At 49.5% G+C, this 253,713-nt stretch overlaps 5 protein-coding genes across 11 annotated transcripts; 3 read left to right on the top strand and 2 right to left on the bottom strand.

Moving 5' to 3' along the window:
• Nucleotides 1-17,773: 17,773 nt before the first annotated feature.
• Mmd2 (monocyte to macrophage differentiation associated 2) lies at nucleotides 17,774-67,007 on the top strand. Of its 4 annotated transcripts, XM_076560231.1 has the most exons (8): nucleotides 17,979-18,174; nucleotides 20,086-20,265; nucleotides 50,541-50,622; nucleotides 54,879-55,039; nucleotides 55,379-55,453; nucleotides 60,394-60,495; nucleotides 62,121-62,190; nucleotides 65,513-67,007. In XM_076560231.1, exons 3-8 carry the CDS (start codon nucleotides 50,545-50,547, stop codon nucleotides 65,714-65,716), a joined length of 690 nt encoding a protein of 229 aa, XP_076416346.1. In that variant the 5' UTR covers nucleotides 17,979-18,174; nucleotides 20,086-20,265; nucleotides 50,541-50,544; the 3' UTR covers nucleotides 65,717-67,007. The 4 variants fall into 4 exon arrangements, with proteins under 4 accessions (XP_006992739.3, XP_076416347.1, XP_042124462.2 ...); XM_006992677.4 differs by lacking the exon at nucleotides 20,086-20,265 and having other exon boundaries at nucleotides 17,774-18,174; XM_076560232.1 differs by lacking the exons at nucleotides 20,086-20,265; nucleotides 65,513-67,007 and adding an exon at nucleotides 64,726-65,011 and having other exon boundaries at nucleotides 17,948-18,174.
• A 14,683-nt stretch (nucleotides 67,008-81,690) lies between these two features.
• Radil (Rap associating with DIL domain) lies at nucleotides 81,691-144,882 on the top strand. 3 transcript variants are annotated; one of them, XM_006992679.3, is made up of 15 exons: nucleotides 81,691-81,825; nucleotides 88,495-89,093; nucleotides 119,546-119,793; nucleotides 120,819-121,448; nucleotides 123,971-124,008; nucleotides 130,613-130,773; nucleotides 133,169-133,281; nucleotides 133,622-133,859; nucleotides 134,343-134,515; nucleotides 140,874-141,024; nucleotides 141,885-142,075; nucleotides 142,598-142,949; nucleotides 143,738-143,877; nucleotides 144,167-144,306; nucleotides 144,469-144,882. In XM_006992679.3, exons 2-15 carry the CDS (start codon nucleotides 88,559-88,561, stop codon nucleotides 144,572-144,574), a joined length of 3,216 nt encoding a protein of 1,071 aa, XP_006992741.1. In that variant the 5' UTR covers nucleotides 81,691-81,825; nucleotides 88,495-88,558; the 3' UTR covers nucleotides 144,575-144,882. The 3 variants fall into 3 exon arrangements, with proteins under 3 accessions (XP_006992741.1, XP_042124548.1, XP_015841791.1); XM_042268614.2 differs by having other exon boundaries at nucleotides 81,824-81,878; XM_015986305.3 differs by lacking the exon at nucleotides 81,691-81,825 and adding an exon at nucleotides 82,041-83,084.
• On the top strand, nucleotides 102,146-104,427 carry Papolb (poly(A) polymerase beta). The gene is given in 2 exon segments (XM_015986309.3): nucleotides 102,146-104,157; nucleotides 104,159-104,427. Coding segments are annotated over 2 exon segments (1,920 nt in total). The 5' UTR covers nucleotides 102,146-102,282; the 3' UTR covers nucleotides 104,204-104,427.
• Nucleotides 144,883-152,438: 7,556 nt separating the features above from the next.
• On the bottom strand, nucleotides 152,439-166,879 carry Ap5z1 (adaptor related protein complex 5 subunit zeta 1). Its single transcript, XM_006992682.4, has 17 exons — nucleotides 166,640-166,879; nucleotides 163,534-163,668; nucleotides 163,234-163,420; nucleotides 162,702-162,846; nucleotides 162,367-162,476; nucleotides 161,474-161,642; nucleotides 160,584-160,724; nucleotides 159,980-160,017; nucleotides 159,748-159,910; nucleotides 158,596-158,777; nucleotides 156,870-157,012; nucleotides 156,386-156,526; nucleotides 155,844-155,955; nucleotides 154,958-155,055; nucleotides 153,570-153,702; nucleotides 153,283-153,497; nucleotides 152,439-153,187 (listed from the first exon to the last, which is right to left on the bottom strand). Exons 1-17 carry the CDS (start codon nucleotides 166,678-166,680, stop codon nucleotides 152,917-152,919), a joined length of 2,424 nt encoding a protein of 807 aa, XP_006992744.1. The 5' UTR covers nucleotides 166,681-166,879; the 3' UTR covers nucleotides 152,439-152,916.
• A 2,227-nt stretch (nucleotides 166,880-169,106) lies between these two features.
• Foxk1 (forkhead box K1) lies at nucleotides 169,107-235,240 on the bottom strand. Of its 2 annotated transcripts, none has more exons than XM_015986311.3 (9): nucleotides 234,699-235,240; nucleotides 195,745-195,930; nucleotides 183,353-183,509; nucleotides 181,972-182,118; nucleotides 180,401-180,594; nucleotides 178,610-178,776; nucleotides 178,237-178,521; nucleotides 176,633-176,812; nucleotides 169,107-175,865 (listed from the first exon to the last, which is right to left on the bottom strand). In XM_015986311.3, the coding sequence occupies exons 1-9, from the start codon at nucleotides 235,214-235,216 to the stop codon at nucleotides 175,585-175,587; spliced, it is 2,115 nt and encodes a 704-aa protein (XP_015841797.2). In that variant the 5' UTR covers nucleotides 235,217-235,240; the 3' UTR covers nucleotides 169,107-175,584. The 2 variants fall into 2 exon arrangements, with proteins under 2 accessions (XP_015841797.2, XP_006992745.2); XM_006992683.3 differs by having other exon boundaries at nucleotides 176,633-176,857; nucleotides 234,699-235,239.
• Between the last annotated feature and the right edge of the window lie 18,473 nt (nucleotides 235,241-253,713).

The raw sequence follows: 253,713 nt of genomic DNA, 5'->3' as shown, positions 1-253,713 counted from the left end.
TCTGTGAAATTCAGTAGTGTTTCCTGTCTTCCTTTTTACTTTTGAGCTTGCACATTGGCTTTTTTCTTTTCTTTTTTTTTTCACACATTTATGTGTAGGGGTATTTTGCCTGCATGTATGTAGTTACACCTTGTACATGCCTGGTGCTAGAAGAGGGTGTCAGATTTCTTGAAAGTGAGTTACTGATATTTTGTCAGCTACCCAGTGAGTGTTGGGAATCTAACAGGGGCCCTCTGAAAAAAGCAGCCAGTACTCTTTACTGCTAAGCCATCTCTCCAGCTCCTTTCTTTCTGTTGTTGTTTGTTGGGGTTTTTTTTGTTGTTGTTTGTTTTTTTGGTTTTTTGAGACAGCGTTTCTCTGTGTAGCTTTATGCCTTTTCCTGGAACTCACTTGGTAGCCCAAGCTGGCCTTGAACTCACAGAGATCTGCCTGCCTCTGCCTCCCGAGTGCTGGGATTAAAGGCGTGCGCCACCACCGCCCGGCTGTTTTTGTTTTTTTAAGACAGGGTTCCTCTGTGTAACCCTGGCTGTCCTGGAACTCACTATGTAGACCAGGCTGGCCTCTAACTCAGAGCTCTGCCTGCCTCCGTCTCCTGAATGCTAAGGTTAAAGGTGTCAGCCACCACCTCCCGGCCTTAGTCAAAGTTTTTAATGAGAATTTATCTGCTCCTAAGATCTAGTGATGCTGGGTCTGGGAAAACATGGGAGCGTTGCCAGGTCCACGCATGGGTTATTTCTGCTCCCGAGTGGGGGCAGCCTCCTGCAAGTGCATAGCTCTCTTGTCTTCTGTGTTGTCACGGACCCAAGAAGAACTTTCCTTGGCTTACTGTTCTCCATGCTCCAGTGCTTTCCACTGAAGTTAACGTCAGTCCCGTGGGGCAAAACCACGGAGCCCCTGTCCTTAAAGCTGGCCTCGCCCTGGCCTTGGGGCGGAGCCGAAGGACACGCAGCCTGGCTGGGCGGGGGTGGTGTGTGTGTGTGTGTGTGTGTGTGTGTGTGTGTGTGTGTGTGTGTGTGTGTGTGTGTGCCGAGGGTGGGGGGGACGGGGACAGGACTGGCTTTTCTTGCTTGCTCTACAAAGGAGCCCCATTTGGTGGGGCTGGGTGGGGTGGTGGCCACTGCTGTTTTTGGATTTGTTTGTTTTTGTTTTAAATGAATCTATATTTTACTGATTGATTTACAATATCTGTGGAGGTCAGAGGACAATGTTGGGGAGCCAGTTCTCTCCTTCCACTGTTGGTTATGGGATGTCAAACTCAGATCACCAGACTTGTAGGGCAAGCACTTTTATCTACTGAGCGGTATCTCCGGCCCTCCTGTTGTGGAATATTTGTTTAACTATATAAAGATGCGTTGCATTTTTATTAATTAAATAAAATTGCCCTGGGCTCAGAGAGGTGGGGTTAGAAACTGGTTGACAGGAAGTAGCGGAAAGAAGCACAACAGGTTTTTTTGTTGGGGTGATGTGGAAGGAGAGGCTTCTGGGATGCCAGAGAGGGACTTAGCTAGTTGCTACTCTAACTCTCTGAGCTCACAGGTTTCCACTCTAGCCTTTGAATCTTGAGTTTCATTAGAACAATAGAAATTTAGTTAAAGCTAGTTTTAGGGGCAACAACAGAGCCATATGCGGGGCGCCAGTAGTCTAAAGCACAGCCAGTCTGATAAAGGTAAACACACCCTCCCTTTCTTTCTCTTTTTGAGATAGGGTCTCATGTAGCTCTGGCTGGCTCTGCACTCCCCCTGTAGCTGCTGATGATATCAAACTCCTTTTATTTTTCATTTGTTTATTTATTTATTTAGGTTTTTTTTTTTTTTTTTTGAGACAGGGTTTCTCTGTGTAGCTTTGTGCCTTTCCTGGAACTCCCTCTGTAGCCCAGGCTGGCCTTGAACTCACAGAGATCTGCCTGCCTCTGCCTCCCGAGTGCTGGGATTAAAGGCGTGTGCCACTACTGCCTGGCCTATTTTTTATTTTTTAGAAGCATAAATATTTATTTGTAACAAAGGAGTTTGTGTACAGTGTTGAAAAATCTACAACTTCTTGTTAAATTTACATTTGCACTTCACCCTTTTAAACAAACACTTATAATCATTGCTTTATACAGATATAGATATGTAAATACAACATTGACAAACTATTTTATGTGCATGAGGTTTTTTTTTTTTTTTTTTTTTTTTTTTTTTTTTTTTTTTTTTGGGTTTTTCGAGACAGGGTTTCCCTGTAGCTTTGGAGCCTGTCCTGGACTAGCTCTGTAGACCAGGCTGGCCTCGAACTCACAGAGATCCACCTGCCTCTGCCTCCCGAGTGCTGGGATTACAGGCGTGCGCCACCACCGCCTGGCCTTTTTCTTTTCTTTTCTTTTCTTTTCTTTTTTTTTTTTGGTGTATGAGTGTTTTTTGCCTGCGTATATGTATATGCACCATGTGTGCAGTACCTGTGGAGGTCAGAAGGGGGCATCAGATACCCTGAAGTTACAAATGGTGTGAGTGGCCATGTGGGTGTTGGGAAGGAACCTCCCAGTCCTCTGCCAGAGCAACAAGAGCTCCAAACCCCTAAGCCAATTCTCACGTCCGGTGACCTTGAACTCCTGATTCTATCTGTACTTTAAAGTGCTGGGGTTGTACTTGTTTGCCTCACCTTGAACTTGCTATCCCCAGCCAACTGACCTTGAAGTCACCATCCTCCTGCCTCAGCCTCTGGAATTAAAGATGAGTGCCACCACGATGTGCTTGGCCTTGAGCTTCTGATCTTCCTGCCTCCAATCTGCAATGCTGGACTTACAGGTGCATGGCTCTCTGACTGGTTTATTCCACTCTGGGGAGGGAACTCAGGGCCTCCTGCATACCCAACAAGCCTTTAACAGTGAGCTACAGCCCTTCTCCTTCCCGGCCACTTCCTATTGAACGTATCCCCCCCTCCCCCAGCTGAGGACTGAACCCAGGGCCTTGCACTTGCTAGGCAAGCACTCTACCACTGAGCTAAATCCCCAACCCCTGAACGTATTCTTTCTACCTCTTGCCTGCTAGTCCACTATACAGATGTGCTCCTGTGTTTAAAATAGCGTTTCCCAGTGAATAAGCTTCTGTGATGGCCGTTTTCCCACAGTTCAGGCGTCACACTTCCTCTCCACGGATTCCCTAGGGAGCTAATTTGATCCTGTGGCTTTGAATACCATCTTGGTTCTTTCTTTTTTTTTTTTAAATTAATTAATTTATTTTGTATACAGTATGCCTGTGTGTCAGAAGAGGGCACCAGATCTCACTATTGATGGTTGTGAGCCACGATGTGGTTGCTGGGAATTGAACTCAGGACCTCTGGAAGAGCAGCCAGTGCTCTTAATGTCTGAGCCATCTCTCCAGCCCATTTTTTTTAAAACTTTTTTTTTTAACTTTTTTTTTTTTAAATAAGTATCAGTGTTTTGCCTGTGTGTATGTCTATGTATCGTGTGCCTGGGGAATCCAGAAGAGGCCATTGGATCCCCTGAAACTGGAGTCACAGATAGTTGTGAATTGTAGTATAGGTGGTGGGAATTGAACCTGGGTCCTCTGGAAAAACAGCCAGTGTTCTTAACTGCTGAGCCATCTCACCAGCCCCATCTTGGTTCTTTATTGAAGCAGTAGCATGGGCCAGAGAGGAAGATTCTTTCAGTCAAGATTCACAGCCAGGAACACTGGGGACATGGCCGGGATTAAGAACCAAGCTGCTCTGTTCCAAGTTCCATTCCTAGCCCCCAGGTCTGGCAGCTCAAAAACATCTCTAACTTCAGCTCCATAGGGTCAGATGCCCTCTTCTGACCTCCCTGAGTACCTGCACTCATGTGCACATACCCACCCATGCACTCCCACACAAACACAGAAACACACACATATTAAATGCTGTTCTTCACAGAAGGTCACATGAGCACTCAGGGGCCACCATTATGTTTTTGTTCCCACTTGGATCTTCCTTCTATCCATTTGGATCCTTCAAGCTGCAGAATGTTCCAGTCAACTGTTCACCTGACCAGAGTCCCACCTGGAGCCCTCCCAAATTGAAAACCCAAATCTGACCCCCCTTGCCTGGTGTGGGAGCTTGACACAGCAGCCTGGAGGTCTGAGTTTGGTCCCTCGAACCCGGGTAAAGGTGGAAGGAGGGAACTGCTTCCGCAAAATCTCTGATCTTCACAGGTGTGCTGTGGCAATGCACCCCTACCATCTCTCTCCCCTCCCTCTGTCCCTCCCCCTTCCCCCCCAAACACAGAGTCTGGTCAGCGAGATGGTTCAGGTAAAGGCATTTGCTTGAAGTTCACTTCCCGGTATTCACATGGTGGAGGGAGAGAACAGAGTCCATCCAGCAGGTTGTCCTCTGACCTCCACACATGCACTGTGGCATACACACAAGGCATACATACATACATAAGTAATGTCATATTATTTATATATAAAAAAGAATTTAAAAGTAAATAAAAGCTCCCCAGCATCTCCACCTTAAAAATCCAAGAGTAGGTGTCTGGGTTCCTTGACAATGCCCCCAAGCCTTTGCCATCCTAGCCCAGCCTCTTCCCCTCCCCTTTCCCTCTCCTTTCCACTATATGGCCGAAGCTGGCTTTGAACTCCTGACACACACACGTGGAAATGGAAGTGAGCACAAGCAATTGTCATTTTCTCCAAGCGTGCTGTGGAGGCTACCAGGGTGCCCGGCAGAGTCATAGGCTGGCAGTGGAACAGAAAAGCGTTTGGGAAGGAGAGGGCTCAGGTGAGTGCTGATTGGAGGCTGTTGGCACAGGGTGGCTGGGCATGGCTTTCTAGAAGCAGGGCATCCTAAAGTGGGCTTTGTGATGCCCACCTGCATCCCAGTGCTCATGAATTCTAGGCTAGTCTGAGTACATAATGATTTCTAGGCTAGCCTAGGCTACATAGTTAGACTCCTCCCAACTGAAAAAAAGGGGGGAGCTGAGGATTTATCTCAGTGGCAGAGTGCTTGTCTAGCTGTGTGAAGCCCTGGGTTTGATTTGTAGCATTAATCTTTAAAATAGAAAAAGCGCTCGGTTGGCAGACCACTTGCCTAGCATGCACAAAGCCCTGGCATTCATCCCCATCATCATATAAACTGGCGCTGGCAATGCAGGCCTATAATTCCAACACTTGGGAAGGGGAGGTAAGAGTTCAAGGCCAGCTGGGGCTATCTGAGAATATCTTAATAAAGGAAAACATAACCATTGCATGATATGATAATTAAATTGATTAATATAATGCATTTTGGTGGATAATTCTGTGGATGCTCTAAGCTAGTGGCTCTCAACCTCCCTAACACTACGACCCATTAACACAGTTCCTCACATTGTGGTGATCATAAAATTATTCTCGTTGCTACTTCATAACTGTAATTTTGCTACTGTTATGACTCGTAATGTAAGTACCTGATATGTGTAATGAAAGTACCTGATATGTGACCCCTGTGAAAGGGTCTTGGGAACCACAGGTTGAGAAACACTGCTCTAAATAAACTATGGGTCTTATTCTTATCTGTAATCGACGTAGTGTGATTTTACTACTGGCCACCAGGGGACACCATGGCCCAGGATATTGTTGAACTGTGACTTCCCTCCTAGGCTAGGGTTTGTTTTAGGCAGTAGTAGTTCAAGCCACCCAGACTACCCAGGCAGGAGCTCCAAGGAGGGATGGATGTCAGGTCTCACGGTCAGTTCCCAGAATTTTAAGGACTGAACATTAAAAAAAATTATTTACATTTATTTATATACGTGCCTACATGTATATCTGTGTACTATGTATGTGCCTGGTGCTCTTGGAAGTCAGAAGAAGGTCCTGGAACTGGAGTTTTGGGTATTTGAGAGCCGACATGTGGGTGCTAGGAAACAAACCCAGGTCCTCTGGAAGAGCAGCCAGTCTCTTAAGCACAGAGCCATGGCTCCAGCACCGAACACAGCAGGAGCTAAGACTGGTGGTTTTTTTTGTTTTTTGTTTTGTTTTCTTTTGAGGTAGGGTTTCTCAACCTTGTGCAGCTTTGGAGCCTTTCCTGGAACTCACTCTTTAGCCCAGGCTTACCTCGAAACTCACAGAGAGATCCGCCTACCTCTGTCTCCCAAGTGCTAGGATTAAAGGTATGCGCCACCATCACCCAGCTTAACTAGCACTAGTGGTATAAGCCCAGGCTCACAGGAAAGGCAGAAGGTGGAGGCAGGATTCCGAGTTCCTGACCTGCTGGGGCTGCAAAGTGAGTTCAAGGCCAGTCTGAGCAACGTAGTGAGACCCTGACTCAGAAACCAAATAATTACCCCTCCCCCTTTTTTAAATAAGAGAAGAAAGGGGAGGGGAGGGGAACTACATGTATGCCTGGCATGATGGTTTAAGATTATAATCCTAGCATTTGGGCAGCTGAGGCAGGAGGATTTCCAGTTCAAGGCCAGCCTAGGTTATGTAGCAACACCTTGTTTCAGAAAAAGAAAGCTGGGCTGGGCCTGCAGCTTGGTTAGTAGAGTGCTTGCCTAGCATTCACAAAACCAGGCAAAACTGGGTGATGGTGATGTGCACCTGCAATTCCAATACAGGAACATCAGGAGTTCAAGGTCATCCTCGGCCACATAGGGAATCAGAGGCCATCCTGGGCTGCACCAAACCCTATCTCATAAAAAGGAAAAGAAAACCAGGACTGGCTGAGATGAAGTTGCTTGCCATCAAGCTTGATGACAAGTTCTGTCTCTAATGTCCACACCGTGGAAGAAGATAACAGGTGCCTACAAGCTGTCTTCCAACCCCCGACCCCTGACAAATAACTAAATGCAATAAAAAGTTAACACAGAACAAAAAACCCCACCTATTTCCTGGCAGCATCTGCCTAAAATTAAAACCCTTGCTACAAATGAGGCCACCCCAGTCCAAATCTGGAAAGTACCTTTCTCACCTCGTTCCAGAGCCCCCAGACTTCAAGATCCCGTAGGCTGATTCCAGGTACAGGTGAGTGTTGTTGGCCTTTGGTGCTGGGGAGGGGGGTGATGTGGAGGCCCAGTGCTGCCTTGAAGGAGGCCCAGAAGGGAGTGGGCTTCTGTTAGGGTTCATGAGAAGTCCCCCAAAGACCACCAGACACGTATGCCATTAACAAGAGCATTTAATTTCTTGAGAATAAAAATTCCAGCATGCTGGGGTCAAACCATCTGACAAAGTGGCAAAATGCGACCCCAAGAGAAGCTCGAAGGCTCCTTTTCAGCAGGATCATGACTTTGGGTCTGTCATCGGCTTCCTTCTATTTATTATCTCTGCCTGCCAGCCCCGCCTATCCTTTCTCCTGCCTAGCTATTGGCCGTTCAGCTTTTTATTAGACCAATCAAGTGCCTTAGGTAGGCAAATAAAACTGATACAGTTTACCTTTATATAATTAAACACACATCCTCACTTTGTTAAACAAATGTAGCATTAACAAATGTAACACATCTTTGCCTTTTCCACAACAGATCACTGAAATGTCGAGGGCAGCCTGAGTTATATAGTGTGTTCAAGGCCAGCTTGGGCTGCATAGTGAGATCATGTCCTCAAAAGAAAACAAGGGGCCGGTGCGAAGACTCAGCAGGGTAAAGGTGCTTGCTGCCAAGTCCCAATCGACCTGAGTTTGGTCTCTGGAACCCACCTGGTGGGGAGAGAGAGCTGGCTTTTTAAAGATTTATTTTTACTTTGTATACCGTATTCTGCCTGCATGTGTCCCTGCAGGCCAGAAGAGGGCACCAGATCTCATTACAAGTGGTTGTGAGCCATCATGTGGTTGCTGGGAATTGAACTCAGGACCTCTGGAAGAGCAGTCAGTGCTCTTAACTACCAAGCCCCAAGAGTTGGCTTTTGAACGTTGTCTTCTGGTCTCCACATTGATTCCATGGCACACACATGCAAATGTATTATGCCCACACAACAAATAAAGAAATGTAAAAGAAAATGAAACAAAATGAAACAAAAACATAACCCCTTCCAAAACAGGCCTGATTCCACTCCTCTGAAATCCTACAAGAGACAAAACTAGAGCTGGGTGTGGTGGCTGGTGCCTGTAACCCAGCCCCTGAGATGCTGAGGCAGGAGGATGGCTGTTGTTATTCTGAGGGTGACTTGAGGAGATGTGTAGTAAGTTTTACATCAGCCTTCACTCTGTGAGACACTTTCAGACGGGCAAGTTGTAGGTCCAGCATGGCTTGGTCCCGGAAACCTGACTGGGGCAGTGAGAATGCAGAAAGAAAACATACACACACACACACACACACACACACACACACACACACACACACACACACACTCAGAAAGGCTGAGATCAGGTGGGCTGTACGTGTTCTGGTGGAGCAGTACCCACACTGGAACAACCTGGAACCTCCTAATGTGTATCATGTCCAGCCCGGGGGAGGGGTAAGCTTGTCTGGAGAGGAGGTCTCTGTAGGAGGCCTTCAGGTTGCCAGCATCCTGGAGAAGAAAGTTGTAGCTGCTAGTGTTTGCACTCATTATCAACATCAGGACTCTGACCAGAGGGAGGCTTTGGCAATTCCCATGGGCCTGAGACATCTGTTCTTGTCAATAATACTCATCCACTCAGGACTTCACCCACTCCTCACAATTCACCCAGGACTCCATCCACTCCTCACACTTTCACTCAGGACTCCATCCACTCCTCACAATTCACCCAGGACTCCATCCACTCCTCACACGTTCACTCAGGACTCCATCCACTCCTCACACGTTCACTCAGGACTCCATCCGCTCCTCACACATTCACTCAGGACTTCACCCACTCCTCACAATTCACTCAGGACTCCATCCACTCCTCACACATTCACTCAGGACTCCATCCACTCCTCACACGTTCACTCAGGACTCCATCCACTCCTCACAATTCCCTCAGGACTCCATCCACTCCTCACACATTCCCTCAGGACTCCATCCACTCCTCACACATTTACTCAGGACTCCATCCACTCCTCACACGTTCACTCAGGACTCCATCCACTCCTCACACATTCACTCAGGACTCCATCCACTCCTCAAACATTCCCTCAGGACTCCATCCACTCCTCACACGTTCACTCAGGACTCCACCCACTCCTCACACTTTCACTCAGGACTTCATTCACTCCTCACAACTCACTCAGGACTCCATCCACTCCTCGCACATTCACCCAGGACTCCATCCACTCCTCACACGTTCACTCAGGACTCCATCCACTCCTCACACATTCACTCAGGACTCCATCCACTCCTCACACATTCCCTCAGGACTCCATCCACTCCTCACACATTCCCTCAGGACTCCATCCAGGACTCCATCCACTCCTCACACATTCACTCAGGACTCCATCCACTCCTCACACGTTCACTCAGGACTCCACCCACTCCTCACACGTTCACTCAGGACTCCATCCACTCCTCACACTTTCACTCAGGACTCCATCCACTCCTCACACTTTCACTCAGGACTCCATCCACTCCTCACACTTTCACTCAGGATTTCACCCACTCCTCACACTTTCACTCAGGATTTCACCCACTCCTCACACTTTCACTCAGGATTTCACCCACTCCTCACACTTTCACTCAGGATTTCACCCACTCCTCACACTTTCACTCAGGATTTCACCCACTCCTCACACTTTCACTCAGGATTTCATCCACTCCTCACACTTTCACTCAGGATTTTACCCACTCCTCACACTTTCACTCAGGACTCCATCCACTCCTCACACTTTCACTCAGGATTTCACCCACTCCTCACACTTTCACTCAGGATTTCACCCACTCCTCACACTTTCACTCAGGATTTCACCCACTCCTCACACTTTCACTCAGGATTTCACCCACTCCTCACACTTTCACTCAGGACTCCATCCACTCCTCACACTTTCACTCAGGATTTCACCCACTCCTCACACTTTCACTCAGGACTCCATCCACTCCTCACACTTTCACTCAGGATTTCACCCACTCCTCACACTTTCACTCAGGACTCCATCCACTCCTCACACTTTCACTCATAGCTTCTTTGGCTCCCACAGCAAATATACAAAAAGTCCGAATGTTTGTCAGGCTCATAATAAAACATCAGCCCTCTACTTCTCCCCCCAAACTATCTGCTTCCCCCTCTCTGAGTCTATTTTCCTGTCATTGATTAGTTGTCTCCCCACTTTCTCCCGTCTCCTCTGGCTGACTCTGCCCTCTCTATATCTCCTCCTCACTTGAATGATCTCCCAGGCTGTCTTTCCCCTCTGCCCACTCAGCGCACACACTTCTACCCCGTTTCCTTCTGTTTCTTCACCTTGCTGCCTTTTCCTGACCTGGCTAGCTTCCTTACAAAACCAGGCAGAGAAACCAGCCAGCCTGCCAGCCTGCCAGCCTCCCTCCCTCCCTCCCTTCCTTTCTTCCTCACTTCCTTCCTTCCTTCCTTCTCTCCCTCCCTGCTCCCTCTGTCCTCCCTCCCTCCCTCTCTTCCTCCCTTTCTTCCTTCCTCCTTCTCTCCCTCTCCCTCTGTCCCCTTTCCCCCCATCTCTCACCACCCAGGCCAGCCCCTGACAGAAAAAAAGTCCTTGAGGGAACCCCAGCCAGGTTCCTGTGAGTCCCTTCCCCATCTTGGCCCCTGTCTGGGTCTCACAGGGACACCCAGCTCATTGGCCACATCCTGGGACGACTCAGGCACTCTGAAAGCGCCTTCCAGAGAGAGGTCAAGGCTGTGAAAGAATGCAGTTTGTTCCATCCCACAGGAACAGCAGCTACCGATAAGCCTTTAGCAGACCAATAGGGTTTCATGGGTCCAAAGCTCTTCCAGCCTCAGTTCTGCACCTCCCCCTGCCCCCAATCCCATGGATCCTCCTCCCAGCTCTTTCCCTGATGCTCACTTTTTTGTCTTTCCATTTCTTGAGAAACAACTCTTGTTTTTGAGACTAGATTTTATGTAGTTCACAAATTCGCCTTAAATTTACTATAGCATTGAAGTTGGCCTTGAACTTTTCATCCTCCTGCCTCCACTTCCCGAGTTCTGGCATCTCAGGAGTACCTTATTCCTCACCTTTACAATATCCAGAGCTAGCTGGTCATGGTGGCCCACCCTTGTGACCCCACACTTGGGAGGTCAAGGCAGGAAGAGTTTAAGTACCAGGGCAGCCTGGGCTACATAGCAGGACTGGGTCTTGAAAAACAAGGGCAAGAAGAGCAGGTTGGTGGTGGGATGCATATTTTGGTTGTTTAGAGTCCTGGCTTCACTCTCAGCTCTGTGAAAATCAATCAAAGAAGAAGGTAAGGGGCTGAGGAGATGGTCAGTCCACAAAGTGCTTGCTGCCCAAGCATGAAGGCCTGAGTTCTAGCCCCCAGGACCCACGTAAACAAAGAAAGGTGTGGGAGCCAACGCTCCTAACACTAGCTCTAGGGAGGTAGAGACAGGAGAATGCCTGGGACTCCTTGGTCAGCCAGACTAGCTGAACTGCCAGACTCCATGATAATGGGCAATCCTGACTCAAAAACCAAAACAGGGCAAGACAACTCCGTGGGTGAAGGTGCTTACAGTCAAGGCTAATGATCCGAGTTTGAATCCCGGAACCTGCTCTATGGAAAGAGGGAATCAGCTCCCACAAGTTGTTCTCTAGCATCCACCCCTGGGCTCTGGCATGCTAGCCTCTCCCCAGAATACGAAAATAAATGTAAGAAAAACAACTGTGGTATTTGGATTCTAAGCATTGATTCTGACATTGATCTATGGCCTCCACAAGTGTGCACACATGCACATATACTTGAGTGAACACACACACCACATACCCAAAACAAAAACAAACCCACAGCTTCCTGGGTACCTCTGTCCAAATCCAAACTGAGTTCAGGCCTTGCTGGACTTCGCCCTGTGCAGTAGTTGCTACTGATTAAAATCTGTCCTGATCACACCAGTTTTGTTTATCTTTGCTAGCCCCTCCCCCTCCTCAGACCTGTGTGTGCCCCTAGGTGGTGGCCCCCACCAGCTCTGACTCTCTGAACCACCCGTGAGTTCCACAGGAAAGGAACAGTGCCCAGATGGAGACCTTGCCCACACAGAAAGACCAAGGCACTGGAAGAAGAGTCTGGAGTCTGTAGGAGGTCAGCTGGGGTGAGACATGGCTCCCCGATACTGTCATCAGCTGCTGTTTGCCTTTTGATCGAATGACATCATTGTTTGCTGAAATGACACATGAACTAATGTCTGTAGACAGGTAGACAAGTACTTGAAGGGTTCGTAGAGCACCTGCCTAGAATCCCCAGTGAGGAGACAGTCCCAGTGAGGGGCTGGGGTGTGGCTCAGGGGTAGAGCACCTGCCTAGAATCCCCCAGTGAGGGGCTGGGGTGTGGCTCAGTGGTAGAGCCCCTGCCTAGAATCCCCCAGTGGGGGGTTGGGGTGTGGCTCAGTGGTAGAGCACCTGCCTAGAATCCCCCAGTGAGGGGCTGGTGGTGTGGCTCAGTGGTAGAGCACCTGCCTAGAATCCCCCAGTGAGGGACTGGGGTGTGGCTCAATGGTAGAGTGCTTGCCAATCGTGCATCAGACCCTGGACTCCACCCTCAAAACTGCCAAACAAACATAAACAGCCAGGTAAGAGACAGACACTGAAGCTTACTAACTGAACCAATGAACAAACTCTTTGCAATTGTCCTATGGCCTTTATATTTCACTTTTTTGAGTCAGGGTCTCTCTATGTTGCCTGGGCTGACCTCAAGTTGAATCGCCACTTCAGCCTACTGAGTGCCAGGATTCGCCAGCACAGGACATCATGCCTGGTCCTGTCCTTTCTTTCATCCTACATCTAGGTTATAGATGACCATCCCTGTGCCTCTTCCTGGCTGCCCTAGCCCATTTAGAACCCGTGGATTGTGGATTAAAGCCACCATAAAGAAGAGAAGCAGCAGGTCAGAAGGTGTCACGAAGTTCCAGGATGGCAGAGTCTGGCCTTCTGAGAATATGCCAAGGACTTGGCAGGGCCTCCAGAGAAAAGTTAGAAATCCAGAGTGGTGGGGACTCCCTACGACTCTCCTTCACTTCCCGAAGCCAGAACAGTCAGTGTGAATTGATGTTGATTGAACAGTGCAGGTGGCTTTAGGGTCAAAGAGACCTAAAGGGGTCTAATAGGGGACTCCAGTGTCACTGCAACACCTTACAAGGAAGGTTTTCTTGGAAGGTTTGGACATGGAACCCAGGGTGTCCTGTATGCTTGGTGAAGGCTGTGCCACACAGTTGTACCCCAGCTTGACAACAAGCTTTGCTTAACAATATATGCTTTAACTGGAGCAATTAAAAACTGGTTGTTCCTTGGTTCAACAAATAAATTTAAGTACCAGTCACTTATGTGGCTCCTTTCTATTATTCTTAAAAATATCTATCTATCTATCTATCTATCTATCTATCTATCTATCTATCTATCATCTATCTATCTGTCATCTTTCTATCTATTCATTCATTTATTTATTGCAGTGCTGGAGATGAAAACTAGGGCTTAAAATATGATGTATATCGCTGACCACACTCCAGCCCCTCACTGGGGGATTCTAGGCAGGGGCTCTACCACTGAGCCACACCCCAGCCCCTCACTGTGGGATTCTAGGCAGGTGCTCTACCACTGAGCCACACCCCAGCCCCTCACTGGTGATTCTAGGCAGGTGCTTTACCACTGAGCCAGAATTCCTCTTCCAGTACTCCAGCCTCCCTGTGTCAGTAAGTGCTTGGGTAGCACATGTAAGTCCTGGATTAAATCTGCAACACTGCAAAAATATGAAGAAGAAAAGGAAGGGAGGAGGGAAAGAAGAGAGGAAGGGAGGAAGAAAGGAAGTAGAGTGGTGAGGAACTCTGAAGATGTAGATTTGTGGCCGAGAGTCCCTGTGATGTGTAGAGGGCAAACCTGTGGTCCTCAGGCTCCTCTTCCTGCTGCTGACCACCCTACCAGCCACTCCTCCCTCTTCTCTCTCAAACATGGCCCAACCCCCACTCTGGAGCAAGAGTCAGGCCCTCTGTTGCCATAACAACCACATCCCAGCAGTAAAAATAGTAACTTATTTTTTATTCAACTTCTTTAGCTGATGGAGGAGGGGGAACCCATTTGTAGACTCGCGGTTTATTCCAGGGGTCTCCTACCGGTCTCCACAGAGCCCACTGCCAAGACCTGTCTGAAGATGGACAGCAGCGGGTGTGGACAAACAGCCCAGGACAAAAAGGACACAGCCTTGGAGAGATTTGATTCAAGCCTCCTGGGAGCTGTGGCTACCAGTGGCCACTTGGGATCCTGCCTGGACTCTCTGGGGAGAAAGGTGATCAGGGAGGAGCAGGCCATGTTCAGCAGGAATCTTGTGAGTCGAGGTTGAGGGCTGGGCAGAGATATTGCTGGGAGACCTGGAGAGATATGGGTAAGCGGGTCAGCCCAGGAGTGTGTAACATGGGCCTTACCTCTCCCTGTGTCTGTTGGGTTTTGTCTCCTGGAGGTCTGTAGAAGTTACTAGAGTTTCTGGGAGTTGTGCTTGACAGTGAACTCAGGGTATAGAAAATGAGATTCAAATGCATAGAGCCTGTCTCCATGAGCTGCGTCCCTTAGGAATGTCTTGGTTCCCCTGGATCCCAGCATCCTCCATTCATACCATACCACAATGGCCACATAACCCTGGCTCACTCTGTGTGTGTGGGGGGGTGCCTGTGTGCGTGCGTGTGTGTGTGTGTGTGTGTGTGTGTGTGTGTGTGTGTGTGTGTGTTTGTCCACATGGAGGTCACAAGCCAACATTGAGTGTCCTCTTCTAGAGCAGTGGTTCTCAATCTTCTTAATGTTTCAACCCCTTAATACAGTTTCTTATGTTGTGGTGACCCCCAACCATAAAATTATTTTCTTGCTGTTTCCCACTTCATAGTTGCTACTTCATAACTGTAATTTTGCCACTGTTATGAATTGTAATGTAAAATCTGATATGCAGATGGCCTTAGGTGATCCCGAGTGCTGGGACTAAAGGCTCTCCCTTATTCTTTGAGATGAGGTTTCTCATTAGATCTGGTGCTTACCAGCTGGGCTAGGCTGGCTGGCCAGAAAGCTCCCAGGATCCCACTGTCTCTGTACCCCAAGAACTGGCATTATAGATATCATTGCACCCAGATTATATATGGGTGCTAGGGATTTGAACTCAGGTCCTCATGCTTGCATGGCAAGAACTTTACCCACTGAGTGTATTTCCAGTCCCGCACTCTGGGTTTTTGTTCCTTCGTGGTTGTCCTTGTCTTACTATGAGGTTCAGGCTAGTCTCAAATGCAAGACCTTCTTGCTTCAGCCTTCCGAATGCTGGAATTACAGGCGTTAACTACCATATCTGGCCTTGTTACTCAATTTTACCATGAACTGCAAATGAACACGCAGCTTCATCCCAACTAGGATACATGAGGATATAGCCGAACATGCCTTCTCCTCACCTGTTCACAGGCCTTCCAGCCATTCCTTCCGCCTCATTGTTAGAATTGGTTTTTGAAGTTAGCATAAAGAGTAGTGAGCTTCATTGTGGCATTTTTGTTAATTCTCTCTCTCTCTCTCTCTCTCTCTCTCTCTCTCTCTCTCTCTCTCTCTCTCCAAAAAACTAAATTCAGGGTCTCACACATGCTAGGTAGACCCTCTACTGATAAGCCACTCTCCCGGCCCCTCACTGGGAGGGAGATTCTAGGCAGGTCTTCTACTGGAGTAATATGTCCTGCTTTCTTTTGATTTCTTCTCCTTTGAGATAAGATCTTACTAAATTGTCCAGGCTGGCCTTGAACTTAAGCCTCTCCTGCCTTTGTATCCAAGTGCTGGGATGACTATGTTAGACATCTTCTTGAGCTTCTAAGCTAACCTCTGAGGCTGGCCGGCCTTATTTCCTAAGTCCCCCAGGGTCTTGCCTTCTGCCTCTTCCTTCAGCGTTCTCATTCTCCCCTAACCCCTTCCCACTTCCTGCCACTCCTGCCGCGATCTCCTCCCACCGTTTACCGATAACCCTCTGGTCCTGCCCAGACAGGGCCGTGTGTGCCCACTCTGAGCCAACATGTGGGAAACAGAGGTGATTCAGGCAGTCTTTTGTCAGTTTGTTTCTTGTTCTGGCTCCCTGGATGCAGAGGGTGTGGGTGGCATTTTCTCAGTAATCGACAGGACACCAAACAAACATTGTTCTAAGAAGGAGGAGGCCTGGCAGTACAGACACATGCCAGCCGCTCAGGAGGCTGAAGTCGTAGAAGGATTGCAAGTTCAAGGTCAGCCTGGGCTACAGAGTGAGCTCAAGGCCAGCTTGAGCAATTTAGCCAGACTGTCTCAAAATAAAAAATAAAAAGGGACTGGAGTTGTAGCTTAGCTATAGAATGTCCATCTACCATTGGTGAGGCCGGGGTTTTCTCTCTAGCACTGGGTAAAAATAAATTAACTAAAATGATCTGGAAACTGTGGACTCAAGCTGGGGAAGCTGTTGATTAAGATTAAGGAGGAGAGGACTTCCTATCCACTTGAGGACCCATCTGATCACATTGCATCTACTGTCTGTCAAGCAGAGAGAGATGCCAGGTGGTGGAGGTGCATATCTTTAATCTCAGCACTTGGGAGGCAGAGGCAGGTGGATCTCTGAGTCTGAGGCCAGCCTGGTCTACAGAAAGAGTTCCAGGACAGCCAGGGCTACACAGAGAAACCCTGTCTTGAAAAACAACAGCAACTAAAAGAAGCCGAGAGACCGGAATGCTGGCATTGAGTTCGAATTCTCTCTATTATTCAAGGCTATCCCCAGCCCAGGGAAAGGTACAGTCCACATTAGGGTAGTCCTTCCCACCTCAACCTAACCAATATAACTTCTCGAAGACGTGCCCAGATATTGTGTCTTTGGTGATTCTGGATCCCATCAAGTTGAAAATCAAAAGACCATCTTTCCTCCAGCAGCTCCCTCAGGGGTGTTCAAAATTTCCACAGGCAGATTGGATTCCTGTGTCCCCCAAACAAGGTCCCCTAAAGCAGAAAGCTGAATTTGGGGGCTGGTGAGCTGGTTCAACAGGTCAACATGCTTGCCACCAAACCTGAAGACCTGAATTTTGGCCCCAGGTTATACATGGTGTTAGGACAAAACCAACTCCTGCAAGTTGTCCTCTGACTTCCAAGTGCATGATTAATATAATATGATATAATATGATATGATATGATATGATATAATATAATATAAATGTAGGAGGCTGGAGAGATGGCTCAGCAAAACCAACTCCTGCAAGTTGTCCTCTGACTTCCAAGTGCATGATTAATATAATATAATATAAATGTAGGAGGCCGGAGAGATGGCTCAGCGGTTAAGAGTGCTTGCTGCTGGTTCAGAGGACTGGAGTTCGAGTCCCAGCACCCACTTCATTTGGCTTACAATTGCCAGTAACTCCAGTCCAGGAGATCCTACACCTCGGACTTCCAGGCACATGCACTGCACATACCCTTACACGGACATGCACACATACACACATAGAATAAAAATGAAATGTATTAAAATGGAATAAAGTAACAATAAAAGGAAAGCTGGAGTTTGAAGATGTGAAGATGGACTTGGGGGTGAAGATCCTGGACCTGCTGCAGTGTCCCCGTCTTTGGGTCCGGTGTGTGTGTGGACAGACAATTCCTAGAGTCACAAAGTCCTGGGTAGTAGGAAGGATTCAGGATTGACAGGCTTCTCAGAGGTGCACAGGGGTAAGAGCCAGCAACAAGTAGACTGAGGGTGCCACCTGGTCCAGTCCCCAAGCGTCCCCTGTGGCTTGAAGCGCTGCCTTGGATGACAAGCGGTGACAGGGGCGGTTCAGTCTAGTTCAAGCTGTCTTATGCTTGCTGAAAAAGCGATGGGGTGGAGGGGACACGGGGAGACGCTAACAGGAGGGAGGGGACCTCCCAGTCGCACGATTGGCAGCGTCGTCCCCCCCCCCCCCGCCCCATATCCCGCCCCCGCCCCGCCCCCGCCACCATCTGCTCGGGATTTGCTATCCCGAGACTCCAGGCTCGGGGGCTCGGGCTCCAGGGGCAGCCGATCGGGTCTGTTCAGGGCCCTGGAGCTGCGGTAGAATCCGACGCCCTTCCAACCTGCTGCGCCTCCTGCAGCGACTCCCTGCGTTCCCGCGTCCCAGCCCGGGGCTGGGCGCTGATGGAACCGCGGCGATGTTCACTCTGGCCAGGCTGCTGGATTTCCAGAAAACCAAATACGCAAGGTGAGCAGCGGAGCTGGGAGGTGGTAGACAAGGGTCAGGGCGCTGAGGCCCCTCTTTCCTGTTCCTACTGCCTGGAGAACTGGGTTCGATGCACAGACCCCATTGCCCGGGGCTAGAACAACCCAGGAACCAGGCAGCACTGTCTTGGTAATGGAGTGGAAATTATCATCCCGCTTTTGCGCGCGACGCAGCGGATTCTCCGCGTTTCCTTTATCCCTTGGGCGAGGCGCTTCATCGGTCCAGAGCACAGTTTCCCCATTTGCGAGTTAGGGACCACGGGAGGATTAAATGAGATGATCCTTAGAAAGCATTCTGCGACGCCAGCAGGGCGGGGGTGGCGGGGGGAACTGCTCTATCCTTGTGGGGCTCCGTGGTAACATTTAAAAAGGGTTTTGCACGCACCTGCTGTCCACTCTCAAGGCAAGGCAGAGGAATAGATAGTTCCTCTTTTTAGGTGGAGAAACTGAGGCCCAGAACTCAGAAGGAGCTGACTATGTACCTGAGTCTCTGGGGTCCTCGCTGAGCCCTGGTTTCTTTTTTCATTTTCGGCTTTGTTTTGTTTGAGACAGGTCATTCTGTGGAATTCCTGGCTGGCCTGGAATCCTCTTTGTAGACCGGGCTGTCCTTTGACCTTACAGAGATCTGTCTGGCTCTGGAGCGCTGGTCATTCTTTATCGTTTTTTGAGACAATCTTGCTATGTACCCCAGGCTGGCCTTGATCTAACTGTATAGCCCAGGCTTGCCTTGAACTTAATTCTCCAGTCTCAGCTTCCTGAGTGCTGAAATTAGGGCTAGGTGTCCCCACACCTCACAAGAGTATATTTTCATTAATACTTCGTATACATGATTTCAGGATGTAGTTCATCTGAACACATTATTTGTGAGGTATTTTGCATTTTTTTTTTAAAAAAAATCTGGTCTTTAATATCTTGTGTGCATTTTGATTTGATTTGATTGCCCTGAAAGATTATTATTATATCTATTATTTTTATTGTATGCCTCAGCACACACGTGGGGGGGGGGGTCAGATAACATTGTGGAATTGGTTCTCTCCTTCCAACTTTATATGAGTTCCAGGAATTGATTGAACTCAGGTCTCCAGGCTTCTTTGGCAAGTTCCTTGAACTGCTGAGCCATCTTGCCATGCTTTTTTTTTTTTAGAAAGTGTCTCTATATAGCCCAGGCTTCCCTGAAACTTACTATGTGGCTGGGGTCAGCCTTGCACAAGTGGCAATCCTTCTGCCTCAGCCTCCTGAAGGCTCAGATTACAAGTGTGTGCCAGCATGCCTGGCCACACGTGGAAACTTGATGGCCTCCGTGGTGGCTGGAGAGGGAGAGGTGGGCCTTTTTTCTTTTTCTTTTTTTGTTTTTGTTTTTCAAGACAGGGTTTCTCTGTGGAGCCTGTCCTGGAAATCGCTTTGTAGACCAGGCTGGCCTCGAACTCACAGACATCCTCCTGGCTCTGTCTCCTGAGTGTTGGGACTAAAGGCGTGCACACACCCGGCTAAGGGATCAGATCTTAAGAGATAAAACTGTTTCACTTGAGTGAGTGCTCGATCTCAGAGACTGGATTAACTCTCCCTAGAGCTGGTTGTTGCAAAGTGCGGCTGGTCTTGCCCCTTCTGCACACACCTGCATATTTACCACCTTTGAACTGAAGCCAGCAAATGGACTTGGAAGTTTCAGAGCCTCTGTGTTCTGTGTCCTAAGCTGGCTCTAACAGCTGAGGAAGGCCTCATATTCCCGATCCTTTTGAGTGCTGGGTTAGGTGTACACCAGCACACCCAGTTTATGCAACACTGGGGATGAAAACCAGTGTCTTGTGTACGGTAAACAAGCATACTGAGCTAGTTCCCTAGCCCAAGAACCTCTGGTTCTTTTAGCTAGCCTGCCTCAGGTACTCTGTTACAGCAACAGAAAGCAGACCTAGGGGCTGGGAAGAGAGTTCAGCTGGTGCAGTGCTTGCCACTCAAGATTGAGGGCTTGAACCCCAACACCCAAGACAGAAAGCCAGATGTGGTGACGCCTTTGAAGCCAGGGAGGTGGAGACAAGTGGATCCCTGGAGCTTGCTGGCTATCCAGTCTAATCAGGTAGGCCCTAGGTCCCAGTGAGAGACCCTTGTCTCAAAAACAAGGTGAGTGCCTTCTGAGGAAGGACTCTCCCTCCCTCCCTCCCTCCCTCCCTCCCTCCCTCCCTCCCTCCCTCCCTCTCTCTCTCTCTCTCTCTCTCTCTCTCTCTCTCTCTCTCACACACACACACACACACACACACACACACACACATAAAGATAATGGACAGACTTAGATAAGGTTGGGTTGGGGAAGGCACAATGAGTGTTTCTTAGTTATACCAACATTATTTTCTTCCTTCCTTCCTTCCTTCCTTCCTTCCTTCCTTCCTTCCTTCCTTCCTTCCTTCCTTCCTTTCTTTTGTATTGGATATCTGGAGATGCTAGAAAAGAAGTTTTGGATTCTTTCTGTTATAATTTTTTTTTATTATATTTATGTGTGTGGGGTGTGTGTGCCATGGCATTCACGTGGGGGTCATAGGATAACATGAGGATGTCTGTTCTCTCCTTCCACCATGTGGGTTACAGGAATTGAACTCAGGGCATCAGGCTTGGCAACAGCACCTTTACCCACTGGGCCATCTTGACGGCCCCTGCTTTGGAGTCCCAAGTGTCTAATAGTGAAGACAGACAAAGCTTCACTTCTTTGGCTATTTTTTTCGGTTTTATGGTCTGTGCAGATGATAAAACCTGTCTTTCATTTGATACACAATTTTTAATTTGTTACATAGCGGGCCGTATTCTGAAACTTAGTTCTTGGGGCTTTTTTTGTTTGTTTTGTTTTGTTTTTGAGACAAGGTCTTTCTATGCAGACTGGGCTGACCTTGGACTTTCAGAGCTCTGCCTGCTTCTGTCTCCCTAGTGCTGGGATGAGGGTCTTGCACCACCGTGCCCTGAGGTCAGCATATTTGTTCACACTGTGACCAATAAGATCTTCTCCCAAGACCAATTCGGCTTTGACTCATCTCACACCTGGGAGAGGGGCTGCTTTGGAAATGTTTATAGATGTCTATATCATGTGGCCACATGACTAAGGCTCCTTCTGCAGCAACGGAGCTTCATGTTGTCTCAGTTCAGTCATAGCCGTGGGAGGCTGCAGGTCTCTGTTTCGCCTGGTAATATGTAGTTGACTCGAGCCAGCCATGGGGTGTGGCATCTCGTTCACACTTTGAACTGATTTGATCTCTTCTCCTTTAAGCTCCAAGCTTAGTGGGTCACAGACACACACGTGCGTGCGTGCATGCATGCTTGTTATTAAGCAAAGGAAAGGAACCCACCCACAGCCATAGCTTGCAGGGATGCTCTATCACGGCACGGCGGGCACTGAGGCAGGAGCTTGAGCAATCAGCCCCCTTTCTCCTGAGTCTGATCCATAGGACCCACCTGATGGAAGAAGAAAATTGATTCCTCCAAGTCCCTCTTTGACCTCCCCACAGGCATAGTGATGCACGTGCACCCCTCACCCCTACCCCACCCCTACCCCACCCCTACCCCACACAAATAAATGTAATAAAAATAACCCAAATAGCCGGGCTGTGGTTGCGCACGCCTTTAATCCCAGCACTTGGGAGGCAGAGGCAGGCGGATCTCTGTGAGTTCGAGGCCAGCCTGGGCTACCAAGTGAGTTCCAGGAAAGGCGCAAAGCTACACAGAGAAACCCTGTCTCGAGAAAAAAAAAACAAAAAAACAAAAAAACAAAAAACAAAAAACAAAAAACCCAAATAACCAACAAGTCAATTTGACCTGCTATTTTCCTTGTATGTAATAATTACTTGCAGATTCAGGAGGCCGAGGGAGGAGAATTGTGAGTTTAAGGCTAGCCTGGGCTCAGTCGTGAGCCCCTGTGTCAAAATAAAGCAACAAAAACAAAACAAAAAAATCCAACTTATTTTCAACCCCGGTTTAACATATGTCTGAAAGTCCATATCATGACTGCATGATGATTCATTTCATTATCTCCCACTTTAGGGTATTTGGAAAATTCCACTCCTGAAGTTGCAGATGGACACATCTGTGCAACGGTATTAAGGGGATTGTTCTTCTATGGCCTGTATTACCCATTGTTGGCTCTGGCCATGAGCAGGCAGGTCATGTGGTTCCCAAGTTCCAGGTCATATCCGCTTGCTGCCCAGTGTGCAGTGACCGGGTCAAATGGCCCCACAGTGGAGTTCTTGCGCAGGACTTGGAATTCCTCCTAAGGCCACACAGAGACAAAGATAGGGTTCCAGCTCGTCCCACAGAGGGGTCCGTGGGAAGGCTTGGAGCTGGTCTTTAACTGTGTCCTTGCTGGGTTGTCCTGCCTGTCAGTGGGGCTGCTGGATGAGGTTGGTAGCCTCTTTGTGGCCTTGTTTAGGCCTCCTTGGTGTCCTCAAAGACATTAAGATATGGACAGTGGGGGCATGTGGTTCACTTGGTGGAGTACTTGCCTAGCATGCATGAAGCCTTGGGTTTTGTCCACAGTGCTACATAAACTGAATTTTGTGGCTCATGCCTGCAGTCCCAGCACTTGGGAGGTGGAGGCAGGTGAATCGGAAGTTCAGAAGTCATTGTTGGCTAATGTATATTGAGTTTGAGGCCTGCATGGGTTACAAGTGACTCTATCTCAGCAAACAAACAAACAAACAAGCTAACAAACCAAACTGGAAAGACTCACATTCCAGCCAGAACTGTGGCATTGTGGAAGGCTGTAAGTTCTAGAAATAGCTTTTGGCCAAAAGATAAATGGGTGAGACATCTTCTGTGGTGTCTGATATAAAGATAGGTATAGCCAAGTGTTGGTTATTATCCTTTTTGTATGTTTTTATAGAGCCCGTCCTTGAATCTAGGGCCCTTGCACCTGCTAGGCAAGCATTCTGTGTGTCTTCAGTCTCTTTCATTTTCATTTCATTTTGTGGTGCTGGGGACAGACCACAGCCCTGTTTATGGCCAGGAGTGCTCTGCCACACAACACATACTCAGCTTTCTGGTTTGTGTATTCCTAGGGTCAGGAGCGGTGGTCCAGGTTCATGTGTGCCCATCCCAAGTGTGAAGGTCAGAGGATAACCTCTGGTGTTGGTCCTCAGGTGCCTTTAACTCTTCATTTGAGACAGAGTCTCTATGGGTCTGAAGCTTTGCCATGTAGGCCAGGCTAGCCAGGTCCTTGAACCTCCAGGGATCCAGTTATCTGAGAATCCCATCTCCTTGTCCCTGCTCCTGACTTTTTATGTGGGTTCTGGGGATCTGAACTTAAGTCCTTCACACTCGTGAGGAAAGCGCTTTACCGACTGAGCCATCCCTCCAGCTCTTTTTTTACTTCACTTTTGAGACAGGGTCTACCTAAGTGACCCAGGCTGACCTGGAACTGATCCTGTAGCTCAGGTAGGCCTTCAGGTTTAAACACTCAACCCTCCGGCCTCAGCCTCTAGAGCGGCTGGAGGGATAGCCCCGAGTCCCTGGGCTCTGCTGAGGTGTTGGCTGTTTGTGCCATTGCTGTTTACGATTGGCCTATTTTCAGCGGGAGTTTGATATAGTTTGTAGAAAGTTACTCTGTCAAGGTCAGTGAGGCTGTCTGAGAAATTCTTTCTTCTCGATAGGTCTGTGGGGCTTCAGCTGATTTCTGTGCGTGTGGAGAGTGGGTAACGGGCGGTGGAGGTCATTTGCTTGTTTTCCTGTGTTGTGGCAGATGGCCCTGCACAGGGTTTCTTGGGCTCTGGATGAGAGGCACTCTATCCATCACTTGTCAACCTCACCCCATCTAATCCTGCTAGTCGGCCTGCTGCAGGGCACACTGTTTTCCTCTTTGTGGGTGTGTGTATATACTTGCTTGTGTGTACGTGTGGGCACACAAGTACCACAGCGTACATGTGGAGGCCTTAGATCATTGCCTTCCGCCTCGTTTGAGATAGGGTCTCTTGTTTGTTACTGAGAACTCTAGCCGCTCCCAGGCTTCTGCAGAATCTCCTGTCTTGGCTTCCTGTCTCGCCATGGGATGGCTGGTATTACAGACATGTCCTGCTGCACCCAGCTTTAGGTGGGCTCGAGGGATCTGAACTCAGATCCTTATGTCTGCAAGGCAGGCGCTTTACCCGCTGAGCAATCTCCCCAGCCTTGGTATATTTTTGAAATCCCCATTTGGTTTGCCTAGGCTGCTGCTTCGATTTTCTGCTTCCCCCGCACATCACACCCACGGCAACCAATGACAATGGCAGTGCCAACCACGGAGAACAGACTCCATAGCAGAGCATGTTCGCCTCCCAACCCCATTCCCCATGAGACACAGGGGTTCAGAATCAGGTCTGGAGCTGCCCTTGCTACCCGTGCTTGGGTGGGAATTAGTGAGGCTCTCAGAACATGCAGCCCGCAGGTCACCTCCTTAATTCAGTCACACTGCCTGGCATCTCCAGGTCACCTCCTTTATTCATTCACTCTTTTACTGGCCAGACATTTGTAGGGTGCAGCAAGTATGCAGATGGGGAGCCACATATCTTATGCCCTGGTATTTTGCTTTATTTTTTAAAAACAGCATCTTGCTTTGCAGCCCAGGCTGACCCAGATATCCCCATCTACTTGCTTCAGCCTCCCAAGAAGCTGAGATGACAGCTCTATGCTACCATGCCCTGCTAATTAATTTTTTTCTTGATGTCACTGCACCAAAATTATTCTGCTATTTATATACACAATTTTCTTTTAAATTCGAGTTAACAGCCCCACCCTGAAGCTCTGCTGTCAGATAAAGTAACATGAGCCACCTGTAGCTACTTTATTTTAAATAGAAATTATTAAATTAACTAAAATGAGAAAGGCTACATCTCAGCTACCATGGCCACATTTTCAGGGTGCAGGATGCTTGTGGCTGGTGGATTCTATTCTGCATAGCTGAGATCTGGAACATTCCAGTCTTTACAGAGACTTCCTTTGGAGAGCAAGGACCTACAGCATTAAAATGTACAATGTGATGATTGTTGTTGGTAGTTTGCACCCAGGAGCCTGAGGCAGGAGGATTGCCCATTGGAGGTCAGCTTGGGCTGTACAGTGAGACTTTGTCTGGAAAAGGCAAGGGATGGGCCTCATGCATATGAGACAAATGCTCTACCAATGAGCTCTAATTCCAAGCCAGTACTGAAAGTATTTAAATAAAGATGATTTATTTTTCTGTGATAATATGATTGGATCTTAGGAAATGAAACAACTCTACCCAGACTTCTGTGTCTTTTAGCTGCTGGTGTGAAGAGGGAGAGTAGTTCTCTGATCCCCGTGTTAGATCAGAAGTGATCTAGGAATACTACGGTATCAACAGACTCCGTCCACGTGCACTCCTTTTGGAAGTGACTCAGGCTTTTGGAAGTGATGGGCTGAGAGGGCAAAAGCAGGGTTTCCATCCTCAGGACTCCTGGAACATGCCACCTTCTCATGCAGGGGCCTGTGACACTCATGGCACCCAGACAGAAGTTAGTCTGTCTTTTCAGTGCTCACTAATTTCACTCCATTGACTGACCAGTGAGCCCCGGGATCTGGCCATTTCTTCCTCCCCCAGCACCGGGATTACAGGCACGTGTGACTTCGGACAGCTTTTTATGTGATTGCTGGGGATTTGAACTCAGGTCCTCTCATGCTTGCACAACCAATGGCAACCTCTGAGCCATCATGCCCCTCCCCTCCCCAAATGGGCCATCTTAACAATTTAAAAAACTCTGTGTGTGTGTGTGTGTGTGTGTGTGTGTGTGTGTGTGTGTGAGAGAGAGAGAGAGAGAGAGAGAGAGAGAGAGAGAGAGAGAGAGAGAGAGAGAGAGAGAGAGAGATCGTAGGAGAGCACATGGTTTCTACCATGTTTTTTTCTGTCCCTGTTCTGAGTGTGCAGGTTATCTGCCCCCAGAGACTACTTGACAGTTCTGTCTTTATCTTCCGCCTCACTGCAGGAGTGCTGGAATTACATATTTGAACTGCCACATACGTTTTTGTTTGCTTGTTTGTTTTTTTAAAGGCAGGTTCCAGGGATCAAACTCAGGTGGTCAGGCTCACACAGCAAACACTTTTGCCCTCGGGACCATCATACCAGCTCTGTCTTAATCATTTTTAACTGCACAACTCAGTGGCACTAAGCACATTCATACCACCTGCTTCCAGAACTTTTTATCTTCCAGACATGAAACTCTGTGGTCATTAAATGCTAAATCTCCATTCCTCACCTCAGCCTCGAGCTCCCATCATTCTCTTTTCCATCTTGTCCACCCCGCCCCACCCCCATCTCTTCTGCAGACGAGGCGGGTCTGTTAACTCTTTAGCCTCTGACTCTGTAGTGCTGGGACCACAAGTGTGCACTGCCACACGCAGCCTACTTTATCTCCTTGTGATTTAGCTACCCTGGGACCTCTAAGCCATGGAATCCCACAGTATTTGTAACTGACCTGAGTACATGTCGTCGTCGTCGTCGTCGTCGTCGTCGTCGTCCTGACTAGGGTTCCTTCCCTTTTTAAAGTGGAGTGATATTCCACCGTGGAATTATATATGCAGCCATCTTTTGTTTGGAACAGTAGGTACGTGGATGGGCCTGGAGATGTGGAGAAGCTCTTCCTGGGCCTGCCTAGTGTCCATTGACTATGGAAGGCTGTGCTAGTGATGGGTGTCACATCCCCAGTGACTCTCAGTACTTAAGGACCCTTGAGCAGCTTTATCTGCACCAGGGACAGTGGGCCCCCTATGTCCCAACCTACAATCCCTCCATGGACTGGTGGCTTTGGTGTTCAGGAAAGCTACATCTCTGCTTGCAGTATGACCTCTGTCACCTCCCGTTGTCCCTGATCCTCCTTTTCCTCCTTTTCCACCTCATCTTCTTCCTTCTCCTCCAGGGTCTCACGTATCCCAGGCTAGCCTCAAATTCATCATTAGCTGAGGACGATCTTGATCTGATCCGCCTGCCTTAAAAACTTCCTCCCCGTGAGTTCTGAGAATCTTTTTTTTAAAGTGGGTGTGGAAACCAATATTTCCCACATACTGGGCAAACTACTTCTCTTTGCACTTAAATCACTTTAAAAAAATCTCTGTGCGTGTGTGTGTGTGTGTGTGTGTGTGTGTGTGTGTGTGTGTGTGTATGCAAGAAGTGTGGGTGAGGGCATCTTTTGGGAGGGTCTCTCTTGTTTCTGCCATGCTTCATACTCCAGGCTAGCTGGCCTGCCTGTTTCTAGGCAATCCTCCGATCTCTGCTTAGTGTCTCTTCCTAAGGCCAGGCTGTCATGGAACTCACTCTGTAGACCAGACTGGCCTGGAACTAAGAGATCTGCCTGCCTCTGCCCACCCAGTACTGGGATTAAAGGCATGCATCCCCACTGCCTGGCTTACATGTGGCTTTTTATGTGGTCTTTGGGCTTCTATGGCAAGTGTTTTTGCCTATTGAGCTATCTCACCAACCACACCTTTCTTTAAAAGATTTATTAATTTTTTTGTATACAGTGTTCTGCATGCTAGAAGAGGGCATCAGATCTCATTATAGATGACTGTGAGCCACCATGTGGGTGCTGGGAATTGAACTCAGGACCTCTGGAGGAGCAGCCAGTGCTCTTAAACTCTGAGCCATCTTTCCAGCCCCCACTCATTTTTTTTATTTTATAATTTGATTTAATTTTACATATCAGCCACAGATTCCCCTGTCCTCCCTCCTTCCGGTCCCTCTCCCCCCAGCCCACTCCCCATTCCCATCTCCTCCAGGGCAAGGACTCCCCTGGGGATTCAGCTCAACCTGGTAGATTCAGTCCAGGCAAGTCCAGTCCCCTCCTCCCTTCACCCAGGCTGAGCAAAGTGTCCCTGCATAGACCCCAGGTTCCAAACAGCCAGCTCATGCACTAAGGACAGGTCCCGGTCCCACTGCCTGGGTGCCTCCCAAACAGTTCAAGCTAATCAACTGCCTCACTTATCCAGAGGGCCTGATCCAGTTGGGGGCTCCTCAGCTATTGGTTCATAGTTCATGTGTTTCCACTAGTTTGACTATTTGTCCCTGTGCTTTAGAAGCAAAGTGCTAGAGAGGTCCCCAGAAATCCACAAAGATACCCCCACAATAGACTACTGGCAATGGTCGAGAGACAGCCCGAACTGACCTACTCTGGTGATAGGATGGCCAAATAACCTAACTGTCATGCTAGAACTCTCATCCAATAACTGATGGAAGCAAATGCAGAGATCCACGGCCAGGCCCCAGGTGGAGTTCCAGTAATCCAATCGGTGAGAAAGAGGAGGGATTATATGAGCGAGAATTGTTGAGATCAATTGTTTTTTTTTTTAAGACAAGTTTTTGTTTTGTTTTGTTTTTTTCCGACACAAGGGTTCTCTGTGTAGCCTTGGAGCATGTTCTGGAACTTGCTCTGTAGACCAGGCTGGCCTTGAACTCACAGAGATCTGCCTGCCTCTGCCTCCTGAGTGCTGGGATTAAAGGCGTGTGCCACCACTGTCCAGCAAGACAAGTTTTTACTAAGCTGTTTAGGCTGGTCTTGAACTTACACTGTAGCCCAAGCTAGCCTTGAACTTATTCTGTAGCCACATAGGCCTTAAGTTGTGATCCTCCTGCCTCAGCTTTCCAAGTGGCTGACTTGACAGACATGCATTACTGGGCCAAGTTAGACCCAAAACGTTGCAGACCCCAAATATGTGAGTTCCCCACACATCATGGGTCCTCATTTTAATTCATTTCATTTTTTCCTTTCTTCTATAACTCTCTACCTTGATTGATGTGTGTGTATCTGCATGCATGCGTGTGTGAGTGCTTGTGTGTTGTGTGTAATGTATATATATATATGTGTGTGTGTGTGTGTGTGTGTGTGTGTTTTCATGTGCATGTTGGGGGTGGCATGAGTGTCACGCACATGCGTGGTTCAGAGGATGACTTCAGATATTGGCCCTCACCTTCCTCGTTGTTTGAGGCGTTGTTCTCTTGTTCTCTGCTGTGAACACTAGACTGTCCTACCCGAGAGCTTCCAGGGACTCCCCTGTCTCCACCTCTCATCTCACCATAGGAACACTGGGGTTGCAGATGTGTACATCACTGCGCCCAGCTTTGAGTCAGTCTATGTGAGTGCTCAGGATCTCATGCTTGCACAGCAGGTGTTTTCCCCCACTGAGCCGCCTCCCCAGCCCCCCTTGATTCATTTGTAACAGAACCCCCAAACCTTAGCACAGACCCCAAAGGTTAAAGACTGGGTCCCGTAGACTGTGCCCATTTAGGTTGTTGATCTCAAGTAGCTGGTCCCTAAATTACCCATACACTGGCACATGTGGCTACAGATTTGGGGCTCCCAGAACAGGGAACCACTTTACTAATATTTATTATGCCTATATTTAATGTGTATGTGTGTATATATACATAAGTGCCATGGCCTTCATGTGGAGGTCAAAGGTCAACTTTCACAAATCAGTTCTTCCACCTGTGGGATCCAGGGATCCACCTCGGGTTGTCAGGCTTGGCAGCAAGCGCCTTTATCCACTGAACCATCTTGCTGGCCCTCATTCATATTTTGTCATTTATTTTAACAGTGTACAGATGAACAGTTGGGATGGGTTCCCAGGTTCAGGGGCTACTGTACCCGTGGAGACAAGGTAGCTTTTTCTGTCCATGGTATCTCAGATCCATCCTAAGCCCAAACTGCCCTTGTTCCCAAGCTGAGGGTCTGACCTCTGCAGCCCTGGGACTCTGTCATGAGGACAGATTCCGCCAGGCCCCATGGGGCAGGAGGGCAGGTGGGGAGGTCAGGGGCCATGGAGATTCTGTAGTCTGGATGTTAATAATTACCGATAATTTCTTCTTTGGTTGACATCTGTAGCTAGTGTTGGTGAAAGAGGGGGAGGAGAGAGAGGTTGTGTCCTGTCGTGAGTTGTCTGACCCCAGAGGGGCAGCGTTAAGAAGATGTTCATAGGAGACTGGAGAGATGGCTCAGTGGTTAAGAGTGCATGCTGCCCTTGCAGAGAACCAGGGTTCAGTTCCCAGCACCCACAGAAGGCAGCCCATAACTCCAGCTCCGGGAGATCTTATGCCCTCTTCTGGATTCTGGGGACACCCACACTCATGTCCATTTGCCCATTCGCTCCCAAGTATACATATAATTTAATGATGATGATGATGATGATGATGATGATGATGACATTCATGGGGCTAATGAGATGACTCAGCAGATGAAGGCTCTTACTGCCAAGCCCAATGATCCAGTTTCCATCCCTGGGAGCCACACGATGGAAGGAGATAGCCAACTCCTGCAGATTGTCCTCTGACCCCCACACACATGCCAAGGCACATATGCAGCCCCTACACAGATAAATAAGTAAATAGATGTGATAAATATTTTAGAGCCAGGCATGGTGGCTCACGTCTTTGATCCTAGACAGAGGTAGGAGAATCTCTGAGTTCTAGGCTAGCCTGGTCCACAGAGTGAGTTCCAGGACAGCCAGGGCTACACAGTGAGATGCTGTCTCAAAAAACCAAAAGTAAATTAATAAAAATAAAGAAGCACATTCATGGGCTTGGGAAATGGCTCGTTGGTGAAGTGCTCACTGGGCATGACAATCTGAGTTCAGATCCCCAGCACCCATGTAAAAGTCAGGTGTGACACATATCTGTAACTCCCACACTGGGGTGGGGGCCGAGGCAGAGACAGGAGGTTTCTGAGAGCTTGCTGGCCAGCCAGTCTATCTTAAACAGAGAGCTGCAGGTTCAGTGAGAGACCCTGTGTCAAAAAATAAGGTGGAGAATGATGGAGGGAGACTTGTGATACCGGCCTCTAAGCTCCACAGTGCACATGAGTGAGCACCTACATCTAAACAAGGACTCATGCACACGCCACACATCTGGACAGGTTACAGTCCACCACTGAAGGATGCCAACACAGGAGCTCAAGGCAAGAACTCAGACGTAGAGACAATGCAGGGACATTGCTTACTGGCTTGCTGCCAGGCTCATGGCCACCTTCCTTCCTTATGCAGTCCATTCTCCTCTCTGCCCAGGGGTGGCACTGCCCACAGGGAGCTTATCCTCTCCCATCCACTAACAGTTAAGAAAATGCCCCACAGACATGCCACATGCCAATCTGATGGAGGTAGTTCGTCATTCTGTCTTCCCAGGTGACTCTAGCTTCTGTCAAGTGGACAAAAAACTAAGCCATACAGTTGATGATGTGCTTGCCACAGAAGCTCGAGGAACTGAGTTTTATCTCTACCACCCACATACAAATCTGGACATGGCGGCATGTGTTTATAACCCCCATGTTGCCGAGGTGGAGGCAGGTGGATCCCTGGAGTTCCCTGGCCAGCTAGGCTAGCCTACTCAGGTGAGCCCCAGTTAGTGGGAGGCCCTGTCTCAAAAAGCAAGATGGACATCTCCTGAGGAGCAAGACCAGAGGTTTACATCTGGCATACACACATGTATACACACATGTATATACACACTCAAGTGCACCCATGCACATGAACTTACACACACACACACACACACACACACACACACACACACACACACAGCAGTCACCATTTTCTCTCTGAACAGTTAGGTTTACCAATTATAAATCTAAATTTAAAAATATTGCTGGGCAGTGGTGGAGCATGCCTTTAATCCCAGCACTTGGGAGGCAGAACCAAGCAGATCTCTGTGAGTTTGAGGCCAACCTGGGCTACAGAGTGAGTTTCAGGAAAGGCGCAAAGCTACACAGAGAAACCCTGTCTCGAAATGCCCCCCCATTTATTTATTTATTTACTTATTTACTTATTTATTTTCTTTTTTTTTTTTTTTTTTTTTTTTTTTTTTTTTTTTTTTTTTTTTTTTGGTTTTTCGAGACAAGGTTTCTCTGTGTAGCTTTGCGCCTTTCCTGGAACTCGCTTTGGAGACCAGGCTGGCCTCGAACTCACAGAGATCCGCCTGCCTCTGCCTCCCGAGTGCTGGGATTAAAGGCGTGCGCCACCACCGCCCGGCTTACTTATTTATTTTCAAGATAGGATCTCACTATGTAGCTCTGACTGTTCTGGAACATATCATGTAGACCAGGTTGACCTCAAACTCACAGAGATCCACCTGCCTCTGCCTCCTGAGTGCTAAGATTAAAGATGGGCACCACCAAGCCCAGTTAAGATTTATTATTTTTAATTATGTGTGTGTGTGTCCACATGAGTGCAATATCTGCAGAAGCGAGAAGGCTGTTGGATCCCCTAGAGCTGGAGTTACAGGCAGTCATAAGCTTTTCACTGTGGGTGTTGGGAATGGAAATCGTGTTCTCTGAAAGAGTAATAAGTGCTCTTAACCACTGAGCAATCTACCCAGTCCCTTTTTTCAATTGTTGAGATGAGGTTTTACATTGTAGCCCATGATTGCCTAGAACTCACTGTATATCCTAGGCTCTCCTTCATCTCACAGCAATCCTCCTGAAGGCTGGCACTTCAGGCATGAGCCACTGTATCTCTGTATTCTCATGTATTCATGACATCAGCAGTTGCTTAGTGTGCCCGGCATGGTAGTAATCTCAGGGTGCAAGAAGTGGAGGCAGGAAGGTAGTGCATGTCACACCAGTCTGGGCTGTATAGCAAGAACCCAAACCTGCATCAACCAAACCAAACCAACACAGAACAAAACAATTGCCTGCCCATGCCTGTGAGCCAGCAGGCTCTGTCCTGGGTGCTGGGATGCAGGGCCAACCAAGACAATTCTCTGTTCCCTTGCAGTTCACATTAGCATTTATGTATGGCTAACAGAGCAGGGAAGTGTGGTCAGGTGAGTGTAGGAAGGTGTGGGGGTGGCAGAGCACAGACTGTGATGCCCTCCTGAGCTACAGAGAGATGTGAGGAAAAGTAGAAGTGGTATACAGTAGGTACTGACTAGTGGCAGACTGGTTTAGTGGGTAAATGGCCATGCTAGTGGAGCTGTCATTTCAGCACTGGTCATAGCGTACCCACATCTCCCTTCTTCCTGTCCTCTTTGTTTCCAAGATAAGGTCCCATTATGTAGCTTGAAGTCACCTTATAGCTCAAGCTGGCTTTCAACTCACTGTGTAGCCCAGGCAGAACTCAACTGCATGATCCTCTTTCTTCAGCTTCTGAGAGGTTGTAATGACGGGCCTGTACTACCATGCCTAGTCTTTCTCCCTTTTCCTTGGTGTGTATGTGTGTGTATGTAGCCAGAAGTTTTCCTGTGTCCTGCCCAGTCCTGCAGGTGCTCAGACCCAAATAAACACACAGAGGCTTATTTTAATTACCAACTGTATGGCCATGGCCTATGGCTCAGGCTTCTTGATAGCTAGCTCTGATAACTAAACTCAGCTCATTTCTATTAATCTATATGTTGCCATGTGTTCTGTGGCTTTACCTGTGTGCCATTACATGCTGCTCCCTGAACGGCAGGATGGCGTCTCCCCTTACTCTCCTTTCTCCTCTCACTGTCTCCATTGGATTTTCTCACCTGGCTCCATCCTGCCCTGCCATAGGCCAATACAGCTTTATTTATCAACCAATCAGAGCAACACATATTCACAGCATATAGAAAGACATTCCACAGCATATGGATGTCTACATGTACGTGGAGGGCAGAGGTGAACTTCTGGTGTCATTCCTCACCTTTATTTTGTGACAGAATCTCTCACTGGCCCAGAACTTGCCACATAGACTAGGCTGGCTGGCCAGTAAGCCCCAAGGATCTGCCTGTTCTCACCTCCTTGGCGCTGTGGTCACTGGTCTGCACTACCACCCCTGGCTTTTCTTTACATAGGTTCAGAGAATTGAATTCAGGTCCCTGTGTTTGCATTTCACCAGGCTATCTACCCAGCCCTCCTTTTTTTTTTCTTTTTTAACTTTTTTTTTCTTCAACACCAGAAGTTTTAAGATGTTTCCACCTTCTAAGGTAGAATAAATCTAGAGAGCAAGACTCTACTAATCACCACACTTAACAAGTCTCCTTTAAGTGAACATTCCTTCCAGGTCATTCCTCCATCTGCTCTCTGTACCGAGTTGATCTGTGTCTGTCTCTGAGTCTCTAAAGATGAGTGGTGTTCATCAGCTGTATCATATCGTGGAAAGCATGAAAAATCATCTGAACTAGCTTTTCTGAATCAGTCTCCGGACATGACCTCCAGGCCGAACATGCCATCACAAACCTGTCATCTCGGATATGGTAGAAAAACCCGTACCCATTGTGTACCATGGGAACCACGACTCCCTGGATTCGTAAGTAACCAACCAGATTGGTGGAGAGAACAAAGTTCCTGCCTCCTCCACTTCTGGAGAAAAGAGGGTCCTCAAATAGCTCTGGAACAGGGAGGCCTTCCTCTTTGGCTACAAGCAAAAGACCTAGAAGGTGACGGTCAAATCCTTTTCCATTTGAACAATCTTTCATCATCTTATTATGCTTTGCAAAAGCTTGTAACATCTTTTGCTGCCGTTCAAGAAGACTGGTAGAGGGATCCTGCATGGACTGGCACCACCTGACGGCCTCCACTGTACACAAGCGTACGGTCTCTGTTCGGCCATGGTAAAAGTATCTTGTCATAGCTGTTTCATAGCAGCAACCAGGGCGTCCGTGAAGTCTGTAGTAGGCGAGCTGAAGTGCGAGCTGAATAAAGGTGTCAGGATGCAGGGCCTCCTTCTTGGTGAGCTTTTTGCCAAAAGCTGTAAAAGCACGTCCCAGACCTCCTTTTAAAAGTATTTTTATTTTAGGTTATGTATGTGTGTGTATGTCCATGTGTGGGTAGTATATGTGAGTGCTGGTGCCTATGAAGTCCAGAGGTATCAGATCTCCTGGAGCTGGAGTTATGGATGGTTGTGAACTGCCTGATATGGGTGTTGGGACCCAAACACACTCTTAACTACTGAGCAACCCAGTCCCATTTTTTATTTTTTATACTGGTTTTCAAGACAGGATTTCTCTGTGCAATAGCTCTGACTGTCCTGGAACTTGATTTGTAGACCAGGCTGGCCTCAAACTCACAGAGATCCACCTACCTCTTTCTCCCAAGTGCTGGGATTAAATGTGTGCACCACCACTGCTGGCCTCATTTTTAGTTCTTAGGGACATGATCTTACACTGTAGCCCAGGCTGCCTAAAACTCACTTTTAAGCCAGGCTGGTCTTGGCTTTTTTTGTTTTGAGACAGTTCATTTGCCTTCATGTGTTTGGACAGAATGTCATGGTGGTTGGAGCATGTGGAGGAGAGCTATTCGAAGGAAGTAGAGAGAGGGAGACAGGAAGTGACCAGGAATAATATGCTCTGAAGGACCCACTCCCAGTGACCTACTTTTCCCCATCTAGATCCCACCTCCAAAACTGTCCATCATCTCTCAGAATAGCAGGCCATCTGGAGACAACACATTCAACACACGAGCCTGTGGGGACGAATCATACTCAATTCATAATGGAGTTTGTATAATGCAATATCATCTTTAAATTGTCTCAGGCTGTTTGGGCAGCTATTCCAAAATGCCAAAGACTGAACAACTAATGAACATCTGTTTCTAGAATTTCTTCCCTGGGGAAATGTGAGCAGTGCCCACCCCCTCCTCATAAGGTCCCAGTGACAAGCCAAAGCATGATTCCGTGAGTTTTCCCTAGAGAAATCAGTGAGTTTATTGGGCTTGCTTGCAGTACACAGGTTGAGGTTGCTTATAGGAATGTGGGGTACCCCAAGTACCCAAACTGGACAGTCGTTGCCCGCATGGATGGTGGCTTTTCCTTGGTTGCATAGATGGAGTCCCTTCAGTTAGCCTCCCAGCCTGTGTGCCCTAGCACCTCTAGGACACAGAAGCCACTTGTAAGTAGGAAAGAATGGCATATAAATGGCTGGGAGGGGCAACTGGAAGCTCAGGTGACCCTCGGTGAGGGGATGTCAATCCATGGACCCAATCGTGACGTACTAGTGCAAGCAGGCACAGCTCATCTGAGGAAGGTAGTGGCTGTTTGCTCGAGGACCAAGTTTTACATCAGAAATTCAGGTCATAGGTGGTGTCGCACACTTGTAACATCAGCACTCGGGATGTGGACACAGGAGTTTGTATCGTGAGGAGGATCAGGAGTTGAAGGCTACCCTTGGCTATATAGGTTCAAAACTGATTCAGGCTCGGTTGGACCTTGTCTCAAACGCTGAAGTGAAACTCAGCAACAATCAGAATCAATCAGAAATTCCCTTGAAGTGCCAGGAACTTTGAATTTGAGATCAGACTCCCAGCATGGTCTATGTTTTCCAGATTTCCGATGTCCAAATATTTCTTGTACCCTCAGATAGTACCAAAAGGGCTGGAGAGAACTCTGGTATCCTCTGGGGAGGCCATGAATTCCATTGATGAGGTTCACCCTCCTGACCTCATTGTCTCAGAATTCCTCCTCCTGATGCCATCATATCAGCTTGTACCATTTGAATTTGGCAAGGGAAGGCATGAGCATTCAGTCCATGATGCTGGGGCTCACCTAATTTTACCATTTGACCCAGAGTCCATCCCATCAGCTGTCTCTCCCAGGAGTGTGGCTTGGACCCAGGATCTTTTCTATGATCAGACCTCTCTTTGCTCAGAACTCCTCCTCAGTACCCGCTCTCTGCAGCCCTGCAGGGTATGCAGGGAGCACTCAGGCCTGTTGCTTTGTAAGAGGTCTCCTCATTTAGAATCATGGGGTAGTTTCTCTGGATTCCGACAAAGCTCTGTAAGCTCTGACAGGGTACACAAGGCCCCAGTTACATGCTTCCTCGGTCACGGTTTCTCTCCACAGCAATAAAACAGTAATGAAGATGCCAACGTGGATTTTTCTCTTGTCCGAACTTTAGTTTGATGATGATCATTTTGGTCTCTCTGGTTTTCTCAGCACTTATCACCAAGAAGAGCCTAATTCATTCATTCATTCATTCATTGAAACAGAGTACACTGTACACTGGCCCAGGCTAGCCTCAAACTCATGACATTCCTCCTGTTTCAGCTTTCCAAGTGCTGGGATACAGGCATGAGTTACACCATGCCTGGCAAATTACTTGTCAGTAATTCAATATATTCAATATGTTTCTCTCTCTCTCTCTTTCTGTGTGTGTGTGTGTGTGTGTGTGTATTCATGTGTGCATGAGTGTGCACCAGTCTGACATCAATGTTCTGTGTCTTCTTCAGTTGCTCCCCACCTTATTTTGAGGCAGGGTCTCTCACTGAACTTGGAGCTCACTAATTTGGCTGGACTGGCTGGCCAGCAAGCTTCAGGGATCCCCCTGTCTCTATGCCCCTTCCCCCCAACTGAGCTAGGGTTATGGATACACCCTGCCACACTCAGCTTCTCTATGTGTGTTAGGGGATTTAAACTCAGATATTCATGCTTGTGTGACAAGCACTTACAATCTGAGCTATCTTTCTAGTCCATCTTTTTCAGACAGAGGCTCATAAGGCCCAGGCTGATTTTGAACTCTCAATGTAGTTCAAGCTGACCTTGAACTTGATCCTGTTGCTTCATTTTCTGAGTGCTGGGATTATAGGTATGTGCTACTATATCTATCTATCTATCTATCTATCTATCTATCTATCTATCTATCTATCTATCTATCTACCTACCTATCATCCATCCATCCATCCCTCAAACTTCCATTACAGCTACCAGCATGTCTGGGTTTATTGTTTATTATGTAGCCCAGGCTGGTCTCAAATACTCTGTTTAGCTGAGAATGGCTGCTGATTCTTCTGCCTTGGGCTCCAGAGTGTTGAGATTACATGCAGACATCGTGATATCCAACTTTTTACTTTTAATTAATTCATATTTAATTAGCTACGTGGCTGGTGGCTCCATAGCAGCACAGATGTACTACCCGGGGCTTAATGATATTCACAATTGACATTTTTGAAAAGAAAAGCAGAGTGCATGATGCATTTCATGCACAGCTCAACAGGAAACAAGACATCTTTGCTTCCAACTATGCTACATTGATCGTTGGAGATAATGGTCAGCTCTTTTTGAGTATCCTGTTGCCCGGCAACCTCACATCCACTGGTCCCTCTGGCCATTTGTTATCAAGATCAGAATCAATTCTTTCAGCATTAGAGTGCTGTAGTTTCCTGATTAACCTTTCCAATATTTTCTCTTAATAAAGGGGGCCATGCCTGCTTCCACAGCTGCTACTACCCTTACCTAAAGTCCTTTCATTGAGTATTTCAAAGTGGTTGGAGCCAAGATAAAACCAAGAATGTATTTCAAAGAAAGGTCTCAGAGGAAAACAAATCGATTTCAGTGCATTTGGAGCGTGGATATCCTTAGATGTGGGGGTGCTACAGCTCTGTGAACCCCTGGGAGGGAGGGAGGAAGGAGAGAGAGAAAGAGAGAGAGAGAGAGAGAGAGAGAGAGAGAGAGAGAGAGAGAGAGAGAGAGAGAGAGAGAGAGAGAGAGAGAGAGAGTAGTTTGCTCTAGAATGTGAGTCTCCTGGGGAATCTGTGGCTACCTTATTTGAGAGCCAATGCTTAGATTCTGTGTGTGTGTGTGTGTGGGGGGGTGGAATTGGACTGAAAACAATCTGCATCATGTATCAGAAAACTCTCCCACTCTGGAATTTTAAAATCCTTATTATTTATGTGTGTGTGTGTGTGTGTGTGTGTGTGTGTGTGTGTGTGTGTGTGTGTGTAAGGATGTAAGGATACAGCACATTCATGTAGAGGTCAGAGGACAACTCTCTGGAGTTAATTCTCACCTTCCACTATGTGGGTCCCAGGATTGAACTCAGGTAGTTAGGCTTGGAGGCAAGTTCTCTTATCCACTGAGCCATCTCACTGGCTTCTGGGTTTTTGTTATTTGATACAGGGTCTCACTATGTAGCTCAGGCTGGCCTCAAACTAGTGATCTTCCTGCACCAGCCTCCTGAGTGCTGTGATCACAGGCATGTGTTGCTGCGTGTTGTATTAACTACTGTACTTACCTCTCTCTCCCCCTTCCTCCCTCCTTCTAGAGAAGGTCTCGTGTATCCCAACGAGTCTCAAGCTAGCTATGTATCTGAGGATGATCTTGAACTCTTGATCCCCCTGCCTATATCTCCCTAGTGCTAGCATTACAGGCATACACTACCATGCCTAGTTTTAGGCAGTTGTGGTGGGCTCCAACTGTGGCCCTTAGGCACATTTGGCAAGCACTCTACCCACTCAGCCACAGCCTTGGCCCTTTGTGTCTGTCTCTCATCCACATCTCATGAACCTCTCAGGCTGTGCTGACACGGTATTTTGGAGCTGTGGTTGAGAACCTGTACTGTGGCATGGTTTTCCTTTGCTGGACTGAACTCTGCAGGGGGCTGGATTTGGGGTCTTCAGAGCAGAGCACAAAGACCCTCTGGGACGGACCCTCTCATTGGAGCTATGGGTGAGGCTGCTGGTATGTGTGGGCTAGAGAGGAGGACTAGCTTGGGACCTAAACCTTCCCCTAAACAAAACTCCCCAAGTTGTCCCGTTAAATCAACAGAGCTATGTTAGTGGTAGGGCACAATGCTTGCTAATTGCTGGCAAGGCGGGGTGGGGTGGGGGTGGGTGGGTGGGCGGGAGTTAGAGTGAACTTGCTGTCCTGTGTGCACCTCTGTGTTTCTGTCTGTAGAATGGTAGCACCATATTATCCTCCTAGTGCCAGGTGAAGCAGGGGAAGGGACTGCCTGTGGGATTCCTACCCTCAGTACTGGAGCTTGAACTCAGGGCCTCCTGCAAGCTAAGTAAGGACCTACTGCTAATTCATGCCCCCAGCCCCTCACTGGGGAATTCTAGCTAGGTAAGCAGGTGGTCTCCACTGAGTCACACCCCAGCCCTTTTTAATTTTTATTTTGAGATAGGGTCTCATTAAGTTCTCCAAGATGATCTTGAATTCACTCTGTAGTCTGGCAGACCTGGAACTTGCTATCCTCCTGCCTCAGCCTCCCAAGTAGTTGGGCTCTCAGGCCTGCACCCTTAAGTCTGGCTTGCTTGGCAGTTTTGCTGCCCTGAGGAGGAGTCTCAGGTGGCACAAACCCAAGGTCTCTTTCCCAGAGACTGAGCCAGGTCACTGTGAGCCTTGTGGGAGGAGCCCTGAATCTATGAATGGACACAAAGAAACTGCTGGGGCTCTAAAGAGAGGGAGAACTGCCTCCCGGGGGCCCACTTGTTCCTGGCTGTCCTTGGCCTCTATGGGACCGACAGACAGAACTCCCTTTGTCCAGGAGTCTGGGCAAACCTCTTTAGTCTCTTGTCCAAGGGACTCAGGGTCGCCACTGGCAGGCACCAGCCCAGCGGGGGGAGGGGCAACGGCTGTAGCAACTTTCTCCTTCTCTCTGGGAATACAGACCTCCACACCCCAGTGACAGGCCAGAGGGAGAGAGAGAGAGAGAGAGCACCTACAGAAGCTGAGGCAGGGCCTCCCAATGGCCCCTCAGCATGCTCTCTCTCCATTCGTTCTGACCCTGTTCAGCATAGCCAGTCGCCCACCTTTGTCTGCAGATTCCGGTCTCCCGCTGTTGAAGTCGATGGGAACACACTGGGGCTGTGTGCAGGCCATTCAGCCTTGCCCACTGCTCACCATATTTCTATGTTCAGCCCTTATTCCTTCCAGATGTGGACTGGCAGGTCCTGGTGTGGACTTCTCATCTTTCATTCCTCTTCTCCCGTAGAGGGGCATCCAGGGGATCTCTGACAGCGATTTTAGCCAGCACTGAGCCCCCCACCCCGCCCAGCAGAAAAAAACAAACTGGTCCTTTGTTTTTTAAGCCATTTATATCCCCTTCGTGTATGTGTGTGTGTGTGTGTGTGTGTGTGTGTGTGTGTGTGTGTGTGTAAAATACTGCCACTGGAAGTGACACACTTTGTTTCAGAGTGATGGAACGCAGACAGCTAACAAATGGAGGTCAGAAAAGAGCTTTTGGGAGTTGGTCCTCTCCTTTTACCATGTGGGTCTCGGGGCTTGAACTCAGGTCGTCAGGCCTGGCTGAAAGCACCTTTACCTTTTTTACTTTTAGCCATCCCACCCCCTCCCTACATGTATGTTTTTTCTCTGTCTTGTTTTGAGCACTGATTAAAACCTGAATTTTAGTAATTAAAATGTGTCTGGATTATTAGATTTCCCCCCCCCCCTTCTCTCTCTTTTTCCTTTTCGAGACAGGATTTCTCTGTGTAACAGTTCTGGCTGTCCTGGAACTTGCACTGTAGACCAGGCTGGCCTCGAACTCACAGAGATTCTCCTGCTTCTGCCTTCCTAGTGCTGGGCATGCGCCACCACTGCCCAGCTAGAATTTATTTTTTAAAATCTCATTAAAGTGCTGTGGGTTTGGCTCTGTGGTAGTTAGTGTGACGTTCTACCCAAAGTACCACAATCAATCAATCACTATCAACCAACCAACCAATCAATCAATTGGGCTGGGATGTGGTTCAGCTAGTAGAGTGCTTGCCTAGAATGTTCAGCTCTGCGTTAACCAGATGTGGTGGCATATGTCCATCATCCCAACATGGGCAGCAGACCCCAGAGGACTGCTGTGATTTCAAGGCCAGCCTGGGCTAGCTCTAAAAATTAATATTTCTTTCATTCTCTTTGCATCTGGTCTTTTCCCAGTGTAGCTGACAGTGAGGTCGGGCTGGCTTTCCCTCATATTTCCTACTTTTCCAGGTCAGCAAAGTAGCCTCACCACTTAAAAATTGTGTGACTAGCCAGCTGTGGTGGCATGCATCTGTCATCCTAGCACCAGGGAGCAGAAGCAGGAGGACTGAGCATCCATGGCTACCCTAGGCTACATAGTGACATCCTATTTAAAAACAAAACATATAGATTGCAGTTTCACTTGTCCCTACCTTGATGAATGGACTTCTCAGATGTGTCTGTAAAGACATCATCATCCACAGCTGGGACTGGGAAGTTTGTCATCTGGTAATGTGCTTGCTGTACAAGCATGAGGGCCTGAGTCCTAGCACCAGAAGCCACATTAAAAATAAGCCAGGCTCGGTAGTGTATGTGTTGTAATCCCAGTATTGGGGAGGCAGAGAATTCTTGGGGCTCACTAGTCAGCCAGCCTAGACTGCTTGGGGAGTTTCAGGATAATGAGAGGCCCCATCTCATAAATAAAGTGGAGCCAGGGAGATGGCCAGAGGGTAAAGTGCTTGATGTGGTGGTGTAAGGACTAAATCCATGTAAAGCTGGACACGGTAGTGGGTATCTGTAATCTTGGTGCTTCTGTGGCAATATGGGAGGCCCAGAGAATCCCTGGAAGCTTCCAGGCCGGTTATCATGGCCAATACCATCTCAAACAAGGAAGAGAGCCTACCTCAAGCAAGGTGGAAGGCAAGGACCAATGACGGAGGCTGTCTACACACACACACACACACACACACACACACACACACACACACACACACACGATGAATGTAATAAATTTTGTTTTAAAGAAGCAGTTGGTCTGCACTGTTTGCTCTGTCACCTCCTGAGATCTGCTTGGTGATGGAGAGATGGAGCCCCAGATAGTCTGGGAAGTCTCATGTGCATAGAGAGTTACAAAATGTCCACAGTCATTAGGGGCCATTCCGGTCGGTTTCTCAGGTGTCCTATCTTGCAGCAAGCCTTGCCCTGCTCTAGTATATTGCTCTGACTTTGCCTACATCTTGGCACTTCATCGTTAAACATATCAACCTGCCTTCTCCCACATGCCCAGAACACCCCCTCACTCCTGAAACCAAACATGCCCCATTGTTCAATACTGGGACCTGATACCCGGTCACTCATCATGTCTCTCTTCCCTTCAAATAGTTCTTAAGACCAAGCTGTCATTGCGAATCTGGCTGCTGTGATATGAATGTGTATTTTATTTCCTATGTGGCCTTTTGAGTTGGTTCCTTTCATTTAGCGTAGCCTTTTTTTGTGGGGAGAGCTGGGGATTGAACTCAGGACCTCGTGCATGCTAGGCCAGCACTCAGTGGGCTGCGCCTTCTGTCCCTAGCACGGTGTTTGAGGTTCCCCTGAGCTGTAGACTGTAACAGCCCATAGTTCTCTCTCTCTTTATTTTATTTGTTGTCTTTGTTTGTATGTGGGGGTACACACATGCCATGGAACCTGTGTGGAAGTTAGAGGACAACTGTGGGAGCTGGTTCTCTCCTCCGCCATGCGGGACCCAGGAATCGAACTCAAGTCGTCAGGTTTGGTAGCAGGGGTTAGCTACCCCTGCTACCGAGGCAGCGGCCTGCCTCTGCCGCCGAAGCAGTTACATCATCAACTGTCTCCAGGTGTCTTTCCACCACCAGCTGTGCGAACGTGTGCACCCTGTGAAAGTGCCCGCCAGTCACAGCTCGCTCTCTTACCTCCCCCTCCCTCTTGTTCTTCCCTGTTCTCTCTGTTTCTCTGTCTGTCGTCTGTCTGCCGGCCGGCCTGCCTCTCCCATGCCCCCACTCCGACGTGGCCTTTCGCTCTTTCACGCTCCCTCTCTCCCCTCCCCTAATAGACCTCTTGCACTAACTCCGTTGCACGGGGCGTATTTGCTCAGTGGCACACCTTGGCAGGGCCCCCTGAGAGGTACCCACTGTGCCTCTTTTTCTTTTTCTTTTTTTAAATCCTTACAGCTTAGTCGCTGAGCCATCTCGCTGGGCCCACTCTCTTTTAACGTCGTGTGTATACACTCGCCTGTGTGTGTGCAGCTCAACTGCACATGTGCACACGTGCCGATAGAGACTGACTCCAGGTGGCCTCCTCGGTTTCCCTCCATCTTATTTTTCTGATTGTGTCTCACTGAACCGGGAGCTCAGCGAGTCACCTAGACTGACTGGCCGGGAAGGGGATCAGCATTCTGTTCTCAGCTGCGAAGGTCTGGCCTTGGATTCTGGCTCGGTTTGGGAGCCTGCCAAGGGGCTGCAGCCACATGGCCATCGGGGCTTCAAGGCTGGCCACAGAATGGAAAGTCTGTTCTCAAGAGCTGGGGGAGAAGGGCTTAGCCTCCGCCTTTACTTCGCCTATCACAGGCCTGCTAAGAGTGTTGGCTGTCTCACTGGAAATTTCTAGCTATCATTTTTTGGTTTGTTAGTTTCAAACAAGGTCTTTGTTGTATAGCCCAGGTTGGCCTTGAACACCTCAGTCTGCTGCCTCTGCCTGCCCAGTGTTGGGATTAGCACACTCAGTTTCCTGCAGTCTTGGGGTTGCTTCTTTGATTGGCAGCTTGCTTCTGAAGCAACTTACACTTGATATATTTTGTCTGTTAACATCAGAGCTCTGGGGCTGGGGGTAGTGACTTGGGAGGTCAAGTGTCTGCTGCACAAACACAAGGACCCCCAACACCCATGTAGAAAGTTGGGCGTGACAGTGCACATCTGTAACCCCAGGCCCGGGGAGGCAGAGACTGGTGCGTCCCTAGAGTCCATTGGCATCCAACCGAGCCAAATCGGTCAGCTTGAGGCTCAGAGAGAGACCCTGAGATCTCAGAAAGGAAGGTGGAGAGTGGCTGAGGAAAACACCCAGTGTCAGCCTCTGGCCTCCACAGGCACCCATACACATGTGGGTACTCACATGAACACATACATCTCTCTCTCTCAGACAGACAGATATACAGGCAGGCAGGCAGACAGGCAGACAGGCAGGCAGACACACACACACACACACACACACACACACACACACACACACACAGTGCCCTGATCTACAGGGGACTGATACATTCATACATTGGAATACTTCTCAGCACTGAAGAGGAAGGGGAACTGGGGGAGCGGCTTGTGGGGGAGCACTTGCCTCGTGTCTTGATTTCCTTCCCTGTTGCTGTGATGAAATATCCTGACGAGGACCACATAAGGGAGAAAGGATTTATTTCAGCTGAAGTTCAAGGGTCCTATCCATCATGGCAGGCAAGTCAAGGCAGCAGGGGCTTGAGGCAGTTGATCTCACTGTACCCACGATCAGGAGAATGAAGAGAAGATTGTATGCTGCTGCTCACTCAGCTCCACCCCACTTTGGAGACAGGTTCTCACTATGTATACCTGGCTGACCCGAAACTCTCTATGTAGTCCAGGCTGGCCTCTAACTCTCAGAGAAGTGCCTGCCTTTGCCTCCAGGAGGATTAAGATTAAAGATGTGGCCTCCTTCTCCATCTATACATTCTAGGATCCCATCCAGTGAATGGGTACCACCCACAGTGGGCGAGTCTTCCCACCTCAATTAATAAAATCAAGATAATCCCCACAAGAATGACTGGAGGCCCGATTCTCAGGTGATTCTAGATTCTGTCAGCTTGTCAGTTGACACTAACCATCATGCCTAGCACGCACAAGGCCTTGGAGTCCTTCTCCAGTACTGCAAAATAAAATGAATCACAAAGAAAATAAAAAGAAGAGGGGCTGTGGAGATGGCTCAGTTGGCATATCCAGTGCCACCTGAGGGCTGGAGTTCAGTCCTTAGCATCCACGTGCAGACTTGGTGTGATATCAACCTCTACATACATGTGCAAGCACACACACAAAGTAAATAAATAAAAAACTTCATAAAACAGCAACACACTGAGCCAATGAAATGACTCGTCAGTGAGAAGCTCTTGCATAGCTGTGTGAGTTTGAGTCCTGGAACCCCCAAAGTAGAAGGAGAGAACCAACTCTTACATTGTTTGCTGACCCTCACGCGGATACCCTGACTCAAACTCTCTCTCTAAAAAATTAGGAAAGAGCATAAACAACGCAGGTAAAATTCATTATACTAAATGTTAAAACCTGACTTAAAGGCTGTGTAATGGGGAAAAGGAGACAAAAGAATTGAGAAATGACCAAAATGATCTTTAACAAGAATTTTTTTTCAGTGTTGGGGATAGAAAGCAGGGCCTGGTACATACATACTAGGCATGTGGTCTACTGCCAAACCACACCTCCAGAACCTCACTGGGTGTGGGGGGGAGTGGTTTATAGGTAAGTGCTCTATTGCTGACCCCACCTGCACCCCTCACTGGGGTTATTTAGACAAGTGCAGTACCACTGAGCTGTATCCTCAGCCCTAAGGTTTCCTTTAGTGTGGTCCATTTTTCTTTTGCATACACAAGTTCCTCTTTGACTCATTTGCATAGATTGTTTGCTATTCAAAGCACAGCTCCCTTCCACCTAAGAATGTGCTTTGTCTTGACTCATCTATTGGTTTTCTGAAACAGGGTCTCATGTAGTTCAGGTTAACCTCAAATTCACTGTGTAGCTCAGGCTGCCCTTAATGTCCTGATCCTGACCTGGGGCTACAGGCATGCATCATTATAGCCAGCTACATTATTTAAGGGTGATGACGAGTTCATGATCAAAAAAATCCATTAAAACTCCCCAAACCATGTTACAAAATCAGGAGACCTTTTTATTGTATACAAATTAAAACACAAAAAGTGAATTTGTTGCTCTTTAAAATGCCTGCCTAAGGTTTTTTGAAGAAAAGCACTGGGTCACAAGGAGTTAAAAGAAAAGTCCATGGGTCTTTGGGGTGGTGGGAATGGTTTCTTGGGCTTTTGCCAAGGCATGCTCCCCCCACCTTCAAGCCTCTCTTTTTTTCCTCCTCCATCACCCTCCATTCAATAGCTACAGCCTAAAGGAGAGACAAGGGGAGTTTTGTGGAAGACAGAAATAAATAAATAACGGCCTGCCCCAGGTCGCCACGGCAACCGTGACATCACCCTGGACCCGCATGGCTGGCACCATGGGTGGCTTGCCTGGAGTTAAAGGCACAGGAGAGGATAAGGTGGCTCCTGGTGACAGGTGCAGGACCTCCTTCTTGCAGAGGGTGATGAGCTTGCCCACCTGTGGGTCTCTCAGTTGTCCACCTACTTTCGGACCAGCTGGTGGCCGCATCAATTGTCATTGCTTCTTGGGGGCTTTGATAGAGCTAATTATCACGCCTGTTGTGACATGGGCCAGCGTCATCTGCCCGCAGGAATGGAGTAGCCTACACTCAGTGCTTGGGCACAGAGTTATTCTTTCACAGTTCTTGGAGGGCTGACTTCCAGGATCGAGGTGTGGGCAGGACTTGTTCTTTCTAGTTCTGAGGTCTCCTCTTCTAGGCTCTGGGATCTTTGGTGGCTTCGAGAAATGTTGCTCCCATCTTTGCCTCTGTGACATGAGGCCATCTTCTCCCTGCAACTGCCTTATATGTTGTCCTTCTCTATACTGTTCTGCAAAATTTTATTTGTGGTACTGGAGTTTGAACCTAGGGTCTTGCATATGCTGAGCCATGCCTTGGTCCCTCATTGGGGGATTCCAGGCAAGTTCTCTACCACTGAGCCACACCCCAGCCCCTCACTGGGGGATTCCAGGCAAGTTCTGTACCACTGAGCCACACCCCCAGCCCCTCACTGGGGGATTCTAGGAAGTGCTCTGCCACTGAGCCACACCCCCAGTCCCTCACTGGGGATTCTAGGCAGGTGCTCTACCACTGAGCCACACCCCAGCCCCTCAATGGGGGATTCTAGGCAGGTACTCTACCACTGAGCCACATCTCCAAACCTCTTTGTGCTTTGAGTCAGGAACCCCCAAAGTTGCCCAGGATTAGTCTCAGCCCCACTTTATATCTCCAGCAGCTCTCAAACTTATGACTCTCCTGTCTCAGCTTCCCAAACAGCTTAGATAATCTGCACTAGATGTGTGCCTGGTTTTCTTTCTTTTTAAAAAATATTATTATTATTTTTTATGTGTATGGGTGTTTCAGCTGCATTAAATGTTTCATATCCACTGGAGATAGACTAATAGACAGCTGTGAGCTGCCATATGGATGCTGGGAATTGAACCCGGGTCTTTTGGAAGAACAGCCAGTGCTCTTAACCGCTGAGCTAACTCTCCAGCCCCCACATGTCTGGTTTGCAATCTGCCCCTGCAAAGGCACCCAGCTCCTGGGATGGAAAGCACTGGGAGTTGGTTGTTATGGTCCAGAAGTTCTGGGACTTTCAGCCTGGCACCTTAGTTTTCTCACCTGTCTGATGAGCTCAGCGTTCCCTTGTCCATGTGACAGTGGAATTACGTGACCAGGACTGTGCAGTCTGGCGTGGATGCTGTGGAAGAGCAGTGGTTAGAGCAGTGGGTCAGGGGAGCTGACATGGTCTCTGGAGTCATGGAGGTATCATCATATATCAGACACAGGAGCACCAGAACAAGCCATGTGGCCAGCACCGAACCACCTCCCTCCGGCCGTTGTCCCTGTCTTGCCACACTGGCATTCCAGAAGCTAGCCTACAGAAGGCATCCAATAAATGCTCTGTGGACTACAGTAGCAGAGAGCAGGCTCACAGAAAGCTTCTCATCAAAAGCTCCAGCATATTTACCAGCACAACTCCAGTATACAAAAGGTGTTCAATAAATGGTCCCTGAGCTGTCCCTGACTTGCAGACAGCATATAGAAGGTGCTCCACAAATGCTCCATTTACTGTATCAGGAGAGTACTGGCAAACAGAAGGTGCTATATACATGTTCCAAGGGCCTTGCATTGATCCAGCAGGTACTCAATAAAACCTCAAAGAATCATGATGCCCAGAGGTCTTTGTTCTGAGCTATACGTTTTGGGGGAACGCACAGTAATAATTGTGTTCACATGTGTGTGAACACGCATGTGGACACCAAAGGAAGATCCTGAGAATTTTTCTCTATCAGTCTCTGTTTTGTTACCTTAAGACAGGGTCTGTGTCTGAATCAGATCAGAAGCTCAGGTATACTGGCCAGTGAGATGTCAGGATCTGTCTGTCCTCTCTCCTCCGCCGCCAGTGCTGGCATTATAGGAGTGTACAGCCACACCCAACTTTTTCACATGAGTGCTTCAGGAGTCAAACTTAGGTCCTTGTGTTGTGCAGCAAGCACTTTTACCCACTGAGCATTTATTTCCTCAGCCTGTGTAACTGGAATCATGAGGGACTGAGCTCGATGTCTTTGGGTGACATCTGACTCCCTCTGGTGGAGGATGCTGGGTGAAGCTCCAGGGGAAACGAGATTCTGCAGAGAACACTGCACAGCTTGCTGGTTCTGTCTTTTAGGCTGAGAGCCGGATGTGTACAGGTGTTTCCATCCGAAGATCTGGGACACCTCTTCCTGACCTCACTGACTCTCAAGTGTCAACCAGGCTCACTGAAATGCCCTTCACACTCATGTCATGGTAGAGCCAGGCTCAGAAGCCAGCTGGGCTGGGACCAAGTCTTGTACCACCTGGTGATGTCACTTCTCTGCTCCAAACTGTGCTGTATGGAGGCAAAGACATTTTGAGGGTTCCATAAACCAACACACAAGAAATGCTTGTTATTTTAAAATATTTATTTATTTATTAGACAGGGTCTCAATATGTAGCCCTGACTGACCTGAGACTCTCTGAGTAGACCAGGCTGGCCCTGAAATCACATAGATTTACCTGCTTCTGACTCTTCAGAGCTGGGATTAAAGGCGTGCACCACAAATGTTTATTATCGTGCATGTGTGCATATGTGTGTGTATGTGTACACATATATGCAGGTGTACAGAGATGCTAAGATGGCCTCAGATCTCCTGGAACTGGAGTTCTAGGGGTTGTGGGCTGCGTGATGTGGGTGTTGGGATCTGAACTTGGGTCCTTTGCAAGAGCAATATGAGCTCTTAACCCCTGAGCCATCTCCAGCTCCAGGAATTCTTATTTTTAAGAGAAATTTAAGTCTAGAACTGTGGCTCAGTTGGTGGTAATGTGCTTGCATAGTTTGCGTGAAGCCCTGAGGTCCATTCAGTGCTGCAAGAGCCAGGTGCGGTGATGTGTATCTGTAATCCCAGCACTCAGGATCCTCCTGCCTCTGGCCCGTAAGTGCAGGGGTTACACATGTGCAGTGATTACGTGTGTTTATGAGGTGCTGGGGTGGTACTCAGAGCTTTGCACACACTAGGAAAGCACTCAGCCAGCTGAGTTGTCTCCCCATCCCCAGTAAGTAAACATCATATTGAGGATTAGACACGGAACACTTAGTGGGAAAAGATGTTTATTACTTAGGACTGAGGAGATGGCTTGCCAGGTAAAGCACCTGCTGGATAAGCATGAGGGCCTGAGTTCAAATCCCAGAACCCATGTAAAAGGCAGGTGCATGTGATGACAGAGCTTGCAGTGGGAAGTGGGGCGGGGCCGGAGACAAGCGGGTCTCTGAGGCTCACTGGTCAGCCAGCCTAGTTGAAATGGCATGCTCTGGATTCAGTAAGTGACCCTGTCTGGAAAAAAAGGGAGGGGTGCAATTGAGGCAGACACTCGATGTCGGCTACTGGCCTATGTGTGTGAATACAAAAGCAAGCACATACGCATGCACCACACAAGCACATACACACAATGCTGCAGTACTCAGAAATCGAGACTGAAGGAAGGAGAGAGAAGGAAAGCTGTGTGGGTGAGAATCTGGACTCTGGCTTCCTCATCCAGTCTTTCTGAAACTCTTTCTGCCTCTCATTGCAGGTTTATGAATGACCGAGTCCCGGCACACAAGAGGTACCAGCCCACAGAGTATGAACACGCAGCCAACTGTGCTACCCATGCTGTGAGTTGACTTAATGGGGTACTGACATGGGGACCCTTCAGGGTGGGGGATAAGGAAGGCACTCTCCTCAATCTATTGTATATATATTATCTGTATATGCAGGTGAGTGCAGGTGCTCATAGAGGCCCGAAGAGGGCATCAGATTTCCTAGAGCTGAAGTTTCAGGCAGTTATGAACTGCTCAGTGTGGGTGCTGGGATTGAACCCAGGTTTCTAAAAGAGCACTGAAAGCTGGATTTACATTCATGGTGCACACCTTTAGTCTCAGCATCCTGGAGGCAGAGGCAGAGGAGGCAGGAGGATCTCTGTGAGTTTGAGGCCAGCCTGAACATAGCAAGCTCCAGGACAGCCAGAGCTACATAGAGAGATCCTGGAATAAAAGAGCACACATCACTTTTAACTGATGAGTCATCTCTTGTTTCTTTAAAATTATTTATTTTTTATTTGTGTGAGTGTGGGTGTGCAAGTGTGGAGGTCAGAGGACAACTTTCAGAATTGCACCGTGGGGCTCAGGGATCAAACTTAGGTATCAGGCTTACATGAAATCATCTTGCTGACTCCATCTTGTTTTATGGATGCTGTCTCTCACTGGGACCTGAAGCTAATCAAGTAGCCTTGGCTGACTGACTTGAAGATGCCAGGGGACGGCCAATTTCTGCTTCCCAGTACTGGGATTCCAAGCATGGGATTCAGCTTTTGACATGGGTTCTGGGGATCTGAACTCAGGTCCTCATGATTGCCCAGCCAGCAATTTGCTGGTGGGGCCATCTCCTCAGTCCTTCTCAAACCACCCCATGTGACCTGTTGTTTCTTTAGTCTCCCAGGGGCTCCAGTAGTGCGGGCCTAAAGGAAGCACAATGGACTATAGAACTGTAGGCGAATTTTTCTGTCCCATCAGCCAGCTCCCAAATCACAACACAGAGACTTATTATTAATTATAAAAGCTTGGCTGATAGCTTAGGCTTGTTTCTAACTAGCTCTTAACAATTTAAATTAAGCCATTTCTATCAATCTATGTGTTACCACATGGCTCATGCCTTTACCTGTCCTCCAGCATGTCTTGCTCTCTGTGTGTCTGCTGACAACTCTGCCCTTCTTCTTCCTATCATTCTCTGTGTCTGGCTGTCTCAATTGTACCTCCTGCCTAGCTAATGGCCATTCAGCTTTTTATTAAACCAATCAGAATGACACATCTTCACAAAAAGATTATTCTACAACATTTACCATGCTAGAACGACCTGTCCATCACTCAGTTGTTAAACAATTTCCGGTACTCTCATGAGGAAAAGATGGAAGGTTTAGGGGAGGCAGGTCACAGATTTGTAAAGGTAAAAGATTCAGGGGTTTGTTTTCTATAGCTTTTGAGTGGCCTACCTCTCCCCCTGCTCTGTCTATTCTTGAAATGGGGACTCATGTAGCTCAGGCTAGTCTTAAACTCACTATGTAGCTAAGGATGAACTTGAATTCTGAAGGTTCTTCCTTCAATCTCCACCTCCTGAATGCTGGGATTACAGGTGTTCACTACCATGCCTGCTTTATGTGGTGATGGGGAAGGAACTCAGGGCTTTGGGAATGATACACAAGTCTTCTTCCAACGCAACTATGGAACTGTACATTTCAAAACTCTTGAAAGAGGGTTGGGGATGTAGCTCAGCTGGTAGAGTCCTTGTACAGTATGAGGGAGGCCCAAGGTACTACCCCAGCACTGCAAACAAGAAACAAACAAACCTACAAGGATTTGGGAGTTTTTATCCTAAAGCAAGGATAAAAGTGTGAGGAGATAGCTGTCTTTGATCTGAGTTCAGGTCCCTGTACCCATAGCAGACAGCTCACAACAGCCTGTAACTCCATCTTCGGGTATTCTAATGCCTTCTTCTGGCCTCCACTGGCACGTGCACTCAATGCATCCCTCCACAAACATAATTAAAATGAATTCTTAAATAATGATGATGATGATAAAACTCTGCATGGAGCCAGGCATGGTGGCACAGGCCTGTGACTCTAGCCTTTGAGAGGCTGAGATAGGAGATAGTTATGAGTTTGAGGCTAGCCTGCCATGAAATCCTATCTCAAACAGAATTTTCATGGAACCACATGAACATGTACAATTTTTAAAAATCTGTGTGTGTGTGTATGTGAGGTGTGTGTGCCTATTTGTATGTGAGAGTGTGAGCACACGTGTGCCATGATGCAGGTGTGGAGGGCAGAGGGCAAGGTGTCATTTCTTAACTCCCACCTTGTGTGAGATGGTCTCTGTTGGACAGATGTAGGCCAGGCTAGCTCGCCCATGAGTTTTTGGGAATTCTTCCTTTCATCTCGCTGTAGAAATGCTGGGATTGTGTAGAAGTACTGGGATTACAGACATGTGCTACCATGAGACCCAAACCACAGGAATAAGGGTTCAAAGCAGCATGGTGTTGAGGAGGAGGACCAGGAACGAGGAAATAAAGACAGACGGCTGAAATCAGGAGGGCTGCATGAGGTTTCTTTCTTTCCTTCCTTCCTTCCTCCCTCCCTCCCTCCCTCCCTCCCTCCCTCCCTCCCTCCCTCCCTCCTTTCCTCCCTTTGACAGGGTTTATCTGTGTAATAGTTTTGGCTGTCCTGGAACTCATTCTGTAGACCAGGCTGATCTCGAACTCAGAGATCCACCTGCCTCTGCCTCTCAAATTCTGGGATTAAAGGCACGTGCCACCACCGCATTTTATATACTATCTGCAGGGGGAAATGGGACAGAGTCAACAGAAACCTATCCCACAGTGGGACAAAGTCAGCAGGGAGCTAATCAAGCAATGTTGCACAAAAGGGACACCAGATATCTCAAGTGTGTCGCAGACTGAGCACACGGTGTCCTTGAACTGATAAGAACAGCCCTTTAGTGGGGAAGAGTTAGATTCCCAGGATCTGAAATTGCAGCTCCCCCAAGATTCGGCTCCCAGGCCATTACTGGCTGTGCCAAGCATGTTCATGGTTTTAGACAGGGAACTATGTTCCTTCTCCATACACCAGGGCCTCAGGAAAGCCTTGGATTGCCTGGCTCCCAACAACCACGCCTGTCTTTATTTGGGTTCTCAAGATCTGAACTTGGGTCCTCACACTTGCATGGCAAGTGCCCCACCCACTGAGCCATCTACCCAGTTCATTATGTACAAGCTTTCATTTGTAACTGTGATTTTATGTTGATGGGTATTTGGCCTGGATGCTTGTCTGTTCACTGTGTGCATGCCTGGTGTCCACAGAGGCCAAAAGATGGGATCAGATTCCCTAGGGCTGGAGTTACAGGTAGCTGTAAGCCACTGTATGGGTGCTGAGAATTGAACCTGGGTCATCCAGTGCTCTTAACCACTGAGCTGTCTCTTCAGCTCCCAATAGGTACAGTTTTTATGTCTTATGTGTCAATTCACGTTTTTGAAAGATGAAAATGGACCCCATTCCTCCGAAATGAAACGCCTCACTTCTTTAGTGGCACTGTTAGCCTTCATGTGCTCGGTGGGCACCACGTTGTCTAGGTAATGGGAGCACGATCTAGAGAAAGGGAGTGAGTCAGTGCAGAGGTCTTCGGGCTCTGTACTCCCCTGAGCCTGGCCTGTGAGGATGGCTCAGGAAAATGCTTTCTACACAAGCATGAGGACCTGAGTTATTCCCAACCCCTCATGGTAGAAGAGAACTGCCTATCTCTCATCTCCAATAGTCCACTCTTGTGTGTGTGCGCACACACACACACACACACACACACACACACACACACACACACACTCAGTTAACAAAAATGTTTCCAATAGACAAACAAGAGGGGTGAACAGTGCCTGAGGAATGATGCCTGCGGTTGATCTTTGGCCTTCACATGCACGTGCAGGAAAGTGTAACCCAGTGCCGTAAGTCACATAAAAAGCCTGCTGTGCTCCCCATCACATACTCCCCCATGCAACCCGCAAAAGGGCTGGTCCTTGCAGGTGGAGAGATGCTTCAGCAGTTGAGACCATGCACTGCTCTTGTAGACGGTCTGAATTTGTTTCCCAGCACCCACGTGACGGGTGATATTTAAGACCATGTTTAAGACAGCCAGCTATCTTAAAATCATCACAAAGTCCAGCGCCTAGGGATCCAGTTTCCTCTTCTGGCCTCTTTGGACTCTTGCATTCATAATGTAACTCCCAGCCCCACCCCACATATATACACAAAATTAAAAATAAAACGTATCTTCAGAAAATGTATCTATTTTTAAAAAGGCTGGCCCTGTTCTGTCTTCTCTCACTCTAGTTCTGGATCATTCCCAGCATCCTTGGCAGCTCCAACCTCTACTTCCTGTCGGACGATGACTGGGAAACCATATCTGCCTGGATCTACGGCCTTGGCCTCTGTGGCCTCTTTGTAGTATCCACCATTTTCCACACAGTCTCCTGGAAGAAGAGCCACCTCAGGTACCCTCCACCCAACCCACAGGAAGGGCACATGGGCATACACTCTGTACACACATAGTCAGGAGTATGCCAGCATTCACCGTAATGGGGTCCTGAGGCACTTTCATAAACCCCCAACATGGCAGGCAGCCTGGAAAACTGTGCTCTGGTCCCTTACAGGTGGAGAGACTCAGGCTGGAGGGGGTGTCTCCAGGGTGGGGTGGGCACCTCTCTCAACTCTGTCTCTCAGTCTCTCTTCCACTGGGGAAGGCAAGGCTGTCCCTAGGCAGTGCTGTGGGCACTCCCGCACCTCCCTGGGACACAGTGGTTATGACCTGCCACCTCCTCTACCCACCCTAGGATGGTAGAACACTGCCTGCACATGATCGACCGGATGGTCATTTACTTCTTCATCGCGGCTTCCTATGCTCCTTGGTGAGTGCCAGCAACCCTCCCCGCTACCCTGGCTGCCTTCCTTTCTCCTGTTTGAATTTCTGTCTCCATTCCAGTGGGTGATTGGTGACCACACAGACAGGGAGTAGGTGAAAAGACATGCTCATCTTCTCTCTTGTGCCAAGAAATACCTACTTATTATCAGTGTCCTTCAAGGGTTGTTGTAGTTGAAAAAGAGCAAATGTGTATGTCTGTGTGTATGCAAATACTTATGTATACATTAGCATGTATTAACATATATTTACAGATATAAATGTCAACGATTGTATAGATGTATAGACACATTTGTACATGTATGCAGATATGCATGTGTTTTTGTTTTTGTTTTTTTAATCATTATTTGTGTGTGTGTGTGTGTGTGTGTGTGTGTGTGTGTGTGTGTGTGAGAGAGAGAGAGAGAGAGAGAGAGAGAGAGAGAGAGAGAGAGAGAGAGAGAAAGAGAGAGAATGTGTGTGTGGAGGGTGCGGTCTCAGGTTACCCAGGCCAGCTTTGAACTCCCTATGTATCTTAGGCTGGCCTTGGATTCCTGATCCTTCTGCGTCTGCTTTTCCAGTGCTGAGATTACAAGTATGTACCATGGCGCCTGGCTTATATGTGTGTTTTAAAAGCATTACTTTGTGTTGGGTGTGGTGGTGCACACCTTTAATCCCAGTACTTGGGAGGCAGAGGAGGGTAGATCTCTATAAGTCTGAGGTCAGCAGGGCTACACAGTGAGACCCTGTTTCAAAAAAATATATTATTCATATTTTTATCTTTTTTTTCCTTGTGGTGCTGGGAATCAAATCAGTTCTCTATCACTGAGCCATACTTTCCCTCAATGTTTCATACATATACTGTACATTGTAAAGCATGTATTTAGACACATGTGTGGCATGTACTTGCAACCCCAGGCTTTGAGAGGCTGAGGCAAAGCTTGAAGCCAACCCTGGCTATATAGTGAGCCCCTGTCTGGAAAACAAAGCAAAATGCCAAGTATCTATTTATACTTTTACCTCATGCCTGTTTTCCTTTTCATGTGTATGTGTGTGTGTGTGTGTGTGTGTGTGGTGTACATATGTGTGCGTGTTTTATGTGTGTTGGTGTCTGGAATCACCCTCCATCATTTTTCAGGAATTTGGATGACCACATTTCTTCCACATAGAAAACTGCATTTTTTTTTTTAAACCACTGTGATATAGGTAGAGCTTAGACTTTCTTTCACAAGTGCTAGGTAAACATTCTTCCTCCCACACTTTTTCTGAGATGGCATCTTGCTATGTTGCCTTGGCTGGTTAGGAAGGAACTTCTGTGAACAGATCATCCTTACTTCAGTCTTCCTCGGGCAGCAGCTGGGACTACAGTGTGTACCACCATGCTCTGCTACTTAACATGTCTGTCTGTCTGTCTGTCTGTCTGTCTGTCTCCCTTCCTTCCTTCATTCCTTTCTTTTTGAAGACAGAGTTTCTTGGTGTAACAGCCCTGGTTGTCCTGGAACTCACACTGTAGACCAGGCTGGCCTTGAACTCACAGAGATCCACCTGCTCTGCCTCCTGTGATGACTAGATACTGAGCAGAGTGTCCTCCCACCCCACATGTTTATCCTCCTGCTCTTTCTTCATTTCCCCTCTTTCTTTCAGTGGTTGAGAGCACCTGCTGCTCTTGCAGAGGACCGGAGTTCAGTTGCCAGCACCAATGTCAGACAGCTCACAACCACCTCTAACTCCAGTTCTGCTCTCTTCCACTGAGATCCTCCTGCCTCTGCTGGGATTAAAGGCGTGTGCTACCATTGCCTGAATTCTATGTTTAATATAGTGGCTAGCTTTTTCCTCCGATCTCCAGATAAGCATATCCCAATACTCTTCTGGTCTCCACTGGCACCTGCACTCACGTGCACCCCCATATAAATTTAGAAAAAATTAAAGGCTTTCTCATCCAAGGACTTCATTCCAGAGAAGAGTCAAAGGATATTCATGCTCGGCACCTTATTAGTTGTCTTTTTCTAAGCCAAACTGCTAGGGAAAGGGCTCAGATCTTTCTCTGCATCTTCACGTACGTAATTCATCTTGTGTGCAAAGAGTATAATCTTGCCGTCTTGCCGCCACCTCAGACTGTGATGGGACACCACGATGAAAGCAGCGTGAGGGAGCAAGCGTTGATTCCCGCTGGAGGCTCGGAGTACAGCCCGCCCTTCAAGGCAGGAACTTGATGAAAACTGGTGCCATCCGCACTGGGTGGGTCTCCCTACGGCAGTCACCACCACTCACAGCGGTCCTAGAAGACCTTCTTCTGGGAGATTCTAGGTCTCATCGAGGTGACAGTTAGTACTAGCCACCACATTTGCTTCCTTTTTTCAAATTCGTTTATTTGTGTTTTTTTTTTTTTTTTTTTTTTTTTTTTGGTTTTTTCGAGACAGGGTTTCTCTGTGTAGCTTTGCGCCTTTCCTGGAGCTCACTTGGTAGCCCAGGCTGGCCTCGAACTCACAGCGATCCGCCTGGCTCTGCCTCCCGAGTGCTGGGATTAAAGGCGTGCGCCACCACCGCCCGGCTCGTTTATTTGTGTTTTATGTGCATTGCTGTTTTTCCTGCATGATAACACCTCACATGTCCGTTGTGTGCCGGATCCCCTGGAACTGTGGGTGCTGGGAACTGAACCCAGGTCCTCTGGAAGAGTAGACAGTGCTCTTAACTGCTGAACTCTCTGGCTCTGCTATTCTTTTTTTTTTTTTAAGATTTATTTTTTATTTTAAATTTTATAAACTGTCTTATGATAACTTGCAAAAATAAAATCACAGGTCAAAAATTAGCCATATCCCAAGCCTGACTTCTCAATGAACTTCTGTAGAGTTAGACTAGCCATCTGGAATGGAAGCTTGGAGTTTACATTTTTATTATCAAATATATTTTTATGCATATATTCAGCACCCAAAACAAAAATCCATGACAGAGTTAGAAGCAGGAAAACTATCAGCTTTATCGCCTCTTTTGTAACTTGATACCTGCAATCAGTTCTTTCTCATCCTCTAATCTGCAGCCTTGTTTTCTTTTCAACATGCTATGCTGTGCCCACACATATATTTGTTGACGGACAGACATATATGATCGTATGGGTATTTATTTATTTTTAATTGTGTGTCTGTGTGAGACAATGTGTGTATGTGTACCATATACATGCAGGAACCTGTGGAGGCCAGAAGAAAGTGTCAGGTTCTTTCGAACTGGAGTGACAGGTGGCTAATGTGGGTGCTTGGACTTGAACCCAGGTTCCCTGCAAGAGCAACAAATCTCTCTGTTTCTGTCTCTCCTGCCCTCCCCTCTGAAGATGGGTTGCACTATGTAGCCCTGGATGGCCTGCAACTCACTATGTAGACCAGCTGGATCCCATCTGTGTCTGTCTCCCCAGTGTTGGGACTAAAGGTGTGTACCACCACGGCTGGCACAGCGAACATGCGTAACTCTCCAAACTCAAGCTTGCTGTTCTCGTCTGCTCTCCCCACTCCAGCATCTACTAATAGCTTCTGGGGATTTTACCACATTGGTTCAGTCTGTCCTATTTTTAAAATGACCACGAATAGGGCCTTTCAGATGACTTAGGGAACTGTGGTTGGTATGTAAAATGAAAGAAATTTAAATAAATAAAAAGGAAAGAAAAAAAAAAGATGACTTAGCCAGGAGCAGGGGCTCATGTCTTTAATTCCAGCACTCAGGAGGCAGAGGTAGATGGATCTCTGAGTTCGAGGCTAGCCTAATCTACTGAGTGAGTTCCAGGACAGCCAGAGCTACATAGAAAAACCCTGTCTCAAACAAACAAAGACAAAAAAAACAAAAAAAAGTTGACTTAGCAGATTTTTAAAATGGTGCCTGCAGACAGCCCTGACTTCTATAGACAAACCTGAGTTCTTGCCCCAGAAACCACACAGTAGAAGAAGAGAATCAACCCCCCAAAGTTGTCCTCTGCTCTCCACACATGTGCCACAGCATATGGACACACACACACACACACACACACACACACACACACACACACTCACAAACAAATGTTTAAAAAATTAAAAACCTACAGATGTACTGAAAACATTGTTGTTGTTTTTGCTTTTTGAAACAGGGTTTTTCTGTGCAGTTTTGGTGTCTGTCCTGGATCTTGCTCTGTAGACCAGACTGGCCTCAAACTCACAGAGATTCACCTGGCTCTGCCTCCCAAGTGCTGGGATTAAAGGCATGGGCCACCACCGCCCAGCTGTACTCAAAATACTGTACAAAATACAAGAGCTGGGCATGGCCGTGTATTAGGGTTCTCTAGAGAAGCAGAACCAATAGAAGGTATATATATTATAAAAGGTGTGTGTGATGTATATGTATATACATGTTCTTGTGAACGTGTGCACATGAACATGTGTATATACACTCATGTGAAGGACAAAGGTCATGTGGAGGTCAGATATCTCTCTTGTTTGATCTCCACCTTATTTTTTGAGACAGGGTCTCTTACTGAACCTGCCACTCACTATTCAGCGAGGCTGATGGCTGACTGAACCACAGGAATCCTCCTGTCTTGGCCTCCCCATCACCAGGGATTATGTGGGTTCTGGGGATCTGAACTCATGTCCTCATGCCTGAGTGACCGGCATTTTACTGACAAGTCTTCCCAGCCATGAGGCTAGCTTTGTCTGGGTCTTTTGTCAGGTGTGTCGCTCATACTGGCCTGAAACTGGTGACTCTCCTGCCTCAGCCTCCTGAGTGCTGGGACGACAGGTATGTACCATCATTCCAACTTTGCCAATTCAGTTTGTGCAGCATTCTGCCCCCCTGTGGTGAGAGGCCTTGTCCTACCTGGGCAGCCAGTGGGGACCAGGCTGCTCTAGGGTCAGCTTCCTTTGACAGGCTGGCCACGTAGTGATTGTCCTTGGTGGCCCCCTCAGGCTCTGCCCTTGGCTTTCTCTCTCCCAGGCTGAACCTCCGGGAGCTGGGCCCCTGGGCCTCCCACATGCGCTGGCTGGTCTGGATCATGGCCTCCACTGGTACTATCTATGTCTTTTTCTTCCATGAACGGTAAGTCAGGGCTGGGGGACTCACACTGGTGAGTTGTCCCTTAATTCTTCAGTACCACCTGCTCAGCAGCCTCAAGCAGGTGAGCCCCCATGACCCCCAAAATGCCTTCATCCTACCATTGAGGACCATGGCTGTACACCAGGTCCCATGGCCCAGAGGGACACATCTAAAGCAGTGTGTGTGTGTGTGTGTGTGTGTGTGTGTGTGTGTGTGTGTGTGTATGTGTGTGTTTAGGGGCCAGAGTTTAATGCTGGCCAGTGAGCTCTAGAGATCCTCCTGTCTCCCATCCGAAAATGAGGTTGCAGATGTGTGTGATCATGCCTGACTTTTATGTGGGTGTGGGGATCTGAACTCAGGTCTTCATGCTCATACAGAAAACCCTTTACCAGTGAAGCCATCTCCCTGGGCCCTGAATGTTTCCCCCCGAAAAAAAAAATCATAGTGGGTGTTGGGGAGATGGCTCTGTTGGTGAAGTTCCTGTTGTTCAAGCATGAAGTACTGAATTTGATCCCCGGGACACACTTTAACAGCTGGGCACAGTGGTGTACCCATTGTCCCTCTGCTGAGGAGGTGGAAACAGGAGGATCCCTAGGACTTGCTGGTCAGCCACCTTACCTTACTTGGCAAGATCCCCATCAGTAAGAGACCCCTTCTCAAGGTGGACAGCACCCGCGAAATGACACTTGAGGCTACTCTTTGGCTTCCACACATATGTGCTCACACCTCATACATATATGCATCTGCGCACCCATGAACACACACACACACACACATCAAAAAATTTTACTTTGTGTATGTGTGTCTGTGTGCATGTATATGTACGTATGTATGTAGGTGCCCAAGGAGGCCAGAAGAGGGTGTCAGATCCCTAGAGCTGGAGCTGTAGGTTGTTAGGAGCTGCCTGTTGTGGGTGCTGGGATTCGAACTACACATGCTCTTAACTGCTGAGCCGTCGATTCAGCACCCTATCCTCTCTAGATCATTTTTTATGACATCATAGGATACTTGACCCACTAAGTGGACTAGGTCACATGTCACCTGCCTTCCCTAAATGTGGTATCAGATAATGGGGAACGGCTTTAAGAGGTCACCCTGAAACCTTTTTTTTGTTTTTTTTTCCCCTGCTTTGGGACTGGAATGACAGTCAGGGAAGCAACAGAAAATAACCAAGTCCTACAAACACGAGCAGACAGGGCCTCCAGGAGACAGACAGTCCAGAATGGCATAGGGCTCGGGTCACCTAGCAATTCAGCAAATCTGAGAATGGCTGCTTGGGTCCTGTGGGAGAAGATACTGGGATTAATTAGTAATGTCTGCCATAGGCCACACATTGGCGAAATCCATATACTTGCTATGCTTAAACTTGCAATGCATGTTCTACCTACAGTGTAAACTTTAGAAGCTCAGAAACAGGCTCAGAGAAGCCAAGGGGCTTGTCATAAGATTTGCCCAAGGTCACGCGACTCCCATTACCCATTGATGTGACTGGGCAGAATATGAAAAGAGGAGTTCCACACAGAAAAAAAATCTCCTCTTCTCACTGTGTTGGTCTTCAGCGACAGAAAGTTGTGTGCTCTGTCCCTTTTTGGAAGCTTGTCCTGAGACTACATGATTTGTCTTCCCAGGTACAAGCTTGTGGAGCTGCTCTGCTATGTGGTGATGGGATTTTTCCCTGCCTTGGTCATCCTCTCCATGGTAAGTCCCACTTGCCCAGGGTGAGGACACCCATCTTCTGGAAGGAACACATGCGTGAGCTGGACCTGCCTCTTGAGACTATCAATCAAGCCCTCTCCTCTGGCAGCATGGGAAACAGAAGCTGAGTGGGTCTGTGTGCTTGCCTAAGGGGACAGAGAACAGGGAGAGCTCGCCTGGGAACTGCAGTATCCCTTGTGCCTAAGTCTGAGGTTAGGTCTCCATATCCTATGAAGGCGACTAGACAGCTCGGGCATGGCACTGTCCATGGTGCCTGGCACATAGTACCTGCTGAGAAACACTGGGTGCTTTGACTACTGTGTGGTTAACATTCAGTGACAATACTCTTGAGGACTAGGGAATATGTTACCGTGTGTGTGTGTGTGTGTGTGTGTGTGTGTGTGTGTGTGTGTGTGTGTGATGAGATACCTTAGAGCTATTCACAATACCACCCAAAATGTTTTAGATTCATTTTTTTGCCGCATGACAAATAGTGACTTAGAGGGCTGGACTGGAGAGGTGGCTCAGTGGTTAAGAGCACTTGTTGCTCTTGCAAGCCAACCTGAGTTTGGTTCCCTGCACTTAAGTCAGGTGGCTTACAAACACAAACACTTTTAACTCCAGGCAATCTGATGCCCTCTTCTGGCCTCCATAGGTACTGCATAGAAATGGGGCATAGACCCTCCCTCCCATATACATACACATAACTAAAAATGAAATATTTTTTAAAGCGGTTTAGAAAAGAAAGGGTTTATTTGGATCACAATTGCAGGTTACAGTCCATAATTTCGGGGAAGCCCAGGCAGGGATCTTGAAGCAACTAGTGACAACCACAATCAAGAGCAGAGAGAAATGACTAATTCTACTGTCATACAGTGCAGGACTCAAATCCAGAGACTGGTGCTGCCCATTTTTAGGCTTTGTCTTCAGACATCAGTTATAATAATCAAGACAATCTCCTATGGACAGACCCACAAAGCAACATGATCTAGACATTTCCTTGTGACTCTCTTCTCTGGTAATTCTAGATTGTGTGGAATTGGAGGTTAAAATTAAGCACCACATGGGATCTTTAAGATTTCAAAGAGACGTTTTTTTATTTCTTGAGAGGGTCTCCTGAAGCCCAGGCTTGCCTCAAACTCATTATGTAAAATAGTGTTGCTTTTTCAAGGCTGAATAACATTCCTCATGTCCAGTTCTTTCTTTCTTTCTTTCTTTCTTTCTTTCTTTCTTTCTTTCTTTCTTTCTTTCTTTCTTTCTTTCTTTCTTTCTTTCTTTTTTTTCTGTTTTAATTTGTGTTGTTTGCATGAGACAGAGTCCTGCTCTGTAGCCCAGGCTGGCCTTGAACCCCTTCTTCCTCTGCCTGCTCAGTCCTCGGGTTGCAGGCAGGTGCCACTTGCCCAGTCTACAAGAGAATTTGTTTTGTGGCTGTTCAAGTTGTAGAAAGACAAGGACAGTGGAACCTGACTGACCTAAAGATGGTTAGGTCCTATGTGCCAGTACAGATGATGGGCACGAGTGTGGCTTCCTGCATTCAGGTTAGGCGACTCACAAACACCTGTAACTCCAGCTTAGGGGGTCTAGTGCTCTCTTCCTGCCTCCTTGGGCACCCACACACATATGGTGCACACACACACACACACACACACACACACACACACACACACACAAACAAATAAATAAATAAATTTTTAAAAAGCTGGCATGATGTGTGCCCTTGTAATCCCAGCACTGGGAAGGATTTCTGAACTTGCTGGCCAGCCAGTATAGCCTTACCGATGAGCTCCAGGCTAGTGAGAGACCCTTTCTCATAAAAACAAGGTGAGTGGTCAGGTGCTGGGGGCTTATAATCCCAGCACTTGAGAGGTAGAGGCAGGTGGATCTCTGAGTTTGAGGCCAGCCTGGTCTACAGAGCAAGTTCCAGGACAGCTAAGGCTATACAGAGAAACCCTGTCTTCAAAACAAAACAAAACAAAACAAAACAAAACTGAAAGTGGATGGTGTCCTGAGGAGCAGTGCTTGAGGTGGACTTCTGACCTCTACATGCATGCACATGTACCACACACCACACATACACACACACACACACACACACACACACACACACACACACACACACACACTGAGAGAGAGAGAGAGAGAGAGAGAGAGAGAGAGAGAGAGAGAGAGAGAGAGAGAGAGAGAGAGAGAGAGAATGCTTCTTCACTATGGCTAAAATTCCTTCCCCAGAGAAGATATGAACATTTACCTCTCCTTGAGTCCACCAAAATCCACCTTAGGTTTACCTGCAGGGCTTTGTGTGAGGGATTATGGGCAGGAGCATGGGTGACTTTCTAGCAGCCACACTGGAAGATTGCATCCATCATGCCTGATGACTCCTCATGGGTATGCAGATGGAGTTCCCTCCCATATTGCCCACCTATAGCCTCTAGCCCTTCTCAGAGACCCCAAGGCCATGTGCAATTGGGGACAAATTGGGAGGGATGGCTGGATACTCAATGGAGGTTACTATGACCCTCCCTGGCCCCCTCTTTCCAGGAGGGAATGTCAGCACTCAACAAGCCCAGCTGTGATGATCCTTGGTGAGCAGGCTAAACCTCCTGAAGATGGCAACAGTTTGGCTGGGAGGATAGCTTTGCACAACATCCTTCCATCCAGGCCATGGCATGCCCCTTCTACTGTCTCTGTGGACTTGGCTCCTTTGGGACAGTCACATTTTATGGTAGCTGTCCTTTCATGCCTGGCTTATTTCACTTAGTGTTGTGTCCTTGGAGCTCCTCCCCATCATGGCTTGGTCAGAAGTCTTTTTTTTTTTTAAGGCCAAGTAACAAATAACATTCCATGATATGAGTATATCAACTGACTGTGAGTACGTGTGTGCAATGATGGGGATTGAACCCAGGGTGTGGCACATTCTAGGCAAGTGCTCTACTATTGAGGCAAATCTCAAGCCCCCTCCCCCACCTTTTTAGGGTCTTAGTATTTAGCTAACATTCTTGAACCTGCAATGTGACCCTATAAAAGTGGGGTTTTTGAGATTTTGGCTTTGTTTTGTTAAGGCAGAGCCTCGTGTAACCTGGCATGACCTTGGATTTATAATCCTGCTGCATTTGCCTTCTCCCAAGTGCTGGGCCTCTGAGGTTCGCGTTCGCTATCATCAACCAATTGCAGATTTGGAAAAGTAATATGGGAAAATTTGATATCACAGTGTTGAGATTTCCTAGGGGACTCTGGACTTGTTCACAACTTGTATGTCTTTTCGTTTGGGTGGCAGGAAATGACTAGCTCTTCCTCTGACTTGTGTCCAATCCTTTTCTTCCAACAGCCCAACACTGAGGGCATCTGGGAGCTGATGACAGGAGGGGTCTTCTACTGCTTGGGTATGGTGTTCTTCAAGAGTGACGGGAGGATTCCCTTTGCCCATGCCATCTGGCACCTCTTTGTGGCATTTGGTGCTGGTACCCACTACTATGCCATCTGGAGGTACCTCTACCTGCCCAGCACACTGCAGACCAAGGTGTCCAAATGAAATGACCCAGACTCCATGGGTCATTTAGACTTTGGGATCAAAGCATCTTGGGAAGTGAACTGAGAACTCTAACCCAGAGCATAGTGCCAAGGTCTGCCTGCCTTTTCCTGGATGGAATTCTTTAAGGGTCTAAGGTCCCTTTCACTGACAGCCAGACCACCTTTTGAGTCTCCAGCAAGGAAGAAAACATTTAGTCGTCTCTATGGAGAAGAAATTAATTCAGTACTGTATTTCTACTTTAGACAAATGACTTTTTTTTTTTTTTACTATAACCAATATTAACATCTTCAGAAAAGGGCAAAATTGGGAATGAGCATTTGAGAAGCAATTTTTAAGGTCCTGAGAATCTCCCTTTCTGCTGCAGGGGAAAACCACCTAGCATTATAGATGACAGATGGGGAATATCCCTGACCATTTCGGACATCACCAATCAATTGCAGAATTTGCATAGTGGTAGGTAGAATTCAACATAGTGCCCCATGCAGACATTACTAATTGATTCTGTGCTCATGATGGAACTTCTTGGCTGGCCTGGTATGTTAAGAGACAAGATCACAGCAGAGCCATTAGAAACCACTGTATGGAGGAGCATGCTTATCTCTGGACACAATTACCTTCTATTCCCTCCTGCCCACCTTCAAGGAAACATTGGTGTGGGATGTTTGGAGGCAGTGCAGGGAAACCAAGGCATACATTCCAAGCAGCTGCTGACACTCCGGTCCACCATGGCTGGTCCTTGGTACTGGAGGAACTGAGAGCTGGGATGAGGATGCTGCTACTTAGCTATTTCTTCTCATCTCACAGAATCCAGAGAAATGATGAAGCTGCATTCAGCAGGTTTTTTCCCCCCTTGGTTTTCTGAGATGGCTTCCAGAGGTCCCTCTGATGGGCCCACGAGCAGGGTCTTCAACTATCAGAATTATGGAATGTCTACATCCCCAACCTCTGAGGTGACATGTCAGCTAAGAACATGGCTGTCAGGGGCCTATCCTCAGCCACCTCTACTCCTGGGCTAGCCTTGTCATAAGATGCCACCTGGACACTGGCTGAGTTTTGGAGCTGCGGGCCATGCTCCTGACCTGAGCTGACAACTCAGAATCTCTGGAAGAGGCTACTGGAAATCCAAGGTCTTATTCAACAACTTCCGGCCAGATGGGTGTGGGCGAGGGTGGGCCTAGACAGGGTGCCTTATACTTTGTTCTAGCACATTCCAAGGTATTTCAGGGCTTCCTCACCTGGAATCCCATATGTCAAAGCCAGTATTAAATCAAGTTTATGCATTCCTCAGAAAGATGGTTTTGGAGCCAGTGAGCTTTAGGATTGGTTTTGTCTAGCCTGCCTGTGCATATGAGTGCTGTGTGCATGTATGAACGTGTGTGTGTGTGTGTGTGTGTGTGTGTGAACAGGACCTCCAGCCCCTGGAAACCATCTTGGGTAATGCTGTCCCATGGATCTCCCCCATGTTTCCTCCAACTGGGGGTCAGGGTTCAGAGAAGAGGACCACAATGGAGACAACTGACTGCAGACCGGCCTCCCCTTGTGTCTGAGGCTACTGGGGGAAGGGGTGGGGCATCTGGAATGCTGTGTGGGAACTCCCCTGGATGTGGCACTGGTCAGACCAAGAGAATCTTTTGTCACTAGGATGCTAATGGGGACCAAGGAGGTTCCCAGGAATAGTGATGGATGCCAGGACACTGACTTGGCACTTCAAAGTGACCACATGGCCCCTGCGGAGCTCATGAGGTGAACAGTTCCACCTCCTGTGCCCCTGGGCTGAGCATTTGATTTGAGTTGGCCCTAGATGGCTACCCCACATGTTGTCTCTCTCCTACCCAACTCCTACTCATCCTTCAAAGCCCAAATACACATTGAGGAGCTTGTAGATTTTGTGTGACTCTGGGGCTATCTTCTGCACCCCCTCATTCCTCGTGCTTATTTGTATCACAGCTCAGAGCCCTGTCTGTCACTCAGGTACTTAAGCTGCTCCTAGAGGGCAGAGCTTTCTTGCTGGGATTGTCATCAAATTTGGCCTTCCCCATCTGCAAGGGTTTACTGTTCTCTGTGGCAGGTGCTGCCAACTACAAACAAAGTAAATGAGACAGTCCTTTATAGGGGGACTATAGGGAGAGATGGCTCAGCAGTTAAGAGCACTTCCTCCAGAGGACCTGGGTTCAATTCCCAGCACCCACATGGCAGCTCACAACCCTCTCTAATTCCCGTTTCAGGGGAGCTGATGCCTCTTCTGGCCTCTGCAGGTGCTAGGCGTGCATGTGATGCACAGACATACGTGTAGGCAAAATAGCCACACATATAAAGATAAATAAATAAATGGGGCTGCATGAAGAAAGGAGTAGGGTAATAAATATCCAGTGGGGCTGCTGAGATGGCTCAGAAGTGAAGGTGCTTGCTGCTAAGCCTGCTGACCTGAGTTCAGTTCCTGGGGCCCACAGCAGGAGAGACTGGACTTCTGTAAGCTGTCTTCTGTCACACACACACACACACACACACACACAAACGGTGATATTTGTAATCTAAGAAATAAAGCTTGCCTAAAGATCAGAGGACAGAGCCAGCCACAAAGTTAAACACAGAGGCCAGGCAGTGGTAGTACACACATTTTGTTTTGTTTTGTTTGTTTGTTTTTTGAGACAGGGTTTCTGTGTAGCTGTGGTGCCTGTCCTGGATCTTGCTCTGTAAACCAGGCTGGCCTCGAACTCACAGAGATCTGCCTGGCTCTGCCTCCCGAGTGCTGGGATAAAAGGCATGCTCTACCACCTCTCAGCTTGGTGGCACACACCTTTAACCCCAGTATTTGGGAAGCACACACACCATTAATCCCAGCACTAGGAAGGTTGAGATAGGAAGTGAAATGGCTGAGTGGAGAAAGACATAAGGCGCGAGGAGACAGGAACTAAAGAGCCTTTCAGCTGAGGACTCAGGAGCATTCAGTCTGAGGATTCGTGGAGTTGGTGAGGTGAGACGTGGCTGTGGCTTGTTCCTTTGTCTCTCTGATCTTTCAGCATTTACCCCAATATCTGGCTCCAGGTTTTTATTATAAGACCATTTAGAATAGAATTCATGCAACACACACACACACACACACACACACACACACACACACACACACACACATACAGACAGTGACTTAAAATGCAGCATCAGCCTGTGTCCTAATTCGTTATGGTGAAATTTCAACTATGGGTAACACTTGGGAGCCTCCTGAAAGGCCTTGGCTACTCTTCCTTCCCTTGCTCCAATTCAAGACACACTAGCATCATCTAGCATCATTCAGGAAGGAGGGTCTCCCAGGATCCCATTCCACTCCAGCCCTGATTCCAGATGTCACCACATATCACCAGAGCACCAGAGCAGGAACAGAGATTCCCATGGGAGGAGTGTGGGGGCAGAGAGCACGCTGGGACCTAAGATGCCAGCACTCCACTATTGTCATGACCCAAAGAGCCAGGGAGACAGCAGCAGTGTGTCTCACAGCTGTGCACAGCTGGGAGAGCTTCCTTGGAGGGTTTGGAACACTCCGGGTGGGGTGGGGGTGGGGGGCGGTAGAGTCAATCTCAGGCCAGAGCTAGAATGGAAACATGAGCAGGGTTGGGTGGCTCTCTCATGGGGAAACATAAGAGGGGAGCCCTGGGTGACAGAAAGAGGAAACAGTGCTGGGAACCGCAAGCAGACCTGGGTCTCATTGTCCAAAGCTGCCTTGGCTGAGGCTGGGCCCTTGTGCGGCAACACAGTGTGATGAGGATAGGAGCTTGCAGGGAACCTCGGCCCTGCCTTTCCTGCCTGCCCGCCCAGGTCTGTGCTGCTCTCCTCTCCCCATTTTTCTCCTCACTCCCTTCCTTTTCTTTTTCTTTCCTTTCTTTTCTCTTTTCTTTTCCTTTCTTTTTTCTTCTCTTTCTCTCCTTCCCTCCCTCCCTTCTTTCTTTCTCCCTGCCCCCCCCCATCTCTTTTCGAGACAGGGTTTCTCTGTGTAAACCAGGCTGGCTTCGAACTCACAGAGATCTACCATCTGGGATTAAACAAGTGCACCACCACACCCAGCTTTTCCTTTTCTTCTTTTGAGATGGGGTCTTGTGTAGCCAAGGCTAGTCTCACATGGCCAAGAATGTCCTTGAACTCCCGATCCTCCTGCCTCTACCTCCCAGGGCTGGGCTTGTCAGGGTGCAGTGCCACATCCAGTGCTGGGGAGGCAACCCAGGGCTCCGTGCTTGTCAAGCGAGCACTCTACCAGCGCAGACACATCCTCATTTCCCTGCTCTCTACTGAATTCCCAGGGTCTGGGGATTGCGCTACATCTTGTGTGGGATATCTGAGGGGAAAAAAATCTACGTACACTAAGCTCTTATGTCTGTTAACTTTATTCCTCTAAGACAAAATTCTATCAATACAGCTATAGCTCCGTCAGGCATTCAGGACAAGAATAAATATAGATACACCAAGCTCTTTATCTGTCTACTTTATTTCTCTGGGATGAAATCCTGTTTCCATAGCTACAGTTCTGTCCAGTTCCCTAGCCCATAGTCCTGCTAACGACTAAACTCCTAGGCTTCCATCTTCATCTTCGTCCTCAGTTTCCTCATTCTCCATTTCCACTACTCTCTACTCCTGGCACTCAGAAAACTCTACCCGAGATCTGCTTACCCTCTGCGGAACCTCTGTCTTCCTCTCTTTTCTCTCGCCATGTCGTTCTGTCTGTTTCTACCGAAAATGCCTGTCTTCCTCTGCCTGGCCACACGATTCTCTGCCTCCTAAGGAATGTTCCTCCACCCTACCTTCCACCTTGATATCTAAAACCTCTAGGTGAGGAGATGGTCTGAGCTTCATTTGCACAAGAAGCAAGCTATATGTCTGAGGGGGGGAAGTGGGGGGCAGGAAGAAGGAGTTAGTAACTTAGAAGTTCAGTGGGTCTAGAAATATTTGGGCATGCAAAAATTTCATAGTAGAAGACAGCTGAAATATTAAAGGCTGGATAGCACCAAATATTCATAATAAATGGCTTGCCTTTTGACAGACCCTTGGCTGGTCAAAGTATAGCTTTAATACACAGCTGAATCTCGATAATATATTCTTGTGGCCTGCAAGAGCTCTCTTTTCCATCTAAGCCTGCAAATGAACAGGGCAGGCTTCCCTCTAGAGCTCTGCCTGAGCCTAGTGATGGGGAAGAGACATGGGAGGATCACCAGGGCGCACTGGTGGGCCAGTCTGGCTGAACTGGTAAGCTACAGGTTCAGTGAGAGACCTTGTCTCAAAAAAATAAAAATAAAAATAAAAATAGGGTGGGGGACTACAAGATAGATCAGGCTGTAAAAGCTCTTCATGCCAATGATGGCCTGAGTTCAATCCCTGGAACCCATGGGATAGAAGGAAAGAATCGACCCCTTTCCCCAAGATATCTGAAAATTGTCTCCCATGACCAATATAAATAAAAATGTGATTGAAAAAGATAAGATGAGGAGTGGCTGGAGAAGGTGCTGACATTGACCTCTGCCTGGCCCTCACATGTGTGTGTTTGATCATACCTGTATGCACACACATGAACACATACATACCCCCAAAAATGAATAAATAAAAATAATTTAAAAATAAGAACTGAAGATGTGGGTTTAGACACAGGGAGGGATTTATTCGGCTGGCTGGCAATTGGGGATGGATCAGGCATGCCACCATTGGCTGTGGCAGCTCCCCCACATGAGTCCCTCCTCTAGTCCCAACAATCTTCTCTTTGTAGTTGGCTTCAAGATGGCCTTTAAATCAACGGTTGGCACTGGCGGGCTGTGTGTGTGTGTGTGTGTGTGTGTGTGTGTGTGTGTGTGTGTGCCATGACACACATGTGTAGGTAAGAGAACAACTTATGGGAGTTTCTTCTCTCTTTCCACCATTGGATCGTGGTATTTGAACTCAGATCATCAGGCTTGGTGGCCTAGCTCCCTCTTCAGCCCTCCTCTGCTCTACTGTGTAGCTGAAGTGTTCCTGTGTCCCACCTGGCCCCAGTCAGGACAAATCTCTCTCACCCGCCAGTCCTGCAACTGCTTGGACCCAAGTAAACACACAGAGGCTTATATTGATTAAAACTGCTCAACCATTAGCTCAGGCTAACTATTGACTAGCTCTTACAATTAAACCCAGCCCGTTTCTGTTAATCTATATGTCACCATGTTTTCCGTGGCTTTACCTGTGTGCCATTACATGATGCTCCCTGCACAGCAGGCTGGGGTCTCCTCACTCAGCCTTCCTTCTCCTTGTCTGTTTATCCTGCCTATACTTCCTGCCTGGCTACTGGCCAATCAGCTTTTTACTTATCAACCAATCAGAGCAACACATATTCACAGCATACAGAAAGACATTACCCCATCACTGCTGTGTAGACTTGACCTTTCTAAACATGGTAGCTTTCCATCGCTGCTACAGAACACTGGGCAAAGTCAAGTTAAAGAAGGTGAGAGATTTATTTTGGCTCATGGTCTCCGAGGTTTCAGTCCATGGTCACTTGGCCTCACAGTTTTTGATGAAGCAGAGCATCATGGTGGTGGTGGTGGTAGGGGAAAGGAGAATGAGAGAGAGAGAGAGATTGAGTGAGAGAGATCTCTCTTCCTATTTTCCGGGGTAACTTCCTCCAGGCAAAACCCCCACCAGCTAACATCCCATTCAGCTGTGAATTGAGGATTACTTAACTGATGAAATCAGCACCCTCACAATCTAGTCACCTTTCAATCCCTCCAACTCTGAACTCTCCTGATCAGGGATCCCATGAGCTTTTGGTGGGGACACTTCAGAGCTGAACCATGACACTACCTGACTTATATCAGCATAATACTTCCAAGGTCATCTCTGTTGCAGCATGTATTAGTACTTTGTTGCTACATTAATAAAAATAGAGAATAATAATGACTGTTATTATTAGTGTGTGTCTGTGAGTTCAGACATGTGAATGACACAGCATGTATGTGGAGGTCAGAGGACATGTAGCGGGAGTCAGTTCTCACCTTCCACAGTGGGTTCTGTGGCTTGAACTTAGGTTATCAGGATTGTGTGGCAAGTGCCTTCACTCTGAGCCATCTTGTCAGATCTGCATCACTTTTTGTGACTGAATATTCACCAATCCCATTTGCCAAGTGATAGACATATTAGTAGTGTGAACAATAGGTAGTAAATATAATAAGGCTTTTACTGCTGCATACATTTGCACACACATTTTTTGAATTTTATTTCTCTCTCTTCTCTCTCTCTCTCTCTCTCTCTCTCTCTCTCTCTCCCTCTGTATGTGTGTGTGTGTGTGCGTGTGCGCATGCACACATGTGCATGGGGCACGTGTATGCCCAAAGTGGCCAGAAGAGGGTGACAGATTGACGGAAGCTGAAGTTACAGGAGATTGTGAAGACCTAGATGAGGGTGCTGGGAACCAAACTTGGGTCTCCTGCAAGAGCAGCGAGTGTTCTTAAGTGCTGAGCTATCTCTCCAGACACTGTATGCACGTTTTTGTGTAGAACTGTGTCTCCATTCTCCTGAGAGTTCCTAGATTGTCTGGGAAAGCTGTTATCATTTGAGAAACTACAGGTTTTCCTGGGCCTCTGGATGGTTACTATGGATAGTTGACTTCTAGATTTGACTAGGAGATAAGGCTCTGGGATGTCTGTGACAACGTTTCTAGAATAGGTTAATTGGAATGGAGGCGATACTATCCCACGGGCTGGGGTCCTAGACTGAATACAAAGGAGAAAGTGAGCTTAGCACCAGCATGCATCGCACTCTGCTTCCTGTACGGGAACACAGTGTGACCTGCTGCCTCACACCCTCAAACTGTGAGCTGAAATGAACCCTGCCTTTCTCAAGTTGTTTTTCCCAGGTGTTTGTCACAGCAATCAGACAAAAAACCAATACACCATGTCACCATGTGTGTTCCCACCAGAAACATGTAAAAGTTCCAATTTCTCTGCATTCCCACCCACTTTCTACTCGTGTGTGTGTGTGTGTGTGTGTGTGTGTGTGTGTGTGTGTATGCTGTAGAATAATGCTCTTGTACACTGTAAAGATTTGTCACAAAAATTGATTTAATAAAAGACTGATTGGCCATTAGCCAGGCAGGAGGAATAGGCGGGGTGACCAGACTAGGAGAATTCTGAGAAGAGGAAGGGGTGGAGTCAGGAGTCACCAGCCAGATGCAGAGGAAACAAGATGGGAATGCCACACTATGGAGTCCCAGGGATCCCAGGGTTTAGCTGTGTCCGGTGTGGGATATCTGAGGGGAAAAAAAATATACGTACACTATGTTCTTATGTCTGTTAACTTCATTTCTCTAAGACAAAAATCCTATCAGTTTAGCTGTAGCTGCACCAGGCATTCAAGGCAGGAATAAGTCTAGACATACCAAGCTCTATATCCATCTACTTTATTTCTCTGGGATGAAATCCTGTCTCCATAGCTTCAGTTCCGTCTAGCTCCCTAGCTCAGAGCCCTGCTAAAGACTAAACTCCTATGCTTCCAGCCTCATCTTTGTCCTCTGTATCCTCTTACTCCATTTCTGCTACTCTCTACTCCTGGCACTCAGAAAACTCTAGCCAAGATCTGCTTACCCTCTATGGAACCTCTGTCTTCCTCTCTTCTCTCTCACCATGCCGTTCTGTCTGTTTCTACAGAAAATGCCCGCCCTTTCTTTTTCTGGCCACGCAGTTCTCTGCCTCTTTGGGAATGTTATTTTACTTCCCACCTTGATATGTAAAAACCTCTTTTGTTCTCAGTCAGTTGCTCTGGAGAGCCACTAGGCCTCCTCAAGGCGAGGGGATGGTCTGAGTTTCATTAGCACAAGAAACAAAGCTAGGCATCTCTTGCTAGCTTGTCTCCTAAGCTCAGCAGGGGAGTTAGTAATTTAGTAGGTTCAGCAGGTCTGGGGAGCTGAACTGTTTGCCAATTGGTTTGGGCAAGCAAGGATTTCATAGCAGAAGATAGCTGAAATATTAAAGGCTGTTTATCACCAAATATTCATAATAAATGGCTTTGCCTCTTGACAGGACCCTTGGTCTGGTCAAAGCATAGCTTTAATACACAGCTGAATCTCTGTAATATATTCTTGCTGCCCACAAGACCACACAGAAAAGATATCAAGCCATGTGGCTAAACGTAGATAAGAATAATGGGTTAATTTAGGTGTAAGAGCTAGTTAGTAATAGGCCTGGGCTACTGGCTGAGCATTTATAAATAATATTAGGCCTCTGAGTCAATTATTTGGGAAGCAGCTGCTGGATATTTAGGAATATTAGGATATTTAGGAGAGAAACGTCTGCCTACACACACACACACACATACATACACACACACATACATACATACATACATATACATACACAGGGTCTCACTGCATAGCTCTGGATGGACTGGAACTCATTGTGCAGACTAGGGTGGCTTGAATTCACAGGGTCCAGCTGCCTCTGCTTGGATTAAAGGTGTACACCCCCATGCTTAGCTAAAAAAAATTTTTTTTTGATCTTTGACGAATTAACATATGTGTAGGAGATATTTTGATGATATTCATCTTCATTGCCCTCTTTCAACCCTCTCTCAGGTCAGGAGCCATTTAAGGTGCATAGGCAATTTTACCAGTGGCCAAGCTGTCCTTCTCTTCTTAGGGAGGGGTGTGGCCTCATGAGCTACTCCCTGTCCATGGTGGAACAAAGATGGGCCAATCTCATACAGCATTTTTAATTTATTTTTTTGAGGTAGGGTCTCCCTGTGTGGCCCAGGCTGAGTCAGTCCCTTCTTCAGCCTCCTGAGTACATGTATCATCAGAAATGGCAGCAGATTCTTTACATAAACTCCCGTGGTACAGTCTGAACTCCTACACTTCCCCCATCATTCAGGAGAAAGTCAGGTTCCCTGGAAGAGCCTTTCTGAGAATGAGGAGGCAGGCAGAGCAAATCTGAGTCTAATCCTACTCAGTCTCAAGTCGAACTTACCAGAGTCACAGATCACCTGCCAACATGCAGGCAATAATGGTTCTTTAGTGTAGACCTCTGAATTTTTGTCACTCACCATTATAGCAGCATTAGCTGACGGCTACACAATTGGTATTTCATTGTATTATAAGGAACTCTTTACACCGACATGTGGTGTGAAGTGGTGTGTGTGTGTGTGTGTGTGTGTGTGTGTGTGTGTGTGTGTGTGTGTATGCGTGTGTGCCCATGTATGCACGCAGTGGACAGAGGAGGATGTTGGGTGTCCTGTTCTGTCACTCTCCATATTATCCCTTTGAGACAGGGTCTCTCAATGATCCTGCAGCTAGGCTAGAAGCCAACAAATTCTAATGATTCTTCTGTCTCTGGTTCCCATATTGCTGGGGTTACAGGTGTGTGTGTGTTCACATCTGACTTTTCATATGGATGATGGGGATTTGAACTCTGGTCCTCACATTTGTGCAGCTGGTACTCTTGCCCAGCAACCCACCACCCCAACTCCAGAAGTTGCCTTGCTCATCTTTGTAACTCTGCTATCCTAGGGATTTCTGGTGACAGGCAGAACTGGATTATTAACTGAATGTGCCTGCTAACATCTGGTCTTCATCACTATTGGTCTTCTCAGGAGCCCATCTCTATATTTCTGGAAAGTCCATCCTTTGGGGACACAGCCTAACCTGATGCTTACTTATCTTTGGGCTCAGTAAGTACTTTGCCTGACAGTCTCAGGGATCTGCCTCCACCTACTGGCCAAAGATAGCAGCTCAAAACTCCATTTCCTGTGTGTGTGTGTGTGTGTGTGTGTGTGTGTGTGTGTATAAGTAATGGTGTGTGTGTGTGTATGTGTGTATGTGTCTGGGTGTGTGTGTGTGTGTCTGTATAGATGTGTGTGTCTGGGGGTGTGGGTGTATATGTGCCTGTGTGTATATGTGTATGTGTGTGTATGTATGTGTGTGTATATGTGCCTGTGTGTGTGAAATGTACATGTTTGAGGGTGAATGCACACATGTGTGTGCTGGTACACATGCACTCATATGTGAGTGGAGGTCAGAGGTCAACACCAGGTATCTTCCCCAATTGCTATCTTGTTTTTTAAATTCTATTTTAAAAATTAAATTCTTTGTATTTATCTATTTGTTTTTGTTTATTATTTTTCCAGAGCACAAATCCACTTTTATCGATTTACATTTTGTTTAGGTCCTGGAAGGTTGCTTTGGAATTTGGCATGATCCGTGCCTGTTTCCATAGGCCCGAGTCGCCATTCCCCAGATTGCTCTCATTCTGTTTGCTGGCCTTCAGGAGTCACTGCGTTATTGTTTTGCTTTATACACATGATTGATACACATGAGCACATCTCTTGCCTAAGTGGAATTCAGTTTCATCTTGGGCATAAACATCTTCAAGAAGAGCTGAGTCCTCTCTTTGATTTCTGGAGACTTTGCTCCACAGCCTTCCAGACATATTTGTCTTTTAGAAGTCCTGTTCCCAGCAGGCTTCCAAAGGCCTCCACAGTCACAAAGACGCAGAAAGAGGAAGGAGGCCCTAAACTTTTACTTTTTTTTTTTTTTTTTTTTTGAGACAGGGTTTCTCTGTGTAGCTTTGGAGCCTGTCCTGGAACTCACTCTGTAGCCCAGGCTGGTCTTGAACTCACAGAGACCCTCCTGCCTCTGCCTTCCGAGTGCTGGAATCAAAGGTGTGCGCCGCCGCCGCCGCCGCCGCCGCCGCCGCCGCCGCCGCCGCCACCACCACCACCACCACCACCTGGCTAACTTTTACTTATTTTTTGAGACAGGGTCTCACTATGTGACCCAGGCTGACCCCTTCTTCAGGGTCTGACTCTGTAGCCTAGAACTTTCTATATAGACAAGGCTGGCCTCTGCCTCCTAAGTGCTGTGGTTAAAGGCGTGTACCCCCACACCTGGCTTGCTTTACTTTTTTATTAAGCAAATTCCCTTACTCAAACTGTGTCCCATGTCCCCAGTGACCTACTTCCTCCAACTAGACCCTACCTCCCACATTGTGCTACCTCCTGATGATGCCATCATATTATGACTCTGTCAGGGGACGAATCCACTGGGTGGGGAAATGGTTCAGTGGGTGAAAACACTGTACAAGCATGAGGCCCTGAGCTGGAATCCCCAGTACCCATGTAAAAGCCAGATGCACAGGACAAGTGTCTGTAATCCCAGCACTCCTATGGGATGATGGGAAGTGAGGATGGCAGGGTTCCCAGGCCAGCTAGCCTGGAGCACTCAACAGAAAAACAACAAAGTGATCCTGTCTCAAATAAGATGAAAGGTGAGGACCCAAACCTGGACTTGTCCTGTGACCTCCACAGACACATTGTGGCTCATGTGTGCCCATATCACATGTATGAATGTGCTCACATGCAAAACAAACAAACACAAACATACAAATAAGTGGTTAATTATTAATTAAGTCAGCACCCTTAGGATCTAGTCAATTATCCAAAGCTCCAGATCTGACTATGGCTTGCATTGAGGACCGAGCCCTCCATACATAATCCCTTTTGGTGGGATGCATCCATAATGAAATTGGTTGTTAAACTTCAGCTAGAATGCTAGGCAGTGGTGGCACATCTCCTTAACACCAGCATTTGATAGGCAGAGTCAGGTGGATCTCTGAGTTCAAGGCCAGCCTGATCTATAGATCTAGCTCCAGGACTGCCAGTCAGAATGTCAGCCAGGGCTACCAATCAGGGCTACAGCATTGGGATTGGGACTCTGGGTAGGGGAAAATCCAAGCCAGCACAGCTCACAGACATGTATGCATTGGTGTTGGCTATTGGTAGGTGCCTCTTTTCACACAGAGCTGCTTACATGTCTTTCCAACATGTTGGTCAGGTTACCTCAGAGTAAATGATCTAAGAGATGGCGTGGGCAGACGCTACATCTTTCATCGTGTAGCTCCAGAGTCAGAGTATCATCGAGACGACATTGTGTGGGTTATGCTAGTCATCCTGGCTCAACAAGTGAGTCTATGAAGTGATGTGAAAAACAGGAAGTGTGGCTCACTGGCAGCCATCTTGGAGGTTGGCTACCACATAAGCAACACTTGACTATAGTCTTTAAGGATAAATTAAAATTATCTAGATGATGAAAGCTGGTTGCATGGGATGAAAATTCAGATGCTGAAGTCCCAGCTCCCAGTACACCAGAATGTTACTGGATGTGGAACCTTTAAGGAGGCAGTTTTTCAGCTTTGTGGTGTGTCTTAGTTACTTTTACATTGCTGTGAGGAATACCTGACAGCAGCAACTTAAAAGAGGAACACTGCTGGGCGGTGGTGGTGCACGCCTTTAATCCCAGCACTTGGGAGGCAGAGGCAGGAGGATCTTTGTGAGTTTGAGGCCAGCCTGGTCTACAGAGTGAGATCCAGGAAAAGCACAAAGCTACACAGAGAAACCCTGTCTCGAAAAACCAAAAAAGAGGAACACTGTCTTGGCTTACAATTCCAGAGATGTCCATTCTTGGCCACATAGCTCCACAAGTTTGTGTAGATGTAACCAACCGTCTTATTAAAATAAGAAACACAGAACCGATGTAAAAGAGAAAGCCGAGAGGTCAGAGCTCAGAGCTAAAATCTTACCTCCTGCAGTGCTCCTAGCTTCCCCGAAAGAGAGCTACTTCCTGTGTGTCTGTCTTTAAATAGTCTTTATGTTCTGCCTTCTCATTGGTTGTAAACCTAAACACATGCTGCCTCGTCACTGCCTGTAAGTACTGCCCTCCAGGTCTTAAAGGCGTGTGTCTCCAATGCTGGCTGTATCCCTGAACACACAGAAATCTACCTAGCTCTTCTACCAAGTGCTGGGATTAAAGACGTGCACCACTGCCGCTGCCACCACCACCACGCTCTTGCTATGGCTCTAATAGCTCTGACCCGAGGGCAACTTTATTTATTAACATACAATTAAAATCACATTTAAGTACAAATAAAATACCACCATAAGTTTGTGCAGAACATTGCGGTGGCAAGCGAATGTGTCAGAGTCGCCTTATGGGGGACAGAAAGCAGAGAGCAGGCAGAAAATGGCCCGGGAAGACAATGCCTCAAAAACCTGTCCCCACGACATACATCTTCCATCTGGGCTCCTCTCTGTAAAGTCTTCACAACCTTCCAAAATAACGCTGCCAACTGGTGGCCAAGCATTTGAAACATAAGCCTGGGGTAGGCGTTTTACATTCTATCCACTACTGGCTACAAACTGTCAGTCACTCAGACGGTATGTAAATAAACAATTCAGAGCTGTGTCCCAATAAAACTTTATTTACAAAAATAGTCCAGATCTGGTTCCCATTGTTGCGGGGTGTGAGTCTCTGCCAGTGATAGGTGTAGAGAGTCTGGGGATGGGCTTGTTTACAGCGCAGGATGGGGCAGAAAGAACATCCAGGCCTGAACCCAGGCTTTCCTCCTTACACTGGTAATTGCCTCTTTGCTATTGTTTGTAGGAAATTGTATGGAAATATTCCAGCATATTGTTTGGTTACAACCTCCCAGACTGGGGTGCATGAGGAGGTTGGTGTGTATGATGAGCGTGGTGTGTGTGTGTGTGTGTGTGTGTGTGTGTGTGTGTGTGTGTGTGTGTCCTGTGAAGGTCTGTGGGGTAGTAGCTTATCACACAGTCAAGCCAAGTCCTGACTGACATTTGGCCACCTGGCTTCTCTGAACCTCTACATCTCTAGGTGAAAAGCTGAAGAGTAGAAACATTGTAAGAGCTGGTGTACTGATCCAGGGAGCTGGGCAGGGTAAAGCCCCTAAGAATATAGGGACTGGCAGAAGGGGTGATCCATAAGTGTCTATTTCCTTCTCTCAAACATGAGGTCATTACTCTACAGCAATGGTTTTCAACCTCGGGTCGAGACCCCAAAGGGGGTCCAGATCAGATATCCTGCACAGCAGATATTTACATTGTAATTCATAACAGTAGCAAAATTACAGTTATAAACTAGTAATGAAATAATTTTGTGGTTGGGTGTCACCACAACATGAGGAACTGTATTAAAGGGTCACAGCATTAGGAAGGTTGAGAACTATTTCTCTACAGCATTGTACGCTATAAACTATCAACAAAAAGATGTACTCCCAGGGGAAGGGTCTACAGTTTGAGATCATGAACATACCAGAGGTAAATCAAAACAAACAAGTTGATAGGAAGGCATTTATGTCAAAGCCCCATAGCTGATTTGGCCCCATTTTGCATGGTTTTAAGCCAGTCTGCCATAATTTGACTTGTCTTTTAGAATTCTGGTTGCTAAGAGCTGGTGATGTGGTTCAGTTGGTAGAGCATCTGTATTGCATACATGAAGCCCTGGATTTGATCCCAACACAAGGACAGTAGGTAATAGCCTCAGGAAGGCCAGCCTTGCTTACATAGTTTGAGGCCAGTCTGAGATATACGAGATCTTATCTAAAATATAAAATAAAATTCGACAAAGAATACATTAAAATTGAAGAAATGGGGTAAATATTGATAACATACACTATATATATTGTATGCAATTGTCAATAAATAAGTAAAAATATATTAAATAAAATAAAACGAAATTCTGGCCTCCCTGTCCCCGGTCAGTTTCATGCATGTTCATAAATATCAAGTAACACCGTTATGTACTTGTCCACCCTTGTCCACTAATTGGGGCGGGGGCCAATCACCACCTACTTGACCACAGAGCACACTTGGGGTGGGTTAGCACAGGCCACGCCCTTCTTGCCTGAGGCCCGCCCCTCGAGACGCCACGAGCCTGCGGTAGGAAACCAGCCCCGCCCCTTCACCGAGGCCTCGCCTACCCAAAGGCCACACCTCTTAGAGAATCGCCCCTACAGTTGGCTGCCAGAAGGGGACGCTAGCGCACAACCTGTATTTCCCAGCTGCCCAGGCCCGTCCTAATACGTGTGACTCCGCCCACTAGAGGCGTCGTCTCTGCCCATTGGGCACTGAGGTGTCAGGTTTCAGTTCGCCTCGCCGGGCTCCCCGCCCTCACAGGCTCCGCCCCCGAGGCCCCGCCCCCTCGGAGGCCTCGCCCTGTCCGTTGCACGGCCGGCAGGAGGCGCCTCGAGCCGGGCGCCCGCTCGGCTAACGGCGGGCGTGGGAGCCGCGCGCGGGGGACGCGGCTGACGGGCTGAACGGAGGTGAGTGCGGGGCGCGAGAAGGAAGGTCGGCGGAGCCGAGGATGGCCCAGGAGGTGCCTCTGGGCTACTGCGGGGACCCCGCGGAGGGCGCGGAGACCGCGGGCTGAGACACGGGTGGCGGGGCACGCGCTGGGGCGGGGCCGCACTAGTCAGGGTCCCCGCGGCGAGTCCCGGCGCGAAAGAGGCAGGCTTGCTCGGTTGCCATGGAAACCGGCGAGCGCGCGGGGCCTGGAGTGGCCCAGGGGAGCTGCACCCGAAGGCCGAGTGGGCGCGGGTGGCGTGGCCCCGTGGGTTTCCAGGAGGCAATCCGGCCCCTGTCATTCTTGGCGGAGGGGCCCTTCCAGGCCTCAGTTTACCTGGCGGTGCCTTGGCGGTGGAATCTAACCTGGGGCATCCCGAAAGACTCCAAGAGGGAGTCCCACACTCTCCCACTAGGATGGTGGTGATATCCCCGCCTACACCCGTCCCGCAAGAGTGTCGCCTCCCCACCCGTGTGCCCGCGAGAGGCATTGTTTCCCCAGCTATTTCTGTACCATTTGCAGCCAGCCCCCCGACAAGTACCGCGCCTGAGACAGATGCTGAGCAGGAGCTCCAAGGCCCTCAGAGGGATCTGGCTTCTGTCCCTGGGGAGCCCTAGGATGGGGGCCTGACAGGCAGCAGACCTGCCGGGCCAGCCTCTGTCGCCTGTCGAGTGTTTGGTTAATCTGAATTACCAAGAAGAATTTGATTACCGGTGTCTCGGTGCTGCAGGCCACCTCTTGTGCATTCCAGAGAGGAGCCTGTCCCTAATTCCACTGGGAGAAGTCAGTCTCTTTTTTGCTAAGCGACTGCCGGGCCGAATGAAACCTGATTGAATTATGCTCGCATTTAAAGCCTCTCTCCAGCTGGAGCCATAAAGATAGGATTTGTGGAAGAGGGGAGGAGGATAATGCACCGCCCGCAAAGTTGACTGCTCATTTTTTTCTCCTGTTGGAATGATAATGTGTTCCACATTGTCCTGTTGGAACAGAGACGTCCCTCCACCCATGTCAGCCGTCACTGACCTCACTGCCTGCCTAGTCGCTGTGTGACTTAACCTTTTTTTTTTTCTTTTCTGTTTAAAAAGCAGAAATGGAACTCTTCTTGGAGAACAAGAAAAGAGACAATTTATGAGGCAGCCACAGCAAGAGCCTTGAGTGTACTCTGACTCTCTGGGACCTGAGCTGTCCCCAAATGTTTGTGTGTCAGAGGCGAGAATTGGGCAGAAAAGGAAAAGACAGGTCATACTTCCAGAAAAACAGATCTGGTTACCCAGGGCGTGCTCTTCTCTGTAGGACTTTCCCTGAATTCCAAGTGGCCTTTTGAGAAACATTTTTGTCCTGTTTGGACAAACAGGCTGCACTCTTGATTCCATGATTAGGAAAGGAAGTGGCCTATGAGCAGGTGGCTACCTTCAGGGCCCACTCTCTTTAGTGGCCATAAAAGAAAGCTTTCTGAAAAACCTCAAAAAATCTTGAGCTAAGTTCACTGTTCACTGGGACGTTGAGGGGTTAAAAGGGGGATGTTGGAGAGGAATGAGTCACATTCACCCAGTTTCGGCCGCCTCTCGTGCCTCACCATTTTCCTAACTCTGTCTTAGAATCGCTCTGGACAGGAGGGAGGGGCACCCATGGCTTCCAATCTGCACCCCTTGCTCCTGAGACTAGGAGGGGACCTAATAGTTATGTGCTTGTAATTTTTCCATTTCTTTTATTTATTTATGTATTTTGAGACAGGGCAAAGAGTCTGGCCTCAAACTCTTTGCATTAGCTAAGGATGACCTTGAACTTCAAATTTGTTTTTACATTGATTTACTTGTTCTTTCTCTATGTGTACATGTTTTAATTTTTAAAGATATTTTCAAGATTTAAATTTAATATTCTCTCTGTATATGCATGCACATGTTCAACTGTTGCTCAGAGGACAACTTTTGGGGGGTCAGAGGACAACTTTTGGGGGTCCATTTTCTCCTGGCAAGTGAGATATGGGGATTGAACATCAAGCTTGGCAGCTACCACCTTTGCCATCTTGAAGGCCCAATGACCTTGAACTTCTGATTTTTCTGTCTCTACTTCCTGACTACTGGGACTACAGGCATGTGCCACCATGCCTAGCTTATAAAGTGCTGGGAATGGAACCCAAGGCTTTATGCATGCTAGGAACAACTCTGGCCCCTTACCCCCTTTTAGATAGGATCTCTCAGCCCCAGTTGGTCTGGAACTCATATATCCCAGGCAGGCTTTGCCATGCAATCATTCTGCCATAGCCTCCTGAGTGCTGGGCTTATATACCTAGCCATACCAGCATCCATTTCTCCTCCTCACTCCCTTTCTCTTTCGACAGTGTCTCACGTAGCCCAGGCTGGCCTGGGTAGCTGAGGATGACCTTAAGCTCTTGATCCTCATGCCTCCACCTCCAGAGGACTGGGATTTCGGGCATGCATCACCATGCCAAATTAACATTTCTGTTTTGTTAAATCAAGACTCCAGTTAGACTGTACTGGCCTGCCCAAGACAGACAGCCTGGATACAAGAGGCCAGTTCACTTCTGCATTGGATCTGGGCCTTTTAAACCCTGGAGTTTACTTTGTGACTTTTCTCCTGCCTAAGGACAGTTTGACATTGTTGTTTACATTTACTCTTGGACATGGTCTCCAGAAGCCATGGCTTCTAGGGCACAGGCTTCAGTGGCTGAGGTGTATTGTTGCCCACCTGGGTTAGACTTTCGATACTGAGGCTCTTCCAGCAGAGATGTTCCCTGTGCTTCATGGAAGTGGCAGGAGAGACAAAGACAAAGTGTCATGGAGGCCGGCCATATCATCTGAGAATGTGTACTGGCCCAGAGGCTTACAAGGAATGGGTGTGGATGTATGCAGAGGCCAGAGATGAGTCTTAGGAGTGATTCCTCAGGAGGTGTTCACCTTGTGTTTCTGAGACAGGATCTCTTGTTGGCTTGGGACTCCATAAACTGGCCAGCCAGGGAATCCCAGGGGTCTCTTGCCTTCATTCCCCGAGACCTGGTGCATGCCACAATGCTGGGCTTTCCACGTGGGTTCTGGGGATGGAACTTTAATCCCCGTGTTTGTGTGTGAAGGCACTGTTTGTGATTCAGGCTTTCAGAAAAATGGGGGGGGGGCATGCATGTGAGTGTGTGGGAATGTGTGTACCAGTACCTACACAAGCAGAGGCTAGAGTAGCCAAAGCTGGGAGCTGTCAGTATCTACCTGCCTCAGATGTGGCCTCCACAACACTTCATTCTCCCAGCTGTTTCTGTGAAGCACAGGGGACGTCTCTGCTGGAGGAGCCTCAGTGTCTGGAACCTGTGTGTCACCCCTGATCCTGAGGTTCTAGGCATGTGCAGTACTAACTAGCTTTTTACATGGGTGCTAGGGATTTGAATTCATGCCCTCACGCTTGCAGAGTCAGCACTCCTAAACACCAAGCCATCTCCCCAGCTCCTGGAAAATGCTTTTGTTGTGGTTTAAGTGACAGTCCCATGCAGGGGAGCATAATCAATTCTAGGCTTCTGGGGTTGCCAAGGACACTTGTCACAGGATCCTCAGGGGAAGAGACACAATGCTTAATCTCTTCATAACTTTCTTCACTGAAACACAAAAGAACCGTCTGTATTTCCATTTTCTGTCCACTTTCTCCTGACACCAGCTATTTATAGGCAAGTTCAAGTCCCCGGAAAGCTGGTACATTACTAGAGGCTTTGTGGTGGGCAATGGGTTTCAGTAGGAACTAGAGACCATCCTACAGGGCAGTTAATAGTTTTGGGACCTCTAGCTTGAGTGTACAAAGCTTTCCAGAGTGTCTGGAAGAGCTCAGACTCCTCCCACAATGCCCAGGCACCTAGGTTAGCAAGCTGTGGTGGCCTGCTTTTTCTGGGCTTCATTTGTGATGCTGCTGGTGGTGGGAGAAGCCTGGGGGGATGGAGGAGAGCAGAAAGAAACCTGATTCTCAGTGTCAGCTTGAAGGTCTCTTGCATTGTTTGGTTCCCTGTGGGGTCTTGTTTTGAAACAGGATCTTGCTGTGTTTATAGTTCAGGTTGGCCTCCAACTCAAGATTATCCTGCCTCAGCCTCCTCTTGAGTTGCTGGGATTGCAAGATTACCTGTTTCTTTTGTCTTGTTTTATTTTGTTTGAGACTGGGTCTCTTGTATCCCACACTGACTGGCAACTTTCTATGTAGCTGAGGTTGACCTTATACTCCTGGTCTTTGTGGCTTTATTTCCCAACTGATATAATTGTAGATGTGGACCACACACTCTGCTTTACCTAAGTCTTGTAAAAACAAACAAACTTGTTTTAGGTTTATTTTATGTGTATGAGTGTTTGCCTGAATGTATCACATGTGTGCCTGGTGTCCTTAGAAGTCAGAAGAAGGCATCAGATCTCTTGAAATTAAAGTTACATGTGGTTGTGAGATGCCATGTCGGTGCTGGGAACTGAACCTTGGTCCTCTGCAAGAGCAGCACATGCTTTTAACCATTGAACCATCTCTCCAGCCCCAAGAATCTTTTTTTTTTTTTTTTTTTTTTTTTTTTTTTTTTTTTTTTTTGGTTTTTCGAGACAGGGTTTCTCTGTGTAGCTCTCTGTCTTTCCTGGGACTCACTTGGTAGTCCAGGCTGGCCTCGAACTCACAGAGATCCCCCTGCCTCTGCCTCCCAAGTGCTGGGATTAAAGGCGTGCGCCACCACTGCCCAGCCTCAAGAATCTTTTTAAAAAAATTATTTATTTTACATTTATTGCATGTGTGCACATACCACGACACATATGTAGAGATCAGAAGACAGTTTTTGGGAGTTGGTTCTCCCCTTCTTGCTTGTGGTTCCTGTGTTAGCCTGAGGTCATTGGGCTTGGCGGCCATCCTGTTAGCCTCCTGAGAGTCTTTTGAAGAGTTCCTTGGGTGGTTCTGCTTTAAGCTGCCACTAAAATTCTTCTCCAGCCCATAAAAATGTGGGTGAGTGGAGGCTAGGGAGCTCCTTCAGTGGAGCTGACTTGCTGGAGTCACAGTGGCAAGTCGCTGGTGCTTTCTCTGGGTTCTGAGTCACTAGTGGGTGTGTCCAACCCTTTGACATTGTGATGTGATGTCATCTACAAAGCTGACACTCAAGCACTGTGCAAAACAAAACAAAACCACCCCAAAAGCCTCATGTTTTAAATACATTTAGATACAGTTTTGTGTTGGGCGTCATCCATAGCTATCCTCGATTGCATACAGCCCCAGGGTTGCAGGTTGGGTACACTTGTCTTGGAGCCTTCTAGAAAACACTCCACTCTTGACTCACCAATCTGCCTGCCTTTGTGGTGCAGGAGTCGGGTATGGTCATCAAGAGATGAATGCATGCAGCGTCTCTTCCTCATTCTGTCTGGTGGCAGAACCTCAAGTCCCCATTTCCTTCTCTGGGCTCTCCAGCCCTCAAGACTGTTTTGAGGGAGATGGAACCCAATGGAACATCAGGGGCTTTAGGATTCTGCAACGCATAGGCTTTTCCTGCTCACTGGGAGCTCCTAGGGAGCCAGCCTCTTTCTGGGAGGGGGCCGGGTGGCTGGGTGATTGAAGGTGGTGGGTGGAATGCATGCATTCCAAGGATGCTTCCGCTGGCTCTGGAGGCGATCTTTGTGTTGTTCCTTGTGGCCTAGTGGCCTAGTGGACATGCGGAGCTTCTGCCCTAGGGAAGTATTGCTTTAGTTGGGACCAACCTTCTCTACCAGGAATCCCTTCCAGTCAGGACCTGTTTCCTCTGTCAGGTTATGGGGAGCAGCATTTTCTTGGGGTTTGTGTTTCTAGTGTCTGGTGGCTTTTTACGTGTGTGTGTGTGTGTGTGTGTGTGTGTGTGTCTGTGCCCACATGGAAGCCAGAGAAGAGCATCAGGTGCCTTGCTCTGTCATTCTCAGTCTTCTTTGGAGACAGGGTTTCTCTGAGCCTTGAGCTAGGTTGGCAGCCAGCAAGCCCCAGAATCCTCCTGTCTGTCTTCCTCAAATTGCTAGGGTATAGTGCATGCATAGCCATGCCCAGCTTTTTACATGGGTGCTGGAGATCTGAATTCAGGTCTTTGTGCTTGCACAGCAAGTTCATCCACTCAGCCATGTTCCCAGTCCCAAGGCTTGTGACTTTTGTGTGTGGCTGTAGCGGTGGCCATTTCCCTGGTTCTGCTTGTGTTTGGGACTACCTTCATCTTTTGTATAGACTGGCATAGAAAAAATTGAATTCACAGCCAAGTTGAATATGGCCTGTTTTTGTTGTTGTTGTTCTGGCTGTGGCATTGCTCGGTGGGGAGCTTGTCCCCTAGGACAGAGAACCGGCCTGCTGAGACTGTATGCTGTTCCTTGTCCACTGGCAGTAGCTGTTCTCTGTGCCCAGCACTTCTCAGAAGTCACAGAGCCCTTAGGCGGTTATGGCTTACTCTGACTTCCTTCGTTTTCTTCACGGTGGCTTTCCCTGAAGGCACTGGAGTCTAGGAGGCCTGCTCTGCCCTGTGCACCTCACAGGATTTGACTGTCAGCCCACTGCTGGGCTTCTGGCTCCGAGTGATGTGTATACCAGAATGGCCCAGGACTGTTCCCACTGCTGGGGTGGACTCATGTCTCTTTTGCTCTTGATGGCCCTGATACTTGGCTCTAACCTTATCACTTTGTCTTACCAGGCTCTGGCCTTCCCCCACCCATTGGCTGAAAGCCTCTGTGGTTATCCATGAAGACGCACCCACCATGTTTTATGGAACTCAGTTCATCATGTCTCCTCCCACCAAGAGTAAGCTGAAACGACAGAGCCAGCTACTGTCCACTATGCTGTCCCGGACACTGAGCTACAAGTATCGTGATCTGGACTCCACCTTCTGCAGCCTAGGTGCCAGTGATGACCCTGCGGAGCTCTCCACTCAGCTCTCAGCCCCTGGGGTCTTGAAGGTGTTTGGGGACAGTGTTTGTACAGGCACCCACTACAAGAGTGTCCTGGCCACTGGCACCTCTAGTGCCCAGGAGCTGGTAAAAGAGGCCCTGGAGCGATATGCCCTGGACCCCGAGTGTGCCGGCCAGTATGTGCTATGTGACGTCGTGGGCCAGGCTGGGGATTCTGGGCAGAGGTGGCAGGCCCAGTGCTTCCGAGTGTTTGGGGACAACGAGAAGCCCCTCTTGATCCAGGAATTATGGAAACCCCGAGAAGGCTTGTCCCGGAGATTTGAGCTGAGGAAGAGGTCAGACGTGGAAGAGCTGGCAGCCAGGGATGTGGATACCACCACAGCAGGTGAGGAAGGAGGGTGTTGGGAGAAGGGCTGGAGGGTGACAGGCACAGCATACAGAAGAACATGGGGAAGGAGAATTTGGCTTGGCGGGGCCAGTGGGGTGGTGGTGAGTCATTAATGTCTTCAGAAGTCTGAGTAACCTAACTGGATGTGTGCATTGACTGTGAGACACTTGGTGGTCCACTTTTAGTGGCTTCTGCTGCCTTCTAGTGTGTTAGGCCAAATCCAGCCCATTAGTTCCAGAGACCCATGGGTTCTGGGTTGTTGGCCTGGCACAGAGTCCCTCTCAGATGTGTCAGGAATCAGGGTGGCTGATAGGAAGACAATGAAGGCTCCTTCACAGACCCTCATGACATGTCAAGTCCAAGGGACTCGGGTGCCAAGTGGCTGCATGAGGATATGCAGCAGCAGGTCAGTGCCATGAGTGGCCTGCCAAGTTGGTTGTCACTCTTCTTGTGGACTTTAGGAGTAGGGCAGCTGGGCTTGCACTTGACCTTAAGGACGTTGGTGGCTTGGTACCCATTGCTTTATATTCAGTTGGTGGAAAGAAATTAGTTATTTTGCCAGAATTTATTTTTTCTAATACCCAAGGTTAGTTTTTAGTTGACCTGAACAAATTAGATTTATTTTACGTGTATGAATGTGTACCCTGTGAGTGCCTGGGAGTTATGGGTGGTTGTGAGCCACTGTAGGAGATGGGACTCAAACCCAGGGCCTCTACAAGAGCAACAAGTATTCTTAACTATTGAGCCATCTCTCTGGGCACAAACTTCCTTTAAAGTTAGAATATAAAGTAACAGGTCTCATGGTGACAGCTGCTTCTTTTTTTTTTTTTTTTTTTTTGGTTTTTCGAGACAGGGTTTCTCCGTGTAGCTTTGCGCCTTTCCTGGAGCTCACTTGGTAGCCCAGGCTGGCCTCGAACTCACAAAGATCCGCCTGGCTCTGCCTCCCGAGTGCTGGGATTAAAGGCGTGCGCCACCAACGCCCGGCTTGCTTCTTTTTTAAATTTTGATTTGTTTCTGTTTTAAAAATGTGAGTGCCACGGGGGTGGGGGGTGGGGGGTGGAGGTGGTCACGAGGTGGCGGCAGTGATGGCGGAGGCAGGCGGATCTCTGTGAGTTCGAGGCCAGCCTGGGCTACAGAGTGAGTTCCAGGACAGGCACCAAAGAGAAACCCTGTCTACAAACAAACAACAAACAAACAAAAACAAACAAAAAACCCCTAACACAACAACCAGAAAACAAAACAAAATGTGAGTGCCTGTTTGTGTCAGGGAGAGTGAAAGTAGGCATTTGTGTGGAAGTCAGAGGTCAAACTGTGGGAGTCGGTTCTTCTACCGTGTAGGTCTCAGGAATCAAACTCAGGTGATCAGGCTTGGTGGCAAGTGCTTTTACCTAGTAAGCCATCTCACTTGCCGTATGAGTGTGTGTGTGTGTGTGTGTGTGTGTGTGTGTGTGTGTGTGTGTGTGTGACGTGGGTGCACAGGTAATGGTAGACTCAGAGGTTGGAGGATAGCTTTGTGGAGTTGGTTCCCTCTTTTCACAGTGGGTTCTAGGAATCCAACTTCGGGTTGTCAGGTTTATGCAGCAAGTGCCTTTACCCAGTGGGCCATCTCGCTGGCCCCACACATCATTTTTAGAGACTTCCTATAACTAGGTGTGGTAGAAAGCTGCATGTGCATGCAATGTGGTGTATACACATGCACGCACGCATGCACAGGACCTTGGTATCAGTATGTGGAGTATCCCTTTGTTTTGTGTTTGCTTGTGTAATATGTGTAGGTTCGTGTACCCATGTGTGAACACAGAGGCCATAGGAGGACTTCGGATGTCCTGCCCTATATCATTCTCCCCTTATTTATTCTCTTAAGACAGAGTCTTGCACTGAGCCTGGAGCTAGACTGTTGGCCAGAAAGCCCCAGTGGTCTTCCTCTGTGTGACGTTCACAGTGATGGGGTAGGCACACGGCCACACCTAGCATTTTATGTGATGCAGAGGATTTGAACTCATATCCTTATGTTTGCATAACAAGCATTCTTATTCACCAAGCCACCTTCTCAGCCCCCAGAGTAACATGGTGGACATTGTTTGCTCAGAGCAGGCCAGCTGAGACCATTAGAGGGCTGCTGCTGGTGCCCTGTGCCTGGGTCTGTGTGTCATCAGGTCATTGTGTTGTGTCACCTGGGTGAGGCGGAGCTTTGGCAAGCCTCTTCTGTTGTGTGTGCAGTGGATGCTGGCTGCTGTGGGTGCAGTAGGGGATTTTGTTTGTCCACCTCATTCAGCACTGTGCTCACATGAGGCCAGGCCAGAGGAAGTCCGAAGCTCACAGCCTCTCTCTCTTGGTGGCTATCAAAACCTTTCCAATAAAGAGTCCATTCTTCATTGGCCAGGCTGAGTGACCCACTTGTTGGGCCGTAGGGGGTCAAGTTACTGCCCAAACAGGCCAACTCAAGGGATGACTTTCCTGGCTGCCATCCTTCTCTGGGTGAGACGAAGGTGCCCTGTGGCCAGGGCAAGGGCTGTGAGGATTATGCTGGTTTTGTCTTCACAGGCATGCCCATGCTCCTCCTCCTCTCCTGTTTCTTTTGGCAGTCCTGGAGATTGAGCCTAGGACCTCACCCCATGTTAACCAAGCACTCCTCCACTGAGCTACAGCCTCAGTCTTTGCCTATGCTTCTTCCCTGGTATCACAGCACACTATAGAGTCTCTGCTTAGGGCCAAGTAGAGGGTTTAAGCCTTGGGAGATGCAAAGGGAAGAGCAGACCCAGCGCAGTTAGGACGCCCAGGATGCCCTGCAGACACCCAGGTGACACAGCAAGTAACCTGAGGACAGACAGAGCTGGCCTGGAACTCACAGGGATCAGCCTGCCTCTGCCTCCTGAGTGCTAGGGTGAAAAGCATTTGCCATGCAGCAGGGTTCAGCCCCATTCTTGTTCCCGCAGTAGAAGCTGCTGTGGGTTTCAGGAGCTGCTTTGGGGCTTAAGCATTAGAAGTACCAGGCTGGCAGATGCCTGAAGCCAAGCGGCACTTGCTCCAGCGGGCAGTTCACCTGCTTCTTGTGACTCATCGGGGTGCTTACAGTGCACCCGTGGGAATGCCCTTTGTTGTGTTTGGGTTCTGTTTTCCATAAACACTGCTTTTTTTGTGCTGTGATTTCCTGATTTTCCAGCTTATCAAAATATGGGCTGTCTGTTTGGGAGGGAGGCGGAGGTGGAGGTGGAGCACGCCAGGCTGGAAGGAAGCTCTTGGTAGTTTCCCAGGGGTTGGAATTTAGGGCCTGTGCCATGAGGAGAGGGTTCTGTGTCCTGTCGGTGAGATAAAGATGACAATCGAGTACAGGCACTGTAGGGAGGGTGACGGCAGGGCCATGTGGTTTTTGTCAGCACCTTAGGAAGGGTGCTTACAGTCATGGGAAGTGTGAGGTCAGCGAGACTGGGGCTCTCTCTCTCTCTCTCTCTCTCTCTCTCTCTCTCTCTCTCTCTCTCTGGGAATATTGGAGATGGAACTAGGGGTTGCACATGCTAGGATGATCTCTATAACTAAGCCGTACCCCTGATCCTCACTGGAGGACTCTAGGCAGGTGCTCTACCACTGAGCCATACCCCATCCCACACTGGGGGATTCTAGGCAGGGGCTCTACCACTGATTCACACCCCAGCCCCTCACTCTGGGGGGATTCTAGGCAGGTGCTCTGCCACTGAGCCACACCCCTAGTGCTCTACCACCAGCTACAAGCTGCTCCTTAACCCTTTTTTAAGAAAATATTTTTTAAAAATTTGTGTATGTGTGAATACATGTGGATATAGAGGCCAGAAGAGAGGGTAGGATTCCCTGGAGCTGGAGTTACAGGTGGTTGTAACTCCAGCTCCAGGAATCCCCATATGGGTGCTAGAAACTGAACTTGGGTCCTCTGGAAGAGCAGCAAATTCTTTTAACCGTGGAGGCTTCTCTCCAGTCCTCCATTTTGTTTTTTATTTTATTTTGAGACAAAGTCTTACTACTTTGCCCAAGCTGGCCTTGCTCTCTCTGTGTAGCCTGTGCTGGCCTCAAATCTGTGATTCTTCTCCCTCAACCTCCCTAGTAGCTGGGATAGTGGCTCTGTGTCACTGTGCCTGGCTTTGGGCTGTTCCCCCTTCTGCCCTTCACTCCTGTGGAGAGTGGAGTTTAGCCCTGATTTTCCCACCCTCCTGGACATCTTTGAGTGGGAGAAGGCCTTGCTGTGGCAGGTGTCTTGGGTGTACTCGTGTGTGGAGCATCTTCTCTGGCCCCCAGGCTGTCTCCCTGCATTGTAACAGTAATTGCCATATGTCCAGATATTGCCATATGTCCTCTGGTGGGCAGGCCTGCCCTCTACTGGAAGCCCACTTTAGACATTAATGGCTGGACTCAGTTCAGATAAGCACCTTTTGTCCATACCCAGTATCTTACCCTGGAGGCCAGGCAGGTAGCTCGGAGCCTACCTGCAGCCATCAGGCTTGCTGTTTGTGACCCAGTCTGCTTTGAGGGCTGGAGGCCTTGGGAACTCAGTATCTTTATTATTATTATTATTATTATTATTATTATTATTATTAATTTTATTTTACAATACCATTCAGTTCTACATATCAGCCATGGGTTCCCCTATTCTCCCCCCTCCCACCTCCTCCCCTTACCCCCAGCCTACCCTCCATTCCCACCTCCTCCAGGACAAGTCCTCCCCCGAGGACTTCGATCAACCTGGTAGACTCAGTCCAGGGAGGTCCAGTCCCTTCCTCCCAGACTGAGCCAAGCGTCCCTGCATAAGTCCCAGGTTTCAAACAGCCAACTCATGCAATGAGCACAGGACTTGGTCCCACTGCCTAGTTGCCTCCCAAACTGATCAAGCCAATCAACTATCTCACCTATTCAGAGGGCCTGATCCAGCTGGGGGCCCCTCAGCCTTTGGTTCATAGTTCATGTGGGAACTCAGTATCTTGAGGATAGGGATTGTGTGGAACTACTGTTTGTCCTGGACCTCTTCCTGCTCAGCCTTAGATGCAATTCTACCCTTTTTTTTTTTTTTTTTTTTTTGCTTTGAGTGTCTTCTCCCTAAAAAGGCAAGCATGGAGGGGTTTTAGGGCCATTGAGATTCGAGGCTAGAGACACCATGATAGCAGACACTGGACTAGTGACCAAAGAGCAGCCCATTAAATGTCTGCCGTGGTGCCTGGCATCTATTAGCATCAATGAAATGTGTGGGAGGAGTTTGGGGAGATGGCTCAGCCAGTACAGTTGGATCCCAGCAGCCATGTAAACAACTGCATATAGTGGCACGTGCCATAATTCCGTGCTGGAAGATGGAGACAGGGGGATCTCACACTGGTGAGCCAGTCTAGATGAGGCAGCTAGTTCCAGGTTCAGTAAGAAACTTGGTCTCAAAAAATAAACCGGAGAACAACTGAAGACAGCAGATGTCAAACTCTGGCCTCCACACACTCCCACAGATACTTGAACACAGATGCATAGGCTGTGTGTGTGCTTGTGTTCGAGCCTGCGACGCGCGCGCGCGCGCACACACACGCGCGCACACACACACACACACACACACACACACACACACACACACACATTCACGAGCGTATGTTGGAGGAGAGAGGTCCTCTATGGGTCTCAGCTTTCTGTACCCAAGATTCTAGGTTGGGCATTTTCTGGTGGAGAATGGGGAGTTAAGACGTACTCTACTCAAGTGTGGCTAGGACACAAGACACTCCCCTTTTGGAGGTGGCCAAGGTTGTCATAGAATGCTTGGCTCTGAGTCTGTATTTTGTCATGAACTTTGTCACTAAGGACAGGCAGCAGCTTGGGAACATCCAGGAACATGCCACAATGAAGCTTCTTTCGCATGCTAGTTGTGCCCTGTGTATTCTGTCCTCAAGAGCCATCTCTTGTGGTCATTTGCTTCTAAAATATTTTTGTGTTTTAATTTTTTTTTCCTTTCTGGAGCTGAGGACTGAATCCAGGGCATTGTGCTTGCTAGGCAAGCGCTCTACCACTGAGCTAAATCCTCAACCCCTTATTTTTCTTTTTCTTTTTTTTTTTTTTGGTGTTTTGTCTGCATATATGTCTGTGTGAGGGTGTCGGATCTTCTGGTACTGGAGTTACAGACAGTTGTGAGCTGCCATGTGGGTGCTGGAAATTGAACCCTGGTCCTCTGGAAGAGCAGCCAGTGCTCTTAACTCCTGAGCCATCTCTCTAGCCCCATTCTTCTGTTAATCAGACATTGTTTTCAGACAGGGTCTCATGTAATCCAGCTGTCTTTAAATTCACCGTGTAGCAGAGAGTGACCCTAAACTCCTGATCTCTTGCCTCCACCTTCTTAGTGCTCAGATGAGAGAAGAACCACCACCACCCACAGCTTGAATCTGATTTTTGAATAATTCTTGACTTTGGGAGGAGGTGGGAGGGAGCCCAGTTGCTCTTTTCATCTTGGAGTTGCTGTCTCCCCACCAAGCCTTCTTTTTTTGCAGTGGTGCTTGGTGGTGGGCTCATTGCTGGAAATACTTATTTCATGTGGTTTGACAAAAACCAAATCAAGAGCTTTTCTTCAGCAGTCTGAAATTACCAAAGGCATCGACTTACAAAGGCACAGGGGGCAGGGGAGGGTCATCCCATCACAAGGTCATGAGCCACTGCTGGAGATGTAGTCTTTGCACCGGCAATGTCGAGGCTTTCACTGATGTAAGACGTTTGAAAGACATGAAGTTTGAGAGCAATTACGAAGGCTGTTTCTGGGGTATTACAGATGCCAAACAAATAACAGACATAAGAACAATTTTATTTGTTTTAAAATTTTTAAATTCCATTTATTTATTTGGGGGTGCACTCTGTGACACAAATTTGGAGGTCAGAGGACAACTTGTAAGGAGTTGGTCTTCCCTTTCTACCATGTGGTTCTAGGGGTCAGACTCAGGCTTGGCAACAAGAGTCTTTATTTACCTATTGAGCCATTTCCAAAGATAGAGTCATTGAGAATGGAACAGGGGACTGTATGTGTCATACTGAGTCACCTATGCATTCAAGGTGGCAAAGAAGGGAGCTTGTAATGAGAAAGCATGTTTTTGAAAGTTGCAAGAGGTGATCTGAAATGATTACTCTCCCGCTGCAGCAGGCCGGAGGCGGTCCAAGGGAAGAAGCAGTCAAGCACATGGCCTTGAGAAGTTGTTCTGGATGAGGTGGGAACAGCCTTTGTAGAAAGCTGTGGTTCTGGCAGTCTTCTGGAATGGTCTGGTTATCATGTATGTGCTTGTGAGTTAGCCCCCCTCCTAACACCTCAACTTTATTATTATTAAGGTTTCGCCCAAGTGACTCCATTTTGATTCTGACCACTTTTACCCAGGGAGGAATTTCAGCCAAGGAGGAAAACATTGGTGGGCCGGGGAGGGGCTGCCCCCAGGGAGCTCCAGGACCTTCCATGTGTTAGCACAGGGGAGTGGGAATGTCACCTAGGTGTGTGTGTGTGTACATAGGTAGAGAATACTGGAAATTCCTCACCCTCATATCCTCACCAAGTTCAAAATTCTCCGTTTCTTCATTTTTCTTATTACTTGGCACAAATTGGGATTCTCAGATGGGAATGTGTGTTTGGGACTGTCATGGGTCACTTAGGAACTAAGCGACTCTTTATTTATTTATTTATTTTTACTTATTTTTATGTGTGTTGGTGTTTGGTCTGACTGTGTGTCTGTAAGGGTGTCGGGTCCCCTGGAGCTGGAGTTATGAATAATTGTGAACTGCCACATGGGTGCTGGGAATCAAACTTGGGTCCTCTGGAAGAGTAGCCAGAGCTCTTAGCCACAGAACCATCTCTCTGGCCCCAGTGACCTGTTTGTTGTTGTTTTACCTTTTCCTCCTGCACAGAAATTTAGCCTTTTTAGTGTTTATTCATTTATTTCTGCATGTGATCGTGTGTGTGTGTGTGTGTGTGTGCGCGCGCGCACGTATCCACATGTATGTGTGGGTGCATCCATGCTTATGGGTGTGCATGAGAGTGGATGCATAAAGCTGACTCTGGGTCTCTTCTTGATTGCTCTCTTGTAGTGAGGCAAGGCCTCTCACTACGTCCAGTGCTCACCAAGCTAGTCTTGCTAGCAAGCTTGTTCCTGAAATCCCTTGTCTCTCTGTGCTCCTGAGTGCTGGGATCACAGGAGGTAGTGCTTGTCTGGCGTATGTGCATGGGTTCTGAGATGCAGATTCCCTCTGTCTCCTGAGCCACCTCCCTAGCTGAAGGAGCCTTTTCCAACGTTGTCCAGAAGCTATCATAAGTATCACAAGAGCAATGCTGTGAATTTGGTAGTAGAAGTAGAGACACCACATTGCCCATGAATTGTTTGAAGCATTACCAATAATAATCTTTTAGTTATGTCATTCCTCCATGTAATGTCAGAACCATGTTAACATCTAGTTCCCATGGACTGTTGGTTCAATGATTGCTTTTCTGATGTGCTCAAATCGTATTAGGTATGCATGGTACCAGGTCTGCCACTAGCTGCAGAAGAAACTGGACCATCAACTACTTTGGCTTTCCAGCTGCTGTAGTAGAACACAAAGAGGTTGTGAAGTTGGGGGTAGTTCGCTACATATACATAATCTAAAAGGAGCCGTTCATTTTCCTGAAGAATGCGATCCAAGTCAAGGCTCACGCAGCATTGACAGGGTGGTTATTGTGGATACTGATTTGCAGGTGACTTGGATGAGAAGACTGCTTCATTCTTGTTCATTTACTAGCAGATACTGAATAGCTCCCATGTGTTAGGTATTCGAGGTGGCGATGCATGAAGAGCAGTTGACAAAGCAAACAGATCTGGTTCTTAGGTAGCTGAGAATCTAGTGGTAATAATGCTGAAGATAAAAGCTCTAAAGAAGCTGGAGAGATGACTCGGGTTAAGAGAGCTTGCTGCACAGCCATGAGGATCTGAGTTCAGATCCCAGAATAACATAACAAGCTGGGCTTGGTCTTGTGCATGTCTGTAAGCCAGTGCTGTAGAGTGGAGACACTCTGGAGGGTTGCTGGGGAAGGCTGACGGCCAGCCTAGCTGAAAACTGAGTTTCAGGTTTGGAGAAAGACTATGACTCAAAAGAATCAGGCGCGCACACACACACACACACACACACACACACACACACACACACACACACACACAAAGCAAAACAAAAAAACCCAAAAGACCTACAAATAGATTTCAGGTTAGGGGTGCAGCTCAGTGATAAGATATCTGCCTAGAATGTGTATGGACCCAGGCTCAAGCCCCAGTACAGAAAAAAATTTTATATAGCATTATGAAATATGATTTAGTAAATTCTCTCTGAGGAGGTGAATCTTAAGCCAGCCTTTGCCAAAGATGGTAACACTCGCAGGTGAAGAACAGTGGGCAGTTGTTGAGGCAGGAAGAGCGTTCTGGGCAAAGGAACAGTGCTGTAGAGAGACCCAGGGACAAGAGAAAACAAGCAGCAAAGCTGGATAGGCAGCGTCTGGAAACCGGCAGTGCCAGAGAGTTACTGTGGGCTCTAAATAAAGTAGGAGGCCACTGAAGCAGGCACAAGACCATTCTGGCTCCGGAGCCAGAATACTCTGAGAAGGTCAGTAATGAGTTGACTAGAGAAGTTTCACAAGAGCCAGTGGTGGCTTAGACTCCAGTTACAAGGTGAAGAAGTGGATGAAGTCCAAGGATTTCCTGCAAGTAGAATCACCAGTGTTGGTAAGGGAATTGGTGTTAAAAATGAGAAAGGAGGAGGTGCTGAGAATGAAGGCCTGGGTTCAGGGGAGACAGAGATGCCATTTTCTAAACAGACTACAGAGAGAAAAGCTTATGGGGGGGGGAAGACTACCACTCGTATTAATTAATTAATTAATTAATTATAGCACACATGTGGAGGTCAGTGGACAACTTTTAGGAATCCGTTCTTAATCCACTGTGGGTTTGGGAATCTAATCTCACTTAGGTCCTGAGGCTTTTGCAGCAAGTGCTTTTAACCCCTGAACCATTTTGATGCCCCCAAATATTCTCTTTAAAAGCCAAAGTTTGAGGGATCCAAAAGGTGGTGGCAAAGTTGGAGTTGTATGGTATGGGCCTGATGCTTAGGAGAGTCTGACTATAAAAAGTTAATTTGTAAGTGGATGATATTTGTTAATAGATAGGATCTCATAGCCCAGGCTGGCCTGGAATTCACTATATAGTCCAGGCTATCTCAATCCCATGATCTTGTTTCAGCCTCTCTAATGTCGAGATTACATGAATAAGCCACCATGACTGCCTGGTGATAGCAAAGCTGTGAAAATGGATAGAACATGCAGGTAGTGAGTGTTTATACAGTGAGGAGGGATGAGGGCTTATGCAGATACTGGAGGATCTCCAACATCCAGAGGCCAGGTAATGGAGGAGAAGCCAACAAGGCAAACGGAGAAAGGCAGAAAGTGTTCAGAGATGTATAGACAATAGGAATCAGTATGGTTGTGTGTTGGCCTTGTTGGTCAAACATGAGGTTTCTGTGGGTGGGACACAATGAAGATCATTGGGTTCATTGAATTGGGCAACAAGGAAGTAACCAAAGATTAGATTAACTCTGGAAAATATATAAAGAAGCTAGAAATGGCTGGGCAGTGGTGGTGCACTTTGATCCCAGCACTCAGGAGGCAGGGGCAGGCAGACCTCTGAGTTCGAGGCCAGCCTGATCTACAGAGTGAGTTCCAGGACAGCCAAAACTACACAGAGAACTACCTTGTCTCAACAACCCCCAAAGGAACTAGAAATGATGAATGAACACTATAAATTATAGGTTAGTACCCCACCCCAAATAAAAAATATTTCTGAGGGTGAAGAAATGAGTATCAATCATGGAATCTTTTGAATGTGTGTCCAGGTGTGTGTTGGTGAATATGTATGTGAGTGTTTGTGTGCATGCATGCATTTGTGCATGCGTGTGGAAGCTAGGGCACAACCTCAGGTGTTGCTCTCAGGAACTGTCCACCTCATTGGTCTATAGCACACCAAGCAGGCTCTGCTAGTCTCCCAGTACAGGGATCTGCCTGGATCCCCTTCTCTAGCACAAGTGTGTACCACTGTGCCCACTTTTTATATGGGTTTCAGGGACTGAGCTCAGGTCCCCATGCTTGCACAGAAACACTTTACTGACTGGCCTCTTTCCTTAGACAAAGCACAGGATCTTTTTTTGTTTTGTTTTGAGACAGGGTTTCTCGTGTAGCTTTGGAGCCTGTCCTGGAACTCACTCTGTAGCCCAGGCTGGCCTCGAACTCACAGAGACCCGCCTTGCTCTGCCTCCTGAGTGCTGGGATTAAAGGCGTGCGCCACCACTGCCCGGCAAAGCACAGGATATTAAATGATTGTGAAACTGTAATTTCCCTGGGAGACATTTGTCAGTTTGGACAACTAAGAAACTTAAGCTTGGGGCTGGAGCAATGGCTCAGTGGTTAAAAACACATGGTATTCTTCTAGAGGATCAAAGTTTGAGTTTGAGCACTCATGTCGGCTGCCTGTAGTAACAGTTGCTGAGGATTCTCAGGAGCATTACTGGCTATACGATACTAAAGCTTGCTCACCATATGTGAAGAAGTGGTAGAAAGAAAACATGAAAACACAGTATCACCTCCAAAAACAGAGATGGATTTTTAAAAGAACAAGATAATTGTGCTGATTAGATTTAACTGTCAACTTGACATAACCTAGAATCAACTAGAAAGTAAGTCCCATTCTTAAAAAAAAAAAAATGTACTTTTATCAGTTTCCATTATGTGAATGCATGTGTGTGCAGGTGCCCAGAGGCCAGAGGTACTGAGTCATAGGTGGTTTTGAGCTGGGAACCAGTCTGATACCCTGGAAAAGCCACACAGCAGTGGCTCCTCCTCTTCTTCTGAGCCATGTCTCCAGCCTTGGAAAGAGAGTCTTAATGAAGAATTATCTAGATCTGGTTGGCTTGTGGGTGTGTTTGTAGGGGACTGTTCATCGATACAGGAAGATCCAGCCCATTGGGGGCATCACTATCCCTAAGCAAGGAGTCCTGAACTATATAAACAGGAGAAAGATGGATGACAGCAAACAAGCATGGGTGCATTTATTCTCACTGCTCTTGGCTGTGAGTGTGATGTGGCTAGTGTTTCAAGGTTTCTCGCCTTCCCTGTAACTGACTGTAACCTGGAATTGTAAACCAAATAAAGTTCTTTACCTCTAAGTTGTTTTTTGTCAGTAATAGGAGTGAAACTGGAACAATAATGCTTCGAGTAACAAAAAGGTAAGTATTTTAAAAAATACTTCAGCTGGGGCTCTGCTTAGCGGTAGAGTGCAAGGCCCTAGGTTTCATCCCCAGCACCCCAAAAAGAAATAAACAGGGCTTTACTAAAGTAGTGCTTACACTGAAGAGCGCGTGCAGCTGGAGTGAGACTCTGGCATCACCCAGGAACAAGCAAGCACAGATCCGGGGGACAGGGAGAATGGGGAGGTTTATCGTGTATCTAAATGAAGAGAATGTTGGGATGAGCATATTCCAAGCACAGGCGTGGGAATCTTCTAAAGGCCATGAAATGAAAAGGACTTATACTCTGATGCAGAAATCCCAGCTCGCCCTTGTAAGAGCAGCAGGTTTATCTTGCATACACAGCAGTTTCCGAACCGCGGGACACTGAGGATGGAGATTTGTGTGGCTGGTAGAAGATGATGGAAGGGCTTGACAGGAACTTCTCAGCGGGAGCCTAGGAAACCAGAAACCGGCGCAACAGTGACACCAGGGCCTGGTGAGATCGCCACTGCCACTCTGGGTCTAGCTGGAGCATCCTTTGAAACCTGCTTGAGGATACAGGATCATGCACTCTACCTAAAAATGTGGCTTCTTACTACCGGGCGGGACTGGGCCTGCGTGGCTCCTCCGGAAGCCCTCCAGCGCGAGAATTCCCTCCAATCGCGTGAGAGCCGCAGCGGCCGCGGCCGGTGCGCAGGCGCGTGCGTGTGCCGTCGGTTCTGGAACGCGACCGCTGAGGATCCCGGCGCCATGTTGGCCCGGTAGGGTACCAGGGGAAGCGCTTGAGGCGGCGGGCTCGGAGCGGAGCGGGGGCCGACCGGGCCGGCCGGCTGGAGCCCGCCCCCTCGCGCCTTCGGATCATGAGCCGAGCAGAGGCCGCCGAGGTCGCGGTGGCGGGGCAGGTGCCCTGGCGGCGCGGGAGCTAGAGATGATGCCATTTGCGGTGACCACCCCAGGAGCACAACAGCCGGCTCCCGCCCCGAAGCAGTACGGCATATCGTCCCCCATCAGCCTGGCCGCCCCCAAGGACACAGACCGCGAACTCACCCAGAAGCTGATTGAGACCCTCCAGCCCTTCGGGGTGTTTGAAGAGGAAGAGGAACTGCAGCGCAGGATTTTAATTTTGCAGAAATTAAATAATCTGGTGAAGGAATGGATCCGAGAAATCAGTGAAAGCAGGAATCTTCCACAAGCTGTAATTGAGAATGTTGGGGGGAAAATTTTTACGTTTGGCTCTTATCGACTAGGAGTACACACGAAAGGTGCCGATATCGATGCGTTGTGCGTTGCACCAAGACATGTGGATCGAAATGACTTTTTCACCTCCTTTTATGACAAATTGAAACTACAGGAGGAAGTAAAAGATTTGAGAGCTGTTGAAGAGGCCTTTGTGCCGGTTATCAAACTGTGTTTTGATGGGATAGAGATTGATATTTTGTTCGCAAGATTAGCATTGCAGACTATTCCGGAAGATTTGGACCTACGAGATGATAGTCTGCTTAAAAATTTAGATATTAGGTGTATAAGAAGCCTTAATGGTTGCCGAGTAACTGATGAAATTTTACATCTGGTACCAAACATTGACAGCTTCAGGTTAACACTGAGAGCCATCAAATTATGGGCCAAATGCCACAATATCTATTCCAATATATTGGGTTTCCTTGGAGGTGTTTCCTGGGCTATGCTAGTAGCAAGAACTTGCCAGCTTTATCCAAATGCAATAGCATCCACTCTAGTACGTAAATTTTTCTTGGTATTTTCTGAGTGGGAATGGCCAAATCCAGTGTTGTTAAAAGAACCAGAAGAACGAAATCTTAACTTGCCCGTGTGGGACCCAAGAGTGAATCCCAGTGACAGGTACCATCTTATGCCTATAATTACACCGGCATACCCACAGCAGAACTCCACATACAATGTGTCTGTTTCCACTAGGATGGTCATGATTGAAGAGTTTAAGCAAGGGCTTGCTATCACACATGAAATTTTGCTGAATAAGGCAGAATGGTCCAAACTTTTTGAAGCTCCAAGCTTTTTTCAAAAATACAAGCATTATATTGTACTTCTGGCAAGTGCACCAACAGAGAAACAACATTTAGAGTGGGTGGGCTTGGTGGAATCAAAGATCCGAATCCTGGTAGGGAGCCTGGAAAAGAATGAATTCATTACTCTGGCACATGTGAATCCCCAGTCATTTCCGGCACCAAAAGAAAATGTTGACAAGGAAGAGTTTCGTACCATGTGGGTGATTGGGTTAGTGTTGAAGAAGCCAGAAAATTCTGAAATTCTCAGTATTGATCTCACCTATGATATTCAGTCTTTCACAGATACAGTTTACAGACAAGCAATAAATAGCAAGATGTTTGAGATGGATATGAAAATTGCTGCAATGCATTTAAGAAGAAAGGAACTTCATCAGCTACTTCCAAATCATGTTCTTCAGAAAAAGGAAACACATTTAACAGAAGGTGTAAGATTGACAGCTGTGAATGACAGCAGCCTTCTCTTGTCTGTGGACAGTAAAAACAGAATATCTGCACCTTCACCTACTGGCACTATGAAGACAGGCCCACTGACTGTAAACCCTCAGGGCAGAAACAGTCCTGTTCTGGCTGTTATGACAGCATCAGTGACCAACATACAGTTTCCTGAAGTTTCCTTGCAGCATGTGAGTCCCATAGAAAGCTCAGGGATTGCCCTGAGTGAAAGCATTCCTCAGATTCCCTCACAACCTACCATTTCTCCACCACCTAAGCCTACAATGACCAGAGTGGTTTCTTCAACACATCTGGTAAGCCATCCATCTAGACCTTCAGGAAATACAGCAACGAACATACCCAATCCTATACTAGGAGTCTAGAAGACAATTTCACCTGGTAAGAAGAAAGGAACAAGAAATCTAACAGAAGGGAAGAAACCAGATAGACAAGTGCAGCTCAGCCACTACTCAGACAGCAGCTTCTCTGTTGGCCCTGAAACACCTGGGGACAGATAAGCCCGCTCTCCCTGTTTTTCCTAGCGATCCTATTCCTTTTATCGAGAGTTCAATAAAACAGATTGAATGGATAGAAACCACCTCAAAGGCCCTCACACAAATTCTTGCAAATTCATCCTGTTGCTTTCAGATGTTAAAGGAAAATGAGGGAACCAGTCCAGATATGACTCAGAATAGATTCATACTCGATTGGTAACTTTCTTTACTGGCCTAATCTTGAAGTCCAGATTAGCATTCAAAACCAGAAGTACTTTTACTCATGCCTCAGATTATTAACATGTCACTACCAGTTATTATTTCAAAGGACTACTATTCGAAAAGAGAAAAATCCCTTCCAGCTGTATTCATTTCCACCCATGACAGACATTAGTATTGGATTTATGTTTCCATTGTTGGGAAACTAGCAATATAAACTATCAGAACCCCTCATTTTAGTGATGCACTTTATGGGATTTTTAATTTTTCCATTAGGATTAGAACTAATTTTTGACTTTACACTTTGGTGAATTTTTATGTTTTTTTTTCTCCCTGAAAAGGTTTCTTTACTAATCTTAAAGTTGTGTGCTATTTTTGTAGTAATATATCTCAGTTCTCAGGGGGTGGCTGCATCTTTTAAAATGGAATGTCAACTCCTAGGGCATTTATTTGACATCAAAACCATAATTACTAAGTGTTTGGTTTCTGTGGGACAAGATCAAGAAATGGTATATGGGTTTTATCTGAAGAGTTGTTTGGGAGAATGTATAATCAGGTATTTTCTCAGACTCCACATTCTTTTGTCCTTAATCATCTGACCTCAGACAAAAAACCTTTTGCCTTCATCCTCTTCTCTGCATCAAGCATGCACACATGCTGTTTCTTAAAAACCATAGTGTTAATGTCCAAACCATGATGTGAATCCAAAAGTTCTGTGGCCATGTGGCAAAAATACCAGATCTGACTCCATGGCTAATTTCTCAGGAAAACTTGGGTCAGTGTTGTGTCTGCAAAACATACTGCTGATCTCGGTTTCTTGATAAGCACAGATGTGAGGTTTTCTGTGTCATAGAATATCTGCTTTGGAAGAAAACTAGTTTCCAACTTTACATATGTAGTCAAAAAGGCATTTTTATTCCCAAAACTTAAAGCCATGTTTTATTTTTTAATACAGTACCAGAATTTATCAGATTTTGTGTGTACAGTCATACAAAATAATTTCCACAAAGCACTTGACATCTAGTCAGCTTTCTACTCTTTTATCAAATATTAGGGATACGTTAAGTGAAAAAGCTGCTTTTCAATAAAGCAGCAGAATCTCCATCTGTAAGAACCATGAGGGCCAACGACTGTTGTTGAATGATAGCTTAGTCTTCCTTAATCTAGACACAGCGAACAGTAGGTTCTCCAGGCAGCCCGGTCTGTCCCTTCCCATCCCTCTAAGACTCTGTTCTTTTCTGTTCTGCCCATTTTCTCCCATGTCATACCAAAATTGTTTACCCTCCTTTGTCCCTCTAGATTAATTTTCAGTGTTGGAATACAGTCTTTTTCCTTTTAAGCTATGCAGTAACTAACTGAAACGTTCGGATACCTGGAATACCAGATCTCTGTCCCACCTTCGCCCTGTGCAAGTTCACTTTGCCCTTGCACCAGCACAATAAGTCAGGTGAAAAGCACATGGCTTCTGCATTTCAAATAGCCACGGTGTCTGGTTCAAACTGCCAGGCACAAATTTAGTCTCCTCATTTTGTTTACACATTGGAAAAATTTGTTTATTAAATGTTTTGTGTAACTATATCTGTTTTTTTTTTAAACCAAGCTGGAAACTTGGGACTTCTGAAGTCTAGTTTTTATTACGTGAATACCAGACTATTTTTTCATGTGATGTGCGTAGTGTCTCCTGCCTGGAGTTTGCTGTTACGTGGTATCTGTACTCCTTGTATTTTCGAGCACTATTTTGAAAGCAGATAATGTATTTCTCTCCATTACAAACACAATAAAAATAAATGCCAAACAACCTGGAACTAAAACTGGCCAAATGTTTAAGTCTGATGTAAGAATTCAGATGTTCTTTTTTATTTTTAGTTTTTTATGTTTTGGGGATGGAACCCAACGCCTTGTTGCACAAGGCAGACGCTCTACCATTGAGCTGCATCCCCGGGCCCAGAACTTCTTCACTGTTCTGAAGGAGGTGGTGGGGCTAGTGGCTTTTCCAACTTCATGAAATAGAAAGTGCAGGATGTATCCCTGTGGAGGACACACAAAGGGTTCAAACGTCAACCCAGAAAAGACTTTAAAAAGGAAGATGGAAGTGAGGCATGGTGGTGCCATAGCTGTAACCACAGCCTTGGGATGCTGAGGTGGAAGATGATTGGAGCTTGGGAGTTGGTGACCAGACCTGAAGGAATATGATGAGGGGTTTGGGGTGGGGGCATAGACTGCATAAGTGGATATTTTTGTGGAGGAGGAGTCAGGGTACCATAAGTGGAGATTGACAGTATGGGATGGGCAGGCAGGAAGAGGAGGATGCAGAGGGAGGAACTGCAGCGAAGTGGAGATTGTCAGTATGGGGCGGGGGAGCCCTGCTGAGATGGAAGACACATACTCAAAATGTGAGGACATGGAAATGCAAACATGAAATGCAAGGGAGAAGAAGGTGGCATGGTGACAAGAGACAAGAGGGCCCCAAATCAATGATGGGAGAGACCATGCTAGGAAAATGGGGTGATCATGACATACTTGTCCCAGATAGATCACTTAGCTCCAACAGAAAATAGCAAAGCAAAAATGAACAGATTTTTCAAAGTATGCCCTGATCACAACATTTAACAGTGTTTCATTAACACCAAGCCTGTGGGCCGCCTAGTGTCATAGTTGCTGAACTTTTCTAGGAAGGGCTGACTAGTGAATAGTTCCAGCTTTGGGAAGCCGTATGGTCCCTGTCACAACCACTTAACTTTGCCCTGTAGAGCCAGGAGACAGCTAATACAGCAGCAGATGGCTTGGGATGGATTTATCACATCCCTACCCCCAGCAGGTTGGCCACAATAATCCCATGGACATTTATCATAGACTCCTCTATTCAACAACTGGTACCGTTCTTGGGTAACTACTGGGATCAACCTATTTCTAAGTATTAACATAAAACTATAGTATTATAAGTTAGAAATCAGTAATTAGCCAGGGCTGGCAAGGTGGCTTAGAAGGTAAAGGTACTTCCTGTAAAACCCTGGTGACTCTAGTTTGATCCCTGGAACCCATTATGGAAGCAGAGAACAGACTCCTGAAACTTGACCTCTATATCTGTATTCTAACTGTGGTACATGTGTGCCCACATTCACACATACACCTCTCTCTCTTTCTCCATTCTCCCCACAGACACAGACACACACACACACACACACACACACACACACACACACACACACACACACAATTAAAGCCAGGTGTGGTGATGTATGCCTCTGATCCCAGCACTCAAGGTGGAGATAGGAGGATCCAGAGTTCCAGGCCAGCCTGGGCTACATAGTGAGACCACCTCAAGAAACCGCTACGATAAACAATAGCATGGGTATTTCACTGCAGGCCCACACACGGGGTTCCACTTTTATTTTTTTACTCTCATATCTCTGCATCATGCTGTGGGTACTGACCGATATGCTTCATCTTGGTGATCAGTCCATTTCATTGAGGACTCTACACCCCCTCTAGTTACCAGCAGTGTGCTATGTAAAAAACAGTACTTCCCTTTAAATGGCATGGTCTGGAAAGTCCAAGAGACTCTTGTCTGAGTAGCCAGGAGACAAGTGCACTGTGGCTAGGTGATAACCCAAAGTTAGAAACAATGTACATTGCACATTGGGCGGGCTTTTTGGAGCCCAGTACCTATGGTGTGACACCTTGCACAGCCTTGGTGCAAGGGGGAGGGGCTTGGACCTGCCTCAGCTGAGTTGTGCCAGGCTCTGCTGACTCCCCATGGGAGATGTTGATTTGGAAAACGTGGGGATGGGGGGTGGGTTGTAGGGGAAGGCTGGGGTGTGAGAAGAGGGGGATCTGTGGTTGGTATGTAAAGTGAATAGAAATTTTCTTTAAAAAAAAAAAAAGAGGAAATCCTCCTCAAGTAAAGTGTGATGTGATTTATGGAAGGTTTAAATACAGTGTAAAGCAGTATAACTCAGTTATAACTGTAACGTGACTGGTGCCTTGGTTTTTCCCTGGAATCCCAGCACTCAAGAAGCTGAAGCAAAAGATTCCAAGCTCAAAGCTAGCTTGGTCTATGTAGCAAGCTGCAGGCAAGGCTGGACACCTTAGCCAGACCCTGTCTCAAAACAGACCAAAGTCAAAAGCCATTGTATTCATTTCTTTCCATTTGCTGGGATAAAATACCTTACTAAAACAATCCAAGGGAGAAAAGGTTTATTCTGGCTTCAGGTTCAAAAGGAAGGCATGGTGATAGGAGCAGGAAGCAGGCAAATACACTACAAATGGAAACTGCTACTCGGCTCCCTTTCTACATGTGTACAGTCCAAGATCTCAGCTAGGGAATGGTGCTACCCACAGAGGGCAAGTCTTCCCACTTCAGTTTACACAAGATAATCCCCCATCATGTCCAGGGGCCCATCTCCCAGGTGATTCTGGGTTCTATTACGTTGACAACAGTGACCATCACAGGGATTAATTAAATTAAAAATGGCAGTAAGACTCGAGCTGTTTACCTTTGGTGAGGAGAGGTGGGAGAGCAGCAGACTGCAGTGGCCATGTTTATGTTGGGTGGTAGGTGCAACAGTGTTCTTTTTTTTAAATCTCAGGAAGTTGTGAACATCCCCTTGTGTGTGGAATGTTTTATGTTTAGAAATGCAATACTTTGTAGATCAGCTAAGAGTTGCCATTGGCCTGGGATCACTGGATTTGATACAGGTCTAGTTCTTTTCACATAGTGAATGCTACATTCAGGACTGGTAGGGTGGCTCCCCTGATCCCCAGAGCCCTGGCTATTTCCACCTGCTGCCCCACTTCACTGGTTCACATCCTTCCCCTTCAGGGTTGTTGAGGGCAGGGTGATTTGAGGGGGGAAGGCCAAATATTTTCTCCATGTATTAGCTACTTTCACGTTGATGTGATCAGAAACCAAGAAGTAACTTAAGGGGCTGGAGAGGTAGCTCGTGGGTTAAGAATGCCTCCTGCTCTTCTGGAGGGCCTGAGTTCTAGCAAGAAGTAATTTAAGGGGTTGAAGAGGTGGTTCATGGGTTAAGAATGCCTCCTTTCAGAGGACCTGGATTCTATTCCTAGCACCCACACAGCTGATTCACAACCACTTGTAACTCCAGATCAAGGGAATCCAATGCCTTCTTCTAGCCTCCTAGGGTACCTACTAGGTGTTCACAGATAGACACATATATAAATCACAACAAAAACTCTTATAAACGTTTTTAAAAACAAGGAACTTGAGGGAGGATTTCTTCTTGCTTAGGGTTCAGGGGATACAAGTCTGTCATAGCTGGTATTGCATGGTTGCAGAGTGACTCACAGCTTGTGTGGCAAGTGCCTCTACCCACTGAGCCATCTCACTGGCCCACTTGATCCACTCTTATACAGTCCAGAACCCCCAAGTGGGCACCTCAATGAATGCAGTCAAGAGCCACCCCCATACCACCACCACAGCCATGGTCAGAGGGGATTCTGGATTGTGTCAAGTTGACAAAACTAACAGTCATAACAGCTTAAGAAAGAGTTTATTTGGGCTCAGAAATTGCAGGGACAGCCGTCATGGCAGGGAAGGCATGACAATGAGAGAGGACCTAATCGTGGCAGTAGGAACATGAGGCAGCTGGTCACCTTGTATTCAGTCAGGAAGCAGAGAGATGAATGCTGGTGCTTGGCTTGCTCTATCCTCTTCTCTTCTCTTCTCTTCTCTTCTCTTCTCTTCTCTTCTCTTCTCTTCTCTTCTCTTCTCTTCTCTTCTCTTCTCTTCTCTTCTCTTCTCTTCTCTTCTCTTCTCTTCTCTTCTCTTCTCTTCTCTTCTCTTCTCTTCTCTTCTCTTCTCTTCTCTTCTCTCTCTCTCTCTCTCTCTCTCTCTCTCTCTCTCTCTCTCTCTCTCTCTCACCAGGCCTGGAGTAGTGTTGCCCTTATTCAAGGTAGGCTCTTCCCTCCTCAGTTAAACATCTCAGGAACCTCTCTCACAGACTCAGAAGTGTGTTTTCTAGGTGGCTCCAAATCCAGTTGGCCACAAAGCTTAACCATCACTGTCTCCACTCTGGTGTCCTCCTTCCATGGAGCATATCGCAGCAAGAGCACCCTCATCCTTCATCAACTGGAACTTACACATGGCCAGCCTGTCTGCAGTAGACACAGAAAAATGGTGTCCCCAGTGGCACAGGGGTTATGTTGTTAGGGAGAGGAAGGAAAGAATGCTGAAAGGCCATGACATTTTCTCTGTGTCACAGCACACAAAAGTTTGAAGTCCAAGAACACTCTTAAATATAGCTTTCCAAAGGGCCCAGTGTCTTCAGGCCTGTAGGCCATATCAATTCCCCGTTATTCTCTGAGGATTCAGCTTTCTATTTTTGAAAGACTCATGTAGGGGCTGAGGAGGGGGATCAGTGTATAAAGTGCTTGCTGTGCAGACCCCCAGCACCCATGTAAAAGCCATGCATTGGCAACATGTGTCTAGACCCCCAGCATTTAGGAGGATCCTTGGCTCACTGGCTAGCAGTCTAGCTGGATTAGTGAGCTCTGGGTTTAGTGAGAAACCATGTTTCAAAAAATAAAGAGAGCAACTGTGGAAGATACTGATACTGACCTCTGGCCTTCACATACACACACGCACACATGAGTATACACACACAGGTTCATTGTGTTTGCTTGTGGTAATTATCACTTAGATAATCTCTCTTTGAGTGAACCTGGTGTGAACAGATGAGCATTTGTTACTCTGTATGTGACATAGCACATGTGGAGGTTAGAGAACAACTCTAGCCAACTTTCTCCTTCCACTCCGTGGGCTTAGGGGATTGAACTCACATCGTCAGGCTTGGCAGCAGGTTCCCTTACCTGCGGACCCATCTCACCAGCCCGTCCAGTGTATTTATAACCAAAGAATCTCGTTTGCCTTATGACTGACCAGGATCGTGGAATGACAGCATCTTCACAGGTCTCATTCATATTCAGAGGTGGGGTCATTGGGTGACCATAATCCAACCCTGGACCCCAGTGATCGAAACCTGTGTTTCACATGCACCAGCATTCACCTTACCTCAGAGGTCATCCAGAGTCATCAGCTTATGCCCCAAATCTAATCATCTTAATAAATTAAATAAGGTATGGCTGAGGACTCTGGGTAAAATCCATAAAGTGCAATTCTTTGTTTTTTGAGACAAAGTCTCTATAGCCTTGGATGCCCTGGATCTTACTATGTAGACTAGGCTGGCCTTGAACTCACACAGATCCTCCTGTCTCTGCCTCCTGAGTGCTGGGATTAAAGGTGTATGCGTCCATGTTCATCCCTTAAAGTGCAATTCTTAGGGAGCAATTATTTTAAAGATATTTATGTGCGTGTGTGTGTGTGTGTGTGTGTGTGCGCGCGTGTGCATTTGTGTGTGTCTGTGTACATGAGTGCAGTTGCCTGAGGGGGCCAGAAGAGGGCATCAGATCCCCTGGAGTTATTAGTGATGACTGTGGAACCTGGGTCCTTTGGAAGAGCAGCAAATTCTCCAGTCCCTTTGGCACAGTTTTTACCCCTCTGTGGACCTTTGAAACCCAAACTGCCTGCCCAACACCCCCAGTCTGCAGTGGCAAAAGACAGACACAGGTGACAGTGTCAGCAAGGGGCAGCTGAGAGGTGGAACAGGGTCACTGGTCCCAAGTGATTTTCAAATCCAGCTAGACAAACTCCAAACTCCAGCTGTGGTTCTTGGGTGAAGTTTCCAGGCCTAAGGATAACCTCTTGACCCTGTTTGTCAACCAGTATCCCCTCAGGTTCTGTTCAGTTCCTGGCCATCTCCACCCATAGAATCTTGTCAAGAGCCTGTGGGCTGCAAGGGATTTCCTGGGAATTCACTGCACTGCACTGCACTGAAGCCACGCCCACAGACATTTCTGAGTTCATTCCTTCTGTTTTTAGCCTCTGCAATCAAACAGTGCTCTTAAGTTTTCTTGAGGTCTTCTGGCCTGAGAAAATCCGTGGGAAATCTCTTCATCCTCTGAAAGAGTCTCCTGTGAGGTTGAGTACCCTGAGGTGTGAAAACTTTATTTTTTAAGATTTATTTATTCTTATTTTGTATATATATAGATGTTTTGCCTGCATGTATGTGCACTATAGGAGTGCCTGGTGCCCACTGAGGAAGGTGTCGGATCCCCTAGAGCTGGAGTTACAGGCACTTGGGAGCCCCCTGCTGTGGGTGCTGAGAACTGAATCCAGGTTCTCTCCAAGAGCAGGTAGGGCTCTTAACTGTGGAGCTGTGTCTCCAGCCCAGGCTGGAGAGGGTGAAATGGTTTCTTGTTTCTTCGTGTCAGATGGAGATGGAACCCAGGGCCTTGTGCCTGCTCTAGCACCAAGCTGCACCCCCAGCAATGCATTCGGCCTTTTCTCTTTCTCCAGTTTCAATACAGGCATTTCCACACCCTCACTGGGCTTTTCCTCTAGGCTACATCTGGGGCAGTCATTTTCTCATTTTGTCTTCTGGGTGAGGTGTTCTAGCACTTTCCAAGTCACCCTGTCCCGCCTGTTTTCTTAATTCCCAGAACTGTGAATTTACTCTTTTTCTTTCTTTTCTTTTCTTCATTCATTTGGTTTTTTCTTTTTTGAGACAGGATTTCTCTGTGTAACCATGGCTGTTCTAGAACCAGGCTGGCCTCAAACTCAGAGATTAGCCCACCTTTGCCTCCCAAGTGCTGGGATTAAAGGCATGCATCACCACCACCTGGCACCACTCTTTTCTTTTCCCTCACTGTAAGCAGCAGTGATAACACCTTGCATACTCTGCCTAGAAAGTTCCTGGGCTGTACACTTGAGTCACCACTAACAGATTTCACTTTCCACACATGGGCTCTCTTCCCTTTCCCCTTTCCTCCTTCTTCTGTGCCTTCCTCCTTCCCTCCCCTCCGTTCCTCTTCCCTTTCCTTCCCGTCTCTTCTCGCTCGCCCCTTTCCTTTCCCTTGTCTTTCTCTTCCTCTTTCCTTTCCTCCCCTCCTCCCTCTTTCCTTTCCTCCCCTCCTTCCTCTTCCATTTCCTCCTTCCTTCTCTTCCTCTTCCCTCCCTTTCCCCTTCTTCCATTCTCTCCCCTTCTCATCCTTCCCTTTTCTTAGTTCCTTTCCTTCCTTCCCTTCCCCTGCCTCCTCTCCTCCCCTGCCCCTTCTCATTTCCTCCTTTGTATCCCTTTCTCATTCTTTTTCTTCCTTTGGCTGCAGGGGATTAAACCTAGAGCCTCGCATATTCTCTCTGCCACAAGCTGCACCCCAGCCCTCAGGACTCAGTTCAGTGAGCCCCAGCCTAGGCATGTGAGGGACCACCTTCCTCCAGTTCCCAGTCCCACCCCCTCACCTTGCACCCCCAGCCTTTGCTGGCAGCCCCATTGATCTCCATTTCCGAAGTCTGCTTGCTTCTCCCGTTCTCAGAGCTACCAGCAACATCTTCACTGTCCCATCTCCATTGACTGCCTGCCGGGCAGGCCAGGCCTTTCCTTTTCCATTCCTCAAGCTTCTCATGTCTGCCCAACTTTCAGCACCCCCCTGCATGTGGGGTATTTGTTACAGCTGCACATGGTTTCTGCATACTGACTAACATGCCTGTAATTGTTCTTGATGGCAAAATTACAAGCTGGAGACTATATGCTCTTCTCTTGGTGGAGTCTGGGCACAGGGTCATCCCTGCTCCACCCAAGTCACGCAGGGCCAGGTCAAGTACAGGTGTTGGTGGGGTCCTTACCTTCCTGCTGGTTGGAGGCCTCTGTCCATCTCTAGTCATGGACTGAAAACTGTCTTTCTGCATCCTCTCTCTTTCCACCCTTCCCTCCCCTTCCATATGGATCTCCCCGATTTCTCTCCTGTGACCAGCTGAAGATCCCTCAGATCAGAAGGAACACATGTGACGAGGACCAGATCCCTGGTCCACATTTTAAGATCTGTCAATAAGTGAGATAAATCAAGATTTATTAGCAAAGCCTCTTCTCCTGAGCTCCATGACTCACGAGTGATCTCAGCAGAGATGTGGACCCTCTCAGGATGCTGCTGAGTGCGCTCTCTCTCTCTCTCTCTCTTTCTCTCTCTCTCTCTCTCTCTCTCTCTCTCTCTCTCTCTCTCTCTCTCTCTCTCTCTCTCTCTCACACACACACACACACACACACACACACACACCCCACATGCCACATGTGGCTCTTTTTCGTTGTTATTGTTCAAAGCCAACTGGCTTTAGTGAGTCCTAAACCAGTCTGAGTTACAGAGTGAGGGAGTGAGAATAGAAAGAAATCTACTAAACCTAAACATGGTTTACACATGGGTTTTACTCTGTGTTAGATAGTTCTGATCTTACACAAACCAGTGTGTAAAAGTCAAATAGATTTGGAGTCCAAGGGTGTGTGTGTGTGTGTGTGTGTGTGTGTGTGTGTGTGTGTGTGTGTTAATTACCTGGGATGAATCTCCCAGGACTTGCAGATGCTCTGCCACTGAACACATGCTAGCTTTTAACTCATAGGTGCTCAACTAGTGAGCCACACCCACATCACCCCTCACTGGGAGATTCTAGGCAGGAGCTCCACCACTGAGATCCTAGGGTGGAAGATCTTCCCAATGCAGAGTCCTGGGTGCCATCCTCTGCATCCTAAGGCTGATGAAAGTGCCGAATTTCTGTGTTCCCCGATCACTTGAGCTTTCTCCCTTCTGTAGGCACAGGTTCTGGGAATGAGCGATCAGAATCTCTGTCTGTTTGTCTTCCCATATCCACACATGACTGCCGTGTTCGGATCTGTCTCAGAAACACCAGGCGAGCTGTTGAATCACAACCATGCTGAGCTCATGGTAAACATGGAATGCTTCCCAGTTTCAGAAGCAGAGGCAGGTGATCTCTTGAGTTTGAGGACAGCCTATGTTTCGGGATATTTGAACACACTGTGTAAAAATGTATCTCTGTTTTACTTTGCAAAGCTGTATCTCTGTTTTACTTCACCTGCCTAAGGCACCTGATTGGTTTAATAAAGAACTGAATGGTCAGTAGCTAGGTAGGAGAGGTTAGGTGGGACTTCCAGGCAGAGAGAGGAACTCGGGATGAATCTAGATGTGCAGCGGAGACACCAGTGAGACACAGAAGGAGTCAGACATACAGAATTAAGGAGAGGTAAAAAGCCACTTGGCAGAACGTAGATGAATAGAAACAGGTTAATTTAAGTTAGAAGAACTAGTTAGGAACAAGCCTAAGCTAAAGGCCACGCTTTCATAATTAATAATAAGCCTCCATGTCATTATTTGGGGGCTGGCAGCCCCAAAAGAAAGTCTGTCAAGAAGACTGGTCTAAAGAGTGAGTTCCAGAACAGCCAAGGCTACATGGTGAGATCCTGTTTGGAAAAAACAAAACAAAACACATTTCTAGTGCTTTCGTTACCTAGAGAAAGGTTGACTGTGTATTAAGGAGGTTCTTTTTTTTTTTTTTTTTCCGAGACAGGGTTTCTCTGTGTAGCTTTGCGCCTTTCCTGGAACTCACTTGGTAGCCCAGGCTGGCCACAAACTCACAGAGATCCACTTGCCTCTGCCTCCCAAGTGCTGGGATTAAAGGCGTGCGCCACCACCGCCCGGCCTAAGGAGGTTCTTATCACTATTCCTAAGTAATTCTTTTAAAAAAAGAAAAAGTGTTACTGGTTTTGCTTTGAGACAGTCTCCCTCCCATGCTGACCCTGAGCTCCCTATGTAGCTGAGGATGACCTTGAACTTCTGACCCCCTGCTTCTATCTCCTCAGTGCTGGAGCTACAGATGTAGAATGTGGACCACCACACCCAGTATATGCAGTGCTGGGGATGGAGCTGAGAGCTTCCTGCATGCTAGGCAATTGCTCTACCAATGGAGCCATATCCCCCTACCCCGCTCACCCCCCCCCCTTTTTGAGACAAAGTCTTATTATGAAGATGAGTCTGGCCTTAAACTTACAGACACCCATCTGCCTTCCCCCTCCCCCAAGTTATGGGATTAAAGGTGTGTATCACTACACCTGTTTTTTCACCTTTTTAAAGAAAAGACAAGAGTCTTGCTGTGTAGCCCAGGCTGACCTTGAACTCACAGTCTTCCTGCCCTAGCCTGAGTGCCAGGTTACAGGCATACATCACCACTTGTGACTGGAGAGCAGTTTAATGTGCATTCTGAATAATTTTTGCATTGAAATTGCTTGCTCTGGTGAGAGAGCTCCATGATTTTGCTGACTTAGAAAAGGGTACTCCAGCGACAGGGAGACTCCTCGCAGCTGCGGCTTACTGAAGTGTGTCCCCAGCTGGTACAAGCCATCCCTTTAAAAATAGGCTGTTCCCCTCATGTAGGAAAAACCTCAGCACAGGAACTCTGGTCACCTCATCTGAGTTCAGGGTCTTGGGCAGGGAACACTGAAGGACTTCCTGGTTGTACTGTTTGAAACCATGGAGCCAGGGAAGGATGAACAAACAGGACCAGGGACAGCCCCACAGAATGATGTGATAGCAAGGGATGTGAAGCAAGGGACATTCAGGAAGCTGGGTTGTGTTTTCCAGGCTCTCTGAAGCCAGAGCTGGCCCATGATGGCAGCTCTGATGACCGTGACCAGCTCTTGTTAGTGGTGATCCACCCCTCCCTCCTCCACACATCTCTACCAAGAGAGACGCATTAGCCAGCACCTTCTGTGGAAGGGGAGGAGGCCAGGCAGACATAGGAAAGAAGATCCAGAGGAGGGCTTAGTGCTCCTGGAGTCTTTCCTTGGGGGGACACTGGTGCCACAGCGCCGTCCTAGCTGTACTTGGCACCCTTCTGTTCCATTCAGAGTTCCGCTGTCAAAGACACTGCTTCCTCCCACTCCCAGCTGCTTGCTCAGGTGTTTCCTCTGGGAGACCTGCACAGCTGTATGGGCAGATGGTCCCTGGACACTTGTACTCATGGACACACAAGCTTGTGGAACACTGAATCCTGTTCATGTTGCTCCTAGATCTGGGAACTCATGGATTAGCCAATGCTAGTTTGGGTCTCTAAGCATGTCCTTGTGTGGAAAAACCAAGGTCTCTGAGTACCCTGAAAGGGGAACACACCGAGGACACCAAGTATGTATCAGGTAGAACAGTGGAAATGTCTGTGGAGCAGCAGAGGTCTCTGAACTCGAGAGGGGGGAGGCTTTTTTGTATGTGAGGCTTGAGTTGATGTGTAAGTGCTGAGGTTCATGGGCCCAGGGGTGCTGTGACCATAGCTCTGTTTCTAAAATTCAGGGACTCACAGATCACCAGAACTGGTCTCCCTGATCCCATGGTTTGGGCCCTTGCCTTCTGTGGCCTTGTCTTGAGGGGGGACAATAATGTCCCTCAAAACGACAGGATTTCAGTCAGCTGTGAATGTCTCATGTGGGACACCCTGACATGGAACCTCAGGGCCTTCCGGGAGCCCTGGGAAACTAAAGAGGAGAGGCCACCTTCAGCTCAGCTGTTTTCTGCAGCGCCAGAACGTCTGGAATGTCCCCAGGGAATTGCTTCCTCTCCCACCACAAAGCCCTGGATTTGGGGGATGCTTTGTGGGGGACATCATTTTGAACCTTATTTTCTTCTTTCAGATCTGGTCCGGTGGTTGTTCAGTGAGGACAAGCTGAGCATCTGACATTCTTTACAGATTGGAGGGGGGCGGGGGGGGGGGGGCAAGGCAGGACCGGGCGGGAGGGAGGGCTCCGGTCCCACCTGCTGGGCACCTGTCTCTTGCTGGGCTGGCCAGCTGGGCTCTGCAGCGGGTGGAGCAGCCTCCTAGCCTGGCACTGCGGCTGGCCAGCCTCCATCCTGCAGCCCCGGCCCCCTGCAGGCTGCAGATGCGCAGGCAGCCTTCTGGAAGGAAGGGCAGAGCTCAGAGCTCAGCCACCAGCTCCCGGTAAGGTGTGTATCGGCAGCCATTCCTGGCCCCCTTTCTGGCTTTTGTCTGGTTCTGTTTGTAATGGCTGGAAGAAAGGACGCTACAGACAGGGACAAAGCTGAGTGGAGGGACTCGGCAGAGGGCTCAGGGAAGAAAGCGCCAGGGTCAGCTGGAACATTGAACTGGGTCCCCAGGGTTCCATCTATCCTGCTGTGAGCTTTCCCAGCAGTGGTACTTTAGAGAGCGTTTCCGGTATTTGAGAGCATAAGGGTTTCAAAGTGTTTCATGGAGTGTAGTGTTATTTCCCAGCAGTGTGTGCATGTGGATGTCTGCATGTGTACAGAGCTGGGCGCACATACACATGCAATTATGTTTTTGTACCTTCGTGTTGCACATGGCAGTGTGAAGTGCAGGATTTTTTATGCATGTGTGTTTGTGGCCGCATGAATATGTATATTTTATGGTGTTTGTGTGTTACATTTGTGCATGTATGTGTTTGTGTGTGATACATATTTGTGTACATTTTTACCTGCACTTCTTTTGTGTATGTGTATTTATACATTTGTGTGTATATTTGGATGCTTATTTGGATGCTCTTGTGTCTAAATATGTGTTTATATGTATGCTACTGTGGCCTGTCGGGTCATGATGGTCTCCGGAAGGTGGCAGCCATGTTGTGGCAGAAGCAGACCAGCAGGTGACTGGCAGCTTGACCAATTCTACCTTGTAAAGTGACCGACTGGTTCCATCACTTCTAGCCAGAATATCCTATCCCCAAAGAATCTGCCCTGACACACATATGAGCTTGGAAGGACAGGATAGCTGTGTCAGGGACAGGGCTCTGTGGTGACATGGCGGTCTGGGATGAGCAATGCTGTGTCGGGGGATTGTTTTGTAGATTTGGTGATGGGGCCTATGGTACAGGTTAAGGTATGTGGTGGTTGCCTCTGAGCCACGAAGTGTGTAAAGCTGGCCTACCTGCTCTGTGACTGCTTGGTGGGGCAGGCCTTCCTGAGACTTCATCAAGGCAATGCCTAAACTTTCAAAGGACATGGACATTTTGACAGAACAGTGACAGGTGTCCAAGTGACTCAGTGAGATTCGTGGTCTGGACAATCAGAGCAGTGAGTCATGATGAGATTTCTGACCACTTTTCCTTCATTCATTCTGTTCCAGGGATAAACGCCCAAGCCCGGAGGCTACAGCGTATCCGCGCCAAGGGAACCCCAGCCCTTACCTCTGAGGCTGCCCAAAGCTCCCCACCGACCTGCCTGCGCCGTACAGTCAGCGAGACCAGCCTAAGTCCGGCACCCACACTACCCGAGGCTGCCCAGAGCCCCGAGGAGCCCAGCCCCGATACCATGCGTTACTCACTGTACCAGTGCCCGCACCTGCTGCTGTTGCAGGGTTACAGCCAGCAGCATGTGAGCCACTCCTGGTCCCCAGTACCACTGCCCCTTGCAGCCCAAGGACTTGGAGGTCAGGCCTCACCCTACCTCCAGCAGAGGCAGCTGTGGGATCTCCCCTCTGGCTGGGAGGATGCTGTGGAGGTGGGAGGTGGGGCACAAGGCGGGGAACAGCTAGACAAGGACTGTCACTGAACTCGTTCCTCATTGGGTCTTAGTGCCAGACCACTTTCCAGCTTCTCTCTCAGGCCTTTGGGATAGAGGTGTGTGTGTGTGTGTGTGTGTGTGTGTGTGTGTGTGTGTGTGTGTGTGTGTGTGACGGAGGGAAGGCGGGCGGGGCGGGCCTCCTTGGCTAGGTGACAGTGGGAACTGATCGTGACTTGGTAGCTGTGTTGTCCTAGCTCCTTCTTCCCCTCAGCTCTTCCTCCTTCCCTCCCTCACCTCCCCCCACCTTTTTTTTGAAACAGTGTCTTCCTATGTAGCCCAGGCTGGTATGAAACTCACTGTGTCACCCAAGCAGACCTTGAATGTGATCCCTCCGCTTCAACTGCCTTCCCAAATACAGAGATGATTGGCCTATGCCTGCAGACCCAGTCCCAAGGAGCCAGCCTTGGTGACATCCTCTTGTCACTTACCTTTCCTTTGCCCCTTCCCGCACTGTTCTCTGGGCCCTTCACAGCATCCTGGGTTCCTGGGCTCAGTCTCAAGAGCTGCCCCTGCTGAGCTGAGAGCTGAGGAGCTTGGCCTACACTGCTTTTGGGGTGACGTGGGGAGTTTGGCATCGCTCAGCTCATGGCTGTCAGACCAAGCACTGCCCTTGTCTCTTGTGTAGGGGAAGCCTTGTCCTCTGGGACAGGCTGGGGTGGCCAGGGAAGGGTTACCAAGGTGACAGGTTACTGGTGACTTCAGAGTGGGTGGCCCAGGATCTGAGGGGTCCTGGGAATAGAACCTAGGAAGGCCCAGCTGCTGTAACAGGGACACTGCTGTGCTGGTGCCGGCATGATTAGTGGCATCCTGTCCTAAGTTGCCTGTCTGCTCTTTAGGACAGCCTGGTGTACGTGCTCAGCCGGGAGCGGCACACAGTGGGCCAGCGCACACCCTCCAGCAAACCCAGCATCAGCCTGTCCGCCCCAGACATCCTGCCCCTGCACTGCACAATTCGCCGGCACCAGTCCCCAGAAGGTGGCCAGACCGGGACCAGGCTGGTGCTGGAGCCCATTGCAGGGGCATCGGTTTCTGTCAACTTCTCTGAAGTGGGAAGGAATCCCGTGGTGCTCCAACATGGCGACCTCCTCTCCCTGGGTCTCTACTACCTGCTGCTGTTCAAGGACCCTGGGCAGGCACAGCCACTGCCTGCGTGTGCTGTTGCCCGCCTTGGGGCCGCACCACAGAACTGTAGGATGTGTGGTGCGGTGCTCAGAGCCCGTGGGGTCACCTCCTTGCCTCCTGCTGTGGTCCGGCGGCGGTCACTGTTTCTGGAGTTTGAGCCGGACATGGAGGATAGACTGTTGCAGAGGATCATGACGCTGATTGAGCCCGGCGGTGATGACCACAAGCTGACACCTGCCTTCCTCCTCTGCCTCTGCATCCAGCACTCTGCCACTCACTTCCAACCTGGTACCTTCAGACATCTCCTGCTCAAGATCTCCAAGAGGGTCCGAGACATCGTCTGGGTGCGTGGGGGTGACTGCCCGTGTCTTGACCGTGTTACTAGATGGCTGGGCTCTGCCTGCCAGGTTTGAAGGCCTGCCACTACTCTGATGTCCCCACAGTGATGTCAGGCTGGGGAAAGAAAGGGCTGACCTCTCCATCTGCATCTCCCTACTCAGTAGGCCATCAGACCGGGCATTGTAAGCTTCAGTGTAGCATTTTCCTTCAGAGTGAGTCGAGCCCTGCCAGACCACTGTCCACAGGCTTAGTGTCCTGTGGTTTCCACCAGGTCAGTTTGGTGGTGAGGCCACAAGTCAGTCAGCTGTTGGCACATTCCCTCCAGGTCAGGGCCTCTCAACCTGGGCCATAGACTGGGGGTGGGGCTGGGGGGCAGAATTCCTCACTGGAGCCAGTTCTGTGTATCTCCTGGGATACTTAGCCCAGTCCATGGCCTCTCCCACTACAGGCTGTCCCCTCCCTGGCCACACACACAAAGGACTCTTCCATCAAAAGCCCAGCAGTGCCACCTGTTGGGCTGGGCAAGCAAAAGCACTGGAGCAGGCTGCAGGTGTGGCCCTCGGTTCTCAGCCACTTTGCTCTCTCCTGCCCTGAAGTGACCTGACTTCTAGGAGCCAAAGGGGTCTCTGTTGCTCAGGGTTGTTAGAGGCTCTCAAGAATCTTAGCTTTGCTCATCCAGAAGCATCTCTTTAATCTCAGGATTCAGAGCCAGAGAGGCATGGACCCCAGGGGTCAGTCAGTCTAGTTAAAACAGCTCTAGCCTCAGTGAGAGGCCCTGTTTCTAAGTAAATAAGTAAATAAGGTAAAGAGTGATGGAAGAACACACAGACACACACACACACACACACAGAGAGAGAGAGAGAGAGAGAGAGAGAGAGAGAGAGAGAGAGAGAGAACACACTGGAACATAACAGGAAGCTTGACGAGACAGTTCGTTTTGTTTGTAGAGTGTTTGTCCCATCCTCCTAGTGTTTAGAGGGCTGGTTGTTGGGCAACCAGAGACAGTGCCATTTGTGTCTCAGGAGCTGTGCGGGTCTGTGGGGAAAGCATAGCTGAGCGAGAATGGCAGAGTCCCAGTGTTTGGTCGCCTGCAGTGGAGCTTGTCATGGAGATGGAGTGATGTGTATTGAGGAGTGGTTTCTCTTTCCGTGTGTGTGTGTGTGTGTGTGTGTGTGTGTGTGTGTGTGTGTGTGTGTGTCCTTGTTCCATGGCGCACATGTGGAGGTCAGAGGACAACCTATAAAATCAGTTCTTTCTACCTTTTCATTAAAATTTGTTGAGAAAAATTAAAAGTTTATGAAACCACTAAATAGAGGGTGGTTAATTTAATTTAATTTAATTTAATTAATTTAATTTTTGCTGTGAGAGGAATTCCTCTCATCAAAGATGGAAAGTGTAGGACTTCATGTAGTACAGTTTTTAGCAATAGGGGCCCTAGGATTGGAGAAATGGCTCAGCACTTAGGAGCACATACTGCTCTTGCAGAAGACCACACCAGACAGTGCACAGCTGCCTGTAACTTGTTTCTAGAGATCTGATGATCTCTTATGGCCTCCAAGGGCACTGTACACATGTGGTGCACATACGTACAAATAAGCAGATACACACACACACAGAATTAAAAATAAAGATCAAAAAAAGAAATAGATCCAGACATAGTGGTGCATGCCTTTAATGCCAGCATTTGGGAGACAGATGCAGATGCATCTCTGTGAGTTTAAGGCCAGCCTGGTCTACATGTACATAGCCAGGGCTACATAGAGAGACCTGGTCTGGGGGGGAGGAGAGGGAGAGAGCGGAGATATTATTGTTAGCTTATTTGTCTGAGACAGGGTCTCCCAGCCCAGGCTGGCCTTGATTTCTCCCTTCTTCTGCCCCATCTCCCAGACAGGAGTACTGGATTTGCAGGTGTGTGCTTCTCTGCCAGCTCCTGCCTCTGATAATTCTTCAGTGCTGGGAGAGCTGAAGTCATAATCTGCCCAAGCCTTTATCATCCTTGCCAGATTTGAGAGGTTCTGTAGAGAAGTCTCCACTCTCAGGATTGACTGCCATAGCTCAGAAAAGTGGTTCAGGGCCAGGTGGTGGTGGCGCACGCCTTTAATCCCAGCACTCAGGAGGCAGAGGCAGGTGAATCTCTGTGAGTTTGCGGCCCACCTCAGCTTCAGAGTGAGTTCCAGGAAAAGAAAAGTGGTTCAGACAGTCCTTTTAACATTAAATAAACTCGGAAAGACATTTGTGGGTATAGTGGCTCCCCACATCTCTTGAGGCAGCCCTTCATGCCTGTGGTTGCCACAGTCAGGAGTACCACCTCAGTGGAGTGCGTGCAGCCCGCCCTAGCTCTAAGATCCCAGCAGCAACCCTCGCCTGCTTCACCTTTATGTGGATTCTGGGGATAGAACTTAGAGACTGGATGGCAATGGGGTCCCACTGAACCAGTCTACAGGCCCGGAATGGTGTGTATTTGAATGTATTCCTGTGCTATCCTGTTTTCTCACGTTTGATCTTGTCTTACTTTTTTCCTTTATAGGAGAAAACCAAAGAGCTAGCGGAAAAGCAGGCACAACTGTAAGTGTGACCTAGTTATCACCTCCCTTGCAACATCGAGTTCCCTGCAGGCCCCTTGGGCTTGCCTCCAGACTTCAGCCACTGCCCTCCCATTCCTCTTTCCTAACCGCCCTGGGAGGCTGTATGGAAAATTTCCTTGGTAGGCCTGGTGGTTCAGGCACATGACATCTGTGCTGTTTAGGAACTGAGGCAGGAGGATTGCAAGTTCAAGGCTTTCCTGGGCTACATAATGAACACAAGCCCAGCTTGGGCAGCTGAGACACTGTCTCAAGTTACAAAGTAAAAACAGGGCTGGGGACATAGCTCAGTGATAGAGCTCCTGCCTAGAATCTCCTATTGAGGGCTGGGAGTGTAGCTCAGTGGTAGAGCACCTGCCTGGGATCCTGGGATGAGCCGTGGAGTGGCTTAGCATAGTGGCTATCTAAGCTTGCCTAGCACTGGGCAGGACCAGGGTTCAACCATCAGTACTAAAACAACAACTAACACTCCACAAAAGGTGAACCTGCTGCTCAGCAGTAGAACAGTTGTCCAGCGTGTGCAACACCCACAAGCACACTAAATTCCCCAGAGCATCTCTTAACACAGAGAGGAAAGATCTTTTGTGAGTCTTCCAACAACTCACTCCCCTGGTTAAAGCACTCTAGCCCAGCTTCCATGGAAAGCACTTTTGTACACTTGCATCACTGGTGGGACTTGGTGAATCCTTTTAGATTATCGTCAGACATGCTGACACTGACGCCCATAGCACCTGCCCTTCCAGAATGGAAGCCTTTATGAGATGCTCTCTCTGGACAGCTTGTCAGGGTAGCAGTGGCATGTCTGTGCAGTGTATACAAAGAGGAAATCTGTGAATTGCAGCCCTGGTATACTAGTACTGAAAAATAATGCCCAGAAAAGCATGCCCAGGGCTGGGGATATGTCTTAGTGGGTAGAGTGCTTGCTTGGCATTCAGGAAGCTTTGGGTTCCATCTTCAGCACCCCATAAACCAGGAGTAGAGGTACATGCTTGTCATTCCTGCACTCAAGTGGAGGCAGGAAGATCAGAAGTTCAAGGTCATCCATGGTTCATAGTAAATTTGAGACCTTGCATTTAAAAGAAAAAGGCCCCAGACAGTACCTGTGACATGTGTGAGTGTTGGCACAGACAAGTGTAGCCCCTGAAGCATGGGCTCTCATGCTAATGCTGAGGTTGAGCTTGAGCTGAAGGTGGTCTCTCAGAATTGAGAACTGGGGGTGGGGGGGTGGGTGGGAGGGTGGTGGCATTGGGAGACCAAGGGCTCCACCTGCTGGTAGCATGTTCCTACTTCAGAATCAGCAGCATGCTGTTGCCTGTGGGTACTTCAGGGTTGTGTAATGATAGGATCAAAAGACTCAAAAGACATACAAAGGTCAGGACAGAGGGCTGGGGTCCTGCCATCCTCAATGCCCGCCAGGTGGAGTTGAGCTCAGGCTACCTCCCATTCCTGTCACTGTCACACGCCAGAGCCAGGTCAGGACACTGACTGGGAGTCAGGACCCCTGGGGTTTGCAGCTGCATGAGGAGACCAGGTGCTGCTTCCTGGCCTGTCAGGGTTCTGTGCACACTAGCTAGAGGCAGCATTGACCCAAAGGGTGATTGACAGCATGGCAGATCTCAGAAGAGGTGCAAAGGTATTGGCCCTGTTCAGTTGGGATGAAGGGCTTGTCTCAGGACAGCCAGGCTTGAGGGAATTGAGTGGGTGGAGTGGACATGATTGGAGACTGCTGAGCACTCCTCTGCTGCACCCAGAAGTGCAGATCAGACTAGAACCTTCCATCCCAGGGCCCATCTGCCAGGGTGGCCTAGGGCCTTGGCTTGCCTGGGCTGAAAGAAGTGTAGGCGTGGGATGGACCCTGCTTCCCTACTGACAGGAAGAGCCAGGGCCTTCCCTTTAGCATTGCTGTTTCTGCTGTATTTCCAGAGCTTCCATCCCTAATGCATGCTTTTTCTCTTTAATTCTTTTTTCCTTTTGAAAATGATGAATCACTGTAAGAACACAGAACAGTATGAACACACAGAACAGTATGAACCCAGCAGTCAGTCCCATGAACTCTCGTCCAGGCTTAGCCTGGTCACAGGCTGCCAGATTTCCATCTCTCTTCTGTGTCTGAGAGTTAACGATCCTCAGCTCTGTGGACATGGGGTCTATTCCCAGCTTTCCTTGCCTGGCAGCCATCCATTCGAAGCCCTTGATGACACTGTGACAGAACACCAGACAGAAGCAGCTGTGAGGAGGGCAAGTCCGTTTGGCTCAGGGTTTCAGAGCTCCAGCTGAGGGCTGGCCCTGCACCCTGTGGGGTGATGAAGCAGGGAGAGGAGGAACAGCTGCTCACCTTGGGGCAGCCAGGAGACGGGAGAGAAATGCCTGTCCTGGCTTCCCCCTCTCCTCCCGCTTTGTTCTGTCCAGTCCCCAGCCTGTGGAGTGGTGACACCCACATTCAGGGAGGCCTCTACCCCATCTCATTGGCCCCAGCCCTTGAATTTTTGAATTGGAACCTCACTGTCAGCCCAAGCTAGTCTGAAACTCAGTGTCTATCCCAGAACTCAAGAGCTTCCCATCTCTGCCTCCTGAGTGCTGGGGTCAGAGGTGTGTGCCACCGTGCCTGACTGTTTATCCAGCCTGCTTATGTGTGTTAAGGATTCTTGTCCTTTCTGTGTACGGTGCCAAGTGTCCTTTTAAAAAGACTTTCTTATGTAGTTGGGTGTTAGAAACTCCCCTAGTGGTTTCAGTATTACTCTAAAGTATTAACATCTTAGGTAGGGAAATAAGTTAGTTGACAAAGTGTTGTTGTTTGTTTGTTTTAGTGAGTTCTGTGCATTAAACTCAAACTCAAGTTCGCATGCTTATAGTCCCAGCACTGGAGATGGAGAAACAGGTGAACCCCTGGGGCTCACTGGCCAGTCAGCCTTAGGTCAGTAAGATACCCTTTCTCTAAAAGCAAAATGGGCAGTGCTCTCAAGGAACATTACCTGAGGTGGTTGTCTGAACTACACACACACACACACACACACACACACACACACCATACTCACACACACATTGCTGGGCAGTGGTGGTGCACACCTTTATTCTCAGCACTCAGAAGGCAGAGCCAGGCAGATCTCTGTGAGTTAGAGGCTAGCCTGGTCTACAGAGTGAGATCCAGGACAGGCACTCAAAAACAAAACAAAACAAAAAAACCCCAACACCCCCCACACACACACATCATACACCCCCCACACCATGCTCACATCCCATAAACACACACACTACACCCCCCACACCATACATCCTACACTTCTACCACACACACACTACACAGCCCCACACCATACTCACATCCCACATGTATACCACACACACATATAGACACAGACCACATCACACACACTACACACCCTACACTAGACTCACATCCCAAACATATAACACACACACACATATGCTCACCACACTGTACACATACTGCACTCACCACACCGTACTCACATCGCACACATAACACACACACAGAACAGATGGACACATTTTTCTGACCCCAAGTCCAAGAGGTGGGTCACCACGCAGCTGCACAAAGTCACCCCAGGATGACATCAGCTAGGAGGGAAACAGTCCACGCTGAGGGAGGGGAACCAGAAATAATGATTAGGGGAAAAAACAAACACTGGTAAGAAAAAGAACAAAACTAAGTCAAGATAAACACCGATTAGAAATGCAAATTACAGCACAAAGTGCCTTGGGAATAACAGGGCAGGGACTGGAGCAGAACAAGTCATAAAGTGAAAGGCAGGAGGCAGGGAGGCCAAGGCAGAGAAAGAATGTGAATCCTTATGTGGCGGTTGGGGGGCTAGGGGTGTGTGTGGAGTGTGGGAGTGGTGTGGGCGGTAAGAGATGTGTGTGTGTGGGGGGGGGGGGATGGCTATGTGTGTGCCGTTTTGAGAGATGTGTGGAAAGTATAGGGAGGAGGTGGTGATGGTGGTGATGGTGGTGTGTGTGTATGGTGTATGTGTGTGTTGAGGGGGGTAGTGTGTGAACCTGCAGAGAGGTCAGAGGAGGCCATGTCCTTCTCTAGTACTCTGCTTTATTCCCTTGAGATAGTGTCTTTCACAGAGCCTGGAATTTACTAATGTGCATAGGCTGCTGGCCAGCCAGAGAGCTCCCAGGATCCTCCTTGCTTAGGCTGGTTGTTGCTGCCTGGGCTCTCTAGGCAGTGGGATACAGGCTGGTTTACTTCAAAGTGTGGGGCTGCCCACCCCTTTGAGTTCCTGGGGATATTGAGGAAGGCAATGCATTTTGAAAACAAAGTGGAATTGGGCTCTGGACAATCAGATGAATGCTCTTCTGACCATATGTACTTCATATGATCTTCTGTACTTCAGTATGTAAGGCAGGCTGGTGTAGAGAACCAACAAGACTCGATGCTGTGCAAGCTAAGTGTGGTGCTAAGCTTGGAGGCCACAGCTGCTAACACCGGAGAGATGGTTGCCAGCCAGCTTCTCCCCACCCCACCCCCAGCCACAGGACAGAGAGGTCACCATTGTTTGTGGACTAAAGTGAAATTAATGGCTAGAGAGAGCCTGGGACAGCAGGGGAGAGTCTGACAGCCCTGGGACAGCAGGACAAAGGCCAGAAACTCCCTCCTGACTCCTTCACATCAGCCCCATTTAGTGCCCAGATGTTTCCATGGGTGTGACTTTTTCCTCTGGAGCCCCAGGCTGTGTAGAACCATCATCAAATGCAGGCACTTGTGGCTCCACAGTCTTCCACTTTGATCTTCTCCAGGCACAGGCTGGCTTAGGGGGTCTCGTGCCTGCTTCTGGGCCTGCATATCTGATTGCCCTGTGGTAGGTGGAAAAGCAGCCCCTCAGGACTCCCCAGTGTGGGACACTGAAGCCACCAGTGAGAGAGCCTGGGACTTTTTCCTCACATGAGGCTAGCCCAAGTCAGATCTTAGGGTGATTCTTCTTAGATAGTGCACATAGCTGCAGAGGTGCAGACCTAGGTGGGGTGTCCAGCAGATGTGGTCAGATCTTGGGGTGATCCTTCTGAGGGAGTGTGCATGGCTGCAGAGGCACAGACCGAAGTGGGATGGTCCTCAGATGTGGCTGTAGAGGCTTATGGGAGAATCCACCATCCTAAGCCTTAGGGACCCAGGGTGGTGCATTGAGGAGGTGAGGAATTGTTCGGGGCATGATAGTGCCAGCATTTGGAAAGCCAAGGCAGAAGTTCATGGGTTCAAGGCCAGCCTGGACTACATGACAAAATTCTGTCTCAGTAAATAAATAAATAAAGTGTGTGCATGTAGACATTTTAGTGAATTGTAAGGGCCCTAGGTGCAGTCCCAAGCTCATAGGGGTCCCAAGAGTCTTGTTAGAACAAAAAAAAAGTAGATGCAAGTCACACTGAAGGATTGACACCCGCACACCTCTTGGGGCTGGTGTGTGAGACCCAGCAGGGGAGATGGATTGGGATGGCCTAGTGTCTGTGAGAGCCAGTCTAGAGCTAGAGAGGCATCAAGGGAAGCAGGGGCCGGTTATAGCCACTGTTGTCTGAAAAGGCAGGCGGAAGGCAACAAGCCTAGGATGAATGGAACCTGCCCCTGGCTGGCTATAGGAGGGGTTTGAGCTACCCGAGGAACTCACCCTGGTGCCAGGTACCTGTTTGACTAGTGAGTGCCTGGTTTTGTTTTCATTTAACCAAAGTAACAGTGCCCCCGTGTGGCTATCACTCCAAACTGCAGAAGGGAGTGTGGGACTGGAAATGTCCTGCTCCCCTCGCAGACCTCAGGAGGTGACCTCCAGTGACTGTGTTCACACTGGAGTTTTCTAATGGTTACCTCTAAGTCTGAAGAACATGTTTTGCTTTCCACCTGATTTCTCATAGTGCCATGGATTGAACCCAGGGCCTTGCACAAGTAGACAGATGATCTACCAATGAGCTATTCTCAGGCCCTCATTGTAGGCAGGTGCTCTACTGCTGAGCCACACCCTCACTGGGGATTCTAGGCAGGTGCTTTACCACTGAGCCACACCCCAGCCCCTCACTGGGGGATTCTAGGCAGGTGCTCTACCACTGCCCTACCCCAGCCCTGATTGCTGAGTCTTGATTCATCACCTTCACACATTCCTGACATCCTTCTCTGATAAAATAGTATTAAACTAATCTTAGATAGTTCTGTTAGTCTGTTTCCTCCGAGAACTGCTTTGTTAAAGCTCCTGTTCCTTTGTCTAAATAACACACTTATACTCAAGTTTCTTGTTCCAAAAACCATGGATAGTAAGCGCCCCCCCACACAACACACACACACTCCTATGTGTGTGTGTGTGTGTATGTGTGTGGTACACAAGCGCTGTAGCACTCACAGCTGCTCATCATGTGCTTCCAGAAGAAAAGCTGTGGAGGTAGCATTCTAACCAGCATCCTCTCCCGGTGCCTGTGGTGCCTGCATGGCCTTCTCAGTAGATTTTGGGTTCCTGACTTCTCAGGAGTTGTCAGCAACACTTGCTTCTGCTAGTGTCCCATGAGCATGACTGTCCCCATATAGACAGAGCAGGAGACTCCTCATCTGCACCCAGAATAATCCATTAGTCTTTCTGTCTTGGTAGCCAGGAACCCATCTCCTGGGCTAGCTTCCCCATGGCCGACCTGGTTCCTGACCTTCAACATATCCTGTTTTGGATGTCAAACTCCATTGAACTCCTGTACTTCATCCAGCAGAAATGCCCACTGTACATGCAGAACATGGAGGAGGAGCTGGATGTCACAGGTATGGCCTTTGCGGTGCCCCAAGCGCAGCACCGTCTTCAGTGGGCATGGCGGTGGCTTTGTGCATGTGTCTATACAGGGTGAAGCTTTCTTGGCCCCAGGCCAGGCATTTAGGATCACACATGAGGCCAGCATCAGTGGTTTAGGCTGACCTGATGTCCCTAGGGCCTGCCATATGACACTTCGCTGGTCCATATTGTCTCGTGTCCCATGCACACTGTAACATGTTCTGTTCTGCTTGTCAGAGGCTGAAGATGTGCACAGGTCACTTGGAGGGGACATGTGGGCATACAGTTCACCAAGTGAGGGCTTTAGAGATGCATCCTTATTCCAGAAAGAAAGAGTGCTGCCAATCATAGCTGTAAGATGGTAGGGCACATAATTTCAGAGATGGAAATATGGGCAGCATGCCTTAAATTAGCATTTCCAAATACTCTAATTCCCAAAATACTCCAGGAGAGGTGGTTCTGCTGAGGGGGGCGTGGGGTGGGGTGGGGGCTCTATGAAGGGGACGTTCTGAGCTGTACTGGGGAGGTGACTCGGTTGGTAAAGTGCTAGTTGTACAAACATGAGGACCCAAATGCAAGCCAGGGGTGGTGGTGCGTCCTTGTCACCCCCACACTTGTAATCCTGGAAGACAGGAGGCTCCCTGGGGATCACTGGCCAGCCAAGCCTAAACAGTGAGCCTCAGACCCCAGGGAGACACCCTGTCTGAAAAAACCAAGGCGGATGGCCCCCAAGGAATGGACACTGGAAGTTGTTTTCTGGTCTCCAGACACAGAATTGCTCAGAAAACAGGAGGGTAGCTCAATTAGTAAAGTTCTTACCATGAAAATAGGAGGCCCTTAATTCCATACCTGCCCTCTCCCCCGCCCCCGCCCATAGACAGTCAGTCCTGGTGGAAGATGCTTGTAATCCCAGTGTTGGGGGAGTGGAGACAGGTGGATCCCTGGGGCTCATTGCAAGTTCTAGGCCGAGAGAGACCCTGTCTCAGAAAACAGGGTGGTCGGCTCCTGAGGAAAGGCATCAGAGGATGACCTCTGGCCTCCATGTGCACAGGCACATGTGCACCTACACATGACCCTGCCCCATACACACACACACACACACACACACACACACCAGAGAAATAAATAAAAGGTGCTGGTGTGAGGCCAGGCCTTGAGGTAGTTTCACTGAGGACTGTGTGTCTGCTGAGGACTTTGTGGGGCTGGAGACAGCCCGGGAGGGTCTGACAAGCCAGGAGCCCATGATGACTGCAGTGGGTCCCATGTCCTGACTATGCCCCTGGGGACCTGGGACCAGAGCTTTGCTTTGCTGTGACAACATCAAAGCTGCTCCCTCTCCTTGTGTCGGTGGGGACTTTGGGCTCCTCAGGCCTATCCCCTTGCCACTGAGGGCCCGAGTTGTGGTGGGAGCAGTAGGACCCTGGGGCTTTATGCCCCTGGTTCCCATCTCAGGTGTGTGCCTGGAACGTCTCAGACCCACACCTGAGTGCTGTGGACTGAGGCCTGCTGGCTCTTCCCATCAGCCTGCTCTCTGCCCTTACAGCCTGGAGCGAGGTGAATCTGGATCTTCAGGCTGTTAGTCAGCAGCCCTCCAGGCCTGGGGTCGAGTGTGCGGCACCTTGGGCTTCCCCGTTTTTGTCTTGTTGTTCATTGTCGTTTTGGTTTGGTGTTTTTACGCAACGTCTCACCGTGTAGCCCTGACTGGCCTGGAACTCGGTGTGTAGACCAAGATGACCTCAGATTCATGGGGATTTGTCTGCCTCTGCCTCCCGTTCCTGGGAGGTTTCCATTTTCTTGAGAGAGTGTTTTGACTCCACAACCCTGTGACAGTTTCCAGGGGCTGCTGGACAAGCCTTCTGACCTGTGTCGTTAAACAGTTGACCTTCAGGGCTGGATTGGGCTTGCTGCAGTGGGATAGCCAGTTCCGGTGGGGAACCCAGACACTCAGGAGACTGAGGCAGGACAAGAGTAGGTTCAAGACTAATCTGGACTGCAGAGTGAGTCATGGCCAGGCTCGGCACCTTTTCTTGAAAATAAATAAATAAATAAATAAATAAATAAATAAATAAACAAACAAACAAATAAAGCCCAGTGGTAGAGGCCTGCATGCCGTGGAGAGGAAGAAGTGGAGAGGGTGGGAGGAGGACGACCTTCTGTGCTCTGTCTCTGTCTTAGTAACATGGAGACATGTAAACATACGAGTCTGGTCTCCTGCTCCGACTGCCCAGGGTGACTGCCTGCCTGGGCCAGATTTGGGATTGCCATCCTTCTAAAGCCAGATGGGAGTGTTGGTGTGCCAGCAGAGCCCTCCGAAGGGGAACTAGCCAGATGGTGGGTCCACACGTGCAGGCTGTGCCGGTGACCCTCCTTTTGTGGCCCCCTCTGCAGGTTCCAAGGAATCACTGTTCTCCTGCACACTGACGGCCAGCGAGGAGGCCATGGCAGCCCTGGAGGAGGTGGTGCTCTATGCTTTCCAGCAGTGTGTGTATTACCTCTCCAAGGTGTGTGCTGCCGCCATGAGGGCCTGGGGACAGACAGGAGGGAAGGGACCAGAACAGCCCGCTTCAGCAGCCACTGGTTCCACTCTGGCCCTGGGTGTGTCCCTTTCTCAGGAGTGCCACATGGTACAGCCAAGGGTCATCGGTCATGGTGCCTTTTACAGCACTGCTAGGTGACTGCCATGTCCGGCCTGTTTGTCCCTGCAGCTCCTGTCCCTGCTTCTGTCAGGTCCAGGGGCAGCTGCTATTGCCTAAGGCTGGAACAGGAGCTTGTTAGGTTGGGGACTCCTGGGTCAGTTCCAGCATCCCTGTAAGTGGCTCTTGGGGTTCTCTCTCCTGGCAGTGCCTGTATGTCTGCCTCCCGGCCCTCTTGGAATGCCCTCCATTTCAGACAGAGCGCAGGGAGAGCTGGCGCTCAGGCCCCGCTCTGCCTGAGGAGCTCCGGCGCGTCGTGTCAGTGTTCCAGGCCACCTCGGACCTCCTGAAGCAGCTGCACATGCATCCTGAGGTGGCCTCCCAGATGCTTGCTTATCTCTTCTTCTTCTCTGCCACACTGCTCCTCAACCAGCTGCTGGACAAGGGTGAGTGATGCTGGGGGCTGGGAATGTGCTCTAAGGGAACACTGCTGTGCTCAGGTCCCAAGGTGGACAAAAGCTCAGAGCATGCCTTGTATGCTGCTCCAGTCCCTGCCAGCAGCCTGCAGAGGGGCCAGACTGAGACCGCTTTACAAGGCTGCACTGACGCTGGCCCGTGGCCCTGCCTTACTGAGTTGCTGTTTCTCCATCACCGGCTGGGGCTCTGGGTATCTAACAGGGTCCAGCCACAGCATGAGCCTGTTGCCACATTGACAGGATGATGTAGGGTAGGAGGGGTGGGGTGGTGGCTGTCACAGCCCCTCTTGCCTTGTACCTGTCTCCTTCATCTCTTTCTACTTCTGCCCCAGAGAGGGCATGGCTAGTTGGCATTGCCTGGGACACTGAGATGAGGTATTGACGTGGCCTGGAGAGGGAGAATGTGCTTTGGGGACCCTGCTGTGTGGGTCTCATCCTTTCTTCCCTCTCCAGGGCCCTCTCTGAGTTGCTTCCATTGGCCCAGGGGTGTCCAGGCCTGTGCCCGACTGCAGCAGTTCCTGGAGTGGGCCAGGAGCGCTGGCCTCGGAGCGCCTGCTGAGCGCTTCTTCCGGAAGCTGTCCTGCACCCTGCATTTGCTGGCCACTCCCAGTGCTCAGCTCGTCCAGGTAGGAGGGTCCCCCAGGACAAGTGCAAAGAAGGGCATGTGACGCCGGGTGGTGGTAGAGCCAGGCAGATCTCTGTGAGTTCGAGGCCAGCCTGGTCTACAGAGGGAGTTTCAGGAAAGGCTCCAAAAGCTACACAGAGAAACCCTGTCTTGAAAAACCAAAAAAAAAAAAAAAAAAGGACGGGCATGTGACCCTAGGGTCCCTGACTTACAAACCAAGTTCAGGTGGCCTGGACTCTGCACCCCGAAAACCTCACATACTCCCTAGGTAATTCATGGAGTTGCTTAGCTCCTCAAATGTCCCTGTCCACACCAGGCTGGGTAATCTCACAGGTGTCTATGGGAGGTTCCTGGGCCCTGTAGCTACACTCTGTGTAGCAAAGGTCACTCTGCAAGTGTGACCAAGATGAGAAGGACATGATCTATGTCCCTCACTGGGCCCAGTCTAATCAGACAGATCCATAGAGTGGGCCAGACAGTTGGGTGGGAGGAGAGAGAGGGCCCAGCTCACAGTGGCTGCTATCAAGAGCCTGGGACTTTGGTAGCTTCTAAAAGCTAGGACAGTCCCAGCCCAGCCAGCCCAGAAACATAGCCTCATTCCCGCACCCATGAGGAGATGAACTCAGAACAGAAGTGGGGAGCTGGGTCTTCCCCTAGAGCGGTGCTTCTCAACCTTCTAACGCTGCACCCCTTTAATACAGTTCCTCATGTGCTGACCCCCAGCCATAAAACTATTTTCATTGCTATAATTTTGCTACTGTTATGAATCATAATGTAGATATTTTTGTAGATTGAGGTTTGCCAAAGCGGTCGCGACCTACAGGTTGAGAACCACTGCCCTAGATCCCCCCAGTCAGCCCTGTTGGATTGTACCTTACATTGCTCCGTCCTCAAGGTTATGGTCTACCACCACAGAAATAGAAGACTAGGTTCTAACCCTCTGCCTCCATACGTGGTACCTTCTTCCTCAGAGCATTTGTCCCGATGGCTGAGTGTTTCTTCTCCTGTGTGGACCACTGACCTTTCCCTGAGTTGGTGAACATCCATGGGGATGGGGGTGGAGCAGTCCAGCATTAAATCTGCCCTCCGTTGTCCAGGAACATATGTTCAAAGCTCACTGGGTAACATGGCTCTATTGTCAGCCCCAGGCAAAGCCCTGAGCAGGCTTGGGATAGCCAGCTGATCAAAAGGAGTAGTCCCACCAGATGTGGTAGCTCATGCCTATAATCCCAGCACTGTAGAAGCAGAAGCAGGATTGTTGCAAGTTTCTGGCTAGCCTGGACTACATAGTGAGTTCCAGGCCAGCCTGAACTACATGTGGAGATCTTATCTTTAAAAAAAAGTTAAAAAAGAAAAGAAAAAGATATTCTTTCTGCAGACTCTCAGTGGTGTGTCTCAGCACCACTGACATTGATGACAGTGGCTGCTGTTTATCATTGAGACTCTGGTGTCGCGCTCGAGTGCACAGCATTTGGCTGATTGGGCAGCACCGTGCAAAAGCAAAGCCAAGGTGGCACAGTGAGTGTGCAGTGGAGCCGGGGTTCCCGACGTGACTCCCCGTGTTATTTGTCCACTCAGCAAGTACTAAAAATGCCCTCTGCTTTTAAAATTCTACTTATTTGTGTGTGTGTGTGTGTGTGTGTGTGTGTGTGTGTGCGTGCGCGCACGCGCGCGCGCTTGTACACAGTGAGTGTGTGAAGTTCAGAGGACAACTTGCTAGATAGAGTCTGTTCTCAGCTTCCACCGTGGGGGCCCAGGGATGGAACTCAGGTCAATGACGAGAACCTTTTTTACCTGCTGAGACATTTCATCAGGCCCAGATGAAATGTGCTTTACACAAAGTTGACAATGTTGGTTTTGAAAACTGGTTTAATTATTTTCATTACAAAGTGAAAAATTTACCATAGAAGACTCAGGTGTCTAGACATGTCTGGCAACCAGACCATGTGAATTTAGTTTGCTTCCTCCCAAAATATCACTGTTTTAGTTAGGGTTACTATTGCTGTGGTAAAACACCAAAACAACTTGGGGAGGAAAGTGTTTATTTGGCTTATACTTCCATATTGCTCTTCATCGTGGAAGAAAGTCAGGTTAGGAACTTAAACTGGGCAGGAACCTGGAGGCAGGAGCTGATATAGTGGCCACGGAGGGGTGCTACTTCCTGGCTTGCTCATCATAGCCTGCTCAGCCTGCTTTCTTATAGAACCCAGGACCACCAGCCCAGGAATGGCACCACCCACCATGGGCTGGGCCCTCCCCCATCAATCACTAAGAAAATGCCCTGCTGCTGGATCTTATGAAGGCATTTTCTCAATTGAAGTTCCCTCCTTTCAGATAACTCTAGCCCGTATCAAGGTGACATAAAACTAGCCAGCACAATCACTGTCTTAGTTAGGGTTTCTGTTGCTATGAAGAGACACCATGACCATGGCAACTCTATAAAGGAAAACATTTAATTGGAACTGGTTTACAGTTTCAGAGGTTTATTAGTTCATTATTATCATGGCAGGAAGCATGGCAGCGTGCCAGAAGACATGGTGCTAGAGAAGGAGCTGAGAGTTTTACATTCAGACCAGCAGGCAGCAGGAAGAGAATGCCCCACTAGGCCTGGCTTGAGCATCTGAGACCTTAAATCCCGCCCCCAGTTACACAGTTCCTTCAACAACACCTTACCTACTCCAACAAGGCCACACCTCCTAATAGTACCATTCCCTATGAGCATTTTTTTTTTCCAAATCATCACAATCACTAAGCATTTTTTATTTTCTTTAGCAGTACTGGAGATGGAAGCCAGGACCCTGTGCATGCTAGGCAAGTGTTAACCACTGAATCATGCACACAGTCCCTCACTGGGGGATTCTAGGCAGGTGCTCTACCACTGAATCATGCACATAGTCCCTCACTGGGGGATTCTAGGCAGGTGCTCTACCACCGAGACATCCCCCTCCCCCAGGGCCCTTTAGGCAGGTGTTCTACCACTGAACCATGCCTTCAGCCCTCAAAGAGATTTCGATAAGTACAGCCCTTGGATGGATTGACCTGGGGAGAGCCTACCCTTTTTCAGAGAGTGGCTTGCATAGCCCAATGAAATTCAAAGTCCTCTGGTTGAAGGACTAGGAAACCACTGAAGGGACAGAGGCATGGATCTGCAGTAGGGAATCGTAAAGAGCTGAATGGGAGGTCTGCCTGCTGGACCCACTTATGTGAGAACACACACACAACTAAAAATAATAATGAAAAAAGGAAAATGATGGGCTGGGATGTAGCTCAGTGGTAAAGTGCTTGCTTAGTTCGTCCAGTACTTGGGGCTCCATCCAAGGTCCATGATCATCAGTTGCTTTGTGTGGATGAAGTCTTTCGTGGTTATTCGGCATGTGAGAGTCTGCAGGGCCGGGAGTGAGCCTTGAGAGCAAGAGCCGCAGCTGACCCTCTGTCCTCTGTTGAGCTGGAGTTGTGAAGCAGAGCTCATGCTTTGGGCTCCTGAGACTCCGCTCCCGTGGTGAGCTTACTAACTCAGTGAGGCTAGAGAGGTCACTGGGTGGTTACTCTTGTTATGTTGGCTCCAGACCATTCTTGGGGCTGGTCACAGGGCGTTCCTTTGAGAAAAGCTGAGTTGTGTATTTTAGATTTGTTCAGCTTCGTGTGTGTGTGTGTGTGTGTGTGTGTGTGTGTGTGTGTGAGAGAGAGAGAGAGAGAGAGAGAGAGAGAGAGAGAGAGGGGGGGGGGGGGAGGGAGGAAGGGAGGGAGGGAGGGAGGAGAGCCAACTTTGAATGTCATTCTTCGGGTGCCTTTCACCTTTTGTTTGAGATAGGGTGTCTCCCTGGCCTGGCACTGGCACTTAGGTAGGCTAGGCTAGTTGGCCAGTGAGCTTCAGCAATCTTCCTTATCTTCCCGGAGGCTGGGATTCTGTACCCCACACCTGGATGTTTCCATGGGTTCTGCTGATCCATCTCAGCTCCTCATGCTTGTGAGGCAAATGCTTGAGCCCGGCCATCTCCCCAGTCTGAGGTCTGTGTGAGTTCTGAATGAGGGCTGCATGCAGAAAGGAAGCAGCTCTGGCTCCCAGGCTCTTAGCTGCTCCTGTCTGCACGGCTGGGTGCCTGACCATTTCTTGCCACATTGAGTCCTGGAGCCACATGAGACCTAGAGGCCCACTGTGAAGACTGCAACCCAGGCACCTGCTGGAACCTCTGTGGGATAGAGGGCAGGGTGTGACAAGTGACAAGCTTGTTCTGCCAAGAGCCAGGTAGCAGGTGTTTTAGTCTTGCTGTCCACACAGCGTCTATCCATATTCTTCATGGTCATTGCTTCTAAACCCTCTAAAAAGAAAACATCCTTAGTCTGAGGGTTTTATTCAAATTTGCCTCGGACTAGCCAGCAAAAAGCAACTGCAAAGGAAGAGATTATTTTTATCCTCATGAAGGTAAGAGAAGAAATAGTGGTCATAAATAATAGTGTATCTGTAGAATAGCAAGGAGATTTCTTAGGACCAGGCACAGTGACACACCCTTTTTAATTCCTGTACTCTAGAGGCTGAGGCAGGAAGATCATGAGTTCAAGGCCAGCCTTAGCTTCATAAAGGGATCCTGTCCTTTTAAAACAGTTTAGCAAAGACTCATTTTTATTTAGTATATGTGTGTCAATATAGGTAAGTGAATGCCATGTGTGTGTGTGCCCACAGAAGAGTGCACTGGCTCCCCTGGACCTGAAATTACTGTTGGTTGTGAGCCATCTGATGTGGGTACTGGGAACTGAACTTGGACCCCCTGGAAGAGCAGCAAGCACAGTTAACAGCTGAGGCATCTCTCCAGCCCCATTAATTTTGTTTTTGTTTTTTGAGACAGGGTTTCTCTGTAGCTTGGAGCCTGTCCTGGAACTTGCTCTATAGACCAGGCTGGCCTTGAACTCAGAGAGATCCCTCTACCACTGCCTGGCCCATTGTTTTTTTTTTTTTTTTAATTACATTTGTTTGTTTGTTTGTTTATTGTGTCTGAGTATGTATAGGCAAATGTACACTTGGCGATCAGAGGACAACTTGTAGGAGTTGGTTCTCTCTCTACCATGTGAGTCTTGGAGCTTCCACTCAGGTCATCAGGTGACAGGTCATCAGGTGACAGGCACTTGTACTGGCTGAGCCATCTGGCTGGTTCAGGACTCTGTCTGAATAAACAAAAGCAAGCAAGAGTTCTTGTAAATTAAAACTACAGGAGCAGAAGAAAAAGGCCCACTGGCAGGATAGGAAGTTTAAAAATGGAGGAAATCTGCCCAAAAGTGCTACCCAAACACCAGAGAGCAGAACACAGGGAGGAGCCGGGGAAGATGTGATTCATGGCTGGTCCCCTCCCTGACAACCTGGGGACAAACCACAGAAGTGGGAGGGAGGCATCAAAAAGAAACAACCCCTCCCCCGGGGAGTCTGGGGCCTGAGGGTGTGTGGAGGGGCTGCCAGTAAGAATGTGGTCCTGGGGTCAATTCCTGTCCCTCACCCGACAGGCCTGCGGCCCTGGCTGTCCCTGGGGCATAGATTCTGGATGGCCACAGCCCAGGCTTGTGGCTGTTGGCAGGAAAATTAAGCCATGGAGAGAGAGGAAGAAAAGACAGGAAAACTAAAGCCAGAGAAGCAGGTGGTGGGAGGCCGCAGACTGGCCTAACCTGACCCCAAGGGACAGGGACAGTCTGGAGCCTCTGGAGCAGAATAATACAAGATAGGGCTCTGAGAAAGTAAACTTGGTTTTTTTTTGTTGTTGTTGTTGTTGTTGTTTCCAAGACAGGGTTTCTCTGTGTAGCCCTGGCTGTCATGGAACTGGCTTCAGACTTGTTATGTATGGCTGGGCTTGAACTTCTGATCCTCCTGTCCTCACCTCCTGCGATTGCTGGAGTTACAAGTGGGCACCACTATGCCTGGCTGTCCCTTTGTTTTGTCTTAAGAGAGCGTTCCCTACCCTGAGCTCAGTCAGATCTGAGAGCGCCTAGATGAGCTCTTTCCATATGCTCAGTGTTTCCTCCCCCTCCCTCATTCCCTGTCTGTCTGTTACATGGCATACATGTCCCATTCCCCTCCCCCTTGCTCCCTCCTTTTCATTCTCCCTGGGTTTCTAGAACGAGGGTCTCACTTTGTAGCCCAGGCCAGCCTTGTCACTGTGGATAAGGTAGCCAGTGTGTGTCTTCTGCCCCACCCCTCACTGACCTCCTTGCTGTCTGCACTGCCCCCCCCCCCTGCCCTGGAGTGAAAAGACCAGGGGGAGGGCCTAGAACCCTGCCCTAGAACAGAAGGATGGAGGAGGGGCTCTCCCGGGGTCTGTGGGCAAGGCACTGCCTCATGCTCCTGGAGGCCTTTGACCGGAGCTCCTTGTCCCCAGATGAGCTGGGCCACCCTGCGGGCCACATTCCCCGCCCTGAACCCTGCTCAGCTGCACCGGCTGCTGACTCAGTACCAACTGGCCTCTGCCATGGGCCCTATGAGCGCCTGGGAGCCAGGAGCCCAAGACAGCCCTGAGGCCTTCCAGTCAGGTGAGTCTTCCCAGCGGCCAAGCTTGGGCAGAGGTAGGGGGTGGTGGGGAGACTGCCAAGCTCAAGCTCAGAAAAGCACCACAGCAGCCCACTGAGGTGGGCACACAGGAGCCCCTGCTACCTGGCACCTCCACCCAGGGTCCTACTGTGCCCCTGTCTCAGGGCTTCAGACTAGGGCCCAACTGGCACCCATCAGGACATGAACAGTGTGTGTGTGGGGGGGGCAGTTTCAAACCCTCTGGAGACATTCCTGTGAGCACATGTGCTGTCCACACACACGCACATGGGCATGCCCTGGTGCATTTATGTGTACATGTGAATTTCAGTTTGTTAGTTACACACATCTTCCTTCATAAACATGCATTCACAGTGTGTAAACAAAAAGTGCAGGCTGGTAAACAGTAGGCTGTGGTGTACGTAAGGGCTTCCCACTGTCTTCCTGTTACCTGGCCACCACTGGCTGGCCTGGGCCCAGAGGACGCCTCAAAACAGCACTCTTGGCTCCACCTGATCCCACTGGGTCCCTCCCAATTTACCAGTTGGTATCAGAACACTCCCCCAAACCCATGCACCAAGCTCTGTGCTGAGAGCTCAGAGCTGGCATCCCAGAAAGGTTCCTGCCTCCATCCCCATCTAGGATCTGCACATATTAACTTCCCAGTGTACATGTATGTGTGTCCTAGTGATACACAGGTATGTGTGGGCTCTGCTCGGTCTCTACAGCCTCGTCGGAATTCAGAGTCTAGGCTGGGACTCATCCTGCTCAGCTCTTGCTGTCTTAGGTCCTCCGTGGGTGGGTGAGGACCTACGGCGGAGGGAGGAGAGGCCAGATCCCAGCACCCCCACTCTCTCCACTGCAGAGAACATCTTGGAGTCCTATGAAAACCCACCCCCCATCGTTCTGCCGAGCCAGGGCTTCCAAGTGGACCTGGAGGCCAACTGCCTGGAGGACAACCTTTACCAGCACCTGCTCTACATCCGCTACTTCCTGTGGGGACTGAGGGGCCAAGCCAGCCCTGACAGTGGGCCTGCCCGGCCTGAGGGCATCGAGGTAGGGTAGGGCAGGGATGTTGGTGGGGGGACTGGGTCACTCAGAGCAGCCTGTGGCTGTAGCCGTGAACTGAACTGAGACAAACTTCGCTGACTGTTGGCAGAAGCAGGCACAGGTTGTCTAGAGTGGGCTGAGGGATGCAGCAGGTATGACCAAGAGATTTAGGGGCTCCATCTGAGCTGAAGGTTTGCAAACGTCTTCACTCATTCTTTGTGCCTGGCATGGCCTGGCTGGACCCATGTCCTCTACGGTGAGGGTGGCTTGTCTGTTTTCTCTATTCTTCACAGGGAGGCACCATAGGTACCTGGCCTGTCCCCTTCTCAGGGCCTCAACTTTTTTTTTTGGTTTTTAAAGACAAGGTTTCTCTGTGTAGCTTTGGCGCCTTTCCTGGAACTCACTGTAGCCCAGGCTGGCCTCGAAGTCACAGAGATTCACCTGCCTCTGCCTCCTGAGTGCTGGAATTAAAGGGGTACGCCGCCACTGCCCGGCTAGGGCCTCAGTTTTGCCCACCTCTCTTTCCAGGGCCTGTACCACACCATTCCTGAGGGGCATCCGGAAGGCCATGGCTGCCCCCTGGCTAAGAGGGACTCAGGCAGAGGAGCTGTTGAAACTGTCCCTGCCCATTCTCTCCCTGTCACTGGAGCTCCCTGGGCACAGGGCCCTCCCGGAAGACAGCCTACACGAGGGGACCGCAGGGGCTCGCAGAGCGGCTCTCTGCACACTGACTCCTCCTGCCTGCTCACCCCTCCCAGCACGCCGCTGGGCCTGCAGCCTGGAGGCCCCGGCTGGCCAGAGCCCAGCGGCCTCTGTGGAAAAGCACTCCTTGAGGGGCAGAGGAATGGACCAGGCGGCCCTGCCGGTGTGGGTCTAGAAGGTGAGGCCTGGCCTGCTTATGATTGGGTAGAAACCCTACTTTGGGTCTTCTTGGGCTGTTCTATCAGCTGCTGATCAGCATGCTCCTTAGCACCTGTTCGGGATAATAGGGGCAGGTGGGGGCATGTGCACCTATGTTTGAGCACATACAGATACATATTTGTGCACAGTGGGGCCCACCTGGCTCATGAGGACTCTTACCATTGTGTCCTTGATGCTCCGTCAAGTCTGACGGCACCCTGGCATTGAACACTCGATGGAGCAGGACAAGGCAAGCTGCCTGCTCAGGTTCTGGGGCCGAAGCTCAGAACCGTTAGGTCAGGCCCTGTCCTGAGATACCCACTCAGACACATGCTCTGTTAAGAGAGAGGCGCAGGACCTTAGGGTGGGCCTCTGTTAGCCTGGAGTTCGAAGCAGGGTCTGGACACAGTGGAGGAGGCCTCAGGGAGGACGGACTTACAGTCGCATCCTGGTGTGGGGGCATGGGGGGGGAGAGTAGGGCATTGAAGAGGTGGCAGGGAAGCTAGGCTGCCCATAGGCATTGGGTCCATGGCCTCTGGAAGACAGTGGCCTCAGGATAATGTCCTGTTGAGTCGCCTGTCCCTTCCCAGGCTTGCTGTCATGTTCTATCCAGCTGGTGTCTTCCTGGGGCTCCAGGAGCACTTGCCATGCTGTCATGAGGGGCATCTCTGTATCTCCCAGAAGTCCCCGGTGTCCTGACTCTGGGGATGAGTGCTGGCCCTCAAACCCACGGACCCCTTATCCCTCCCTTCTTCTCTGCCCACCCAGGAGACACTGTTCAGGCTGCTGCTGAACCTCCTGCTGAAGCCTCCAGCCCCAGCTCCAGCACGGAGGACTTCTGCTATGTGTTCATGGTGGAGCTCGAGCGAGGCCCCTCGGGGCTGGGGATGGGCCTGATTGATGGGATGGTGAGGACCCCTAGACTTCAGCTCTCTTCCCATCCTTGTAGACCCCTCCTCTCCAGTTTGACCATAGTCGGGGCCAGTGAGAAATGCCTGAGTTGTTTCATGGGCCGGCCCGCCTTTGGGAGCACTGATGGGGCCCAGTGCTTCCCCGTGGGACACACAAGGACCGTAATTTGTGAGCTGGCTAGTTCCAAGCGTGTTCACTGGGAGGGCTGTGCAGTACAGGGTCTTTACTGGGGAAAGCACATGTTAGCAGCAGCGCAGTATCCTGAGGCCCCCTGCTTCTTCCCAGCACACACCTCTGGGGGCCCCAGGACTCTACATACAGACCCTGCTTCCTGGGAGCCCCGCAGCATCTGATGGGCGGTTGTCACTAGGGGACCGAATCCTGGAAGTGAACGGCAGCAGCCTGATGAATGTCAGCTATATGAGGTATGTGCCACGCCTGGCCTGCACCACAGGACCAGAGAGGGGTCGGGGACACAAGCAAGCCAGTCCTGCATCCAGGGGAGGGGGGGGGAGGGCTGGGGGGAGGCAGAGACCAGGCTGCTGCTGGCTCCTCTGTGTCGTCTTCACCTCTTTCCTTGATTTCAGGGCAGTAGATCTGATCCGACATGGAGGCAAGAAGATGAGATTTCTTGTTGCCAAGTCTGACGTGGAAACAGCCAAGAAAATTCGCTTCCGCAAGCCCCCCTCCTAATAGACCAAAGGACCCTTGCCCCCAGCGCCTGCTTCCTGTATCCTCACCAGGTGCCACCAACACCTGCCCGCTGCGCCCCCCACCTAAGCCCCCCACTCCCCAGTCCAGCCAATCCTGGGTTTTAAAGTTGACTTCACTATGTTGTGGCCTCACGTTGAGGACACCTGTTGATAGTGTACATCTTAGTGTATATTTATTTATATGACAGATGACACTAAGTTGTGACATTTCCTACAGAGCTTTTATGTTTAAAGACTTTAATGGAGAATTGAGACTCAATAAACTATCTTTCGTATTCTTACAGTGAAGATGCAGGATCTGCATTGTGGGTAACACTGGGTAACACTGAGGGAAGCCAGTGGTTCTTGTGACCAACCCTTCTTGCCCAGCCAGCATAGGTGAAGCCTTGAGTGGCCCTAATACAGATTGTGATAGATATAGTTCCCCACTGCTTCTGGTTCTGGGGATTAAACCCAGGGCTCTTGATGTGTTAGGCAGGTGCTCTACCACTGAGCCACACCCAGCCCTTCACTGGGGGATTCTAGGCAGGTGCTCTACCACTGAGTCACACCCCAGCCCCTCACTGGGGGATTCTAGGCAGGTGCTCTACCACTGAGCCACACCCCAGCCCCTCACTGGGGGATTCTAGGCAGGTGCTCTACCACTGAGCCACACCCCAGCCCCTCACTGGGGGATTCTAGGCAGGTGCTCTACCACTGAGCCACACCCCAGCCCCTCACTGGGGGATTCTAGGCAGGTGCTCTACCACTGAGCCACACCCCAGCCCCTCACTGGGGGATTCTAGGCAGGTGCTCTACCATTTAGCCACACCCCAGCCCCTCACTGGGGGATTCTAGGCAGGGGCTCTACCACTGAGCCACACCCCAGCCCCTCACTGGGGGATTCTAGGCAGGTGCTCTACCACTGAGCTACACCCCAGCCCCTCACTGGGGGATTCTAGGCAGGTGCTCTACCACTGAGTCACACCCCAGCCCCTCACTGGGGGATTCTAGGCAGGTGCTCTACCCCTGGGCTACATCCCTCAGCCCCTCTTTTTATATTTTGTTTTGCAACAGTCTCACTGAGTTGCCCAGTTTGGCGCCTTGCTCTGTAGCCCGAGCAGACTGTGAGCTTTCTACCTTCCTGCCTCAACCTCCTGGGCAGCTGGAATCGCAGGCCTGCTCCCCTGAGCGAGGCTATGGAAGGGATTATTTGACTGACCCTCTACCCCAGGACTGCAGCTCCCCTGAAGCCAGGAAAGAAGAAGCACAAGCCCGTGTGGCCCGGTCCTTTGGTCCTTTCTGTGACTGGCCCAGGCCGGTGGGGAGCTCCCTGTGGAGGAGGTGGTTCGGGGCGGCTCCCTACCCACTGTAGTCTGGTTTCAGCCACCCGCTTCGGGGCTTACAGCGGGATCCCTGTGCCTGTCTCCATTTTAAACCACTGCTTAGTATCTCTCCAAAGAAAGGCGTCTACAGGCCTGGAGAAGCCGGATGATTGAGCCAGCCTTGAGCCCTCCCTCCCTGCCCAGATGACTTCTGCTCTTCCCCACTTGTCACTGGTCACCAAAGCAGGAAGTTGAACGTGGACACTTAAGATTTTCTTCCCTGGCCCACATCCCTCTACACTGTTGGGAAGCCAGCCTCCTCCTCCAGCAGGGTCTGGGTATACTGGGATAGCAGCTGTCACATGCCCACACCGGGTGTGAACAAACTTGGCCCCGCTCGACATCTTCAGTGGGGTCAGCAGCTCTATCCATGTCCTTGGTGTGCACAGAGCCAGTGGGAGAACTTGGCCAGGTCCTTGTCTTTTAAGAGTTTGGGGAGTGTGTGTGTGTGTTTACACATGCATGTGCACAGCACGTGTTGACATAAGGAGACAACCTCAGTTGTCAGCCCCCACGTCCCCCTTGTTTCAGACTGGATCTCTTTCTGTTGTTTGCTGCTGTATGCACCAGGCTGGGTGACCTGAGAGCCTCCAGTATTCTCTCTGTTCCTCCCATCTCACTGTGGGAACATGAGGATTAGACACGTGCTACTGCAGCTAGCTTTGTGTAGGTTCTGGGGATTCGAACTCAGATACATATGCTTGTGTGGGAGGGGCTTTACCCATTGAGCTATCTCTCTAGCCCGAGGTCCTCATATTTTTTTTTTTATCAGGAATAGAGACTGTGGGGACGTGGGGGTCCCAGTCAGCTGCAAACGCTCCACATGAAATGGATCTTTGTGGAGGGGATAGCCGTCTGTAGCCATGTCCTCCATTGGCCCTATTACTTGCTCTCATGATTCTCCATGCTGCCCCCTCCTGGTTGCCATGAAGAGCTGCAGTGTGTCTGCTGCAGGCCCTTTCTAGCTGCTGCTGTTGCTGCGTATTTCCACCCAGCTTGGATAGGCAGCCCCAACTTGGTGATGCCCAAGATGACGGATAAAGTATATTTTTAAAAAACCTTACTATGTTTTTATTGATTTATTTGGTGTGCATGCAGTGGAGTTGTTGAGGTGTGCATGCATGCCATGGTGTGCATATGGAGGTCAGAGGACATCTCTGGGGGTCCATTCTCTCCACCACATAGGTCCTGGGGCTTCAACTTGGGTCAGCAGGCTCGGCATAGGAGCATTTACCTGCTGAGTTGTCATCTTGTGGGCCCCTAAATCTATTTTTTTCAAGATTGTAAAAAATGTGTTTATGTGTGTGCTTATATGAGCTTATGTGTACCGTGCACATTCAGGAGTTCGCTGGGGCTAGAAGAGGGTGCTAGATCTGCAGCAGAGTTCCATGCGGTTGTGAGCTGCCATGTGGTGCTGGGAACCCAATCCAGGTCCTCTGCAAGAGCAATAGGCACTCTTAACTACCGAACCATCATCTCTTCAGTCCCCCACCCCTAACTGTATTTTTTTTTTTTTTTTTTTTTTTTTTTTTTTTTTTTTGGTTTTTCGAGACAGGGTTTCTCTGTGTAGCTTTGTGCCTTTCCTGGAGCTCACTTGGTAGCCCAGGCTGGCCTCGAACTCACAGGGATCCGCCTGGCTCTGCCTCCCGGGTGCTGGGATTAAAGGCGTGCGCCACCACCGCCCGGCTCCTAAATGTATTTTTAAAAGAATTAAAACACATGGCTTTGTCCAGAAGAAAAGAAATGCTTACAGCCCAGAACTGAGCTGGTGGGCTGCAGCTGGTGCAGGGGCCAAGTCTTGGTCTTCACTTTATTTCTTTGGTCACAAGCCCCATGCTAGGTAGCAGACTAGGGGGCTCCACATTCCTGCAGAGTAGCGTTACTGGAAGAAGTCCAGCAAGAGGCCTGCGATGAGCCAGCATGACCCTCACAACAAAGTGAGGAAACCTATCAAGGGATGCCTGCTGACACGGAGAGAATTCTGCTTTTCAAGCAACTCACTTAGGACAGCCTTTAGGGCTCAACAGTGGAGCAGAGTGCATGGACTAGGAGCTCACCGGGAGCTGGGGTGTCGCCAATACTGCAATTCTGATACTGGATAGTGGGCTCCTTCATGCTTATTCTGTCATTAATAAAAACAAAAGCGCACAATATAGGAGATAAAGCTCAGGTGGCAAAGTGTTTGTTGCCAAGCCTATGGAGACATTCCCATTGCCTGCGTAAAAGCACAATGTGTGCCTCTGACCTCAGTGCTGGTGTGTGTGTTTGTGTGTGTGTGTGTGTGTGTGTGTGTGTGTGTGTGTGTGTGTGTGTGTACTAGTGTGTGTGTGCTGGGGTATTGATGTAACCAACCGTCTTATTAAATAAGAAACACAGAAACAATGTAAAAGAGAAAGCTGAGAAGTCAGAGCTCAGAGCTAAAATCTCACCCTTCTTCCTGCTGTCCCAGCTTCGCGAAAAGAGAGCTACCTCCTGTCGGCTCGTTTTTTTATAGTATGTTGTTCTGCCTTCTCATTGGTTGTAAACCCAAACACATGACTGCCTCGTCACTGTCTGAATGTACAGCCCCCTAGGTCTTAAAGGCATATGTCTCCAATGCTGACTGTATCCCTGAACACACAGAGATCTTATGGGATTAAAGGCGTGTGCCACCACCGCCACACTCTTGCTATGGCTCTAATAGCTCTGACCCTGAACACACAGATATCTATGGGATTAAAGGCGTGTGCCACCACCGCCACACTCTTGCTATGGCTCTAATAGCTCTGACCCCCAGACAACTTTATTTATTAACATACAATCAAATTAATATTTCAGTACAAATCAAAATAATATTTCAATACAATTAGATTACCACCACACTGGGGTGTTTATGTGCGTGCTGATATGAGCATGTGCTGGGGTGTGTGCTGGTGTGTGTGTGCTGATATGTGCAGTGCTGATATGTGTATGATGTTTGTGTGCTGGTTATGTGTGTGCTGATTGTGTGTGTGTGTGTGTGTGTGTACTAGTTGTGTTGTGTGCTGGGGTGTATGTGTGTGCTGATGTGAGCATGTGCTGGTGTGTGTGCTGGTGTGTGTGTGTGCTTGTGTGTGTGTGTGTGTGTGTGTGTGTGTGTGTGTGTGTGTGTTAGGAACATCTCTGGATCTGCCCGCCAGGTTAGCTGAACCTGTGAGCTCTGGGTTCAGTGAGTGACCCTTGTGATTTCAACTGTACAACATGCAGCGACAGACCCTGGAACTCTGAGTCCTAACAGATGTCTCCATCAACTCCCTCCCATCAGGGCTCAGGGAACCACACTGAAGAGGAGGTAGAAAGATTGTAAGAGCCCGAGGGGATGGAGGACACCAAGGACACAGCGTCTTCCAGACACAACAGGACTGACATGTTAACCCACAGAGACTGGCAGCATGCACAGATCCAAACCAGACGGTCCCAGTGCTGAGATGGGGGAGTAGCCATGAGCTCCCATCCCCAACCAAGAAACTTTCTCCAATTACCAACCATTCACAAAGGAAAAATTAGCTTCTCCAAGAAAGTCTCATTGGGTATACAAACCACACTTAAGGGAGGGCCCCGTGCCCAGCAGCAGCAGATGGCTAACACAAACTCACAGGTATTTTGGATTTTTTTTTCTTGTCTCATATTGCACGTGTTTCTCCTGCTTTCTGAGAATTTTTTTGGGGGTTTGTCCTTTTTATTTGCCTGCTCTTCTTCCCTTCCTTCCTTCCTTCCTTCCTTCCTTCCTTCCTTCCTTCCTTCCTTCCTTCCTTCCTTCCTTCCTCCCTCCCTCCCTCCCTCCCTCCCTCCCTCCCTCCCTCCCTTCCTTCCTTTCTTCTTCTTTTGAGACAGGGTTTCTCTGTGTAGTTTTGGTTCTTGTCCTGGAACTCACTCTGTAGACCAGGCTGGCCTTGAACTTAGAGATCTGCCTGGCTCTGCCTTCTGAGTGGTGGGATTAAAGGCGTGTGCCACCACCAGGCTGCCTGTTTAGTTTCTTAAGGGAGAGAGAAAGAAGATGTGGTGTTGGAAAGGTTCGGAGGTGGGAGGAGATAAGGGAGAGGAAACTGATCAGAATAAATTATATGAAAATAACTGTTTTCAATAAAAAATTGTTTTTTAAAAAAGTGGTTTGGTGAGATGGCTCAGCAGGTAAGAGTACTCGCAGCAGAGCCTGATGACCTGAGAACGAGCCCTACGACAGAACTAACTTAAAACTGTCCTCTGACCACCACACATGCTCCGCTGTGGCACACACACACCCCCTCCCAAATAAAATACAAGAAAAAATTTAAATTAGTAGAGAACAACTGAGGAAAACATTCTACATCCAGGTGTGTGTGTGCGTGCGCGCAAGCACACATGCATACACACACTGTACACACAATCATATTACACGCACAAAAAACCCATGGTATGTGTTGTCAAGCATTCATGCGAAAGATCGATTACAACAGTGCTAAAAAGCAGGTGTGAATATGTAAAAGCTTCACAGGTCCACGAGTGCCTGGGAGCTTGGAGCCCAGGCCAGTCCTGCTCTCTGGCTGGCTGAAGGTGGGAGAAGCAGCTGAACCCATGTGACCCTCACCCCTGGCGGCTAGACTCTGAGAGCAGAGTAGCCAGGCCAGCCTCTGCCATCCGAGTGGGCACTTATCTTTGAGTGGTGTCCACCAGGAAGAAGGCGGTGTGTTCTCAAACACCTCTGCCCTTGTTTACCTGGCATGGCTTTATCAACTGCGTTCAGTGCACAGTGGAGCCGTCTGAATCTTGCTCAGGACTGAAGGATACCAGTGTTCAGAACTGAAGAGATGGGTCAGTGGTTAAGAGCACTGGCTGCTCTTCCCAAGGACATGTGTTCTATTCTCAGCACCCACATGGTAAGCCACTGATAACTCCAGTTCCAAGGGGGTCTGATGCCCTCTGACCTCTGCATGCAATGCCCGCACACAGTGCACTGACACACGTGCAGGCCAAACACGCACACACGTAAAATAAAAGGTTAAGTTCTTTAAACCACCTGTGTTCCTGAATGAAGATCACGGCAATACCACTGTTTCCTCTGCCCCTGTTCTAGGGCTAGCTGCCCTCCCAGGGAACAGGTGGCACAAGACAGACAGTGTGGGTCACTCTCTGAGCACATCTGTCCAGGCCCAGCTCAGGGAGGGGCTTTGGTCAGGGCACAGCAGGCCTCGTGACAACAAGCAAAGGTTTCCCTGAACATAAACCTAGACAAAAGGCCCACGTGGGCTGCAGCACCCCTGTGGCCTGGGTAGGAGTACCCCCATGTTGCCACAGAGCTCAGCTTAAGCCTTAAACCTGTGTTTCCTTAGAGAGCTCCAGCCCCACCCAACACAGGGAGAGGAGTACAGTGCAGAGCCCAGAAGCAGAAAGTGAAGGGTGGAGCTGTGGGCAGGGTCAAATGCTTGCCCAGCAATAGACTAAAGGCAATGGCGCCCTCTGGTGGCCATATACTGCCAGCACCTGAGTGGCTCCCGCTAAGCAGCTCTAGCTCAGCTCAGGGAAACTGCAAAAAGGCTAAAGCAGGGGCCCTGCAGCCCTGAGCACCAGCATGAAGCCTGGGTGCTTCTGTGCAGGACTACAGGAGCACATAGGACTCCTCGGTGCCTCCCCACAGCCTTAAGTTATGAAACAGCATGATTAGGCAACATCACTGCAGGTGTACCCGGGGGACACTGCATCCTCCTGAGTACTTGAATTTTATTTGGCTTTTAAAACGTCTTATTCACATAAAAAGGCATAGCATGCCTTCTGGGAGTTGGTTCTTGCCTTCCATCTTGTTCTCCCGCTGCTCTGCATACCCCAGGCTAGTGGCCTGTGAGCTTTAAAAGGACGCTGTCTCCGCAGGTGCGCACACACCACAGCACCTGGCTCTACACCTGGGGTCCAGGGCCAAACGTGGGTCATCAGGCTTATGTGGTAAAGCCTTTTATGTGCTGAGTCGTCTTCCAGGCCCAATTTCTTCTGTAGCCCAGGCTGCCCTCCAGGTTGCTGCATAGCAAAGGATGACCTTCAACTTCTGACCCTCCTGCCTCCACCTCCCGAGTGCTGGGATTGCAGGTGTGCACTACAATGCCTGGGTTACGCTGGGCTTTGTGCCTGCTGAGTAACACTTCACTGGCTGAGCTACAGCCTCGACTCCCGAGCATGTCACTTCTGTCACATCCAGGACACTGGAGCCAAACAGGAGAACCAGGGATTTTCCTATACACAGGGCAAGGTGGGAAGGGCAACAGCCGGGCTCCAGGCCATGCTCAGGCTCCTTGGTTATCTCTCAGTCTGAGGATTTCAGCTGTACATAGCATTTTAAAGGTTTATTTGGGGCAGGCAAGATGGCTCAGTAGGTAAAAGTGGTTGTTACCAAGCCACACAATCGGCCAGGACACCATGAAGAAGAGGACTCTCCAAAGTTGTCTCCTGCTCTCCGTGTGTGTGCTGTGGTGTGTGTATGCACCTACACATAAATACAGTTTTGATTGTTTATTTTTTGAGGGTTTCTCTGTGTAGCCCTGGCTGTCCTGGAACTCACTCTGTAGACCAGGCTGGCCTCAAACTCAGAGATCCGCCTGCCTCTGCCTCCCCAGTGCTGGGATTAAAGGGCTGCACCACCACTGCCCAGCATAAGCAATTTTATGAAGTTTATTGTTCCTGTACTGCTCCTTGCTCCTAACTCCAGAAATGAGTTAACAGCAGTGAGCAGACCAGGCCGCTTCTGCTCAGCCTAGGAAACGGTGCTCAGCCATCTTTGAGCTGCTCAAGGCTGAGTGCGGCCAGCCATGGGGACAAGGCTGGATGACTCATCCCCAGGAGCTAGTGATGTCATTTTGAGGGCCATGTCCACTTCCTCCCCCTCTAGTCACCCAAGCCTGCAGCTCAGCTCTGACATCAGGCTGACCGCTCAGGCTCTTCAGCTGTAGCCAGTGTTCAGGTGGTGACTGTCCCTTCAACCTGGCAAGAGGCCAGCCTCCTTCTCCACCAGCCGGCTGACGGTGCGCAGGGCCAGGGGCAGGGCCGTGTTGGTGTCTCGGTGGTAGCGGGGCTGGCACACGCCTGCAGTGGGTGTGAACACAAACTGGGCCACACTGGGCATCTTCAGGAGAGCCAGTAGCTCTGTGGCCCGGGTACGGATGGCTTCTGCGTCCTCCTCACTGTGCACAGAGCTGGTGGCTGGGTTCTGGGCCAGGGTCCGAATTTTTGACAGGAACAGTGACACCCTGGGGGGAGAAGGGTTCGGCTATTTAGTTGCCAAGGACCAGTTGCCTGAAGCCGCCCTCTATGGGTTCCTGCTCTGTGCTCCCTAGCAGGATACCTTGGGATCAGGTCTTGGCTCCGGGAGGCCAGCTTGGTCAGCGTGGTCATGAGTGCAGTGACCACCTGTGGGGGACAGCAGGGCAGGTCGGCCGAGGGACGGGACTGGGTGACTTCGAACAGCAGGGCCTCCAGGGCTTCAAAGAACCTGTTGATCTGCTCCACTGTGCACCTCTTGTCACAGGTCACCGACAGGTACTCGCCAATGGCCCACACCTACGCCCAGAACAGAGGCTCAGCACACACGGGGCTTCCTGTCCGATGGCGGGAGGGCGGGCATGTTCTTACCACACAGGTGAACATGCTGGCTCGGCTGCAGATGCTGCTCACGCTCCCCACAAACTCGAGAAGCTCTCGGGACAGCTCCACCACCAGCGACGGCTTCAGCTTACACAGTACCAGGAGCTGGGAGCTCAGCACCCTGCCAGGATAGAGGGAACCAACCCTGTGAAGCTGTGTGTGCTCGGGTCAGATCTGACCCCAGCCTATTTGATGCGGGAGAGCCAGGAGCAGTCAGTTGAAGTCAGGAGATTAAGAACTGCCCCCTATTGAAAGCTTTTCACTCCACTGGGGACATGCCTGCCTGAAATCCAGGCTATGAGAGAGTGAGGCAGGCGGAATGCTGAGTTCTAGGATAGCCCGGACTGGAGTGAGACCTGTCATAAAACTGAAGAGTAGATGGCCTGCCTAGAATCCCCAAATGAGGGGCTGGGGTGTGACTCAGTGGTAGAGCACCTGCCTAGACTACCCCAGTGAGGGGCTGGGGTGTGGCTCAGTGGTAGAGCACCTGCCTAGACTCCCCCAGTGAGGGGCTGGGGTGTGGCTCAGTGGTAGAGCACCTGCCTAGAATCCCCCAGTGAGGGGCTGGGGTGTGGCTCAGTGGTAGAGCACCTGCCTAGACTCCCCCAGTGAGGGGCTGGGGTGTGGCTCAGTGGTAGAGCACCTGCCTAGAATCCCCCAGTGAGGGGCTGGGGTGTGGCTCAGTGGTAGAGCACCTGCCTAGAATCCCCCAGTGAGGGGCTGGGGTGTGGCTCAGTGGTAGAGCACCTGCCTAGAATCCCCCAGTGAGGGGCTGGGGTGTGGCTCAGTGGTAGAGCACCTGCCTAGAATCCCCCAGTGAGGGGCTGGGGTGTGGCTCAGTGGTAGAGCACTTATCTAGCACTCAGGTGGCCCTAGGGTTAATCCCCAGGATGGTGTGTGTATGTGTCTGAGAATAAATGAGCTAAAGCAGTGGTTCTTAACCTGTGGGTTGTGACACTTTGAGGTCAAATATCAGAAATCCTGCATATCATTATGATTCATTAACAGGAGCAAAATTACAACTATGAAGTAGCAATGAAAATAACTTTATGGTTGGGGTTAGAGGTCACCACAACAGAGGAACTGCATTAAAGGGTCGCAGTATTAGGAAGGTTGAGAACCACTGCTCTAAAGAAAAAGGACCTTGGTGGACAGGGGCCTCTGCAATAGAGACATGAGGCCACCTTGAAGGGGCACAGAGAGTCTTGGAGGAGGGCAGCACCAGAATGTCCTGAATGGGAGATGAGATGGAGGAGGGAGGGGCCGGCAGCATAGCAGAGTGCTCGAGACCCCTGGCCTGTGCGCAGGACAGGAGAGGCAGAGGGATCCGGTCTGTGTGCCACAGGCACTGGTGACCCTGCCAGGGCTGAGCCTACCTGTGCACACGGGCCTCATACCGAGGGACCTGGTAGAGGGAGTCACTTCTGTCCAGGAGCAGCAGCGCCAGCTGGTTGATCAGGGCCCCGTCAGCAAACTGGGGTGGAGAACAAAGGCGGGTTCAGTCTTGGGCAGTGGGCACTGTTATCTTCTACCCTCAGGAGGGCTGAGGCCACAAAGTGGGAGCATGACTTAGGGGTGAATCTCCTCCCTCCCTCCCTCCCTCCCGCAGCACCTGAGGGATGGGGGGCGTGTAGTGGGGGCTAGGAGAGGACCTGGAAGCCCCAGCTTCTCCAGCCCTGCTCCTGCCCTGTATCTTTCGTTTAGGACCCTGCTCTGCTGAAGGGCGCAGTGGCACAAACCTTTACCCCGAGCACTTGGGAGACAGAGGCAGGGGGATGAGAGTTTGAGGCCAGTCTAGTCCACATGGAGACCTCCAGGCCAGTGGGTTTATACAGAGGCAGTGTCTCAAAAACAAGAACAAAAAAATAAGCCTGTTCCCCGAGGCCAAGGTTCTGTCCTGTCCATCTGGGTGACCCCAAATGGCCCCGTTCTGTTACTAGCCTACCTCAAGGGCTTCTGTGGGCTTGCAGTCATCGACCTGTGAACAGCAGCCGGGAGGGAACCATGGGCCATGGGGCCCCAGGGTACGGGGCTCATGCTGTTCTGGCCCTAGCTTGTGGTGCCAGCCTCGAGGGTCATGTGCCTGCCCCACCCTGAAGGCTGAAGTATGAGCAGTCCTCTCCCTGTCTCTTACTCAGAGGAGCCATGGAGGGTGTGGCAAGACAAACCTCGCGTGGGGTCAGGCCAGAGCACCACACTCTGGCCTGGTTCCTCTTGGCTATATGAGGTCTACAGGGGAGAGATCCCAGGTGGTGGGCTCACCTGGGTCACCGCTGAGAAGAAGGCCTGAAGCAGGATGGGTACTGCCTCTGCACACTGGGTTACCCGGGCACAGCTGGCCATGGGCTTCAGCAGCTGGTGAAGTGGCATCAGTCTGGGGATACAGCGGGGCTCCTGAGTGCTCACTCACTGTTACTTCCTGAGTGACCCACAGCAACCAGAAAAAGGGGTGCTGTGGCCAGACACAGGCAGTCATGGTTCACTTGCTCCTCGGGGCTCAAGGCCAGGAGATGTCAGGGGCTCCAGGAGAGCAGAGCCAGGGACAGGTCAGCACAGGCTGACCTGAGAGGCCTGCAGGCCACTCCTGGTCCTTTTACTCCCCAGAATATATAGTTTTCCCATCTATAGAGTGGACTGCTCACAGCATCAACCGAGGGCTGGGTCAAGCAGTGGAGCCCAGGCTCTGGGCCAGGAGCCCTTCCATACCCAGGGCTGCAGTGGGGGCCCAAGGCTCCCTCCCCAGGCTGAGGGTGAGAACACAGAGTCCCACATCATGGATGTGCTGATTGGCCCAGGGCTCCCACCTCTCTGTGGAGCGGCTGGCCTTGGTACGAAGCAGGTGGCGGAAGAGTCCTTGGAGCTGTGGGTCCCGGAAGGCCTCCAGGCAGCTAGGAATCTTGAGGGAGACGTCCCAAAGTGGCCTTTCTGATGGGGTCTGTGTGAACCTAAGAGGACAGAAGCTGGGCTGGGATGCTACTCTCAGCACAAGTCAACCATGGTCCTATTTGTCCCGACGCCAGGGGCACCTGCTGTAGCACCACAGGCTTGCAGGGCTGGGGAGGCAATCTGGGCCGCAGAGCATGGGAGACTCCCCTTGCTGGACACGGAAGTGCTGAGGAGCCCTGGGGCTCGGGCGCTGCTCTGGGTGGGTGGTGAAGGGACCAGAGATGTGCTGTTGCGGTCCGGAGTCTTGCAGGGGCTCTGGTCAGGGGTCGGGAGCAGTGAGGAGAGCAGCGCTGGTGCTGGCTGCATGGGAGGGGGCAGGGCTGCCCAGGGCAGAGTGGCCACCTGAGCTGTAGGTCCAGGGCAGCAGTCAGGCAGGGCAGGTCAAGCAGTGCGTGTAACATCTCCACGGCCGTGCCAGCATCCACCAGAGCTGGCAGGAGTACCACGAACTCGGCTGTGAGGGGAGGGCTGTTCCAAGCCAGGAACTGTGGGCGATACAGTGGCTCAGACAGGGCGGGAGGACGCTGGCTGGCCATGGCCTCAACCAGTGGCTCCTACTGCCCACTCACACCACTGAGACACTGTTCAGACGGGGCAGCTGGACCCACCCCCCTTCCTCCCCACACTGCCCGAGATGAGGCTGTGTGTTTTGGGCCATGTTCTGAGGATTTCATTGACTACTGTTAGTGTGAGCACGTGCACACGCACACAAATGGGAAGCCAAAGGACACCGTGCAGGAGTTGGGTCTCTCGTTTTAACACGTGGATCCCAAGGCCGGAACTTCCACCCGTCAGCATCAAGTGTCTTTACTAGCTGGAGCCATCTCTCTGGCCACGTCTGCTCTTCTATTTCGTCCTTTGTAGCCAATTTTGTGCCAGCAATGAGGTTAGCCATTCCTGAATCACTCTTTAGGAAAAGGACTGAACGCTGGGGTAGGGAGATGGCCCAGTCAGGAAAGTACTTGCCGTGCACACACGGGAACCTTGGTTCTAGCCCCCAGAACCCTAAATTCCAGGTGTGGTGGTGCATGCCCTGCACTGGGGAGGTAGAGACAGGCAGATTTCTGGGGCTTGCTACAGACAGGTTAGTCCACTTGGAGAGTTCCAGATCAAAGAGAGGCCCCATTGTTTGACGAACACCACCTGAGGTTGACCTCTGACCTCCAGAAGCGCGCACGCACGCACGCACGCACGCACGCACTCGCACACACACACACACACACACACACCCCTCCCACAGATCCATCACAGGCTCGTAGTAATGGACTGAATGCACCAGTCTGAGTAATGCCATGGGTCAAGCCAGGCATGACTGCACATACCTACAATCTGGCACCCAGGAGGCTTGGCTTCCTGGAGCAGAGGTATCTCAAAACTGAAGCTGGCCAGCTCAAAGTCAGCCCATCCATCTCCTGCCTCTGCATGATATTAGTTTGTTTTTTAGATATTATTTCATGTGTATGAGTGGTTTGCCAGCGCGTATGCATGGGCACTGTGTGCATAAAGCGCCTGAAGAGGCGAGCAGAGGGCACTGGATCCCTGGGAATTAGTAACAGATGGTTGTGAGCCACCATATGCTAGGAATTGAACCTAGGTTCTTTGCAAGAACAGCCAGTGCTCTTAACCACTGAACCATCTCTCCAGCCCTTAGATTTTTCTTTTTGTTGTTTGTTTTTGAGACAAGGTGTCCCTATGGGACCCTGGCCATCCTGGAACTCCCTATGTAGACCAGGCTGGTCTTGAACTCCTTAGAGATCCTCTTGCCTCTGCCTCCTGAGTGCCAGGATTAAAGGTGTGTGCTGACACATCCAGCTTTGTTTGCTTTTTGAGACAGGGTGTCACGTAGCCCAGGCTGACCTGGAACTGCTATGTAACTGAAGCAGGCCTTGAACTCCTACTTCTGATCGCCTTGCCTCAGCCTCCCTTGTGCTGGGATTACATGTACGTAGCACCATGTCTGGCTGCCATGTGGCTGTCTGAGATGATGCTGTTTGTATGTTATGATACACGGAGACTCCCAGCCCTAACACCTTGCCCTGGGCCCACCTGCAAAGACGCCCACACGTGCCTTGAACAGACTAGGGAAGTTCAACCTGAGAAGGCTGAGGAAGTGGGGGTCAAACAGAGCCAGGTTGTGTGTGCAGAAGTGTATGACCTCGAAGGCAAGGGTCGGGCTGTAGAAGCGCTCAGAAGGGAGTCTGCTGAGCAGGTGCTGGTAGATGGCTTCTGCATCCATGGCGGCTGCCTCCCCTGAAAGACACCAGAGGCCACCAGGGCATTAGGTGCTGCGGAAGGTAGCACCTGCAGTGTAACCTGGGTTAAAGAACTCAGAGTGTGGCCGAGCCTCCAGGGGCACACGTCTCCAGAAACCCGAAAGGCTTCTGTAGATGCTGTCGCCTCCCTTAGGCCTCAGAGCACCACCCACGGGGACACTGTCGGGAAAGGTGTAGGCCGCAATGTCTGACTTTCATGGGCCCATGGTAGAGCAGAGTTCTGAGCTTGCCTGGGAACTGTAATCTCAGCCACTCAGGAAGCTAAAACAGAAGAATCCCAAGTTCAAGACCAGCCTGGGCAAGTTTGAGAGAACCCATTCCGAAATAAAAGAGAGGCTAAGGTGTGGTGGCACACTCTTTTAAACCCAGCACTTGGGAGACAGAGGCAGGTGGACCTCCATGAGTTCCAGGTCAGCCAGAGCTACACATGAGTGCCTGTTTCAAAACAAAGAAAAACCAAACTCATAAAAAACAAAACAAAACAATCAAAAAGAGGGCTGGGGATTAAACTCACCTAGAACCACCCCCCCAGTGAGGGGCTGGGGTATATCTCAGTGGTGGAGCACCTGCCTAGAATCCCCCAGAGAGGGGCTGGGGTGTGGCTCAGTGGTAGAGCACCTGCCTAGAATCCCCCAGTGAGGGCTGGGGTGTGACTCAGTGGTAGAGCACCTGCCTAGAATCCCCCAGTGAGGGGCTGGGGTGTGGCTCAGTGGTAGAGCCCCTGCCTAGAATCCCCAAGTGAGGGGTTGGGGTGTGGCTCAGTGGTAGAGCACCTGCCTAGAATCCCCCAGTGAGGGGCTGGGGTGTGGCTCAGCAGCAGAGCACTTGTCTAGTATATGAAGGACCTGGGTTCCATGCCCAGTACCACCAATAAACAAACAAAACAAAACTGTACATGTGAGAGCCTCTGAGTGCCTAGAAGAAACTTTCCATGTATCCAGACTCACCATGGTTCAGGAAGAACTGAGCAAGGGGCACCAGTGCCCGCTCGCTGCCAGGGTCTTCACCCAGCCTCCTATGCAGGGCCTTCAGACAGGAGAGGGTGCGGAAAAGGAAGGAGGGGTCCTGCCGGCACAGCACGTCCAGCACCAACACAGCTTCCACCAGGCACTGCAGGGACACTGAGCTGGGTCAGGGGTCCCGGCAGCAGCTGCCCCAGCCACCCTGCAGGCCACTTACAGCTTTCTGTAGGTCGGAGTCTCCCTTCCTCAAGGCTCCTGGAAAAGAGAAAACTGACTTGTCTCAAAACAGCCCCATAACAAGGCAGCCTGTGTCCTAGAAGCTGAGACCAGGACAATGAGTAGTCACGTGACAAGACGGGGGTCGGGGACTGGTGCCCATAAGATGTGTACAAGATGGGTGGACCCTAGATGCCAGAGGTGAGGAGCTAGACACACAGGTAGGGCCTGTCCTCAGACACAAGGACACACTGTCCTGACCCCACAGTGAGCTGAGATCCCCAGCTCTTCTTTTCAAGATTTTATTTTTAATTTCAATTCAAGTGAATGGGTGTTTTTTCTACATATTATGTATGTGTGTCTGGTGTCTGAGGAGGCCAGAAGCGGGCATCAGATCCTCTCTAACTGTAGTTACTCTGGGAAACCCTGTGGGACCAAAACCAGGTCCTTTGCAAGAGCGGCAAGTGCTCTTAGCTGCTGGGCCCTCTCTCCCTCCATTCCCCGCCAGCTCTTTTCAATCAGATACTCAGTTAGCTCGGCTGCCTTGACCCCACCCTGGAGGGCAATGTGGGCTGGGGCCAGGTGGTGGTAGCCTGGGGACTCACTCCGGTTACTCTGTTCCAACAGGCGCTGGCAGTACTCGAAGGCCACCTCCCTCAGCCGCTCCCGAGGGGGCAGCAGGCGGCTGGCAGTGGAGGTGGCGGACAGCACAGACAAGGTGGATCCCTCCAGCTCCGACTTGTCATCTGTAGGAGAAAACACATCTGTAGGACAGACACACGGCCCAGCAGCTTCCTGGAGCGCTCAAGGTCGCTCACGTCATTGGGTATGAGGCTGTTGTCACCGGAGCCACATGCACAGATTTGTCTGGGTTACTAGTTGGTTTTCTGTTTGTTTTTGAGCGTATGAATTAGGGTCTTGCTATGTAGCTGAGGCTGGTCTCAAACCTATAATCCTTCTTCTTCAGAGTCCCAGGTGCCGGCAGAATAGGTACGGATCCCTACACTTAGCTTAGTTTTGTGTTTTTGAGACAGGGCCTCAAAACAGCCTGGGTTGTGGCCCAGGCTGGGTTCAAACTACGTAGCTGAGACTGGCCTTGAATTCCCTGATCCTCCTGCCTCCACCTCCAAGTTCTGGGCTCATGAGCATGTACCACCATGGACAGCTGAGTTTGACTGTCTGTAAACCAAGTCTGCAGATGGGGCAAGATCAGATAGGCCTGTGAGTAGCTGCCCTGGATGATCCATCTGGCTCTCTGGGAGCACCTTGTGGAGACATCAGTATGCCTGCAAAGGGTGCTGGGCTGTGTTCTCAGCTCTTCCTGGGCTCAGAGTGCCTCTGGTGCTGGCCTCCGAACTGATCACACTCCTTGTTTGGTCTATAGACACCTGTGGTGTCCTTATAGGGCTCAGCTGCCTCCTGCCCACCCCTGACCTGCACCCAAGTCACAGTGTACTTGTGCTTTCTACCCCTCTCTGTCCCACCCTGGGCACACCTGCATCTGGACTGCCTGGGTCCTCAGGGCCACTGTGCAGCAGCCACTTCCGAAGCATAGAGAAGGCCTGCACGTTCAGCCACTGGTCCTCTGTGAAGTGCTGGCCCGTGGAGAGTACCGTGAAGAAGTCAGAAGCCACTGCTCCATCCACCTCAGTGATGGGACCTGGCTGTGGGAGGAAGGACAGGGCTGAGGACGAGCCTGGTGGGCTCACGAACCACTCAGTACAGAAATCATGTGAGGCTGTGAGCTCCAGCACGGCCCAGGGGCCTGCACACCTGCCCTCTCCAAGGTTGCACTGCAGGATGCATCCACACTCCTAGATCCAGCAGGCCTACCCCAAGACCTAAAGACACACGGTACGACTGCAGCTCAGATGTGTCCACATCCTCCTCTGTAGGCACTGAGCAGGAGCCACACACACTGAGGAGCTGGCCAGACCCAGAGTACACTCCCCCTCCTGGGCACTCCCTACTCAGAGGCAGAGACAGCAATGAGAAACCTGACTGGAACCAAGGGGAAGGACCGCCATGGGAACACGTCTGGTCATACTGGCATGTGCAGTGTCCATGCATGGGAGACAGAGAATGAGCACTCTCAGAGGAGATAGTCGTGTTGTTTTGTTTTTGTGACAGGGTCTTGTGTACATCATTCTGTCCTCAAACTTGCTGTGTAGCTGAGGATGACCTTGAACTCCTGATTCTCTTGCTTCCACCTCCTAGGTTCTGGGACTGCAGGTGTGCAGCACCACACTCAGTTTTACGTGGTTCTGGGACTTGAACCCATGGCTTCATGCACACTAGGCAAATGCTCTACCAACTGAGCCTCGTCCCCAGCCTGTGACAGCTTTTGTGATTTCAGCTCCCTGCGAACCTGAAGCAGCTGCCACTCACCTGCCGGGTCCTGGGTGTAGAGAAGAAGCCCCCTGAGTACGGGAGCCCTTGCTGGATGCTGGCGTAGCGCAGCCAGTCCACTAGCCTTTTGCTGAGCAGGTTGGTCTGGTCTGTAGGGAAGGGCAGGGGTGCAGTGATGGAAAGTTAAGCCTCCAGGTTCCCAGGTTTGCTCAAGAGAAAATGGGGCTCACCAGACCCCCCACACCATGGGTACAAGCTGGGAAGCTATTCAGGGTTCTCCAACAGTGTAACCCTCCTTCTGCCACGCCCGAGATGATGGTTGCTGTGGGAAAGGAGCCAAGAAGGCCTTTTGGGAAGAAGTGTCCAGTACCTACCTTCCATGAGGGTGCCTGGGGCCAGGCCAATGACCTTGGACAGGACAGGGAGGAGGTGCCTGACACTGGGGCCCTCGGGCTGCCGGTTCTCAAGGATCTTGAAGATGCGCTGGCTCACACATCTGATCTCTCCTTTTCTGTCTCCCTTCAAAGCAGGACAGGTAGTTGAGGACTGGTAAAGTGAGTGCTTCGGCAGCACAGGGACCTGAGTTCGATCCCCAGAAAGCATCTGGAAAGCATACTGCAGTCGCTCTTTAAGTGTGGAATCCTATGCTCAGGAACATCACACTGGTGGGCCAGGCCCTGAAGTCTGACTTAGCTATCAACAGAGACCTGGGGTGTGTGCACAAGGGTATGGGGGTGCTATGCACACTTGAGATAGTCATTAGAGCATCCAAGGGAGTGGGCTCTGGGCAGAGTGGATGCACTGGGGGACAGAGACCAGCTTGCTGTATTCCCGAGATCTCAGAACCACCAGAAACAGATGCCGCCATCGACACCACCTCATCCCCAACGGTGACAACTGTTTTACCTGGGCCAACAGCAAAGAGGCCACGAGGCTGAGCTGACGGGTGTTTTGGGTGTGATCACAGGACAGGGCCAGGTCATCAAAAGGTGACATCTCTCTCAAGATAGCGGCACAGAGGCCCTGAAGCTGCTCGGGGCTTGTGGGCAAACAGAGGGTGGTCTGCAACAGGTCCAGACACATCTTCTCCAGCCTGGAGGGCGAGACCCACCAGGAGACACGTCAGGCCTCTGGCAAGTACACTGACACCCCAGGGAAGCTGGCTGGGACTGTCTGGGGATGCACAAGGATTCACAGTGCACTCACCTCCGGGGGTACTTGGTGGCTGAGACAATGAGCGAGAGCCTCTGCAGGGCATCCATGGTGGCTGGCCCAGGGGGTTCCTGCAGCAGCTTAGTGACCCGGGTGCAGAATCGCTGCAGTTCCTCATCCTGTATCTCCCTAAGGAAGGAAGGGGAACCACGGTAGCATGGATCCCAACTGGTCTCAATAATAAAAACCTGGAGCCAGATATTGGGGTAAATGCTGAAAGATCAGTAAAGGAGCCAGACGCTAGAGAGACTTAACTTAACCTCTACTGAAGGTTAGTTAAGGAAGCTGAGCTCCCGTCTCCTCCTGCCTTATATTCCTCTCTCCGCCCAGCCATTTCACTTCCTGGTTCCACCTCCCTAGTGCTGAGATTAAAGATGTGAGATCCCAAGTGCTGGGATCAAAGGTGTGCACCACCAGCACCAGCACCAGCACCAGCACCAGCACCAGCACCAGCACCAGCACCAGCACCAGCACCCGGCTCTGTTTCTCTTTTAGACTGGTTCAATCTCGAGTAGCCCAGGTGGCCTTGAACTCCTGATCTTCTTGCTTTTTCCTCTCAAGTGCTAGGATTAAAGGTGTGTGACACCACTGCCTGGCCTCTGTGGTTATCTAGTGATCTCCATGCAAGCTTTATTTGTTAAGACACAAACAAAATACCACCACAGATCATGGTGCTGCCCTAAGCCACAAGCACGTCCCCCAGGGGGACTATCCCTAACCAGCACAGAGAAAGTAGGGAAGAGCCATCCAGGCTCACAGTGCTTGGGAGGGAGGATTACAGGAACTGGAGTGTAGACAGGATCCTCCCCTGGAACTGAGATGCGGCACCCCCAGTTTCCTAGTGACACCCTTTAATAAAGATGATTCATCCATCCTTGTTCTGTTGTTCCAATGGTAAAAAGAAAACACTACTTTAAGGGTTTCTTTTTTTTCCCCCCCTTTGTTTTGAGACTGGGCCTCACTTTGTAGCCCAGGCTAGCCTGGAGCTTGCAGAAATCCTCCTGCCTCCACTTCCAAGCACTGACATTACAAGAGTGAGCCAACACACTCAGTAAAAGGTTTTTATGGGCCTCTCAAAAGTCAAAACTATTTAGTCTAAGTCCCCTCCCTCCCCAGAGTCTTGCTATATAGCCCAGGCTGAACTTATTACATAGCCCAGACTCAAACTCTTCATCCTCCTTCCTTGTCCTCCCAAGATGTATGGGTGTGCACGACCACGACCCACGTCTCCCAGCCCCCACCTTCACTGGCAGTGATGGATTTGAAGCCAGGGCCTTGCACATGATAAGGAAGCACTCGCTCTACCTCTGAGCTCCATTACCTCTGAGCTCAAGCTGCCTTTCAGACATGCTTCAGTGAGCCTCCCTCCGGCTTTTGAAAAGGGAATCTAGAAGCTACACTGCAGAGCAAAGGTTACAGCAGGGGGTAAGATAAGCCTGATATAGTATGTTGCTGGCTTAACTCGCAATGCTGAGACTAAACTAAGCACCAGTGTGGAAATCAGTTTCTCAGCTTCTCTCCCAAGCTTAACAGCAAGGAAAGGAGGGCGGGGACTGCAGCAGGGCAGAAGGGCGCTTGTCTAGACCATGCGGCCCTGGGGTCCATCCCCAACACCACAAAATAAAGACCCACGATGAAGGAATTGCCTGGTGCGGAGGTATTGGGGAGGCAGAGTCAAGTGGATCTCTGCTGAGTCTGAGGCCAGTCTGGTCTACAAAGCAAGTTCCTGGGGCCACACAGTGAGGCTCTGTCTCAATTATTCCCCGCTCAAAAAAAAGAGAAAAAAAATTACTGGATGAGGGGCCTCCGACTTCCTAACCATGGCTGACAGCCCACTGTGGTCTCCAGACAGGGCTTACTTGCAGTTTGCACACTGCCCCGTTTTGGACCTGTCAGCTGTTTGGCATCTGGGAACCAAAAACAGACAGGTAGCTGCCTCTCTGCAGCTACTGCACGTCCTAGTCTCTTTGAAGGCTGCAGGATGATCTCCAACGACTTCGCCACCACCCTAGCCTACTTTGTTTTCTACATCCTCCACCCAGAGTCATATAAGGTACCACAGAAGAGGCTGGGTGAGGAAAGGGAGATACCCCTAACCCGGGCACAGTGATAAACTATGAGTCAGAGAATGAAATGACCAAACTAGAGATACTCTGCACCGTGTGGTTACAGCTTCAGTACAGCTTTAAAATGCCGACCCAATTTTCCCACAACTCCCCATTGCTTCTGGGGACCCCTCCCAGGACAAAAATCATTTCAATGAGTCCTTGTGCCTTTCATCCACCTGCCCCATGATCCTGAGCAGAATCTGAGTGGGAAATGTTATTTTCGTGCTGGCATGAGGTGACATGCTGACCAAGACTAAAGTCTCCATGAAACACACTGCTTAAAATGAAAACTATGCCCTCTGCTAGGAGGGCGGTGTGGGCCGGCGGGCAGACTGTGTGGCTCGGTCACCAAACACTTTCTAACAGATCTTGGGAGTTTTTGTTTTTGTTTTTAATTTGTTACATGTATTTCTTTATGTGCATGTGGGGGCGCTCGAGTGGAGATCAGAAGACAACCTGAGGGAGTTGATTTTCTCCAGGGGTCGAACCGAGGCTGTCAGGCTTGGCTGCAAGGGCGTTCACCCATTGAGCCCTCCTCGGAGTTCTGTCTTGTTTGCAGACTCCAGACTTGAACGCTCTTTCAGGCTGTTGTTCCCCTACATCCCAGAGACCTCATCTACATTTTAATCTCTCACAAGTGGCCCAAGCTCAGAGTCCAGATTTGTCCCTTTGCTTTTTAAGTTTACCAAATGCACCAGATCTGGGCTTCTGGCAGACACTCCCTTCATCTGATCAAATGCCATCAAGTCTTGGACCCGCTAGTTGGGAAGGAAGGCGCAACCTAGGGTGCTCAGTGCAGGACCAGCGTAGCCTGGCACCAGACACGATGGGGAGGACTTCTTAGTTGGGTTGTGCAACTTACACTCCACGTAGGCGTCCCGAGGCCGGGACCCGGCGCTACGCGGGCACCCGAGCCGCGCAGCGGGACCACAGACACCCCGCCCCTCCTTAGCTTTGTCTCGCCCCGTGGCCCCGGCCCCAGATCTGCAGACCTGGCCTGGTGCAGCAGACTCTCCGCGCCCGCCGAGAACATCCTGATGCAGCTTAGAGGCCACCCGTGCCCAAGGCGTGTCGCGAACTTCCGGGTCGTGTCACATGATGTGTCATGTGCCCGAACGACGTCTGTCTCGCTCTCACTCCTCCCTCCCGCCCCAGCACATCCCTCCCACGCCCCGGCTGCGTCACGTGGGAGAACTTGAAGCACGAGCGGCCGGCTTCCGGTGCCACATCTCGTGGGAGGACCCTGCTAGCGAAAGACAGACTTCCGGTATTGCGTCAGGTGGGCGGGGCGGAGGCCATGGGCCAATCAGTTGCTGTAAGGAAGCCGGTTCCGGGCCAGCTCCCGGGCACATATCCATGTCAGCCGTCAGCCAAGGAACCCTGGAACCGCAGTTCTTGGAACCCAGATCTCCTGGCCCCGGAACAGCTCCCTTTGATTCCGGAACTGCTAGTGGAAGGTTCTGGGCCTGGAGAGAAGACTAGGCACATAGTTTAGCAGTAGAGTGCCTGTCTAGAATCCCCCAGTGAGGGGCTAGGGGCGTGACTTGGTGGTAGAGTGCTTGCCTAGCCTGTGTGAGGCCTTGGGCTCCATCCTCAGCAAGACAAACCAGTGTGCCAAGGGTTCATCATTTCCCCTTTCTCGACACATACATGCACAGCTGGTAAACAACATTACCATGCATAATATTTGATCTGTTTCTAAAAAATCTGTAACAGGTTGTTTGAAGGTCTCATTAGTGGAAAATAGTTGTGTGTGTGTGTGTGTGTATGCTGGAGAAATGGCTCAGTCAGTAAATTGCTTGCTATGCAAGCATGAAGACCAGAGCTTGAGTTCCCAGCACCACATAAAAATATCCAGGCACTACACACACACACACACACACACACACACACACACACACACACACACACACCTGTGTGACAGACACATTTTTATGAATTCTGTCAGGCACCCAGTGTCTTGCTAGCCTGGGGTTCTGAGATGAGGAGGCCCCCACACCACTCACTTACTCACTCACTCACTCACTCACTCACTTGTGTTCAGGTAGATTGAGGAGCTGTCATGGTGGGAACTTGGACCCATGTCTGTCTGTCTGGCCTAGTGCCTATGACCTAGAATGAGCAAGGTGTCAGATAAATGGGCAGAAGCAGAGTTGGTAAGTGCTTTCCTTGCAAGCATGAGAACCATGTAAGAATAAAGCACACACTTGTAATCCAGCACTGGGGAAGCGGACACAGGTGGATCCCAGCGTTTTGCTGGTGGGCCAGCCTAGCTTATTTGGCAAGTCCCAGGCCAGTGAGCGCCCGTGTCTCAAAGGACAAGGTGGGGCGGGGAAGATGACTCAGTGCATGGAAGCGACTGCCACACAAGAAGGATAATCAGCGTTTGGGTCCCCTGAGTCCGTGTAAAAGCTATGCACAATAGTGTAAGCATTTGTAATCCCAGCACACCTGCAGCAGATGGCAGGAGGCAGGAGAGTCTCCTGAAACTACAGGGCTTGCTAGCCTGGCTTACGCAGTGGCAAAGAGATTCTGTCTCAAACAAGGTGGAAAGGTGAGGGCAGGTACCCGAGGGTTGTCCTCTGACATGCCTACGCCTCCTGTGGCCAGTGCATGCCTGTGCCTCCACATGTGAACACACATACACCACCTGAGGAACCCCCGAGGTTGTCCTCTGCCTCCATACAAATGCACACATGTACACAGAAAAGGAGAGAAATGAAGAGTTTCTCACCTGGCTGAGTGTCAGATGTCTGCCAGGGCCACTGAGGCAGCCATGGTGTGGTGGTTTGAATGATAATGGCTCCCAGTGGCTAATATACTTGAATGCTTTGTCCCCTTTGGTAGAACTGTTTGGGAAGGATTAGGAGGCGTGGCCTTGTTGGAAGGAGGTGTGTCACTGGGTCAGGCTCTGAGGTTTTAAGAGCCCACACCATTTCCCAGTTAGCTCTCAGCTACTGCTCCCACGCCATGTCTGTTTGTGCTCCCTGCCATGTGAGCCCCATCCAACCCCCTTAACTGTTAGCCGCAAACTAAACGCCTTCTTTGTGTTTAGTAAGTTGCCTGTGTCATGGTGTCTCCTCACAGCAACAGACGAGTAACAAGACACACAGACACCTGGAGACACACCCTGACCCAGCTTTGGACCTGTGTCATGAGTCAGGGAGACACTGGCTAGCTCCTCCCTTGCTGTCTGTGAACCATCTCCATATCCTTGGGGCTCAGATGACTCACAGGGGACCCATGTCCTCAGATGACGACACCTGTAGGACTCTCCCTGATCCCATCTCTTCCTGGACTGGTCACCCAGGAAACCCTGAAGGAAGCAGAGTCCCCGTCATCTCCCTGCCTCCTCTGAAACACCTGGGGGTCAATTCTCGATGCCGGGAGCAGGGACCAGGGCATCTGTTAATTTGTCTGCCCCCCATAGTCAGCCACTCACAGGGACCACTCACACCCTTGGGTACATCTCTTTAATATATAATTTTTATTTCTGGTTATAGAAACAAATGCTAAGAGGAGAAAACAGAGCTTCTCCAGCCACATACAACAATTGAATAGATAAAAGAACAGTTCAAATGGATGAAAAAGAAGTAGAAAATTTCCACTTTGTTATAGCTTTAAAACATTAACGTCTAATAATAGTTAGAAATCACATTCAGGTGTCAAACTCTTTTTAAAAAAAAAGGATGGTTCTGTTATAAAAAAATACTGTATCCTGTTTGAAATGAATGCCCAGGTGGTGCTGCTTGGGATGTGGGTCCACAGGCCTTTCTGACCCCAGCCCTTACCCCTGCCTCCTGGGTGGGACCTTCACCCACCAAGGTGGGCCACATCTCTGGAACCAGGATTCCCAGCGCATAGGATACCACTGCTTTTAAAGCACTACGTGTTAAACATATCATGAAAATACTTTAGACAGCCACTGTAAAAAACAAAAACAAAATCACACATGCGCGCGCGCACACACACATACTCCCTGAACACCCTCCCCCCAATTACTTTTACAGAATTATCATTCAGTTAAGAAAGAGAACGACCTCACTACTGGCTTTAGCCCCTCCCTCACACGTGCACAGTGCTGCCCCTGCCAAGGACACAGCAGAATTCAAGGAGAGACCTGGAAGACAGTTTGGGTCTCTCCTTCCTGCCCCCACCACCTTTTCCCAGCCCAGGGATCAAGCTAAGGTATTATCAGGGATCCCAGATATCCCCCACCCCCAAAAGGATGTTAAAAAGTAAAGATGGGAGAGAGGGGCAAAAATGAAGATGTTAGATTTTTTTTTTTAATTCCCAATTTACCAATTGAAAATTAAAGTTTCAGCCAATTCAGACTCAAGAAGCCATGTTGTCATGTGGATACATACAGGACAGAGAACATGAATACTTAGTGGATCGTGGGGGTCACTCTAGCAGGATCAGCACAGTCCCAGGGACTCAGGGGACAGTGCTGAGGTTGCTCTGATGGGGGCAAGTGCTTCAGATGCAGGGGGCGTGAAGCAAGCCTGGCCACTGTCCACCCTCAAGCTTCTCCTCGGCTCCTGGGGCCCAGGTTCCTCAACACGGTTCACCTTGTGAGCAGTCAGAGGAGCAAGATTTCCAGAGGTAAGGCAGCAAGCTCTCTCGCCCCTCTAACTCTCACGAAGCGGGGGTTGGGGCAGATGAAGGCTGGGGGAGGGCGTCCCGGGGGTCCCAGGAAGCCTGTGTTTGGTAGTTGAGCCCAAGTACAGAAACCACATACGCTTTTCACGGGAAGTGAAGCCCTCCAGTGAAGTTTCCTCTTGGAGAGAGATACCCATGATTAAGAGATCTGCTCTCTTTACCCCCCTGCACCAGCTGTGAGGGCTAAGACAGAGCTGAGGGCAGCCTCAGCTTCCAATCCTGCTGGCTCACCTCCCCCTAGCCCCTGTCTTGTTGCCCTCTGACTGGCCACTTCCTCTCACCAAGAACTTCGGGGGACCCTCCTCCGTCCTGCCGCACACCCAGGGGGTACCTGTGGATAAGGCTGGCCTCATCTGTGGGACAGCCCTGCCAGGGTGTTGTGCGCCAGCTGCCTGGAGGGTAGTTCTAGAATGTTCCCTGCAGCAGCAGAGCTGAAGCCTGCCAGAGAGAAGCTCAGAGCAGTGGAAAGAAGAGCAGAGGAGCAGGTAGGACCAGAAGCTAGGAGCACTCAAGTAGCTTTTGTATTTTTTAAACACAAGTAGAAAACTATTTTCCCTAAACAAAGTCAGTGAAATGGGCCTGAGGCTGGGTCACAGAACGCCACTTGCCTAGCAGGTGTAACTTCAGGGGTTAGTAATGGGGAGGGCAGAGGGAGGGAAGCAGTGACCCCAAGAATGACGTTCCCAAACTGTTCAAACCACAGGCTGTGGGAAGTGGGTGCCAAGTGCTAGTCTGTGGGGCGTCTAGGCCACACCTTGCTCTGTGTTACCAATGTAGCAGCTTTTGGTACAGAAAAAAGAAAAAAAGAAAGAGAGAGAGAGAGGGAGGGAGGGAGGGAGGGAGGGAGGGAGGGAGGGAAGAGGGGGGTAGGGAGGGAGGGGAGCGGGGGAGGGAGGGAGGGAAGAGGGGGGGAGGGAGGGAGAAAGGAAAGAAGGAAGGAAGGAAGGAAGGAAGGAAGGAAGGAAGGAAGGAAGGAAGAAAGAAAGAAAGAAAGAAAGAAAGAAAGAAAGAAAGAAAGAAAGAAAGAAAGAAAGAAAGAAAGAAAGAAAAGAAAAGAAAGAAAAGAAAGAAAAGAAAGAAAAGAAAGAAAGAAAGAAAAGAAAAAAAAGAAAAACCAAAAGACAAGAGCACTGGGCCATGGTGGCACATAGGCCCAGCATTTCAGGAAGCTGAGACAAGAGGATTGCAAGTTCAAGGCCAGCCTAGGAAGCTTCCTGAGACCCTGTCTCAAGTTTAAAAAAATCTAAAGGGCTGGGAGTGTGGCTCAGCAGAACCCTTGCCTAGGGGCTTCCCTAGCCCGTGCCAGGCCCCGAGTTTAGTCTGCAGTACCACAAGAAACAAAACAAAACAGAATCCCAGAAGGAACCACCCTAAATTCAAGGCCTGGGGCAGGGGACTCACAGATGAAAGGGGACATTCAGTTGGGGACAGGACTGAAGTGGCAGGTGGAACGGAGGCGGCCTTGGCTACTGTCTGTTCCCAGCCCTCACCTGCCTCCCCCAAGCTAAAGTGCATGTCAGAGGTCCTGCTCTCGAGGAAGCTGGAGTCAGCAGAGGTGATCTTGGGAACAACTTGACTTACCCTTTGTAATATTGCTTCTGAGCAGAGGTATTCTGAGGTGAGGTGCTATAGGCAAGCGCTCTGTCACTCTGAGCCAAAACAAGGGGCTACCTTGTTGTCACTTGAGGTGACTTTACCACTAGTGACTGGGATGTGGTGCTCCCCAGACAAGGGGTCTTTTACCAGAATAGAGACTCACTCACCTTTTGACTTACGCTAGAGCAGGCACTGAGCTATTCAGATGGGGAGGGAGAGGCTTGGTCAGCAAGGTGGGGGCGCCCACCCCAGAGTAGGCAACGTCACATGGGTGCATTGTGGAATCTGAGTTTTTTGAGGAAAAGCAGTAGCATTCCATTCCACCACCGCTTCTTCTCTATGGGAAAAGTTTCCTGCGTGCACTGAACTCTTTTACCGCTGCCCTTGTCTCTCTAAAGGAAGAGACTGACCCCATCACCTGGATGTACCCCTTTCCGGCTCTCCCACATTACTGTGGTAGGCTGGGTGGCACCTATAATCCCAGACCCTGGCAAGCCTGGCGAGGGGCAGGAGGGGGAGGTGGTAGATCTCTAGATTATAAGGATGTGGAAAGCAGGGGAAGGGTCTGTGGGGCTTCCTCATGGCTAGGGAGTCAGATACCTCACCTTGCACAAAGGCAAGGCTCCAGAAGCTGATGACAGACATGTTTATCATGCCCTGGGTGCCAGGCTGAAAGCTAAGGTGGGGAGAAGACAGAGGAGGCAAGGATGAGGGAGCGAAAGAGGAATAGAAGAAAGAAAGTAAAGGGGGGGAAGAGGAGGGGGAGGAGGAGGAGGGGGAGGAGGAAGGAGATGGGCAAGGGAGAAGGAACAGAGAGAGAGCGCAGGCAGGCAGGCAGGCAGGCAGGCAGGCTCTCAGGCAGGGTCTCTTCCCTTCCGGTCACCATGGTGACTTCCTATGCTCGCAGCACCTGTGAGTCTGGCGAGTCCCAGACTCAAAACAGAAGACAGCAGATGTGTGGACAGCCAGGCACCTGATCTGCCAGGGAACTTTCCAAAACAAGGCAAGCTCAGATAAAGGTGTGCCAGAGATGGGAGCCCCTGTGTACCCTGAGGAACAGGTCCCCAGGCTTCACATCTGTCCCTGAACTGTTCCCCAACCACAGGGTTTGGTGAAGTCCTCCAGGGTTGCCAGCCATGGTCTACACAGTAGATGGTCATGGTCTTCCTGGCCCCTGACCCAGGCTCTGGCTTCCACAGATAGCTTAGCTGGACTCTATTGGTGTCCCAGAGCTCACGGGAGCGAGTTCCAGCTGGCTGTGCATTCCTGGCACTGGCTATTCGGGGTCTATGGCTGTGGGCCGTGGGCAAAAGCTGGCACAAGCTAGAGGTGCTGCCTGGTAGATGACCGAATCCACTTCCAGAGCAATGGCACAGGCTAGCCTCCTCCTTTCTAGCTCAGGCTGCCCAACCAGGGGCACAGGACACTAGGACAGTGTGTGTGGCACTCTCTCCTACATCCTTCCACACCTGTGGTAATGGTGAGAGGATCTACCACAGAAGATGGACACCATGATGTCTCAGGAGCCAGGAGAGCCATACTGAGACCTGATGACAGATGCGACAGACAGTGACCCACAGTTCCATGCAGGGGCTGCACACAGTGCCTACCATGACAATCCACAAATAATCTGCCTTGCAGAGTGACCATGCACAGCCTTGGAGCAAATGGCTAATGAAGGGAAAGTCAACAGGTGTCCCTATGGCCTCAGCCCATTCCCGCTTCCCTAACCTCATGCTCACACCAGACACACAGAGAGAACAAGTTCATGCTAGGCACAGAGAGATGTGGGATAGGGCTGTTTGCCTATTCCAAGGGGCAGCTCCACCTGGAAAACCCTCCCCCAGCCACTGCCACCCCAGCCCCAGCTTTCTGAAACCTCCCAGACAACAGACAGGAAACACAGCTTACTTCCTGCTTGAAGTTTAGTACTACAGAAACGACTGGCTGGAGAGCCTGGATGATAGCTCAAGAGGGCTGGGCAGGCACCCCGCACTGCTCCCTGATGTGTGGGGGGACTGGTGGCTTCAGTGGTGGCAGCCGTAGGGTGGAGCTTGGACTCATCCCACCCGGTCATCTGCTCTCCATAGCCTCCAGGTCACTGGCTGGCATCCCTTCCAGCAAAGGCAGCTTGTACAGCGGTGGCCCCTTCCTTTCCTAGGATTGCCTGCTCTCTGCTCACGGGGCTCTCTCTGCTCTTCTGACCGGGCCCAGGCAGAGGAAGAGGGCTGGTGGGAGGTCTGATGCCAAGGATAGGTCTGGGCTCTGTCCGAGTGGTGGCTGTTGCTTATGGCCTACCCTCCAGGAGGACCAACACTGAGCTCCTGGATGCCTTCAAGTCTCTGTCATGCAGCTGCTGGTACTATCTGCAGAACCATCTCATTCGCAAGCTGAGGGAAACGTTCAGTGGCTCCTACTCCTGTGACTTGGTGTATGTTGAAAGTGCTGCTGGTAGCTTGTCTGGGCATGCAAAGGGACCTCTGGGGATCCAAGTCCTCGGCTGAGCTCCATACTTTGGTTCTTGCCACACTGTCATCAAACTTGGCACCAACTGCTGCCTGGAGAGGTAGTTTCCTTTCCGGTGGATAACGGCCAGGGACCCCCAGCTTCAGGTAGAAGAGAGGGTTTCCATTTGCAAACTGGACACGTCTTGGGGTGCTCAGGAAACTGGAATGTGTGAGGGGAAGGCAATGTGAGCAGATGGTTGCTCAGATCCTCCAGCTGCCAGAAATACAGGACACATTCCCTGCTAGCTAGCTTCCACGGGCACATACCAATATCCTCCTGCTGAGCAAGGGGCTGGCTGACATCCCCTGAAGCTGCCCAGGTTTCCCTGGATGTCCATTGTAGCTTGCCACTCTGGGTTCAGCCAGTGCTGTGGGAATGGATGCCACGGCCACTGGCCCTGGGCTGGTTTTCCAGCCAAAGCACTTTGCAACATCAATGTTGGAGCCGCTGATCCTTCTTGAAGTTATCGGGGAGAGCGGCATGTTCACCAGGGGCTGGTGTGGGTGAGTGCTTGGGTCTGCAACTGCTCAGCTGGCTATCAAAGGGAACCCCAAAGACACATGAACCCTTCTGTGTGTCTCAGGTTTTGAGATGAGCCCAAATTCCATGTTTAACTGTAAGAAATATTTTAGGGTCCAAAGCCAAGGTAACCTCCTGACCCCAATTAATGCCACAAACTATGTCACTCTTGGGGAGAAGATTCTGCATCCCAGCCACATGCATTCTCTGTTCTCTGGTCTATTCCCACTGAGTTACAAACAGGAAGTCTGTGGGTGGCTCCCACGGAGAGCAGCCTGGGTTTGCACTGTGGCACTTCTATCGAGTCCTGGGGCTCACTCTTCTTGAGGGTGCTGGCTGGGATCTGTTCCTGAGGAGCTGGGCTAGACCTTCTCCCACAAGAACCGTGGAGAGGTGATGGCATGAGGGAGGGGTAAATAAACACACAGAACCCCCAGATTCATACAATCAAGTCGTCTGAACGTGTTTATGTGTTTTGTTTCAAACCATGGGAGGACAGGAGAGATAAAAAGGAAACTGTCCAAGTGTGGCGGCCGCCCTGGTGGCACACGTGCTGCAAGCGGCTGTCAGCCTCTCTCTCCGTCCTTGAGTGCAGCAGCTGGCCACCCGGGCACCTGGGCGTGAGTCCCACTCCACCTTCCTGCAGGTGACGTCACTCGCCGGTACCTGGTCCCTGTGGGCCAGTGGCTGCCATTGCTGTGGGCTGTGTGCTGGCTGTCCCAGTGGGCTCCTCTACCCGGGACCTCTTGACCTCGGGCTCCCCGCTGGAAGAGGCAGATGTGGTAGTGGAGGTTGCTGGGGTCTGTGTGGCATTGGTGGCCCCCGAGACGGCTGCTGTTGGTTCCTCAGGCCCTACCTCACACACCCGGGTGATGACCACTGGTGTGGATGAACTCGCCTGGGCTGCCAGGAGCTGCAGGGGGCTGGTGAGGGCTGGTAGCAGGAAGAAGAGGTTACTTAAGGATCACCACTAATTGATCAGAGCAGTAAAGGCAGAGCCACAGTGTCCATTCCTTACACCAGACATCTCTTCCCTACCCATGGTAAGTCTAGGTCAGACACCCAACACCCGACTTCAAGGCCCTGCTCACCTGCTGCTGCTTGTCACCCTGAGGACATCCCTCCCTCCCCCTCTGGACCCTCTGTGTTACCTAATCTTGATTATCACCTCAGTGGGATTTACAAGTGCCATGGAAACAAACCTCGGGGCATGTCAGTGAGGAAGTTTCTAGATGGGGTCATGAAGAGGGAAGACCTGTCCTGCATGTGGTGACACCATCCTACTCTGGGCCTCAAGACTAAATAAAGTGGAAAGCGAGCTGAGGAGCAGCTTCCTCTCCCTCGGCTGCTGCCTGACTGTGCTTTGCTTTCCCAACCACGATGGCTGTACCTCCAAAGTAAGCCAAAAGAAACCTTCCTTCCCGAAGTTGCCTTTGGCACCAGGTGTTTTACTATGGCACAAGAAAAAGAACTACTGTACTCTGGCACACAGGGGCCTAGCCGCTAGCACCCCGACCCCTGCAGGCGCCCTGACTTCCTCCTCTGACCTCCTGTCACCCTAGGCGACATCTGGGCTCCGTGCTAGATGCTCAGGCCACTGAGCCTAGTGGATGGGAAAAGCAAGCGCTTCCCGAGCTGCACTGCCTGCGGGCAGGTCCCTGGCATCTAGGGTTCAGGCCGAGGGCAGGCTGGGGCCTCACCATAAGCGTTGCCAGTTAAGCTATTCGTGGGCACAGCATGCTTTCCGTTCTGAGTGACAGCCCGGACTGGAAGATGGTGCTGCCCGAGAGTCACTGGTGTAGCTGGCTGTAGGATGGTGACTGTGTGTCCAGGGACTCCTGGGGCCATCTGGCTGGCGACCGTCTGGATAACTCGGCTGGCTGCAGGGATTGTGGCAAATGCTATGGTGGGTTTCTCTTCCAAACCTGTGGGGCGGGCAGCCAGTCAGAACCACACATGGCCCCGGCCACCAAGTCCCACCAAGGTCTCAGCATAAGGTTGGCTACTAGGAGAGAGGGCTTTCCAAGAAAACCTTTGGACATATATTTAAATTAACAGGGCTTTAGAACATGCTGGGTGTGGAGGTAGGAGAATCAAGACTTCAAAGTCATCCTTGGTTACACAGACTTCAAGGTCAGTATTGGGCTTCACAAGACTGTTTCAAACACCAAAAACAAAATAAAAATAAATTAACTATGTAAACCTTCAAATGTAACCAATACAAATTTAATCTGTGAGGCAAAATGTATTGTTTGGAATGAGACAGCTTGCTTTTAGGGCTGTGACCATCTCTTTCACCACGATGTCATTTCTATGATTAGAATTATTATTACTGTGTTGTTGCTAGTGGTACTAGGGACTGAATCTAAGGCCATGTGCATGCTGGGTCTCTGCCACCGAGCTACATCCCCAGCCCCATTGCCAACCCCCCCTTGAATTTTTTTTTTTTTTTTTTTTTAAAGACAAAGTCTAGTTAAGTTACCCAGGCTGGCCTTGAGCTTGCTGTACAGCCCAAGCTGACCTCCACCTCCCCAGTAGCTGGGAGGACAGGTCTCTGCCACCAGGCCAAGCCTGTTTCCATAATGACAACAATAAGATACAAAGTTAACATTGAAATTGAGTTCCCAGTGGGAATAACAACCAAGAGATAATGCTTTCTAGAAAGTTCTGGGGCTGCCTTTCACAAACTGGGTGCACTGCCAACATCTACCCCATAAACTCCCTAGGACCAGATTTCTTTTAGAGGTGAACACAGGTACATGCCTGTGACCTCAGCACTGCTGAGGCAAGATGACAGTAAGTCTGAAGCCAGCCCAGCAGAGATACATATTGCAACACCGGCAAAAATGAATGAATGAGTGAATGAATGAATGAATAAATAAATAGGGGCTGGAGAGATGGCCCAGTGGTTAAATGCAACCACATAGGTGGTTATCTGATGCCCTCTTCTGGCCTCCTTGGGCACTGCACCCATGTGCACAGACACTGCAGACAAAACACCCATCCACACAAATAATGAAAATAGGTTTTCTAAACAGACAAACAAACAAATTAACAAGGACTGCAACCTGAATGTCACTTTGAATGGAAACAAAATTCAGGCAAACAGCTTTGAGCATCAGAAGGCTCTGTCAACCAAGGAAGAAGTACCCAGGGACAATCCATGCTATCTTAAAATTCCTTAAAAAAAAAAGACAGTAACCCAAGACCCACTTCCCTTTACCCACTGCCCTGCATAGTAAAACTGCCCAACTGTGTTAACTGTGCTGGGACCCTGCTGGGAACACAGCTGTGGTCACATTACCTCTTGCCTCATTGCCCAGGTCCAACACAGCGGTGCCTGTTGTGTCGTGGGAGCCCCCGGCGGAGCCCTGGCTAGCGAGGATGTACCCGTTGGCTGAGTTGGCGGAGGTGGTTACCACCCTCACCATGGTGACAGTGGGGGCCTGCTGCACCACATGGATAGCATGGCCTGAGGGCTGCTGTGAGGTTACTATGGAAGCTGGCATGTAGGCGACAGGCTTAGCCACTAAGTTGGAAGGTCGGGGAGGGACAGCCATAATCACCGGCTGGGCGCTGACAGGGGAGCCTGCGGGATGACACAGAGGACAGTGACTTACTTGAGTGGGTGCCTCCCAGTCTGTCACATGCAGGAAGAGAATGAACTCATGTCTTACCTGGGGCACTCTGGGAATAGCGATACTCTGGAACAGAGGCTAACTTTGACCCCAAGTCGGGATCATGTGGAATGGGGGAGCCTTCCCGAGACAGGCACTCTGGGGTCTGCAGGCCACTGGAACGAGGGGACATCAGTCCAGGGTGGGTGGGTGAAGCTGGAGCACTCCTGAAATGATGAGAAAGGGATGCACCAAGGAGGTACATCGTAACAAAAGTAAAATACAAAGACAAACACCGCCCCCAACACACACACCTCTGTTCAACGATTCCTAAGGTACATCCCATGGCCACTCCCACATCTGACTCAATGATTTCTGGAATACAGCCCACCCCACCCCTGCCCAACAATTCCTCAGGTTGCACCTCACACGTCTTTGCCCCATACTTCCCGGAATCCACCCCATCTCCTCATGTCTCTGCCCCACACTTCCAGGGGCTTCTCTCTTATCTCCCTAAGGTTTTCCCAGATCTAATGTTCCCTGCTGACAAAGACCCAGCATTGCCATTTCCACTCAGTGGGGAGCTGGGTGGGTAGATGTTCCATTAAAAAGGGCTGAAGGGGTAGAGGAAGGACTCTCTCCTAGCAACTGTACATCCTGTAGCATGCACTGCCTAAAAAGTCCTACCACCCTCCAGGAGCAGCTCAGTCTATGTCGAAAGAAAAAGCTTGCAGCCAGGAATGACAATGCAGGCCCGTCATCCTTGCTACTTGGAAGGCAGAGGCAGGAGGATCTTAAGCTCAAGGCCTGCTGGGCTATAGTCAGCAAGACCTGACTCAAAATGAAAAGTAGAACAGGCTGGGCCTAGAATCCCCCAGTGAGGGGTTGAGGTATGGCTCAGGGGTAGAGCACCTGCCTAGAATCCCCCAGTGAGGGGCTGGGGTGTGGCTCAGCGGTAGAGCCCCTGCCTAGAATCCCCCAGTGAGGGGCTGGGGTGTGGCTCAATGTAGAGCACCTGCCTAGAATCCCCAGTACTACAAAAATGCAAACTGCTATTGGATGACCACAATGACTGTGACATCTAAGAACTATGAGAGGCCAGTGCTGATGCAGGCATTCCTATTCCTGAGAAATCCCTCCCTGGCTCATCATGACACTGGGACCGAAAGTACTAGACTCTGCTTTCCTAGAGATGGAGGGATTTCTGAGAGTACCTGCCACTTGCTGGTCACCTGACCTATGCTGGTCAGGAGTCTATCATCTGAGAGTGACCACAGAGAGCAGACTCAACAGCTATCCACAGAAGTAGCAGCTCCTAAGAACCACATGTGGCCAAAGAGCTGTCCAAATGGCCTTTACCTGCCAGGTACGTGCAATGCTCAATGGAGCTGTTGATGATGGAGAGTCCATCCATCCAGTCCTGCCTGCCAGCAGATAAGTTGTACTCCCAACATGGCTCCATTAATGGTAGAGGGAGCTCAAGGTCCGCAAATCAGCAGGGGCACCTCTGGCCCTTCAGTGAAAGCTCACCCTTTAAACTGGTTATGGCTGGCTCAGCCTCCTGTACACACTACACAAGTAGCCACCTCACTAACTGCTCCAAGCAGCACAGGAGTCAGAACTGGGTGTGTCACGCACACCTGCAAGTCCAGAGGGCTACCATAAGTTCAAGGCCAATCTGCTCACAAAGTTGAGACCTTGCCTTGAAACTAAAAAGCAGCAAAGACAGAAGCTTAATTGTCTAAGAGCCCAGAAAACAGACCAAGTCCTCAAGCTCTAAGTCCCTCCACTGCTGTGACCCGGGGAACCTAGCTTCTCAGAAGAGCAAGAGGACAGTGACAGGGGTCTTACCGCGAAGACAGAGGCCCGAAGGGGGTGCGGAAGCAGGAGACACCTCTCTGTCTCCGCTTTCGGAATGCTTGCTCCACGAGTTTGGCTTCAGAAGCTGGGTCTATTCGCCAAAAAGAGCCCTTCCCAGGCTCCTCCTGGGACCGAGGGACTTTGATAAAATAACGGTTAAGAGAGAGGTTGTGTCGGATGGAGTTCTGTAGGGGACAGAGAGAGACATCTGTGGGTCACAGCCATCAGAGGGCAGACCTCCCAATAGACGCAGCAGGAACTGATGACAGGCATGTGGCTGCAGGTGACCACCCTCCAGGGGAGGGTGTGGGGCACAGGGTAGCTCCTCCTATGCAAACTCCACACAGTAAAATCCACCCCTGTTCTTCTGGAAGAAACAGAGAAGTATGCAGGATCTCGTCGGGAACGGAGAAAAGATGAGGCTGGCCGGGTTCAAAGCACATCCTGAAAGCTGGGTGCAAGAAGACATGCCTGTCTTCTCAGTACATGGAAGGCTGAGGCAGGAGGATCATGAGTTCAAGGTCAGCCTGGGCTACATAGTGAGCCCTTGACTCAGAAAATCTCCTCGTGGAGCTGGGGTTGGGTTCAATCGGTGCAATGTTTGCCCAGCACACAGGAAGCCCTGACTCCATCCCCAGGGCCACATAAACCAGGTGTGGTGAGTGGACCCCAGTGATCTCAGCACTCAGGAAGTGGAGGCAGGAGGATCAGGAGTTTAAGGTCATTGTTGGCTATAAAGAACGTTCAGAGCCAGCCTGGGCTACATGAGACCTTGCCTCAAAATAAAAGAAACAAAGAAACAAAAAATGTTTCTTCTGGATTTTCAACAGAAAATGCTAATTACAGAGAAAAGAATAAATGGTATAATCTGTGGCCACTGTGTGCAGTGCAGAGGTCTCACTGCCTCCAAGAAGATAGAATGCACAGAACTCGTGCAGGAGGAGTGCTGCCCTAAGTGATGGATGCACTGTACTGCTGAAGTCACCCGGGCTGTACTGCCCAGGGAGTACAGAGGCCACCGGTGAGCAGCTGTGGGGGTGGCTCAAGGCTGGCGCCAGCACTCTAGAGGCGGAGGCAGTAGGACTGCCATGATTTCAAGGCTAGCCTGGGCTATAACATGAGGCACTGTCTCAAAACAACTTAAAAAAAAAAAAAAGAGAAAGAAAGAAAGTTGCAACCAGGCATGAAAGAAAAGTAGTAAAAACAGATCATCTTAGGGCTGGGATGTGGCTTAGCATGCGTGAAGCCCTGGGTTTCATTCCCAGCACCGTACAAAATGGGCATGGTGGCACATGTCTGCAATCCCAGCATTTCAGGAACAAGGAGCTCATCCTTGGCAACATAAGTTTGAGGCCAACCTGGGCTACAGGAGACCTTTTCAAAACAAAACAAAACAAAACCAGTCTCTCTGATGGCTCTGACACACACACAGAAGTACCATGGTACTGTGTGTGTCACCTGGGAAAACACCCAGGTATCTCTGTTTGTTCACATGATGCACTGAGTCCGTAAGTGTTTCCTGTTCTGGGCCTCCAAGCACAGCCCAGGCCCCAGGGCCTCACCTGCCAGCCCTTGTCAGCAGTCCTGTAGTAAGGGTAATGTTTGGTGATGTGGGCGTAGATGCCACTTAGTGTTAGCTGCCTGTCTTGTGCCGAGGAGATGGCTTGCACGATCAGCTGCGCATAGGAGTACGGTGGCTTCGACTCGTCCTAGAGGGCAGGGTTCACAGAAGACAGAGTTACGGGGGGAGCAGGATAGAATCTCCCCAAGCCAGGCCACCTACTCCGGACACAGATGGAAGTGTCCGGATTAAGTCACACTGGGAAGCCTGCCTCACCCATTAGCATGCTTGCATTAAACTCTGAACCATAGAACATGGTGGAATGCACTTGTTATCAGTAACTGGAAGGCTGAGGCAGGAGGATTGCCTTGATTCTGAGATTAGTGTGGGTTATGGCTGAGACCTTGTCTCAAAAACCCTAACAACAACAACAATAATTCAGAACAGTGCCCTTTGGCCAGGGGTGAGGTGCTTGTGGGTTTTAGGCCAGCCTCAACATAAGCCTCTCAAAAAACAGAAAACAAAAGAACCAAAACAAAGAGGGCCCGGGAAACGGTTGAGTGCATCAAGTGTTTGCCGTGTAGCCCTGAAGACCCAAGTTCGGATCCCCAGCTCCCACACAAAATGCCAGACACGGTGTCACACTTGTAACCCCAGTGACTCCTGACCGGCCAGCCTAGATTAAAGGGCGAGCGCCATGTTCTGTGAAAGATCCAGTCTGAAAAAACGATGTGGAGAAGGGCTGAGAAGATGGGGCGGGGCCAGCACAGCTGCACATATGTATGTGTGCAGACAGACAGACAGACAGAGGAGAGAAAGAACAGGAGAGAAACACCAAGCCCCACCTCACAGGAGAGAAACAGGTTCTGAATCCTAATTCTACAGTTCTTATCCCCCAGTCAGCAACCAAATAAAAAGAAACCAAGACACAACGACCAAAGTGTGGCTGGGCCTGGGGGTGCAGGCCTGTCATCACAGCTACTCAGGAGGTTGAAACAGGAAGGTCACAAGTTCAAAAACCAGCCTGGGCTACTGAGTGAGACTCTGTCCCAAAATAAAAGGTAGCAAGAGGGTTGGTGGGTGGCAAACTGCTCCTGGGTTCAATTCCCAGTACTGTCAAAAGGGAGTGGGCAGAAAAGAAAGGCAAGTGGGTCGTTTGTCTTAAACTCGGAAACTGCCTCACCAGCAGTGGTCGGAACAAGTGGGGACTGGTGACAGGACTCCAGCTCACCACAAATGGCCAAGCGCATCATTTGGGAAATGGCACAGGTAGATCCTTCAACACAGCCACGTGCTGTACCCTGAAGGACCCCATCTGAGTCACCCTCAGGACCCCTACTGTGGGGTCTTTGTCACCATGACAACATGTCTGAGGCTCAGACCTTGGGGCTGTCCCCACCAGACGTGTCTGCTTGCTGCTCGGAGGCGGCCTTCGCTGCGAACTCCGCGGCCAGCTGAAGGTCTGAAGTCACGTTCTGGACGAAGCGGTAACCTGATGACCCAGCTCCTCGGGGACTGGCTGGACAGGAGTTGGGGACGCTGAAGAGAAGAAAAAACACACAGTTTAAGACTCTGGGGAGGAGGCCTCGGGTAGGGCCTCAGGTAGGGCCACTGTTTCTGGACCACCATGGATGACGGGGGTGGGGTGAGGTGGGGGAGACTCTACTTCTGCCTTACTGGCAATACCACTGGGTGACCAGCTTCAGAAAAATCAAGGAATACAACCAAGGAACTCAAGAGATGACAAATATGCACGACTCTCTCCCCTGAGGCCAAGACCAAAGCTACAGAAGCCAAGTCCCCAGGTCATGAGTTCCACAGCAAGAAAAGCAGTAGCCCCACCGGCTTCAGCGACTGGAAAGACATGGCTAGTGCGAACATGACCACAAGATGGCACCCTAAGAACAGCCTTGGATGGCCAGTAACTCCACACAAGGAAACTTCAAGGATAGGCTGGAGGAGGAGCAGGGGCCTGTTGGCAGGCAGAGGAGGCGGCACATCGCGTTCTCTGCCTCAAGCACCAGCTCCACTGTGACCTACCACTGGCAAAGCCAGCACAGGACCCGGCCAGCCCCACCTGCTTCCCAGGGCTGAAGCTGGGTGGCTCTTCAGTGAGCTAATGGATGAAGGCAAGCTCTAGTAGGCCAGGGAGATGGCTCAGCATGTGAAGATGCTTGCTGCCAAAGCAGACCACCTGAGTTCAATCCCCAGGACCCACTTGGTAGAAGAATTTAACTGACTCCCACAGGTTGCCCTATGGCCTCCCCAAGTTTGTCTCTCTCTCTCTCTCTCTCTCTCTCTCTCTCTCTCTCTCTCGCACACGCACACGCGCACACACGACTGAATGAATAAATAAACTGCTGGGGAGATGGCTCAGCAGTTAAGAGCACACAGTGCACTTGCAGAGGACTGGAGTTTGGATCCCGCGTCTCTGTCAGATGGCTCCAGGGGATCTGACGCCCACTTCTGGCTTATGTGGACCCCTGTGCTCACAATGTTTCTAAAATACATCTTTTAAAGTAATAATAATAATAATAATAATAATACAAACTTTGGTTCTCTAACCAAAGTCCTGGAGGTAGAAATGGTTTCCTTTTAAAACAGAGGCCGGGGAGATGGCTGGGTGGGTAAAGGCTCCTGCGCCCTAAGCTTGACGATCTTAGTTTGATCCCCAGAACCCACATGGTAGAAGAAGAGAATGGACTCCACAAGTTGTCCTGACTCCACACCTGCACCATGGTGCGCGCGCACACACACACACACACACACACACACACACACACACACACACACACACCATGGCATGTATCAAACACTAAGGAGGGTGGGGGTCTGGTCAGTGTCCTGCACACTGCCTCTGCCTTCACTGCAGACAACCTGTGAGGTCATCACTGCCAAAACCCTTGGCCGCAGGAGGGCAAGTGTCAGGACACTGCTCTCTTCCACTGCCTGCTGCCCCTCCGCCTGTGGGAAACACACAGAAGGTCACCGCTCTCGGCATGCTCATCCCCTGCCTCGTCTTATGTCTGCTGATTCTTCAAACTCACCTGGGATATCGCCTCCACCTGCACAGACAGTGTCCCCTAAGGCCTGGGATGTGACCCCATGGGTGGCTGCTGGTCCATCTCCCTCTTTCTGGGAGCTACTCAGGACTGAGCAAGGGACCAGCGAAAGCTCCCTCAGGCATAGTGGGAGGATAAATTCCTTCCAGGGTCACGGCCCCTCTGTAGGAAAGAGAGGTGCATGCCACACTGAGACCTTCAGTTTTAGTCTGAGTATCCAGAGTCTCTTCTCCTTTGGATCACCTCAAATTTTGGTAATTTCTGTACTTGTAGAGTTCCCTTCCTGTACCCCTCCCTTCCCCATGTCCCTACGACCCAGCTGAGGCCTTGATACACACAGGAAGTTCAGTAGCAAACCAAGAGACCATGAAAGGAGGAAAGTAAAAAGGAACTTTCCCTGAGGTTCTCTTAAAAAGGTGGGGGAGGGTTCTCATGTAGCTCAGGTTGGTCTCAAACTCACCATCCTCCTGCTTCATTTTTCTGAGTACTAGAAATACAGGCATGAACCACTACATCTGGCTTGAATTTAATTCTCTCTCTTTTTTTCCTTGAGAGTGGGGGGAGGAGGTCTCATTATGGCCTAGAACTTCCTATGAGGCCAAGTGTGGGGATTCCCAAGCATGAACACCACATTAGCCTGAATTTACTTCTGAATCTAAAATATACACCCAAGTACAGGGTGGAGAGGCTGAGATAAGATTTTACTTCAACATCTACACACTCAAAAATCAGGTTTCACTGGGCATAGTGTAGCATGCCTTTTAACCTAGCACTCAGGAGGGCAGAGGCAGGCAGATCTCTGTAAGTTCAAGGCCAGCCTGGTCTACAGAGTGAGTTCAAGTACAACCTGGGAAACTTAGTGAGACCCAGTCCCAAAATAAAAAATTAAAACAGGCTGAGAATGTAGCCCAGTGAGGGTCTGGGGTGTGGCTCAGTGGTAGAGACCCTGCCTAGGATCCCCTAGTGAGGGGCTGGGGTGTGGCTCAGTAGTAGGGTGTTTGTCTAGCACATGTGAGATTCTGGACTACATGCTCATTATGCGCTTCCCCGACCTGTCCCATCCCCTCTCCCAGGAAGCAACCTCTGCCTCTTCAGCCTGGCTCATGCCAGTGACCTCTGTGGCCACAGCGGGGATGTGCAGTAACTGCTTCAGTCTTGCAGCCTGTGACGGCAGTTTCCCAGCAGCACCCCAGGGCACCCGTGCTTCTCATCACTCAGCTATTCCCGACCTCAGAGCAGCCCCCTGAACCATCCTTGCAAAGGCTGCAAGGAGAGAGCTGCGCCTGAGACAGGGCCACCCTGCTGCTGGAGCTCACGTCTCAGTCTCAGAGCTGTAAAATGACCCGTTGGGGGCGGTGGGAGTCAGGTGAACCCCAGACCTTGGGCAGGGCTTCCTATCCTCTGAGAACACATAGTGCAGCGGTTCTCAACCTTCCTAATGCTCTAACACTTTAATACAGTTCTATGTTGTGGTGACTTCCAACCATAGAATTGTTCACTGCTACTTCATAACTGTAATTTTGCTACTGTTATGAATCATAATGTAAGTATGTGATAAGCAGGATATCTGATATATGACTCCTGTCATATGGTCGGTCACTCCCCCAAAGGGGTCCCAGCCCACAGGCTGAGGGCCACTGACACAGAGTGACTTGGGAAAGCCACCTGGAAAAGAGAAATTTACACAGAGTACTGCCAGTGTTTGGGATGCCAAAACAAGAGGGCAGAGTTGCAGACCCGCCTATGGCAGCAAGACTCGGCCTTTTAAACCAACACAAACAAACAAAACCAAAACAAACCCGCCCCTGAAAACCGTCCTCACAGAAACAAAGTAAAGCCAGGAATGAACCTGCAAGGTTGTCTTGCTCCAGTGATGATACAATTTGGGAAAATTCCAGGACAGTGGGAGAAACACACACCTCATGTTTAGATGGTCCCAGACAGGGACCTGTGGGGACCTTGGGACTTATCCATGACAGACTGACTGGCTCTGCCTAGGAGGAACAGACGCAGCACTTGGTGGAGGGTAGGCTTAGAGGGTGTGATGGAGTCGGAACTTGGGACTGTCACTGACTAATAAATTGTTGTTGGCCAGTGAGGGCCCCAGTCTCAAACAAACCACAAACAGAAAAACCAAGGACAGCCACAGAGGAACGCCCCCAAGTCATTCTACCTCTGCACACACAAGGCACAGTGGGCTGGGTGGTGTGCACACTTTGGAGTCAGTGAGAAAGCTTGAAGGCCCTGAGCATCAGTCGGCTCCTGGGGACCGACCTGGCCCTGGCCTGTCCCAGCAGCAACCTTGATAATCTCATACTGGCCCTGTGACAGCCTGAGCCACACCCTGGAGCCAGGCTCCAAACTCGCTTCTCCTGACTCCCCAGACATGCCAAGAACCTACCCTGCCTGGTGCAGGAGTCCAGGGCTCCCGACAGGCGTGGGCAGCCTGCAGGGGCAGAGTCACTTTTCCTTATTTTATTTCCCTTTCTTTTCTTCTCTCGTTTATATGGGGAGGGGAGCACATTAATCTTCTCTGTATTAGTCCAATTGCTATGTAGTTGAAGGAGACCTGCCTCCGCCCTGCTGCATGTCACTGTGAGCAAATTTCAAACTGAGACAATAAATCTGAGCACCCCACGCCCTCCCCTGCTCTAGGTAAGCCCATCTTCTAGTCAGGGGCCACTGCTGCTCCTGCAGACACCCAGTAGCAGGGACCCTCTGACCACTTTCTTCCAGTGCCAGTCCCACAGCCAAAGCGGAGACCCTAGAATCACTGTGTTTAGAACAGTACTGTCAAAATAAGGGGGGGGGGGGGGCGCCTACAGTGTGTAAGAACTGCCAGGGCCAGGGCTCTGAAGGTGGCACGGTTGGCACAGTTGGTGCTGACGGTAACGCACTGGCCACATAAGTACAAGGATCTGAATTTGAGATCCAGAACCCATGTAAGAAGCTGGCCATGGTGGCTGGCACTTGTAATCCCAGCTCTGGGGAGGCAGAGACAGGAGGATGTCTGGGCCTCACTGGCCAGTCGGCCTAGTCTCCCTGGTGAATTTCTAGGTCAGAGAGAGACCCTGTGGGCACCAGATAAATGGTACACAAGGCTGAACTCTTATCTTCACATATGTGTACAAGAACATGCCCCCCGCCCCCCCGAGTTTGTGCAAAGGCTTATCATCCTAGCTCCTCAGGAAGCTGAAGTAAGAGTGTGAAACTGAAGGCCAATTAGACTACACACTGAGTTCAAGACCAGCCTACATACACATGAGATGGTCTCAAAAATATAAATTAATTAAACAAATGAAGTAAATGTAAAACATATAAAACAAAGGGCGGTAGCTCAAGGATAAAGTGCTTGCCTAACGTGTTAAGTCCTGGGTTCAATTGCCAGTACCTCAAACATTTTTAAAAAAGGAACAGAGTCACCATGCTGGGTAGACTGTCTTTTAAAAAATGTCTCTCCCGGACCCTTTCTTAGGAAGTATGTGAAGAATATTCTTTAATAAGACAAAGGAGAAAGGTAGGAAAGAGAAGCCTCTGAGTCAGAAAAGATACCCTGTCCTTCTGAGAAGTCCCCGGATGATGAGGAAGATGACCCGAGGTCAGAAGGGCCAGCAGCCAGGTCCTGCAGAGAAGGGAGCAGGACACAGAGCGCACTGAACCAAACAGAAAAGAGGAATTACGAACTCCAACAAGGGGGAAAATGGAGCCAAAGTACAGGGAAGGAAGTGGCTGGGCCCCATAATTAGGACACAATGACAATACGAAGATCTGACATGCGTAGGACCAAAGATGATGTCATTGTATTGGGCAGAGGGGGGAAAAGTGAAATCCTGCATGTCCCTGTAGGAAGTCCAAATATGACCTCTAAAACCAAAGAAGAGGCAGTCACCCACACCCGGGACTCAGAAGGATGCCGGCCTGGACAGACGATGAGGTTACTGAGAGGGGTCTTGGGGGAGTCCCTCCACCATGCGAACGATACGACACCTTCAGTCTACTGCCAAGTCCGAACAAAACAAAAGGGCATGGAAGGAACCTTTCCAGAGGCAGACATTTTAGACTTATCTTCACGAATGTCTGTGCTCTGTGCAGGCGAGACAGCTCAGCGGATGAAGGGGCTTGCAAGCAAGCCAGAGAACCCAGGTTCAAGTCTCAGAACCCACATGGCAGGAGAGAACCAACTCCTGAAAGTAGTCCTCTGACCTCCACATGTGCACCATGGTACACTCACACACACACACACACACACACACACACACACACACACACACACGCTTAAAAAAGACTGCTCTCCTAAGGTAAGTGCCATGCTACTTAAGTCCTGGAAGCTACTTCAAAAGATTAACTTTGCTTCTGAAACTGCACAGCACCCAAGGTGGAAAACAGCCAAACATTAGGTATTCGTTGAAAAAAACCAACTGTGTATACATGGTGTGTGTGCGTGTGTGTGTGTGTGTGTGTGTGTGTGTGTGTGTGTCCATGTATGCATGGATGACCTCAGGTATTGGTCCTTGTTACATATATTCTTTTTTGTTCTTATTACATATATTCTATGTAGGCTAGCTGGCCCATATGGTATCTATCTTTGCGTGGATTCTGGAGATTCAAACTCAGGTCCTCACCACTGACCCATCTGCACAGCTCAATATTAGCTACTTTTAGGCAGACTTAAGACAGGAAAGGGGAGCAGCCATCCTGCACTTTAGTGGATCTGATGCTGGATTCAGCCTCTCTGGCCTCCGCTAGGCCAGTTCTGTGCTTCGCAAAGGCATCCCACCAGTGGGAGATCTAGGGAGGGAGGGCTGTCCAGTGCACACACACACACCGCGCACATGAGTGACCACACGAAAGTACACAGCAGGTTTATCAGACACAGCACAGGTGATGCCACACAGGTATGCCTGAGATGCAGCCACTGTCATCCCAGGAGAACTAGGGGTGATCCCCACCAAGAATGGACTCAGCCCAATGTTGCAGCACCCCAGATGGTCCCAGAGGAGATGCAGACAGTAGGGAAAAGCCAAAGGAACATGGAAGGCCCCAAACCTTTAGTGGGGAGAAACCAATTTCCCCCAAGTTTTCAGATGGGGAAGGAAACAAGGTGAGGCCTGTGGGTACAGACAGGAACAGGAAGTAGCACAGCTCAGTGTCTATGAATGTCCAGACCCAAACTCTCAGAGTCGTCTTGAAGCTCTACTGAAACATGAGTGAGGTTAAACTCCCTGAAGGAGGAACCAAAGTTTGCCAAGAAGACAGACAGGCATACAGTACAGGGGCTCCTTTTCCGAGGGCACATGTGCAGACCCCTCCATGAGTGCCTAAAGGCCCAGACAGCACAGAACCATATACCCATGGACGCGCCCTACATTCTCACTCCCATGATCAAGTGCCACCTCTTCAAGTAACAGCAGAACTTTGGGGCACCTGAACTGTCAGCTAAACAAAACAAGATTATTTGATTCCCCCCGCCCCATACCGATGGGCTCCAGGGCCTTGCACACGCAGGTGAAGTGCTCTACCCCAGAACTACATGCCCAGCCCCCAGTGCAGATCTGGTGATCAAGCCACCTACTCCATACACTAGGTGGAGTCACACCTGAAGGCGGAGCTACTCAGAGCAAAGAAAACTTGTAAGTTGTTCATTTTCTACAATTTTCCACTTGATATTTTTGGACTGTGAGTAACTGAAACCACAAGCAAGTGAAACCAAGGCTGGAGGTGGGGCAGGGCGGGGTGGGGCTCTAGACTTCTACTGGATGTCCTCCAACACAAAAGACCTCCGAGAGCAAAAGACACTGGAGCTATCAGCAATCAAGTGGAACTACGCTCAAGACCCGTGTGCAGTCCACGCTTCCATGTCACTGCACCCACAGAAGAACTTTCCGGATTCTCAGCCAAGTGGATTCTGGGAACTCAGAGCAAGCACTCGCTGAGCCACCTGGCCAGCCTTTCCATTTTTATTTTTGAGATAGGGTCTCTCACTGAACCCAGAGTTCCCAGTTTCAGCGAGACAGAGGCCGGTGGGCCCACAGCACTACGATTACAGATGTGACGCAGGCTGGGTTTCCACCTGGGCACAAACACAAACAAGCACTTTACCCATGGAGCTATCTATCTCTCCAGCCCTTTTTGTTGGTTTGAGACAAGATCTCAATATGTAGCCCAGGCTGGCCTCAAATTTGCAATCTTCCTGCCTCAGCCTCCAAAGTGCAGGGATCCTCATGCCTGGATCCACAAGTATCTCCATGACTGTTGTAGCAGTTTGTTTAAGTGTACCCCCAAGGAGCCTGGCTTTTGAGTAACCTCAGCAAATGACTAGCTCCTTCATTTCCTAAAATCACTTGCTCTTCACTGATAGCAAGGTCAAAACACTGTCGAAGCCGCGGTTTCTTTCAAAGAGCTCATTCATTTGCTGGGCGGAGCCCTACAGACAGGGAAAGGGGCCCCACCCCCACCCCCTACCCTACCCCCACCCCCTCGCAAAAAAAAAAAAAAAAAAAAAAAACCGACGTACACACCATTCAAAACCACAGCGGAACAAACCGCCCTGGGAAACATGGAGCCGCCCAGGCCGGCCAGCAATGTGGAGCCAGGGTCTGGTGGGGGTGGAGAGGAGGCAAGGGGACGTGCGGCAGGTACCAAGCTTAGGATCCGCTCCAGGGAGGGAGGAGCCCCAGATGGGAGGTCCCCCTCAGTGCCCGGATCAGCCAATAGGGACCCGCTAGCAAAGCTCACCAAATTAGGCAAGCTGACTGCACGGGGCGGGACCCACGCTGCTGGCTGGGAAGTCAGGCCCTTTCCCCAAGCCTGCCCCGCCCTGGCTCCCGCTGCCTGGGAGAGGAAGGGCAGGGCGTGTTTGTAAACAGGAGGGCTCCACCCCTACACAGAAACTCAAACTGAAAAAGTCTTGGCAGGCACGAACCTCGGGCCTCCGAGCTTTACAAAAGCTCAATGGAATTCCACAGTGCGGAGATAAACGGATGTCAACAGAGATCTTTTGTTGTGACACTTAAAGGCCCAGGAGTCCAGGGCGGTCCCACCCACCATCTCTGCAGGTGACCAAGAACCCAGAACCCCTCCCCCATGAGGAGGGACCCTGTGGGAACTCTGAGGAGACAAGGGCCTGCTCCCTCCCAGCAGTATCAGGAATGCGGTAGACATAAGGACCGGACTCCAAGGAAGAGTTGGGGCCACCAGAGCACCAACTGCTGGGCGGCGGAGGGGAAAAGGGTCTTTACAACCAGTGTCCCACCTGACCAAAAGCCATTCTACACCCCAACTCGCCCAACGTCTTAACCAGGGGCTGTTGTTTGTTTCTGAGACATCTCATGGAATCCATGCTGGCTTTAAGTTCTCTACGCAGCTGAGGATGACACTGCTTCCTTCTGCCTCCACTTCCCCAGAGCTGGGACTGACGTGCAACACTGTGCCTCGTGTTATGCAGTGCTGAGGATGAACCCAGGGCTTCCTGTGTGCTTGACAGGCACTCGACCAACCCGGCAACACCCTAACCCCGACTACTGTTTTTATTTGGGCCATTAACGAAAACTACTTTATGAAGCCAGGCATGGTAGCACACATCTTTAGTCCCAGCACTCGGAAAGCACACACAGGATGATCTCTGAGTTTGGGGCCAGCCTGGTCTACTTAGTGAGTTCCAGGTCAGTCAGGGCTACACAGTGAGATCTTATCTCAAAAACAAACAAACAATGCTAAAAATAATACTATTCAACCCCATAATCTTGTACCCTAGTACTGGATATTTAACCCAGTGCCTCTTTTTCTTTTCTTTTTTTATTTAAAAAAAAAATTGTTGTTGTTATTGTTTTTGTTTTTGAGATGAGGTCTCACTATGTAGGACTGGTGTGTCTATAACACATTATGTAGAACAGGTTGGCCTTGACCGTCTATGCGATTCTTTGGGTTCCCCCTTCCAAGGGCCATCATGCCTGGCTAAACTCTTCTAGGCTAAGGAAGTAAGTGTCCTACCACTGAACTCATCCCAGTCCTCTTTATTACAGGACAGGGTACACTAAGTTGCCCAAGCTGGCTTTGGTCCTACTCAGTAGCTCAGGCTGGCCTTGAACATAAGCTTTTCCTAGCATCCCACTTTCAAGGTTGCCCCACTTGTTTGCATGTAAGCATCTTGTGCCTTTTAGTAGCCAAGTGATTTCCTGTCTAACTAACAGGCTGCAGTTTTCTTAACTGTTTGTGAGCCCTGAGTACTGGGGATGAGTTGTATGACAGGGACCACTGAGGCAGAGGGACTGTATGGAGGAACCAAATCATTTTACTCAAACATTTAATCAAACATTCACTCCTGCAATCTTAAATCTTAGCACTTGGGAGGCTGAGGCAGGAGGATTACTGCAAATTTCAGAACCAGCCTAACTACAGTGTGAGACCCTGTCTCAAAAACCAAAACTGGGGGCAGATGCCGGCTCAGAGGGTAAAGGGGCTTGCGGTTAAGCCTTACCACCTGAGTTTGATTGAGCCCCAGGATCCACATGATGGGAAGAGAAGTGACTCCCCAAAGTGCCCTCCCCCAACAAACAAATACAAATAAGCCAATAGAATGCTAAAAAAGAACAAATGAAATGAAATCAAAACAAATTACATGCACAGAACATCCCTACTGCCCTGACTAGGCGTGAACTCTAAGGAGGACTTGTGTTGGGGCCCCATCCAATGGATCACACACATGGAATCTGGGTGTGAGAATGGGGCTATGCCCAGCCTGAAATGACACTGGGAAAGCCATCTCTGATGAAGTGACAAGGCTGGATGACAAGTAGCAGGTGCTGAGCACAGGTGCTGGGCTGTCATCCCTCACTACCACCTTCCTGAGGGACACATGCCTAGGAAGCTGCTGTGATGGGACCTACCCAAAAGGACACAACCCATCATCCACGTGGCCAAGACCACACTAGGGGTCTACACCTGGACTCTGGGCTTGCAAGTTCCCAGGCTGTACCTCTCGCTGGTGTCAGGAAAGAGGAAACCTACTCCAGACAAGGGGCCCGTGTGCATGCATTTCATGGTAGGAAACAAAGTAAGTTCACAAAGGCAAACCGAGGGTTAAACACTACTCCCAACATCCCTCACACACACCCACACCCACACACACACACACACACACACACACAGTGTGATACTTTTAACCATCTTGGGTTTCCACCAGTAGGAAGGACATCCTCAGATGTGACCCTGACTACTGAACCTCTAGAATCGAGAATCAAAAATCTCTTATACATAAACTTAAAAATGGGTAAACTCCAGCCAGGTGCACATCTGTGGCAGTGCACACCTGTGATCCCAGCTGGTGACTGAGGTAGGAGGATCAAGAGTTCCAGGCCAGCCTGATCATCAGAAAGCTTCCATGTCTCCTAATCAAGGGCTAGGGGTGAGGCCCAGTGGCAGCTGCCTACAATCCCCTCACCCAGTGTGATGGTTTGAATAAGAACGGCTGCCATAGGTTCATGGATTTGAATGCTGGGCCCAGTTGATGGAATGTTTAGGGAAGATTAGAAGGTGTGTATGTCACTAGGGTGGGCCTCTAGGTTTCAAAGTTTCTATCAGGCCCAGTCCCATCCCCCCTTCTTCCCCCACCCCGCCGCCTGCAGATCTAACCACTGCCCCAGTGCCGTGCCTATACCTGCTGCCATGTTAGCCATGGATTCACCCTGAGACTGTGAGCAAGCCCCCCACTTCAATGTTTTCTTTTATAAGTTGCCTTGGTCATGGTGTCTCTTCACAGCAAGAGAAAAGTAACTAAGACACTAATATGTACAAAAGTCTGGGTTTGACTCCTAGCACTAGGGGGAAAAAAGGTTTTAAATAAAGAGATAGCATTAAGCAGACCCCAGAGAAGTAGGAGATATAGCTCTGGGGACCCAGTGAGGTTGCCCATAGTAGTGACCCATGGCCAGGGCTCAGGGATGGTACAACCCTGGCTCTGCTGGAGAATTGTTCTCAGAAGTTTTTATGGGTCCTCAAAATCCTGCCCCCCAAGGACTGTGCCATACCTATGCCATAGGCACAAGAGTATCGGCCACTATCTACCATCTCTATAGGGCTGGCCTGTGCCCGGAGCAGAGGTGGAAGCCACAGGGCTCAGGGGCACCATGCCCCAGCACCTGATGGTGGCACAGCGCTTTTAGAAGCATCACGAACATGAGAGGCAGTGAGAGGGAAATCTGCTTTATGAAAAACACCTGTCAGATCTGAGTCCCCCGCGCCCCCCACCCCCACCCCTTCTATTTTGATATAGGGTCTCATGTAAACCTGGCTGGCCTTGAACTCACTATATAGTAGAAGACAACCATGACCCTGCATCCAGGATCGTAAGCATACACCACAATGCCCAGTTTATGATGTACTGGGGACCGAACCCAGAACCTACACACTCTACCAACTGAGCTACACCCCAGCCTGTTTGCTCTTGAGACAAGGTCTCTCTCACTGAGTGGCCAGGATGTTCCTGAATGTCCATGTAGCCTGGCTGTGCACGGGAGATACTCCTGCCTCAGCCTTTGGAGTGCTGGGGTTATAGGACGGGGCCACACACCCATTCTCCTACTTGCTTGAGTTGAGGCCCCAACTCAAATCTACAACCTGGGCAGGTCACTCGAGGGTGACTGTCCCTTGCAGGAGGACCTCCCAGAGACTAGCTCCATTCAGAAGAACCTGGGCACGAGAGAGGGGCGGCTCACCTGATGGTGCCGGTTGGGGAAGGGATGGGGCTGACGAGACTCCGGAGGTCCGGCTCCGGAATGTGGATCTTCAGTGGGGAGATCTGAGGGTAGAGTGGCCGCAGAGGGGATGCTGGGGCCTCCTCCTTGTGGTACAGGGATGTGAACTGGATCTTGATGGCCGTGCTCGGGAACCGGAAGGTGCATCTGCAAAGAGGAGAACGGCTGGTCAAGCACAAGGTCCTGGGTGCAGGGCTGAGGTCCCACCACCCACATGGCAGGAACAGCAGGAGCCTCGGGCTTGGTATTCCTGGGAACACACTTCGTCTTACTCTGGCATCAGCTGCACTCTGCTTGTAAACAAAAGATGTAACTATCCCCAGCAGATGCCACGAGAACCAACCCATGGAGCCTCAATGTACCAGGATAGTAATGGTGACAATGACCGTGGTTCCTGACCCTCAGAGGCAAATAGCTAATCGGATCCTGCCCACTTACACACAGATCTCATTCACTTGTCACTCACTCATTCACTCACTACTCAATTACTCCTCCAGCAAAAACCAGCTAAAAGGACCCTGCCCCATTTGAAAACAGGCTTCACTCACTTACTCATTCTCCCATTAGAAGACAGGGTCTTCCTATGGAGTCCAGACTGGCCTGGACCTCGAGATCCTCCTCTCCCTGTCTCCTGAGTTGCTGGGACAACAGGCATGCAGCACCATGGCCAGCTTAGAGAGATTCCTTCAAGGTATAAACAAATGCCACCACACAAAGGTAGAGGGGTGCTGCAGAGACATTTGGGGGTGTCGGAGGGGGAGTGTGTTCTCTAACTGGCTTCTCACTAAACTTAAGGCTTACAAGCCTAGACCAGGCATATCTACTGAGTGACAGACAGACAAACTAATCTGACCCTGGAACAGCCAAGGAGGACCCGTCCACAGCAAAGACCACCCCACATACTCAGACAAGGTGACCAACTTCCCCCATCTCTAAGAAACAGACATTATTTGCTGGGCACACCTCTAATTTCTAGCTTTGTATGTGTGCAGGTGTGTGGGCACGTGAAGGCCAGAGGCCATGCTGAGTGTCCTCCTTGGTCACTCTCCACCTGAATTTTAAAGGGTCTCTCACTGAACCTGGAGCCTGCCATTTTAGCTAGACTGGCTGGTTGGCAAGCTTAGGATCTGCCTATTTCTGTGCTTGTATACATATAAAATAAATAGATACAACGGGGGGGGGGGGAGAAAAAAGATCAGACTAATTCTGGAGGCCTTCCTAAATCCCTCTGCTCATCACCCTGAATCACTGGGGCCTCACAACTGAAAGTGGGGTTTGCTATGCAGATGGGGACCACCCGAGAACATGGGCAGCAGCCCTTCCAGCCTCTTTGTCCTTCCTTCCTCTGCGCCAACTCAGTCGGAGGGCCCGAACAACAACCATCTCCAAAGGGGCCGCCAGCTGAAACCACGATCCCTTTAAAAAGGGTGGTGTGTGTGTGTGTATGTATGTGTGTGTGTGTGTGTGTGTGAGAGAGAGAGAGAGAGAGACAGAGACAGAGAGACAGACAAACAGACACACACAGACAGACAGACAGACAGCATGCGTGCGCGAGCCCCCATGGATGCTAGAAGAGGCTTGGATCCTCTGGAGCTAGCGTTATAGGAGGTTGTGGATGCTGGGAATTGAACTGTGGTCCTCCTGAAGAGTAGTATGTGCTCTTTAACCCTGAGTCATCTCTCCAGCCCCAACAGTCAAGATTCTAAGAGCTGGAGACACAGGTGAGAGGTATGCCCCTGCCTCAAGTCCCCCATTGAGTAGCTATCTAGCAAAGTGCCTCAGAGGGAACAGCCATGTACCACGGAGGTCCCAGAGTCTACCTCCAGTACTGCCAAACAAAACCAAACCCAAGATGAATGTGTGCACGTTGATCGAGATTTTTTTTTTTTAGTAAACAGCCTTCCTTTCCTCCCTTCCATTAATGGTGCTGAGAACATGTGTTCCCATGTTACAAACATCTGATTTGATCCCCAGCACCAAGGGAGGGAGGGAGGGAGAAAAGGCTGTTTTACTAAAAATCTCTCCCATCCCTAACTGAGGTCCTTTGCAGCACCACACCCCACTGTGATGGCAACCCCGAGAAACACGTTCGGTGATAAGCATCTTCAGCTTGCTTGCTGGAACAGCTCCTGACTTACTCTTCCAAAATTCAACCCAGGTAGCCACCCTGTCACCATGAACTGGTGAGAATAAAGTGCCAGCCCCTTGGCTTGGCAGAGCTGCCTCCCCAGGGCACTCACAGTGTCTTCCACCACACCCCTCCCTGTAACATCCCCACTTAGAGTCAGGGACCTTGGCTATTGTCTTAGTTTCTTTTTCTGATGTTTATCTGTAGCCCAGGCTGACTTTGAACTCCTCCTCATCCTCCTGCTTCAGGTTCCCAAGTGCTAGGATTACAGGCATGTGCCATCATGCCCAGCTTAAAACCCCCACCCCTCTAACACACTTTTTATTTTTATTTTATTTTATTTTTTGAGGCAAGGTCTTCCTGTGTAGAACTGGTCTGGACCTCTTGGCAATCCTCCTGTTGCAGTCTTCCAAGCAGCTGTGATTTACAGATGTGAGCCAACATACCTAGCTCCGAGCTTAGCGTTTGTCCTGACCTGCCATTCACAATGCCTAGCCCACCCTGCTGAGGTCAAGGTACCTATCAGATAGGGATCCTTCGCTGTCCATCTTGGAGTCTATCATGGAGACAGGCTCTCAAGTCAGCACCCATCTAGGGGGGAATTTTGCTCTTTTGTTTGTTTGATATTTATTTTATTTTAAAAACAGGGTCTCTTTTGTAGCCACAAAAACAAAAAAAAAACAAAAACAAAAACAAAAAAAAAGACCTGGCTTGCTCGCAAGCCCATGATTAGGAGAACCAGCCCCTGTAAGCTGTCCTCGAATGTAAAGGAGACAGAAAGCTGTCTGGGTTGGCTGGGTTGGGGAGAGGGCACAGGCGCAGAAGGGAGTGGCTTCTTGGGTGTGAACAAGAACTCTATTCTAGCACTAGCCACTCAACTGGGAGATTTAAATGACTAGCTCTGTGGCAGGTAAATTATACCAAAGTTCTGGCCTGAAGGCTCACAGGCAGAGCCAATGACTGAGTCCCACCCTGTCTGGAGGCCAGGGGCTGGGCTGACGGGCTGGTTTTGTCAGGAGGTGAGAACACTGTATCTAGCCTTGGATCTCAGCTCAGGACACAGTTGGCTTGACCATTATAGCCTTAGCTGGAGCTGGTGAGGTGGCTCCAAAGGAAAAGCGTTTGCACGATAAGCACTGGAGTCTCTAGAACTCACACAAAAGCTAGATGCCGCAGGGTGTCTGTAATTCCAGTGGGGGGGGGGGAAGGTGCCCGCTGGCCCACTGGAACTCATGAATGACTAGACACAGTGGAAGGAGAGGACTGACATCTGAGGTTGTCCTCTGATCTCCACACATGTGGTGTGGTGGTACACATGTGCCTGCACTTATAGGAACACACACACACACACACACACACACACACACACACACACACACACACACACACACACAGATTTAAAAAGAAAACAAAACAGAAACAGCCCCAACTGACTGGGGCACCAAGTTCTTCTCTGCATCCCTGCAGACCTTGAACTTCATTCTGTCTTCTTGCTTGTGTCTGCCTAGTCAGCTTCAGCCCAAAGCCTGGCTTTTCCATCTTTGAAGGAGGAATCTGGTAACCTGCCCCACCTCCCACAACAGGGGCACTGCCAAGCTGTCGGAAAGTAAGAATAAAATACCAAGTTCTTACCAACTTGAGACAGTTAACTTCCTCCTGGTCACAGAGACAAGGAAGTACACTAAAAAGCTTCTGGCAAAGTTTAAAAAAAAATTAACACATCTCCCGGCTGGCTACACAGCTGCTCCCCATTTCCGATCCTCCATCCCAGCAGAACAAGGACTTCACTTTCTGGAGGGGACAGTGAGCTGGAGGAGGTGGGGCCTACAGGGGACACCGCATTAGGGAGGATATCCCACTCTGAGAACAGACTCCTGGCCTGAGATGCTGCACACGGTGAGACCACTGCATTCGATGACTTCCCACATGTGAGGGATGTCTCAGACTCCCCATCCACGGGAGCAGGGACCTGAGCACCCCACTCTGCAGTGCAAACACCCCAGAGGGCAGACTTTGCAGCAGGAGGGAGCAGCCCATTCTGTCAGCATCCCAATGCTCAGGAAGCTGAGACAGGAGGATCAGGGCTACATAGTGAGTTCTAGGCTAACTTGGACTGCAGAGAGAATTCAAGGTTAGGCTGGGCTACAGAATAAGAATCTGTCTCCAAAAACAAAACAAAATTAAAATTTTCTTTTTATTTTATTGGTCTTTTTTTTTTTTTTTTTTTTTTTTTTTTCCGTTTTTCGAGACAGGGTTTCTCTGTGTAGCTTTGCGCCTTTCCTGGAACTCACTTGGTAGCCCAGGCTGGCCTCGAACTCACAGAGATCCACCTGGCTCTGCCTCCCGAGTGCTGGGATTAAAGGTGTGCGCCACCACCGCCCGGCTTATTTTATTGGTCTTTTTAATCTTATGTATATGGGTATTTTGCCTGAACATATGTTTAGGCACTACTAGTGTGTCAGGTGCCTCTGGAGGCTAGAAGAGGGCATCAGATCCCTTGGTACCAGAATTATAATTGGTTGTGAGCAGTCATATTGATGCTGAGAATTGAACACAGGTTCTCTGGAAGAGCAGCCAATGCTGTTTACTGAGTCATCTCTCTTACATCTACATGTTCCCCACTTTGGGTTTTTGTTGTTGTTTTTGGTTTTGTTTTGTTTTGTTTTGTTTTTGAGACAAGGTTTCTCTGTGTAGATCAGGCTGTCGTGGAACTCAAGAGACCGGCCAGCCTCTGCCTCTCAAGTGCTGGGATTAAACACATGCACCACCATGCCTGGCCTTAAATTTTCTTTTTAAATAAGGAATAATGTGGTAATTTGTCCAGGTGACGATGGGTCAGTGAGTGACAGATGAAGCCTCTGGAATTAAACCAAGATCCACCTTGTTTGGGGATTTTCAGAACACCAGATTTTCCTTCAAATACAAATCGGACCTGGATTGGTGGCGCACAACTGTAACCCCAGCACTTGGGAGGTGGAGGCACGGGGATCAAAAGTTCAAGATAAACCTCAGCTGCATGAGACCCTGTCTCAAAAAAAATAAAAACCAAGAAAGGGGACACAGAGGCGGCTCAGGAGGTAAAGGCACCTGCTGCCAAGGCTGACGACCTGAGTTTGATTCCTGGAACCCATGTAATGGAAGGAGAAAACCCATTCTCACAGACTATTCTCTGGCTCTTCATGCCCTCTATGACACAGGCACAGACACACACACACACACACACACACACACACACACACACACACACACACGAAGCAGACAAGTATCATTTAAAAATCAATACACTACAAAGCGGTTCAAAGAACCCTCTGTGTTTAGAGACATGCCTGTGGGAGGGAGGTGGCTGAAAAAAACATCTTCTAGAGTGACGTCACCATGCCATTTTAAAGGATGCCTGACACTTTCCTGCAGTTGGGTTAACCACAATGAGTATCTTACAAAGTACTTGTAAATGTGCAAGATCTCGCACTGTGGAATGAGGCATTCAACGAGACTAACATAGAGGTGCTCTTTCATTCTCGACCCACCAAGGAGTACGAGAACTATTGTCATAGGCTGATGAAATAAAATGAGCAGCTGACAGCCAGGATCTGCCATTAGGCAAAGCTTGTTAGAAAAGAGCTGGAGCCCTGAGTCCCTCACCAGCTCTGCATAAAGAGGGCATGTGGTGCATGCTGGGAATGCCAGCACTGAGGTGAAGGAAGGAGGATCAAAAGTTCAAGGTTAGCCCTAGCTATATAGAGTTCATTTAGGCTAGCACTTAGACACATACACACACACACACACACACACACACGCACGCACGCACGCAAGCATGCACAACACACACGTGGTTAAATACACTGAGAAACCTGAGGCCCCTTCCTGGTTTTTTGTGTAGCCACGGGTCCCCCTGCTACAAGGGGAGCCGAAGTCTCCCTGGTGAACATTCATTCCAGTTAATCTCATGAAATGACAGTCACGGGGAGGAACATGGCACTGGCCTGCAATGTGGGCTTCCCAGTGGCCTCCACTGCTACAGCCTGTCCTCTAAAAGCCATTTCCTGTAAGGAACAAATGACTCTGGAGGGGAAAAGCAGCCACATGCTTGGTAACAAGAGCTCTCAGAGTCCGTGTGGGGCCACGTGCCTTCTGACCCAGTGAAGCACTGGCCTGGCCTAGTTCTGTGTGAGGACAGCCTAAGGAGCAGGGGGCTGAAGACAGTGACCTTATGACACAGGAAGTCCCTCCATCCCCTTTATTCCACAGTCCAAACATGCTGCAGTGCCGTCCCCAGGAGGTCAGAGGCAGAGGCCTCACCTGGTGTCTATGCCAAGGACAGCCACAGCTGCATCAGGAAGTGGCCTTTTTAACTTTTTTTGAGACAGGGCCTCATGAAACCTACTTGGCCTTGAACTCTATGTAGCTGAGGATGCCTTTGGATGCCTGATCCTCCTGCCTCCATCTTCCGGAGTACCGGGATTTAAGTGTACACCTCCACATACAGCTTAGGAACACGGGTTGGAACCCAGGGCTTTGGGCATGGTAGGCAAGCACTCCACCGACTGCGTCAAATCCCAGCCTGTACTGGCAGTCCTCACCTACCAAGGCCCAAAGCAAGGAATTTTCACAATTTCTAATGTATTTCGTATAAAGTATCTTCTTTCAGCTGAGACTGGGGATGTGGTTCAGCAAGTAGTTCCTGTTAATCCGGCTTGAGGACCTGAGTTCAGATCCTGCAGAACTCACACAGAAAAGCCAGGCACTGACTGCTGCATGCACCTGGAATCTCACACTTGGTAGGTAGAGATGAGAAGCCAAACTGGCCAGCCTAGGTCCCAGTAAAAGACTCTGTCTCAAAAAATTAGGGTGCAGAGTATGGAGGAGGACACCTGATATCAGCCTATAGTCTTTACACACGTACACACACACACACACACACACACACACGTGCAGCCTTCACACTTGTGCAGACACACATGTACACAAAAGGCAATCCGTCTTGCCAGAACATCCTCAAGATGAGCCAAGGTGGCTGTGGCCGTGGGTACCTATCATGGTGCTGAGTCACAATGCAAAAGGGGTCAGGAAGACGAAAACCAGAGGAACCTATGCATCAAGAGTGATGACCAAAGTCTCCGATCAGCAGAAGTAAGAGTCCTGGAGGGTCCAGGCCCTGAGACGGGGTCACTGCTCCCAGCCACTGGTCTCAGTTGGTCAGCAGCTGGCTCTGCAAGGGTGAGACAGTAACAGAAGTATATGCCAACCCTCCCCAGAAAACTATACCAGGCTGGTCAGAGGCAGGCAAAGAGGGCATCCGTGGGTAGCAGTGCTTGCTAAGCACACCTGACGACCTCAGTTCAGTTCCTAAAACCCACCACATATAGGTGGGAGGAAAGAACTGGCCTCTGATCTCCACATCTGTGCTGTGGCAAACATACCCAAGGTGAGGATGGCATGTTAGCCCAGCATTTCAAAAGTGCATGCACCGGCAGGTCACTGTGGCTAAGCTCTGCACTGGTGTGAGGTGTCTTGTGCTGCATTGCTGGGGGATTTGTGATCACACCAGTAGCTTTATTCTTGATACCCCGGCAACCGGCTGGCCCTGGGGAATCTGTGTTTTTAGTAAGTCTGCCCACCCTCCCAAAGGGAATCTCCTTCAGAGACCACGCTTTCAGAACGTTTACAAAACTGCCAGAGGTGTGGTGGCAAATGCCTACTGCAATCCCAGCACTCAGAAAGTCGAGGCAGGAGGATTGTCATGAGTCTGAGGCCAGCTTGGGCTTGAGACTGTACCAACTACTTGTACCAACTATTCAAAGCAAGGGCTGAGGATGTCACTCAGTTGGAAGAGTGCTGCCTAGCATGGATGGAGCCCTGGGCTCAAAACCCAGCACTGGAGAAACCCAGCAAAGGAGCAGCCACAGCCATGACAACATGGAGCTGGGGGGAGGGGGGGAGCTGGCTACACCTGGCGCCTCTGGGACTTAAAAAACCAGAGAGACTGGGGCTGGAGGAAGAGCATTTGCTGCATTTTCAGAGGACCTGGGACCTGTGGCTCCCAACCTCTGTAACCCCAATGCAGTGGGGATCTGCCCTATTCTGACCTCCAAGGGTACTAGGCATACATGTAATACATACATGCAGGAGGGGGCTGGACAGATGGCTCAGGGGTTAAGAGCTGACTGCTCTTCCAGAGGAGCTAGATATGATTCCCATCACCCACATGGCAGTTCACAACTGTCTGTAATTCCAGTTTCAGGGGACCCGACACCCATGGCAAACAAACAAACAAACAAATCCATACATACAGGCAAAACACTCATATGTAAATACATAGAGACAACATCTTCCTATGTAGCCTTGGCTGTCCTAGAACTCACTGGAGCAGGCTGGCCTCAAACTCCCAGAGATTCTCCTGCCTCTGACTCCCTAGTGCCGAGATCAAAGGTGTGTGCAACCATGCCTGGCTTCATATACATAATACTTGAAAATCTAAACCAACCCCTGGACACACACAAACCCAAGTTAACCTAGGATGAATACGGGTATGTTCAATAGACTCACTTAGCTGATAAATCAGGAACATTTGACAGACAGGAAGAACCTGGTCCCCCATGTACATTGTGAGCAGCTTCTCTCCGTGTAAACCTGAGACTCAAACCCAGGGCTCAAGGAGTGCTCAAAGACCCACGCATGACTACCGAGCTCTCCAGCTAATGTCACTTCAAGAAGCACATCCTCGTTCCAGCTCCTCTCATGAGGATGATTAGCCACTCTGGTGGAACTTGACGTTTGCCCTGGCACTCAGCACTCCCCAGAAAGTTAAGTGTATCTTATTTTAGAACAATTAGCAACATTAAGGATCTTTTGCCCAAATCTTGAATTTCATGTAATAATAATAGTTAAAAACTAGTATTTAGCTGTTGGGCCTCATGGTACAGGTCTGTCATTCCAAGTACTTGGGATACTGAAAAGGGGGGATGGCCAATTTAAGGGGTGCCTAGGCTTATAGCTGTTGAGTTTAAGGGCAGCCAGTACAACTACTGAAATCCTATCTCAAAACAAAAGATAGAGAGTACGTGTGTGTGTGTGTGTGTGTGTGTGTGTGTGTGTGTGTGTGTGAGAGAGAGAGAGAGAGAGAGAGAGAGAGAGAGAGAGAGAGGGAGGGAGGGAAGGAGAGAGAGAGAGAGAGAGAGAGAGAGACTGAGACTCTGTGGGAGAGTTTGTTTAGCATGTATGAAGTCTCAAGTTCAATCTTCAGTACTATAAAAACAAAACTAGTGTTTGTTACTATTTGAATATAATATCTCGGACACGTGTGAGCGCGCGCGCGCACACACACACACACACACACACACACACACACAGAACACTTTAAACTTGTTAACACTCTAAACATTCAGGCTCTCTGGATCCCTTGACTGTACTTCCTGGGTAAACATGTATTTCAGATACCGCAGAAAAAGTCACCACTCTTGGAAAGCCAGGCCACCAAAAAAGGGACCAGGATAAAGCGTCACTGGGCCTTGAGATGGAGGAGCCAGGGCAGAAATAGGCTCACTACTCAATCTCTCCATTCTGGCAACTTCCACAGGCCCAGGACCAATCTGTCCAAGTCAGCTTAGGAAACCCTTTCAGGAGCTGAATGCAGAGCCAGGAAGAGCCTCCCGGAAAGGGCCAGGCATCTTCACACAACCAGCCCAGAGGGAGGCCAGTGGCAGAGCCTGTCAGTGTGGAATGAGAGCAGTGTTTCCTGGAACAGTAATGTTCCAGGCGAGGCATGTGATGGCTTCAGTTCTTACCTCAGCATCACAGTCCAGACAACAGCTTTTTGCTGGAGACTCCTGGTCTCCCCCTATATCCCATCTAAAGAGCAAGAAGGCTTTGCTATTTAAAAAACAGCAGCTCCATTGGTCTAACAAGGCACAGCCCAACTCAATGCACCCAGGGCACTTCCTCTCTGTAGCCCTGGGCCAGCCAGGCTTGTCTTCCTAATATGGAAAGGACAGCCAGGCCCAACAAACTGCCCAGAGCCCAGACGTGGCCCAGCCCAGCCCAGAAGCTGGAACCAGGTGGGTGGGACGGGGTTGGCTGTTGCAAGCGGCGCCCAGTCTCTACCTACAGCCCCACCCAGTCCTATCTGGCATCAGTAGGGGCAGTTGGCTAAGTCCACCAGCATGGAAGAAGTTGGGGCCAGGAAGCAAAGAAAGCAAACGTATTCCTGGGAGGCAGCATCACCCTGTTGGCAGAGGTCCACGGACAATAAGGAAATGAATTTCATTTTGTGGAAACAAATCTCATCCCTTCACTGCACCCCAGCAGAGGCAGCACCTGCAGTTCTTGGGGAGCTGAGGCTGCCAAGGTCCATGTGTGTATGTGCTCATATATGTATATATCTGTGGTGTGTGCACGGTACACACGAGATGGGAAGGGGCTAATGGGTGCTCTGCCCCCTCACTCACCATCTTCTTCCCTGGAGACAGGGTCTCTCATTGAACCTGGAGCTACACTGGCAGCCAGCAACCCTGTTTCCACTCCCCACATGGCTGGGGTACAGACACACGCAGCCAAGCCTAGTTTTCACACGGGATGAGTGCAGGGGATTCAAACATGGGTTCCCAGGCGTGCACAGCAGGCACTCTTTCTCATTGAGCCACCGCCCCGTCCCCCAAGATCCTTTTCATTCCCAATTCAGTGGGAAGGGAAGACTAAGTGGGTGTTCTGGGTGTGGGGAAGCAGCAACCAACTTCCATCACCTTCTACTTTCAACAGAGGGAAACTGAGTCACAGAGCCAATGAAAAGTTGTCCATATACCTGTGACCACAGCACTTGGGAGGTGGAAGAAGGAGGACAGACCTCCAAAGTCATCCTCTGGCAACACAGCAAGTTCAGGGCCAGCCTGTGCTACGTGAGACCCTATCTGAAAAAGAAAACATAAACTCCAGGTCCTGTGTGACAGCACACTACTACTCGCCCGGACAACTGCAGCCCTGCCCTTTCCAGGTCTCCTCTGTGTCTCCCCACATCTGCTGGTGTCACACACTTTGACCATGCCCCTAGCAGGTCCCCTGGTCCATCTCTCCTAGCACCTGTCCATCCCCGAGGCTGACATCACCTTCCCTGGACAAGTGTAGCCCTTTGCCTCCATCTTGCCCTCTGGGATTGTTCCTGTTCCCATCATGTCCCTCCCCCAGGTCCAGGCACACACACTCATCAGTGGTCTCTTCCACTGTCATCAGGGGTCCTTATGGACGAGAGGCTGGAATTACTCACGTACTGAACATCTATGAGAGCTAGCTCAGCAGGTAACAGCGCTTGCTCCACAAGCCTGATGAACTGAGTTGGACCTTCAGAGCCACATAAGGGCGGAAGGAGAAAGCCAACTCCTCACAGCTGTCTCTGCTCTCACACCTACGGCACCCCACAGCACCAACAAACACTAAAATCAATCTATTAAGAAGTGATGTTTCCTAATTTTATAAATTTTATTATAAAAACCTTACAAATAATAAACATCACACAGCAAAATTAACCAGACCCCAAGTCTATGCAACCCAGGAACTTCTACACAGTTAAAAAGGGATTCAGAACCAAAGCTGTGGCGCTTCACATTAAATTTTACACTTTCAGTATCAAATATATTGTATGCACTTATCCACCACCTAAACCAAACAATCCATGTCTGAATTAGAACTAGAAAAAGTTAGCTTTACATCTTCTTTCATAACTCATGTCCATTGCCATCTGGTCCTTCCTCATCCCCTGCTCTCAGCCTTTCTTGTTCTCTTTTCTTCATGTGATACGGCACCCACATGTGCATTAGTTTACACATATGAATATGAGATAAGGTAGACGACAGAGAGCATGCAGTATCTTTCTTTCTGAAATTCTGTGACCTTGCTTAATAGTACACATCCTATGTCTATCCATGGCCCTGCAAATGTTTTTAACCTTATTTTTCTTCTTTTGTCTTTTTTTGGCATGTCTTGAGACAGGGTATCTCTGTTGCCCTGGCTGTCTTGGAACTCCCTTCTGTAGATCAGGCTAGCCTCAAACTCAGAGATTCACCTGCCTCTGCCTCCTGAGTGCTGGGATTAAAGGCATGCATCACCACTGCCTGGCTTAACTCTATTTTTCTTTAGAGTGGAGTAGTATTCCTGTGTGTGTGTGTGTGTGTGTGTGTGTGTGTGTGTGTATAAAATTTCATTATCCATTCATCTGTGAACAGACAAATAGGTTGATTCCAGTTCTCAGTTACAGTGAACAGAGCAGCAATAACCATGGGTTGTAAGTATCTCTACACAGAGTATACAATTCTCTGGGTATGTGTCTGGGAGTGAAATAGCTGGGCACTAATTTTTTAAGAAGTCTCCAAGTTCTACAATGGTTGTACTAATTTCACCTCCACCAACAGTGGATGAATATTTTAGAAAAGTTCATTGTGTCACTTAAGGGTTAATGACAGCTGAAAGCTTGAGACTAGGACTGAAGCTGTCTAATCCAAGCACGGTGTGCATCAGTAAACAGGCAGGAAGTGTCTAGGAGCCTCCTCGTGGGCCAAGGTGGAGTCTGGCAGATTCTGGTGAGGCTGTCCAGCATCGGGACTTGCTATGGTAGCGGTGACATTCAAGATGATTCATGCAACAACAAATCATACACAGTAGACACAGACACACTTTACGACAGTGGCCAAAAGCACCAGCGCGCACAGACGGTGGAAATAACAGTCAGAGATGTAACCACGGCTGCAGGTATGCGGGGCTGTCCACCTCTCCTATCCCAACACAGCCCCGCCCAAGCTGAGTCTGGGGCACATGCCTATCAACCCAGTGGCTCAGAAAGCCGATACAAGAGGATAAAAGTTCAAGGCCTGCCTCTGCTGTAGTGCAGGTTCAAGGCCCTGTCTCAAAATGAAAATGAAGGGAATGCTGGGGGTATAACTCACAACAGCAGAATAGCTTGCCTAGCCTGTAGGGGGCCCTGGGTTCAATTCTTACAAACAAGCCCCTCCCAAACACCAGCAGGTTGGAAAGTGTGGCCACTTATGAAGTTTTAGAATATTCAGTGTTGCCTGGCAGTGGTGGCGCACGCCTGCCACTTTCAGTCCTAGTACTAAGGCAGAGGCAAGTCGGATCTCTGTAAATTCAGTCAGCCTGGTCTACAGAGCGAGTTCCAGGACAGCCAGAGCTACACAGAGAAACCCTGTCTCGAAAAAACAAAACCAAAACTAAACCAAACCAAAAGAAAACAAAAAAAGGAATATTCAGTTGTGTTTGGCTTTGGGGGAGGAACACAGACACAGGAGACAGGGAGCAGGGGTCCTGCACTGTGTGGAAGCCCAGGGGACGACGGCACAGGCGGAGCTTGTTCCCGTGGATCAGGAGCACAGTGTGGCAGCTGAGACTAGCCGTGGAGCAGTGAAGTCCCACGTGAGCACGTGGCAGGCTGAAGCAGGTGACCAAGGACGGCTGCTGGAGCACGACACTGAATAGGTCAAGGTCTTGGGCACTAACCTGCATCCTTCCGAGGAGGAAGAGAGCGCTCAGACAAACACGGGCTGCCAACCATTCTGCCCCAGGCTCACTGCTGGCAGGGAAGGAGACAGCCCTCAGAGTAGCTACTTAAGGATAAAAATCTAAGAGACGGCTGTTCTTAGAGGACCCAGGTTCAATTCCCAGCATCCCCACGGCAGCTCACAACTGTCTGTAATCTTATTTCTAGGAGATCTCCAAGGGTACCAGGCATAGATATACATGTAAGCACAACACTCATACACATAGAATTAAAAAAAACAAAAACTTTTTTTTTTTTAAATCTCAGTGAAGAGGTGGATGGTGGTGGTGCATGCCTTCAATCCCAACACTCAGGAGGCAGAGGCAGGAGGATCTCTGAGTTTGAGGCCAGCCTGGTATACAAAGTGAGTTGCAGGACAGCAAGGACTAAACACAGAAACCCTGTCTTACAAAACAAAACAAAACAAATCTCAGTTAAGAAATAGAGAGACCTGAAGGGAAATCTTACAATAAAAAACTATGGTAAATTGAAATATGACATCAAGAATGAACAGCCCAGAGAGGTGGGCGTGTGGCTCAGTGGTAAGAGTACTTGCCTAGCATGGGAAAGGCCTTGGGTTCCTGCACCACCAGAAAACAAAACAAAACTGGCTGGTGAGATGCCTGAGCATGTAAGGGCACTTTGGCCAAGCCTGGTCACCTGAACTCCATCCCTACATCATACGGTGGAAGGGGAGAGCAGAGGATTCCACACATGCACTGTGGCATGTGCATGCCCACGAAATAAATACACGTAAGAAGAAGAAGAAGAGGAAGAAAGGAAGTCATGAGTTTGAAGCTGGTACAACAGAAGAAAGAAACTGAAAGTGCTACAGCTGTGGGACACAGGGACGGAACTCAAGGACTTACCACCACAGTCAGACCTCAGAACAGAAAATGGGGGGTGAAAATAGTCAAAGAAACGGTGGCTACAGAGCTTTCCACAGCTGATAACAACGACAGAAAAGGCTGACCTACAGACTGAAGATCATGAGTGGATAAACCCCACATGACCCAGGCAGGACTGTCAGAGCTAACCAAACCCTCCCCAGGACCTGCGGCTTAGGAGGTGTTCTCAGGCTGACGTCAGAGAGCGGAATGCTGCTGCTCAGTTCTGTGCCGACTCGGTCCGGAACCTGTGGAATGACGCCATCCATCCGGGGGGGTCTCAGTGAACCCACTGTAGAACTCCCTTGTGGACAGACAGGTCTGTTTCCACAGTGATTCCACTGCTTTTTGTTCTTTTTCAGACAGGGTCTCATGCAGCCTAGTGTGGCCTTGAACTCTCTATAGTGCCAAGGATAACCTTGAAATCCGATCCTTCTGCCTCCACCGCCCCGGTACTTGAATGACAGATGTAAATCCACTATCCTGGGTCTATGTAGTGAGGGACTCCGCATTCCAGGCAAGCTCTCTATCAACTGAGCCCTCCAGAGTTTCTAAAACCCACTCAAATGACACCAAGACTAACCATCACACACTCCAGATCACTTACAGACATGGGGCTGATGCCCAGTCTAGCCCACCTACCTACCCCAAGGCCATCTCCACACCCACTCACACCTCCTGCAGGTGTAAAGCTGGCCATGACTGGCCCTTCAGAGAGAAGGGAAGCAGGAATCTGAATCTCTGAGGAAGGCAAGTGTAATGAAGTGAAAAACCCTGCACTGTACACTTTAGAATTGTGGGAATGGGTGGTGTAGTCAGAACGTGTTCTAGCCGCTGTGTACAAGGTCTACCTTGTGAAAACTCCATGGCCAGCCAGGGCTCCAGGGTGTGGCCTCCTCTCAAAACAAAATGAGGCCCTCAAGATAGCTTTCGGAGTAAAAGCACTTGCTATACAAGCCTAGTGACCTGAGTTCCACTGTGGAACTCAATGAGGAGGAGAGAACTGACTTCCAGAAAGTTGTCATCTGATCCGCCCCAATAACAATGATAATAATAATAAAAACATAAAACCCCTCAAAACGAAAGCACACTACTAGGAGATGTTTCTGTCAGTCATGCGAGCATGAGCACACAAGACCATCACAACTCCTATTTAAAAAAAAAAAAAAAAATGGAGGAGGCTGGCTCATGCCTGTCATCTAGCACTGGAGAGACAGGCTGGAGGGTCCCTGGGACTGGATGGCTAGGCAGCCCAGCTGAACATGTGAGCGCCAGGTATAGTGAGAGACTTAATCTTAAAAAACAAAACAAAACAAAAAACAAAAAAAAAACAAAGAGGCAGAGGGCTGATGTCTCAACAGTTAGGAGTGTCCAGTGCTGTTGAGAGGACCAAGTACACCTAGTACCCAGGTCAGATGGTCCACAACCACCTGTAATTACAGCTCCGGGGGATCTCACACCCTCCTCTGGCCTCCGTGGGTACCAGGCACAGACAAACATGTAGGTAAGACAACTGGACATGTAAATTTAAAATGGGTGGGCAAGCTTCAGGAGGGACAGTGGCCATGAAACTCTGACGTCTAGGTAGCTGACTGACACTAGAGTATCTCTAAAATATCTCTCTCTCTCTCTCTTTCTCTCTCTCTCTCTCTCTCTCTCTCTCTCTCTCTCTGTGTGTGTGTGTGTGTGTGTGTGTGTGTGTGTGTGAATGGGGTGGGGTGGGGTGGGGTGGGCTAGACTAGCCCAGGCTGGCTTCAAACTCACAATCTCCTGCCTCAGTTTCCTTGGTGAAATACTGAGGTGACAGGTGTGTGTCACAGTGCCTGGCTCTGTATTCTAGATCTTTTCTTAGTTTTTCCATACAGTACCTGAAGGCCAGTGCACAACGGAACAGAAATAACTACACATGAGAAACATTTCTCACTGGTGTGGTGATACAAGCTTGTCCCAGCATCTGGAGAGGGGCTGTGGAATGGCTCAGTGGGTAACGGCACCTGGTGCCAAACCTGATGACCTGAGTTGGATTCCTAGGTCCCACAGGGTGGAAGGAGAAAGCTGTGTTCGAGTCTCAAGCAAGAGGACCTGACTTTGGATTCATGCACCCATATAAAGCGCTGGGAATGGCCATGCATATGTGGCTGGAACCACAGCATGGTGGGAGAGACAGGAGGAAGCCTGGACTTCCTGATCACCAGCCTAGTGAGAGACCCTGCCTCAAAGGAGGATGGCCAAAGACATATATATGATGTGAATATGATAAGAGTAGGGCACCCAAGGTCCTTCCTTTGGCTTCTGTAATTGCACAGACATGTACACTCACACATACATACATGGACATGTCTACACACACACACACACACATACACACACACACACACACACATACACTACAGAGAATTAAAATGAAACATAAAACAAATGTTCTTTTCATTACTTTAAAATTATATAGTAACTGTGTAATGGTTATTTTACTCTGCCCCTAGGGTGGGAGTGGATTGGGGCGGGTGTTACAACACAGTGGGTAAAGTGCATACCATACAAGCATTAGGACCTGAGTTCAGGTCCTCAGCATCCAAGTCAAAAGCCAGGCATGACAGCACACACCTGTAATCCCAGTGCTGGAGGCAGACAGGAGGATGCTTGGGGCTCAATGGCTAGTTAGTCTAGCCTACCCAGCAAGCTTCAAGGTTTAGTGAGAGGCTCTGTGCCCACACTTCCCTCAAAAAATTGTGTAGAGGGCTGAGCGCTGGTATTAATGCAGTGCTGGATGGGACCCAGGGCTGTGAGCATGCACTCCAGCAACTCATGTCCATCTCAAAACGCTGTGTTTTGTTTTCTGACACAGGATCTCACTCTGTAGACAGGCTGGCATTGGACCTGCAACCATCCTGCCTCAGTCTTCTGAGTGCAGGGATGAAAGGCATGTGTATGCAAGCCTATCTCTAAATAACATTTCTCATCCACTTGAAATAAATAGAACAGACGAGAAGGAGCCACTTGCCACACTCCCAAACCTGCAGCAGCCTCGCCCATGCGGCTGTCGGTAATCCTACCCCAGCTGTTTGTACAGGGTTTAATTATCAATGGATCTGAAGGTGCTTGGAAGTATAAACAGAACGAAGTCCCCAAGTTGACAGATCAACAAAGTGAAAGGGTAGCAGGCTGAGGCTAGAAAGGGAGATGGACGGCACATCTAAATTAAACAGACTAGAACATTCTCAAGACCATAGCAATAAACACAGGGACTCTGAAAGCAGCCTTACTGCTTTTCCAAGTTGGGCTGATAATTCCCTCTACTCAACTCTTCAAGAGCCCGAAGCAGGATACAAGTTCAAGGCCAGAGTGTGGAAGTAGATCAGCTGGTACAGTGCTGGCCTGGCATGTACCAAGCCCTGGGCTCCATCCCCTGCACTGTATAAATCAGGCATGGTGGCTCACACCGGTAATCCCAGCATTTGGGAGACGGAGGCAGGAAGATTAGTTCAAGGTTATCCTTAGCTACACTGTGAGTTTGAGGACAGAGTGCCACGGTGCACGCATGTGCATGCTCTCGCACACACTTTCACCCCCCCCCATACAATGAATGGATGAATGATAAAAACAAACAAACAAACAAACAAACAAACAAACAAACCAGGAGCTACATAGAGCCAGGAAGTAACATGTGCAACAGTCCTACAAGTATACCATACACATATAGAAAGGAAACCTAAGCTGGGGACCTGCTGTGACCTCATGTGTGGACATCGGGGCTCCTTCAGGGTCCAGTGTCTGTTAAAAGTGGCTTCAACCTGCACACAGGGCCTGGAACCTGTGCCTCCCACATTGTGAAGCGGCTCTGCCCTCAGCCCTCGATTTGCTCCTTCCAGGAGCAGTGTGGGAGTATCTGCCAAACCACGAAGAGCACACAGCAGGGCCCTGGCAGTACTGACTTCTCTGAAATCCACGGAGATGCAGCGAGATGGTCTGCTGAGAAAGGGTCCCTGGCGTCAAAGCTGACGGCTTGAGTTCTATCCCCAGGACCACATGGTGGAAGGAGAGAACTGACCCCCCCACAAGTTGTCCTCTGTGTCTTGATATGCACATGTTCAAGTGTATGCACAAAAATACACACAATAAACAAATGGAATTTAAAAAATTAAACACCCATCCGTAACTCAAGGACCCATTGAAAGGAACCTGAAGTCTGATATGGGGTTTTTACAGCCAGGCAAGCCTGCAGATCCCAGGCTCACAGAGAAGCAGCAGCTGCTTCTTTCTCAGAGGGATCAAGTTTAGGGTGACAAGGCGGTGGTCCCAAGTCAGCAGTGAACTGCAGCCCTTGACACATTTCAGAACTGTGGCCTCTTAACTCCTTCTACTAGGAAACAGAAACTTTGAAACAGTTGCTGTTTTCTCTCTTCTGTGTCTTACTATGGAACTACATACAGGCTGGCCTCAAGGTTACTATGTAGCTCAGGCTAGTCTATGTAGCTCAGGCTAGTGTCAAGTCTCTGATACTTTTCAGCCTCCCCAGCACAGGGGTTACAGACCTGCCCCAATGTAACCTAGTGAGAGTCAGGGTTAGTTTAACCCAACCTCCCCCTGAGGGAGCTCCTTTCTCCCAGTCCATTGGGCCCGCAGGCAGTCCGCCCACACCAGCAGCCATCGATAAGATCGGATCAAAGGCAAAGGAAGCTCACAGTTCTCCAGAGGGAGGAGACAGCAGGGGGCAGCCAGAGATGTTTACAAAGCAGTGGAGGACTCCAGCTTAGAGCCCTCTACACCAGCAGAGATAAAAACCCAAACAAAACAAAGAAGCCTCTTATCAGCACCCAGGATTTTGAAAGAGCCTTTATTGGTTTAAACCTCCGCTCTCCTACAGCACAGACATCGCACTCCTGGGAATCACAGGCGGTCCCACAGAAAACTTAGGCCTGATTGGTCCTCCACTAGTCTCCCTGAACCCAAATTTCAAAGAGCCCCTAGCCTGAGAACCAGTACCAAGGCAGTATTCTGCAACCTTAGCAAGACAGGATGCCACCTGGACCCATATGGCCCAGAAAGACCCTGGGTGGACAAGATGGCTCAGTGGGTAGAAGCTTGCAAGCAAGACTGAAGACCTGAGTTAGATTCCCAGGACCTACATGACTCCTCAAGGTTGTTCTCTGATCTCCACACCCTAACCAAGGTACCTATCCCCTCCCCAGACAAGAAATAAATAAAATAATAATGATAAAATCAATAGAAAATGTTTATTTTAAAAGATGGGAAGAATCAGGAGAGACAAATTGGCAAGGAAGAGCACAAGGAATAAATGGAATGGTGGCCTATGCTTGTAATCCCAGCATTTGGAAGGTTGAGGCAGGAGGATTGCCAAGAGTTTGAAGCTAGTCTGGACCAAATGAGGCTCTGCATCCCGGAAAAAAATCTTCAACAGATGTCAAGCCATCTTCCTCTCCTGCAGATACCTAGGTTTCTAAATAGATTTTAATACTATGAAGGAACAATTACCCATTTGGGGAAACTGGGCCATAAAGCAGATTAATAACGCTGAATAATCGCTTGGGGAGAAGCTGGCTCGAGCTTCTCAGGATGCACTAAACTGGTTTAACCGTTATGTAAATCGCATCCTTGGTCCTGTGATTTATCCCTGATGGCCCATTAGTCAGCATGGTTTGCTCTGCAATAAAAACAGCTCCAGAAGCCCGCAGACCTGTAATACCAGCTACTTATAGGGCTGAGGATCAAGAGTTCAAGGCCAGTCTGGGCAACTTAATAAAATCTTATCTCCAAATAATAAAAATAAGACCTGGGAGCATAGGTCATTGTTAGAACCTTTGCTTAGAATCCCCCAGTGAAGGGCTGGGGGTGTGGCTCAGTGGTAGAGCCCCTGCCTAGAATCCCCCAGTGAGGGGCTGGGGTGTGGCTCTGTGGTAGAGTCCCTGCCTAGAATCCCCCAGGGAGGGGCTGGGGTGTGACTCAGTGGTAGAGCACCTGCCTAGAATCCCCCAGTGAGGGGCTGGGGTGTGACTCAGTGGTAGAGCCCCTGCCTAGAATCCCCCAGGGAGGGGCTGGGGTGTGACTCAGTGGTAGAGCACCTGCCTAGAATCCCCCAGTGAGGGGCTGGGGTGTGACTCAGTGGTAGAGCACCTGCCTAGAATCCCCCAGTGAGGGGCTCTGAATTCTACCCACAATACTGGTGGGAAAAATCCTAGCCAAAGACTGGCTACCAGTGCCCACCCCTAGGTTCCCCCAAATGTTTGATACACCTGAGGACCCCTCTGTCCCTTAGTGTCTATTCCCCTCCTCACTAGGTGGTCCTGTAAAAAGTAGGTACCTGGACATCACAGCCCAGAAGTCATGATTTTTCCAGTTTCTCAGGAAACTTGTTCCATTCTTCTAGTGTCACTGGGGGATTCAGTCTCTTTTTGTCCTTTGAGACATGAACCCCAAACTAGCGTGGAGCTTGATATCCTCCAGCCTTGGTTTCCCAAGTGCTGAGATTTACAGGCCCACACCACTACACCCAGCTTCAAGGCACATTCTTTTACTTTGTTAGTGACCACATAGGTGGAGCTGTCAGGGTGGGGATGGCAGTGCTCCTAGGACTCCACACAAGACCACACACCACCCTCCATGTGAACAGTCTCGGAAACCCCAGACTTTCCTCTATACACCTTACAGGCTCCACAAATGTGCTGGACAGAGAATAGTGGGAGCAGATGAAGACACAGGCCAGCCTCACCCAGGGTAGACAGCCATGTCTCTGCCACCTGAGTCTACCTCCCAGTCTCTGGAATAGAGTCACTAATCCACAGCAAAGGTAAACTCCGTAATCCCAGGGAGGCAGTGCACCAGGGTTGAGTAGCTGGACCCAGCTCATCTGAGAAGTCAGCACTGAGTTCTCTAAACGAGTGCCCACCTGGCCTTCCCGCAGCTCACAGAGCCCGGGTGTATTTTCCTCACGTGCTTACTGCTCTGTGACTGTCCCCTGCCACTTTCCCCTCCTTGCTTAAACCCTAGGTTATTAAATCCCACAACTCCTATCAAGTAATTGGTTTGTTAAAGAAGGGTCTCTTCCTGTGGCATCATCTCCCTGACCACTTCACAGACCTACATCATCATGCCTGCTTATTTCCATATTTTTGCAGGTTCAGTACTCTGCTTATGGTATTGTTTTGTTTTACAAGACAGGGTCTTAGGTAGTTCAGGATGTCCTTGAATGCCCAGGATAATCTTCAATTTTTGATCCTCCTGCCTCCATCACCAGAGTGCTGGGATTAGAGGTGTGCATGCCCACACCTAGTTTATACAGTGATGGGGATGGAACCCAAGGCTCTGTGCATGCCAGGCAAGCCCTCTACCAACTGAGCAGTGTCCCTAACCTTGGCACCATATTCTGATGCACCAAGGGTTTGGGGCTGGTGATTAAAATCTCAGCTGAAGTGCCACTTCCTCAAAGATGCCTACCCCACCCACCCTGAAATCCCCATAAAGAGCAGAAAGTGCCTGCATTTCCTGTCCCAGAAGCACATGCTGGGGTGGACTCAGCTGCCCATGTGCGCATACTTGGCAGGGGAGGGTGAAGGAGCACAGGATGGTTTCAGAGTCTGCTCAGCTCCCACAGACAGGTGTCTTGGAGTCACCATACTCAGAAGGCAGAGACAGAGCCCTGGAGTGGGCAAAGGACTCTGAGTCTAACTTGGAAGAGGGCAGCCATTCTCTGCCCCAGAGGACACAAGGATGGCAGGTCAGAGCCATCAAGATGGCTCAGCAGGTAAAGGTGCTTGCTATCGACCTGAGCTGGACCCCTGGAACCCACGTAAAGGTGGAAGGGAAAACATGATTATCCTGTCTCCATATAGATACCATGGCACAGCCATGGATGCCCACATGTACATCTCACAGACAGACAGACTCACAGAAAACAAAAAACAAAGGGCTTGATAAATGTGCACACATGTAAGGCAGCATGAACTCTTAGTGGGTGATCCGAACGCCTAAACCATCCATGTGTTCTGCTGGTTTTAAAATGCCTTCAAACACACAGGAATGGCTGAGTCAAGTCTGTTTCTGTGTCTGACCCACAACTTTCCCTTCACAAAGCACCCATCAGAACCCTCCGGGACACCACTGCCTCTGATCTCCTCTCCATCCCACCCAGGCCCAACAGTCCTGGAACCTTTGAAAAGCTTGTCAAACTAATTCAGGGTAAACCTGTGGTTGTCTTTTCAAGTTCCCTGCACTCCAAGTCTCTACCTTCAGCTAAGCTGCATCAGAACCACCAGAAAGCAGAACCTCCTCAGGCTTCGCTAGGCTTCCCCACCAGCAGGGAGAAGCCCAGCCCCTCCTCCAGGTAGTCCAAGAATTCTGATCTGACCCAGGACAGACACCTGCCAGCTGACTCCCACGGTGGCACACTGAGTATGGCGACATGCCCCTTACTCCAGACCAGACCTCAGCATGTTCCTGGTGCGTTAGAACAAGGTGGCGAGAGTGACGTGGGCAGGGGAGTGTTGCACTTTCTACATACTAGATACTGACAAGAGTATTTCTAACACACCTCTTGCAGTTCCTGTAATTGCCTTCACAGCAGGCAGTGTGCCCATTCCACAGACGGGGGAAACAGAGGTTCTTAAGTAAAGACACTTGCCCAAGGGCATCTCAGTTCACTCAACTAAATCAAATCTTAAATCCATCCTTCCTTCCTTTTATTTTATTGCAGGGTCTCGCATAGGCCAGGTTGGCCTTGAACTCTGTAGCTGAAGATGGCTGATCCCCCTGTCTCCACTGCCTGAGCAGTAGGGCTACAGCAGCACACTCTCAGTCTAGTGACTGAAGTACTGGGGACTGAACCCTGAGCCTAACACATGCGAGACAGGCGCTCTACCAACTGAACCACGGAGTTTTTACTTTTTCAGCTTTTATTTTAGTTTATCTTATTTTGGAGACAAGGTCTTCATACCAGCCCAGGCTCTGCCTCTGTCTCTGGAATGTTGGGGCTGTGGGCATGTACCACCACCACACCTGGCTTTGTGTAACCGGAATCTTTTTTTTTTTTTTGAGACAGGGTCTTGTTTGCATGTGGCTCTGGCTGGTCTGATACAAAATGGGTCATCCAGGGTGGCCTCCAACTCCTGATCCCTTTCTCTCCCAAATGTTCCCTGATCAGCTGGACCTTGCAAGCAATAAGAGAAGCCAGGTATGGTTATAAATGCCTGTAATCTCAGAACTTGGGGGAGATGGAGTCAGGAGGATCAGAAAATCAAGGACAGCCTGGGCTATATCATCGGGTTTGAGGACAGCCTAGGCTACAAGACTATGTCTGAAAGGCAGGAAAGAAAGTGGAATACTCAAACTATTTCCCAGATCCCCTTCGCATTCAGCTCTCCCTGCCAATGAGGATCTGTAAAGTACTAACCGGCTGTTTACCAGGCACACCAGCATACATATACTCAGGCCACCGCAGTGGACAAGAACACCGTGGTTCTTTAACAATGTTCAAGCTTAAGAGTGAATCAGATACAAGGAACTGCAAAGCATCACCGGGCTTGGTGGGTGCCATGGGATCTAACCAAGGGCATCCTGAAGAACGTGGCTACTTATTACTGAGACTGGGTCTTGCTGTATAACAGTCCTGGCTGGCCTTGAACCCCTGGGCTTAAGCAATCCTGCTGTCTTTTCTTTGTGAGTAGCTGGGACACCAGATGTGTTACATTGTAACTGACTAGGAAGCAAGCTTTATGTTTGCTGGTTTGTTTTTCTTTCTTTTCCTTTCCTTTTTTTTTTTTCTTTTAGGTATAGGCCTCATGTAGTCCAGGCTGGACTCAATTGACTTTGTAGCTAAGGGTAACCCTGAATTCCTTATTCTCCTGCTTTCACAAAATTCCAAGTGCTGGGCTATTACCTGCTTTTGCCACCAAGCCCAGTTTAGGATGTTCTTTTTAAACAATTAACGAACTGTGTATGTGTGCGTGTATGTGTCGGGGGGGGGGGGGGGGGGGGGGGGGGGGGGCCCGCGCGCGGCGATGTTAGTTGTGGAGAGCCATACGATGTGGAGGCCCAAGGACAACCCTGGGGTGTTGGTCCTTTCCCTTCTACCCAGTCTGAGAAGGGGTCTCTTCAGCACTATACAACCCATGCTGGCCCATGAGCTTCTGGAGACTCTCCTGTGTCTGCCTCTATTTCCCCCAGGTGTGCTGGGGTTCCAGACCCACTACTCCATCCACCTTCTTCTGTGAGTTCACGGGCTTTGAAGCCAGGTAGGTGTCTTGCGGGAGCAGTAAGGGCCCTTAGCCACTGAGCCTTCTTCCCAGCACAGGAAGCAGACTTGAAGCCATGAAATCTGCATTCGCTGTGGAATGCCTCCATGCATTCCTTCCCCGCCCCCTCTGCAAGAAAGGAGTCCCTTCTGCCAGACTGTTTACCCAAACGGGTTGTGGAGGTCCAGCCCATTCAACCAGAACTACCAAAAGAAACAGTGGAAGAAAGAGACAAAATATCATTGTTTGCAGATAAAGACTAGGAAACACATGCAGGGACTGGAAAACGGTTACTAGAAGTAGGTAAATGTGACTAGATAGATACAAAATATTCTGCACTGAGCTAATGACCCAAATATCACTTATTAACTACAAAAGAAGACACAGTAACCATGTGATGGAGAGCAAACACTCCCAGAGCACTCGGGTGTTATCAGCCACATCCAGAGAGGTGTGCGGACCCCCTTCCTTCCCAGCCCAAGATGCTTATACTGATTCTAATCAGCATTTTTATCAACTGAGAAAAAATTGAAACTGAGGGCAATCCTATAAAATACGTGGCCTGTTTCCTGTTTTTAAAATGTCATGGTCAATAAAGATGAAAAGGTTGAGGATCTGTTGTGGGTCACAGGGACTGAAGTGCAAGATAATAAATACAACAGTGGCGCATGCCTACTATCCCAGGAAGACAAGGGGTGCCATTTAGCAGTAAGTCTCCTGGCTAGGGCTCAGGAGGTCCTGGGGCTCAGTCCTTAGTACTACAAATGAATGAATTCTCTTTCTCTCTGTCTCTCTATCTCTGTCTCTGTCTCTGTCTCTGTCTCTCTCTCTCACACACACACACACACACACACACACGCACACGCGCACACACACACACACACACACACACACACACACACACACACGGCGGGGGGTGCTGAGACTGTTTAGCCTGGGTCCAATGCCAGGGTCAGAACATCTAAAAAAAAGAACAGCTGAAAAAAAGTTGGTATATGGGGGGAGGGACTCATGATCTACAGTTACTGGCTGCTTGTGGGGGACACATTTTCCTCAGGGGTGCAGCCACCGGCAAGGTGCCCACGCTCTTGTAAACAACCCCTCATCCTCCCTCACACAGAAAACTCTAATGAAATGCATTGAGTCACTACAAATAAAAAAACAATAAAGGCACAAAAGCAAAAAGCAGACGAGCAGGGAAGAGGAAAGGGGGTCCAGAGAAGTGGAAAGGGGAAAGAGAAGGAAATGGAGAGTCAATATGACCAAAATTTATTTATGAAATGCATGTATGAAGGTGTCATAACGACACCCATTAATACGTATAGTTGATACGTGCTAATAAAACAGCTTAAAAGACTGCTACACAGACTACTGTGTCAGTTTCCTATCAACATTCAATTTCTTGAAGTTCTATAAAAAAATTCTTGCAGAAAATACATGTTGCAATAGTAAGGGGGGAAAGGCACTGGATACAGAATGCCTCACTCTGCACACACAGGAAATGCTGGAGGACACAAGGCAGAAGCCCCACATGGAGAAATCCTGGCAGATGACTCAAGGGAGGGATCAGTACTCACCCTGCAACTGTGTGTGTAAGCTCCAGTGTTTTCAAACTCAAAACTCTGAAAATAAAGTATTATAACATACCAAAGAAACAAACATCCAAACACCTACATTCTCCACATACGAACATAAATATCTATAAAACGATGAAAAAATGTGTCAGTAAAATGGCTCAGAGAAAGGGTCCAGGGGCCTGCCACCAAGTCTTCGATGAAGAAGAGAACTGACTCCTGAAAGCTGTCTTCTGACCCCCACATACATGTTTCTCTGCTGGCACACACTAGACTAAATGTACTCTTAAGAAAAGTATGTTTTTAATAAAACAAACAACAACAAAAAAGAAAAGGTCAGGGGACAAAGATCCCTTGGTCTCCCCAAACCACTGCATGGGACATCTGGGTAAGTGGGACAAGGAAATTGGGAGCTGGTGTAAAGAAAGCTGTATTTCCAGGCTTCTGAGTCTTGGTATAATGTCCGGGCCTGATGGGAATGAATGGTGATAGGGGTGGAGTCAAGAGCAACTGGGGGTGGAGCCAGAGGCAGATCCTAAACAGCTGTGTCTCCAAGGCCACAGGGCCCTCTCAGCTAAGCAACCTCAGCCAGTCAGAAACCCGCAGGCAGTGTGCACTGATAAAATTATCTGTTTTAAACAGGGTCTGTCTCACTTTGTAGCCCAGGCTAGCCTCAAATTCACATCCTCCTACCTCAGCTTTCCAAGTACTGGATTACAGGCAGTTGCTACCATGACTATCTTTATTTACAAACTTTATTTACAAACATAGGCAGCTGGCAGGCTTTGGTTCCCAGGCTGCAGCTGGCCACCCTGATCTCAGACAGACTGGCCAGTTGCTCAGTCAGTGAGCTGCTGTTTCCTTCTGTCTGGGCATGCTGCCCTTCCCTGGAGAGGCCAGGAACAGAGCTCTGCTCACAGTCATGAGTGGACGTGAGATCGGTCGCTCTCTTTCCTGTTAGCCACCAGCCTCAGAGATTCCACTGAACTGCACTGGGCAAGCTGGGGCTGGTACAGTCTCCAGATGCAGCAAGCCTTGACCTCAAGAGACTCTTATGCAACAGCCAATACTCATCCCAACACCTACTTACCTGCCATGGCAGGGCAAGGGTACCACCACAAAAGCTTGTCAGGCATCTGGGCATGGTGGTACATACCTATAACCCAGCACTTGGAAGACTGGTAAAGGAGAATCATGAGTTCAAGGTCAGCCAGATCTCCATAGAGAGAACCTACCTAAAAAGCAAGCACACTCACAATAGCAGCAACAACAGCTTGTTAGATAAATGCACCTGGCATGGCAGGCTGAAAGAGGCAGGCAGACACACAACAGCCACCTACCTGTCAAAGACTCTTACCGCCTGCAAGACAGGGATGAGATGCTGAGGAGCTGGACTCAAATGGAATTAAGATGCCCAGGAAGAGCAGCAAAACCACTGTAAAAAACAACTCCTGGCTCGAGAGGTGGCTCAGTGGGTAAAGTGACCTCCACACAAGTGTGAGGATCTGAGTTCGAATCCTCAGAACCCACGTAACACCAGACGTGGATAGAAGGCATCTCTAATTCCAGAGCTCCTGTAGGGAGAAGGGAGATCAAGACAGAAGAACCCTCACACTGAAGAAAACTTCTGCTGTGACATGGATAAACTGATGTGGCTGTGCTCAGTAGCCGGGAGACCTGTGGCCCTGAAGCTGTATCAAGGACACTGGGGAGCAGCCTGAGCCTGTGGCTGCTTGAGTGTAAATGAAAAGCTGGACAGAAAAAATAAAAAGCAAACAAACAAACAAACAAACAAAAAAAAAAACAGTGCCTTACTGTAGCTCAATGCAGCTGGAGAAAGTTCTAGATTCTCCATGGCATCCTGGCTAGTCAATCTAAGGGTAAGTAAATGGGGAAAATGTGCCTACACTGTGATTTCTAGAGAAAAACACCCAGGAAAGGGAAGCTGAGCATTGAGCAGTCTTTTATGTGCTGGGACTAAACCAAGGAGCTAGCATTTCTTGGCTGATGTGGCTGAAACCAGAGGCGGCTGGATATTCCTGGGTATTCCTGGGGGAAGGATGTTTTCTTCCAGCTCCTATGAGTCATTCTTCATTCCCAGAGCAGGGCCCTACCCGTGAGGCGAGGCACGCTGGATCTGAGCTTCCCAGAGAGAGAGAGGGAGGAGCCCCCTCACCTCCGCAGGGTTCCCTTTTCAGCAACCTAGGGCCAAGGTGGCGGGTGGGTGACTGCCAGCCTCACTCCTTCTACACTAGCTCCAAGTGCTGCTAAATTCACAAGAAGGCCCCTCGTGTGCCACACACCCATTGCCAATCACATGGTGGGGTGTCACGTCTGGGAGGGTTTTCTGGTCGCAGCACCCTGTACTGCCTATGAGTCTGGTTTGCCTGCTGCCCATCACAACCACCATGCAGGACCACCATGCAGGACCACACAGCCCCCTACAGGAGAGGCTGCACACAGCACACAAAGACATTGTATATTTTCTTTAAAAATCATTTCAGCGCTAAAGACTAAACTCAGCATCTTCTATATGGTAGGCACATACACTACTCCTGGGCCACACCCCAGCCACTCAGAGCCTGTGGGAGTCTAGGTAAGTGCTCCCCTGCTGACACATCCTCAGCCCCCAGGCCGGGCTCAGACAACATGAGACCCTGTCTCAGAAAGAACAACAAACAGCAAAACTATGCTGTATCAAAGAGCTTGTTCCTATTAAGATCTACACTTAAAAAAAAAAATCATTAGGGTTGGAGAGATGGCTCAGTGGTTAAGAACCCTGGCTGTTCTTCCAGAGGACCCAGGTTCAGTTCCCAGCACCCACATGGCAGCTCACACCTGTCTAACCAAGCTTATGCAAGGAACTTCAGGGTAAACTAGCTTTATTTTTATTCAGTATGATGTACAGAAACCTGAAAAGTCTGCACAACTCAGTCCAAGATTTTTCCCGCAGCCGATATAAAATCACGAGTGCCGGTGAAGGAGTGATTCCCAGTATGGGATACAGTGAGATCTGAACAGAAAGTGAGCACTGAACGCCAGCTCACAGACGTGGCTCAGGGTCTGCATTGCAATGAACCCCAAAGAAGCCACTTGTCAAGTCCTGGTGAGAGATAAAAGCCAGGCAGGCATGACTATCTGGCAAGCCACTCAAATGCTCCTCTGGTCTCTAGCTAAGGTGCTCTGTGGCCAAATCTTCTCCACATCCTTCAGCCAAAATAACAGAACACAGCAAGTGACAGCAGAGGCAGCTGTGAGTCTAGAGGGCTCGCACGTTAGACACTAGGAAGCTTACAATAAACCAAAATCACTGGGTTGGCGAGATGGCTCTGCCGGTAAAAACCGCTCACCTTGCAAGCCTCTTGACCCAAGTTCTATTGCCAGGACCCATAGCAGAGGAAAGAAGCAATGCCTGGAAACTGCCCTCTGCCCTCCACACATGTGCGGTGGCATGCACACCTGTAAACATACACACAAACACATGCACAGGCATACACTCACATACACACGATAGTAATAAATAAAATAAATTTTAAAACCCAAAAGATCCAAGAGTGATAACAGCCAAACATACAATGCCTCTTGTTCTAAATTGGGGGTTTCATTGAGACAGGCTCCTCCACGAAGCCCAGGCTGGCCCACAACTCAAGATCCTCTTCCAGCTACCCAAATGATGAGGCACTGCCACATTCCACCACATCTGGGGTTCTTTTCATGGAAAAGGTCCTTTTGGCTTGTTTTGTTCTTTGAGACAAGGTCTTGTGTAACTTGTTTCAGCCTCAAACTTGCTCTGTAGCCAGGGATGTCCGAGATGTCCTAGAACTTCTGTTCCTCCCAACTCTACCTCTCCAGTGCTTGGACCTGGGCTCCTGCCACTCCATTCCCAGCTCCCCACTCCCTCCGGGGCTCCCTTATTTACCAGCAACGCTTTACCAGGAAGCTAGAAACCTGGCAGAAATGACACTTTGAAAACCAACTACAGAATCTCTAAACCAGTTATAACAGGGCCCATTTCCAGGAATCGAAGTAAAAGCATTTTTTTTCTATAATCCTCTCATTTTAATATGAAATGCTTTAAATGTAGGGTAATTATGGAAATGAGGCATGGCTGCAATTTAAGTTGTCATTAATTTAGCAAGTTTATTCCTCCGACATTCACAAGATGCAAAAACAAATAGCAAATCACTCGGTCTCCCAACCCCAGCTCCTCTGCTTTCATTTCTGCTTTTTAAAGTGAAGCTGGGTCTTCTTCCAAAGCATCAAGTAAGAACTCCCATTATGTCTCTATGTAGTCTCTATCAGCCCAAAACGGCTTCCATAAGCTCAGGACAAACTCAGGTAGGATGCACTACATGACCAACAACATCTTTCCCATGGACTGCTCTTCTAAATTATATATTATCTAACTACTGAATATGATAGATAGATAGATGGATGGATGGATGGATAGATGGATAGATAGATAGATATGAAATGCTGGCTGTGGTGGTGTACATCTGTGGTCCTAGCAGTCGGGAGGTGGAGGATCAATTCAGCCATCCTTAGCTACAGAGGAAACTGAAGGCCAGCCTGGGTTCCTTAAGATCCCATTCTCAGCAAAAGAAAATCTATAAAAATCTTATTCTTGGGCCAGGCAGTGGTGGCGCACGCCTTTGATCCCAGCACTCAGGAGGCAGAGGCAGGAGGATCTCTGTGAGTTCGAGGCCAGCCTGGGCTATCAAGTGAGTTCCAGGAAAGGCGCAAAGCTACACAGAGAAACCCTGTCTCGAAAAACCAAAAAAAAAAAAAAATAAAAAAATCTTATTCTTTAGGCAATAGACCTCGAGTCCTCAGTGCAAACTGAATGGGTTACATTTTTAGTGCAGAACTGTGCTGGTACCCAATTCACTACATCCCTACAAATTTTCTTGTTTGTTTCTGTTTTCTGGAGACGCGGTCTCCTGTAGCCTTAGCTGGCCTTGAACTCACTATGTAGTCAATGCTGATCTCCTGCCTCCACCCACTAGATGCTGGAATTACAGGTATGTACCATTACACCCAGTTTATGTGTCCTGGGACAGAACACAGGGCTTTGCGCATGGAAGGCAAGCACTCTACTCACTGAGTTGCAGCCCCAGGCCCCCACAGACCTTTTGGAAGCAACTTTGTAACCAGACAACAGTATAGCAGGACTGACAAGCTTGACACACAACAGCAGGTGCTTCCCACCAAACACAAGAAAGCCTTTCTATAGAAGGGGGCTGTATTTCAGTCCTGACCTCAGAACTGCACAGCCAACAGCTCTCCCTCCCCACCTCCCAGCATGCTGCACTCCAGCCCTCCTCCACCGAACCAACCATCACCCCACTCCACCTGTCCTCAGGCTTTTCACTTGGATCTTTCCCACTCTGAGACCTTAGGACTGTCTCCTCTTCCAGGTGGCATCTGCTGCCCTCCCAGCAACGAGACTGACCCTCCCAGTCTCCTTCCTTCTGAGCTGAACCAGGTTCCCTCCATGCAGACACTGAATAAGCAAAACCCCAGTTCCCATATCTTCCAGCTTTGACCCCTGGACGAGTTGACCTGATACCCTCTCCTATACCAATGGTCAGGATGAAGCTGTTCACCAACATCCATTCCTAACTAACCTGCCCCCATCCAGCAGCTCCCTGGGGCAGTGCCTGTAGGGGACCAGGGTGGAGGACTCCAGGAGAAAAGGAATGCTGTGACCAGCCCTAGAGATGCTTGGCAATGGGAAGAAGTCAGAGGAACTGTCTGTCTTCACAAAGTCAGGCATTTTCAAGTGAAATTCAACATAACATCCAGCTGCTAACTAGTTGCTCAATGGCTTACAACTAATTGGCTAGTGTCAACTGACCAGCTGGAAACAGCAAAGATCCAGCATGAACCTTTTCATTAGGTCTGAAGCAATTCCTTGGGTAGCAAAGTGGCCATTACAACTGGTTACATTTTTTCAGGATGCAAGTCTGATGGCTGTGATCTGTAACATCGACCATCTGTCCTGCTCCCTGAGGCAAAGCCCCTCAGTCCCTCTGACTACTAGATGCTGGCATCCAAATGAGCCATGAAAAGTCCTAGTGACGACACATGGAGCTCAGGTAGTGGCTGGCAAAAGCTGCTAACACAGTGCCACACTTCTGTCACCCCAGCACTTGGAGGTGGAGGCAGGAGGATCAGGAGTTTGAGACCAGCCTAATTGAATCACATGGTGAGTTCAGGGCTAGTCAACATAAAGGGCTGTGTGGGTGCGGGAGAATAGCTCAGCAGGCAGAGCCGATCAAGCAGAGGACCTGAGTCTGATCCCCAGAGCCTGTGTATAAAAGCCAGGCTCGCAGCACATGTTTATGATCCCAGCACTAGGGAGGCAGAGAAAAGGACAGTCCCCGGGGCTCCCTGGCCAGCTGGTCTAGCCTAATTGGTAAGTGTCAGGTTCAGTGAGAGACCTTGCCTCTAAATGCAAGGGGGACAGCTCCTGATGAATAACGCAGGAGGCTGTCCTCTGACACACTGACACTGACACACACACACACACACACACACACACACATCTAATCTGATCAAGAGGACAGTTTGTCTCCTGATAGCCACACCAAAAAACCAGTTATGCGGCTGTTTTGACCAAAAAGAAAAGATAAAGATCAAACTGGAATTTGATCCAATCTCTGGGTTTGATCCAACACCCATTTGCAGGTACGAAAAAGGGAACGTCTGCTCGTATCTCTAGAATTTGATCTTAGGAGGAGCTGTGGGACCTGCTGGGGACAAATGACCCTGGTCCTTCGAGGCCTAACTCAGCAAGAGAGCAAGAGAGACATATGGAGATGGAGGACACAGATCCTGCAGGGCTGGGGAGGTGGTGGGGTGGGGAAGTGCTCACTGGGGAGCGGGAGAGCCTGAGTTCCATCCAAAAGAAACTCAGACAAAAATCAGGGTGGGCCTGTAATCTCAGAGCTAGGGAGGTAGAGAGGAGGATTCCTGGGACCCAGTGGCAGGCAGTCTAGCCTAATTGATGAGTTCCAGGTTCTGTGAGACACCCTGTCTTCAAAAATAAAAATAATAAATAAATAAATAAATAAATAAATAAATAAATAAAATAACTTATGAGAAACGACACCCAAAGTTGATCTCTGTCCTCTATACCTACTCATACACATGTGCACATGTGCCCCACACATAGTTACATAGACATGCGTGCACGTAAGAAATAGAAGACAGACAGACAGCTCCATGCCTGGACCTTATTTGGACTAATTCTAGTAAATTCAGAATGAAAAATCAGAACATCGTGAAGCAGTGGGGTTTTGAGTGGGTACTGCCAACAGGAGAACTTACTATTTGTTTTGTAGGTGAGATGAGCTACTGTGGTGACCTTTCTCTCATTTGAAAGGACCCTAACCTTCCACAGAGCAACATGACACCTACAGTTTGCATCTAGTATAAGCAAAACTGGGGAGGAAGATATGGCGTGGCCGAGAGACAGCAACTGGAGATGCCTGGTGCTGGACACACAGAAGCTCAGCACTCACATTTTAATTTTTATTTTGTTTCTTCAGTACTAGGATCAAACCTGACCCCTTACTCAGCCTAACCAGGGGAACTCTAAGCAAGTGCTCTGCTGTGGCAGCGGAGCAGGAAGAGCTGAGAAGAAGAGCAGCTTTCAAGTCCAATCAATTCCAAAATAAACGGTAAAAAGAAACATACAGAGACGATCACCAACACTGACACACAGACACTCACGTGCACAGGCACTGACGCCCACCCAAGGAAGAGGCTGAATCAAACCTCAGACACAAATATGACCTGGTGATGTAGGCCTGTCATCACAGCTACTCAGCAGGTAGAGGCGAAAACTGAAAGTTCAAGGCAACTGTGGACAAGTTAGTAAGAACTTGTCTCAAAATAAAAAATGAAAAGAGGGCTGGAGGGTGTGGCTCAGTGGTAGAGCCCCTGCCTAGAATCCTCCATTGAGGGGCTGGGGTGTGGCTCAGTGATAGAGCACCTGCCTAGAATCCCCCAGTGAGGGGCTGGGGTGTGGCTCAGTGGTAGAGCACCTGCCTAGAATCCCCCAGTGAGGGGCTGGGGTGTGGCTCAGTGGTAGAGCACCTGCCTAGAATCCCCCAGTGAGGGGCTGGGGTGTGGCTCAGTGGTAGAGCATCTGCCTAGAATCCCCAGTGAGGGGCTGGGGTGTGGCTCAGTGGTAGAGAGCTTACTTAACAAGTACAAAGCCCTAGGTTTGATCCCCAGTACCACAAAGGTACACTCCCTCCACCTGCATGCCTGGCAGCTCTGGGTGGTTCTCCACCCAAGGATCAAACACAACATATCAAAACCAGCTATGTGAGGAGACACTTTTCCGACAACAGTATCAGAAAGTACTGAAGGTTTGAAGACATACCTCTAGCAACCATCAGGGCTGGATTCTGGTTCCCCTCCTGTGTGGGAGATGCCTGGGAGAGTGTGTGCTGTGTGCAAATGTCACCCATATGGCTGTCACTGTCATCTATCCTGAGGGTGGAGTAGAAGGCAGCTGAGGATGGGGCTGCTTTGGGAATCAGTGTGGGCGTCCACAAGGGACAAAACCACCAAGCCTGGAGCTACTGCAGCTTGCTGAAGGCGGGCAACAGTTAAGTCAACGAAATTCTAATGCAAAACGGGCTAACAAAACAGGAGATAGGCATAGAAAAAAAAAACTGCCATTATTTCCAAATCACTAATGAATTTTTCATTTCAAGATAAAAATTGAGGGGTGTTAAAAAAAGAAAGCGAGCCTTGGGGCTGGAGAGAGGGCTCTGGGGGTGAATGCCGGCAAGCATGAGGACCTGACTTCAGATCCCCAGCACCAAGCAAAAGGTGAATGCAGTGTCACACTCCAGCAACCCCAGTGCTGCAGAGCTGAGTGGGAGCTTCCCAGGACTTGCTGGCTGTCAGTGTAGCCAAGCCAGCAGGTTCCAGGTTCAGAAAGAGACCCTATCTCAAAATATAGAGTGGAGAGTGATAAAGGATGATACTGTGATACCAGAAGCCACCCTCTGACCCCAACACACACACACACACACACACACACACACACACACACACACAGCATACCTGCAATTGCCATGATCTGAACTCGCTGGAGTATCTGGATTACTTTCAATGTGGACATTCTTAATCAGCACTCTAACCCCGAACTTGACAACATCCTATCCTATCCATGAGACTGTTTCTTTTGGAGCTCCCTACAGTCAAAAACAACAGGAGACACCCCCCACCCCCCGTCAGAACTGCTCAGCTGGCCTGCTGACAGGTTTTTCTGAAGCAGGACAGACATGACACTCATTTGCTGGTTTTCCTTACGCACACTGGTTATGACTCTGCTGACATGCTCAGAAACACCCCTAAAGTCAAATACACACAGCTGGCCTGGGGAGACGGCTCAGTTGTGTTTGCCACACAAGCATGAGTTCAATTCTTCAAAGTAACATTAAAGAAGCTAGACATGCTGCTGTGGGATCATAAGCCCAGAGTTGAGGAGGCTGGGAGAGGGATAATCCTGGGACTTACTAGCCAGACAACCTAGACATCTAGATTAGGTGAAATGCCCTGTCCCCCAAAACAAGGTGAAGAGTCAATGAAAAGGACATCCAAAGTTGACCTCTGGCCTCCATACACGAACACAGAGTCGGGAGAGTGGGTGTACACACACATACACACACACACACACACACACACACACACACACACACACAGCACAGGCACTCTGCTGCACTTCATCTATAGGGCTGCAGGGCTCAGTCGTAAATCACTTCCCTGACAGCTAAGCCACCATGCTCAGACACGTACCCACTACACATGCCAGCTCCTGAGAGACAGACTTCCAGGCACTGCACATACCAACATCGTTTCGAAAATACCAGCCTTGGCCTATTCAGTAGATGAGCAGGACCCTGTGGTTTGAAACCTTGCCTACAGTGGGGAAGAGACAGTCCTGTGTGAAAGAAAAGTCTTTTCTCCAAAAGGCAGGGAGTGGGGCTGGGGAGAATCAGTGAGTAAGCACTCGGCGCACAAGCATGGGGACCTGCGTTTGACTCCCCAACACCCACATAAAAAGCCAGGTGTGCTTTCCTGCAATGCTGCACCCCTAGTGCTGTGGGTGTGGAGACAGGAGGATCGCTGGGGCTTGCTGGCTGCCAACCTAGCTCCAGGTTCTGTTTGAGACTCTTCCTCAGGGAATCAGGTGGAGTGACAGAGCAGGACACCCAGTGGCCTCTTCCTCTGGCTTCTGCATGTGTACCCCCACCCCTAACAATACAGTCAGCTAGATTCTGGCAGGGGTATTTGGGACAGGAACCCTAAAAAGATTGTGGACTGATGTGTTTCCAGAACCTGAGTTACAGAAAGGAACCCTAAGAAGTTGGAGAGAATGGTCACCTGTCAATTCTCAGGCCCAAGAACGCATTTAATGGCCCATTGACTGAACAACTCTCCCTCCAGGCAATCTGGCTTTATCTTCTTTCAGTGATGGAGACGAACACAGAGCCTTGCACGAGCTAGAGAAGCATTCTACCACCCGCTACAGTCCAGCCCGTACACTCTGCAGGGACATAGCTTTCAGGTTTGGGAAAAGAAGGTGACATTCCCTCTCACACCCTAATAAGATGAGTCACTGTTGGCGTTGGAAGTGATTCAGTACAGAATCTGTAACATATTTGGACCCTGGGAAGGCAGACACACACAGCAAGTACTCCAGACCTGGAAATGACCCCAGCAAGAACTCCACACTCGGGGTGCTCGTAAACGTGAATAACGAGACAGACACTCACACCTGGCCGTGAACCTTGTCAAGCGAACACTAGTGAGAGTTAGAAGCAATTACCAAATAGAAAAACAAAGTGCTGGGAAGGAAGTAATTAACATAGCTTTCTCCTGGTAAGTTCTGAAGGTCCTGGACCTCTAGGGTGACAGAGGACTGGGCATAATGGGAGCTTGGAAGAGGGTAAGGTAGGCATGCTGTTGACTATCACAGGAGCAGTATCCTGGGACATGTATTTCCCACCACGTCTGGGGGTAAATTAGGGCACAGCACTTCCTGCCCAGCTACTAGATTGAAAGCATCTGCCTCCAGACATGCTCTTAGGGCTGGACTGTCCCCCCACCCCCAAGGCAGCTCCCTGGACCATATACCTCCCAGGCAACACTCTCCCAGGCAGGGGTAGGGCAGCTCATCAGTCCTTCCAGGTCCAGGTCAAAGGAGTAAACACTGGGGTCCTGACCTATGGGAGTCAGGAACAGGAGTGTACCTGGATTATTCAGACCACAAGGGACAGACGTGGCCCTGGTGGTTCTGGCTAAACGGAATCAGGGTTGAGGGCCATGGGTGAGGGGAAGAGTTATGGTAGTTCAAGCTGAGTGGGGTCTTATGCTACCAGGGGTTTAGGTAGAGAAAGCTAAGGGTCAGGTAGTGACCCTGGAGGAGGGGAGTGTTTCAGGGCTGGAAGAGTCTGGGGTGACTCAGATAATCCAGACTGGTGAAGATGGAGATCAGGGGGAGCTGATGGTCTCAAGTCATCAGGGGTCAGAAATGACTTCTAGAGGTGTAGGTAGGGTGAAATAAAGGTTAGGGGTGGGCCCTAGGGCTTTTGGGTTAAGTAAAGTCAGGGGTAACTGCTCCTGGATGGTAAGATAAAGGTCAAGAGTGACCCCAGGTACTGAGGACAGGTGGGATTAGGGGTAACTTGGGTTCAGAAAGTAAGGGATGGAATCATGAGCAACCATCTCCAGCATAGGAGGGGTGGAGGCCAGATGGAATAAAGGACTGTGTGTGTGTGTGTGTATATGTCTGTCTGTGTGTCTGTGTGTGTGTGTGTGTGTGTGTGTGTGTGTGTGTGTGTGTGTGTTGGAGAGAGACAGAGAGAGAGAGAGAGAGAGGGGAAGGGGGTTTAGAGTGGACCCCAGTGTTTAGGACTGTCCAGGGTCGGGGTGACAGAGGGTTTCAGGCTGAGTTGGGTCTGGGTTTGGCCCTACCAGTCAATCAGGGCCCGCCCAGGAATCAGGACCCAGTGAGTTAACAGGCAGGGGTCAGGCTTAGTTGGGTCGTGATTAACATCAAGATAACCACGGGGTCAGAGCCAGGTGAAGGTCTAGATCACCAGTAACTTAAGGATCAGGCTTAGCTGGGTGAAGAAACCAGGTAGCCAGGGGGTCGGAGCCAGGTGGGATCGAGATCAGTGTAACCAACGGGTCAGAGGTAGGTGGGGTCAAGACTGGAGATGACTTAGGTAATCAGAGCCGGGTGGAGTCGAGATTGGAGGGGCTAGTTCTTGGCAGGTCGAGATGGGGTAGGGAGTGACCAGGGGCTAGGACCTAGCAAAAACGAGATGGGATTGGGGAACGACCCAGAGGCCAGGCCAGGAGTCAAGCTCAGGAGGTCACCAGGGGTTCAGACCGGACAAGGTCGAGATCAGGGGGTGACAAGGGACCAGGCCGGGCGAGGTCGAGATCAGCGGGTAGCCAGGAGATTGAGACCAGATCCGGAGAGGGTTGACCCGGGGGTGGCGCCGCACTCACTGTTGGGGTAACTGAAGGGCTGGCGCTCCCCGCCTCTGGAAGGCCCCGTCCACGAAGACACCGTTCTTGCCGAGGCAGCGCAGATAGAAGTGAGGCTCCTGGAAGCTGAGCTGCAGGTGGCGCCGGGAGATGAAGCTCGACAGGCCCATGCTCAGGTCCACCGAGCCCTGCGACGAGTTGCGGCCGATGGTGACGCTGGGCTGTCGCATTAGGAACTCGAACTCCCGGCCCTCCAGGCGCGCCAGGACCGGCCCGGGGCTCTGGCGCACGGAGGCGGCGGCCGCGGCCACCAGAGCGGGCGCGGCGGTGGTGGCAGTGGCGGTGGTGGAGGGCACCGGGCCGGAGCCGGGCACAGCGGGCAGCGCGGGCGGCCCGGGCGGAGGCTGCGCCGGCGGCGGCGGGGACGCTGTGGCCGGGAAGGCGGCGGCGGCGGCCGCGGCGCACAGCACGGGGCTGCAGGGAGCCGAGCGCAGCGCCAGCAGGGCGCGGGCGCCGCTGTCCTCGCCGACTTCGGCCATGTTCGCGCAGCACCGAGCGGCTCCGGCGGCGGCCGAGGCGGCGCGGGGCGGGACGGGGCGGGGCGGCGCGCGCGGAAACCCGGGCTGGATTACGGCAAGGAGCGGAGCCCGGGCGCTGCAGGGACCCCCTGACGCTGCGCGCGCAGCTTCCACCTCGGGGTGGGCGGGTGCAGAGAGGCAGAGAGTCAAAGAGCCCCCTCCTCCCACCCCGAAGTGCGCGCGATGGTGTTTGACTCACCACGTTTTCACGGGTGTCCTACTGGGGCTGCAGATCAGTTGCCCAAGGATGCTTGTGATGGTCTCAGCTCATCGCCGATCGCTTCTGCACGGCTGTTCTTTTTGTGTTTTGCTTTGTTTTTGTTTATAATGTTGCAAATTACATTTTATTCACTTATGTATTTACTTGTGGTTCTCCACCATACCTGGTGTGTGTGTGTGTGTGTGTGTGTGTGTGTGTGTGTGTGTGTGTGTGTGTGTGTAGATTAGAAGGGACAATTTTCAGGTCTATTCTCTCCTACCCTGTGGGTTCTGAGAATGGAATTCAGGTCGAGCTTGGTGACAAGTATCTTTACCTACTAAGCCATCCTTGTTTTGTTGTTTGAGACTCTATCTCATACCCAAGCTGCCTGGTTTGGCTACCTAGAGCAGGCTGGCCGCAAATTCATGATTTTCCTGCTCCAGCCTCCTGAGTGTGGCTATTACAGGTGTATGTCACCAAGCCTAGCCTTTTTAATTAATTTTTCATACAGGATCTCTGGCTATATAGCTCAGACCGGCTTCCAACTGGTGACCCTCCTGGCTTAGGCTCCTAGATGCTTGCTGGAGTCACAGGTGTACACTACCACACCTGATTTCCCTTGTTCCTTTTAAGGTGAACAGCTCTGCAGGTTCCTAGAGACTATGGACACCCTAGAGATGGACGGTAGTTGAAAACATTTAAATGGTGAATTTGGCAGCATGTGCATCCCTTGAGCACTTCAAGGTTCTGCATTGGGATGCTAATTAGCCAAGTCTTCCTCCAGGAACACACACATACATATGCGCACTCATGCGCGATTTCTCACACTTAATAATAACTGTGAAGGAGCTGGCTCAGTTGGTAAAGTGCCTGATTCTTTCATCTCCAGGACTGGAGTTCATTCCCCAGCACGGACTTCAAAACCCATTGAGAGCTTCTATAATCCCAGTGCTTTAGGGTGGAGGCAGACAGATCGCTGGAGTTCATTGGCCAGCCTGCCTAGCCAATCAGTGAGCTCCACATTCATAGTGACTCGCTGTCTCAAAACAAAAACAAAAACAAAACCTCGCAAACAACAATAACAAAAAGGTAGAGCTGAGGGCAGGCGGTGGTGGTGCATGCCTTTAATCCCAGCACTCGGGAGGCAGAGCCAGGCGGATCTCTGTGAGTTCGAGACCAGCCGGGGCTCCCAAGTGAGTTCCAGGAAAGGCGCAAAGTTACGCAAAGAAACCATGTCTCTAAAAACCAAAAAACAAACAAACAAAAAAAAAAAACCAAAAAAAAAAAAAAAAAAAAAAAAAAAAGTAGAGCTGAGCCTTGGTGGTGCGTGCCTTTAATCCCAGCTCTTGGGAAGCAGAGGCAGGTGGCTCTCAGTGAGTTCAAGGCCAGCTTGGTATACAGAGTGAGTTCCAGGACAGCCAGGACTGTTACACAGAGAAACCCTATAAAAAGAATTTTTAAAAATAATTATCATGAGAATAGAGAAGTAGGTCCTGCCTTCAGTGAACTTCAGCACTAATGAAGATACAGATATGAATTAAAGACCCATACTAATCAATGTAATGCTCACAACCATGCAGGGTATGTGTTGACAGGGTGCATGTGTAGGGTGCATGGCAGAGTGTCTGGGGGGACAGGTAGAAGGGAGATTTGGCTTGCTTATGATGGGAAGCTACCCTGCCTACCTAGCTCCCACTCTGGACCCAAACAGGAGAACCAATCACCCTGTTATAAACTGGTGGTTCTCAGCCTTCCTAACGCTGCGGACCCTTTAACATAGTTCCTCATGTTGTGGTGACCCCCAACTAAAAACACTGTTTTTGTTGCTACTTCACAGCTGTAATCTTGCTGCTGTTATGAATTATAATGTAGAGATCTGATATGCAGGGTCAAGAGGGTTGCAACCCACAGGTTGAGAACTGCTCTTAGAAAGGCTACAACTAGGGATCAGCATATTTGAGAGGCCAGGGACAGAAGTTGTTTTTTGTTTTTTGTTTTTTTTTTAATCTCCGTCTGTTGGGTTTGTTTGTTTCACACCTGGTCCCTTGTAGCCCAGGCTGGCCTCAAACTTGCTCTGTAGCTTAAGTTGAAACCCTGGTCCTCCTGCCTCTGCCTTCAAAAGATAGAATTCCAAGTGTGCACTATCAAGCTCTGCTCAGGTTTTCATTTTCTTTTTCCTTTTTTTAGTACTAGAGTTGAGTCCAGGGCCTTGTGCATGCAAGTGCTTTGCCTCTGAGCTATGTCCCACCCCTTTAACATTATATTATATTATATTATATTATATTATATTATATTATATCATATCATATCATATCATATCATATCATATATATCATATTATATTATACTATATTAATTATATATTATATCATATCATATCATATCATATCATATCATATATTATATTATATTATATTATATTATATTATATTATATTATATTATACTATATTTATTAGGTGTGTGCAGGTCAGAGGGCAACTCTCCTTCCACCATGTGGGGCCTGGGGAATAAGACTTGGATCCCCAGCCTTGGTGGCAAGCCCCCTTACCCGCCGAGCTGTCTTGCCAGCTGCCACCACATCTTGTATTTTCCATTTTCAGTCAGGTTTCACCTCGTTCTCCAGACTGGCTTTATTCTCATGCTGCAACCTAGACAGACCTTGAACCTGAGCTCCTCCTGGCTCAGCCTTCATAGTAGCTAGGTAGGATTACATGCCTGAGCCACCAGACCTGGCTCAGGGACATGCTCTTCGAGAAACTGAGGCAAAAGAACCTGATTGAGGGGGAGGACAGTGAGAGCAGAGGACAGAAGAGCTGAGAAGCCTCTTCCCAAAGGGAGGATTCTTGAACAGGAGTCCAGAGGATGAGCTGACACTGGCTGGGGCTGGAGACTAAGTGTGGGTGGATGGCTTCCAGCCAAGGAACGTGCATGCTAAACACTGGAAGTCCTGTGTCCAGGAGGGATGGACAGAAGATCACTGCATCAGGGAAAGAACAGCCAATCCATCTGAACTAGATGAAGGAAAGGAGGCCCGTGTAGGACCCCAAGAGCCGTCTGAAGCACACCATATGCTTGTAGTGGAGTCACCCTGGATTGTAGGGGGTGTTGTCTGTGCCTTACCCTGAAGCACTGCCCCTAGTGAGGCAGCAGGTAACTGCTAGGTACATGCCCCACCCCCTGCGCCCAGACGGGAACCCCTTAAGGCCTGGGATGACATATGTGCTCCTGGGCTCTCTGTCTCAGCTACCTCGTGGGCTTGAATGCTGGTGCTGTGGATCAAGGCAGAGCTCTCCTGAGAACCGAGGTGGACCGTGCCCTACCCCTCCAGGATTCCTTGACCAACTCCTTTATTCTTGTTGTGAGTTAAACTCCGAATAAATTCCTTTGACCATCAAATAGATTCCGTGGAATTATCTCATTACTGGATTCCGTGGAACTTGACTAAAATAGCAGTCAAAGTGGCTGTGGGATGCTGATTTGGAAACTGCTCGACTAGGTAAAGCAGGTGTAAGGAAAAAGATGGGGAAAAACCAAGGGTTCCAGAAATATTGAACACACACACACACACTTTTTCTTTTAAGTTCGGCACACACCTGTAATCCCATTGCTCAGGAACCAGAGGCAGGGGAATCTCTCAAGAATACTAGGTCAGCCCAGGTGACATAGTGAGAGCCTGCCACAACCAACCACCTGTAATGGTGGGGCGATGGCTGTGAAAGCACGAAGACCAGAGTTTGTTTCCTAGAACCCAGGAGACAGAAAAAAGCCTGCACGGTGGCATGCGCTTGTAATCCCACCACTGGGTTGGTGGAGGCAGGAGGATTCCTGGGGCTCGTTGGCCAGTCTAGCCTTAGAGGGGGGACCCTGTCTCATAGGAGGTGGATGTCATTTCTGAGGGTGACACCTGAGGTCTTCCTGTCTCCATAGGCATGTGCACACACATACACCTGTACATACATAATGTCCCTGCACTTATATGTGTGAAACTTCTGTGTTACCATAGGACACTGAATCTCATTTCTGGCCATATCTAAAAGAACTGAAAGCAAGGTGTGTGTGTGGTGGTGGTGGTGGTGGTGGTGGGTAATTACATACAGTAAAGCTGTGTTCGTGACAGCTTTACTCACAATAGCTAGAACGTGGAATGAAGTCAAGAATTTAAGCCAGCCTGGTCTACAGAGCCAGAACAACCAGGACTGTACAGAGAAACCCTGTCTTGAAAAACGGAAGGAAGGAAGGAAGGAAGGAAGGAAGGAAGGAAGGAAGGAAGGAAGGAAGGAAGGAAGGAAGAAAAAGAAAAATAATTCATACATACACACACACACACACACACACTGCACATACATCTAAGGGAATATTAGTTAGCCTGAAAAAGGAAGGGAAAAATGTGATGCCTGCTGCAGTGTGGACGAATCTTGATGACACAATGCTGAGTGAAATAAGCCAGACCTGAAAAAACACAGGGTCTTATGTAGCCCTGGAACTCACCATGTAGCTGAGGATGACCTTAAACTTCTGGTCCTCCTGCCTCTACCTCTGAGTGCTAAGACGGCAGGTATGTGCACCACCCCCAGTTTGTGCTGTGCTGGGGATCAAACCCAGGGCTTCATGCATGCTAGGCAAACACTCTACCAACTGAACTACAGCCCCAGCTCCTACCGTTAAACTTCAGTGGGGCCCAAAGACTGGTCATGGTCACAGAGGCTAACAACAGAATGGTGGGAGGCAAGGGCTCTGAGCAGGAACTCGTGTTTCTGTGGAGACAGAACTTCCGTGTAGAAGGCGAGAGTTGAGGTGGATAGTGTTGGTGGCTGCACAGTCGTTGCTTGCTTGTTACCTGGCTTTCCTTAGACAGGATCTTACACTTGTAGCCCAGGCTAATCTGGAATTCCTCTTGTAGCTCAGGCTGGTCTTGAATTCATGGTGATCCTTCGGCTTCAACCTCCTCAGGGCTGGAATTACCAGCCACTGAGCCCGATGGGCCTGATGGTTGCACCACAAAGTGAATTTAAAATTTTTATTTTGTGTGTGTGTCGGGGGAAGGGTGGTGTAGGTATACCTGTGTGTGCAGGCGTGCACCCCACCCCACTCGTTCATGGGAAGAAGCCAAAGGACACTGGGGCTCCTGCTCTATGACTCTCTGCTTTTGTTCCTTGAGACACCACCGAACTTGGAGCTGTCTTGGTGGCTAGCGAGCCCCAGCCATCTCCTGTCCCAGTCCCCACAGTACTGGGGTGATAAGTGTGTGTCCAGCCATGCCTAAGTTTGGTGCTGGGAATTTGAACTCCGGTCCCCATTCCTGTACAGCAAATGCTCTTCTTACCCCCAGGACCATCTCCCCAGTCCTAATGTGGACATTTCAGTGCCACTGAACCACACACTTAGAAGTGGCTAATACAACATATTTCTGTATGTTTTATATCAATACAGCTGAACCAGACAAGACTAAAGAGGACAGGAGGGGTGTGTTGGGTCCTATAAGGATTTGGTAACTGGATGTAGTGGTGTATGCCAGACATCCTAGTATTTGGGAGGCAGAGGCAGGAGAATGGCCAAAAGTTCAAGGCCATTCACACAACAGAATAGGTTGAAGCAGGAAAAACAAAAGGTAATTTTCTTTTCTTTTCCTTTCTTTTCTTCTCTTTTCTCTTCTTTTCTTTCTTCCTTCCTTTCCTTCCTTCCTTCCTTCCTTCCTTCCTTCCTCCCTCCCTTCCTCCCTCCCTCCTTCCCTCTGTCTCTCTCCTTCATTCCTCTCTCTCTCTCTCTCTCTCTCTCTCTCTCTCTCTCTCTCTCTCCCTCCCCCCTCTACCCCTCTCTCTTTGTTTCTCTTCTTCCTTCTCCTCCTCTATCGAGGAGGAAGAAACCGTATAGTAATGATATCAAGAGCTTTCAAAGTCAGCTCACACTGACCTTGGCAAGTCTAGACATCTATTTAATTGTCTGCGATTCCTTTTTTCCTTACACAGTGATTCATTGGCTATATTGACAGCTACCATAGAGAGGGCAAGAAAAGAGCCCGTTTTAAAAAGGGCCCTTGAACAATGAAAATGTGGGAAGCTGAATTCTTCTCTGGATCCCTTTGGGTCTAGAGGACCTGCTTAAGCTGTCTGACAAAGCTTGCACTCTATAAAGAAAAGAGAAAAGGCCTGCTGCCAATAAAGAGCCCCCACAATCCCTAGCACCTTACCTTCAGCCAAACCTCAGAGCTCTCAGCAGGATCCAAAAGAAGCAGACCTAACTCCTGTCACAGAGCCGTCCACAAGAAAACTGTGCTGTATTGGCTGATGGTTTTATTTATTTATTTAGTTATTTTCACTTCTTTGAGACAGGATATCATGTAGCCCAGGCTGGCTTCAAACTTACTATGTAGCCAAGAAGGACCCTGAACTCTTGCTATCGGCCCCCCACCTCCACCTCCTCAGTGCTGGAATTGCGAGTATGCGGCCCCACACCCAGCTCATGAGGTGGGAGGGCTGGAACCCAGGGCTTTGTGTGTGCTAAGCAAGCACTCTACCGACTGAGCTACACCCCCACCCCCAGCCCAGGGAGATGTCTGAGGCTGGGTCAAAGAGGTAGTAAAGTAGCTGGAGAAACCATCCAAACAAAGCAAAACAACAAAAACCCCACAAAGAATATGAACAGGCATGTCTTTGAGGAAGATATTTGGGTAGGAAGCAGGCATATGAGGAGCAGGTAAAACACTTGCTGTGCAAGCCTAGCCACCTGAGTTTGACCCCTAGGGGCCACATTAAAAAAGCCTGGTGTGGGAGTGTGTCTTTAATCCCAGCCTTCCTAGAGAGATGGGAGGCAGAGACAGACAAGCTGGCCAGCAGCTCACAGACCAGCCAGGAAGCAGAAGAAACAATAGAAAAATTTCCTTCCCAGGGTAGAAGGTGAGAACTGAGTCCTGAAAAATTGTCCTCTGAGCTCCACATGTGTGCTATGGCATGTGCACCTGCATGCACACAGGAACACACACACACACACACACACACACACACACACACACACACACACTAAATTTTTCAAAAGAAATAACTACATTAACAAAAAAATCATCTTTAAAAATTCTAGGGCTGACTCAGTGGTTAAGAGCACTGGCTATTCCTCCAGAGGATCTGAGTTCAATTTCCAGCACCTACATGATGGTTTACAGCCATGTGTAACTCCAGTCCCAGAAGATTTGATGCCATCTTCTGGCATCCACAGGTAGTGTATGCACATGGTGCACAGACATACATAGAGACAAACCGCTCACATACATAAAATAAAAAATAAGTAAAATCTAAACAAAAGCATAGAGATGCTTAAGATCATTAGGAAGCAAATTAAAATCACAATGGCTATTACTACATATCTCTCCACACTGCTTTCCAAAGCCCACAAAATCGACATAGGTCATGAGAATGGGGAGTAACTGGAACATTCCCAGGTTGCCGATGCAATGCATAGAGGTAGTACCGCTTTGAAAACAGCAGTTTCTTTTCATTTTTTAAATTTTTTTAAGATTCATTTTTATTGTATGTGCACTGGTGTCTCCCCTGCCTGTGTTTCTGTGTGAGGGTGTCAGATCCCCTGGAACTGGAGTTAATACAGACGGTGGTGAGCTGCTTGGCAATTTCTTATAACTAGGAGATAGTGAATAAGAATGTTTTCTGTGCAAGCCTAAAGACCTGCGTTTGAATCCCCAGTACTCATTTAAAAAGTTGAATGTGGCCATGCTTAAACCCATAACCCCAGTGCTGCCAGGGTAGAGGTAGGAGGATCCCTGGGGATTGCTGGCTGCCAGCCTAGCCCCAGGTTCAGGGAGAGACCCTATCTCAAGGGAATAAGATGTAGAGTGACAGAGCAGGATGCCTGATGTCCTTCTCTGGCCTCCATGTATTTGCAGGCATATATGCCTTCACACATATGGCCATATACCATACACACATAAAATACACACATACACACACATGCACACACACAAAAACAACATTCACATTTCAAGATATTTGTCAGACACACCCCCACGCCCCTGCCAAACAAAAATTTGTATTGAAGCCAGGCCTGGTGGAAGAGGCCTGGAGTTACATAGGAGGCTGAAGCAGGATAGCAAACTCTAGGCCAACCTGAGTTACCTCGTGAAAATCTGTCTTAAAAATTAAAAAAAGATAGCCTAGTGGTGGTGGCACATGCCTAAACCCAGCACTTGGGAGGCAGAGGCAGCCAGATCTCTGAGTTAAAGGCCAACCTGGTCTACAAAGTGAGTTCCAGGACAGCCAGAGAGGCACAGAGAAACCTTGTCTCAAAAAAAACAAGGTAAAAAGTGTAGGTCAATGGTAGAGCACCTGCCTAGAATGCCCCATTGAGGGGCTGGGGTGTGGTCCAGTGTAGAGTTCCTACCTAGAATCCCCCAGTGAGGGGCTGGGGTGTGGCTCAGTGGTAGAGCCCCTGCCTAGAATCCCCCAGTGAAGGGCTGGGGTGTGGCTCAGTAGTAGAGCTCCTGCCTAGAATCCCCCAGTGAGAGACTGGAGTATGACTCAGTGGTAGAGCCTCTGCCTAGAATCCCCCAGTGAGGGGCTGCGGTGTGGCTCAGTAATGGATTACTTGCTCTGCCACACTACAAAAAGAGAAAAAAAAAAGAAAGAAAGAAAGAAAGAAAGAAAAGAAAACTTAAGTTGTGTTGTTGACCCAACAACCTGCAGGCAAATATTGCAATTACTATTAATTCATAATCACCCCAAGCAGGAAGCAACCCAACCACATCTGAATTAACAAAGTGTAGCACCATATTATGCAAAGGAGTATACTGTAGCAAATATGGATTCACAGAACCTCAGAACTGCATGGCTGAATCCCGGGGCACTCCATGTGGTTTCTGTGACCTTCAGGTAGAAGCACAACAATATGACATAGAGGAGTGGCTGGCAGCAGCTGGCAGCAGCTGGAGGTCTAGGGACAAGCTGACCACCAAGTGACACTTAGGAACTGGCAGGGAGGGCTAGAGAGATAATCACCATGACAATTTACACCTTTGTATAGTCGTCAAAAGGAGGGAGAACCGGGTTGGAGATGTAGCTCCGTGGTACAACATTTGCCAGGCATGCACAAGGTTCTGAGTTCAAGTCCAGCACTACACCCCTCCCCCAACACACACAGAGCTTTGCACTAAAAGGAATTTTACTGGGGCTGAGGATGAGACTCAGAGGGTAGAGTGCTTGCTTGGCATGCATGAAATCCCGAGTTCCTCCCCCAGAACAGCATAAGCCAAGCTACATGAAATCCTGTCTGGGGGAAAGAAGAGAGAGGAGGCAGAAGGAGAAAGGAAGGAAGTGGGGGCGGGGGAACAAACAAAAACTCTCTCTCACACACAAATAACTTTACTTAAATCTCACCTTCCCTTAACATTTTTCTTTTTAAGAACCTGGAGCATATGTGTTGATAAACCCCAAATAAGGCTTAAGAGCTATGCTATCAAGTTCAGACGTCACTAGCCACAAAGCACTGTTTTAAATGACATTGTAATGGAAATGGAATACAATTCCACTTTTCGGGCTGGAGAGATGGCTCAGAGGTTAAGAGCACTGGCTGTTCTTCCAAAGGTCCTGAGTTCAATTCCCAGCAACCACATGGTGGCTCACAACCATCTGTAATGAGATCTGGTGCCCTCGTCTGGCCTGCAGGCAAACATACAGGCATAATACTGTATACATAATAAATAAATAAATAAATAAATAAATAAATAAATAAATAAATCTTTTAAAAAAAAACAATTCCACCTTTCCATGGCATGAGCCACACTTCAAAGGCCCAGCAGACACCTGTGACTAGTGGCCACGTGGTCAGGACAAATGAAGAAGAGTATGTCGCTGTACCAAGTCCCACCAGGCTCTGCGACCCTCCCCCTCCTTTCCTCTTTATTCTCGTCTTCAATACCTATGTTCCTTTTCTTCTTTCATATTTGAGAGAAAGTCTTGTATAGCCGAGGCTAGGTAGGTTCCAGCTTGTTATGTAGCAAAGGATAGCCCTGAAACTCTGACCCTCTTGCTAAGATGGCAGGCATGCCCACCATAAAATTTACATAGTGCCGAGGATCCAACCAGTAGTTTGTGTGTGCTAGGCAAGCATTCTACAAAGTGAGCCACATCCAGCCCGCTCCCCATTTTTTTTTTTTTGTTTTGTTTTTGTTTTTTAGACAGGGTCTCACTGTGTTGCCCTGGCTGGTCTAGAGCTCATTATGTAGACCAGGCTGGCTTTGAGCTCCCAGAAATCTGCTTGCCTCTGCCTCTGTCTCCTGAGTGCTGGGATTAAAGGCATATGTCACCACGACTAGTTCTCTTATTTTCTGTCTGCATCTGGCAGGCTGGCCTGCAGCTCAGAGGCCTCCAGTCTCTGAGTTGCAAAGCTGTTTTCTTCAGAAGAAAACGTTCCCTTGTAGGGGGCAGTGAGGAGACTCACAGAACTCACTGGTGTGGTACCAGACTCCCCAACATCACCTTTCCCTGACAGAGGTTACATAAGCAACGAGTCCTCCCTGGGGAAGAGGACACACTTCAGAGGTGTAGCTACCTGCAGCTGGCACTGATGGACTGGGATGGGCCTTCCACAGCACAGCTTCCTGAGCCACCCAGACACTTATGAGGGCTCATGTTTCTGTGAGAACCCCCTTACCCAGGCTCCTGGGAGGGACCCCCCTCTCACCCGCACTCCTGTGGAAACCCCAATGAACTCATTGTCTCACTAAGGCAGACTTGGATAAAATGGTTTCTTCAGTCTGTTGTCAGTGCCCTATCTAGTGTGATTAAGGATCTGTTCGATACATGCCACCTTCTGAGTGCTGGGATTACAGTTGTGGCTTCTGGGGATCTGAACTCGGGTCCTCACACTTGTGAGGCACACGTTTATCCACTGAACCATCTCCCCAGCCTCTATTGTTGGCTCTTTGAGTTTAGCCCTGGATGGTTTGGAATCCAGAATCCCCCTGCCTCAGCCTCTAAGTGCTAGAATGCCACACTCAGCTTTTTATTTTTTTTTTAGCTTTTTAATTTTTTATGTGTGCATACATGGTTGTATGTGTGTATGTGCGCGCATGTGTGTGTGTGTGTGTGTGTGTGTGTGTGTGTGTGTGTGTGTGTGTGGTGTGTTGCTAGGGATGAGACCCAGAGCCCTGTGCATGCTGGACAAAAACCTTGCCAATGAGCTGCACCCTCAGCTTGAGCCCTCCATGTTTAGAAGCCACTACTCCATACTCTCACCCTAAAATGGAGAGCTGAAGCCATGCTTCAACCTTCTTGTTGACCCCCTCCTTTTCCTGTCTGCTAGATGTCATGTCCTGCTGTTATTATGCCCTTTTCAGAACCTTCTGGCATGTACGGTGTTACTTCCTGACTGTTCAGGGAGACCCTAGGATGTTACATCACACAAAAACCAGAGGGAAATAATTTCTGTAAAGAATTGACAAATGTGTTACTAAAAAGGCAGAGGTCAAAGTGTGTGCATGTGTTTCCCCCATGTACATATACATGTGCCCCCCGCCAGGTGTGTGTGCACTGCCCCCATGTGTGAGACACAGAATAACCCACTGCAGAAACACTCCTTACCTGTTAGAGAACAGCCTGAAAATCCTATTCAGCTCGTTTCTCATTGCTGCTCACTTGTGTTCCTTTAAAGTTACCCTGCATTTAGAACTCAAATGAATGTTTGAAACACTGGCTCAAGAGAAGAGATGTCTGACTCCAGCACCACAGGATATGTGTTCAAACCAAGGCACGAGGGGAAAATACCCTTGCCAGAATATGTTGGAACTCAGACAAAGGGAGAACTGTGTGTCGGTGTTTTTGTGTGACAGTTATCTTCAAAATTATTTTTCCCTTTCTTCTACTTTTTAGCTTCAAAATCTCAACCCTCCTACCTCAGCCCCTCCATACCATGCAAGACTTCAAAATCCTCCTCCTCTCCTCCTTCTTCCCCTCCCCTCCCCTCCCCTCCCTTCTCCTCTCCTATTTTCTCTCCTCTCTTCTCTCTCCCTCCCCCTGCTACCCCCCACCCCGTGTGTGTGTGTGTGTGTGTGTGTGTGTGTGTGTGTGTGTGTGTGCTCATTGGATTCATGGAACTGGAGTTGCAGGCTGTTGTGAGCTGTCTGATGTGGGTGCTAGGAACTGAACTTGGGTCCTCTGCAAGAGCAGTATCTTTTCTTAAACCACTGAGCCACTTCTCCAGCCCTCCTTTTTTTTTTTTTTTCCTTTTTGAGACTGGGTCTTGATCTATAGCACAGGCTAACCTGAAACTCTCAACGCACCTGCCTATGCATCTTGAGTGGTGGGAGAGTAGGTACATGTCACCACACCAAGTTTGCCAGGCACAGTAGCACACACTTTAATCCCAGCACTCAGGAGGCAGAAGCAGGTGGATCTCTGTGAGTTTGATGTCAGCTTGATCTACATGGTTTGCTCAGACCAGTCAATGCTACACAATGAGTCTAAAAAAAAAAAAAAACCAACCCAATAATAATACTTTCTTCCCTTCCCATCCTCCTCTCCCTTTTCCTTCTCTTTCTTCAGGATGGGGGCCATGGCTGTCCTAAAGTCCACTCCTCCTGCCTCTACCAAGTGCCAGGATTATAAGGGAGCCACCTCATTCAGCTCCAAAAATCTTAAGCAATAAGTATAGCTCATCTCACTGTCCCTATGAGTCAGGGATTCAGGAATGACCTTGGTAGGTGGGTTTGGCAATAAGTTGAATCAGCATATTGGCCAGGGCTCCCCACTTCTAAAGTTTGCTTGAACATGGAGGCTTGGTCTGCAGGCTGTGTTGTTTTCAGAAGGAGGCCATGTGATCTCTCCACTGTGGCAGCCAGCTGCTGACTCCTGAGTGAAAAATGCAAGCAAGAGTGAAGAGGGAGACTATAGAAATGGCTCAGTGGGTAACATGTTTGCCACACAAGTGTGAGGACCTGAGTTCAAATCCCCAGAATTCTGTAAAGCCAGATCTGGTAGGGTGTATCTGTAAACCCGGTGCTGGTACGGCAAGATAGGAGGTGAGACAGGAGCCTCCCGAGAAGCTTGCAGACCAGCCATCCTGCCATATGCACCAGTGAAAACAAGGAGACTTTGTCGCAAACAAGGCGAAAGGTGAGGACCAGTGCACTAGGTTGTCCCCTGACTGCCACAACTCTGCCGTGCCACATGTGTTCCTACCGTTATACACAAATGTATACCTATATAATATCACACACACACACACACACACACACACACACACACACACACACACACACACACACGTTCAGAGAGAGATTGGGTAGTGAAGTGAGTGAAGAGAGGCCACAGGTCTTTTATGACACAGCCTCAGAAGTCAGGTTCTGTACTGAGCTTAGTGACTTGGGCTTGTCATTTTAAAACGCTCTTGGGACGGTGAACTGGAAGGTCATCCATGAGTTTGAGATACATAGTAAGTTTCAGTGTAGCTTGGGCTAAGGAGTGAGATTCTACCTCGGGGAAGGGAGGGGCATGTAGAAATTGGACTCTTCCATGTTGTGGTACCATAGGGGTCCAGCCCAACTCATTATGGGATAACACAGGGATTCCAGGAGGGGAGTCAAGGCAGGGTTCATATTTCATGCTCTCGCTCAGCACCCAGACTATATGCTACTGATGGTGACCGTGGAAGCAACCCGAGGAAGTCTACACTTAGCTTAGATGGAGATGCGGAGCTAAGTATCCTGGGCTGCCCGGGTTGGTGCAGGCCCCACAGGCACAGCGGTGCAGTGGGAAGGACCTAGCTGCAGAATGGCTCCTAGTGCTACTGAGCTGGAAGTTTTAGGAGCAAGGACTGCCCATCAGCAGTTCCAGTCAGTGGCATCCAACTGTGATTGTTATCCTAAGATTTATTTATTTTTATGTGCATTTATTTATTTGTATATTCATTGATGTTTTGCCTGAATGTATGTCTGTGTGAGGGTGATGGATTCTCTGGAACCGGAGTTACAGACAGTTGTGAGCTGCCATGTAGGTGCTGGGAATTGAACTCGGGTCCTCTGGAAGAGTAACCATTGCTCTTTACTGCTGAATCTCTCCAGCCCCTATATTCCTGTTTTGTTTTGTTTTGTTTTGTTTTCCAAGACAGGGTTTCTCTGTGTAGCTTTGGAGCCTGTCCTCCAACTCACTCTGTAGACCAGGCTGGCCTTGAACTCACAGAGATCTCCCTATAGAGGCATGTGCCATCACTACCATGTGGCATGTTCCTACTGTTTTAAGTGAGAAATTTCTGCTATTTGCTTTTTAAATTACATTATTTGTTTGTTTGTTTTGTGTGGGCATACCTGTGCCATGACATGAACATGTAGAGAACAGAGAACAACTTGTGGGAGTCAGTTCTCTCCTTCCATCATGTAGATCCCAGGGGTGGAAGTCAGGTGGTCATCAAGCTTGGCAACAATCAATGCCCTCTACCCATCTCACCATCTCATCAGTCCTGTCAACTGATTTCTTTTAAACCACTCCTGCCTTTTTAAAAATGTCTATGGCTGCCTTACCTGCACGTGTGTCTATACACTATGTTTGTGCAATGCCTGCCAAAGCCAGAAGAGGGCATGGGATCCCCTGGAACTGGAGTTACAGATAGATGGTTGTGAGCCACCCTGTGGTGCTGAAAACTGAACCCAGGTCCTCTGGAAGAGCAGCCAGTGCTCTTAACCACTGAGCCATCTCTCCAGCCCAGTCTATCTCTAATGGGAAGCGGGGTATAAGTCAATGAGGGTTCTCTGTGCTGATCCATGCTTCTGTCTTGTTCACCTCTCCTGTCTTGTGTTTTATCAGAGTGGGGTCTAAAAGGCGGCTGCTTGCTTCCTCCCATTGTATATGTTCCCACTTTGGGGGTGAATCAGATTGGTCTGTGTCCATTTTATTCTGTATTTTGTTTTGTTGAGGCAGGGTTTTGTGTAGCCCAGACTGGCTTTGAGCTTGAAGGTGAGCTTCGGATCTTCCTGTCCTCATCTCCCTGAGAGCTGGGATTAAAGTCTCCATTGGCATGCCTGATTTATAGGTGCTGGGGTTTGAACTCAGGGATGTGCTACATGTTGAGCAAGTGCTCTACCAACCAAGCCACATTCCCAGACTCTTTGCCTTGTGTGAACGCCCCCACCCCACCCACACCAGGGGTTCTGAGTTTATAGGAGTCCTAGACAGGGAAGGTAACATGGAACTGGGGATGGCTGAGGGTGCTTTGGTTTGGGGCCATGGAAATCCAGCCCAGCCAATTTAAACAAAAGGGGAATTCATTGGCCTGATACTGGGTAGTCACAGAAGAGCCAACATCCAGGCTCTGGAAGAGGCTGGAGCCAAGGTTGCTGTGAGATTTTCAGCAGCAATTCCCACAGCCGGCCACTGAGGATGCCCTTCTGGGATTAATCAGCTCCGAGGTTTCCGTTCCTTGCATCAGTCTCCAGTGGGGAGAGGCCACTTGTCTCAGTGGAGGTTCTGAGACGGGACCCCTCCAAAGGTGGAAAGTGGACAGGCGCCTTGGCACGCAGCCCCTCCGGGCTACCCACAGAGGGCTGGCCCAGGCTTGAAGCAGTCTGGTTGCTGTTAGCTGAAGGAGGAGGGGGTGCTGAGCAGGCAAAAGGAAAGGCTGGCCACAGCCTTGTTCTGCTGATTCCGTTGGTGACCTGTGGAGAGCTCTGGCAGGGCGTCTTTTGTCTTCGTTTCATCTTTTAAAACCTTTAGCGGTGGGAACATTTAAAATACACAAAAGAACCCAGTGAGGTGGCTCAGGCCTGTAATCTTAACACTGGAGATGTGGAGGCAGGGACGTTGGAATTCAAGGTTCCCTTCAGCTATACAGCCAATCAGAGGCCAACCTGTGCTACAGGAGACCAAAGGAGCAGGGACCAGGATGGCTCTGTCGGCACCCCTGAGGATGAGTTTAGACTCTCAATATTCACACAAAAGCCAGGTATGTGTGCTGTGTGTCTGTACCAGGCACTAGGAGGATGGAGCTGGCAGATTCCTGGAGTTCACTGGCCAGCATCCTTGTCGGATGGGGGCTCAGAGAGCAACAGTGTATCTCTTCATTTGAAACAATGCCTCTCACTTATCAGCTGGAGCTCACTTATCAGCTAGACTAGCTGGCCAGAGAGTCCCTGGGATCTACCTGTCTCCATCCCCACTCCAGTGCTGGGGTTACAGATGTGTGCCACCTTGCCTGGTTTTTACATGGGTGCTGGGGATCGAACTCAGTTCCCTATGCTTATGAGCCATTTCCCCAGTCCCTGTTGGCTGCTTTCTAAGAACAAGTTTTGGGAGCTCGTGCATGTTGCATGTGTTAGCAATTAATCCATTATGTGGCTGAGAATACTTTACTGGGTGAATATTCCACAGATTTAAAAACTGGTGCTTTTCACAATTTCATGCATATATAACACACTTTAATCTCACCTCCCGTTAGCTTCCCTTCCTTCCTCCCCTTCCACTAAACACTTCCATCTCCTCAAATCTCTCTCCTACTTCTGTTTCTACTTTCTGATTTTCATTTTGGCTCACTGCATTTAATTAGGACTACTGACCTAAGCATGGGCTGGGGGTGCCATGGGGGTGGGGGTCAGTTAGTTGATTCAACAAAGGCAACTTATCATGTCTACACCACAGAGAAATATAGCCACCCCCACCCCCAACCCAGTCCCAGCAACCATTAACAGCCAATAGCCCCTGAGGGAAGAAGGGACCTCATGAGCCCTTCTCCCATCTTGTTCAGGTCTCGTGCAAGAAACCACAGCTGCTGTAAGTTTGTGAGTGCAGTCGTGATGTCCAGCAGACAGTATGTGCACAGCTTGCCTCTGCTGCTATGATGCATGCTCCAGGCAATCCTGGAGCTTCCCGGTGATTCTGCTGTCTGTCTCTCAGCTCATCTCAGGAGTGTTGGGATTAAGGATGCACACCACTGCGTCTGGCTTATTTGGTGGGTTCCAAGGATCAAACTCAGACCCACTGGCTTACACTAGTGCTTTTAGCTGCTGGACAGTCTCCCTGGCCTTGCACGGATTTTTAAAACATCCACCCACTGCTGATGGACACATGGATTGCTTTCCAACATTGACTTTGTGAGTCACAATGTGGAGCCTTTCACATGTGGTTTTGTTTCTCTCTAGCAGACTCCTAGAGGGTGGGAATGCTAGGTTACATGCAAAGTATATGCTTAACATTAAAGAAATAACCAGACTGTTTTCCCCAGTGGCTGCAAGCTGTGACATTCTCAGCCACGGAGGACCGACATTCTCTTAATCCCTTTGAGTCTGTTTCTCTTCTATTTTCCATCCCCCTTTTTTCAATTTATTTAAGAAACTGGGTCATTTGTTCATTAAGAGTTTCCCACAGTCTGACTTCGGTGTTATGTCACAGTGTCTGAGTTCAACTAAGCTACACACGCACACAAAAGGTTTCTGGTAATTTACTCAGACCTATGCATGAAACAAAATAAAAGTAGACTTAGTAAAAGGAAATTGGATAACTTGTAAATAATGACTGAAAACACTAGAACTACTCTGTGGATAAAATCAGCACAAAACATAACCCCCAAAGCCTCTGGACAAATCCAGCTATTATAGTTCTGAGCCCAAACAAAGGAGGGAGAACCTCCACAACCATATTCATTGCCCCCAACATAAAAGCATGATGAGTTCTGTCTGTTAATTGTGGGCCTGGGATCTTCACTGCTGAGGAGATAGATATGGGAAGATCAGGGGTTCAAAGTCATCCTGTGCCACATGCTGACTTCCAGACCAGCCTGGGCTACATAGCCAGGTCTTGTCCTAACAAAAACAAACCAGAGCAGAATTGGATGCAATGAAGCCACATATTTTGTGCCAAATATTTGTCCCATAGCTGATTTCCAGTTTTGTTTTTGTTTTTGTTTTTTGCTTTTTGACACAGGGTTTCTTTGTGTAGTCTTGGCTGTCCCAGAACTGTAGCTCTGTAGACCAGGCTGACCGCAAACTCAGAGATTCATCTGCCTCTCCTCCTGAGTACTGGGATTAAAGGCATGCACCCCCACTGCCTGGCTATCAACATTGTTCTTTTCTTATATCCACTGTCTTTTATTTCTGTACTGAGGAAGGACACTGAATAACAGCAAATATTTGGGCTGGCAAGATGGGCTCAGTGGGTAAATGTGCCTTCTGGGAAGTGTGATGACCTGAGTTTGATCACATGCTGGAAGAAGAAAACCACCTCCCAAAAGATGTCCTCTGACTACCACACATGACACATGTCACAAAGCCTCCA

This window comes from Peromyscus maniculatus, chromosome 23 (genome assembly GCF_049852395.1).
Source record: "Peromyscus maniculatus bairdii isolate BWxNUB_F1_BW_parent chromosome 23, HU_Pman_BW_mat_3.1, whole genome shotgun sequence".
Classification (NCBI taxonomy): domain Eukaryota; kingdom Metazoa; phylum Chordata; class Mammalia; order Rodentia; family Cricetidae; genus Peromyscus; species Peromyscus maniculatus.
This window is presented reverse-complemented; position numbering and strand designations above follow the sequence as displayed.

What these genes read in the sequence shown, in the direction of transcription:
- Mmd2 (XM_006992677.4), top strand. Translation starts at nt 18,125, where the DNA reads ATGTTCACTCTGGCCAGGCTGCTGGATTTCCAGAAAACCAAATACGCA. An exon ending in CAGAAAACCAAATACGCAAG is followed by an intron (nt 18,175 to 50,540) that starts GTGAGCAGCGGA and finishes CTCTCATTGCAG; the next exon opens with GTTTATGAATGACCGAGTCC. An exon ending in CCAACTGTGCTACCCATGCT is followed by an intron (nt 50,623 to 54,878) that starts GTGAGTTGACTT and finishes CTCTCACTCTAG; the next exon opens with TTCTGGATCATTCCCAGCAT.
- Radil (XM_015986305.3), top strand. Translation starts at nt 83,038, where the DNA reads ATGTTTGTGTGTCAGAGGCGAGAATTGGGCAGAAAAGGAAAAGACAG. An exon ending in GTGTGTATTACCTCTCCAAG is followed by an intron (nt 133,282 to 133,621) that starts GTGTGTGCTGCC and finishes CTCTCCTGGCAG; the next exon opens with TGCCTGTATGTCTGCCTCCC. An exon ending in CCAGTGCTCAGCTCGTCCAG is followed by an intron (nt 134,516 to 140,873) that starts GTAGGAGGGTCC and finishes CCTTGTCCCCAG; the next exon opens with ATGAGCTGGGCCACCCTGCG.
- Ap5z1 (XM_006992682.4), bottom strand. Translation starts at nt 166,680, where the DNA reads ATGTTCTCGGCGGGCGCGGAGAGTCTGCTGCACCAGGCCAG. An exon ending in GCCAGCCGCTCCACAGAGAG is followed by an intron (nt 155,956 to 156,385) that starts GTGGGAGCCCTG and finishes CTGTATCCCCAG; the next exon opens with ACTGATGCCACTTCACCAGC. An exon ending in TATGAGGCCCGTGTGCACAG is followed by an intron (nt 153,703 to 154,957) that starts GTAGGCTCAGCC and finishes CTATCCTGGCAG; the next exon opens with GGTGCTGAGCTCCCAGCTCC.
- Foxk1 (XM_006992683.3), bottom strand. Translation starts at nt 235,216, where the DNA reads ATGGCCGAAGTCGGCGAGGACAGCGGCGCCCGCGCCCTGCTGGCGCTG. An exon ending in TTCGGGCCTCTGTCTTCGCG is followed by an intron (nt 178,777 to 180,400) that starts GTAAGACCCCTG and finishes TCATCATTTCAG; the next exon opens with GAGTGCTCCAGCTTCACCCA. An exon ending in CCTGGGCAATGAGGCAAGAG is followed by an intron (nt 176,858 to 178,236) that starts GTAATGTGACCA and finishes CCCGCCCCACAG; the next exon opens with GTTTGGAAGAGAAACCCACC.